A 288,358-nucleotide genomic window follows, 5' to 3' on the forward strand; every position below is an offset into this window, starting at 1 on the left:
ATTATGTTGAGGTATGATCCTTCTATTCCCACCTTGCTGACTGTTTTGATCAAGAAGGGGGTGTTGGATTTTGTCAAATGCTTTTTCTGTGTCACTTGATATGATTATGTGATTTTTATCTCTCAATTTGTTTATGTGATGTATCACGTTTATTGATTTGCGGATATTGTGCCATCCTCGCATCCCCGGGATAGATTCTACTTGGTCATGGTGTATGATCTTTCTGATGTACTGCTGGATCCGATTGCTAGAATTTTGTTGAGGATTTTGGCATCTGTGTTCATGAGGGATATTGGTCGGTAATTCTCTTTCATTGTGTTGTCTTTATCTGGTTTTGGGATTAGGGTGATGCTGGCTTCATAGAAGGAGCTCGGAAGTGTTCCTTCCTCTTGAATTTTCTGGAATAGTCTGAGGAGGATAGGTATTAGTTCTTCCTTGAATGTTTGGTAAAACTCTCCTGTGAAGCCGTCTGGCCCCGGGCTTTTGTTTTCTGGAAGCTTTTTGATGACTGCTTCAATTTCTCCATAGTTATCGGCCTATAGAGATGTTTAGATTCTTCCCGATTGAGTCTTGGAAGGTTGTGTTTTTCTAGGAATATGCCCATTTCCTCCAGGTTGTGTAGTTTGTTAGAATAGAGTTGTTCAGGAAACTACGCCTAGGCGGCCAGGATCACAGCGAAGTGGGTCAGAGCAGCACGTGGATCTCCAGGGACGCCTGGGCCTCTGCTTTCGGGCCCCTGAAGGTGGTGTGGGGGCCAGGTGCAGCGGCTACCCCTCCTCCCCGCCCTGATATGGACCCCAAGATGGCGCACAGGCCAGGGCACCACAGCGGGTCACCATCCCCGCCGCTGCACGTGCTGAAGGTCAGAGCACAGGCAGAGCACGGCGGAGGGCGGCTGCTCCTGGTCCTCTTCTCTGACAACAAGCAGAGCTGGCAGGGGCTCCCTAAGGCCCAAATGGCCGCCCTTGGCCTTGCGGAGACGACAGACAAGCTGAGGATGATGGAGGGAGGACTGCAGCATCCGGAAGGCTGTGAGGGTCGCCTTCGAGGGCGCCATGAACCACCTGAGCCGGGGACCGGGGAGCCGGCCAGCGACCTCAGCGCCATCGACTGAGGGCCCCCGCCGCGTCCGTATGTTGACAAGCTGCACATGTGTGTATATTGCTCAGAACCTCACTCATTCTGATTGTGGACGTAGTTCTTTCATTCTTTCCCGGGGGTCGGGGAGGTTTGTTTCCCAGTTTTCTATGAGACCATCCCGTCTGGGCACCGGGGGCGCAGCTTCCCTGAGACTCTGCCCGGCACAGGTCACCCGAGGGTGCTGCTGGCATCCCTTTCTTCGAGCCATAGCTTTTAAAAAAGACTTTTGAATGTTTAATACGTTTGTAAATCTTACTCTTTCCACAGGGTGCCTGTTATTCAATAAGGTGGGAGGTAAATTTCCAGTGACAAATGTGTATTTTGAGAAGGAAGATGCCATTGTTCTGAGCGGTACTTTGTGGAAAGAGGCGGAGAGGACATTTGTGCGTGTACATCACCTGCGAATCGCAGAAACACTCCGCGCGGGCGGCTGTGCGGTGGGCGGTGGGCGCGTCCCCGGAGCTGCAGTCCGCTGGTCCTCCGCTGCCTCCCGCAGCCCAGGGGCCCCGCGGATTATTTATTGTAGAAAGTGTCTTCACTTGCTTTATAATGAGAAATAAATTTGCAAAAGTATATTGAGAGCGTTTTTCTACAGGCACACGGACGTCCGCCCGTCCCCGGCGCGTGCTGCTGGCTGTACAGACTGGCCGTGTTCTTTGGTTTGTAACTGGTACTCCTGTTTGCAATGAGGGGCTTTCTCTGAGGAACATAGGATTAGTCCTTTATTTTTAAGAGGTAAAGCATTACGTTAGGGGAAAAGGTCGGGTGGGTTTCCCAATTCCATTTTTTTATATTAAAAAAAAGAAAAAAAAGAATAGAGTTGTTCATAGTATTTTTAACAATCCTTTGTATTTCTGTAGGGTCTGTTTTTATTTCTCCTCTTTCATTTCTGATTTTGTTTATTCAGGTCCTCTCTCTTTGCTTCTTGGTGATGCTGGCTAGAGGTTCATCAATCTTTTTTATTCTTTGAAAGAACCAGCTCTTGGTTTCATTGATCTTTTTTTAAAAAATAAATCTTTATTGTTTAGATTATTAGAGATGTTCCTCTTTTTTACCCCCATACCTCCCCTTCACCTGATTTCTCCCCCACCCCATGCCCTTCCCCCCCCCGCCACTGTCTTCATCCATATGTGTAAGATTATTTTCTTTTTTTCATTTTTTATTAAGGTATTATATGTGTACATACATATAATACCATTGCCCCCCCCACTCCCATCTATGCCCTCACCCCCCAGAGTTTTGCGTCCATTGGTTATGTTTATATGCATGCATACAAGTCCTTCCATTGATCTCCCCCACCTCTCGCTAACCTTCCCACTGTAATTTGACAGTCTGTTTGATGCTTTCCTGCCTCTGTATCTATCTTTTTGTTCATCAGTTTATAATGTTCTTTTTTTCTTTTTTTTCAATTATTTTTATTGAGGTATTATATGTGTACATATCTTACGATTGCCCCTCCACCCCACTCCCATATATGCCCTCACCCCGCAGAGTTTTGCGTCCATTGGTTATGCTTATATGTATGCATACAAGTCCTTTGGTTGATCTCTTATCTTCCCCACCTCTCCTTAACCTTCCCGCTGTAATTTGACAGACTGTTTGATGCTTTACTGCCTCTGTATCTATCTTTTTGTTCAAGTTTATAATGTTCTTTATTATCCACAAATGTGTGAGATCATGTGGTATTTTTCTTTCATTGACTGGCTTGTTTCACTTAGCATAATGCTCTCCCGTTCCATCCAGGTTGGTGCAAATGGTGAGAATTCCTTCTTTTTTTTTAAAATATATTTTATTGATTTTTTACAGAGAGGAAGAGAGAGGGATAGAGAGTCAGAAACATCGATGAAAGAGAAACATCGATCAGCTGCCTCCTGCACACCCCCCACTGGGGATGCGCCCGCAACCAAGGCACATGCCCCTGACCGGAATCGAACCTGGGACCCTTGAGTCCGCAGACCGACGCTCCATCCACTGAGCCAAACCGGTTTCAGCGAATTCCTTCTTTTTTATGGCAGCATAGTATTCCATCATGTAGATGTACCATGGTTTTCTGATCCAGTCATCTGCTGACGGGCACATAGGCTGTTTCCAAATCTTAGCTATGGTAAATTGTGCTGCTATGAACAAAGGGGTGCATATATCCTTTCTGATTGGTGTTTCTAGTTTTTTAGGATATATTCCTAGGAGTGGGATTATTGGGTTAAATGGGAGTTCCATTTTTAGTTTTTTGTGGAAACTCCATACTGTTCTCCACAGTGGCTGCACCAGTCTGCATTCCCTCCAGTGGTGCACAAGGGTTCCTTTTTGTCCGAATCATCACCAGCACTTGTTGTTTGTTTGATTTGTTGATGATAGCCATTCTGACAGGTGTGAGATGGTACCTCATTTTCACTTTGAGATGCATCTCTCTCTCTTATTCTGGCACCCCCATAATTCAGATGTTGGTATGCTTGAAGTTGTCCCAGAGGCTCTTTACACTATCTTTATATTTTTTTATTCTTTTTTCTTTTTGTTTTTCTGATTGGGTGTTTTTTGCTTCCTCATGTTTCAAATCTTTGATTTGATTCTTGGGGTCCTCTAGTCTACTATTGGATTTCTGTATATTATTCTTTATTTTAGACAGTGTATACTTTTTTAAAAAATATATCTTATTGATTTTTTACAGAGAGGGAGGGAGAGGGAGAGAGAGCTAGAAACATCGATGAGAGAGAAGCACTCATCAGCTGCCTCCTGCACGCCCCTCACTGGGGATGTGCCCGCAACCAAGGTACATGCCCTTGACCGGGAATTGAACCCGGGACCCTTCAGTCTGCAGGCCGACGCTCTATCCACTGAGCCACACCGGCCAGGGATAGACAGTGTATACTTAATTTCTGACTGGTCCTTTTCCATTTTTTTTGTATTCTCATTACGATCCTTAAAGGTATCACTAAGTTCCTCGGAGGTCTTACTAAATTTCTCAGCAGTTTCTAGAAGATTCTTGAGTAACCTTATAAGTGTGGTTTTGAACTCTATATCCAGTAGTTTGCTTTCCTCCATTTCTTTCATTTGTGATATGTTTCTTTGTCTCCGCATTTTGGCTGCTTCCCTGTGTTGGTTGAGTGGCTTTGTGACCTATAGAGCCCAGTGGCTTAGCCTCCCCAATCACCTGTGGTGGACACTCTTGTTGCACCCCTTTGTGGGCTGGGTGCACAGTCTTGTTGTAGTTAAACCTTGATTGCTGTTGGTACACTGGGAGGAATTGACCTCCAGGCCAATTGGCTGTGAGGATCACCTGTGTCTATAATGGAAGAACTGCTGTACTGGAGTCACCCTTATGGGGCAGGGTTTGCTTCAGTGGGGCTTTGGTGCTCACCGAGTCTGCCTCTTGAGTGTGTCATTATGGATGTGAGGAGTTGAAATCTGGTGTCATCTCACACTGACCACTAGGTACACTGGCTCCTGGATCTCCAAGGAGGTGCAGGTCAGCAACTGTCTGAGGCCACACAGCAGGAGCTACAGCGAGATCTGCAGATTTTTCCTCTTTGCTTGGGGTTTGGAAGTTTTGGAGCTGGCTGACCGAGCTGCAGTTTGTTAGGTTAAGCAGCGATAAGGCAGGCCATTCATATGCAAAAGCCACTGTGCACAGTTTGGGTGGGTTTGTAAATTGGGTGGGTGAGGTCTCAGGGAATCACTAGGGCGTGGCAAACAGCGATGGCTGCCAGTCAGCTCTCTCTGTGTCTTTGCGTTTCTGGGTCTCCACGTTTTCGTTTCCCCATGTCCCATGCTCCCGTGCAGTTAACAATGATTCCTGTGCGCACCTCTTCAAGAAAGCCACTCTCACTTTCCCACCCGATGCCAGACAGTCCAGCTTCTCCCCGTAGGAGTCTGGGTCCCCAGAGTCTCGCCGGAAACTGGAGTTCAGAGCAGTCAGGAGCTTGTGTCTCCCTTTGGATGGAAAAAAAACAGCGCGCCCAGTCTCCAGCTGCCAGCCTGATTTGCGTGCCTCCGTACCTCTGCTTTTTGGCGTTAGTGCATGTCCTACCGGGTCTCAATGCTCTTTTCTCTTTCCTTCTAGTTGTAGAACTTCTACTCAGCCAGCTTTCCCATGGTTCTGGGTGATAGACGTTTTGTCTTTTAGTTGTAGTTTTGGTGTGGTTGTGAGAGGCAGCACGTACAGGTGTATACCTTATGCTGCCATCTTGGTTTTTCCCTCATTGATCTTTTGTATATATATATATATATTTTGGTCTCTATGTCATTTATTTCTGCTCTGATCTTTATTATCTCCTTCCTTCTGCTCACTCTGGGCTTTTCTTGTTGCTCTCTTTCTAATTATTTGAGTTGTAGAGTTAGATGATTTATTACTATTTTTTCTTGTTTTTTGAGGTAGGCCTGTAGTGCTATAAACTTCCTTCTCAGGACTGTTTTCATTGTGTCCCATAGATTTTGGATTGTTGTGTTTTTATTGTCATTAGTTTCCAGGATGTTTTAAATTTCTTTTTTGATCTCTTTGGCAACCCAATCACTGTTTGATAGCATGCTATTCAGCTTCCAAGTGTTTGAATTTTTTTGGCTGTTTTTATTGTAGTTTTTTTCTAATATTATGCCATTGTGGTCTGAGAAAATGCTTGATATGATTTCAATCTTCTTGAATATGGGGAGACTTTGCTTGTGACATAATATGTGGTCTATTTTTGAAAATGTCTCATGTGCACTTGAGAAGAACGTATATTCCATGGCTTTGGGGTGAAATGTTTTGAAGATGTTAGTTAAGTCCATCTGATCTAGTGAGTCATTTAGGATTGCTGTTTCTTTGCTGATTTTTTGTCTAGAGGATTTATCCAGTGATGTCATTGGTGTATTAAAGTCCCCTATTATGATTGTATTGTTGTCAATCTCTCCTTTGATATATTCCAGGAGTTTTTTTTTAATGTATTTGGGTGCTCCTGCATTGGGTGCATATGGAGTGATGCATCTTTAAGTCAAGTAATGCCAAGGATCGCCTGTAGCCACCAGAAGCGAGGAGAAAGGAACCGACTCATATAACACATTAATTTTGGACTTCTGGCCTCCAGGACTAGCCTAGCTAATAAAGAGGGAATATGCTAATTGACCATCACACCCTCACAAAGATGGCGGCACCCACAGCCAATAAGGAGGGGATATGCTTATTGACTGCCATGCCCCAAAGATGGCAGCGCTCAGTCCCCTCAGCTCTGCCAAGGTGGCAGGCGCCCAGCACGGCCATGCAGGTCCCTAAGCAGGTCCAGCCGCTCCTTGTGCCTGCCTCTGTAGTCCCCCAGCTGCCCAGGGCAGGCCTGAGGTGCAGGCAAACCTTGGATTGTGGCTGCCCAGCTGCCCAGGGCTGCCTGTGGCTCTGGTAACTAGGGCCGGCCAAGGCTTGCATTGCCAGCAGTGGCAGCAGTAGAGGTACGATGGGGCATTGCCTTCCCCTGATTGCTGGGTCACCTCCCACCCTGAGGGCTCCCAGACTGTGAGAGGGGGCAGGCCGGGCTGAGGGGACCCCCCCTCCAGCGCATGAATTTTCATGCATCGGGTCTCTAGTTAGAGAATAAATTTCTGTTGTTTTAAGCCACCACCACATTTTAAAATTATACTTTGCTTTCAGTGTTATTTTTTATTGGCTTCAGGTATACAGCATAGTGGTTAGACAATTATATACTTTACAAAAGTGTTTCCCCTGATATTTCCAGTACCCATCTGGCATCATACACAGTTATTACAATATTATTGACTATATTCCCTATAATGTACTTTAATCCTCAGGACTATTTTGTAACTTCCAATCTGTACTTCTCAATCTATTCACCTTTTTCACCCAGTTTCCCAATCCCTCTCCACTCTGGAAACCATCAGTCTGTTCTCTGTGTCTATAAGTCTGTTTCACTTTTGCATGTTCACTTATTTTGTTCTTTATATTCCACATGTAAGTGAAATTATATGGTATTAGTCTTTCTCTGAATGACTTACTTCAATGAGCACAATACCCTCTAGGTCCATCTATACTGTTGTAAATGGTAAGATTTCATTCTTTTTATGGCCGAGTGATATTCCATTGTACATATGTAGCATCACTTTTTTTACCCACTCATTTATTGATGGGTACTTTGGGTTGTTTCCATATCTTGGCTATTGTAAATAACACTGCAGTGAACATAGGGATGCATATATTATTTTGAATTAGTGTTTTGGGTTTCATCGGATAAATGCCCAGAAGTGGAGTCACTGGGCCATAAGGCAGTTCAATTTTTAATTTTTTGAGGAACCTCCATACTTTTTATATATTATATATGCTGTTGCCTCAACCTCATTTTGTTTTATTTATTTATTATTTTTTCTCCAGCCTCATTTTATAGGAATAGAGATACTTATGATTTGCAATGTTGCTTTAGGCCAGAGTTTATTTAAAAGCAAGTAGATTGTTTTTTGAAAACATAATTTATTTATAATAGAACAGAGCCTCCAGTTGTTGTGCTTGTGCTGAAACTGTTTATTTAGTGTACATTCATAAACCCCAGAGTTTGAAATAAAATAGTAGAGTCAGCATTTTACTTTGGGGACGTCATACCAATTTATTTGAGCAAAAGTATTTGCTTTTTAATAGTGAAACTGGATCAGTATAAAAATAATATTGGCTAAATGTACTGCTAGAATTGATCTATTTTATCAGACCTTTTTTTAGGCAGAAAACTTGGATAACTGCTTCTTTAAGGACAATAAAGCAGGCTGTATAAAAAAGACAGGCAGATTAAAGATTTTAAAATCAGATACTTCACCAAAGAAAATATAGGAATGTCCAATAAGCATGTGAAAAGGTGCGTAACATGATTAGTTATCAGAGAAGTAGAATTAAAACCCAATTGAGTTATCACTACAGTGACTAAAATAAAAAGACTGACAACACCATTGTGTAGATGTACCACAGTTTTTTAATCCACTCATCTGCTGATGGGCACTTAGGCTGTTTCCAAATCTTAGCTATTGTAAATTGTGCTGCTATGAACTAGGGGTGCATATGTACTATGCTGCGGTAAAAAAGGAGTTCTTACCATTTGCACCAGCATGGATGGACCTGGAGAGCATTATGCTATGTGAAATAAGCCAGGCAGAGAAAGATAAATATCACATGATCTCACTCACTTATGGAATATAATGAACAACATAAACTGATGAACAAAAATAGATCCAGAGACAGAGAAACATCGATCAGAACATTAAACCTCAGAGGAAAAGTAGGGGAGGGGGAGAGATCAACCAAAGGACTTGTATGCATGCTTATAAGCCTAACCAATGGACACAGACAACAGGGGGGTGAGGGCATGAGGGAGGAGGATAGGGGGTGTAATGGGGGAATAAGGACACATATGTAACACCTTAATCAATAAAGAAATTAAAAAAAACTGACAACACCAACTATGGGCAAGGAGGTAGAGAAACTGGTACTTTTTTGAATTGCCAGGAGGAGTGTTAAATGGTACAACTTTGGAGACCTTTTTGTCAGTTCCTTATAAAGTTAAACGTACTCTAGGACCTATGAATCCCACTCTTAGGTATTTTTCTCATGAATCATGAAAACATTTGTCCCCCAAAACATTGTACAAAAATGTTTGTTAACAACTTTATTTATAAAAGTCCAAACTGGAAACAACTCAAATATCTATCAGTAGGAGAAGGGATTATCAAATAGTGGTATATTTATATAATGGAATACTTTTAGACCAGACCAATGTTTTCCAGCATCCTCAGAAAACGTAGAGTACTGAAACCATCCTTGGTTTAATTTGTATGCTGATTTGTATTTTATCTGATTTTTATGCAGTGACGCATCAAAAAGATTAACTGCTAAGACAACCTTCTCCTTGCCTGCATTACCGCCAGCCAGGCCCTGCGTTCTCCAGGCCCCAAAAGGAGGGAGGTAAGAACTTCTATTTTCGTTCACAATCCTAGAGGAACAGGGAGTGGAGGGGGGAATTTTAATGGATTTGGCTAAGAGCAGAGGGATAGCTGGCGTCTTGGAGACTGGGAAGCAGGGTGGCTTCATGAGCGAATGACCCCTCTAGTTGCACAGAGCTGTGCTTGCTTTAATGCTTTGCTGGTCCTTTCTTGAGATTCTTCATAATTTTAAATCAAGGGGCCCGGTGTTTTCATTTTGCACAGGGCCCCAAAATTATGGTAGGGACTTTGTCCTCCTCTGACAGGGAGGCTACAGGGATACTTGAAGACAGACCGTGATGTACCTCAGGAGTCGCTGTGAGGATCCCTGAAGCTGAGGTTGGCAAGGAACAAGTGGATCTACCAGAGAACTCTTCCCCCTTGCTTTCATAGGGAAATAGGTATTAGAGGCACCTCTCACAGACACCATGTTGTCTTCGTCCTAGACGAATCTCAAAAACTTTGTTGAATGAAATATGTCATTCTGTTTGATTCCATGTAAATGAAATTCTAGAGTAAGCAAAGCTAACCTGTGGTGATAAAAATCAGAAAGTGTTTGGAGGGGGTTGGGGATTGGATGGGAATTGACTGGAAAGAGGCATAAGAAAACTTTCTGGGAAGAAGGATATATTCTATGTCTTGATTAGGGTGGTGATTACATGGGTGTATAATTGTCAAAACCCATTGAACTGTATACTTAAGTTTATGTGTTTATTTTTTATGTAAATTATACTTCAATTTAAAAAATAAGGTCCCCTCATACTCCTAACCCATCCAAGAAAATGTCTGCTCAAACAATCTACAGTGAAAAACCTCCTCTTTCAGGCTAAGGCCTCCTAGATCATATGTTGTGGGTCCAATCTGGAGCTCTAACCTGGTTCCTCTGCTTGGATTAACTATCTGAATTTGATGGTCCTGCAGTTTTAGCTCCAATCTCATTTTGGTGTTTTATTTATTTATTTATTTTTAAAATATATTTTATTGGTATTTTACAGAGAGGAAGGGAGAGGTACAGAGAGTTAGAAACATCGATGAGAGAGAAACAACGATCAGCTGCCTCCTGCACACCCCCTACTGGGGATGTGCCCGCAACCAAGGTACATGCCCCTGACCAGAATCGAACCTGAGACCTTTCAGTCTGCAGGCCGACGCTCTATCCACTGAGCCAAACCGGTTTCGGCTCACTTTGGTGTTTTAGCAACGGCTTCCCTTCCTGACTCAAGTTTTATTTATTTCCTATCTTATTTTTTCCTTGATCCTTTGACTATAAGCACTTGGTGGTAAGGCACAATATATATGGAAAAAAAGGGAAAAAATTGTTGTCTCTTTTGAGTCTAACCCATCCTATTTTTTTTTTTTTAAAGATAAAGCACAATGATGTGTTTGGCTTTTCTAACTGCCAAATCTGATGCAATGTAATTATTGAATTAGATTAGATTACTGTTTATATTAAGCTCAAATAGTGATTAAATTGAATTTTTTATGGTAAGAGCTCACAGGTAAAATCAGCTGAAATCAACCAGTGCTTGTTTTAACCCAACCTTTGTGTATTCTGACTCCATCACCAGGGATATACAAGGCTGAGCTGACAAGATGAGTGGCCTCTGTTAATGGGATACATCTAGGTCACAGTTAAGCTCATGTATGAAGTCAAACACTTCCAAATCTCTCTTTTAGCACTGCCATATGTCAGGAACTCAAGTGGTGCCCTCAAGAGGTCTATCTCTATCTCTAGCTTTAGCTCTGTTTCTGTCTCTGTCTCTGTCTCTAACTCTAGCTCTATCTTTATATTTCCCCAATATACAACCCACCTCCAGCTCCAGAGTTCACAGCCTCTCCAAATGACAACTTTAGAAAATGTTTTAAATTTAGGTATAACATATATGCAGTTGTGGCAGCTAATCTTCATGCTGTGGTATTCCCATCCACATTGAATCTGGCTGGTCTGTGACTTGAGTTAAACAATACAATGTGGCATAAAAGGCCCTGGGCCAGTCCTAGACCTAGGAGCATTTGCTAGGATCTACTTTTTTTCCTTGGAACACTGGTTTTTTGGGAGCCCTATCATTTCAGATCCTCCAAGAAGCAAACACTGAGACCAAATTATATTTGCAAGAGACTTATTAGGGGACATGCCAGTGAAGAATAAAGGGAGAGAGAGAAGGAGTAACCTGGGAAAGCCATCAGATTGTGTTACAGACCTGACACTCTCTTAGCAAGTTTAATAAACCCAATTTGTGCTATCCAAGGGTGGCTCTGGTGGTTTTTGTGAGAGCTTTGACAAAATCTATATACTTTGTATTGCTGTATAGAAAGTAAAGGTTGGGAGAAAAAGACAAAACAGGAACATCCCCAAATATAACTTGAAGCAAGGTTCCATTAGTTCAGACTTCTTGGAATTAATAAAAAACCAACAGGAGTATCCATCATCCTTGGTTTGAGGATAATAGGCCTATTCTTGCATTTGTAGTCAGTGCCAAACCATGGTTAAATAGTGGAAACTGCTGGAGAAGGGGAACATGGGGGAAGTGTTGAGTCCCAAATGGCTGCAGTCTTTCTCCAAAAAAAAAATCACCCCTAACTGCCCAAAAGCATGGAATGATTTTTTTGTTCCTATCTTCTGCAGTATTTGACAATTTGGTCACTGTCTCCTTAAAATTCTTCTGTAGCCCTCCATGATATTGTGCTTTCTGGATTGTCTTTCATCTTCTCTGATAATTCCTTCTTAGTTCTAGATGGGCAGGGATCTGAAGCCAGATAAGGAATAAGAAATGACCACTAAGTTACTAGATATGAAGCCATCCATACTTTTAGCAAAAGTAGAGGAGACAGAAGATGGATTGCAAAGGACAGAAAAAAAGAGTAGTGACTGTGGGCCTCTGTTTCACAAAGCTTGGAGGTTGCTACTGTTTTTGTTTGGAGGTTTTGTTTGCTTGCCTTTTGCTTTCTCATCGACTTTATTAATGTAGTTCTCCAAGCAGTTAGTGCACACCTGCCATGCACGGAGGTATTCCTGGAGCTGCTGGGATGTAGAGATGGCAGAGACTCTCCCTGTCTTCTGGGAGCAGGTTTCTGATCATGACCAGAAACTATACACCCTGGGAATCACAGAAAATGATGACTGCCCCATGAACCTCTACCTGGAGAGATTTGTTTTAAAAAATTCCAGAGGCTTTCACATATTTATGTAAGAAGATAAAAGTTAGAGATACCTTAATGTGCTTTCAAGTCCATATTTATAACACAATCTTATCACACTAAGCTAGAGACTTCCATTGTTTTGAAGATTTTAAAGATTATTACAGCAGGAATGAAAAGAGAAAGTCACTGTCTAACTTTTAATTACCCAAGTAGCTTCTGAAACCCATTTCAGAGGTTGTGGTTGAGAGTGAAAACTATCTATTCCAGGGGTTGGGAACCTTTTTTTCTGCCAAGGACCATTTAGATATTTATAACATCATTCGAGGGCCATGCAAAATTATTAACTTAAAAATTACCCTGCTATATATTTGATCAAACTTTTAATTTACTCACTCCTAATGCCTTGGCAGGGCCAGACCAAATGATTTCTTGGGCCTTATACGGCCTGCGGGCGGACTTTCTCCACCCCTGATTCTGTTCCCACAGTTTACTGCCTATATTAACATGACTTTACTATCCCTGTGTCTTCATCAACAATGACTTAATTATCCCAAGAACCTCATCAACAATGATTTAACTACTCCAGGAACCTCATCAACAATGATTTAATTACCCCAGGAACCTCTGGCCTAGGAAAATAAAAGTGTAAATAACTTTATTGCTCTATTCAGAAACCTTTTGATTTAAAGGAATGTCAGATACGAAATATCTCAATAGATAGCATCAAACGACTCCTTGCTCTCTAAGACTTGATTGAATACTCACCTCATTGGGTCTATTAATCCTATTCAATTCTAACAAGCCTCAGATCAAAAGACCAGCCTTAAACCAGATCGGACACCCCCCCCAAAAAAAAAAATTACCCGGGTAAATATCCCAGTTTTGTCTTTGCCCTTTCAGAGATTGTATAAGACTGTCAGGTAGTGATCTCCCTTACTGCAATAAGCAATAAGCTCAGCTTTGCTCATCAATCTCTTATTTTGGTGGTATTTGGGAGAGCCAGTATTGTACATAGTGTGAAAGCCAATGATTTTTATTCCCATGAGCCAGAGTTTTTTAAGAAAGATAAGGTTTTTGTAAATCAAAGGATAAAAACCCTAAAAGAGTTGTGAATAAGTCTTATTCAGAACAGTGACTTTAGAAGAGAGAGGAGAAAGAAATGAATGACCTTGTGTGAGGATGGGTGGTTTGTTTTGGGTTGCAAAATTATGCTCAGAGGCTGCTTCTGTCTTTGCCAGCACTTTATTTTTTAAAAAATATTTTTAGTGAGTTTAGAGAGGAAGGGAGATGGGGAGAGAGATAGAGACATCAATCATGAGAGAGAATCATTGATTGGCTGCCTCCTGCATGCCCTATACTGGGGAGGAATCCAGAAACCCAGTCATGTGCTCCAACCGGACTGGGAATCGAATGGTGACCTCCTGGTTTATAGGGCCCACTGAGCCATGCTGGTGGGGCCTGCCAGCACTTTATTTAACACAGGTTCACTGCAGAAATTTCATAAGACAAAAGCATACAGGATAATTTCTCTTAATAGACCAGGAAAGAAATAACCTCCATAGCAATGATAGATTACTTGCACTATTGTTCCAGGCAAGGGAAGATGAAAGGAAGTCCTAAGTTAGCTGCGATGGACCTTTTCATACCAGTAGGCACTGAGGAGATATGGCTTTAACCAACTGGGAGCTGACTTCCATTTGCCAGCCGCAAAATCAAGTCCTTTGTTGCTGGAGCCTGTTGCTAGGGAACGAAGGTGCTGGTGTTGGCGGGCAAGCTGGCTGCTTGGAGGGTTATCCCTCCAGGGGCCGCTGCACAGCGTGAGTTCCTCTTTGAGGCAGGAACCCGTGTCCCTTCGCTTCCTGAGACAGCTGCCCACTAAAGTGTCACCTCGCCCATACCAAAACTTTCCAATGGTCCTCACGAACTCTTAGTATTTATAGCCTAACTGTCCTCTTGGCATAGTTGCTTCTCCACATATTCTCATTGATAAGCTCCGAGCTGAGCTGCTGACTGCTTCTCAGTGACAGATGAGATGATGGCATCTTTAAATAACTTGCTTCATCTTTATACCAAAACAACTTTACTTCTAAAAACAACTTTGTTGTCATTGTCATAAACAAGTGAATTTGAAATGGTATCGAACCAACACACAACAATGGGATTAGGATTGTCCTGGTTTCTGAGATGGGCAGGCTGAGGGTTGAGGAGGGAGAAAAAGGAAGCTAGAAAGGCCAGTGGGACTTTGAGGACCTGGAGATATCCACAGAGAAATCAGTCTGGAGGGCTATTTAGGGAGCCTCATGTATAAGACTGTCAGGTAGTGATCTCCCTGGAGACTATTTAGAGTAGTTGTCTTGTTTGAGTCCTTGACCCTGCCTAGGCAGTGACAAAACTCATCTCTACTTTGTGACTGCACACCGATTACCTTTATGTACTAGGGTGTATTTTCTTAAAATATGGTCAGACTTTCTGGTGGACCTGAAATCTGCCCTCTTTAAAAACAAACACCCCAGGTTATGTTTTATACATAGTTTTAAGAACCAATACTCCAAGGGGAAGGAGCTAGTACAGTAGAAAAGGTTACATTCACATGTGAGAGAATATTCTTGCTATTGTAATATGGAGAATGCTTGTAGGTAGTCAAATTATGGCTTTTCAAAGAGATGTTTATTTCTCTTATTGATACAAATTATTCAAAACATATAAACAAGGCAAAGAGTGACTGAATGTCCTTTCAATGTTGTATTGCAGTACTGTCTAACAGGTCTGCCCAAGGATTATTTCATTCTCTGGAGTACGGATCTTGGACATACTACTTTCTACTTATTAGGGTTCATGTTCTGTGAACTTACATGTTAACTTGTAGATTTGTGTTTAACAGAGGTGTCTAGTAGAAATGATAACCCCCACGGCTATGGTTTTATTGCCCTGTAGGATAGGAACCCTTTCGTTGTTAAATTAAAACTTATTTCAGCATGCTTTTCCTGTTTGGGTACATACATTTCAGTTTCTTAAAAGATATTTGAACCAGTTTTGCCATGCTACACGATTTCTTCATTATAAACTAAGTAAAATGTTTACACACATTCATTCTGTAGGGTGTCCCCAAAAATGTATACACACACGTTGAATAATTATAAAGACAGTGTTTATGAAAATATGTTTCATTTTCAAAATTGAGCTATCAGCTGTTAAAGTGTGTATACATTTGTTTGGGATATCTTGTTATTTGGGAATAGTTGGGGTTAGGCTAAAGATCTGGGGTCTAGCTGTTTCTTTGAAAGAACTTTCACCCACTCTGTTTGGGCCCCACACTGAATCTTACCTTCTGAGGGCCTTCTCCCTCTAGTTCCTAAGCTTTTCTGGGGGTTCTGTGACATGGATTGCCTTACTTTTCATTGGTTTTCCACCTTGCAGGCACTTAGCTTTTTATGCTTCATTATGCCATATACCATTTGGGCATCTACCTTCCAGCTTTCAAAATTTTGTTGTCATCTATATCTATATCTATATCTATATCTATATCTATATCTATATCTATATCTATATCTATAATCCTCAACTGAGGATATTTTCCCCCTATTGATTTTCAGAGAGAGTGTAAGGGAGGGAGAAGGGTGGGGGAAGAGAGAAACATCAACTTGATGTGAGAGAGACACATCCATTGGTTGCCTCTGGCACGTACCGTACCCAGACTGGGGCCGGGTATTGAGCCTGCAACTGAGGTACCCATGACCCTTCAGTCCCCAGGCTGATGCTCTAACCACTGAGCAACTGGCTAGGACTTTTCATATCTTATTTGCTGTCACCTTCTCTAGGGCCTTCTGTTTCCTTGCAAGTCTGTGACTTTAAAAAATTTCTTTCACTCATTCCAGTGCTGTTCAATATATTCAGTCTACCTTGTTTAAATAAAATAGCATGTAATTCTAAAATATACTCCAAAATAGAGCAGTGGTTTCTTTCTCCATCAAATGAAGGAACTCATCAAAGGCTGAGCGAGGGTCAAAATCCTGGAATTGAATCATTTGAACCTCAGTCTGATCTCTAAAAAGTCCAATATCTTATGCTCAGCATTGGAAACCACAATATTTTGGATCTTGATTGATAAGCTCAAATGATCCAATGTACTAAATGCATCACTGAATTGCACTTGGGAAAGCAGCAAACACTGGAATATACAGAAATAGTCTTTACTGGCATGATCAGTGTCATGCTTATATGAGCATCATTTTTCTTGATAGTTAATGCCCTGCAGTGTGGAAAAGCCATCTTGTGCATGCTGCCTATTTCTTTTCACAGCATAATGAAAAAACAGGCAGCAGTCAGTGGTGGCAGTTTGGTGACATTACTTTCACATTGACTCAAGAAGCAGGGTGCTGACATCGGCCATCCCAAATGAATAAGGGAGTGTGAAAAAAGTGCCATTTTATTCACACACTGTAGCTGTCATCTGTTATCTCCTTCCATATTGTCCATTCAATATTTGCTTATATAATTTCCTTGTTTTCCTTTGGAAGACCAGCCCCTCTTGCATCTCAGATTCTGTGCTTTGGTGATAGACAGTGACTCAAGTGTGGCCAGTCAAAGCATAACCTTCCCTTGGCCAAAGAAGCTGATTCATGGATGGGCAGGTGACCCAGTTAGACTTAGCCAATGAGATTCAAGTACCGTAGATGTTAGTTGGGGCTATCGCATGAGTGGCCAGTTGGACTTCAATCGGAGAGCATGTGCGACTGGAGCAGCTCTTTGGAGCCTGAAAATGAAGCTAACAGAGGGGATGGCAGAGAGGAGAACTATAAATAAAACAACTTGTGATGATATTGTTTGAGTTCCTGAATTAAGTTGTATGAGCCAATAAATGATCAATGGTTTGCCCTAGCCAGTTTGGCTCAATGGATAGAGTGTTGGCTGGAGGATTGAAGGGTCCTGGGTTTGATTTCGGTCCAGGGCATGAACCTCGGTTGCAGGCTCGATCCCTGGCCCTGGTCAGGGCATGTATGGGAGGCAACCAGATGATGTGTCTCTCTCACATCGATGTTTCTCTCTCTCTGTCTCTCCCCCTCCGTCCCACTCTCTCTGAAAATCAATGGAAAAATATCCTCGGGTGAGGATTAACAACAGCAACAAAAAAATCAATGGCTTATGACAGTTTCAACTGTTTTTCTGTCACTTGCCACCAATCTGACTCACTTAGCAAAGCCCTGCACTGCTGCGTGCATAGCTGGTGCTACCCCAGCTACTGGCTCCCACAATATTTTTTATCTAAATGAAAAATTTCTGTGTAACATGGGTGTTCAGAGATAAAAGAAAACACTGAGCACATTTCACTCATATATGCTTATTTATTTTAACAAATATATCTTTATAGATTTCAGAGAGGAAGGGAGAGGAAAAGAGAGATAGAAACATCAATGATGAGAGAGAATCACTAATTGGCTGCCTCCTGCATGTCCCCTAATGGGGATCAAGCCTGCAACCTAGGCATGTGCCCTTGACCAGAATCGAACCTGGGATCCTCTATCCACTGAGCCAAACCAGCTAGGGCCATATATGCTCATTTTATATGCCAAGAACAGATTTATTGTAGTTGTAATGTGAACTATCTATTCTCATAAACACTGTAATAAGTGCTTGTTTATACAGAATACCATTGGTATTAGGGGGTGTACAACACCATCATTTGATCAGAGAATTTTGGCAACTGGCCATTCCATTTTCCTTCTTAGCATAACATTTCCATTAACGTTGTGAGTGGTTTTACAAAATTCTTGGCAGTAGTACAAGTTGAACCTTTAGCATCCTGGAAAGCACAATTTTTAACTTATTCTGGAAATTTCCAGTTGGTTTACCAGAGAGGTCATTGTGCTTTGTTTATGAGCAGTATTCAAAGGCTTCAGTGACTTCCTGCCACTATTTGACAGTTGCAGAACAGGCAAAGCACAGGGATCTAGAGGCAAAATCTAATTTTTATATAATTACTGTATTTCTTATTCCTAGTCTTTTTTGTCTGCCCATCACTCTTGCCTCAGTAATACAGTCAGCTCTGTTTTCACATAGACTTCTTATGCATGTTGGCATTTATGAATTTATTCTGCACTGCAGTATTTAGATAACTTTTTCTTTCTTTACTTGTTGATTTGAAAGAGAGAGAGAGAAAAAAACACACACATCAATTTGTTGTTTCACTTTTTATGCATTCATTGGTTGCTTCTTGTATGTGCTCTGACTGGAGATTGAACCTGCAACCTTGGCTTTTGGGGACCATGCTCTAACCAACTGAGGTACTCGGCCACGGCCTAGATAACTTTTCCTTTATGCTTCAGTGGACCGCTTACCCAGTTTTACAAATTGGGACTATGAGGAAGCACTTTGGTTACAACTAAAAATGAAAATTGGATAAATGTTAAGTAATAATATGATGCAAGTGACATAAAAATACATGAGCTGAGATAAAATTCACCCTAGCAACTGAATGTTAGTTGAAAGAAACCGACCACTTGAGTCTTTATAGTGAATGTACGAACTTTAGGATTGTAATGATAATTGAAGTTGTCTGTGAAAATCATAATTTATTCTACATTTTCAAACTTATTGAATGTATGTAGACTCCGTTGTTTTATTTTTTCCTTTGAGACTCTTGAACTATGGACCCCTTCTGAGGACTGCACTCAGTCAACACGTCTCAGAAGATACTTGTTGGAAAGTGACCAAGGAGGTAATTGGGGACAGGAAAGGCTTGACAGTAGGAAGAACCATTGGCATCTACAGAAAGATTTATCAAAATATCAGCAGTATGGGACTTTTAAGATTTTCTCTCTTAGCAACTTGCAAGTATGCAATACATTATTAACTATAATCACCATGTTGTACATTATATCCCAGAAATTAGTCATCTTATAACTGGAAGTTTGTACCTTTTGACCAACACCTCCCCATTTCCTCCTCCCCTCAGCCCTGGTAATCATTCTCTGTTTCTATGAGCTCGATGTTTTTATATTTCATATATAAGTGGGATCATAGAGTATTTGCCTTTCTCTGACATTGTATGGATGAACTCAAGGTTCATATTGTAGCATGTGTCAGGATTTCCTTCATTTGTATGGGTGAATAATATTCCATTATGTGTATAAACGACATGTTATTTTAGCCACTTATCTATCAATGAAAATTTGGGTCAGATAATTATATTTTAAAATTTTAGTTATTATTTCACATGCTTATATTCTGTCTCATTGTTATATAAATTAACTTGAGGGAGAATTTTCATTTATTTTAAAAAAGAAAGCAAAAAAACCCACTCGGAGTTAGTCTTACTAACTTACTAAGTACATTTTGGCTATGTGGTTTGAAAATTGCTAAAAAGAAAGTTTTAAATTAATTTCACTACTTAAGATCTGAACTTAATCATTTCTGGGTTCAGGAAGCTCTTCTCTGATGAGTTATAGATATAAATAAATATTCATATATATTTATTTATGAATAAATATAAATAAATATTTATGAATAAATATATATATTCATATATATGTATAAATGTATCTATAATACAGAATCTTTGTATTATATGTTTCCTGTACTTTAAGTCAACTAGATATCTGAAAATCAAGGATGACCCAATAAATAATAGAGGTAATTAATCATTTAACAAAATGATTCCTAATAAGATTTATTTTTAAGCATGTCCTGAATTTGTTCAAATTTAATTTATCCTTATGAAAATATGGTTCATACAGTTTCAGAAACCTGTCTAACATATCCACTGTGTCAAGTGAGAGCTTACTGAGCTATTAAACTGCTTTTTCCCACAGGGCAGGAAAGAGAAATAGCTGTCACGAAGCCTGGGAAAAGGCTGGAGGCCTGCCCTCTCCACCTGGGCACTCAGATGGAGCTGCTTCATGTGGTCCCACTCTGAGGAACCACGGACTTCGGTTGGGGACTTTGATCCAGGGTAAGAAAGAGGGAGGGAGAGGCAAGATTTAAAAGAGCTCCATTTGGGAAGCCTCAGTTTTCACTGCTCTCCCTGCCGAGTCTTTATGTTTGTTTTTAGTTGAAGTAGTCCAAGGTGATCATGGCATTTGCATGATGTAATGAAGTGGCAAAGAGTGGCAACACCTGGTGTGAAGTGTTGCTTGTTTGTGTCAGTGTGGACTGGTATAAACTGGGAGTTAAATTCCAAGCATGACTTAGGTAAAGGAGAGGAACTAGGTGTTGTCTTACTCACCACACACTGTTCTTTCTTTGCTCTGACAAGGAAATAATGGAGAGGTGGTAGTGACATGCTGTGTATTTAAAAAACATGTTAAGAAATTGAGACATAATTCACATGCCATAAAATTAACCCTTTTAAAGTATATAATTCACTGGGTTTTAGTATATTCAGAGTTGTTCAGACATCAGTACTAATTCCAGAACATTTTCATCACCCCCTAAAGAAACCCTGTACCCACTGGCAGTCACTTCCCCTTTTCCTTCAATCTGCCCCACCCAACCCTAGGCAACCACTCTGTCTTTCTAGATTTGCCTGTTCTGGACATTTCATTGAAATATAATCATATATGTGGTCCTTTGTGTCTGGCTTATTTCACTTAGCATAATTTTTTCCAGGTTTATCCATGTTGTAGCATGAGCCATTACTTCATTCTTTTTTATTATTGAACTAGAGGCCTGGAGCATAAAATTCGTGTACTCGGGGGGAGGGGGGTCCTGTCAGCCTGGCCTGCGCCCTAAGCCATCAGTTGGACATCCTTAGTGCTGCCGTGGGGGCGGGAGAGGTCGATCTGCATATTAGCCTTTTATTATATAGGATAATATTTTATTGTATGGATAAACCACATTTTATTTATCTGTGCACTAGTTGGTGGACATTTGAGTTGTTTCCTCTTTATGGATACCTGAATCATTCTGCTATGTGTAAAAGTTTTGTGTGGACATATATTTTCATTTCTAATTGCTGGGTCATATGGTAATTCTGTTTTTAATTTTCTTGAGGAAGTCAGACTACTTTCCTAAGCAGCTGCACCATTTTACATTCCCATCAGCAGTGTGTAAGGGTCCCAATTTCTCTGCATCCTCATCAACACTTGTTATTATCTCTCTCTCTCTTTTTATTATAGTCATTCTAGTGTGTTATGCTATGTACTTGATGAACTCTCATACACTTGCCTAATATACATTTCAATCCCGTTATCTCTGGGGATGTAACAGGCTTGTAAAAGTTTTCTAATAGTGCTTTTCTTTTATTTTTGGGGTATGTGTGTGAAAATGGGGAAATAAATATACTTTTAATTGCATTGATCAAATCAATTGCTGTCTGGAAGGCAAGGGGGCAGGGGAGGCAGCTTCACAAGCAAAAATGTAAACATAAAGGGTAGCTACCAAGAGAGTCATGTTTCTCAGAGCCGCACGCCTGTCAGCTTCCTTCTGTGGAAAAGGGTTAAAACTTTTAAATGAACTGGTGTGATAAATGCAAACTCAGAAGGACCAAAAAGAATGAATGTAGAAACAATCAAAGTAAGGAGCAGGACCGAGGCTACCTTAACCACTCTCAGAATCCCTCATTCCTGATTGTCCGCAGGTCTCTAAATCTTCCAGCGTTTGGGACCAGACGTTTTCCTCTTGCTCGGCCTTGGTGCTGTCAGGAGCCCCTGTGCAACTGATTGTGGACAGGTCCCAGCCTTCCTTACTCATCTGGTAAGTCTGGCTCAAGCTTCCTCTCTGCTTCCAGCTCCTTCAGTCAGAGGCGTTGAAGTTGTATCCCAAGGCCTGAAAGCTAGTGCATTTAAAACACATCTACACACATTATCCCAATTGATTTAACAACATCCATGAGGTAAGCCCTTTAGACCCAAGCAGGGGTAATAGTGCTTTTCTAAAGGATCAGAAGTCTGTTGAGGCTTTGCTAGGTGGGATCGGGCTCCAGAAAGCATAGTTAAAGAAAAAAGAGTCCATTGGGTTACATGAAACGGCTGGTTTAGGTAAAAATTGAGAATGAGTTTCATGAACTCAAAAACTGTTTTCAATTCTTCTGTTGTACAAGGCCTCCGATTAAAGCCTGATTGTGCATTACAGTCTTTTAAAAAAATAGGTTTTTATTGATTTTAGAGAGAGAGGAAGGGAGAAGGACAGAGAGATAGAAGCATTGCTGAGAGAGAAACATCCATCGGCTGCCTCCTGCACGCCCCTACTGGGGATTGAGCCCAGGTTTTGGGTCGATGCTCAACTCCTGACCTACACCGGCCAGGCAAAGCCTTTTTCTATCAATGCAATTATAGCACTCCGGTGATAAACTCTTCAATTTTTTAAAACCCAGTGTTGGCAGGTGTAGTAATATGGAAATTGTTTGCAAACACATATTCTCCCAAGAGGTTCTGAAGCTAAAAAAAGAAAAAAATCCAGTTTATTAGTGGGTGCTCCTGTTCCCGGCCCCCATTTCAGTTAAAGGGTGGAGTCTTATGAAGATAATATCCCACATGTGAATAAACATCCTCTTCAAAATGAACATACTCTTCTAATTTCTTTCAGTGCAAAAGGCAGGCAGGCATTGTCAGCCAGATGTGCTGAACTTTCTTACGAGGTCACATTCTTTAAAAAATATCTGAGTAGTTGCCAGATACGTCACTATTTTCAAAGAGAAAGGCATGACCTAATAAACATTTGTCTAATGTTAGGTTCAAAAACACTTAGATAAAGGAGTCCAGGTGAGAGCTTGCATATTGGAATTAAAAATTGGACTGCTAAGGGAGGTGCTCATAAGGATTGGTATTTTCTTTAAAAATAAAATAAATATTTTATTTTGGAAAACGCAAACATAAAAAATTAGATTGATGTAAATCTCCCTTTGTACCCATCACTCAGCTAAAACAGTTGCCAATATTTTACAATTCTTGTTTCAAACAAATCACTCCCTGTTTTTTTCTTTTGTGTCTTGAATTAATGCAAATTCAAGATAGTATGGCATTTTGCCTATAGATAATATAAAATGCATCTATATGGGTTGTTTTTCATAAAGACTATTTCATTATCACACTTTAAAAATAAACAATATCATTAAACATAATCTAATGCATAGTCCACATTCAAATTCCCCTTATAGTTGACTTTGTTTTTGTTTGTTTTGTTAATCCTCACCCGAGGAAAATTTTCTCATTGATTGCTAGAGAGAGTGGAAGGGAGGGAGGGAGGTGGGAGAGAAAGAGAGGAACATCGATGTGAGAGAGACACATCGATTGGTTGCCTCCTGCATGTGTCCCAATTGGGGTGGGGATCTAACCTGTAACTTGGTATGTGCCCTTGATTAGGAATTGAACCTGTGATCATTAGGTCTAACCACTTAGAATACTGGCCAGGGCTTTGACTTTGTTTAAAATTTTTTGTATTATGGGAAATTCAGACATATACAACATAAAAAGAATAGTGAAATGAATCCCCTCATGTATCTATCACCCCCTTTCAACAAATATAAATTCTAACTCAGTTGCTTCATCTATAATCCCACATGCTCCCTCTATTATAGTTTTGTTTTTTTCAAACATTTATTTATTGTGATAACATTCATCTAACACAAAATTCATCATTCCCACCATTTAAAAGTTTATAATTAAGTAGCATTTAGTAATTTACAACTTTGTCCAACCATCACAGTTAATTTCAGAAGGGTCCCTATTCTCCCCTCCTTCCAGTCCTGATAAACACTAATCTGCTTTCAGTCTCTAGGATATGCATATTCTAGATATTTCATATAAATGGGAACTTCTTATAATTTTGAAGTGAATCTAAAACAATATAATTTCACTCATAAACTTTTCACAATGTGTCTTTATAAGGACTCTGTTTATACTTAACTATAAGACTGTTATCACACCTGAAAAGATTAAACAATAATTACTATCACTGACTATTTAGCCAGTGTTCAAATTACTGTTTGCTTCTTAAGTGCCATACATTTGTTTTAGTTGGTTTGAATGGGGATCCAAATCAGAACCACAGATTGTAATTGAATTATATGCACCTTAAATCTCTTTTCTTGTATAGACCCCACCCACAGCATCTCCTTTTCTTCTTTGCAATTTATTTGTTGAAGAAGTCAAATTGTCTTGTAGAGAATCCCTCTGTCTGGCTTTGGCTGCTTACTCCTCTGTGTTGGTGTCTAACATATTCCTGTCTTCTGCATTTCCTGCCCATTGATAGTTCTGTCTAGATAGTTCTGTGACTAGTGGCAAAGACTCTCTCCTTGACCAAACTTGAATCAACCTCCTCTGAGTGTGAACCTTTCTAACTAGGTTCTGGCCTTGGGCTTTGTCCTCCATCTTCTTAATTCAGTTTTAGCAAGAATTCTTCTGGGTTAGTTTAGTAAAAATCTCTCTCTCTCTCTCTCTCTCTCTCTCTCTCTCTCTCTCTCTCTCTCTCTCTCTCCCTCCCTCCCTCCCTCCTTCCCTCCCTCCCTCCCTCCCTCTCTCTCTCCACACACGCACACACACACACACACACACACACACACTATCTAATAAAAGAGTAATATGCAGATTGACCATCACTCCAACACACAAGATGGCTGCCCCCATGTGGACACAAGATGGCCACCATGAGATGGCCAGCAGGGGAGGGCAGTTGGGAGGGACCAGGCCTGCAAGGGAGGGCAGTTGGGGGCGATCAAGCCTGCAGGGGAGGGCAGTTAGGTCTGACCAAGCTGGCAGAGGAGGGAAGTTAGAGGGGACCCAGGCCTGCAGGGAAGGGCAGTTGGGAGGGACCCAGGCCTGCAGGGGAGGGCAGTTAGGGGCAAACAGGCTGGCAGGGGAACAGTTAGGCATCAATCAGGCTGGCAGGGTAGTGGTTAGGGGGTGATCAGGCTGGCAGGCAGAAGCGATTAGGGGCAATCAGGAAGGCAGGCAGGCGAGCAGTTGGGAGCCAGCAGTCCTGGATTGTGAGAGTGATGTCTGACTGCCCGTTTAGGCCCGATTGAAGTAGGACATCCCTTGAAGGGTCCCAGATTGGAGAGGGTGCAGGCTGGGCTGAGGGACACCACCCCCCATGCATGAATTTCGTGCACCGGGCCTCTAGTCTATATAATAAAAGCCTAAGCAACTGTTAACAGCAGAATGACCAGAACGACAGGTTGCTATGATGCACACTGACCACCAGATGCTCAATGCAGGAGCTTCCTCCTGGTGGTCAGTGTGCTCCCAGGGAGCGCCGCTCAGCCAGAAGCCGGGCTCATGGCTAGTGAGCACAGCGGCAGTGGCGGGAGCCTATCCCGCCTCTGCAGCAGCACTAAGGAGCAGCAAGCAGGTGGGTGGTAAGGAGCGAGGAGTCCCAGACTGTGAGAGGGCACAGGCTGGGCTGAGGGACCCCCCCAGTGCATGAATTTTGTGCATTGGGCCTCTAGTATATACTAGTATATAAAGCCTAAGTGACCATTATGAACGAACGACCGGAACAACTGGAACAACCAGTAGACCAGTTGCTATGACACTCACTGACCACCAGGGGGCAGACACTCAATGCAGGAGCTGCCTCCTGGTGGTCAGTGCGCTCCCACAGACAACCTCCCGTGGCCCCTCCCCCCGGCTGGCCAACCTCCCAGGGTCCCTCCCCCTGACCAGCCAGCCCCACCCCCATAGGCTTCAATCAGCAGCCAGGCCAAGGGACCCCACCCGTGCACAAATTCGTACACCAGGCCTCTAGTGTGCATGTGCCTGTGTGTGTGTGTGTGTGTGTGTGTGTGTGTGTGTACACTGAGTGGCCAGATTATTATGATCTCTGAACGCATAATAATCTGGCCACTCAGTGTATATCCTATATAATAAAAGGCTAATATGCAAATTGTCCCCTCGACCAGGAGTTTGACCAGCAGGCAGGCTGGCCAACCGCCCATGTCCCCTTCCCCTGGTCAGGCTGGCCGGACCCCACCCATGTACGAATTCATGCACCGGGCCTCTAATATATATATAAAATTGATTTCAGAGAGGAGGGAGAGGGAGAGAGAGATAGTAACATCAGTGATGAGAGAGAATCATTGATCAGCTGCCTCCTGCATGTCCCACACTGGAGATCAAGCCTGAAATCTGGGCATGTGCCCTTGACTGGGAATCGAACTCTGACCTCCTGGTTTGTAGGTCAATGCTCAACCAGTGAGCCATGCCGGCCGGGAAAATCTCCCACTCTTAATATCTTATCAAACTCCTCATCCCCTACCCTCAATAGCTTATCACCCTGGCCTACCTTCAGTTGAGTTCATTTTAGAAGAATCCCCCTAACTTTGATGTTTTGTCTTAATAATTTTCTATCCACTGGTCCCCACTCTGCTCTTTGGCTATCCTTGTATTCAGAGTTGAGCCCAGTCTTTCTCCCTACTGCAAAACCTCCGTGTAGTAGTCCCTCTTGAATAAAGTCTGCCTTACCATCTTTAACAAATATCTGAATAATTATTTTCTTTAACACTAGTTGAAATTGAGATGTGCTATAAATGTAAAATACGTACCAAATTTCAAAAATTTAGTACAAAAAAGAATGTAAACTATCTCTTTAATAATTTCATGTTGACATGATAATATTTTAGATATATTGGGTTAAATAAGTGTTAGTAAAATGAATTTCACATATTTATTTTTAGTTGCTTTTAATTTGGCAACTAGAAGATAGAAAATTACATAGTGTCTTGCATTGGACAGTACTGAGTTAGAGAGACTTGATGAAATTGAGGTTTGCTTTTTTTGGCAATTGTACTTCATAGGTAGCATTGCGTATGATTAGCCCAGCCAGAAGCACATAATGTCTGATTCTTTTTGTATATTAGCAGCCTTTGATGATTAATGTTTGGATTTATTTATTCATTAGGGGTTGCAAAATGTTGATATTTTAATTCTGTCATTCCTTTTGTAATCCTATTTCATCCACTCTTTGGTCCACCGGTGGGACAGCTCCATAGCAAAGGCAAGATTGATGTTGGATTCTTTCTCTTTATTAATTCTATCTCACAAGTCATTGACTTTAAAAATATATAAGAGAGCTTATTTTTATGTGATTGTCAGAACAATTTACAAAGCTTATATAGGAATGAAGATGCAAGTTTATAAGCAAATTGAATATTTCTGCTTGCAAACAGATAATAAATTGCTTGTAGTCTTTAAAAATATATTTTAATTCTTTATTGTTTAAAGTATTACATAAGTTTCCTCCCCCCCCCCCCCATTGACCTCTCCCTGGCAGCCCTCAACCCCCAGCACATGCCCTCACCCCCCTCCTACTGTCTGTCAATTGGTTATGCTCATATGTATGCATACAAGTACTTTGGTTGATCTCTTATCCCCTTACCCCCCCCAGCTTCCCTCATAGGTTGGACAGTCTGTTAGTTGCTTCTATGATTCTGGTTTTATTTTTGTCCATCAGTTTATGTTGTTCATTATATTCCACAAATTAGTGAGATCGTGTGATATTTATCTTTCTCTGACTGACTTATTTCACTTAGCATAATGCTCTCCAGTTCCATCCATGCTGTTGCAAATGGTAAGAATTCCTTATTTTTTTTACAGTAGTGTAGTATTCCATTGTGTAGATGTACCACAGTTTTCTAATCTACTCATCTGCTGATGGGCACTTAGGTTGTTTCCAAATCTTAGCTATTGTGAATTGTGCTGCTATGAACGTAGGGGTGCATATATCCTTTCTGATTGGTATTTCTGATTTCTTGGGATATATTCCTAGAAGTGGGATTACTGGGTCAAATGGAAGTTCCATTTTTAGTTTTTTTGAGGAAACTCCATACTGTTCTCCACAGTGGCTGCACCAGTCTGCATTCCCACCAGCAGTGCACGAGGGTTCCTTTTTCTCCGCATCCTCACCAACACTTGTTGTTTGTTGATTTGTTGATGATAGCCATTCTGACAGGTGTGAGATGGTACCTTATTGTCATTTTGATTTGCATCTCTCGGATGATTAGTGACTTTGAGCATGTTTTCATGTGTCTCTTGGCCTTCTGCATGTCCTCTTTCAAAAAATATCTATATAGGTCCTTTGCCCATTTTTTGATTGGATTGCTTATTTTCCTTTGGTTAAGTTGTAACAAAAATAAAATTTGGAGATTAAAACTGTATCGGTGATAACATTGGCAGTGGGCTTTCTTGTTTTGTTGATGGTTTCTTATGCTGTGCAGAAGCTTTTTATTTTGATGTAGTCCCATTTGTTTATTTTCTCTTTAGTTTCCATTGCCCTAGGAGCTGTATAGGTAAAGATATTGCTATGATAAATGTCTGCTATTTTGCTGCCTATAGCTTCTAAGATTTTTATGGTTTCCCGTCTTACGTTTAAGTTCTTTATCCATTTTGAGTTTATTTTTGTGTATGGTATAAGTTGGTGGTCTAGTTTCATTGTTTTGCATGTATCTGTCCAATTTTCCCAACATCATTTATTGAAGAGACTGTCTTGACTCCATTGTATGCTCTTGCCTCCTTTGTCAAATATTAATTGAGCATAATGGCTTGGATTGATTTCTGGGTTCTCTGTTCTGTTCCATTGGTCTATATGTCTGTTCTGGTGCCAGTACCAGGCAGTTTTGAGAGCAGTGGCTTTGTAATACAGCTTGATATCTGGTATTGTGATTCCCCCAACTTTGTTCTTGTTTCTCAGGATTGCTGCAGCTATTCGGAGTCTTTTTTTATTCCAGATGAATTTTTGGAAAGTTCGTTGTAGGTCTGTGAACTATGCCATTGGTATTTTAATGGGGAGTGCACTGAATCTATAGATTGCTTTGGGTATTATGGACATTTTAATGATGTTGATTCTACCAGTCCATGAACACAGTATATTCTTCCATTTGTTTATGTCTTCCTCTATTTTTTTGTGTCCTGTAATTTTCTGAGTACAGGTCCTTTACCTCCTTGGTTAAATTTATCCCTAGGTATCTTAATTTTTTTGTTGCAATGGTAAATGGGATTGTTTTTTTAGTTTCTCTTTCTGTGAGTTCATTATTGGTGTATAAAAAAAGCCATAGATTTCTGGGTGTTAATTTTGTATCATGCTATATTGCCAAATTCATTAAAATATATATTTTTATTTCAGGGAGGAAGGGAGAGGGAGAGAGAGATAGAAACATTAATGATGAGAGAGAATAATTGATCAGCTCCCTCCTGCATCCCTTCTACTGGGGATCGAGCCTGCAACCCAGGCTTGTGCCCTGACTGGGGATTGAACCCTGACTTCCTGGCTCATAGGTCTATGTTCAATCACTGAGCTACACCGGCCAGGCAATGACTTGTAATCTTCAAGAATTGTCAAGGTCATGAGATAAAGAGACCAAAGAACTGCTTCAGATGAAAGGAGAGTAAAGGGATGTGACAAATACAAAATGTGTTTCTGAATTGAATCCTGGATGTGGAAGGCCCGCCCCCCGCACTTTACTCTAAAGGACATTAGTAGGACAATGGTGACAATTGAATAAAGTTTATAGATTAGATAGTTACTTTCCTGATTTTGATAATTGTATAGTGATTATACAAGAGAACATAAGTGTTAGGAAATGTACACTGAAGTATTCAGGGGTAAAGGGATAATTATGCCTACAATTTATTCTCAAATGAATCAGAAAAGATATATCTAGAAAGAGTAGGAGAGAGAGAGAGAGAGAGAGAGAGAGAGAGAGAGAGAGAGAGAGAGAGGGAGGGAGAGGGAAAAAGGATACCTGGAAACATTTGAGGAATCTGGGTGAAATGTATAAATGTATACAGGAATTTTTTGTAGTATTTTTATAATTTTCTGTGAATCTAAAATTACTGCAAAAAAGGTTAGTAAACTAAATGCTTATGAAATTTAAAAACTGTGTTCTCATTATAAGGTTATAAATATATTGTTATCAGTTTAAACTCAAAACCATAGCACTTTGCAAATTTGAGAGTGACTTTGTAAAGAACAAGACAATAGTTAGGAACTAGTTCTTTGAAGAGTTGTGTGGTGATTTAAAATCTATCCATAAATTCTTTGTTATTCCGTTCAAGAACTGGAGATCAAGTCCCCTCTTCTTGAGTGTAAGTTGGACTTAGTGACTTGCTTCTAGCAAATAGATTATGGCAGAAGTGGTATGTCTCCTGTGGGACTAGGTCATAAAAGACTATGTGGTTGAAAAAGCACTGTGTCTTAGATCACTAGCTCTAGGCTAAGTCAGCTGCCTTGTCCTGAAGCCGCTCAGGCAGCCTTGTGGAGAGGCCTACATAAGAAGGACTCAAGGCCTCCTTCAACAGCCCTGTGAGTGTGCCATCTTGGACATCTGCTAGTAGTGACTGGATGGACTTCTAGAGAATTAAAGAAATGATTGAAAATGTAAAGAAGACATGAAATTGAGATAAAAATCATGTCATGAAAGTAGATTTAAACTAGGAGGAGATTTAGTGGCTAGGGTAAACATAAGCCATGAAAGGAAATCTTGAAAGGCTACTTTGCCATTGTGTTTCTAGTACTCTGCAGGTAATTCTGATTCCTCCTTTAATGTAAATCAATCATTTATTGAGCACCACATGATTAAGACATGTTCCTTTTTCTCAAAATGCTATTTGGAAACATCCTTGACTGTGAAAAAAATTTTTTCATATCCATTGTCTTTACTTAGTTCCTTTGTTTGTTTCTATGGTTCTATATTTGAGAATTTTATTATTTAAAATTTATCTCCAACTCCAGGAATTTGTGGCAGAGTGGGCAAATAATCGTGGCTTGATTGGCATCCTAATACTTGCATCATGTCGAGGCGCAAGCAAATGAAACCTCAACACATCACCTTGGAGGAGGACCAGGGAGAGCAGCAGCCACAGCAGCAGCCGCAGCAGCTGGCCCCGAAGTTTGCAGATGCGGCCACAGTGGTGTCTGCAGTGAGGGAGCCAGGTGCTCCAGTGAACAACCCGGGGACTGGTGAGGACATGAATGGGGACCAAGTGAAAGTAAAGAGACCTTGTTGGCAGCAGACTCACATCTGTGAGATGTGCTGTGGAGTGTTCTTTAACGTGTTTAAGTTCTTAGAACATAAGAAAAATTGCTCTAAATTTAGACCTGTCTTCATCGTGAAGGACAGTGGGGGGCTGGTGCCTTCAAAAGACTTCAGGGCTGTGGAGAGCTACCAACCACACAATCCAAGCAGTAAGGACTGTCCTAGGGAGCATGGTGGCAGCTCATGGGACATGAAGGAGAAGCCAGGGGCAGAGTCTGTTCTGCATTTAAAGAAGACTGCTCTGCCAACCACGTCCCAGAACTTAAGCTATTTACCCAAAGGCAAAGTGACCAAAACTAATGTCACTCTTCAAGCACTACGGGGTACCAAGGTGGCAGTGGGTCAGCAGAGAGCCAACATACTGCCTGCCCCCCTGCCTCCCCTCCTCCCCACCCCCCGGCCTTCCTTCCAGCCTTACCCCCGACCTCCCCCTCTACCCACCCCCCTGCCCACACGCCTACCTTCCCACCTGCCCACCCCACTGCCCTCACCCCTGCCTCCCCCCCTGCCCACCCCCATGCCTGCCCCCTTGCCCACCCCCATGCCTGCCCCCTTGCCTGCATCCCTGCCTTCCTCTCTATTTCCCCCCGTGCCTGCCCCCTTGCTTCCCCACCTGCCCACCCCACTGCCTGCTCCTCTGCCTGGTGCCAACAGCATCCCATGGTTCCTGGAGCAGGTCCTGTATCTGCAGCATCAGCAGCTACAGCAGATGCAGCTCACAGAGCAGATCCGCATCCGGGTGAGCATGTGGGCCGCCCACACCTTCCACTCAGGCATAGCGGGAGTTGATGCCCTGAAGACCATAGGCAGCCATGTGTCCCAGCAGGTCCAAGGTCTGTTTCTGGACCCCTTGAGACCAGCCAGCCTACCTCACGCAAATATCCCTCCCACCACCAGCTCTGTGCCCCAAGGGCTGGTAGCCATTGCCCCGAGGCCAGATGGGTCAAGGATGCTTCCGAACCACCTTCCAGGTGCTTTGATACCTCAGGCCCCAGGCTCTGTGCCCTTCCAGAGCCCTTTCTCCACTGTGGCATCAGACCCATCCATGAATGGGAAAGAGAGGCCATCCAATGTCCCCCCAGTAGATGTCAAATCCAGAGACAAGGCTGCCTTCTACCTGTACAAATGTAAACACTGTAGCAAGGTTTTTGGGACTGATAACGCCTTGCAGGTCCACCTCCGTTCACATATTGAAGAGAGACCCTTCGTGTGCTCTGTCTGTGGCCAGTGTTTCACCACAGAGGATGACCTCCAGGCGCACTTTAATCAACATTTCCAGGCGAAGGCGAACCCCCAACTGTTTGGCGAGTTCCACGACAAAATGGCGACAGGCGTTGGTGTTCCCTATGCACTCTCTGTACCTGTCCCTGAAGATGAATCAAGTCTTAGCAAATCTGCCCTGGTCACAGAGACCCCCAATGTAGGGCTACCTCAGAATCTCTCTTGTGGGACTAACCCCAAGGACCTAATGGGTGGCTCGCTAGCCAACTACCCTCGGCCCTGGCCTCCAGAAAGTGGGGATGGATACCGATTCTCTGGGGTGGGGACAGACCATAATTACCCAAGGGTTGATGGTTTCCAAGGGAGAGGGGCACCCAAGCGAGGGTCAGAGACTCTGAAGTTGCAGCAGCTGGTGGAGAACAATGATAAGACCACCACTCACCCCAATGAATGTCACACTTGCCACCGTGTCTTAAGCTCCAAAAGGTCCCTCAAAATGCATTACCGCACCCACACCAGGGAGAGTACATACCAGTGTAAGACCTGTGACCGAATCTTCTCCACCAAAGAAAGCCTGAATACACACTTAAAGACTCACCAAACTAAAACATCCACAAAGGCGAAGCATTCGTGCCCCATCTGCCAGAAGAAGTTTACCAATGCGGTCAGGTTGCAGCAACATATTCGGATGCACACGAGTGGTCAGATTCCCAACACACTTGTTCTGGAAAATCCTTGTGACTTTAGGGATCCTGAGCCAATGAAGATCGGTGAGAATGGCAGCACAAGTGCCATATGTCACAATGATGTTGAAATCACTGATGTAGACCAAGTTGGCTCCCAGGATGCCCCTAGCAGCTCATCGAAGATCCCCATGCCTCTTCCGAGCATCCACTCGACATCACCTACACCAAGTTTCACCATCACAGCTCCCCTGGTGGTGGGCCCTGCTCCTGTGGTCACACAGCAGCAGAGCAGCAGAGGAAAAGGTTTGGTGGAGAGTGGTGGCTTGACCAACTTGTCTTCAGTGATAGGAGACCAGAAGTATCAGAGCCGAAATCCAGACCTTCTGGAAGTCACGTCTTTTCAGGCTCTCACCCCAGTCAATAGCAAAGCAGAAAGCATCAAGTCCAAGTTTCCTGATGCTGATGGCAAAACAGAGAGCTCAAAGAACAGCCACACTGATATGAAAGGTTGGATCAGTCTCCCATTAACAATTGCCGGGGCCCAGCCAACCTTTGGCAAAGTTGAAGTTCCTGGTGCATTTGGACCCACTACCATATCCCCAGGCATGCCATCTTTGTTAGCAGCTCAGCCATGCCAACAAGACAAGCAACATGGCTGCGCACAGTTCGGGAAGAACTCATTGGCCAGTGCTGTTAAAATTCATGAGTGGACTCACACTGGGCAGAAGAAGCCCTTCGTGTGTAACATATGTAGGCAAGCTTTCACCACCAAAGACAACTTGCAGGCCCACTATATGACACACACGGCCAACAATAGCTCTGCACACTGTGGGAGGAAGCAGGGCATTGACAACACCATGGTTCTGTTAGGAACAGATGGAAAGAGGCTTCCTGAAATGTTTCCTCAGGAAACCATGGTCCCTTCAGTGAATGTGAACCCTGTTGTGTGCAACCAGTACACCACCATGCTCAGTGGTAGTCTGGCCAATAATACCAACCAGATCTCAGTGATTCAGAGTGTAGGTATCCCAACTCCCCCAGTTTCCCAGGGGGCAAGCTCTGCTGTGGGTAACACCACTGTCTCCAAGATAGATAGCTCTCAGTCAGCTGTTAGTGCTGATGTGGAAAAAGCAGGTGCTGCTGACAGCATTCCCAAACACCAGTCCCCTCACTTACTGGAAGCTAAGCTCCAGGAGAGCCCACTGGAAGGAGAAATGTAGAGTGACCACTCTTGAACCTTTTTTCTTCTTTTTTTGTTTTGTTATAACTCATCTCCTCCTGTTTGTTTTTGCTGATGAGCAAACGATGTTTACAGTTGTGACCACAAACTCAAGCAAGTCCTACAATCACAATGTTGCTGTGCTGCTTTGCGAAAATAACACACACACACACCAAAAAAACAACAACAAAAATCATACAGACTGGTGTTTCTTTTAAATTTTGGAAAGAAGTAGGTCTTGCAAAGTAGCTTGGTTACTTGCAACCATCTGTGTACATAAAACCTTTGTACAAGCTAGAGTTACTATTTCCAAAGACTGTCACCTGTTTCAAGTTGGAACTTACTGAACCACAATGGAAAAGACAACTGCTTAGCCTAATTGGGAGGAGGGGTGCTGTATACTGCTGTGGTGACTGTATGCAGGTAAATGGACAAGCTTTGTTGTCTTTAGGGACCTGCTTTGTATGCCCCTCAACCCTGCACCCACCCTTCCTTCCTTCCTTCCTTCCTTCCTTCCTTCCTTCCTTCCTTCCTTCCTTCCTTCTTTCCTTCCTTCCTTCCTTGAAATTTATTGATTTATTTTTAGAGAGAGAGAGAAAGGTAAAGAGAAACATTGAAATTATTCCAATGATTTATGCATTCATTGGTTTATTCTTGTATGTGCCCTGACCAGGGATGGAACCTGCAAACTTGGCGTATTGGGACAATGCTCTAACCAACTGAGCTACCCAGCTGGGGCCTTTTTTTCTCTCCTTTTTTTGAACGTACTTTTATAAAAACTAACATTGTAGAATTACAAAATTCCTTTAACCTTGGAATCTTAAGTAGGATGTCCTCAAATGGACTGATTTTAGTCCTTAGGGAATCAATGTATGTGCAGCTGCTTATTGAAGTACAGTTCAGTTGGAACCCTAAGAGTGCCAATGTATTATTCCCTATGCTCTCCAAATGCCACCTTCTTCCTGAACACCAGAAAAGGTGGGCACCCGAGCAGGGGCTCTCAGGTGACTTAGTTTAGTTCACCAATGCCTCTTCTATCAAATAAGTGGGTTTTCATTCTTGAAGAAACTCATGGAAGGGCATGTTTTCTCATAGGTTCACATACTATCCTCACTCGAGGATATCTTTTTATTAATGAGAAACAAATATTGATGTGAGAAACATCAATCAGTTGCCTCCTGTATGGGCCCCAATCAGGGATCAAACCCAAAACCTAAATATGTGCCTTGACTGGGAATCCAACCCACCACCTTTTGGTGTATGGGAGGATGCTCCAACTAACCAAGCCACCCGGCCAGGGTTTCACATACTAATTTTATTAAAAATTTCCTTGATGTAGCTTATGCCAAATAATTATGAAGATTTCTCTTCATGAGTGTTGCATGAAGGCTACAAAGTTGGAACAGGCAAGTCATAGGTATGAAAGCTTAGTTATCTACCTCATTTATTTTTTATTTTTGTAGCCTTAGTGTCTCTTTTTCTATTTTATGACTGCTGAAGTTTTCCTAGTCCATATCTTAAACCTAAGAGTTGATGTATTGGTGAGAGCAGCTGGATGTTCAAGATGTTTTTGTGATTTTTCTAATCTTTTTTTTTTGTGTGTGTATATGATATTATGTGAATGATGAAACATTGCTGTAACGGTTTAACGAGGAACAAGAAGGAAAGACCCTAATTTCTGTGTGGAGGAGTCTTTCCCCCTCAATATGGAATGTAAGACTGTTCTCAAAAGTTTGATTTATTGCACCTTACTTTAGGTTACAAAAAATAAATTTAGTTTTTTTGCCAAGTTGTGCCTTACCTTCTGTAATTGTAAGTGAACACAATAATAGTACCTGTTTATACTGTGAAGTGGATATTGTTACAGAGGACACACACCAGAAGCTTTCTCACTGTTAATAAGAGAAAGCCCAGTAGTTTTACCTGCTAATGCTGACTGTTGGAGAATACTTTGTGGATATCCGCCCCCCACCCCCATTATGCACAGAAGGGAAACGCTATGTGTGTGAGAATTACAATTCACAGAGCATAGGGCTGCGGATGTAAATCAGTTAACCGGAATTGTGATTTATGTACCTGCCCTCTCCTATGGGTTGCCATACCTTCAAAGAAGTGATATACGTATTTCTGGCCTTGCAAGTCTGAGACTCAGATCCTAGATGACCCAATAGTCCCATCAACTTGGTCAATATAGAAAAGGGCAGGAAAAAATGAAGAATGAGACCACAATCCATATTCACCATAAAATGATTGTGTTTGCGGCGCTGGGAAAGTGGTCTTTGTTTATTGAGTGTAAAACTATATATACTCTACTGAGATCACTTAAATATTTGCAGATCAACTTGTGCTGCTCATGCTTTTTCAAAGAGATGTGAGATGTATTATTCTGATGTAAAATCCTGGCTCAGGTTGGGTTCTCTGGGAGCAGAAACTGAAATGGAGATTCGAATTTAAGTGCTCTGTTGAAGGAGAGCTCTCAGTGAGGGAAGCTGGATGGGGCAGGGGAAAGAGCTGAGTAAGGATGTCTCAGCTGGAGACTTGACTCAGCCTCATCCTACAGGGCTCTCTGGAACATGATTTGTACTGTAAAAGTTGGTTTCACCTTGAGGCAAGGGGCTAGCTTTTTATCCTTCCTGTTAGCTAGCCATTGGCTATGGGCTGCTCTGCAGCGGGGGGTGGGGGGTTGGGGGGGTTGGGAGGGTGGGGTGGGGTGGGGAGGGGAGGCGGTAGGGGCGGGGAGAGTGTGGAGTTGTAACCTGAAGTGGCTCCAGTTGGCTACAGGGGAAGTCTTTAAAGAAAGTAGCAGTTGTGAGCCATTATCAGACAACACTCACTGAAGGGTGCATTGCCTGGTGACAGGAATCTTGGCAGTGAACTAACAGTGTCTGCAATAGGTCTGAAAGTTTTACATGGTAATTATGTCAGAATCTGGCTATATGTTCCCAAACCCATTTCTTCTTCCCGGGTATACAGCTTGACTACATTTCCCAGACTCCCTTGCAGTTTGGTATGACCATATGACTCACCTCTAATCAATAGAAAGCAGGCCACCTCTGGTCCTACCCCATAAACTCCACTGTGAAAGCAATCTTCCATGCACTCTCTCTTTCCAACTCTGCTGAGCTCCCTCTTTATTTTTATAACTGTCAAGTGCAGAGCACCTAGTGGAGGACTTTGAGGTCCCAGGGGATGGAGGAGCTACTAGAGGGTGTCTTTGAATGAACAACCCCCATCCATGACCATTGTTGTATTGTGACATGAGCAAGAAACAAATCATTACTGCTTGTTTCAGTAGTTAGCCTACCCTGACTCATTTAGTGAACCCCACATTTTTCAGAAACACGAATAGCTTCTGAAAAGTTGATTTTCAGAATTTTATCAATTTAATAAATAATAGTTCTTGCTCAAATTTATGATGACTGAAGTGCTAAATAAGAAATGTTTTTAATTCCTTAAAACAGAAAAAAAAAACTCTGAAGTATATTTGCGTGTTATAGGTGATTTAAAAAAGCACCATGAAAATATATGGCTAGGATAATTACTATCCAAAATCCTGTTCAGGGAAACAAAGCAGGAAGCTGCCTGCCTCAGGTTAGACAGCTTGCTATTGTTAATGAGTAGTGAGAACTGTTGGCTCCAGTTTGTCTGACATGACTATTGGACTTTCCCAGTGCACAGAAAGCTTTAACGTTTCTGCTCAGCCATTCCCAGGACTACCAAAGGCTTCATTCCATGGAGAGAGGTGAACTGTCTGATAACTTACATACGAGGCCAGCAGGGCTGTTGAGAACAAGCTGTTGCTTGAGAACAGCCACCTTCTCAATTTGTCAAGCTTTTTCTTCAGAGGATGGATCTGGTATTGGAAAAAGGAGGTCTTTCTCTCTCTCTCTCTCTCTCTCTCTCTCTCTATCTCTCTCTCTCTCTCTCTCTCACACACACACACACACACACACACACACACACACGGGTGGGTACAGGATATAATTTCATCAATGTTCAAAACTGGTTTTATGGGAGACTAACTTGTATGATTCCATTGTTATTAGTGGTTTGTAGGGCATACAAGGGTGCAAGTACTCCAATCCCTCTTTTTCTCTATGAGTGTAGAATGAATTGGGTAAGGTCCATGGGGATACGTCAGCTTCATAGTTGCTGGAATTGGACTGGACATTTGGACTGGACTTGTGGCCACAATCAGGTGTCTTCTTACTATCTCTTCCCCATTCCTTCCCCACTTCAGAGAGCATCTGCAAAATATGCCCTTACCTAGGAAGCTGAAAGGAAATTGATGTATTATACCCATCAGGTCCTGCAAGTAGGAACAGAGAGTGGCCCCAACCTAGGTGTGCTTTGCATGCAGAAGCAGAGATAGAGTGGAGTCCCCTATGAAGGTAGCAGAATTCAAGGGTGGTGGTGGTCGAGAGAGAGGGAGAGGGAAAGGAAAAGGGAAAGAGAGGAACAGGGGAGACAGAGAGGGACATAGAGACACTATTGGAACCAAGAATTATCAGTTTCTTCTCCCTTCCATCACTTCTTCCTTAGAGAAGAGCAAATGAGAAGAGCTGTGAGAAGTGGCAATGTTACTTCATCAATATTCCCTCCTAGGAGTAGAGAGGAAAGTTTCTCATGAAAAAATGCTGCCATGGGAATAGTATTCCCTCCCCCACTGTTAAAGATCTACCTTTCTTCACTTCTTGCAAAAAAAAAAAAAAAATTTAAAATCAGCCAAACAAATGATTATTTAATATTTACAGTAGCCCCTCCACCATATCTATGGGGATACGTTCCAGGACCCCCAGTGGATGCCTGAAACCTCGGATAGTACCGAACCTTATACACCGAGTGGCCAGATTATTATGATCTCTGAACACATAATAATCGGGGCACTCAGTGTATATCCTATATCACAAAAAGCTAATATGCAAATTGTCCCCTCGATCAGGAGTTTGACCAGCAGGCAGGCCGGTCAACCGCCCATGTCCCCTCCCCCTGGCCAGGCTGGCCGGATCCCACCCATGCACGAATTCATGTACCGGGACCTCTAATATATATATACTGAGTGGCCAGATTATTATGCGTTCAGAGATCATAATAATCTGGCCACTCAGTGTATATACTACGTTTTTTTTCCTATACGCACATAACCTGTGATAAAGCTTAATTTATTAGGCACAGTAAGAGGTTAACAATAGCTAATTATAAAATGAAATATTATAACAATATATGTAATAAAAGTTATGTGAATGTGGTCTTTCTAAAAATATCTTATTGTACTGTACTCACCTTTCTTGTAGATAATGTGAGATGATACAATGCGTACGTGAAGGGATGAAGTGAAGTGAATGACTTGGGCATCGTGACATAGCCTGAGGCTACTAAAAGCATGACTTGAAAACAAGTACTGTGATACTCCAGTCATCTGATAACTCAACTACTGAGTGACTAATGGGGGGGGAGGGGATGAGGAGTGAATCCAATGTGGAAACGCTGGACAAAGGCAAGATTCACCTCTCAGGTAGCATGGTGGGAGATTTCATTACGTTACTCAGAACGGCACACAATTTAAAGCTTATGAAGTGTCTATTTCTTGAATTTTCCATTTGATATTTTTGGACCATGGTTGACCAAGGGTAACTGAAACCATGGAAAGGGAAACTGTGATCAAGGGTGAGTGGGTGTGGTAGGCAGTTAGACATGAGCAGAGCAAGGATGATGGTACAGAAGGTCTCCAGGGTGGAAAGCCCCAGGTGGAAAGCCTAGCAAAGGACAATTGTAGGGTGGGGCCTTGTCCCTAGAGTGGCCTTTATCCCCTAGCATATTGATGTCATGCAGTTTGGACCCCCTGACCTTTCCTCCCTAGAGATAACATTTAGACCTCAGTTGTATTTTAGCTCCAGGCTGAGAAAAGCAATAAAACCAGACCAGCAACCCCATGGCTGACCTCAGGACCAGCTGCATTGAATAATGACCACACCCCACCCCCACCGACCAATCAGTGGAGACTTAGACCCTGAAAGGACACACCTGGAAAGCTGCTGACTATTCTATTAAGATCTTCCCCTGTGACCTCCCCTAAAATCTCCACCCTTAAAACACTTAGGGTGGAGGACCCAGAGGGCTCTCCCTCCAGGGAGCATGCTGGTGCCTTTCCCTTTTCAGTCTCCCTTTCCCCTTTTCCACCCTCTAGGCGCCTTGCCATCACTTTCCTCACTCCCAAGCTCCGAGGGCCCTTCTTTTGCTTCCACAACTCGTTTCCTCAGCCCATCTCTTTTACAAATTACTTCTTCTACCCCTATGATTTTACAAATAAAGTTTTCTTATAGTTTGGGTCTTGGCTCTGAATTCTTTCTGAGCCAGAACTCAAGTATGGAGGTTGTTGAACCCAGGCCTGGTCTGACCCCCACCGGTCTAACACCCAGTGTCTTTCCTGCCACCTACAACAGGGGCTACTGTACAGTGGTCAGTCCTCAAGAGTACTTTTTAAAGTTCACCAGTCTTTGAGATAGAATATAAAGTATCTCAATATCACTCATGAAAATTCAGAAGCTCAAATTGAATTCTCCATACCGCTCCCTCCCAGGTAACCCAAAGATTGGCTGTAGGCAAAAAAAGCTATTAGGTTTTCATACTTTAGAAGTCAACAAATTTTTTAAATAAAGGGTCAGAGAGTAAATATTTTAGGCAACAACCCAACTCTGCCATCATAGTGTGAAAACAACCACAGACAACACATGACTGTGTTCCAACCAAACTTGGTTATGGACACTGAAATGTTTCTTTTTTTTCTTTTAATACGTATGTTTATTGATTTCAGAGAGGGAGAGAGCGATAGAAAACTAAATGATGAGAGAGAATCATTGATCATCTGCCTCCCGCATGCCCCACACTGGGGATCTAGCCTGCAACCTGGGCATGTGCCCTGATGGGGAATCGAACTGCAATCTTCTGGTTCATAGGTTGATGCTCAACCACTGAGTCATGCTAGCTTGGCAAATGTAAGTTTCATATAATTTTTATGTGTCCTGAAATATTATTTGGTGCACAGGAAACACTAATTTTTTTTCAGCCATTAAAAAATGTAAAACCCGCCAAAACCGGTTTGGCTCAGTGGATAGAGCGTCGGCCTGCGGACTCAAGGGTCCCAGGTTCGATTCCGGTCAAGGGCATGTACCTTGGTTGCGGGCACATCCCAGTAGGGGGTGTGCAAGAGGCAGCTGATCGATGTTTCTCTCTCATCGATGTTTCTAACTCTCTATCCCCTCTCTCTTCCTCTCTGTAAAAAATCAATAAAATATATATTTTTTAAAAAAGTAAAACCCATTCTTAGTTCATGAACCATACAAAATCAGGCAACTGGTCTTAGTTTTACAACTCCTGCTTTAGAAAACTTTTCCCTAGAAGTAACCACTACCTTGTTCTGGGTTTGTGGTCATCTTTATGTGGGGCACTGATGCTGGATTTAAAAGGGAAAAAAAGCATAATTTAAAGACTATCTCTTGGCTACTCCCGAATATATTATCTTTCTGGCCATGATGGAGCTGAAACAAGTGTGTAAGTTTAGAACTGCAAGGGTATACAGAAATTCTCTTCTAAAATGTTCTTATTTACTGTCAGCCTTAAGTGATATGAGTGTTTATAGTTTTATATTCTTATCTGTCTATTTTGAAGTTTGATAACTATTTCTTGTATTAAAAAAGCTGTTGTAGAAGTAAAGAACAGTGCTTAGAATTCCTTAGATATTAAAACATTTTTTAAATGCCATTTTCTCCTCCTGTGTCCTTGTTTTAAATATTATTGCTATTGGGTCACTCTGGGTGTGCCTCTTGTCTGCCCGCCCATCCGTCCGTCCATCCATCCATCCATCCATCCATCCATCCATCCATCCATCCATCCATCCAGCTATCCAATGTTGAGCAGCTTCCCTTCCAGCATCCCAGAACCCATCAGAGGCCGTCCCTCCTTCCTGCTCCAGCCTGCAGTCCCTCATCCTTGGCACCAAGTCTCTGGGCTCTTGCCTCTCCCGTGATCCTACCTCTTTGTCTGGTCCTTCAGCTTCTCCAGTCCCACCCATTCGTCAACATCCATCTTGGGTCCCCTTCATCAAACCTTCCTGGTTGAGCTCTGGCTCATGGATTTTCTCTCTTCTCTAAACTCCTACAGCACTTAGCCCGGAGTACACAATTTAGCACTTAATTATATATTGTCTTTTATTGTTTGTTTTTATTTGTTGTATCAGTTTTGTCTTTTCCGGTGAGGCTGCAGACTCCTTGAAAGAAACACATCTTTATTTTTTTTTTTAAATCCCTCACAGTACTCCTGGAGGGGCACCATCAATACTCCATGTTCTACCAGAAAGTGTTGATTGATAGGCACAGATGTGAGTGTGAGACTTTCTACCCATCTCTGCAGTATCTGGTGCTTAAGAAATATCTGTCAAATTTATTACACCGAGTTGAGTAATGCAGATCAACTTCAAATATAGTATCACACCATCTCTGCATCCATTTTCTCATCTGTAAAATTTAGATAAAAATGTTTTTCCAACCTACCTGAGAGTTACTGTGAGGCTTAAAGGAGGTAATGTAGCTTTGAACTACATGAATGTTAGGGATTATCACACCTCATATTTCTTTTTGTAGGAGTTGTAGGGGAAATTAGGGTTTGGCATTTATCACAAAGAGTGTGTCCCTTTTAAAAATATTTTTATTGATTTCAGAGAGGAAGGGAAGGGGATAGAGAGACAGAAACATCAATGATGAGAGTCATCCATTGGCTGCCTCCTGCCCGCCCCCTACTCAGGGTGGGGAGCGGATCAAGCCTGCAACCCAGGCACGTGTCCTTAGCTGGAATCGAACCCGGGACCCTTCAGCCCACAGGCCAACGCTCTATCCACTGAGCCAAACCAGCTAGGGCAAGTGGGTCCCTTTTTAACCTTTGTTAGAATGGTGGGCCTTTCTCAGGGAAACCCAAGTACAATTGGGATGGTAGAAGAGAATAAATATGATTTCTTGGCTTGCAATTTTCCCGAGAAGGTCTTACAGTTGTGGCAAATACAATGGTGGTGAGATTTTGAAATGGAAGTTCCCCAGCTAAGTTAGTCTTTGCTGCTCCCAACTTACCTATCCTTCCTGTACTCTTGTCCCAAGCCTACTGCTGTCTTAATTCTCTCCTGGCAGGTCTGAAGCACAATGTCATGTAAGGAAAACTTAGTGAAGAACTGCCTGCTTTTGGAGTGGATCCTCTCCTCTATTTCATTTCTTTAGATTCCAAAAGGGAAGTATTACTTTGGCCACCACTTATGAATTGACATAATTTTTCTTTTTTCTTCTTCTGTGTCTCCCCCCTCCTTAACCATCTGCTGATGTTTTTTTCTTTTCCTGTCCTTGGTCCTTATTTTAGCTGACCCAAATACCAAAGTCTGTATCATCCGTGCTATTTCTTGAGATGTTGTTTGTTTTTGTTGTAAAATCAAAGTACTACCTTATTAAATGAGTTATTTTACACACTCTGAACATCAATATAGTTACAATTGTAAAACATTTTTATAACAAGGATGGACTGATTCTCAGATTTCCAAATTGGAGTCAACTGTACATTCACACAGAATTGTCTTTGCATGAAGCCCCAAAGGGAACAGCATAAAAATGAGTGTTTCTGTAGCCCCTTCATTTTTGCTGATCAACAGTTTGTTAGAAAAACAGCTGCAGGTTTGCTACCTAAGGTCTGAGACAGTAGAAGAGTCAAAGGCGTCATGAATTCGCCTGTAAACAGCGTTATGCCTGGACATCAGCCGATTCTGGAGGAAGTGGAGTCTTGGGATGCTTGCTCTCAAAGTGCGGCTGGAAGGTCTGAGGGTCTGGCATTTGTGCCCCACAGACAGTGCGGGTATATACTAAGGCAGCTCTGGCAGCAGCCTTTTGGTCCTGTCCTTGTTTCTTCTTCTGTCCAGATTGCTTTTTGTCATTTTTCTGCTGAGACGGAATCGTCTGCTGTCCACGAGCCGGGACAGTCTTGCTTCTGAGAGACCTCGCAGCGCGAAGGGGCCAGGCAGAGGGGCGCGGGGCGGGGGGGGGGGGGGGGGGGGGAAGGGGGGTAGGTGTCCGGACGCAGAGGAAAGGGGAGAGCACCCAGCACGGTTTTGGTCTCCTCCACACACTGAGGAGGGGAAAGAGGACCCACCGCCGCGTGCGCCCGCCGCCGCCTCAGCCTTGGGAAGGCCACTCGAGATGTCTATTTTTCCTTTGGGTTAGTGTTTCCCAGAGAGGCTTAATGCATGTACACGTGCTGTTCTTTCCAGGGCCTTTTTTTACTCCTATTACTCTAGTATTTAATATTAACTAACCAATGTCATTCCTTTTTAAGGCTCAACTCCAGCTTTGAGCCATCTCGCAGAAAGTGGCCTAACCTCGTCGCCACCCTGAACGCGATGGGGAGTCACCGGGACCTCAGTCGTCTGAAGATCTCCATCCTTCAGCTTTTCAGGGCCCTAACCAGTATAGCGGTGGAAAAAGGGGGCGCCTCATTTCCCTGGCGCGGTGGTCCCCTTTCTGGGAGGCACGCGTAGGGCCCGGGCACTCGTTCCAGCATCCTAGGGAGAAAACGCCACAGCTCTCCCCGCCCCCTGAAAAGAGCCATTCTCCAGGTGGGGCCCTTTCCCGGCCCGGGCGGAGAGCAAAGACCCCCCCCCCCGCCCGCCCCCCGCTCCGGTGCAGGGCGCGCTCGAATGGCGCTGGCCCAGCCCTGCTCTCTGGCCGGGCAGCGGGGCGGAGCCTGTGACCCCCTGCAGGGCGGGAGGTGCGCGGTATTTTTCACCAGGTGAGGCGGGGGCGGGGCCTGGGCGGGGCCAGGGCGAGACCCCCGGCTCCGATTGGTCCGCGTCGCGCCTGTCTCCATGTGCCGCGCCGCTGAGGCACAACATTCAAGTCCGGGGGCGGGGCCGGCGGCGCCGGGAGGAAGAGGCCGCGGCAGCTGCGGGGCGTGGGGGCGGTGGCGGCGGCGGCGGCGGCGGCGGCCAAGGCCAAGGCAGAGGCTGCGAAGGCTGCGGTGAAGGCAGCGGCGCCCCGACCCGGGGGGACAGTGCTCCGACGGGCCCTCTTCCAGGCCCGATGGAGGCGGCAGCGGGCGCGGGCTGCGGCTCCGGGCCGCCGCTGCTGCTGAGCGAGGGCGAGCAGCAGTGCTACTCCGAGCTCTTCGCGCGCTGCACCGGCGCTGCAAGTGGGGGCCCCGGGTCCGGGCCCCCCGAGGCCGCCAGGGCCGCCCCCAGCGCAGCCACCGCAGCCGCGGGCCCCGTGGCCGACCTGTTTCGGGCGTCGCAGCTCCCCGCCGAGACCCTGCACCAGGTAGGTCCTCGTGCCCCTGCGGGTCTGGAGGGGATCGTTTCTGTAGGGACAAGGGGTGGGGCGACAGGGCTGCTCACAGGGACCCGGAGGCCTCGGCCAGGTGGCAAGGAAGGGGCTTCGCGGCTGGGAACGGAGACGAAGCCCTTGTTCCCCAGGGGGACACCAGCTTCCTCTGCAGCACAGCCGTGCTGGGTGCGCTCAGCGTCCTCCTCCCCTGAGCCGGACTGGTACTCCCTCCCCTCCTCCAGCCATTTCTGGGGCTCTGAATCCACCCAGACCCAAAGTTTGCCTTGTTCTGGAAGTGGCGTTTGTTTTGGCTGGTGTCTGGTTTAACCTCTGCTCCGGGCTCCTGCCCTTCCCTCTCCTGGGTGGGTGGGAAGGGGTGGGCGCTTGGGGTGCCTTGCTGGGATTTGAACTTGAAGGATGTGTGATGTGTATGTCTATAGGGCCGGGGGCCCAAGACTAAATGTTGCCTCCCTCTCTATGTATATATCTACCCTATATATTGCCTACTAACATATTTCTGAAAATTAGTATTAAACTGGAAAGCCGTATTGACAGGTTGCAGAGCGTGGACACGGGCTGCAAAGAGGACATCTGGCAGGACAGAGCAAGCTTCCAGTTTAGGGCTAGAGGTGGGCCCCGAGGTCCACTGTGGGGGCCAGCTGTATTGCCCATATTATCATTGCTTGGACTTGGAAATAGAATTGGAAAGTAATGTGTGTCATAGCTACCTCTTTTTGGCCGCTCCAAACCTGGAAAATGAGGAGGGGATGATCCATAGCAGATGCTGTTTTTGTTTTGTGCTCTCCTTGGAGCTTGGAGAAAGACAACTTGATAAGCACATTGTCTTTTGATGTTACTGGCACTAAATGGTCATGAGATTCTTCATATCAGGCCCAAAACGTGAAGTGAAGCTTTTGTTAAAAGCAATAGCCAGTATGAAGTTAACATCAATGGAATATGTAGAGTGGGGAGTGGTACTTTAAAATCTAAAGGGTTTTATGGCTCACTTGCAGTATCATTGTTTGTAGATATTTTTTTATACCGCTGGAGCATGATTATACCTGTATGTGAGCGTAACTTTAGCCATTCTGTAATCTTTCACCTTTTAGCATTCAGGATTTCTGAAAATATAATTAGTATTCACGGAATTTAGCGTGGCTGATTGTCCCTTAAAAAGTCCTTGAAAATGGTGATGGAAGGAGACTTGACTTGGGGTGGTAAACACAATACAATATACAGATGGTATATTGTAGAAATGTATACCTGAAACCTGTATCATTTCATTAACCAATGCCACCCAATAAATTTTATAAATTCCTTGATATGTAGATAGTTCTGCCACTACTGTTGAGCAGTTGAGTTGGACCAGATAGAGAAAACGTCAGTGCCTTCAAATACAAACCGTGGTTATTACATCAGGCCCTCAGAATACTCCCAAGCATAATCAGTTTATTAAATGCTGTCACTACTTCTCCACTCAAAAAGGAATAAGTGACAGACCACACAGCATGTGACAGCTGGGCACCTTTTAAGGCTTATGTTGTTAGTAATGCATGGAGTGTGAGAAGGTGTGTATATTAATTCTGAGTATGTTGGGTGACTGCTCCTTAGGAGTTGGGGAGAGGGCTTTCCTGGTGTTAGAACCCATGCTCCCTTGAGGTAGAAGAACCCAAGGCACAGTGCCTTTGCATGAATGAGATTCTATTCTTGATGTTCAGTGGAATCTGCTTGCAAAAAGACTGGCAAAAGGGGACCATCAGATTCCTTGTAGTAAATCTCAGAGCTTGAAGCTCCCCTTTTCAGCCAGCAAAATAAAATGCACCCTTCCCCATTAACCCAACACAATCAGAACAATGTAGTATTCCTTTAAAAATATGTTTTTATTGATTTTCAGAGAGGAAGGGAGAGGGAGAGAGAGGGAGAGAGAGACAGAAACATCAATGATGAGAGAGAATCATCGATCAGCTGCCTCTTGCATGCCTGCACTGGGGATCGAGCTGGAAACCCACACATGTGCTCTGACCAAGGGAATCGAATCATGACCTCTTGGTTCATGGGTCGGTGCTCAACCACTGAGCTGCCACACCAGCTGGGCTCCAATATTGTTTTTACAGGTGAAAATAAACAGGAAAGGCATCCTGGACAGGGAAATGTAATTAGAAGAGATTAAAACAAAGCCAGCAGCCAACAGCCACTTAATTTTTACCAACCACTTTGGTGTTGTGTGGTGGTATGTGTCTGAGTATGTATATGTGTGTGTGTGCACACACATTCTTCATTCACCTTGAGTTGCACTACACTATAGGTATATTAGCTTTCCTTCCTCCCTTCCTTCCTTCCCTCCCTCCCTCCCTCCCTCCCTCCCTCCCTCCCTCCCTCCCTCCCTCCCTTCCTTCCTTCCTTCCTTCCTTCCTTCCTTCCTTCCTTCCTCCCTTCCTTCCTCCCTTTGTTTTTCAGTATGTTTTTATTGATTTCAGAGAGATGTAGGGAGAGGGAGAGAGGGATAGAAACATCAATGCCAAGAGAAAATCACTGATCAGCTGCCTCCTGCATGCCCCCTACTGGGGATGGAGCCCCAAACTGGGAATCGAACCCTGACCTCCTGGTTCATGGGTCAGTGTTCAACCACTTAGCCACACGGGCTAGGCAACATTAGCCATTCTTTAAAATATTTAGATGTAAGTTCAGGATTAAGTGGCCCAACAGGTATAACTTCTCAAATCATGAAAGCACTAGCTAGCTCAGATAGTTTCTATAGTAACAGTCAGATGTTCTCCTTAATAAGCATACAATTAAGATTACCATAATGTTTCAGGAAGGGCGAAAATCTTATCTGGATTAAGTGTTCTATAAAAATACTTAATTTTAGTTCTTACCATTTGCAGCAGCATGGATGGAACTGGAGAGCATTATGCTAAGTGAAATAAGCCAGTCAGGGAAAGATAAATATCACATGATCTCACTCATTTATGGAATATAATGAACAACATAAAATGGATGAACAAAAATAGATCCAGAGACAGAGAAACATCGATCAGACCATCAAACCTCAGAGGGAAGGTAGGGGAGGGTGGGGGTAAGGGGGAGAGATCAACCAAAGGACTTGTATGCATGCATATAAGCCTAACCAATGGACACAGACAACAGGGGGGTGAGGGCATGAGTGGGGGGGGTGGGGGTAATGGGGGAATAAGGACACACATGTAATACCTTAATAAATAAATTAAAAAATAAAAAATAAAATACTTAATTTTGTCTTCTCCTTTGAATAAAACAAACCACTACACCTGCTACTTTGTTATGGAAGTGAATTATCTTAGGAATTTTTTTTCAGTTGAAATCTATAATATTTATTATATATATATTTTAATAGACTTTATTTATTCAGAGCAGTTTGGGGTTCACAGCAAAACTGAGGGGAAGGTACAGAGTTCCCATATACCACTCACCCCCACACCTGCACAGCTATTCCCATGATCACCATGCCCCACCAGAGTGGTACATTTGTTACAATTGATGTAACATTAGCACATCATAATCACCCAGAGTTCATAGTTTACATTATGATTCACTCTTGGTGATGTGCAATCTATGGATTTGGGCAAATGTATAATGACATGTATCCATCATTATAATATCATACAGAGTATTTTCACTGCCCTAAAATCCTCTATGCTCCATCTCGGTGCTTCATCTCTTCCTCGTACCCCCAACCCTTGGCAGGCAACTGATCTTTTAAAAAAATATATTTTTATTGATCTCAGAGAGGAAGGGAGAAGGAAAGAGAGGCAGAAACATCAATGATGAGGGAGAATAATTGATCAGCTGCCTCCTCCATGCCCCTAACGGAATCAAGCCCACACACTGGGCATATGCCCTGACTGGGAATCAAACCTCGACCTCCTGGTTCAGAGAGCGGCACTCAACCACTGATCCATACTGGCTGGGCAGGCACCTGATCTTTTTACTGTCTCCATAGTTTTGCCTTTTTCAGATTGTCATATAGTGGAATCACACAGTATGTAATCTTTTCAGATTGGTTTCTTTCATTTAGTGATATGTATTTAAGATTCTTCCATATCTTTTCATAGCTTGATGGCTTATTTCTTTTTAGTGATGAATAATATTTTATTGTCTGGATGTACCATAGTTTGTTTATCCATCCACCAATTGGAGGACATCTAGGTGGCTTTTAAGTTCGGCAATTATGGATAAAGTTGCTATAAACATCTGTGTGTACTTAGGTTTTCAAATCCTTTGTGTAAATACCAAGGATCATGATTGCTGGATCATATGGTAAAAGTATGTTTAGTTTTATAAGAAACTGCCAAACTTTTCCAAAGTGGATGTACCATTTTGCAACCCCCTAGCAGTGAATGAGAGTTCTTGCTGTTCCACATTCTTGTCAGCATTTGTTGTTGTCAGTTTTCAAGATTTTGGCTATTTTAATGGGTATGTAGTTGTATCTCATTGTTCTTTTTATTTTATTTTTGGTTAACTCTCACCTGAGGATATTTTTTCCATTGATTTTCAGAGAGAGTGGAAGGGAGGGAGGGATAAAGGAAGGCGTTAGGGGGGAAGGAGGGGAAAAGAGAAAGAAACTCATATCGATTTGTTACTTCCCATGGATTGAACTTGCAACCCAAGTTCGTGCCCTTGACAGGGAATTGGACCTGTCACCCTTGGGTATGTAGGGTGACACTCTACCCACTGAACACCACTGGCCAGGGCTCATTGTTCTTTTAATTTGCAATTCCCTAATGACATAAGATTTTGAGTATCTTTTCATGTGCTTATTTGCCATCTTGAATTATTTTAATGCATCAAAATAGCCTATTTTAAAAGGCCTTTTGGATCCTTTATAGAGTATTTATGTTCATGTGCTGATTTATTTTAAAAGAAGGATTTTAGTATTAGCTAGAAAAACGGTAGAATGAAACACAAATTGAAAAAGGAGAATATCAATGTCTGAGAAACAGGTAAGTAGTTTTTGTTTAATACTTTAAGATAAAAAACTAGAACTGTTGGAGTGATGGGTTTCCCAGGTTGTGAAGTATCTCATTGGTATTCAATGGCTAGTATTTTACTAGAAGGCATAGGGTGTGGTGGGAATCAGGATTGGGTTTGAAGGGTATTTGAGTCATTTGAGTTTCTATTGTGCATCAGATAGACACTGTTCTAGCTGCTATGGTTATAGCAATGAATCAAATACAAATCCCTGTCCTCATTGAGCTTACATTCCAATGCCAATGTTTTTATTTTTCAGTTTGAGTAAGAAAATATTTTAAATATGACATCTAGAAAAAAATGTTTACCTTAAACTGGCAACTTTTGTGTATGACATAATGAATTAACAGACTGTATAGATTCCTTTATAATATATATCTCTTAGGATGGTATCTTAGTCTCTGGGGATGCTGTGCATATTTCAAGAGTCATAATTATTTTTATGATAGTTAACTTTTTTTTTGTTTTGAAATAATGTCTTTATTTTTCATTGAGATATAATTGACATATATAGCATTATGTTAGTTTCAGGTATACAACATAATGATTTTATATTTGTTAATATTGTGAAATTATTACTATAATAAGTCTAGTTAACATCCATCACCACACACTTATACATTTTTTTCTCATGATGAGCTTATTTGATTTACCCTCTTAGCAACTTTCAGGTATATAATACACTATTATTAACTACTAGAGGCCCGGTGCACGAGATTTGTGCACTGAGGGAGGGGTCCCTCAGCCCAGCTTGCGCCCTCTTGCAGGACCCCTCAGGGGATGTCTGTTGAGCCCACAACCCGGGCATGTACCCTTGTCTGGAATCAAACCCAGGACCCTTCAGTCCACAGGCCAACGCTCTATCCACTGAGCCAAACTGGCTAAGGCTATGTCTTTTTTTAAAAAAAGAGAGAGAGAGAGAGAGAGAGAGAGAGAGAAAGAGAGAGATTTGTTGTTCTTTATTGGTTGTTTCTTGTACGTGCCCTGACTGGAGATCAAACCCACAACCTTGGCGTATCGTAATGACACTCTAACCAACTGAGCTACCTGGCCAGGGCCTTATGTTTCCTTTTAAAAAATCTTCATTAACCACTCTTACAATGACTCATAATTATGGTGTTGTAGAGACCTTTATGCCTAAGGAAAGTAGGTGTCATTTTTTTTTATATAGAATGTCATATGACCAGGGGACTGTTCTAAACACGTACAAATATTAAAAATGCCTTCATAGATACCAAAATGCACACTGATATTCTTGAGAGTGTTAGAGGATCTGTATTAGGCTTTCATAGGCTTTTTTCTCATCCTTTTAAAAAATCGATATTTTCAAACAAACAAGTGGATGGAAAAGTTCATTAAACTCCTCTGCACTTGTCACCCAGGCTGAACAGCCATCAATACATGATCAATTCCATTCTATCTGCATTCCCACCTTTGTTCCCTTCCCCTTATATTATCCCGAAGAAAATCTCAGACATCATATGATTTATAGGTTTTATATTTAAGGAAGAAATCTGGGGTTGGTAAGAGGAGATGAAACATTCAGGGATTTAATATGGGCAGAAAAGTAACTGGTCTATGGTCAAATGGCAAGACTGATAGATGGTTCCACGCATTCAAGCCATTGGCAGTCTTTAAGATAACAATGTGTGAGAACTGATTTAGAATAATTGGGGAAACCAACAGGGACTTGGAAAAAGTAACAAGGTGAAGACTAGAAATATAAGATGGATTTGAACATTGTCCTAGTTTTATACTCATAACTAGGGACTGCCCTACTTTAAGGGTATAGAAAATTGATTTTGAGGAAATCTTGAGTTGTTTCACTAATTATTGGCAACTTTTTGAAAAATATAATTTTATTGATTTCAGAGAGGATGGGAGAGGGAGAGATGCCCAGCTGGCGTGGTTCAGTGTCAACCTATGAACCAGGAGGTCACAGTTCGATTCCCAATTAGGGCATATTCCGGGGTTGTGGGCTTGATCTCCAGTGTGGGGCATGCAGGAGACAGCTGATCAATGATTCTCTCTCATTATTATTATTATTTTTTAATATATTTTATTGATTTTTTACAGAAAGGAAGAGAGAGGGATAGAGAGCTAGAAACATCGATGAGAGAGAAACATCGATCAGCCGCCTCCTGCACACCCCCTACTGGGGATGTGACCGCAACCAAGGTACATGCCCTTGACCGGAATCGAACCTGGGACCCTTGAGTCCGCAGACCGACGCTCTATCCACTGAGCCAAACCGGTTTCGGCCTCTCTCATTATTGATGTTTCTTTTTTAAAAATATATATTTTTATTGATTTCAGAGAGGAAGGGAGAGGGAGAAAGAGATTGAAACATTAATGATGAGATGCCCAGCTGGCGTGGCTCAGTGGTTGAGTGTTGACCTATGAACCAGGAAGTCATGGTTCGATTCCCAGTTAGGGCATACGCCGGGGTTATGGGCTTGATCCCCAGTGTGGGGCATGCAGGAGACAGCTGATCAATGATTCTCTCTCATCATTGATGTTTCTTTTTATTTATTTTTATTTGTTTATTTTTAATATATTTTATTGATTTTTTACAGAGAGGAAGGGAGAGGGGGAGAGAGCTAGAAACATTGATGAGAGAGAAACATCGCTCAGCTGCCTCCTGCACACCCCCTACCAGGGATGTGCCCGCAGCCAATGTACATGCCCTTGACCGGAATCGAACCTGGGACCTTTCAGTCCGCAGACCGACGCTCTATCCATTGAGCCAAACCGGTTTCGGCTGATGTTTCTTTTTTAAAAAATATATTTTTATTTCTTTCAGAGAGGAAGGGAGAGAGAGATAGAAACATTAATGATGAGAGAGAATCACTGATTGGCTGCCTTCTGCACACTCCACACTGTGGATCGAGCCCACAACCAGGGCATGTGCCCTGACCGGGAATTGAACTGTGACTTCCTGGTTCATCGGTCGATGTTCAACCACTGAGCCACACTGGCTGTGCATTACTGGTAAGTTTTTAAAGAAGGTTTGGGTCCTTTCCAGGTTTTTTGAAACTTTCTATGTTTTCTAAAGGCAAGCATCTAGTATTTTTGTATTATATCATTCTGTTCTTTTTTACATGTCTATGGGTGGGCAACTGTCTTAGTCTGTTTGGGCTGCTATAACAATTGCTACAGATTGGTTGCTCATAGATAACAGATATTTATTGCTCATAGTTCTGGAGGCTGGAAGTCCAAGATCTGCATATTTGGGGTCTGGTGAAGGCCCCTTTCTGGTTCATAGCTGGTGCCTTCTTGTCCTGTCCTCACATAGTGGAAAGGGCTAAAGAGCTTTCTGGCCTCTTACTATAAGGGCACTAATACCATTCATGAGGACTCCACCCTCCTTGCCTAAGCATTTTCCAAAGGCCCCATTTTCTTATACCATCACGTCAGTCATTAGGATTTCAACATATGAGTTTTGGGGGGACAAACGTTCAGATCATAGCAGCAACCAACTAACCTGGGTTGCTCCAGACAGATGTTTCCTAGGATGTGGAGATTTCAGTTTTCAAACCAGGACAGTCCCAGGCAAACTAGGTTGGTCGTCCCCTCTCCCCCGCATTGGTTACTGCATTAGTTACCTATTACTTTATAATGAATTTCCATTAATTTAAATTGAAGCTTAAAACAATACATTTATTATCTCATTTCTGTGGGTCAGGAGTCCTGACATGGCTTAACTGGGTCTTCAGTTCAGAGTTTTACAAGGTCAAAATCAAGTTGTTGGCTGAACGGCATTCCTTTCTGGAGCTTGGAGACCTCTTCCAAGCTCATGTGGTTGTTAGTACAATTCAGTTCCTTGTGATTTTAGGACTAAAGCCCTCAGCTCCTAGAGGCCACCCCGAAGTTCCTTGCCACATGGCCCTCTCCATAGGCAGTTCATAACATGCCTGTTTGTTCCTCTGAGGTCAGTAGGAGATTCTCTCCAGTTGACTTAGATGAGTGACATCCCATCACCTTTGCCATAGTCCGTTGGTTAGAAGCAAGTCACGGTTCTGTCTGCACTCAAGGGGGGGAGAGGATTCTACAAAAGCACAGACACCAGGAAGTGAGAATTATTCGTGGTGAGAGGCACCTTAGCGTCTTTCCACCACACTTGCCTTGCAGAGTTTTCTGAAGCAGAAAATTATTCTGATTAGTTTTTTGCGGCCAGAATATGTATATATAGCTTCACCACTCATTTCAAGATTTCTTTATCTTCCTAAAAACACTTGCATACATAATTCATTTTCTTATGCCAAGTAGAACTGGCAAATATATATCTTCTAAGTTATTATTTCCAATTTTAGCCTTTAGGCAGTTTGTTTTTCCTCTCAACTAGTAGGAGGCAGGAAAAAAAGTGCAAAAGCAGATGTGAATGCCCTGCATGCCCACTCCAGCACAGAATACTCTAAAGCAGGGTCCAGTTCAGGGACCGTGAATTTAGATGTGGGAAAAATACATCTTTATACTAACCCCTGACTGAAATCGAGCATTTCTTTCTATTATGTGTGTACCCAACAAACCACAAAAGGATTAGCAGTACCTGTGACCTTATCATCTGTAGAAATAGGATATTTAAAAAATCATATTACAATTGTTTCAGATAATTCAATGACAATTTACAATAGTTTAGACACATTGGCTGATCTTACTCATTGTGTTAATAAATAAACAAATGTGTTACTACCAGAAACTTGTTTTTTAAATATTTTGATAGCCGCATTTCAATATATTTTGTTTATTTATACTAGTAATCCTATGCGGGATAAGGACACATATGTAATACCTTAATCAATAAAGAAATTAAAAATGTATTTTAAATGTTTAATTCTATGCATTTAAAAACATTCTGAGAAGAGGTACATGTAGACTGCCAGAGGGGGCCACAGTACAAAAATGGTTAAGAAGCCCTGCTCTGAGGTGTCAGGACTAGAAATTCCAGTTTTCGGAGTTCATTATTTTCAAAGTCAGAATGGCAGTAGCACTCCTGGCCAGCCCAGGTCCCTCCCCCTCTAGTCTGTCTTACATTGGGGAAGGAAGCCCACAGTGAATGAGTGCTCTGCTTCCTCTAGGATCTTATGCTGCAGTCTCTGCAGACCCTGTAGTCCTGGCCCTGAGTTCTCTGTGCTCTTGACCTTTCTATCTGGCCCTCTCAGCTCCGCCTCACTCCAGAGCAGGTGCCAGCTGGCTGTTGGGCCTCTTTTATTTACCACTATTATTTCTACTTTCAACACTGTCTGGACCATAACTTGAAGGAAGAAGTGATTTTTAAGTGACTAGAGAAACCTAGCTATCTTTAGAATAAGTCGGGCCTCGGGGGGAGGGTAGGGAAGGGTGGGGATAAAGGGAGAGATCAACCAAAGGACTTGTGTGCAGACATATGAGCCCAACTAGCGGTTAAGGACAACAGGGGGGTGGGTGCATGTGTGGGGAGGGGGGTGGGATGGAAATGGGGGGACGAGGACAAATATGTGATACCTTAATCAATAAAGAAATTAAAAAAAAAAGAATTAATTCATGACCAGGAGAGGCTATTAACATTAGGCTAGTAGTAAATGTTTGTTTTGACTTAATTCATTTCTAACACTTTGCCATTGGTTTACAGAAAAATATCTTTGTTCAGCCTCCTGGGGGTAATTAAGTGGTTCACTGTGTTAATTTCCTGACTAATTGAAGTATACTCATCAATGCCAGCAATTACAAATTGTTTTTTTTTTAAAAGCAGGCTTTCTTAAATGTGTAATGTTTGCCCCATGCCTGCAAAAGAGCATATTTAATATAATAATCTCTTTGTTTCTCCCGTAGTTCAGGGTCAGCCTCGTGAAAAACATGATTATATGTAAACAGCTTTTTGCCCCAGGAGATGTTTGGTGTGCTTGCTTTTTTAGTTTTTTTTTTTTCTTTCAAATTTAAAATGTTTCAACTCCTCTCCTTTGCGTACACCCTGGTACCTTCATAGTCCTACTGCTGAGAGATGGCAATGGAAGTAAAGCAGGTGCATTTAGCATGTGGATGTTTTAGATTCTGTTAATTTATTCATTGTCCTAGATCAAGGGTTCTCTACCTCAGCACTATCGACACTTTGGTCTGGGTCGGGATGTCTAGCAGCACCCCTAATCTCTACCCACTAGATGCCAGTATCTGTCCCTCCCCTGTATGCTAAAACAAAAAATGTTTTCAGACATTGTAAAGTGTCCCCTGAAGCAAAAATGTACTCTGGTTGTAGCTATATGATGAAAACCTTTATAGTAGCAGCTACCATTTATTTACTGATTGCCGTGTACTTGGCCTTGTCCTATAACTTGGCACAAGTTCATTTTATTTAATTCTCACAACCAAACTACTAGAGGTATTATTGTCTCCAATTTGAAGAAAACAAAGTGGAGGTGCAGAAGTTCAGTAACTTCACCAAGGTCACAGAGAGAACTGACTTCTGGCAATACCTTTCATAATTATTTGGGTTGAAATTCAGTCTTTGTTGAAGGGACAAACTAAAAATGAAAGGGAAGTTTTCTGATGCTGCCTTAATGAAGAGGCTATTGTTTTCATAGCAATTCAGTATAAATGTTTGGATTCTTCCTTAAAGGGTGAGTGTGTGTGTGTGTGTGTGTGTGTGTGAGAGAGAGAGAGAGAGAGAGAGGGAGGGAGAGGGAGGGAGGAAGGGTTTTGGACTATTTTCTAAGGAGCTTTTGTGGCATGGTGAAGCCTAGAGACAGCATGTGTCAGCCCTAGGGTCAAAGTTGATCAAACTTTGAAGCCAAGTAAGCCATCAGAAATTCAGGACCCCAAAGCGGGGGATGGGAGACATCTGTAATGCTATCAACAATAAAAGTATATATATTAAAAAAATAAATTCAGGGCCCTGCAGGAAATAGCAAGCTCAGACGGTTTTACTAAAAGCAGGGGCATTGAGGCATGAAAACTAGCAAAAGCAGGAAGCCAGTGCCTTCCATAGATCTGAGGTGACCAGGGGAAGGGATATTGTTGCTGGAACTCTGAAAGGTGGCTCCCAAATAGACACAGTAGTATAGAAGAATGCAGCCATTGCCAGAGCTGTGTCCAGGGAGGGAATGGTGGGCTGAAGCGCAGATAACCCACTCTCCTGCCATCGGATGTGATGAAGTGCCTCTCACTGTCTTCACCCAAGTGGAAGTCAGGGGCAGGGGAGACTGGGTGTTGAAGCTTATAGAGGTCAGCCTCATGGGCAGAGGGATAAAGAAGGGTTGGGAGTGCCTCGGGAACATATAGAGGGAAGGCCAGCACAGGCTACAACCGGGACTGGGAACCACTGCATTGAATCCTACAGAAAATGGGGCATGGCTTGTGTGGGGAGAGAGGGAAGTCCATTTGTGCCAAGCAAGGTCTGGGTGTATGACCTCTAGGAGGCACTGGAGAGGGCTGGACAGGAGCAACTGGCCCATCTGAGCTGCTTTTTGCACTTATCTAGGGGAACCTTGAGGACTGTGGGGTTGTCTGTCTGCATTTGGATATGGAGTGTTTGTGCTTTTTGATCAGAGTGGGGCAGTTGCATGAGTTGCGATGCTTGTTCTTGTTCAGAGCATTGGAGATTCTGCCAGGAGTAAGCTGCACATGGTGGAAAGGTCGCATTAGGACCAGAGGATGAATTAGTTCAGGGGAGTAGAAAGCATATCCTATATAATAAAAGGCTAATATATAAATCAACCGAACAGCGGAACCACCAGTTGCTATGACACACACTGACCACCAGGGGGCAGATGCTCAATGCAGGAGCTGCCCCCTGGTGGTCAGTGCGCTCCCACAGGGTGAGCACCCCTTGGCCAGAAGTGAAGCTCACGGCTGGCGAGCACAATGGCAATGGCGGGAGCCTCTCCTGCCTCCAGGGCAGTGCTAAGGATGTCTGGACTACTGGCTTAGACCCGCTCCCCACAGTTGGTCATCCCCTGAAGCCTCCCCGACTGAGGGAACCCCCAGCGCATGAATTTCGTGCACTGGGTCTCTAGTTATATAGGGGTATGGCTTTGCATTAGTTTGGCTTTTTTCTTTCCCTGAAGGATAGCATTCCTGTATGTATATGTGTATCCATGTAGGATTTCTTTGTATGTACATTGCTCAGACTCACTAAGGCTTATTGAGCTAACCGAGGCCTTACATTTTTTTAGAATTATCCTCATATACTGTAAAGTAAAGGCAAATGCAAAGAAACAGCTTTGTTCTCTTTTGCATTCTTCATGGGCTAATGTATGTTCTGGAAAACTTGTTGCCATGGCAATGGGATATTATCTATCTCCGTAGGGTACTACATAAAAATAGCCCTTTGTGTTAGAGGCTGATGTTGGTGACAGGTGGTTGGGTGAATGTATAGCAGGGTGCTTTGTCAGCATTCCATTGTTTAAAGTTGAGAAATCAAAATGAGTATTGATTTTTTTCTCAAAATGTAATTTAAACATTTTAAACAATCTTTATTGTTGAAAGTATTACAGATGTCCCCTTTTTATCCTCCATTGAACCCCTCTACCCCCTCCCGCCCCCTCTGAACTATTGTTTGTCCATGGGCTATGCATATATGCATATAAGTTCTTTGGTTAATCTCTTCCCACTTGCTCCTTCCCTCTAAAATATGTCAGTCTGTTGCATGTTTTGATGTCTCTGGATCTGGTTTTTTTTTTTAATCAGTTTTCAAAATCTAATTTTATCTGGAATAGGCAGGTAGTGGTGCTCTATTTAATTGTGAATTATAACTTTCCTTTGCAGGTCTAGTAAATATGATTGGAGCCATCTCTCATGGTGATAAGTAAGTGGCTCTTTCTGGTGGTGCTACAGTGTGTGCAATACAAGATTGGGTGGGGGGACAAGTATAATTCTCTAATTCTTTTTAATTTTTTTTATTGATTTCAGAGAGAAAGGGAGAGAGAGATAGAAGTATCAAGTATCAATGATGAGAGAGAATCATTGATTGGCTATGCCCTGCACATCCCACACTGGGGATCGAGCCCGCAACCCGGGCATGTGCCCTGACTGGGAATTGAACTGTGACCTTCTGGTTCATAGATCGATGCTCAACCACTGAGCCATGCCAGTAGGGCTATTTCTCTAATTCTTGAACTAATGTTTCTGCCTAAGTGCCTTGAACTTTAAACCGAGAAGTAACTAGTGGTTAGGTGGAATAGAGGAGCTCTGAGCTGTTTATCAAATATTAACTTCTTATAGTTTCACAAATGGAATGGAACAGATCCTTGTTGAAAGTCAGTTCCCCTGTTGGTTTTAGTGTTGGCCTCACATGTAGCCAAGGATGGAGTCTTGACCCTAATATTAATTTTTCCTTTGAAAAAATCCTTTGGGCAATTTCTTAGGACAGTAACTTAAATGTTTTGTCATGCTCTTATTTTTCTTCTAGCAATTTGTCTTATATATAAATAATAGCATCCTGGTGCTGAAATAAAATTGACTCTAGTTGTAAGAATTTTAGAAAACTCTCATGAGAAAATACATGAATGGCTGGGCATTTTAGACCTGAAAGTCTGATATACATTGTACTACTACTTATTTTCATTTTCATGAATATATGAATGATAAGTGAAAAATCTATGTCTAAAAGAGCTCCTTTAGCAGGAAGGTTAGGGAGAGGTGGGGAAGATAAGGGATCAATCAAAGGACTTGTATGCATGCATATAAGCATAACCAATGGGCGCAAAACACTGGGGGGTGAGGGCATGTATGGGAGTGGGGTGGGGGGCAATGGTAAGATATGTACACATATAATACCTTAATAAAAGAAATTGAATAAAACAAAAACAAAACAAAACAAAACAAAACAAAAAAATAAAAGAGCTCCTTTAATAAGTCTAAGATAAATGCTAGATGGTAAAGTATTATGTCATATCTTATTTGGCAATGCTTTGTTAGTGCTACCTAAAATAATGGTGTCTTAGGTTTGAAATGCTTTTATCCTCCTGCTTCTACCTGTGCTTACACCTCACTGGGTCCTTTGTCAGAGTCTGTTGTATGAATTAACTTCTTGGTTTCCACTTCCTGCTATCACTATATGTCCATCTTTTTTTTTATTATTTGTTTATTGGTGTGTGTGTGTGTGTGTGTGTGTGTGTGTGAGAGAGAGAGAGAGAAAGAGAGAGAGAGAGAGAGAGAGAGAGAGAGAGAGAGAGAGAGAGAGAGAGAGAGAGATTGATTTGTTGTTCCATTTGTTTATGCATTCATTGTTTGCTTCTTGTATGTGCCCTGACTGGGAATCAAACCCACAACCTTGGCCTATAGGGACAATGCTCTAACCAACTGAGCTACTTGGCCAGGGCTCCTTCTGTTTTCTTACCACCATAATTTTGTTCTTGAGAAATTTCTCTTTTTCTTGTAGGTTTAAGCTTTTAAAAATCCCTGTATTTTTGTTCTACTGGAGTTTTGAGTGGGAGTAGAGGTTACCATGTACGTGGAAACTAGTAAGAATGTTCAATCAGTCAAGAGACAAGCTTACAGAAAACAAATTTATTTTTTATATTTTTACTGATTTCAGAGAGGAAGGGAGAGGGAGAGACAGAAACATCTATGATGAGAAAGAATCATTGATCAGCTGCCTCCTGCATGACCCCCACTGGGGATCAATCTCACAACCCAGGCATGTGCCCTGACTGGCGATCAAATCTTGACTTCCTGGTTCATAAGTCCATGCTCAACCAATGAGCCAAGCTGGCTGGGCCAGAAAATGACTTTTAGAAGAGTTGCAACAATAGTACAGAGAATTCTCTTATATTCCTCACTCTATTCCCTTAATGTTAACATCTTACTTAACATAGTACAATGATCAAGAATAGGAAATTAACACTGGTACAATATTATTAACTAAAGTATAGACCTTATTCAAATTTCATTAGTTTTTTTCCACTGGTGATCTGTTTTTGTTCCAGGATACTATCTAGGATTTCATTTTGGGTTTAGTTATTTCTCCTTAGATTCACCTAGTCTGTAATAGTTTCTTAATCTTGTCTTTCATGACACTTTTGAAGAGTATTAATCAGAATATCTTTTCTCTTGTAGTTAAAGTATCTTGGGGGAAATGTTCTGAAGATTGTGAAAATAACCTATTTCTCCTCAGATTTTTGCCCATTGACTTTTATTGGTGGATCCACATTCATTTTATTTCATATCATTTCCTAGAGTATTTGTGACAAATATTTGATTAAGTAAAGTAGAGCTGTACCCTACAAGAAGCAAAGATCAATTACACTGAAGTTCTATCATATTGTTTAGTGTAACACTAGCAGCTGTGTACCCTCACTTTCAGGGGCTTAACACAGTAGAAGCTTTTTTCCCCAGTGTGGGTATTTCTGGTTCTGTAGGTGGTTTTCTGACATGTAGTGATTCAAGAACCCAGGCTAAACTTTTTATCTTGAAGTAATTTCAAACTGATAGAAAAGTTACAAGAATAGTAATGAGAAATCTGCATACCCTTTACTTAGATTTACTTAACATTTGCCTTATTTTATTTCTTCTTCCATATGTTCCCTCCCTCCCTCCTTCCCTCCCTCCCTCCCTCCTTCCCTCCCTCCCTCCCTCCCTCCCTCCCTCCCTCCCTCCCTCCCTCCCTCCCTCTTCTTCCTGTTTATCTATCTATCTATCTATCTATCTATCTATCTATCTATCCATCCATCCATCTATACTAAACCATTTGAGATTAAGTTGCTCTTTCATGCCTTAACTAGAGGCCTGGTGCACGAATTCGTGCATCAGTGGGGTCCCTCAGCCTGGCCTGCGGGATTGGGCCAAAACTGGCTCTCCAACATCCCCCAAGGGGTCCTGGATTGCGAGAAGGTGCAGGCCAGGCCAAGGGACCTACCAGTGCATGATTGGGGCTGGGGAGGGATGTGGGAGGTGGCCAGCCAGGGAGGGACTATGGGAGGGCTTCAGGGCATGTCCAGCCCGTCTCACTCAGTCCTGATCTGCCGGACCCCAGCAGCAAGCTAACCTATTGGTCTGAGTGTCTGTCCCCTGGTGGTTAGTACACGTTGTAGCGACTGGTCGACTGGTCGACTGTTTGCCCCTGGTGGTCAATGCACATCATAACGAGTGGTTGAGCGGCCTTAGCATATCATTAGCATATTATGCTTTTATTGGTTCAGTGGACCACCGGACGACCAGATACTTAGCATATTAGGCTTTTACTATATAGGACTAGAGGCCCAATGCATGAAATTTGTGCAAGGGGCTTGGCCCGCGCAGCCCCAGATGCCTCGGCCCTTGCAGCCCTGGCTTTGTCCGGAAGGTTGTCCGGATGGTTGTTCTGCTGTTTGGTCTAATTAGCATATTAGCTCTTTATTATATACAGTAGGTCCTTGGGTTACGTTGGAGATCCGTTCCTATGGCGCGACGTAATGCAATTTTCGGCGTAAGTCAGAACCCACCTACATAAGCACCTAAGTCACTCACATGGAGCACATAAACAGCGGTAATGAAGTGAAATCTGCATACCCTTTACTTAATGGTAAATATTCCTGACCTTTACTTGTGGTAAATAAATAATAAAAAACATAAAGCACATATGTGCATACGTCGAAATGACAGAACTTTTTTTTCCAAAATTTTATTTTATTGTTTAAATTATTACACATAGTAGTACATATATCTCCTTTTTTTTCCCCATTGACCTTCCAGGAACTTTTTTTTTTAATAAATAAATGGGAGATGGCGATGTAACCACAAAATGACGTACATCGAGTCCGACCTAACCCGAGGACTACCTGTACTAGAGGTCTGGTGCACGGATTCGTGCATGGGTGGGTACCTCAGCCTGGCCGGTGATCGAGGCCTATCGGGGGGCTATCCTGGGGGAAGGGACACCAGGAGGTTGGCTGGCTAGTGGGAGGGGCCATGGACACGATCTGGGTGGGGGGCGATTGGGGGTGGGGATGGCCAGAGAGAGGGGCCACAGGAGGTTGGGGGGGGCAATTGGGGCCCAGATCAGGCTGGTTGGCTGCCACAGTATGTGTCATAGTGACTGGTCGTTCCAGTCGTTCCATTCGTTCTGTCGTTTGGTTGCTGGGCTTTTATATATATAGATGATAGTTAAAACTTACATATTTATCTGTTTAATTCCAGTATACACATAAAGTAGTTTCAGAATTGCTAACTCATACCTATGTGATAAACACTTTCACTAACTAGATTACAGCATTTATGAACAGTTCTTTTTCCTTTAGCATTGTAGTATCTAGTCAATGTACTGTTTTCAGCAGTTTTCCATTGACATATTAAACTTGAAAACTGTACACAAGCACATGTCATTGTTCAGATTCAGGAAATTTAATATTAATACAGTAGTCTGCAGTCTGTATTTCAATTCCATCATTTGTCCCCAGCCTGGGATCACATATTTAATTTATTTGTCATGGCCCTCTAGTTCCCTTTTGGAACTATTTCCTGTAAGCCTTTTGCTGTCTTTCATGACATTGACATTTTGAACAATGACATTTCATGACACTGTATGGTAGAATGCACCAAATTTGGGTTGGTTGATGGCTTTCATGTTTAGATTAAGATTTTGAATTTTTGTCTGGATACTGCATAAGTGATATGTCCTTAGGAAATGAATGTATCAGGAAGCACATGATGTCTCATTGCCCTTTATTGGTGATTTAAATTTTGATCATTTGGTTAAAGTATTATCTAAGTCTGAAGTGTTTTTAGATATGAAATGCCAGTGATAAATACCATTAAGCCTCTTATGTTTTTAGATGGAAAAATTATTATTTTTTTAAAATATATTTTATTGATTTTTTACAGAGAGGAAGAGAGAGGGATAGAGAGTTAGAAACATCAATGATAGAGAAACATCGATCAGCTGCCTCTTGCACACCCCCTACTGGGGATGTGCCCGCAACCAAGGTACATGCCCTTGACCGGAATCGAACCTGGGACCCTTGAGTCCGCAAGCCGATGCTCTATCCACTGAGCCAAACCAGTTTTGGCTAGATGGAAAAATTATTAAAAAGGTTTTCAAAACTATTCAGATGGACATATATGTAACATAAAATATAAACTTTTAATTTTTCTTTCTTGAGTCATTTTCTACCACTGAAATGTTAATGCACGAGTTAGTCATTTATGACTGTTTTAGTTCCTCATGAAGTCATTTTCCCCTAAATTTTTTATTGTAGTAGAATATACATAAAATTTATCATTTTTGTATCTACAATTCAGTGGCATTAAGTACATTTACAGTGTTGTGCAACCATCACCACTATGGATTTCCAGGACTTTTTAATCATCCCAAACAGAAATTCTGTACCATTAAATAATAATTCTCCATTCCCCCTCCCCTAGCTCCTGGTAACCTCATTTTATATGCAGTCACAATATTGTAGAATAAACACCAGCTTCCTGTTATCTGGGATAAGGTCACTCAACTTTTTCTCCCATTTTGGACTATGATAAAATTATTATTTGCCATACACTACAGGACAATTTCTGTATTTTGGCATGAATTACTATATAGTAACTCTAAATCCTGGTAAAGGAAGCAGTTTTATTCTGAAAGTTGGTGTATTTAGGAGGGGAGACGGGCAAGGAAAAGTGAAATTATTCTTCTAGTGCAGTGGTCGGCAAACTGCAGCTCGCGAGCCGCGGTTTGCCGCTCTGTTGACTAATGAGTTTGCCGACCACTGCGTAAGGCATTACCCTTACCCAGAAGTTTTGTCTTCAGGTTAAAGACATTAGTACATTATTAAAATGTTTTTTTAAGTGTTTTTCCCTAAGGCAGAGGTCAGCAAACTCATTAGTCAACAGAGCCTCAGTTTGCCGACCACTGTTCTAGTGTAGCAGACCAGAGTTTAAATTCCCTGTTATATTTTCCATCTTGGGTATCTAACCAGTTGTATAGATCATCCACACTTTTGTACATGGCTTGAATGGGTATCGATACATGTAAATTGACGTAAATTCTACTCACTGCAGTCTTTGTGTGTCCCTATTTCCTGGCCTATAAAGAACGTAACAGAAGTAACTTCCCTCGAAAGAGTGTTTCAGGACTAAATGGTAGAAGACTGCAAAGTAGAAAGGGCTCCTTATTCTTAGTAACATTTCCCAGTGTTCTTCAAGGGCTCACCCATTCCCAATCATTCTTCTAACTATAGCAGGAATATTTATTAGAACTAATTTTAATAGCACCATAGAATACAGATAGCACAGCCACATGTCCCCGTTTGCTGGAGCTGAAGAAACAACTATAAGTTTAAAAATATTCAAATAGTAAAATTGCCTGGATGACCCACCTCGTCCTTTGCTGTATGGTATTGGGTGTCTGTTTCATTTCCTTAATAAGTTTGACAAGGCTTAGAGACTCTTAGCAGATTCCTTGGTTCAGGTGGCCTATAGCTGGAAGATAGACTCTAGGAGTAACCTGTGTCTTGCTCTTGAGAGATTAGGATATTGATAGAATGCATACCCATTGTACCTGCCAAGCAATTTATAGGATTTCTCAGGGGATCACATAGTTGGGGAAGATTCCTAGAGGCAAGAGGTCATTTATCTTGAGAGTCAGCAATTACTTTAGGGTCCTACTCCAGGCTTTCTGCATTTGGGTGATCTTATTTGAATGAAGTAACCTTTCACCATTAGTGTCTCTAGGGATTTAATGATTCTTATTGGGATGAGTTGGCTAGAAGTTAGGAGATCTATTTCTTGTTGTAACTGAGTTCTACCTGAGGGTTAAGGATAAGTGGCTCTGAAGTCTGAGCCAGCTAGAAGGACACTTGTTCATTTTTCACTCTTGTCTGAAGAATGGTTAGGCCACCTCACTTTTGCTTCTCTGATGGTACCAAAGCTCATGCAAGAGGTGATGACTGTTTTGATTCTCCATTGCTGTCTGCAAAAACCCACCCAAAACTGAGTGGCTTATAGTAACAATTCTCATAATTGTGTAGGTCAGGGATTTCAGAAGGCCTCAGCTGGGCAGTTCATCTCTGCTCTAGATGGTGTTGGTTGAACATCTGGGCCTGGAGGTTCCACTTCCAAGGTGGCTTCTTCACTCATAGGAATAGCTCCTCAGTGTCCCTGGCTAGTCTCTCCATGTGGTGTCTCATCTTCTGAGGCCTCTCCACACAGCTTAGGCTTCTCACATCATGGTGGTCCCTGGGTAGTTGTACTTCTTACAGGATGGTGATGAAATGAAAGCCTCTATTTTAAATTAAATCATTATTGGCGAATATATTTGGCATTGGGATTGTGATATTTATCATTTAATTTTGTCATATTTATAACCCCGTCAGGGTAGAAATTGAAGAAGCAACACTTCATTTCCTCTGCTTTTTTGTGTGGATGATGGGTTGTTCAAATAGCAGGAAGTTCATTTTTTTGGCTTGCTTTGGATTACTGAGGACCATCCTTCAGAAATGGTTTCCTAATGTTCTCCTGGCCATCTGGCAAGAACACAGAAGACCTTTTGCTCAATAAAAATAAGCTGATAATAATAACAAATTGAAACATCTTGATAATAAATATATTTGCACAGCTTTTCTAATCCCAGGTTATTAAAACTCTGTCAGCCTTGGCTGGTATCCATGCTCTCTCTGTGCCCTTGTGTTTCTTTTCTTTTCTTTTCTTTTTTTTTTTGAGCCACTCCTGCTGCGTGAACTTGAGTATTAGAAGGAGGAGCATTGCTGGGATATGGAATGGGTGAGGGAAAGGCTTGGATTCAATTGCAGTAATCCTAAATTTTTGGTAGAGGAGGGGCATGACATCCTCACTCCCCTTTTACACATAAGGAAGGAGAGGTATAAAAAGATAAAATGGCTTTTCTTACTGGCAGAATCTGATTCTCTACTCTTTTACCCTAGTACCTATTGATAACACAAAACAGATGTGCCTTGGACAAGAGAAAAATAGAAGAGCTGGGTCTTTTTATGATCCTGTATTTATTATTTGTAGCACTGGATCTTTAAAATGGGAGAAGCAATGTTGATTCTAACTAGAAATTGTGAGCCATTTAATAACATGTATAAAGGAAAGGTGAGAAACCAAGTGTCTCCCAGTTTCTAACACCTTATCTTTTATGGCATAAGTTAATAAATAGTAAGTTTTTAATGCAGTAAAAGGAAATTTCTGATAAGCTTTACCTAACTTGATAGTGTCATTTATATTACAGACAAAAAGCAAAATTTACCATGCCTTGCAAACACATCCTAGTCAGGGTTTTGAATACCCATAAGCAGTTTCTTAGAATTATTTTGAATGCTTACATTATAGGGTCCCACTTTCCCATACCATATCTATATTGCCTAGCACTGCAAGACTCTTTATAGGGTGTCAAATATGTGGGAGGATTTAAACGAATTCTCTTAAACGCTTCATGGGATAAGACGATCCAATGGGAACTGAATGTTTTCAATTAGGGCGTTTCCATGGATACCATTAAGGGTGCCAAATTCATAGTCACAGGAGATTTTACTTGCTTCAATATTGATTAAGAAATCTGAGAACAATCACAAGAAGTGTAGGAGGTAGGCAGAGGGTAAATTCTGTGGTTAATATAAATTTTGCTTTCTCTCCCATGGTAAAGGGCTAGTCCAGATAAAATTCCAGGGAGTCAGCCAAGTCTAACAACAAGATTTATGTCAAAAGCATGTCCAGAATAAAAGTGAACATGGGTTATTTCTTTTATCCCGGGTGTAGATGCTATTTATTTGTTTATATTAACTTTCTTATATGCTGGGTACAAGGCATTGGCGTTCAGAAACAAAAATCGCAACGCTTTGTATCTATGTCGTTTATAAAGAAAATATTCTAAATGGTGTCTGCAGATACCGAAAACTTGCATTCCTCTGGGAAGGGTTCACATCTTAGGTTATTACTCATTTTTAAACACGATTCTTTACCTGGTTTCTCAGATCTCCATGGGATCTGTGGATAGAAACCAAGGTGACTCTAACCTTGGATGGAGAAAAAAGTACTTTATTTTGACTAACAATAAATATTTAGCATTTTCATCAAGTAATGAATGCAGGCAACTAATCACAGCACTATTAGCCTCCACCTGTGACTTTGCCATCAATAAATCAGTTTCATACCACATCATAGCTGTTGCAGATATTTTGAAATATCCTTTATACTAATCACTATTTCAAAATTTTGGCAGTTATTAGAGTTTCTGCTAGTTCTTGATACTTAATGCCATAATAAGTATTCATACAGGGTGAGTCAAAAGTAGGCTTACAATTGTGAGTATGTGAAACACAGTTTATTCTTTTTTAAATATATTTTATTGATTTTTTTACAGAGAGGAAGGGAGGATAGAGAGTAAGCAACATCGATGAGAGAGAAATATCGATGAGCTGCCTCCTGCACACCCCCTACTGGGGATGTACCTGCAACCAAGGTACATGCCCTTGACTGGAATCGAACCTGGGACCCTTGAGTCCACAGGCCGACGCTCTATCCACTGAGCCAAACCAGTCAGGGCAACACAGTTTATTCTTACATTATTATTATTGTACTAGAGGCCCGGTGCATGAAATTTGTGCACTGGGCGGGGGGAGTGTCCCTCAGCCCAGCGTGCACCCTCTCCAATCTGGGACCCCTCGAGGATGTCCGACTGCTGGTTTAGGCCCGATCCCACAGGCAGTCAGACATCCCTCTCACAATCTGGGACTGCTTGCTCCCAACCGCTCGCCTGCCTGCCAGCCTGATCACCCCCTGACCACTCCCCTGCCAGCCTGATCGACACCTAACTGCTCCCCTGCTGGCCCGATTGCCTCCAACTGCCCTCCCCTGCCAACCTGGTCGCCCCTAACTGCCCTCCTTGCTGACCTGGTCACCCCAAACTGCCCTCTCCTGCTGGCCTGGTTGTCCCCAACTGCCCTCCCCTGCAGACCTGGTCCCCTCCAACTGCCCTCCGCTGCTGGCCCAGTTGCCCCCAACTGCCCTCCCCTGCCAGCCTGGTTCCCCCCAACTGCCCTCCCCTGCCGGCCTGGTCCCCCCCAACTTCCCTCCCCTACTGGCCTGATCGCCCACAACTATCCTCCCTTGCCGGCCATCTTGTGGTGGCCATCTTTGACCACATGGAGGTGGCCATCTTGTGCGAGGGCATGAGGGTCAATTTGCATATTACCTCTTTATTATATAGGATTCTTTTCTTTTTAAAAAAATATATTTCATTGACTTTTTACAGAGAGGAAGGGAGAGGGATAGAGAGTTAGAAACATCGATGAGAGAGAAACATTGATCAGCTGCCTCCTGCACACCCCCTACTGGGGATGTGCCCGCAACCAAGATACATGCCCCTGACTGGAATCGAACCTGGGACCTTTCAGTCTGAAAGCTGATGCTCTATCCACTGAGCCAAACCGGTTTCGGCTATATAGGATTATTTTCCATATGAACAACTGTAAACCTACTTTTGTCCTACTCTGTATTACCATATCACAAATTAGTATAACATCTTAATAACTATATTAATATAATTGGCTTCCCATGTAATCAATTCTGTTTTATTTTTGCATTTGGAAACATCATTCCTAAAAGGGATCTATAAAGTTTTACCAGACTTCCAAAGGGTCCATGACACCAAAAACGAAGGACTGCTTTCCTTATAGAGTGTGGGTTAAGAGAGTTATATCTTAATTTTCAGATCATAATTTCAGAAAGCAGTGTCCTTTTATGGAAAATATTTAAAAAGAAAGGTTAAAAGGTAATTATTTTTTGTTGACTGATGCGTGGGCCCTATGAAGTACTTTGCAGTCAGTATTGACTTTCATTTGAGAACTTGTCTTCAGGGGATAAGTTATTACCATGAGTAGGAGTTTAAGAAGAAAAGGTTTTCAGGTCTAAGATGGGCTGCATTCAGTAGATCACTGTTAAATCCATGGGAGGGGAGAAAAGGTTCCCATTCACTTTCTTGGAGATTGTGGTATAGGGGGTCACACAGTTCCAGAAGTTTCCCCACCCAGTGTCTCTTGCTTCCTTCTTTCCTGTACAGAGGTTGGAGCTTGGATGCTCCATGGGAATTGGGATCCTGATTTTTTCTCATGGAGCTGTTCTCTGACTTGTCTTGGTGGGGAGTAATCAGAGATTTAGCCATGAAACCATTTCATTTCATGACTAGGACTGTGAATGCGCAAAACACAGGCAAAATGACTGGAAGTTTTAATAAAATGTCATAAGTTTTGGTAGCCTTTTAATATACTCTAGCAGAATGCTCAAGGAGCACACACAAGGTGTAGGTAGTTGGTACTTGGTTCTGTGACAGGTACTATCTTGTAAAAAAACCCACCACCACAACAAAAAAACCCCCAAAAAGTAAAACAAAACACCACCATATTTTTGTGAAATTTCAAATTAATTTTTGTTCTCTACCAAGTTTGTGAATCTCAGTCCTCCACCTTTGTTTGTTTCCAAATTGCATTTTCTTCTCCCTATAAGGAAGTTCTTTAGAGTATAATCAAGTGCTTTACCTGAGAATCTCCATTATCCCCACCTGGAGGCAAAATTGTATCACATTTATTTTACAGTGATCTGGACAAAATAGATGGCAATGATGAAAACAAACAAAAAACCATTTCTATTCTGATAACTTGTTTTTGGTAATAGTTTTATTACCATACAAGTCACTCATTTAAAGTGTGTACAATTAAGTGGTTTTTAGAATATTCACAGGATTGTGCTACCATTACCACAGTCAAATTTAGATCATGTTCATTATCCCCAACAAGAAATTTAATACCCTTTAACAGCCCCCCCCATTCTAGCTCCAGGCAGTCACTAATCTACTTTCTATCTCTATAGATTTGTCTTATCTAATAAAAGAGTAATATGCAAATTGATCATCACACCAAGACACAAGATGGCTGCCCCCATGTGGTCAAAGATGACTGCCCCCATGTGGACACAAGGTGGCCACCACAAGATGGCCTGCAGGGGAGGGCAGTTGTGCGAAGTTAGAGGTGACCAGGCCAGCAGAAGAGGGAAGTTGGGGGTGACCAGGCTGGCAGAGGAGGGCAGTTGGGGGAGACCAGGCCAGCAAGGGAGGGCAGTTGGGGGGGACCAGGCCTGCAGGGGAGGACAGTTGGTGGGGGGACCAGGCCTGCAGAGGAGGGCAGTTGAGGGAGATCAGGTCAGCAGGGGAGGGCAGTTGGGGGAGAACAGGTCAGCAAGGGAGGGCAGTTGCGGTGGACCAGGCCTGCAGGGAAGGGCAGTTGGAGAGGGTCAGGCCTGCAGGGGAGAGCAGTTGGGGGAGGGGAGCAGGCCTGCAGTGGAGGGCAGTTGGGGGGGACTAGGTATGCAGTGGAGGGCATTTGGGGGGGCAGGCCTGCAGGGGAGGGCAGTTGGGGGCGATCAGGCCAGTAGGGAGGGCAGTTAGTGGTGACCGGGCCAGCAGAGGAGGGCAGTTGGGGGAGACCAGGCCAGCAGGGGAGGACAGTTGGGGGGGACCTGGCCTGCAGGGGAAGGCAGTTGGGACAGACCAGGTCACAGGGGAGGGCAGTTGGGGGAGAACAGGTCAGCAAGGGAGGGCAGTTGCGGGGGGGACCAGGACTGCAGGGAAGGGCAGTTGGAGGGGGGCAGGCCTGCAGGGGAGAGCAGTTGTGGGGGGGGGGAGCTGGCCTGAAGTGGAGGGCAGTTGGGGGGGACTATGTCTGCAGTGGAGGGCATTTGGGGGGGCAGGCCTGCAGGGGAGGGCTTTTGGGGGCGATCAGGCCGGCAGAGGAGGGCAGTTAGTGGTGACCGGGCCAGCAGAGGAGGGCAGTTGGGGGAGACCAGGCCTGCAGGGGAAGGCAGTTGGGACAGACCAGGTCACAGGGGAGGGCAGTTGGGGGGGCCAGGCCTGCAGGGGAGAGTAGTTGGGGGGGACCAGGCCTGCAGGGGAGGGCACTTGGGAGCCAGCAGTCCTGGATTGTGAGAGGGATGTCCAAATGCCTGTTTAGGCCTGATCCCTCAAGGATTCCCAGATTGGAGAGGGTGCAGGCTGGGCTGAAGGACACACACCCCTTCCATGCACGAATTTCGTGCACCAGGCCTCTAGTTTAATATAAATGAAATTATACAATATGTAATCTTTTGTATCTGGCTTCTTTCACTTTGCATATTGTTTTTAGGATTCATAAATATTATAGCATGTTTCAGTATTTACTCCTTTTTAAAAGAAATTTATTGATTTGAGAGAGAGAGAGAGAGAGAGAGAGAGAGAGAGAGAGAGAGAAAGGAAGAGAAACATCAATCTGTTGCTCCAACCATTCATGCATTCATTGGTTGCTTCTTGCATGTGTCCTGACCAGCGATCTAACCCTTAACCTTGGCATATCAGGATGATGCTCTAATCAACTGAGCTACCCAGCCAGTGCCTCAGTATTAACTCCTTTTTATGGCCAAATAATATTCCACTTTATGGATATAGCACATTTGTTTATCCATTCATCCATTGGTATATGTTTGGGTTGTTTCCACTTTCTGGCTATTACGAACAATGCTGCTATGAACATTGATGCATAAGCTTTAATGTGGACATATTTTTTTTGCTTTTCATGTTTATTTTAAAAAATCAGAATGAATTAGAAAGAACAATCAAGGCTACAGGTGGCAGACAAAGGCTAGGAGTTAGCTACTTTCTGTACAAGTATGCTTTAGAAAAATTAGGAAGCCTTAATAGCTTGTTTTAAAAGCTGTACTTAACATAAATATCTAACTTAGTTTCCCACTGGTCTAGTTTCCATTGCTCAACCTCAGTTGAAGGATCCCATGTACACACAGCAGTACTCAGTTAACTAGAAGTGTCTGATCCCCATATGTTCTCATTCCAGGTCTATGACTAACTACCTTCATTGTTGTGTATGAGATGGTTTCACCCCTTGAAAATATGACTACTTCAGCACAAAACAATGTTAAGTCTTTATAATGATCAATAAATCATCTTCCCCCCTTGTACATGCAGCTGAAAAATAATGATAGGCTAGGGACAAAACATTGTGAACTTTGTACTGTTAGATTTATCACTCTTTAAATGTTCATTAGCTAATAATCACTACATTTACATATTAAGGAAATTATATATAGAAATATTGCTAAAGCACAGTAAAAGACTGAAGTTTGTGTGGACATATGTTTTCAATTCTCTTGGCTGTATACTTAAGAGTGGAATCAAATATATTTAAAAAATGATATTAAAATGAAAAAAAAATTAAAACACACCAATAAATAAATAAATAAATAACTAAATAACGAAATAAATAAATAAATGTTACAGCATCTCTGATGCACTTTTAGAAGCTGTTCATTTCCATAGAGCACAGATTGCAAACCGGTTTTAAAGTGGTGAGAATATTGATTTGTGTGTGTGTGTATTGGGTAGATATGGGCTGAATCTTGGTAAACTGTGGTATGAGTTTTGTGAAGTTACTTGTGAATATTTTTCTTCGTGATTAAAATGTTAGTACCTCTGGATGTTTTAGGGGTCGATGGACTGCACAATTAGTTACAGATAACTTTCACTCTCCTTTTCTTGATATTATTATCTTGGACTATGAGTTTGCTTTGGCCATTGGCCTGTGAGGGGAGGTGATGTGGGCCTTCTTTAAGGCAGGGGCTCAAAGAGCTAGCAGGTGGTTTGCTGTGTCTCTATTCCCATGGCAGCTGATCTCCCCTAGAGTGAGGGATCTGAGAGGGGGGGGGCACATATCTCTCCCCCAATATTTTTTATTTTATTTAAGAGAGGAAGGGAGAAGGAGAGAGAGATAGAAACATCAATGATGAGAGGAAATCATTGATGGGCTGCCTCTTGCACACCCCACACTGGGGATTGAACCCACAACCAGGGCATGTACACTGACCGGGAATCGAACCATGACCTCCTGGTTCATAGGTCAATGCTTAACCATTGAAACTATGCCAGCCAGGCAAAAGCCACATATCTTTTATGTCCCCACCTCAAGTTACATATCATCACATAATCTATTGGTCACACAGACAACTCTGATACAACGTGGGAAAAGGCTATACAAGGGTCTCATGAATACTAGGAGGTGGAGATCATTGGGGGTCATCTTGGAGGCTGGGTACCACATATGTAGGATCCTTATATCTTATAGTTGCAAAATTATAAATTGCATTTCCTTTTCATATTCTAAAATTCCAAACCAGGATTTTATTCTTTAAAATGCCACCCTAACTGGTTTGGCTCACTGGATAGAGCATCGGCCTGTGGACCTAAGGGTCGCAGGTTCAATTCTGGTCAAGGGCATGTACCTTGGTTGCAGGCTCCTCCCCAGCCCTGGCACCCTGGTCAGGGCTCCTGTAGGAGGTAACCAATTGATGTGTTTCTCTCACATCGATATTTCTCTTTGTCTTTCCCTCTCCCTTCCACTCTCTCTAAAAATCAATGGAAAAATATCCTTGGGTGAGGATTAAAATAAACAAATAAAAAATAGTCTTTAAAATGCCCCAATCATTCACAACATAAATGAAAACAAATTTACTTTTATAAAAATTTAGTGAATGGGCAAAATCAAATACTTAAACCCTGGCTAGGTAGCTCAGTTGGTTAGAGTGTTGTCCCAATGTACCAAGGTTGTGGGTTCGATCCCTGGTCAGGGCACATATACGGGAATCAACCAATGAATGCATAGATAAGTGGAACAACAAATCAATGTTTCTCTCTCTCTCATCAATAAATTAAAAAATTTTAAATAAAAATCAAATGTTTAATATAAAAGCTATGTTGCACATACTTAATTTTGCGAGAATTGTATTTTAATGGGTTGAATCAGCAGGGCCTCTTGAATACTGAGAAGTGTGGACTACAGGTGTTTTATTTTTTTTCCTGGAAAATCTCCCTGTACCAAACACTGAATTCTTCATTTTCCAAAGCCGTTCCAACTTCCTTACATTTTTATTGCTGATTTGATTTGCTTGAATGACAGCCAAAGTATAAGATATATGGTAGATGCAAAGACTGAGTGGTTTCCATGGAGACTTCTTGCAGGAGCCCTTTCTTTTCTTCATCCAGCTATTGCTGGGAACCATCCCCTTCCAGTTAATGTGTGGTGGCCATCAATTTGAGTAGCTCTTGGAAAAGGGATTTGTTTAAACAAATTCAGAACTGAGTTTTTTAATATACTTTAAGGTTGAATTAGGTTGTCCTGAAATTGAGGATATTAACAGGTCTTTTTACTGAAGCAGTTTAACTATGCTTTTGTTTATTACACTTGGTTTGAACTTCGGGCAATAAAAGAAGGGCCTTGACTGGGTACAGAGGTATATGCAGTTACTCTGCCTAATCATGCAACCATGAAATAAAAAATGTTTCCACCTCAGGAATCAACTCATCACTTTAACCACTGTTGATTGCATTGGCTTAGCGCTTTTTTGCTTCCTTTAAGTATTTTCCTTTTTCTTTCAAAATTGTGTTCAGTTGGATGTGACCGATTCTACTTGGAGGCCAGCTCACTCACTTTCATTCTTGACTCCTACTGTCCCAATGTCATGCTTCATTTATACAGTAATAGCTTTTTTTTGACTTTATCTGTTGACTTGACAGCCTATGCATCATATTTCCTTTTTTAGACTTAGGAAGATTAAAAAAAAATCAGGATTTGAAGAAAATTTGCATTGTGAAAGAGGCCGCTTTAATATTAATTTTTACTAATTGCCAGAATAGGTGGCCATCTGATGGGCAGACCTGCCTTCTCATTGCACACTGCCCAGTGTAGGTACCCAGGTTAGTCAAGGTTAAGTGGGTCACCAATACTACTTTTGGTTCTAAGTGTAGCTGTGCACAAGGGATATCTACCCTAACTAATAGTGGGTATAATAAAAACAAGGTATAGTTTCACAGTTGTCTGTATGGGTGGTGACATGGGGGTGGAGTAGTTGTCTATTATTTGAAAGCTGGGAAGCTGGAGGTTTTTTAAAATATTAAAATATCTAGTATCAATTTAAAGAGTTTTGATCATTATATATGCATGACTGATTCTATTTTTCTGATCCTGAGGTTTTGTGGGCAATCATTTTGAAACGGGGCCAGAATGAGAATGAAAATTAATTACAAAAAACTATTTGAAAGACTGATTATGTTGTGATACATTAAAGACTTTGAATGCAACTTATATATTGTGTTTTTATCTTTGTGACTAACATTCTTAAGAGCTGATTTTTTACTTTGGACTTTCTAGCATGGGTCAGCTATGTCAGCTCACGGGCATGTTTCATCTGTATATCATGTTATATTGGGACTTGGATGGAATGTAAATCTTTTATTGGCCTAAATCTGAGTCTAATCCTCTGCATGGCTTTGGTAGAAAATCAATTTCCTCTGCTCTGTCAAGATTTTTCAGGTCATTGCACTTTGGAAGTTTCCCAATTCTCTTAGATTAAAATAGATTTTGTTTCTGTGCTACATACTGGTATCCTTTAGCAGGACACTGGGATCTAGAAAGTGAGAAAACAGCCTGACAAGATATCCATGAGTTCTTCTATTTCAGTTAACTTGTTGACATAACTGCACCTTTGAGGAGCCAAGGAGTTTGTGTCCTTTCAAAGGCATAATTTGGAAAGCAATTACAAGTGACACCTGTGAGGCCCTGTGCTTGACTTTAATGAGTTCCTCTTGTTCACCTGCTCACTAGGTTGCTAGAAGTGAATGGAAAAGAGAAGAAGTTGTCATGTCACACTCAGTCCATTTCACTTGTATGGCCCATTGGAGCTGGAAGTAGGGTGACCAACTTGGACTTTCTCAGATTTAGTGCTGGTATCCTTTAGCAGGACACTGGGATCTAGAAAGTGAGAAAACAGCCTGACAAGATATCCATGAGTGCTGAAAATCCTACATTCTGGGAACCCTGTTAATCCAAGGCAAACTAGGATGGTTGGTCACCCTAGCAGTGAAAAGCATGGGGATGGATGGTTTGGAATTGGTGAGTACCCTGATAGATATTTTAAGGAGGGATTTTTTATAGACACACAGCATCTTGCTTGCCCAAAGATGCTAGTGATTGCACTTTGATTTGACTGAAAAACAATGGAATGAGAAGAGCTGGAAATTTTTATACCTTTTGAACCTGAAGATGTGCTTAGGGGATGTTTTGGTAAAAAATTATTACTATTAATGTTTATCATTTTCTTTTTCCTGGAAAATGCAGGATCTTTAACTCCACTTCTCCCTTCTCCCAACTTACATTGTTTTTACCTTATATTTCAGTACTGCAAAACTCTACAAGACATTATTTTATGCAGACATTGTTTATTTAGATCATAGTTCAGTAAACCTTTTCTATAAAGTGCCAGATGGTAAATATTTTAACCTCTGTGGGCCATATGGTGTCTGTCACAACTACTCAATTCCACTGTTGTAACACCAAAGCAGCCATTGATAATATGTAAATAAAACTTTATTTACAAAAACAGGCAGCAGGCCAGATTTGGCTTGCAGGCCTTAGGAGTTGTCCTAATTTAGATTTATCTACATACTTACTACTTTATTTTCCCTTAATTTCTTGTTACATCTCTGAGGTTCATCTACTTTGGTTCATTTTCAAGGCGAGGATGTCTGCTTCCATCTCTTGTTTGAATTTGTACTGGAAGTTCTAGCTAGTACAATAAGGCAATAAAAGGAAATAAAAGGCATACAGATTAGAAATAAATAAATAAAACTGCCCCTATTTTCTGATGATATGATTGTGTATAAATTTCAAGGAATCTACAAAATAACTCCTAGAACTAATAAGTGAGTTTAGCAAGGTCGCAGGATACAAGATAAACATACAAAAATCAATTGTATTTCTATATACTAGCAATACATGGACACTGAGATTACAATAACATTTACAGTCATTCAAAAAATTAGGTAAGGTATAAATCTAACAAAGCATGCCATAGGCCTTGTATACGGAAAATTATACAATACTGATGAAAGAAATAAAGATCTAAATAAATGGAGAGACATACCATGTTCATGGATTACAAGGCACAGCATAGTAAAGATGTCAGTTTTCCCAAATTGACATACAGGTTTAACATCATTGCTATAAAACTCCCAGCAAGCCCTGGCCCATGTTTCTCAATGGTTAGAGCATCAGCCTGAGCACTGAAGGGCTGCAGGTTTGATTCCCTGTCAAGGATGCATACCTGGGTTACAGGTTCAATACCTGGCCCCGGTCGGGGTATGCGCGGGAGGCACCCAATTGATGTGTCTCTCTCACCTCTCTCACATTAATGTTTCTCCCTCTCCCTCTCCCTCTTCCTCTCCCTCTCCCTCTTCCTCTTCCTCTCCCTTCCTTCCTCCCTTCCTCTCTTCCCCTCCCTCCCTTCCCCTCCCTCTCCTCTATCCTACCTTATAATAGAGAAACATGCAAATTGACCGCACCTCCGCTATGCCCATGATTGGGCCTGCGAGAGGCTGGGGGCAGGACTCCGGGTGGCCTATCCGGCAGTTGAGAAGACCAAAATGGCGGTGCCTAATCCTCTTAGTTCCGGGGTCCCCGGGCGATCGCCACCCAGGGGGGTCGTGGCCGGGCCCAGCCAGGCGCTCCCCGGGGGTCCCTGGGGCGATCGCCACCTGGGGGTGTGTGGCAGGACTCACCCAGCCCCTCCCAGGGTCCCTGTGAACATTTCAGACATGTGGTTGCTGAGACCCAGACCAGGCCTCTGGCCACAGATTCATAGCTTTGCGGAGACCTAGGGCAGGGATCTCCCTCATCTGCAGAGAGACAGAGGTTCTGCAGTGCCCCCAAGACGTGGGTGGGCCCAGCCAGGGATCAAGGGGCATGGAAGGACTCCTGGCAGAGGGGCAAGGACCCTCACCCCTGAGGCGGGGGTTGAGGGGTGGAGCCACCTCCGTGAAGGGGTGCTGCACTGCAGGGTACTGGACTGACTGACGTGATTCAGAGAAGCTCCCAGTGCTAATGGGCCTCGCTCAGGCGGCCTTCACACTTCAGAGGCAGTGACTACTGCTCCTGCCTTGACCCAAAAGCAAGCTCGCTATACCCTGCCCCATAGCAGAGCATGCCTAGGCAGTGAGTGGGAAGCCTTCTACCTGCTTCGGAGAAGGGGGGGCAGTAAAGAATGGGGGGAGAGGAAAGAATGTGGAGCATCCGCAATGAAGAGGTGCTTGAGAAAGAGGCTGGGAAGCCTGACTGGAAGGTTTGTTCTGTTTGCTGGGCCGCTGCCCCTTAGGAAGCGCAAAGAGCATGGCTCTGAGGGCTTCCTGTGTGCTGAGTCAAGTTCCACAGCCAACTGGAATTGGCCTCAGTTTCCTGGTCTGTAAAATGGATGAAGCGTGTCCCAGTGCCTTCACTGAGCTTTGGTGGCCAATTGAGATACTATATAAAGAAAATGAGGGAAGAAGTGAGAAAGAAAAGGAAGGACAAAAAACACAAAAGACTGAAAGGAACCTGTAAACCCATTGTCACTTAAATAGGGAATATAGTCAGTAGTGTTGTAATGATGGTATGATGCCAGGTGGGTACTAGAAATATCGGGGAACACTTTGTAAAGTATATGATTGTCTAACCACTATTCTGTAACTAATATAAAACCTGAAACCAATACAAAATAATGTTGAATGTAAAGAAATGAAAATTGGAGTGAAATTTTTATAAATTTCAAAGTTTAAATAAAAGCTGTAAAGGAAGGAAGGGGAGAATAAAAAGTGTTTTTCATTTTGCCACTTCATTAAAAAGACAGTTGTCTTTATATTTTGCTTTTATACTTTTCTAAGTCATTATCTCATTTTAATTTCCGGGCAACTTAAAGACAAGATAAGTATTCCCTCCACTATTCAAAGAAAGGAAATCTTGGTGTCTGGTCCTAATGATTCAGTCGTCAAGCCCTTATTGTAAAGCAGGGTTAGTAAAATTTTCTGTGCAGGGTCATATCTATACTAATAAAAGCCTTGGGAGTGATCAGGCCAGCAGGGGAGGGTATTTGGGGGCAATCAGGCCCGCAGAGGAGCAGTTAGGGGGCAATCAGGCCAGCAAAGGAGCAATCAGGCAGGTAGGTGAGCATTTAGGAGCCAGCGGTCCTGGATTGTGAGAGGGATGTCCAACTGCAGGTTTAGGCCTGATTCCTGCAGTTGGACATCCCCTGAGGGGTCCCATATTAGAGAGGGTGCAAGCTGGGCTGAGGGACACCCTCCCCAGTGCACGAATTTCGTGCACCGGGCCTCTAGTTCTATATAAAATCAATGGAAAAATATCCTCAGGTGAAGATTGACAACAACAAAAATTCCCAGCAAGATTTTTTGTAGATAAAGATATTATTTTAAAATTTATATGTAACTAGACTAGCTAAAAACAATTTTGAAAAAGAAGAAAGTAGGAGGAATTACTCTAATTTCAAGACTTATATAACTATGATAATCAAGACTATGTGGTATTAGCAGAGGGATAGATATATAGATCAGTAGAACAGTACAAAGAACCCAGAAATAGACCCACAGAAATATGCCCAAATGATTTTTGACAAAATTACAAAAGCCATTAAATGGAAGAAGAAAGATAGCCTTTTTTTAAAAAAAATTTTATTGACCAGAGAGGGAGAGGGAGAGAGACATAGAAACATCAATGATGAGAGAGTATCATTGATCTGCTGCCTCCTCCATGCCCCCCTACTGGGGATCTAGCTCGCAACCTGGGCATGTGCCCTTGACGGGAATCAAACCCTTCAGTCCACAGGCTGGTGCTCTATCCACTGAGCAAAACTGGCTAGGGCGAAAGATAGCCTTTTCAACCCACGATTCAGGATCAGTTGAACGTAAGTAGGAAAAAAAAAAAAAGCCGCCCTAGCTTGTGTGGCTTAGTTGGTTGGAGTGTTGTCCTATAGACCGAAATATTGTGGGTTCGGCTCTAACTGGATTGGCTCAGTGGATAAAGCGTCGGCCTTAGGACTGAATGGTCCCAGGTTCGATTCGGGTCAAGGGCATATACCTTGGTTGCGGGCACATCCCCAGTAGGGAGTGTGCAGGAGGCAGCTGAATCGATATTTCTCTCTCATTGATGTTTCTGACTCTCTATCCCTCTCTCTTCCTCTCTGTAAAAAAATCAATAAAATATATTTTAAAAAAAAGAAAGATTGTGGGTTCGATTCCCAGTCGGGGCACATATTCAAGTTTTGAGTTCAATCTCCGATCAGGGTGCATATGAGAGGGGCTACAGATTGATGTTTCTCTCTTACATTGATGTTTCTCTCTCTCTCTCCCTTCCTCTCTCAAATCAATTTTAAAAAATCTTAAAAAAAAGATCCTTGACCTAAAATTTACACCTTACATAAAAAATAACTCAAAATGGGTCACAAGCTTAAATGTAAAACATAAAATTAAAAAAATAGAAAATCTTTGGGACCTAGGATTAGGCAGGGTTCTTAGGCCTGACACCAAAAGTTATGATCCATAAAAGGAAAAAAATAATTAAATGGATTTTACAAAATTAAAAACTTTTACTTTGAGAAAGACCTTATTAAGAGACAAGCTGCAGCCGTGGCCAGTATGGCTCAGTTGGTTGGGCATCATCTCATTTACCAAAAGGTGGCCAGTTCGATGTCCAGTCTGGGCACAAGCCTTGAATGCAGGCTTGTTTCCCAGTGGGGTGTGTGCAGGAGGCAGCTGATAGATGTTACCCTTCACATCAGTGTTTCTCTTCTCTCTCTCTCTCCCTTCTTCTCTCTCTAAACATCAATAAATTATTCTTAAAAAAAGAGAAACAAGCTGCAGAGTGGAAGAAAATATTTGCAAACTACATATCTGACAAAAAATATCTGCAATATATAAAAAACTCAAAACGCATCAGTAAAAAACCAAAAAATTGAATTAGACAATGGGCAGAAGACATGAAACATTTCACTGAAGAAGATATGCAAATAACAAATAAGCACATGAAAAGATGTTCATCATTAGCCATTAGAGAAATGCAAATTAAAGCCAATTGAGATGTCATTCATGCCTATCAGAATAGCTAAAATAAAAAATAGTGACATCACCAAATGCTGCAGAAAAAGGGATATAAACTTTGCTGATGGGAATGTAAGGTGATCTAGCCCCTCTGGAAAACAGTTGGACAGTTTCTTAAAAACACTAAATATGCAACTACCATATGTAACCCAGCAATTGCATTCTTGGGCATTTATCCTAGAGAATTGAAGATCTGTGTTCACACAAAAATCTGTACATGGATGTTTATAGCAGCTTTATTCATAATAGCCCATAAATGGAAATGATACACATGTCCTTCAGTGGGTGAGTGGTTAAAGAAATTGGTTCATTCATACCATGGAATACTACTCATCAATAAAAAGGAATGAACTATTGATGTACACACCAACCTGAATGGATCTCCAGAGAACTGTGCTGAGTGAAAAAGCCAGTCCTTATTGATTACATACTTTATGATTCTATTATTATAATGTTCTTTAAATGACAAAATTATAAACATGAAGAACAGATTAGTAGTCCCCAGGGATTGAGGAGACAGGGGTGGGAGGGAAGTGATTGGCTATAAAAAGGCAGCATGAAGAATCCTTGTGGTGATGGAAATGTTCTCTATCTTGATTGTATCAAAGTCTCTATCCTTGTGATAGTGCACAATAGTTTTGCAAGGTGTTGTTATTGGTGGGGGGGAACTGGGTAAAGATTACACAGGATCTCTGTATCATTTCATACAATTGCATACAATGACCTCAAAATAAAGTTTATTTTAAAAAATTATTTAAGGAAAACAGGTCTAAAGGAATCAGAGTCAGAAGAATCATAAATACTAATAAGGTAGAACTTTTATATTGGGTGTTGTTGTTGTGGAGCGAACGCGAGTGAACGGCCACTAGAGTCCAGACCAAATTAAAATTTAGGGAGCCTTTATTAGCCGGCCGGTGACTGCTCTGCCTTTCTCCACACAGGGAGGCCAGAGAGTAGCCCCGACCCTTTGTGCAGGACCACTTTTAAGCACATTTACCACATCTTGTTTTTGCAGAGCAAGCAATTTAAGACAAAACAGTTTTTCTTAAGTAATGTCAGGGTCATGTTATTGATGACCATGTTATTTACAGGGTCATCCTGTTCTTCAGAAAGCTGACAATGTTCTATCTTGCAAGGCTATTTTGTGAGGTGCAGCTGGGATTCAAGGCTAAGTCGACTAGGAGGAAGCATGCTCAAAAATTTCTACTCTCTAACAGTGTTCTGAGGTCCTGGCCCAGTTATGTTCTTAAATGGAGCCATATGGGTCCATGAGAATTCCTGTATGAAGGTGTATGATTGACTTTCCCCCTCAAATTATAATTTGGCATGTTATTCACTGTATGCCCTTTGTGTGCCTTTTGCCTCTGATTTTCTGTTAGACTAGTTTCTTGGTTTTAGGTCCAAGGTCATTTCAAAATGCTATTAACTTTTATGATATTGTTTCTGCAGTGGGTCCTTACCTAAGGGTCAGAGTGTCTGGATACTGACTTATTTTTCCCAAGCGATTTTTCTATTTGCCTATGTGATAGACATTTATAGTTGTCCCTCGGTATTTATCCCCTTCTTCTATTTTGCAGTAGAAACTTGTTTTGAGCTGGGCTCATGGCTTCCCAGAGTAAAGGTTGCATTGTTCAGAATTCATTGTAGCTAAGTGTGGCTATGTGACCAACTACAAACCACCTATTTTGGTTAAGCCACAAATGAAATGGAGCTATCAATTTGCTTTAACAAACACTTAATGAACAGGTAATAGAAAGTACTTTATATAAATGTAGTGTGTTATGGGTTGAATTGTGTATACCCAAAAAGATGTTGAAGTCCTAATCCCCAGTACCTTAGAATGTGACCTTATTTGTAAATGGGGTATTTTCAGTTGTAATCAGGTTAAAATGAGATAATAATGGAGTAGAGTGAGCCCCTAATCTAATATTACTGGTGTCCTTATAAGAAGGTGGTCATTTGAAGACACAGACACACTGGGATAATGCTATGTGAAGATGAAGATTGGGGTGATGCATTTACAAGCCAAGGAACTCCTAGGGCTACTGGAAGTTGGGAGAGTTATGGAACAGATTTTCCTTTAGAGCCCTTGGAAGGAACCAAACCTATTACCTTGATTTTGAACTTCCAGCCTCCAGAACTCAGAGACAATACATTTCTGTGTTTAAGGCAGCCAGTTGGTGCTACTTTGTCATAACAGCCTTAGGTAAACCAGAAGAACACTGTGTTTTAAAACTTCTTTTTGAGATATTTTAAAAAATGGGTTGGGCATGACCAGGGTTGAATTTCAGTCCTGAGACACTTGGACTAAATATGCTTCCCCCACCCCTGGAAAATATCACTGTACCAAACATAGATATTCCTCATTGCGCAAAGTCCTTCTAACTTCCTTACCGTATTTTCCGGCATATAAGATGACTGGGCGTATAAGATTTTCCTGGGTTAAAAAGTCGTCTTATACGCTGGAAAATACGGTAGTCCAATATATCTAATCCATTACATCTAATCCCATCAATATAGTCCAATATGCCATATTTTCCGGCGTATAAAATGACTTTTTAACCCAGAAAAATCTTATACGCCCAGTCGTCTTATACGCCGGAAAGTATGGTACATTTTTATTGCTGATTTGATGTGCTTGAATGCCAGCCAAAGTATAAGGTAAATGGTACTTGGGAAGACTGGGTGGTTTCCATGGAGACTTCTTGCAGTTCAACAGTTGTCAGGGAAACATCTTGTTTCAATTTGTGGCATCTGCCAATATGAGTGGTTCTTGGAAGAGGATATGGTTAAACCTCTTCAAGATACTAGTAATAAATTCAGAGTAGAGCTTTTTAGTTTGCTTTAAAATTATAGTAGGCTTTTCAGTAACATAGGGATATTAACTAGTCTTCTGCCTGAAGTGATAAAACTACCCATTTGTTCATATGCAGAAAATGTTGATTTTGAGCTTTGGGGAAGGAAAACTGAGGTTCAAAGGAAACCCAAAGCTGGAGAGCTGGTGTCAGATGCCACACAACTCTAGTCCATGATCTTTAGCATGCCCTATATAGTATGAGAGATTGAAGAAGCCTGATGCAATATTGTGATTTATAAAAAAAAAAACTAGAGGCCTGGTGCACGGAATCGTGCACTGGTGGGGTCCCTCAGCCTGGCCTATGCCCTCTCGCAATCCGGGACCCTTTGGGGGATGTTGGAGGCCTGGTGCACGGATTCGGCCCAATCCCTGCCGGCCAGGCCAAGGGACCCCACCAGTGTCTGTGCACCAGGCCTCTAGTATGCATATATGATCTTTGGATAATCTCTTCCCACCTTTCCCCTTCCCCACTTCCCTCAGAGATTCTTCAGTCTGTTCCATGTTTCCATGCCTGTGTGTTGAGCGTCTTCCCCCTGGTGGTCAGTGAGCATCATAGCTACTGGTTGAGTGGTTGCTTAGGCTTTTATAAATAGATTGGACATTCAGATGTATATATATCTCACATATATTTGGTATTTGTCCATGGCTCACAGCTCCAAAACCCTTGGAATTTCCTAAGTGTTGAGAGTGATAAAGGTGTCTTTTGTTATATTAATGAGGTGACTTTTGGAAAGCACCTAAGGGTGGAAGCTGACTGCCAGTGGAGCCAAACATTGAAAGTTTTAGTCCCACCCCTACCTCTGGGGAGGGGAGAGGGACTGGGGATGGAGTTCAATCAGTAGTTAATGAATTAGTCAATGTGTAATGAAGTCTCCATTAAAAAAACAAAAGGACTGGGTTTGGAGAGCTTTTGGGTTGGTGAACATGTGGAGGTGCTGGGAGAGTGGTGCAATAGGCATAGAAGCTCTGTGTCATTTTTCCACAGTTCACCCTATGCATCTCTTCCACCTGGCTGTTCTATAGTTATATCCTTTTATAATAAAACTAGTGGCCTGGTGCACGAAATTCATGCACATTAAAAGGGAATTAATTAGAGGAAATATTTTAATATTGCTATTTGCCCATTCTCTACAATAGAAATATCAGAGATGAAAGAAAATTAGTAAAATGTATATGAAAATCTTACTCCTGTCAGAGTCTGGGGTGCGCTGTGGGACCCAAAGTCAAGTCCCCACCCACCTGCACGTGCCTCAAAATTGCGTTAGACCCAGACCCAGCCGGCCCCACCCCTATTGGGCAAGATCCAGAACTGGTTGGCCCCATCCCCGTCAAGCCCCAATGGGTGGGGGATGCAGACTCAGGTCCCCTGGCCTGGCGCCGGGTGGGGGGCACAACCTCAGGTCCCCCAGCCCAGCACTGGGTGGGGGACACAGCCTCAGGTCCCCCGTCAAGCCCTACTGGGTGAGGGGCACAGCCTCAGTGCCCCCATCAATCCCCATTGGGTGGGGGGTGCAGCCTCAGGTCCCCCTGTGCACCCTCCGGTCCCCCGGTCCAGTACTGTGGTGGGGGGTGTGGCCTGAGGTCCCTCAGCCAGGGCTGGGGTGCGGAGCTTGCTTTGAGGTTCCCTGTCAAGCCCCGCTGGGTGGGGGGCGCGACCTGAGGTACCCCATCAAGCCCTGCTGGGCAGGGGGCATGGCCTGAGGTCCCCCGTCAAGCCCTGCCAGGTGGGGGATATGGCCTGAGGTCCCCATTGGCTCCTCACAGTTCACCCAATGGCTGATCAACAAGCCCCGCTGGGCAGGGGGCACGGCCTGAGGTCCCCCAGCTCAGCACTGGGGTGGGGGGTGCACCTTGAGGTCCCCCATCAAGCCCCGCTGGGCAGGGGGCATGGCCTCAGGTCCCCAAGCCTGGTGCCTGGGTGGGGGTGTGTCCTAAGGTCCCCTGGACCGGTGCTGGGGTGGGGGTGTGTGGCCTGAGGTGCCCCATCAAGCCCTGTTGGGTGGGGGGTGTGGCCTGAGGTCCCCTGGCCTGGTGCCAGGGTGGGAGGCACGGCCTGAGGTCCCCTGTCAAGCCCCACTGGGTTGGGGGGTGCAGCCTCAGTCCCCTGCACCGGCCCAGTGCCACACAGCCTCAGGTCCCTGCTGATTGCTCGTCAAGACTCATTATGGGAACTCAGCCTCTGCTGTGGGTGCAGCCATTCTTTGTTACAGAAACCCCGCCTCCCCTGTGGGCACAGTCATCTTGTGTTATGGAAACCTCGCCTCTGCTGTGGGTGCCGCCATCTTTGTGGCAGCATGACGATCAATTTGCATATTCCTTCTTTATTAGATAGGACTAGTGGCCCGGTGCATGAAATTCGTGCATGGGGGGTGGTTTCCCTCAGCCAAGCCTGCACCCTCTCTAATCAGGGACCCCTTGGGGGATGTCTGACTGCAATCTGGGACCACTGGCTCCTAACTGCTCACTTGCCTGCTTGCCTGATCGCCCCTAACTGCCTCTGCCTGCCTGCCTTCCTGATTGCCCCTAACCTCTCTGCCTGCCTGCCTGCCTGATCACCCCTAACCTCTCTAGAGGCCTGCCTGCCTGTTTGCCCCTAACTGCCTCTGCCTGCCTGCCTGATTGTCCCTAACCCCTCTGCCTGCCTTCCTGATCGCCCCTAACCTCTCTGCCTGCCTGCCTGATTGTCCCTAACCCCTCTGCCTGCCTTCCTGATCGCCCCTAACCTCTCTGTCTGCCTGCCTGATCACCCCTAACCTCTCTGCCTGCCTGCCTGATCGCCCCTAACTGCCCTCCCCTGCCAGCCTGATCTCGCCCCCAACTCCTCTCCCCTGCCAGCCTGATCTCACCCCCAACTGCCTCTGCCTGCCTGATCACCCCCAACTGCCCTCCCTTGCCACCCTGGTTGCCCCCCACTACCCTCCCCTGCTGGCCAGATCTTGACCCCAACGGCCCTCCCCTGCTGCCCTGGTTGCCCCCCACTGCCCTCCCCTGCTGGATCTTGCCCCTAACTGCTCTCCCCTGCTGGCCTGATTTCCCCCAACTGCCTCTGCCTACCTGATCGCCACTAACCACCCTCTCCTGCCGGCCTGATATTGCCCCCAACTGCCCTCCCCTGCCAGTCTGATCTCATCCCCAACTGCCCTCCCCTGCCAGCCGGATCTCGCTCCCACTGGCCCTACCCTGCTGGCCTGATCTCATCCCCAACTGCCCTGTTGATCAGGTCGACCCGGTCTAATTAGCATGTTACCCTTTTATTAGTATAGATAGTTTATATAGGATAAGATTGCTTAAATGGTGGGGGGGGAGGAGCCTTTTTCAGCAGGAGGAGATGCTCTTGGTAGACAAAAATACATAATCCCTATATCTGGACTGATAGCCAGCCATATGCACTATACTGCCAAACTTGTCATTAAAAATTTGAACTGCTTTCTTACACCTTACACCAAACAGCTGTTGCCCTTAAAACCCCTCCTCACCCCCCACCTTAGGTTCTGCCTTTGCAGTTCACCCATATTAGGTTCTGATTGGTCGGTTTCTATGCCAGTCAGCATTAAAAGCTCCGCCTCCTAGGCAGCCATTGGCTCCTCGCACTTCAACCAGATTTGGTTCTGATTGGTTGGTTTCTATGCCAGTCAGCGTCTCCGGGCCAATCTCTGGGCCTGATCAGAGAGGTGGAGCTGATCAGCAGTACCCATGGAGGCCCGGAGCGAAAGAGGTGCGGCTGCTGGGGAAGCCTCGAGGGAAAGAGGCAATGGCTGATCAACAGCTGCCACGGAGGCTGCGGATCATACCCTGCCTCTCTCTCCCTGGGCCTCTCTATGGGCCTGATCTGCAGCCCCCTCAGCTGGGTCGCTGTGCCCGCAGCAGTGGCAGTTGGTGCTTGGTTGCCACGGCAACCCAGCACTGACTGCAGGACTGACTTCCGGTCGGTAGAGCCTTTGGTTGTTTTGGATGTTATGGACCCTGGGTTTTATATATTAGGATGTTTCTCTGAGTTCTGTGAGCCACTCTAGCAAATAAATCAAACCTGAGGAGGAGATTGTGAGAATCTCTGATTTATAGTTAGTTGGTCAGAAGCACAGATAAACAGCCTGGGCTTGTGACTGGTGTCTGAAGTGGGCTCGGGAGCATTCTTGTAGGACTGAGTCTTCACCCTGTGGAATCTGATGTTATATCTGGGTAGATAGTGTCAGAATTGAGTTGAATTCTCAAACACCTTGTTTGTTGTTGGTTTGTGTGAATACCCTTGCCCCCTTGAAATTGGGTCTCAGAACACTTTTTACCTTTCCTGTATGAAATTATTTACAGGCTATCGAGTTGGCAGACTCAGCACTGTATGTTTATTGCTTTTAGTTATTCTAGTTAGCTATTGTTGAATCAATGGTTGGTATTGGTTGGTGGTTAATGGAAATGGTGGAGAGCACAGATTCTAGATATAAGCAGTTCTAATAAAGGGGAACCCTTAGGGTTATCCCTATTGTGACAACTTCCCCAGTATGCTGTTCATCAAACAGGTATGGTAGATTGAAAAACTCTCCTAATACTTTGCAATTCATCCTATCAAGAGGTGGAGTCTGTGTCTCCATCCTTAGAGTTGTGTCTGGCCTTGTGACTTGGTTTGACCATAGAATACAGAAGTGACCTTGTGCAAGTTTTGAGCCTAGGCCTGAAGAAACATTTCATCTTTAGTTCTTACTGCTTTGGGAACTCTGCCACCACGTGAAAAGGCCCAAGCTCACTTGCTGGAGGATGAGAGTCCTCCTCTATGTAGAGGAGAAGAGAGGCACCTTGTCGACCCAAGAGTTACTGTGGAAGCTTAAGTGAGCCCACCTGAGATCAGTGGAGTCTGGCCTAGATAAGTGTAATTGCCCAGCTAGCTCAGCCCAAATTGCTGAGCCCCAGAATTATGAACTAAATAAAAGGTACTAAAGTTTTGGGGTGGTTTGTTATACAGCAATAGATAACTTGATACAGCCAAAGTTGGATGTTCTGGATCACTTAAGGCTCACCTTTTGACCTGTCCTCTAACACCCAAGATTCTTACTAACATGATCTCGAGAACAGAAATTACCTCTGGGTAATTTAAGCAGAAAAGGAATTTGTTGGTCGGATATTGGGTAGCTCAGTTTTTCTTTAGGAAAGCTGGAGAAAAGGCCTGAAAAATGTACAGCACTACCAGAACCACAGCCATTTTATACCTACCACAGAGTTGATCTGTTGAGGAGGCTGGCGCTGTATAGCTCCTAAATAGTGGATGCCTCTAGCTACACTACACATTGCTTGCACTGGACATCAGGTGTGGGGTTTGGCAACCCTGCCACTCTGGGAACTAGTGTTGCTGCTGTTTCCAGAAAACTATGACCTACTTTTCCTGCTGTTTCACATCACTGGCTATTGATTCAAATGTCTGTGCAGTGTGTCAGGCCAAGCTTAGGTCCTGTGCCCAATCGCTGGTTAAGAAGAAATCAGGAAAGTAAATGACATTTTAGCGTATTTAGCTGAGGGCAGGTGGAAATTTTCATAAACATTGGCGGGGAGTTTTGATGCTGGGTAGCCAAAAGAAAGATGGCAAGTATTCCTTAGTTTCTGTTCTGGACTCTGGTTAGCTCAGTTGGTTACAGCACAGTTATGATGAAGCCAGCTTTGTGGTTTGTTCCTTGGTTCTATTGAGAGAAAACACTTAGTTCTGAGTCTGTATCCTTTACACCTGCTCCCTCTCTCACAGATGTGTGCCCATGGCCATTTGGAAGGCCAGGAAATAGTGGCACCTAATTTGCATGTGCTTCTGGCTGCCAAGGTACAGACAGTATGTGTCTTTCAGTTTGTGGGCATAAAGAAACTCCATTTACTTCTATAGTGTGCCACCTAAGGGAACTGAATGAATGGTAGCATAGTGAACATAAGGGATTGCCTATTTGCACAGTGAACTTGGTTCATGTGACATTTATAAATATAAATTGTTGGGCAGCAAGGACTTTCAATTCAGGCAGTTTCTCATTTTCCAGAAATTCTCTAATAACATTTCCAAACCCTGAAGTGCCTATCAGCAAAGCCATTCATGTAGGATTAGTTTAAATATTAGAAATAACACATAAAAGAGAAACACATGAGGCCTGGAGAGTGTTGTTGTAGGTGTTTGAGAAATGGTGATCCCTTTTCTCAGACTTCCTAGATACACACCCTCCAATCAGATTGTCTTATCTCAGGTGCTATAACAAAATACCATAAACCAAGTGGCTTATAAAGAACGAATATATATCTCACAGTGCTAGAAGCTGCAAGTCCAAGATCAGGGTGCTACCACAGTCAGGTTCTGGTGATGGTCCTCTTCTGGGTTGCAGACTCCCAGCTTCTTGGTAGAGAGCAGAGACAGAAAGCAAGCTCTTTTGTGACTTCATAAGAGTACTAATCCCATTCAAGGGGGCTCCACCCTTATGACCTCATCTAATCCTAATTACTTCCCAAAGGCTCTATCTCTTAATACTATCACATTGGGGTGAGGTTGGATTTCAAGGTATGAATTTTCCGGGGGGCGGGGGTTGGAAGGACACTCAGGCCATAATAGATTATAAACCCTTTGAGGGCAGAGGCTGTTTTTTTTTTTTTTTTTAAATCAAATATCTCTAAATTGTCAGATCTCTAGGCATGGCTTTCGAGAGTGGACTGTACTTGAGATAGAGTGTCCTGGGAGAAATCAGAACCTAGGTCTCTGCTCATGCATTGTGAGAGGGCCCCATTGTGGGATGGCTGGATTGTATCAGATTAGGCAATGCAAAGTCTATCCAGGCTGATGGCACAGTGTCTACAGGTGATTCAAGGTAGGAGATAGGAGATCTGTCTACCTGGGTCCTAGAGATGTCCCTCCTGGCAAGCACAGCTTGGTGGCAGGAGAAAGTTCTGGGGGTTAGGTATCAGGGAAGTGTCACTGGGTACTTGGGGGTGAGGTGCAGGACAAGGACAGACAGTTGAGAGCAAGGTCAGTCTCAAATGATGGGTATCTGTTAAGCTAGAGAGGGAAGGAGATGGATATTTGTAACTGCGAATAGAAAGGGGATTTGGTCATGGAAAGAGGTCAGTCTGGTCAATATAATATGGCTGTAGGGTCACAGTAGCACCAGTAGCAGGATGGGCTTGGGGCTGGGTTTCCGAGGATTGGGCTGAAGCCCCTTAAGTCCATCTGCTTTTGCCATGATGATGCAGGGGACTGAGTGTGCTGGTTATCATGAGGTCCTGCTGTGGGAAGAATGATTCTGAAAGGGGGGTGGGGGTGGGCTGTCTCCAGCTTCAATGCCCTGCATTAGCCCACTTTAAGGGGTTCAGTCTCCTCAAAGGGAGGCTGCCACAATGTCATGGAGGCAAGAGGAGCACTTGCTGTTCAGCAATCGAATAGGATCTTTACTAGGAATTCGACAAAGAAACCCCATTAATGAAGTCAGATTGCATTCCCCATCAAAAACTATTTTTTTCTATGTTTTTTAACTGTGCTAGAAGGTTTCAGTCTGTGGGTTTAGACTGAAGAGAGAACTCCTGTGTGATCTGAGACTGAACTTCCATTTGTTCCCTCTGAAAGCATTTCAAGGATCTGTGTATAATACACAATGCTCCACTTGCATGAGATGTCCTGGCTTGCAAGGCTCAACTGTTCCTCTCACTAAGGCACTAGTTTCTTTTAAAAAGAAATGTGTGTATGATTGGGTGTGTGCACGCACCCATGAATGTGTATAAAATAAAAGATATAAAATATAGAATGGACTGAAATCAACAAACTTATAAAAATACCAGATAACCCCAACCTATAGTTTTATTTTTCAAAAGCACTAAAAATGTCAACAAACACATTGCCTGAAAAGTGAATCCTTTGGCTACTGAGATAAGTCTGAGTTGCCAGAACCAGTAAAAGCTTTATGTAATAATTCTGGCAGTGCATTTGTGTTCATTTGAGATTTCGCTGCCTCCAGCTGTACAAAACTCTGTGATATGCAGAGCCTTGAAACCTGGGCCAGAATCCTAAAATGAATTTTCTTTTGTAATCTGAGCTCTAATTGCATTTTAATTCAATTCTGGTGTTAAGATTAGTTTGTGTGCATTTCCTTCATCTCATCAATTCTTGGCATTTAAGTCGGTGACTTGCACACAGTTGGCCCTCAGTAAATGTTCTTACTGTCGATTCTACTGTTCTTTCTCCTTAAACTGTTCGCCTACATCACAATGATGGTGGGAGGATGCTTCCTTTGTTCTTGGTGGTTCACCCCCATTGGGCTCTTCCCCACTCCTCACCCATGAGTTGTTGGATCCCTCTTTTTTCCCCAGGCAGGTGCCAGCCCTGATGAACTCCTGACCCTCAGATGTGTGCTGCACGTGTGCAGCCAGCTGGGCAGCTTGAAAAGCTGTGGCATTGTCTTGCCAAAGAAGGCCGAGTTTACAAAAATCATAATAAGAAATCATTGTCATCAAATGCCATGACTATCTATAATCCTTCTTTATTCCAGAAGACAGTCTAGGAGTATGACACTAACTATAGAGTCACTCTGACAAACCTATATATGCTAATCCAGTGGTCGGCAAACTCATTAGTCAACAGAGGCAAATATCAACAGTACAACGATTGAAATTTCTTTTGAGAGCCAAATTTTTTAAACTTCAACTTCTTCTAACACCACTTCTTCAAAATAGACTCGTGCAGGCCGTGGTATTTTGTGGAAGAGCCACACTCAAGGGGCCAAAGAGCCGCATATGGCTCGCGAGTCGCAGTTTGCCAACCACGGTGCTTAATCCATTGTATAAAAAAGCAAAGTAGCTAGCCTGAGTGTAGAATTTCTTTGAATTCTTTCAATTTAAGGATGTATTAATTTCATATTCAACTCCTTAACATATTTCTGTGTTTTAATACAAAATGTTCCCCTTCCTCCACACAAAAAAAGCTAAGTAAATTCAAAGTTTAGGGAGGATATGTTGTATTTTTCTTTAGCTTTGCTTGGAATCAGATGATTATGAGATGACTTACCTGAACTCACCTGAGGTTCTTGCTATTTTGGGTTTAGGTACTGTCTCTGATCCTTTAAAGTTTAAAAATATTCTTTTGAACAGGTCGATATATTCACACAAGTCACAGTTCAAAGGTATAAAACAACATGCATAGGGATTCTCTTAGTTCAGTGAAGAGTTAAAACTCAGCAGGTATATATAATTTATTCCCAAAGCCTTCCTAGTGGAAATAAATGGATGGATGCTGTGGGAAATGCAAGGTTGATTTGCAAAAATGCAGGATTAACCGGCAAGAGACTTACAGCCTTGTAGGGGGAGGTAGCAGGTATACTGGGAACCATAATACAAAGCAGAAGTGGTAAGTGCCAGAGGGAGAGGTTCAACCATAGTTTTAGCTTTCACCCAGTAGAATTCCTTTTTATAGGATTTTTGGATATAGAAAGAGCCTTGCGTTCTATCTAGTCTGATGGCTTCATTCCAATATATGAGCTTTGAGACTAAGGGAGGCCAGGTGCCTTCCCCAAGGTCACCCAGCTAAACAGCACTGCCTTTGACAAAGACAACTAGTTTTTATAAAGGAAGCTGCTGCATTGTTCTGTGTTGGCAAGTTCGAGGAAAGAGCAATGTGTTTGTGAAGTCTGGGCTTGGTGAGTGAGGACTACTGCAATTTTGTCCAGCTGGGCGCTTTGTTTTGAAATTGCATGTAGAGCAGATGGGAGGGGAATGGGTTTGGGGTCCATCTATAATATTTCTTGCTGACACGGGGTTAGGCTTTGTCTCTTTTCCCAATTTTTCTAAATTCATTTAAAAATAGATAATAAAAAAAATAAAACAGATAATACATCCACATGATTCCAAATTCAAAAGGTACAAAATGAAATGCAGTAAACTTTTCCCTCCTCCTGTGCCCTGGCCAACCTGTGCCTTTGCCTGGAGGCAGCTGGCAGTCAGGTTTTTTAGCTTCAACTTCCAGGGACAGTGTGTGGATATGTAAGTAACTGCATCTATATGCAGCCTCCCTTAAAAAAATGATACTTACCATACCTACTATTGTGCACCTTGCTTTTTAAAATTTTCAACAGTTTAATCTGATGATCTGTCTGTATCACGACTCATTTCTTTTTAGTTTGTTTTTGTGGCAAACAACTGAATCCACTCTAGATGGTTAAGCTGCAAAGGGATTAGGGTTTTAGGTAACTCATGGAACCATTCGGAGGGCTGGAGGAACAGGTCCGCATCTGCTTCCAGAAACAAAGCTCCAAGCCATGTGTAGTAGTAGTATGAAGTGGAAGCCACCCGTACTCCTGCCTGTACTGAGCAGCAGACAGCAGGGATATGATTGACTGCACCTGCTTCCACTGCCATCCTAAGCCAGGAAGGCAGCTCTTGTAAAAGTGGAAGTCTTGAGCAGAGCCTTTTCCTTACATTTCTCACTTCCAAAGCAAAGTCTTGTGTGGATCTGTCTGATCAGTGGAGACTTGGTCACAGGTTTGCAATTTAGCTGCGAAGGAGCCTAGGAATTTGATTCTTGGCTTTCAAGCTGACAAACTTCTTTAAATAGAGAAAAGCTTTTCAAAAGGTGATGGGCAGTTATGGGTATGACAAATGTCCACTAGAGCTACCTAGAATTCTGTTATGTGGATGAAGCACGGTTGATTAATATTTTAGATGATAGACCTCTAGATGTTTTTCAATCTGTATCTTAGATGATATGTTTTGAATGACCTTGTACAGTATGTCATTTTGCTAGTCTAAAATGGAATATAAGTTCCTAGAGTTAGAATTGGTAGATCAAGAGGTTGATTGTAATTCTTTGGATTTTGCCAAAAAGTGTCTGGATGTTACATCCATATGTGCTTCCACTAGCAATGTACAAGTTCCTGATTCCCCCCCAGAGTCTTCTCCCTGTTCAAATTCCATCATAGCCAGAGTGGCAAGTCTGGTGCTACTGGGGTGAGTTTGGGACCTTGGGCTAAGAATGCTGACAAAGCAGATCTGGGCCATAGCCTCTGCCAGTATGGCCTATATTTAGCATCTGTGCTGAATTTGGCCTATAATTTATTATAGGCTCTCTATCCCTAAATTAAACGGCATCTTGGGCATTCTGAAAGATAATGTAGCTTCCAAAATTGATTTGCAACTTGGGAGTAGCTTATGTATTGGGAGATTTTGGATCATTATATGTTCACAAATTCAGAAGGATGTTTCAAAGAACGGTTATGAAGATTTATAACACCTTTTCCTTTTAAAAATAAAAAGCAAATAAGTGTAATAAGCCAGATAGGAAAAGACAAATGCTGCATGGTATCTCACTTACTAGTAAATGTGGAATCTGAAAAAAAAAGAAGAAGAAGAAGAAGAGAGAAAAAGCCTGGCTGGCATGGCTCAGTGGTTGAGCATCAGTCTATGGACTGGGAGGTCACAGTTTGATTCCCGGTCAGGGCACATGCCTGGGTTGTGGGCTCACTCACCAGTGTAGGGCATGCAGGAGGCAGCAGATCAGTGATTCTCTCTCATCATTGATATTTCTATCTCTCTCTCCCTCTCCCTGAAATCAATAAAAATATATATATTAAAAAAGTCAAACTTATAGAAACAGAATAGTGATTGCCAAAGGAGAAAATGGTAAAAGGTTACAAACTTTCAGTTGTAAGATGGATAAGTTGCGTGGATCTAAGGTATAACATGGTGACTATAGTTGATTTTACTATATTGTATAATGGAGATTTGCTGTGAGAGTAGAACTTAAGTGTTTTCACCCCCCAAAAACACACCCAGAAAACAAAACAGAACTCTACAAAAAGGTAAATATGAGAGGTGATGTGTTAATTAACCGAATGGTGAGAATTCTTTCACAATAGAGCAAATCATCACTTTGTACAATTTAATTATATGACAATTTTTTTTGTCAATTGTTCCTTAAAGCTGAAAAAAAGCAAAACCTTCTTTTTAACATGTGAATTATTGCACAGATTTTGTTCATATCTGAAATATGGCATCCATTTACTCCAATTGGTTGCCATGGAAGTTTATAGTATTGTAGGAAGCTTTTGTTCAAAAGCATCTGAAAATTTTAAACAAATGTATAAATGGAGCAAATACACGTGTTCTTTTATTCTAAAGGGAGTGTTCACTTTAAAAAAATATTTTTATTGATTTTAGAGAGGAAGGGAGAGAGAGAAACATCAATGATGAGAGAGAATCATTGATCAGCTGCCTCCTGCATGCCCCCTACTGGGGATTGAGCCCACAACTCAGGCATGTGCCCTTGACTGGAATAGAACCTGGGACCCTTTAGTCAGCAGGTCGGTGCTCTATCCAAAGCAAAACTGGCTAGGGCTGGGAGTGTTCACTCTTTAAGTTGTATTTACTTATTGTAGCTATTTACAGAAAATACCCTTCATGTATGGCATTTGAGGTTATCTGCAAGGATATAAAGTATAGCTCAGAGAGGCAATATGTTTTTATTCAGGGTTGGTAGTCCTTCCTGTAAAGAACCTGGTAGTAAATATTTTAGGCTTTGTAGGCCAAGAGGCAAAATTGAGGGTATTATACAAATACTTATATAATGAGAGAGAAAATAAATTTCCACAAACTTTTTATTGAAAAAAATTCAAAATATAATAATAATAATTGAGCACAATTTTTTTTTGATAATGCAGGTCTGCTAGAAGGAAGCATGGACTTCTTAGTTTTGAGGTAACATTTTACCTAATGGGATTCAAAGTTAGTGTTCCCTATCATCAAATGGATTGCAAATGTTCATCTGTAAAAACCATTCTCAACATATGGGCCATATAAAACCAGGCAGTGGGCCAGATTTGGCCTATGAACAGTAGTTTTCCAACCCCTGATGTAATGGAAAGACTGTGAGCTTTGAATCTAGGCACATGTAGGCTTGAGTACTAGCTGTGAACTTTTGACCTTGAACATATTACTTAACTTTGAGTTGTGGCATTTATTAGTGCATAAACTGAAGGTAATAATACCTACCTCACAGAATAAATAACATTCCTATCTTTGTTGTGATTTTGCCTTAGGATTTCAGTTTTGTATATGCTGATGTAATTTAGCTAGACCGACTTAGAATTCGTATTTAACAGATTCAAAAGCCAATTTTTCTAGGGAATAGAATACTCACGTGGTCTCAAAGTACTATGTGAAAACCTGTTTTTGCAATGGAGAGATCTGGCAGTCACCACCTTAACGAAATGGCTAAACTTGGCAATCAGTGGTGGGATATTCTAACACAGTATCACCTGTGTGGTGTTCTTGCCAGAAATGTTTGACTTGAGTGTTACCACAAGGAAACATACAAATCCAAAATGTGGAATGTTCTGCGGGACAACTTGTCTGAACTCTTGAAAGGATTCAGTGTCATGAAGAATCAAGGGGAATTGTTCTTGACTAGGGGAAGACTAAGGAGACTTAACAAAAAAAAGTAATGCATATGAACATTAAGTCTTGGATTGGAAAAAGAAAATCCAGTTCTACCATTTTAGGATAACTGAAGAAATGAATGGATTATGTGTTATATGATAATATTAATGTCTGAGGTGTGATGATTGATGGTATAAGAGAATATTCCTGTGCTTCGGAGGTAAAAATATATTTAGGGGTGGAGGATGGGGGAGGGAAGGAAGAAGAGAAGGAGAGAGAGAAGAATAAGTTTTGTTCAGTGCTATTCATTTTCTACATGGCACAATGCTTTCAATGGGAGGTGCCCGAAACATTTTAAATTAATACTTTTAGGTATTAGTCTGAAATCATGCCTAAGCATTGTATGTCTTCTTTCTCTTTAATACTGTAGTGGTTTGGCTTAGGCATACACTATGGTACCTAATATTGGGTAATTGGATATGAGGGTTTATATTTTCTTGGGTAGCTCAAGAACAGGTCCCTCTGAACTGAAAGTCCTTCTTGATTTTTAGAACTTAATAAATGAACAGAAAGGAGAAACCCAGGATAGTTGATGTGGCTCTTCAGCTATTTCCTGAGAGGCTGAGGTACAACTTGCAAGCATATACTTCAAATTCTCCTTTATATTTCTGTTGTTGAGGGTGCCTACGTGGGGGCTGAGATCCCCTGGGGGTATGCTGAGTAGAAGGAGGTTCAGAGAAAGAAGGCCTGCTCTGCATCTCTGGAGGGCTGAGTGGTTGGATCACCAATGAGGTGTTCTGGGCAGCTGAGGCAGAGGGCCAGAATAAAGCATGGTGGAGGCCTACTCTTCATGTTTTGACCCCAACCAGTCCCTCCTAGCTGAGAAGGGAGGGGGACAAAGAAGTTAATATTCTGTTATATTCTTGCAGGAACTCTTATGGCTATATAGTGTGAGATAAAGCCTATGTAGCAGACACTTGTAAAAGTAATAATAAGATGAAAGAACAATTTTGCTACTACAGGCTGTGAAAAATAATTAATTCAACAAAAGTTCACTGAACAAGTGAATATACAGCAAGCACTATAAAGTATGAGTCTTAGGGGGTACAAATGGTAAAAATATACTCTTGCTTTGTGTTGGGCATTTGGGAAGGAAATGGGGTACAGCGGAAACAATGGCCAGAATACCGATTTTGCTATATTACAAGGCTAGTGATGTGATGGAAAGCTAGTGAAAAGGATTATGGGAATGCAGAAGACATGCCATATGGAATTGACTAAGGTTTCAAAGATAAGATTTGAAGGATGAGCCTGGTTGGTAAAGAAGTTGGGAGACATCCAGCTTCCAGGCAGGGGACTCACCAGGTGCCCAGAGGCCTGAATAGCTCTCATGTGTGGAGAGATGGTTGGCATGTGGAATGGCTGAAGCCTTAGATGCAGGGTGGGAAGAGACAAACATGGGGTTGTTGGAAAGATAGTTTGGGCCAGATGGGAGGGCCTCAAAAGCCATGTTCAGGTGTCTGGGTTTTATAGGAAAGGGTAAAAGGAGCCCTGGAAGCCTGTTTGAGTTGGGGGATAATCTTGTTATAAGACAGTGGTCGGCAAACTCATTAGTCAACAGAGCCAAATATCAACAGTACAATGATTGAAATTTCTTTTGAGAGCCAAATTTTTTGAACTTAAACTTCTAACGCCACTTCTTCAAAATAGACTCGCCCAGGCTGTGGTATTTTGTGGAAGAGCCACACTCAAGGGGCCAAAGAGCCGCATGTGGTTCGCGAGCCGCAGTTTGCTGACCATGGTTATAAGACATCATGGAGAGAATGTGGAGAAATAGTGTGTGAAGTTTCACAGTCTGGATTCAGGACTTGAAGCAGTCCATTGTGAGCAAACAATCTGGCTTAGCTGTAGTGGGGAGAGAATAAAAAAGAGGGTCCACTAGCGAATTTGTTCTCCCCCTCCCACCAAGACTTTTTAAACATTTAAATCTTTGTAAGGAAGTCTTTAAAAAATATTTGAAAGAGAGAAGCTTATTCAAACCTTTGAACAGTTCTGAAAATTTACTACATTCCAGCTAGGAAAGAAAGTATTATTTCAGGCAAACTGGAATGGGTGTGGACTGATTACTCAGCACAGTCACTTAATCTTTCAGAATTAGGTAGGAGGGAAGCTATTTTAGTGGCCTTCAATCTTCTTCCAAAACTTTGTCCAGGTTCTTTTCAAATGGTCGGTGAATTTTTCTGATTCATATCCAGCACCCTGACAGTTTAGTTGTACATCTGTAAGCTCTAAGGAAGTTGATTTCATCCATTTCTTTTTTCTTCATCTCTTGCCTTCCACCTGAGAAAACAAACATCAGTCCATAGGTTCTTGTTCTGTATTAGAAATTTGCACAATGTGTAATCTAAGATGGATCCAGCTGAGTGTTACAGGTTTGGAGTTTAGACTAAAGAAGAGGCATGGAATCTTTTCATTGTTTTTCTTTATTTTGAGAAAAGCTTAACAACTTGGACTGTTTGAAGGAGCAGTTATAAAAAATATCTCCTGCTAACCAAGTATTTGGGACACAGCACCACATTATTTTCTTTAGATTGCATCAAAGTATTTCTGCCCACAATTTAGAACCTTTCCATGAAGAATTTAGACTTAGAACATTTTGAACCTCTATAAACAAACAAAGAAAATATCCTTACAAAATTAACCTGCTTTTAGGATTGAGAAGTATCCAATTTACGAGGTTCCACATGTAAGTTCTAAAGGCTTATAATTAGTTTATCTTCCTGTGGCTCAAATATTCCAGAATGTTCTTGGCATGTCTCCTGGAGGTTTGGTGTACTAAGTGACCTATGGGCTCACTTCACTTATGTTCTTTTATATCACAGTTCCACTTACTCTGTGTTGGCTACAAAACAGTGATTCTAGTGGTATATAGGATCAAAGGACAGATTCCAGGGTAAAAAAGGTGATTTACTAATGTCAGATTCAGTTGTTACTCTCAAAATCAATCCCATAGTGAGTGGTTTAGCAGCAATTTCAGTTATCTTTAAGAGCTTTTCAGTTCTATGTGGTAGTTATGGTAAAGGAATAACCGAGAGTTAACAATACTAAATTAAAGTTAAGTTGTTCACATACCAAGGATTCTAATTTCTTAATATTAGGAACTATTCTGCAAGATAACTATATTGATGTTGGAATTACACTAATGTAGCTGGTGTTTTTCTCTAGGTACAGGCAAGCCTGTACCTGAAAATGTGTAATTTATTCACAATAAAGGGATTGTATTATAAAACTCAGTTACTTTTAAAAAAATATTTTTAAATTGATTCTTAGAGAGAGAAAGGGAGAGGGAGAGAGAGAGAAACATCTATGTGAGGGTGAAACATCGATTGGCTGCCTTTTGTACACCCGCATTGAGACAGCAATCTGGGCATGTGCCCTGACCAGAAATCTAACCTGTGACCCTTCACTCCAAAGGCTGATGCTCTAACCATCGAGCCAAACCCGCCAGAGCAACAGTTACTTTTTATTTTTGAGAGTTGGTTCATTCACTTGATTGAGATTTTTTTGACTATATCCTGGGTGCCTATCCTTGTGCCTGGAGATGAATGGAACTTACCCCTTGTCCTTAGAGAGAAAACATTTTAATGAGAGGCAGAGATAAACATATAATATAATGTGATGTGTTTAAATATACATTAAAAGCTTGAATATGGAGAATTTCAAGGAGAATGAACCCTCATGAACCTATCATCTAATTTCAATAGTTTTCAACTCTTGGTCAGACTTGTTCCACCCATACTCCTCACTTACTTCCTTCTCTCCTTTTATTTGGAAGCAAGTCTAAGACAGTATATCATGTAAGTGATGTTTTTGGACATTTGAATAGTCAGAGAATATGCTTGGAAAATAAACCATACCTGGGGACTTGGGAAGAAGCATTGCAGTTAAATCTACTAGGGACTGAAGAGGTTCCAGTTCCAGGTGAATGAGATGGAACCCAACAGTTATTGAATACTAGAGGCCCGGTGCATGAATTCGTGCACTGGTGGGGTCACTTAGCCTGGCTGGCGATTGGGGCTGATTGGGGCCATGGGAGGTTGGCTGTAGGAGTGAACTGACCACCATGGGGAAGCTCCTGTGCTGAGCATCTGCCCCCTGGTGGTCAGTGCACATCATAGCGACTGGTTGTTCGGTTGCTTAAGCTTTTATATATATAGACTAGAGGCTCGGTGCATGAAATTTGTGCATGGAAGGGGGTGTCCCTCACCTGGCCTGCACCCTCTCCAATCTGAGACCCCTTGGGGGATGTCCGACTGCTGGTTTAGGCCCGATCCCGCAGTCGGACATACCTCTCACAACCCGAGACTGCTGGCTTCTAACAGCTCGCCTGCCTTTCTGTCTGATTGCCCCTAACTGATTCTGCCTGCCAGCCTGATTGCCCCCTAACCGCTCCCCTGCCAACCTGATTGACGCCTAACTGCTCCCCTGCCAGCCAATTGCCCACAACTGCTCTCCCCTGCTGGCCATCTTGTGGTGGCCATCTTGTGATGATAGGAGGGTGTCACACAAGGGTGCGAGGATCACCTAGGCTTTTATTAGTATGGACAGATTTATAAGTATTGTATTAGGTTCATTTAGCATATTATTTATTTATTTATTTATTTATTTATTTATTTATTTATCCTTCCAATAGTCTTATGAGGGAGAGAATATTTCTACTTTACATATGAAGAAATTAGGTTTCAGGCAGATTAAATTAACTTGCCCAAAGTCATAAAATTAATTAGTTTCTTCATTAAAAACCAACCTTGACTTTAAGGCTATTTCTTTATTTTATTTTTTAATACTCACCTGAGGATATTTTTTATTGATTTGAGAGAGAGAGAGAGAGAGAGAGAGAGAGAGAGAGAAGAGAGAGAAGAGAAGAGAAGAGAAGAGAAGAGAAGAGAAGAGAAGAAGAGAAGAGAGAAACATTGATCAGTTGCTTCCCATACTCATCCTGACTGGGAATTGAACCCACCACCTTTTGATGTATGGGTCAGCAATCCAACCAACTGAACCACACAGACCAGGGCTTTAAGGCTATTTAGTTTCTCATCTCCTATAGCATGTGCACTAGATACAGAGATATGAAAGGGCAAGATGTGTTTGGACAGTGGAGAAGCTGAATGCAACTACAGAACTGTGTGCATATGCGTGTGTGTCCTGAGATGAAACTAGGAAAAACTGCTCAGGGACAGGTTGTGAATGGGCCTTAATGTCATACTAAGGAGATGGAATTTTGTCCTGAGGGTGGTTGGGGATCCAGGCTGAGATGTCTTGAGGCATGAAAACAGTATTGCTAAATGAAAAAATGGTGCATGCAAAATAGTATGTGGTATTCTATTTGTATGAAGTATTGAATAACCAACAAGAAAAACACAGGTGTGCATCATACTAGTATATATCTATAATAATAAAAGCATAATATGCTAATTAGACCGGACGTCCTTCCGGATGTCCTTCCTTCTGGACAAAGCTGCAGTGTGGGGGGGGGGGGGCGGGGGGACTGCGGCCCCCAGCCATGGCAGTGGCAGGGGCCGTGGCAGAGGTGGCAGAGGCCCCCCAGCCGTGGTGGCAGCAGTGGACAGGGGCTGGGTCCAAGGCCCTTGCATGAATTTTGTGCATTGGGCCTCTAATATATATATATATATATATATATATATATATATATATATATATATAACATTTCTAGAAGAACATATACTGTTTTCCTCTGGGGCATAAAAAGTGGGGGATGCTTTTTAATTCTTCACACCCACTTACAATTATTTGAACTTTTGAGTATCTAAAAGTCATTGAATTTAAGTTATTTTAAACCAACAATAGGATATGTGTTAGTTTAAGGTCTACAAATGAAAGATTACAATAACTTTAAAAAATATATTTTTATTGATTTCAGAGAGGAAAGGAGAGAGAGAGAGAGAGAGAGAGAGAGAGAGAGAGAGAGAGAGAGAAACATCAATGATGAGAGAGTATCATTGATCAGCTGACTCCTGCATGCGCCCTACTGGGGATCAAGCCCGCAACCCGGGCATGTGCCCTTGACCAGAATCGAACCCAGGACCCTTCAGTCCACAGGCTGATGCTCTATCCACTGAGCCAAACCAGCTAGGGCACAATATCTTGAAAATACTTCTGTTTTATTCCTCTGAAACGAGCACTCAAGATGTAATTTTAATGCTTAGGAAATCATTTGCCTGATGACTTAAAAAATAATCACTTTTAATTTCGATCAACTAGGATCATCCACAGGTAGTGGAAATGACTAATCTGTTCTGTTTTCGCCCCCACTGACTTTCTAGATTTCATACATCAGAATCCACCCCCTGAAAAAGTCACTCTCTTTTGTAAGAAGAGTAACAGCCATCCTTTGTTATCTTTAATTTTATTGTTGAAAGAGGAGGAATAATCAGTCCTGAAACATCATGAGTAGGTAGAATTTAATTATCTGAATTGAATAACTCCCTGTAAACTGTAAGAAAAAGAAACCAGTGTGTACACATAGGTTCTCCAGGGACTTGTGGTTAGCTACACTGTGAAATCCTTGAGATTTCATAATATAGCTTGTCTCATTTTCCTGTTATGAAATGGGGTTTTTCAGCATCACTTTTCTTGTCTGTTTTCAGATCACGGAACTGTGTGGTGCCAAGCGCGTTGGTTATTTTGGTCCAACTCAGTTTTACATTGCCTTGAAATTAATTGCTGCAGCACAGTCTGGCCTCCCTGTGCGGATAGAGAGTATTAAATGTGGTAAGTAGCTCCCAGTTATACATTTTATTACCCATGACCCGTTTCTTATTTCTGAGAACCATTTTTAGTGGGTTTAAAGCCTATTCTATAAGCATTTGTGGAATTTCTTCTTGCTTTATCCAACTCCCCTGTAAACTGAAATAAGAAAACTTAGCAAGTATCTTAGTTTCTTTTTTTTTTTTAAAGTGGGAAACATTCAGAGAGCAACCTGAGATTAGTTCCTTTTAACTGACTTGCCATTAAAATAGATTTTGTTCTTTACCAGGAAGAGATTGGGACAGGAATTCCAGAGCCATGGCAAAAGAATAGCATTCAGTTTAATTTTCCACTTGAGTAATTTTTACTGTCATTTAAGGCTTTGTTCAGGACAAGGGGACGTGTAAGTGGGAGAGTCTGGGTGGAACTTCCCCCATTCTTTCTCTCTTGTCCTTGTCAGTCATATCAGCTCTGATCATCCTTTAATTCCCCAATTCTTGAAGCACCATTCTGATGATTACTAAGTACTTTGGGGGTACCAATTTTGGCAGAATGAAATTATCTTCTGAAAGTTTTGATTTAACATTTTCTTATCTTGCCATCCCTGCTCCCAACCCACTGTATACTTGAGCACTTTCCACAACTTGAACAAAAAGCAAAGCTCCAGACTCTTGTCATCATGTATTGGTTTTACAAATCTGTATGAAGAAGGTGAATACTCAGCACATCAAGGGATGTGCTGAGGTCCCCTGTAATTCTCTCTGATACAAATGACTTTCATATGTCCACACAGCATGCAGGGACTTTTTCCTTTTCCTCATATTGAGATGAAAACCACTCAGCTGTTTACACCTGTCCTATGAAGTCCCTGGTAGACCTTGAAGTGGGTTCAGGATTTATGGTTAGTCCATGGTAACCTTGTAGGACAACTCCAAATAGCTGAGAAGATTCTCATAGCTTGGGGAAACACAGCCCTTTTACCCTAACCATCAGAGGACTGTGATCATTCTGCTCATCTTTATCAAAAGCTTCGTGTATGTCAGGCACTGTCTCATTTAGTCTTCACAAGTCCTACATTCAGTATTTGTATCAGTTTGTGTTGCCTAGGATAAGCTGTGATAACAGACACCACTGAAATCTCAGTGTCATAACAAAACAATGGTTCGCTTCCTACTTTGCAGTGGGTGGGGGTGAACTCTAGGGCAGCTGCCCTCCATGTGGTGGCTCTGTTATTCTGGCTGCTTGTTCGTGTGGCACCTCCAGCACAGCACCTGTTCTCATAATTGCCAGAACAGAGAAATAGTTTCTCACCCTAGCAGTTAAATGCCTGGATGTGACTCATGTTACTGCTACTCACAGTGCATTGGCCAGAACTTGTCACATGATTCGTTGAACTGCAAAGCAGACTGGAGGGGATGTAATTTTCTCATGTGCCTGCAAAGAGAGAAGTGGCTGAACAATGGCAGTCTTTATTATGGGACTGTTATTATCCTTATCTTACAGATGTGGAAATTGAAGTTTAGGGCAGTTGAGTAACTTGCCTAAGGATGCAAGGCTAGTAGAGTTTGGAGCCAGGAGCTCAGCTGCCAGTTCCTATGCTCTTCATTGTTATGCAAAGTAACTTCTTCTTGATTATTCTTTCTGTTTAGTAAGTGCTGACTGTAATCTGTAATCATGGAATATTATCCAAATGGGGGAACAAATCTGACCCAAAAGGCATCCCTTGGTATTACATAATTTGGTTCCTTGAAACAAGTTTCTTGATGGAGCATAATTTCAGTGGCGCGTTTAGTGTTAATTGCAAGACATAGCAGTCACTGCTGTTAGTCACTTGCTGTAGTTAAACTTACATCACAGCGGATTTGTGGTAGGCACGGATGGTTTCCATTCCATTGTAAATGGGCATTAAGCTTTATTGTAGCATCTTCCAACTTTATCTTCTGGAGAAGTTAGAATTGCTTTGTTGTATATAAGAATGAAGTTCAGATACCTTTGTTGCTTATTTTAAGCAAGACTGAAATCTTGTACCTGCTTTGTGCCCAAATCTACAGTTCAGTTTCTGATGGGGTGGGGAATAGGTGGGAGGATTGCCTGTTATCACTTGTGTATAGGATTAACACTTTTCACAAATACAAGGCTTTCTCAGTTGTGTTTTATAAACCCTGATGCCTTTTACCTCTGACCTACAGAGCTTTAAATGCAAAAATAAAAAATAGAGGACACCCCTAGACATTCTAATCTGTTTAGCCTGGGCTATGGCCTGAACATTGGGATTTTTTTTTTAAAAAGATGTTTTTATTGATTTTAGAGAGGAAGGGAGAGTGAGAGAGAAATAGAAGTATCGACAAGGGAGAAACATAGATCGACTGCCTCTTGCATGCCCCCAACTGGGGATGGAGCCCACAACCTGGGCAGGTGCCCCGACCGGGAATTGAACCTGTGACCTCCTGGTTCTTAGGTTGACACTCAGCCACTGAGCCACACCTGCTGGGCTAAACATTGGGGTTTTAAAGAGCTCCTCAGGTGATTCTTATGTGCAACCAATGTTGAGAGTGCTTCTAATGAAAGCCAAGTGGAGCATTTTCAAGAGCTTTGCTTTAGCTACGAGTATTTGGTTATACCTGGGCCTAAACTGGGCTGAGGCAAGAGGCACCAAGGGTGCATAATTTAAGGGGGCACTCAGTCTCAGGGCCCTGCAAGTGTCGAGTCTGCATTTACTAGTACATGGCCCTGAGAGTGAGTGCATCCTTAAATATTGGCACTAGGCATCTCTTGCCTCACCTTAGCCAGAGCTGAGTTAAACAGCCAGGGTTATCTGTTGAACACCAGTAAAATACTGGTCAGGGGGCTTGCAAAGGCTGTACCATTTACTTCTCCACCCATCCTCATGTACTCAGAAGTAGAATCATCCTCTCTTGGGCAGATCAGAGTACAAATTATTTATGTGATCTTGTTCCATCTTTTTAGATCCCTTTTTGCAGACTGAGTGGAAACAAATACCTTTCTGAGAAGACACCATAGGATTAGCTTATATTTGATTTACTTTTCTCTTATGAAGCCCATTCCTGCTTTGAGTGCTGGAGAGCTGCTGAAGTTGGGAAACATTAAAACAGTAAAAGAAAAAAAATGGCAGCCATCCTCTCTTTAGGAGAGTCTTGGTTTAATTTTCCAGATTGGTTATCCTATTTAAGTCTCTTGGGCCCTTGGCTGATTGATCACGCAGGGATCTGTCATATTGCCTACTTCTTTGAATCAAATGTGGACATAGCAACTAAAAATAAACATGATGTGGATATTAGAGAACCAGGGGCCTTCTTTGCCTGGGGAACTCGGATACTTGCTGTTGCTAAGATGTTTTCTGGCTTTAGCACAGCATCAATCATTGGAAATGCAGCTGTGTTTTTAGAATAGCGAGCTGATAGGAGCGCAAAGGCACACTGAGTATTATCCTGAACAGTGGATACAGATGCAAATCATTATGCGCAATTCACAATATTATCCCCATTTTTGGAGTTGTTTGTGTTGTGTAATTTGCTGTGCTGAGAACTAGAAGTGTGCCAAAGCATTATTTTTGTTTTCAGAATAGTTTTGTCAGATTTGAAAGATAAGAAAATATATCAGACTGTTTCATTTCAGTTCTTTGTAGCATTGTGAGTGTGGCTAATGGTTTTGACAGTAGGATCTGGCTGAACATTGAACTAATTGCTTTAACTTGATACCATTTTCCTTATTCCATTATGAAAAGACTACTGGAGATTGAATGTGAACGTTTATTAAGGAATAACATAGGATAAGAAACTGTTCTGCCCTGGGAAGGAAGGACCTTTCTGTAGGGCAGCAGCACTGGCACTAGTCAAGAGCCAGCTCTGGCACAGATGAGCTGTGTGGTCTTGGGGATGTTATTTAGCACTTCAAATGATTGATATCTATTTCCACATCTGTAAGTGAAGGCTAATGATAGTCTTACCTTATTGAGTTGTTGTGAGGATTAAATGAGCTAATATTTGCAGATCTTAATACAGTGTCTGGCATATAATAAGTGCTCTATAAGTTTTGCTTGCTACCATTTGTCACTTATTTATATAATATCACATTCTTTTTTTTTTCTTGGTGCTGAAATAAAGGATGAAGTGGGAGATGAGTCCAAACTCTGAATTAGGGCTACGAAGACTTGATGGCATTTAAAAATGTTAAGCCAGAATACTTTGGTAAAACTGGTAGCATTTTTCTGTCTTGACATTATTATAGGAGTCCTTATTGTGTCGAAATAAAAATTTAATCTATATTTAGTGCTCTGGAAAATTTCCTCAAAAGTGATTCATCTTTTGGACAGTGAGTTCCCCTTTCCTCAGTTCTAAAATAAAGTCTCACTTCAGCTTCTCTGATTCTGGTCCTAAAGAATTGCCGCTGCCTCGATTTATGATGTCAAAGACCGACAGTGACATACGATTTGGGAACTCGGCTGAGCTGCATGGAACTAAGGCTCAAATTCCATATTTAATCTCGGAAAAAAATACCTTCAAAAGAATGGATGATGAGGATAAACAGGTAAACAATCTGACCAGGCATGTGCATTTGACTGACCATGAAACCTCACATAGCAGTGCCTCTTATCTGCTGTCAAGCTTCCAGCAAATCTCACCATCTGGGCTACAATTACAGACTTGGAAGTGAGCCAGTGAAATTTCCTTGTAGCAAGAAATAGAGGCCAAATGCATAGGAATTATCATGAGCCACCCATGGGCCCTTTAGAGCCTACATTAATGTAGAATTGTGTCCAAAGTAAGGCCACCGATTTAGCACACTCATTTGATTAATCTATTTCCAAATGAGTTTTTTGAAATTAACTTTTAGGAGTTTTCCAAGAAAGTCTGGTGGAAAGGTTTCTCTGGCTAGATATGTTTGGAGAATGCTGCTTCATATACTATTCTGGGGGAAAGACTAAATCCTCAGTCTTGGAGATTCATGGTGCACATTAGCACATTAAATGCCCTGAGAAGTCCTGCAATAAAGAGACCTGGAGATCTTTATTTACTAAACTTCTTTTACCAGGGCATCTTTTTTGGGGGTGCATGCTTGGAATGCACCTTGAGAACTACTGTCATTGCACATTAGCAAGTTAGGAACAAGAATAGGGAGGATGGGCTTTTAAAATTAGACCACTAATTATAATAGTCAGATGGTGATTGGTAGGGACAAAAGTGTAAAATGCCAGAAAAGTGAGCCTATCAAGAAAAGGTAAATAGTCTAACACATTAGTAAATCCTGAAGTCATCAAGGTACTGCTCTTACTTTTAATAAAGATATTGAATCATGCAGACAAGTCAATTATGTTAAATATAGTATTGTCTATAAGGCAAATCAATTTGTTATATTTTAGGAAGATGAATAAAAAATATATATATTTGGGGGTGTCTGTGTCCATTGGTTAGGCTTATATGCATGCATACAAGTCCTTTGGTTGATCTCTCCCCCTACCCCCCCACCCTTCCCTACCTTCCCTCTGAGGTTTGATGGTCTGATCATATATTTTTTTGTTAAACCTCACCTGAGAATATTCTCCCATTGATTTTTTAAAAGAGAGATTGGAAGGGAGGGGGAGAGACGCAGAGAGAGAAACATCAATGTGAGAGAGACACATCGATTGGTTGCCTCCCACGTGAGCCCTGACCAGGGCCGGGAATTAAGCCTGCAACCAAGGTACATGCCCTTGATGAATTGAACCTGGGACCCTTCAGTCTGCAGGATGATGCTCTATCCACTGAGTCAAACTGGCTAGGGTAAAAATGTTTTTAAGATGTAGTGAAATTAAAGTTGGAGAACTAATTTATATGGCTCACCCTGATAATGCTGGATATCTGAGGTCTTGCTGCAGAAGTTTTATACTTATCTATCTATCTATCTATCTATCTATCTATCTATCTATCTATCTATCTATCTATCTATATAAAAGCCTAAGTGTCCGTCCGACGATCTGACCAGTAGCTATGATGTTCACTGACCACCAGGGGGCAGAAGCTCATTGTAGGAGCTTCCATGATGCGCACTGGTCATTTAAAAATAAATGGCACCACAGACCTGGTGCCAACAAACTAACACTTGGCTTCCCCTAAGTGGGACACAGGCCCCGCCACTACCCCAGGGCGACAGCCCACCAAATTGCAGTCTAGGAACATGACTTGCTTTATAACTAGGTGCAAACATTTTACACTTTAACCAAATGTTTGTGACGCATTTTCATGTGCCTCATCTCATTTGATCCTCACAGAAGTCCTGGAGTAGGTAGATAGGAGATTCGGTGGAAGCTGGAAAATGGAGATTTAGAAAGCTTAGAAACTTGACCCGACTGAAAAGAAGTAAGAAATGGTGGACCTTGAAAATGACTTCAGGTTTTCTCACTGCACAGAATATAGTCAAACACTGCTGCAGTTAAGTATTTTATTTACCCTTTGTTCTCCCTGGGTGATCTACCATAATAATCTGCTTCATGTTGGTATTTACTGCTGTGTTGCTGACAATTACCTGAAAGAGAAGTTGGGGTGCTTCACTGAGCTGGAAAAAGTTTAGTTAAATCAGAAAGCAGGTCTAATTAAGCAAGTTTATTGTAAAAAAAGCCTAATATGCAAATCGACCGAACGGTGGAACCACTGGTGGAATAACCAGTCACTATGATGCCTATTGACCACCAGGGGGCAGATACTCAACACAGGAGCTGCCCCCAGCCTGCAGGCCCCAGGCCAGCCAAGGTGGGTGCCAGCGGGGGCCCCCTAATTGCCCCAGAGAGGGAGGTAACCAGCAGCGGGGAGTGGGACTGGCTGGTGAGCAGGAGGTGGGGCCGGCCAGTGGCAGCAGCAGTGGGCGGGGCCAGCAAGCAGGTGGCACCAGGCCCACCAAGGCGGGTGCCAGCAGGGGCCCCCTGATTGCCACGCTGATCGCCCCACAGATCAGCCCTGATCGCCGGTCAGACTTAGGGACCCTACCCGTGTACGAATTTTGTGCACCGGGCCTCTAGTCTATATTAATAAAAGGGTAATATGCTAATTAGACCGGGTTGACCAGCCATCTTCCAGACATCCGACTTCCTTCTGGACAAAGCCATGGTGGTGGGGACCAAGGCAGAGGAAGTTAGGGGTGATCAGGCCAGCAGGGGAGGGCAGTTGGGGGCGAGATCAGGCCTGCAGGGGAGGGCAGTTGGGGGAGAGATCAGGCCGGCAGAGGAGGGCAGTTCGGGGCCATCAGGCAGGCAGGGGAGAGCAGTTAGGGATGAGATCAGGCTGGCAGGGGAGGGCAGTTAGGGGTGATCAGGCAGGTAGGCAGGGGGGCAAGGTAGGGGTGCTCAGGCTGGCAGGGGAGCAAGATAGAAGCGATCAGGCTGGCAGGGGGGCAAGGTAGGGGTGATCAGGCCAGCAGGCAGAGGGGTTAGGGGCGATCAGACAGGCAGGCAGGCGAGTGGTTAGGAGCCAGTCATCCTGGATTGCGAGAGAGATGTCTGACTGCTGGTTTAGGCAGTCAGACATCCCCTGAGGGGTCCCAGATTGGAGAGGGTGCAGGCCGGGCTGAGGAACCCCACTCCATGCATGAATTTTGTGCACCGGGCCTGTAGTATATATATAAAAGGCTAAGTTGACTTGCACATGCATGATACATATAAAACTTTCACTGGTGCCAGTTGCACGCATTATGTTTCAATCTATCATTGTCGATTGTGAATTTGATTGACACTCTATTATAGAGAAAGGGCGAATAGCAATATTAAAATATTTCTTCTAATTAATTTCAATGTGTATGAATCTGTGCACCAGGACACCAGTAATTTTATATTTAAGTGAGGTGTAGCATGTTCTTCAAGGATATATATAAAAAGGAGCATAGGAATCTTCAGTCACCACTATTTGGCATGCTTTCCTATCAGCATTTGGAGAGGAATGAGGGTTCACTATCCCAGGATGGTTGGTGCCCTGGGAACTTTCTGGACCCATCCCCTGGCTGTGTGAGTAAGGACACATCCTTTTGGCTGGGTTTATGCTAGGCCCACCCAATCTGTGAGTGTGAGCTTACAGTTCAAAGCAAATATTCTTTTATTTTTCTTGAAGAAAAGTCTTAATTGGTACCTCAGATTGCATTTTTTAGATTAATAGCAACTATATAGTGCCTGTGTTGATAAAACTTACTGTTTCTTTGATACTTGGGCACTCTGAAATTACCACTCTGTTGGTAGCAGTAAAAATACAGAGCAGGAAACCCAGTAGCAGAGTAAGGTTGCTTTTCTTGCCTAGGGTCCAACATCAGGTTCAAATTTGAATTGAGATTCTAATTGTAACATGTTTAAGGCTCCATCATAGTGTTTACGAGTGGGATAGTTGGAGTGGTTCACCCATAATTAACTATTTTGCAGTCTCTTGATGTAAAAATAAAAAAAAAAAAAACCACTTGCCATTTCACTTGGCATAGTAAGCTCTAAGAATATTTAGTATTAAGCATTTAAAATATTTTTAATAGCCACATTTGCTGGAAGACTTGATGAGTGTAAATCCAGAAAGAAAGGGCCTTTATTAATGAATGAAAATTGAATCTATCCACAAAGAGATCAAAATTGGGGAGTATGAATGTTATTTCTTGTGATGATCAGTGTCTTTTATTTTCCAAAGGAAAATATTATTGGAATAACTGAAAGTGTTCCAGGCTTGTTTTAATAATTTAGGTACCTGAGTACTGGCGAGACTTTATTCTCTGGGAGACTTTTGAATCCTCAGACACTGATTTTTAATCCAGCTGAATTTTTGAGAAAACATTTCCTCCATTTGTTAAACCAACTGGCTCACCAGCAGTAGAGCTGTGTTATACTTCATAACTGCAGCTTAGAGTGCCAGGCTTCTCCAGTGATTGCTTCTGAACTCTGCTCTGATTTTTTGAAGCAGGAAACACAGTCTCCTACGATGTCACCCCTCGCCTCCCCTCCTTCTTCTCCGCCTCATTACCAGAGGGTGCCCTTGAGCCATGGCTACAGCAAACTGCGGAGCAGCACGGAGCAGATGCATCCAGGTAAGAGGCAATCTGCAGGCCAGCTGTCCCAGGCAGGGTCTTAGAGACTCCTTAATCTATCAGGCAGCAATGCTGCCAGCTGCTGAATCTCCGGACTTAATTACCTCTGTCTTTGGGAACATGGCTCAATTTAATTTTATTCTCTCAAGCAAGGTTTAAAAAAATAAAATGAAATATATCTTAGTAATGCCTTGTCTCCTACAAACTTTAGACTTGTAAACAACGATTTAGATGATTTAATCTCTCATATACAGATTTCATCACACAGGAAAGTGGCATATTAAGGGGTTGTGTTGTTTTGGAAATGTTATTCTTTCCTGCAAACATACCAAGCATATTTTTTATAAGAACTGCTTTTATGGAATGACTTAAAAATATAACACTGCCAATGCAAAAGTGTTGATTCAACCGTTAAAGACTGATTACATAAATGGAATTATTTAGCTCTTGTGTTTGGGAATAAGAATACAGGAAATGGCAGGGAAAGCATTTTGCTGAGAAGTGTATAGAGTGTCCGTTGTGGGTTTGCCTGCTTGCTCACATCCAGGCTGTGCTGGCCATGCTATTGGTAAAATCCGTTAGTTGGTTCTAAGGATGACTTGCAGAGTTGGCTGCCTAGGCACAGTGCTGAAACTCCATAAATTCACTGCAGCAGCTTGTCCTCCTGGGGCTCAGACTCCTTGTTTAAGATATGACCAATGAAAGGTATTCTAGAATTGGATACCCATAATCCCCCTTTTCATTTTGTGGACTATGGCTGAAAATGACCCAGTTTCTGCAGGCTTTTGCTACATTGAAAATAGTGGTGACTTCTAGAGGGACACAGATATAAAATGTGTGCTAGCCTGGACTAGAGAGAGGCCGTAATCTTGCAGAAAGAAGCAGGCGTAGCATAATGGAAAAATCTTTTGATTGGAATCAGAAGGTGTGGGTTTATGTGACTAGCTATGTGACCTTGGGCAAGCCATTTAACTGCTCTGAAGCATGGTTTCTTCTCTTTTAAAGTGGAGTATCTTGTAGGGGTATTGTAAGGTTTAGTGAGAACGTGAGTATAAAATCTGATTAGAAATTAAGCCCTTTGCAAATGCAAGATGATATTGTAACAAGAAATCACTCTCCTGGAACTCGATTGTCCTGCTGATGTCTGCAACAAAATGGGGTTGAGAATTCATTTTCCTCTTACAGTCCAGCCCCCCTCCTGCCTGATTTCCCTGTTTTTAGAAGTGGGTTTTTAAAAATTCCTAATCTTATTTGGGCTTGGAAGTTGGAGTCCTGTGCCTAGCATGGTGCCTGATTTTTGATTTTTAATTCACAGGTGAGTCATTTTTGTTCAGTGTATCACCATGTTCCACCCTATCTTTTTTGCTATTCCTTAAAAACCTTGTCTGTACTAGCCTTATTTCATGGCCATTCTCTCCTCATCCCATTCAAATTGGGCTTCTGTTCCCCCAGTGGCAAGGAGATAACCTGCTTCTCTCCATCTTTTTTGACTCTTAGTGGCACCTGTCAAGGTTGTTCATGCCTTTATGCTTTTTTAAATCTGATTTTAAAAAGAGTCAGGTAAAAATTACATATGATAAAATGCACACATTTAAAATACTCAGTTTAGTTTTAACAAATGGATATACACATGTAACCACCATTTTGATCAAGAATAGAACATTCCCATCACCTCAGAGATGCCCCTTTCCAATCACCCTCTGCTCCCTAGTGCAAGCACTGTTCTGATTTTTATCACTTTAGATTAGTCTTGTCTTTTCTAGAACTTCATATAAATATAATCATACTGAATGACTGTACTCTTATTTGTCTGCCATCTTTCCCTCAGCATAGTGGTTGAGATTCATCCATATTGCGTATATCAGTAGTTTGTTCCTATTTATTACTCAGTAGTTATCCATCACATGAATGGATCACAGTTTGATGAGCTGTCCTCCTGTTGATGGACATTTGGGTTGTTTCCAGTGTTTGGCTGTTATGAATATGAGTGTGACATATATTGTAATTTCCCTGGCACCTAGGAGTGGAATTGCTAGACTTAGGGTAGATGTATGAGAAAGTACCAAAAGAGTTTTCCAAAGTGGCTCTATACATCCCACTGGCAATGTATGAGAGAGTTCATGCTCCTTGCAAGCATTTGGTATTCTCAGTGGTTTCTTTTTCTTCAGTGTTTTTAATTTTAGCCATTCTGTTAGATGTGAAGTACATCTTTTTGTGGTCATTCCTTTATTCTTGAAACATTGTTTTCTAAGTTTCTGTTATCCCTTCCTGGTTTTTCTCCTACATTATGATCCTTAGACTGATGAGCTGCTCTTCTAGAGGGTTCTTCTTTGTATAGCTTACCCATAGAGAGGAATCTGAGTGAACAGTCTCCTGTTTCTCAAGGAGTTGAGTTTCCTGGATCTAGCCATCAATTAGGAGGCTGTTAGGTCCCTGTAGCTAGGAACAAGGTCATTCATAAATAAAATGTTTACAGGCATTTCTATTTAGACTTCCCCATCTATGTAAGTCAAAGGAAGGGAGAATTTTTCTATCTGCAACTTGGGTCCATCTTGTGATTTTTGCTTCTAATTGATACTATTCATGTCAAAGCTTGTTAATTCCTGTTTTTATAATGTTGGTGGATTTCCCCCCAAAGGATTTTCTTTACCTATTTGCTTCCTTTTCTGTCATATATCTTTAGGTCAAGAAGTAAGAGAAGTTCACATGTCTTCCTTCTCTCTTTCCCCACATTTTCAGAACTCAATTTCTCCAACCCGGAATTCTCTTTCCTATTTTTGTACTCCATCTTACCTTTGGTCTAGACCAGCGGTTGCCAACCTTTCGGACCTCACAGACCACCCATGGTCCGCAGACCACTGGTTGGCGACCGCTGGGCTAGACAGTAGCATATCTAAAACCTGTTAAACCTTAGCGACTCTGGTACTAAGCAATCCAGAGTTATTTTTAGTTTCCACCTTTTCAGAAAGGAGTTTTGCTACTGGCATAATTTTCTTGTAATACATTTTCTGGGGCCATTTCCCTGTCCAATATTCTGCCATGATTCCTGGCTGGTGGGACATGTATTGAGTATGCTTTAAATCAGACTGAGCATCATCAGACCAGTCTGGAATTCAGAGCCCCTCTTCAGATTCTCTTGTGGGCTCCTGTTAGTTTCACTTGCTGGATATAGCTGTAGCTAATGTTCATTGCGTAAGACTTACGTGCCAGGCATCATGCCGAGGTCTTTATGTGCAGTATATTCTTCTTATCACAACCCTCAGAGGCACATAATGCTATCCATATTGTAAAAATAATGTTTAAATAATAGTAATACATGTATATAGTTAAATAATATTTACATGCCTATAGTAAATACAACTATTCTTCCCACTGAACTTGTTTCTGATCTCCAGAGGCAACTACTTTCAACTCTTTCACTTGTTTCTTCTGATGTCTAATGTGTTATCTCAGAATCAATATGTCTGTTCTGCTTTTTCTTATACATATTATTCTGATGTATTAATTCTAGGTATCTACTCACTTAAGAGCATGGGCTGTGATGTTCGTTTCCTGGCCCTAAAAGTAGACTTGGTGGGCCTACATTTCTCATTTCTGTCCATTTCCAGCCTGTGTGACCATGGGTTTTTCACTTTTCTGGGCTTCAGTTTCCTTTATCTGTGAAATAGAATAATCTCTGCCTCAGAGGTTTGCTTTGTGGATCAAATGAGAAATGTAAACATCTGTGCCTACCAGTTTCTGGCACATTGTAGGTGCTCAAATGTTCCCTAGTATTTTCTTTTGTGTTTTTTAGAATCTGATATTCATTTTATTTGTGAAATTCTTAAGTATTCTTGAAAGTCACCTTCTGGTCACCATTCACTGGGTTGACTGCAGATGTAGAGTCTTTATTGTGAAGTTACTCATGTCACTTCTAGTTTGACATGTACTGTTCTAGTTTGACATCGAATTTCCGATTGATGAAATCTTCAGAGTTTGTTTTATATTCCTATTTTTGGAGAAAAATGGTACTTCTAGTTCCTCATTAAACCTCTTGTAAGGGGATCTAAGAATTAATATTTTTTGCATTGAGGTGCATGTCTTGTGTTTTATTTGGGAGGAAGGAGAGTAGAGTTCAGATCCAGTTGTGGAATGAGACAGCAGTCAGATCAACGATGGCCTGACTATCAGCTGTGGTGCTGATAGAGCGGATCAGAGCATGAGTCTTAGACTTGTGACAGCATGGGCTTCAGACACCTTTCTAGTCACAGGCAGGTGTGGCTAATCCAGGCTTTCCACAGGAGTAAGAAGAGAAAATCTGCCCTCCAGGCCTGGCCTCTCCAAAAATGATCCTCCATGTGGCTGAGTCTTCATTCGGCCTGTTGATGAGCTAGGTCTGTCCCTTCCAAGGGAAGAAGGTCCTTGTAGGTGAGGGACTGGAGCCATGGGCCAGATGTCCTCCCCCACATGGTTCCCTCTTAGGCAGTAGAAGCTCCCTCTTTCTGAAGGGAACCAGAATCATGTAGGATCAGCTTCCCAGGGAAAGCTTATGACCATTAGTATCCCAACTATGATACAGTTTACTGTTGTCCAAACCTTCTGGCATTAAGAGTTTAATTTGGTGTTCCATCAAAGTGAAATGGTCTTAAAAAGCTTTCTCAACACCCGCCTACCAGCTGAGATTTATTTTTAAGATTTGGATTATGTGCTTCCTGTTTATGTTTCTTTTTCAATTTTTATATTTTTAATAATTCTTAGCAGAGTCTGAAAATACACTAAATGATTTGTTAGGCAATGATTTTGATATGTTAATGTGTTTTATTGTGTTATAATCTTGTGTTCCAGTTTCTTGGATGAAACACAATAAGCAGATGTGAGCCGAGGAGTTGTTTGTTATTCTTGATGTGCTGTTATTATACCTTCTTTGTTTTAAAAAGATCACACTGTGCTAAAGGTGCTGCACTGACAGGCTGCTCTGCTCTCTGTGCCTAATTTTACTTATAAGGAAACTACAGAAAGAGAGCATTTTACTTCTTTACATGCTTCCAAAAGCTCGAACTGTTAACCCAAACATATCAGAAATGGGTTCATCTTGGATGATAATTTCTCTTTTCTATTGGAGCTGCATACTACCTGGTTATGTTTAACTGTTTTTCTGCCCTATTGGCAAGGTCATTAAGTGTTCTGGAAATAAAAGGAATAAAAAAAGTGTTCATTTTTGTGTCTTAAAAACCTTTGTTTAAAAGGTAACAAAATTAATTTTAGTTTTTTTTTATCAAATGACAAAATAATAAATACAAAATACATTTATTCTTAGTAAAAAAAGGAAATAAAAAATAAAATAAAATACATTTATTCTTTTTTGTATTTTTCTCAACTTGGTTTCACATTCTTTCCAAAAAAGAAAAGAAGACAGTGCTATTTATTTCTCAAAAACAAACAAATAAAATAAATGATAATATTGAGCCTTAGTATTCAAAATGCATATACATTTACTTCTTTGCAAGGGTGGTGGGTAGGTGTAAGGGAATGAATGGAAGACTTTTAAATAGGAGGGTATATATAGAATTTACCTATCTCAAGAATTTGAACATTTATAACATGGCACTTTTCTAATGACTCTCATTGTTTTCTATCCCGATTTAGGTTCTCACCATTTCACCCTTATAATTTATTCCTAATCTTAACCTGATGTAAATATTTTCCTGCCTTATCATAAATTGGTTGGATATCTTTACATTGTTCAGTTAAATTGTACCCAGGGGCACCAAGGTTTGTTTGTCCTCGATGGCCCTATGCACATAATCTCTAATTCCTTTGATAATTCTGCCCTTAAAAGCAGACACTGTATCGGTTGGAGTGTGAAGTCATAATTCTTGGGTGGAATCTTTGTGTACCATGCTGACTTTCACTCCGATTTCAGCTCCTTATGAAGCTAGACAGCCCCTTGTCCAGCCTGAGGGACCCTCATCGGGGAATCAAGGAACCAAGCCGCCTCGGCATCAGGCTTCCCTCATCCGGGTAAGAGATGTTGTGGGGTTATGCCAGTGGGAGACTTTGGGGACATGGTTTTTTGATGGGCCCTCTTTTTTTTTTTTTTTTTTTGCAAGGAAGATATAAAACTGTCCCCTCATGCAAAGATTGTACTTCTTGTTCTGTTGCTTGTATATTTTCCTAAATCTTTTTTGATATGTATGTTCTGACTGTCTCTAGACTAATCCAGGCTGGTTCCTGGTCATTGGTATGTCTAAAATGCCCTTCCACCATCATCTACTTAATCATTAGGTACCTTCTTCAGGAGAGCTTTACTTTTCCCAGAACAGCCTGTTGTATCTCTGCCTTATTTATTCTTTATTATCATTCATCCAGTGGATAGTGCCCATTTGTTTTGTGCCTTTAATTACATTGCAAGCTTTTGGAAGGCAGAGGTAGTCCTTCTGTATTCTCCCTCAGTGCCTAGTTCAATGCTGTTTGGAGAGCAATTATTTTACAAGTGGCAGCAACTGCTCTTTCTCATATGTAATCGATACAAAAGAAATATTATGGTAGAAGCACAAGTGATATTTCAGTTTTTCCTGGCTACACCATCGCTTAGAACATTTCAGCTTTCCTTTCTCCAGTGTTTTCTCTTTTTTTATGTGTCTACCACTGTTTTCTTGTGTAGTATCTCTGAGCCCTGTGCTGGGGAAGTCATATTCTCAACAAAGGGTGTGTGTCTGCATGAGAGAAGTTATGAAAAAACTTGGTTCACTGTTTGACCCTAAAGACAAGAGGAAGTAGGGTGATTTGTATAACATTTCAACTGTCCAAGTTAGGAAGAGGATCATTTATGTGCAGGCAGTTCTACTCAAAATAGCAGGGTGGTGTCAGATACTCCCATAAGGAAGTGGGCTGGTGTCTGGACCAAAATAGACAAAGCTAAGGAAGATCGTGGTGTTCACTGAATACTCACTGGGAATGGGCACTGTTAGGCATGGTACAGAACATTATCTTCTAAGGTGATAGTACTCTGTGTACAGAGAACTTCCTTTTTAAAAAATCTTTATTGTTGAAAGTATTACACATGTCCCCCTTTTTCCCCATTGAACTTCCCTAGCCCCCCTCCACCCCATACAAAGAACTTTCTTAAATACAATAATTTAGCTATAAGCAGGGTACTTATATTTAGTGTTCCTTGCCAATATAATATCTAGGTGCTGTTATATCTATTAGTATAGATGAGTTAACCAACTGAGAGAGGTTAAGTAATGGGTCTAAGGTTATAGTCATAATTCCTAAGTAGCAGAACAGGAATTTGAACCCAGGCCTGCCCAATGTCAAAACCTTCACTTCAAAATACTTTGCTATATGTTAGAGTCCCATGTTAGAAGGAGGTTAGGTTCTAAAGTTTCTGCATAAATAAACACTGGGTGTAGTGAAAAAATATTCCTGAAAATACCTTATTGGTACCACATTGGAGAGCCAAGATGCCATTCCCTCCTAGTTCCCATAGAGCTCAATTTTACCCTGGAGTTAGAACAGACAGCTGTTTCTTCAGATAAGCCCCAGATGTAGTAGTTGGCTGTGTTTAGAGGTCCTGTGGTATAAAAATATGTCTTTAAACACTAGAATTACACCCACGGTGGAGTGATGGTTACATTAGGAAAGGTATAGGAGGGACTGGGGTTCATCTAAAAAATTCCCAGCGTGTGGCTGTGCATGTTTATGCAGAGTATATTCTAGCACCGTGGAGACCAAATTCTTAACAGAGTGTCGGTCAAACAGGCAGTAAGTCATGAACTTAACAGGTCAGATGGGGCTCACTAGGCCTTCTACCTGGCTCCCTGTTAGGGATGGCCATGAGCTCTAGCTTGAATTGGTGTTCTGTGACTTCTCTTCGAATCTCTAGGTCCATTTTTCTTCTGATAAAAATGCATTGATCCTGGGCATTTCACTCAACTAATGTTTACTAAACACCTATTATGTGCTAAGTACTGTGTTGAGAATACAAAAATGAGGCATAGCACTCCCATTCTCTGCCTTCATGAAGCTTATAGGCTATTGGAGGAGATGGCCATTAATCCAACAATCAGAATGTGATGCGATGGAAATTACACTGTGCTTTGAGGGTGAAAAGTGGCAGGGGGGCGGTTATGACCTCACCTTGGCAGGCAGGGAGTGATCAAGGAAGGCTTCCAGCAGGGAGTAACACTTGAGTTGAAATGAGAATGATTCCTAAGTGTTAAGCAGGTGGATGGGTAGGATTGAAGGAAGAAGGCAATAAGATAGAGGGAACTGCACACAGACATTTTCTATGCTTAGCATTTTATACACATCATCTCTTTCACTGTTCACAGCTATTTTATGAGGTAATTCCTGTTATTATTCCATTTTTCAGCTGCTAAAACCTGAGGTTTAAAAGACCTTATTTAATTTACTCAAGGTTGCAGCCAGGAAGTGGTAGGCTGGAGGTCAAACACTGGACATGCTTCCTTAGTCTCTGGCTCAGGAACCGGATGGATGGTGATGTCATCTGTTAAACTAAGAGGCCTTGGATGAAAAACTGGTGTTGGGAGTAATAGGGAAAGATCATGAGTTCAGTGTTGGATGTTGGGAATTTGAGCTTTTGAGATAGCCAAGGGTAGGTGTCAGAAGGTAGGATATATGAGGCCAGAGCTTTGGGGAGAGTGAGGCTGGACATAAGTATTTGGCAGCAATTGGCCATTAGGAGGACTTATGGTATAGTGCAGAAAAAAACCAGACAGGTGCTTGCCCAGGCCTAGCCAAACTCTGTGTGACCTTGGGGCAAGTTGCTTCTCTTTTCTGTAATATGAATGACTTGGAATGGATTTCACAGTCCATTGTAATAATCTGCAACAGTCTGATTTCCTTAATGTTTGTTTGGCATCAGTGGAGTTTCTCCCCCTCCTGTTTGGAGCATTGCCTTCTGTTTAAGATGAGAGCAAGGGGCCTTTTTTGGGACAGCAGTATGTGGTTTTCATGGCTGATGTGTTTTTCTTTCTTTAGTTCTTAGGTTTCCTTCTTATGCCTGTCAACTTGGTTTGGCTGGGCTTCATGTCCCAGAAAGCAGAATGCCAACCTGAATTAGTCATGTAGGGGAGGGGATCTGAAGTGAAGGTTCTTGGTGGAAGAGGATTAATACGGATTCGGCATGGTGCTAGGCCAGGCCAGGGTAACTAATTCCCCTCATGTTGCCATTTTAATGTGCTGATGGCAGCTTCCCCTGTGGCCTTGTATTCAAGTCCTTCCTGCCTGATTAGAAGGGGTGACCTCTGGGTACTGAGGGAGGCTTTTAAGGACCCTGATCCAACTCTGTTGCAGCTCATGGGCTTTGCATTTTAGAGGTACTTATGCCAAAATCAGCACCCAGACTTTGGAATGAATACTCTTTCTGGTTAATGTTTTAGGAATTTCGGGTTTTCTTTTATTCAGATGGTGGATGGTTGATAGTGGTTTGTAAAGAAGTAAAGTCTCCTTTTCTGTTTCATCTTTTATCTCATGTTTATAGTTCATTTTATGGTTTACTTTTCATAAGTTATCCTAACTGTAGACTATGTAGGCATTTGTAATTTTGCTGGCATAAGATTTAGAATTGCCTCTTCTTCTTCCACTTCACTCCACTGCCTCTGTTTTTGCCACGGTTGCGAGAAATTACCTTGTATTAAGTCCCTGTCTCATTGACCCCTTAGCAGCTTTTGACACTGCCTCATCACTTAGTGTCCATGATGCTGTCCCCTACTGCTTCTATGACTATCTCTTCCTGATCTTTTTCATTTCTCCTTCCTCTGCCTGTCCCATACATGTTGGAGCGCCCTAGATCCAATTCTCACTCTATTACTCTTTAGTTATGTGGAGGTTGATGACCACATATCTCCATCTGTCAGTCATCTTCACTTTAATGTCCCACTGTCACCTTACACATCTTTCCCAGAAAACCAGCTTTCACTCTTCTATTCCGGGCTCCATCCACTAATTGGCACATGCTTGTGGCCATTGTCTCTGGTTTGGCTGTCTCTGACTCTTCTCTCACTCCTTCTGCCGATTGAGTTACCCAGTCTTGGCCATTTCACTTTCTAAATACCTCTCTTATCTGTCCATTCTTCTGCACTTCCTTGGTTCAGTCCATCTTCTGTCACCAAATCTGGTATATTGGCCTCTAACTCTTTCTTCCTGCTGCCACTCTCTAAATCCATTAATTATCCTCACTGCAGACAAAATTAATCTGAAAAACACAAATCAGCCTCTCCTACTCTCTTGATTGAAACCTGTCACACACTACCCGCTGCTCTCAACATATCATCCACATTCCTGAACATGGTTCTCAGGGCCTGGTGTTTGGCCCCCACTGTTTTCTTCAGTCACAGCAGCCCACGGCTTCTCTCCCTCTATCCTCTGGTCATGCAGAGTTGCTTGTCATTTCCCATATGGTCCATGTTCTGTGTGGAAACCTTAGTCTTCATCCTTGCTTTGCCTTTGTTTTCTCAAATATTTTATTGATTTTTTACAGAGAGGAAGGGAGAGGGATAGTTAGAAACATCGATGAGAGAGAAACATCGATCAGCTGCCTCCTGCACACTCCCCTACTGGGGATGTGCCCGCAACCAAGGTACATGCCCTGGACCGGAATTGAACCCGGGACCCTTGAGTCCACAGGCCAACGCTCTATCCACTGAGCCAAACCGGTTTCGGCTGCCTTTGTTTTCTCTTTTGTCTCAGCTCATCTATGCGCCTTTCCAATTGATAACATGAAGTACGAGCATTTTCTAATATTTCTTGTATATATGAGGTTTCCATTTTTTTAATTCTTAAAAAATGGTTCATTCCTCATCTCATTTATCCAAGAATCTCAGCCAAAGCAAGGGGCATCCTATCTTTATTGTTTTTTATGCTGTTTATTTTTACCTGTCTTTAGGGATTTTAGGTTTGGCAAATGAAATATCATTTTAGCCAGATCTCACTAGAAAAAAATTATCTTTATTTTAAACCAAAAACACATTCACTTTAAAAAAATATTTTTTTTCTTGATTTCAGAGAGGAAGGGAGAGGGAGAGATAGAAACATCAATGATGAGAGAGAATCATTGATCAGCTGCCTCCTACATGCCCCCTCCCACCCCCGCCACTGGGAATCGAGCCCATAACTCAGGCATGTGCCCTTGACTGGAATCAAACTTGGGACCCTTCAGTCCACAGGCCAGTCCTCTATCCATTAAGTCAAACCAGCTAGGGCAAACACACTCACTTTTTAAACCCTAAACATACATGCTGTGAGGTTTTCTCCTCTTTCTGGAGAGTCAAATGTAACAGTCTTTTGGGGTAAATTCTCAATACTCAACTATTCTTCTTACTTCAAAGACAAAATAATGTCAAATAGCATGTAGAGAACTTTACCACCCTGCCATTCTAGATGGGGGTTTGGCTATGCTTTCGGTGGAAGTTTCCTAATGAACAGGTAGGGGTAGGTTGTTAGACATTGCTAGCCAGGCACCATATCAACCCAAAAGTTTGTAACTTTAATATATATATTGATTTCAGAGAGAGAGGGAGAGGGAAAGAGAGATAGAAACATCAATGATGAGCCCTAGCCGGTTTGGCTCAGTGGTTAGAGCGTCGGCCTGTGGACCAAAGGGTCCCTGGTTCGATTCTGGTCAAGGGCACATACCTTGGTTGCAGGCTCCTCCCAGGTCTGGGCCCTGGTTGGGGTTTGTGCAGGAGGCAACCAATTGATATGCTTGTCTCACATCAGTGTTTCTCTCTGTCTTTTCCTCTCCTACTTTCCTTAAAAATCAATGGAAAAATATCCTAGGGTGAGGAAGAAAAAAAAAGAAACATCAATGATGAGAAAGAATCATTGATAGGCTACCTCCTGCATGCCCGACACTGAGGAGTCCACAACGCAGGCATGTTTCCTGACCGGGAATCGAACCGTGGCCTCCTGGTTCATAGGTCAATGGTCAACCACTGAGCCATGCTGGCCAGGCAGGACTGATTTCTTTTGTATTGTTCTAGGAATATTTTGCGCATATTCTGTATATGTGAATACAGGTATTCTTGTATGTAATTACATATAATATATGCAAAATATATAGTTCTACTTTTTACACGTATGGTAGCATATTATACATCTGTTATACACTGTGTACTTTTTTTACTTAACAAAAAAGTTTAATAATATTCTATAGCAGTACATAAAGTACTTCTCTATCTTTTTGTTTTTCCAAATGCATAGTATTTCATTGTGTGCATCTTCCATCTACCATTTAACCAGCCCCTCTGATCAACATCTAGAACTTGCAATCGCAGCACCATTTGCATATGTATATCTGGCATTAGTTCCCAGAAATGAAATACTTGGGTGAAATGTTTACACATTTTTAATTTTTGTAGGAGATTCTCAAATTGGAGACAGTATCAATTTATACACTTGCCAGCAATGTATGAAAATGCTAATTTTTCATACCCATGCAAACACACTGTGCTAAAAATCTACGAATCTTTGCCAGTCTGATGGGTGAAAAATGATATCTGTGTAGTTTTAATTAGCAGTTCTCTTTATTAGTGAAGTGGAATATCTTAAGCTTATGAGTCATTTGTATTTCCTTTTGTGTGTGTGTGTGAATTGCTTGTTCATATCCTATGCCCTCTTTTTTTTCTTTTGAGTTATCAGTGTTTCCTTATTGGTTTGTCATTTCTGCCAGTCTGAAAATAGAAGCTGGGGTTTCTGTTCCTTTGGATGAGTGAGCGACTGCAATGTACGTGGAAAACTGCTCCTTGCATGGTTGAGAAGAGGTCCTGGGCTCCTGAGGCCCTGGAAGGAGGGTAGGGACCCCAGCTTCTTTTCAGTTCTGGAGAGCCCCAGGCTGCCTGCAATGATTATATCTTCATGACAGTAAAGTTGAATTATTTAGTTTATGGGTAGAGATTAGGGCTAGGAGAATCTGCTGTGGTTAGTGATGGTAAATGTTAACCTAGTGTACCTGTGTGTGTTGACCTCTCAGCATTGCTTAGACAACTCAATTTTCTTCCTCTGAGTGAAATAGTAAGGAGAAAGATAGAGGGAGGGGTGGGAGAAGGAAGGAGGGAGAGAATATATGTGTGTTTGCCTTTGTGTGTAACAGGAGGAACTGGTTTGATAAATTTTTAGGAATGCATGTGCCTTGTTCTTGATGTAACATCTTGTTTTACCAGATTCATTCTCTGTTTCATTTTAAACCCTCACTGGAATTTTACCATTCATAGGAGTTCAGCGGTTGCTTTATCTTCAGCATATTCTTTGCCGAGTCTACCTAGGACTAACAGATGTCTAATGGTCACTATTACCACAAAGAGGTCCTATTTTTTATGGCGTCAAGCCTCTTTCCTACTTTCTCCACCTACTTACAATTCTTTTTCAGATTTTCTAGTCCTTATTTTTGAAACATTTAATTTCAATTGATATTGAAATTTACTTTTCTCAGCCTAAATTTTAGCTGTCTCTTGTATTCCTCAGGTGCTTACCTTGTACCCACACTTCTTAACAGTTAAAGTGATGTTAATTGCTTGGTTTCTTTGCTGGGAGGCATTTCTATGTGAAAGACAAAAATGTTTTGTTATAAGATGAGAATAGCAAAAAGATACTGGATCATTGAAAGACAGATGACACCAGGATATAAGAAGAGGGTATCTGAATAAGAAGTAAGAAATTGAAGGATATTTTTGGGAAAAAGACACTGACTCCACAAGTGTTAGGACTGATGATGCCTTTCAAAATCCATGCTTTAGAGATAGTGGGGTCGGGTGGTGGGAGGGAGAGTCAAAACGGTAGGTTGATCCACATTAGAGTTCTAGCATCTATGCAGCAGGTCGGTTAGACTACTGATGAAAGCAAATAAATACATCTTATTTGTGGGGTCAGCGTTGTTTTCCCCACAAGCTGTGGGCATTGCATTAAAGGCTTATGGTGTCCAGAACTTTCCTGGTAATAGCTAGGGCCCACATAGATTTGTTAGATTTAGCCTATCAGATGCAGCTCAAAACACTTAACTGAACTCCTGGTCCCAGACAGTACTTTTTTTAAAAAAAGATATATTTTATTGATTTTTTTACAGAGAGGAAGGGAGCGGGATAGAGAGCTAGAAACATCAATGAGAGAGAAACATCGATCAGCCGCCTCCTGTACACCTCCCACAGGGGATGTGCCCGCAACCAAGGTCATGCCCTTGACTGGAATTGAACCTGACCCTTCAGTCCACAGGCCGACGCTCTTCCACTGAGCCAAACTGGTTTTGGCCAGACAGTACTTTTTAAAGCTGGAAAGGAGAGTGGTGTTTGTTTCTAGCATATGCCCCAGGACCTTTCAGTCTCAGTTAATATATACTAGGCTGCGAATATGGGAGGTTCCTTTATAATAGCACTACTTTAGCCCTGATATAGGCCCATTAGCACTGCCTTTGACCTCAGGTGAGCATGTGATGCCATGTCCCCAAGTGCCTATCCCAACAAAGTATCACTACTGATCCAGTGTTTATTTGGCCCAGCGTTGTAGTGGTCCTTTAGATTGTATGTGTCCTTTCGGTCATCCCAATACTTAGAAGGCAGACTTCTTGCAACACTATATCCTCTGCTTATCTATTGGGAAATATTTACTAAGTGCTTATTATGGGTCAGCCACCATGACAGGGGTACCCTGAGGACTACAAACATAGTGCCTACTCTCAGAGAACTTGCAGTCAAGTGGGTGGGGGGGGGGAGGGAGGGAGATGGATGCAAATCAATTGATCCCAGCTCTGCATGTGTAATGGAAAACTGACAATTGCCCTAAAGGCAAGGGAGTACTTTGGTAGCATATAACAGAGAAATCTGATCTAAGGCTAGAAAGTGAGGGAAGGCTTCCACAAAGAAGTGAGGGATGGCTAGGAGTTAACCAGGCAAAGGAAGGATAGTGCTGGGAGGCAAGGAGAAGGGTATTTCACATAACGGGAAGAGCCTAGACAAGGGGCATGTGCTGGTAGGGTTCCTTGTTGTGGACAGCAGAGTCTACTCTGGCTAGCTTAAGCAGATAGGAATTTGTAATAGGGGTGTGGGTAGCCTACCAAATTTTTGGAAGGGCTCAAGATTCAGACTATTCTAAGCTTGCGAGAATAATTTCCAAAACCACACAGCAGGACTGGGTGGCTAAGGGGGCCTTGCTTCTGCCACAATAACAAAGCTACAGAATTGGGCAATTGCTGCCATTGCTTTCGGCTTCAGCTCCACATCACACATGACCTAGTCCAGCAGCATGAGTGCTCTGTTCCCTGCCTCTTTCAGCATGTGACTGAGTTCTGAACCAGTTTTCTGTAGGAGTATTTGTTTATTTTTTTTTTTTTTTTTTTTTTAATATTTTTTATTGAGGTATTATATGTGTACATATCTTACCATTACCCCCCCCCACCCCACACCCACACATGCCCTCCCCCCCCAGAGTTTTGCGTCCATTGTTTATGCTTATATGCATGCATACAAGTCCTTCATTTGATTTCATAACTCCCCCACCTCTCCCTAACTTTCCCCCTGTAATTTGAAAGTCTGTTTGATGCTTTACTGTCTCTGTATCTATCTTTTTGTTCGTCACTTTATACTGATCTTTACTATCCCTAAATGAGTGGGATCATGTGGTATTTTTCTTTCATTGACTGGCTTATTTCACTTAGCATAATGTTCTCCAATTCCATCCAGGTTGCTGCAAATGATGAGAATTCCTTCTTTTTTATGGCAGCATAGTATTCCATTGTGTAGATGTACCACAGTTTTCTGATCCAGTCATCTGCTGACGGGCACCTAGGCTGTTTCCAAATCTTAGCTATGGTGAATTGTGCTGCTATGAACATAGGGGTGCATATATCCTTTCTGATTGGTGTTTCTAGTTTCTTCGGATATATTCCCAGGAGTGGGATTACTGGGTCAAATGGGAGTTCCATTTTCAGTTTTTTGAGGAAGCTCCATACTGTTCTCCACAGTGGCTGCACCAGTCTGCATTCCCACCAGCAGTGCACGAGGGTTCCTTTTTCTCCGCATCCTCGCCAACACTTGTCGTTTGTTGATTTGTTGATGATAGCCATTCTGACAGGTGTGAGATGGTACCGCATTGTTGTTTTGATTTGCATCTCTCGGATAATTAGTGACGTTGAGCATGTTTTCATGTGTCTCTTGGCCTTCCTTCTGTCTTCTTTTGAAAAGCTTCTATTTAGGTCTGTTGCCCATTTCTTTATTGGATCATTTATCTTCCTTTTATTAAGTTGTATAAGCTGCATGTAGATGTTGGAGATCAAACCTTTATCAGTGATGCCATTTGCAAATATGTTCTCCCATGCAGTAGGCCTTCTTGTTGTTTTGTTAATGGTTTCTTTTGCTGTGAAAAAGCTTTTTATTTTGATGTAGTCCCATTTGTTAATTTTCTCTTTAGCTTCCATTGCCCTAGGGGCAGTGTCAGTGAAGAATTTCTTTTGGCATATGTCTGAGATTTTGCTACCTGTGGATTCCTCTAGTATTTTTATGGTTTCCCGTCTTATGTTTAAGTCCTGTATCCATTTTGAGTTTATTTTTGTGTATGGCGTAAGTTGGTGATCAAGCTTCATTTTTTTGCATGTATCTGTCCAATTTTCCCAACACCATTTATTGAAGAGACTGTCTTGACTCCATTGTATGTTCATGCCTCCTTTGTCAAATATTAATTGAGCATAGTGGTTTGGGTCAATATCTGGATTCTCTATTCTGTTCCACTGATCTATATGTCTGTTCTTGTGCCAGTACCAGGCTGTTTTGAGAACAGTGGCTTTGTAATACAGCTTGAAATCTGGTATTGAGATCCCTCCTACTTTATTCTTCTTTCGCAGGATTGCTGTGGCTATTCGGGGTCTTTTTTTATTCCAGATGAATTTTTGGAGAGTTCTTTCAAGGTCGGTGAAATATGCCATTGGTATTTTAATGGGGAGTGCATTGAATCTATAGATTGCTTTGGGTAGTATGGACATTTTAATGATGTTGATTCTACCAATCCATGAACATGGTATGTTCTTCCATCTGTTTACGTCTTCCTCTATCTCTTTTTTCAGTGTCCTGTAGTTTTCCGTGTATAGGTCTTTTACCTCCTTAGTTAAGTTTATTCCTAGGTATCTTAATTTTTTTGGTGCAATGGTAAATGGAATTGCCTTTTTAGTCTCTCTGTCTGTAAGTTCACTATTGGTGTATAGAAAGGCCATAGATTTCTTGGCGTTAATTTTGTATCCTGCTACATTGCCAAATTCATTTATTAAGTCTATTAGTTTTTTGACGGAGTCTTTCGGATTTTTTATGTACAATATCATGTCGTCTGCAAATAAAGACAGCTTTACTTGTTCTTTTCCAATTTGGATGCCTTTTATTTCTTCTTCTTGTCTAATTGCAATGGCTAATACTTCCAGTACTATGTCAAACAGGAGTGGTGAGAGTGGGCATCCCTGTCTTGTTCCTGTTCTTAGGGGAAATGTTTTTAGTTTTTGTCCATTGAGTATGATGTTTGCTGTGGGTTTATCATATATAGCTTTTATTATGTTGAGGTATGAGCCTTCTATTCCCACCTTGTTGAGAGTTTTTATCAAGAAAGGGTGTTGGATTTTGTCAAATGCTTTTTCTGCATCAATTGATATGACTATGTGATTTTTATCTCTCAATTTGTTTATGTGATGTATCACGTTTATTGATTTGCGGATATTATACCATCCTTGCATTCCTGGGATAAATCCTACTTGGTCATGGTGTATGATCTTTCTGATGTACTGCTGGAGCCGATTTGCTAGAATTTTGTTGAGGATTTTGGCATCTATGTTCATGAGGGATATTGGCCTGTAATTCTCTTTCATTGTGTTGTCTTTATCTGGTTTTGGTATTAGGGTGATGCTGGCTTCATAGAAGGAGCTTGGAAGTGTTCCTTCCTCTTGAATTTTTTGAAATAGTCTGAGGAGGATAGGTTTTAGTTCTTCCTTGAATGTTTGGTAAAACTCTCCTGTGAAGCCATCAGGCCCCGGGCTTTTGTTTGCCGGAAGCTTCTTGATGACTGCTTCAATTTCATCCATAGTTATTGGCCTATTGAGCTCTTTAGATTCTTCTTGATTGATTTTAGGAAGGTTATATTTTTCTAGGAATATGTCCATTTCCTCCAGGTTGTCCAGTTTGTTGGAATAGAGTTGTTCGTAGTATTTTGTAACAATCCTTTGTATCTCAGCGGGGTCTGTTGTTATTTCACCTCTTTCATTTCTGATTTTGTTTATTTGGGTCCTCTCTCTTTGCTTCTTGGTGAGCCTGGCTAGAGGTCCATCAATCTTGTTTATCCTTTCAAAGAACCAGCTCTTGGTTTTGTTGATCTTTCGTATTGTTTCTTTGGTCTCTATGTCATTTATCTCCGCTCTGATCTTTGTTATTTCCTTCCTTCTGGTTACAGTGGGCTTTTCTTGCTGCTCTTTTTCTAGCTCTTTGAGTTGTAGGGTTAAGTAATTTATTACCATTGATTCTTGTTTTTTGCAATAGGCTTGTAGAGCTATGAACTTCCCTCTCAAGACTGCTTTCGCTGTATCCCAAAGATTTTGGATTGTTGTGTTTTCATTGTCATTTGTTGCCATGATGTTTTTTATTTCTTCCTTGATCTCTCTGGTGACCCAGTCATGGTTTAATAGCATGCTGTTTAGTCTCCAAGTGTTTGATTTCTTTGGATTGTATTTATTGTAGTTGATTTCCAGTTTAATGCCACTGTGATCTGAGAAGACGCTTGATATAATTTCTATCTTCTTGAATTTGAAGAGACTTTGCCTGTGACCCAGCATATGGTCTATCTTTGAAAATGACCCATGTGCACTTGAGAAGAATGTATATTCTGTGGCTTTGGGGTGAAATGTTCTAAAGATGTCAATTAATTCCATCTGGTCTAGTGATTCATTTAGGATTGCTGTTTCTTTGCTGATTTTTTGTTTAGAGGATTTGTCCAGTGGTGATAGTGGGGTATTAAAGTCTCCTACTATGATTGTATTGCTATTAATCTCTCCCTTGAAATCTTCCAGGAGTTTTTTTATGTATTTGGGTGCTCCTATATTGGGAGCATATATGTTTACCAGAATTATTTCTTCTTGTTGGATTTCTCCCTTTAGTATTATGAAGTGGCCTTCTTTATCTCTTGTTATGGCATTTACTTTGAGGTCTATTTTGTCAGATATAAGTATTGCTACCCCAGCTTTTTTTTCATTTCCATTTGCCTGAAAGATATTTTTCCATCCCTTCACTTTCAATCTGTGTGAGTCTCTTGTTCTGAGGTGGGTCTCTTGTAGACAGCATATATATGGGTCGTGTTTTTTAATCCATTCAGCTACTCGATATCTTTTGATTGGAGCATTTAGTCCATTTACATTTAAAGATATTACTGAAAGGTATTTGTTTGTGGTCATATCTATTTTTGTGTCTATATTCCTTCTTACCTGTTTATTTCTTCTTTTTACAGTATTCCCTTTAGCAATTCTTGCATTGCTGGTTTGGTGGTAATAAACTCCTTAAGCCTTTTTTTATCTGCAAAGCTCCTGATTTCCCCTTCAATTTTGATTGATAGTCTTGCTGGATATAGTATTCTTGGATTCAGTCCTTTGCTTTGCAACACTTTGTATACCTCCGTCCATTCACTTCTAGCTTGTTGTGTTTCTGTTGAGTAATCATTTGACAATCTGATGGGTGTTCCTTTGTAGGTAACTCTCTGTCTCTCTCTTGCCGCCTTTAAGATTCTCTCTTTATCATTTATATTTGCCATTGAAATTATGACATGTCTTGGTGTGTGTCTTTTGGGGTTGATCCTGCTTGGGACTCTCTGTACTTGCGTAACTTTTATCTTTCCCATATCCGGGAAGTTTTCTGTCATTATTTCTTCAAATAGATTTTCTAATCCCTGCTGCTCTTCTTGTCCTTCTGGCAGCCCTATTATACGCATGTTACTTCGTTTCATGTTGTCCCGAAGCTCCCTTAGGCTTTCCTCCTGCTTTTTAATTTTTTTCTCCAATTGCTGTTGAGATTGAGCTTGTTTCTGTACCTGATCTTCTAACTCACTAATTCGGTCCTCTGCTTCTTGTAGTCTACTGTTGAAACTTTCCATGGTGTTTTTGATTGTAGCTATATCACTTTTCATTTCTTCCTGATTCTTGCATAAGTTGTTGATTTTCTCATCCATCCGATGTATAAATTCCACGACCATTACTCTAAACTCCTTTTCGGTCATGTTGCAAGCTTCAGTTTCACTGATTTCCTTTCTTGGCGACTCCACATTTTCTTTCCTCTGTGAGTTATTTCGTTTCCCCATTCTGGCTATCACCAGAAAGCTCAAGCTTCCGTTTGCGTGGACCTGGGCCGTGTGCTGTGGGGACTTCACTCCACCCGAGTTTCACTGAAGTGCTCTGACACTAGGACGTGTGGCTGCCTTTGGTTGGTGGGAACCAGACTTGCCCAGGGTCAGTGTCCCCAGTGTTCCGTGTGGTCTCGTGTGCACACTTAGATTCAGGGACCCTGTCTGCACCACACTGTTGGTATGTGCCGAAAATGAGATCCTTAGCAAGTGCCAGGAGTCAGAGTTTCCCTTTGTCTGCACCAGGACTAGAGTGTCAGAGTCTCTGTTGCCTTGTGCGGTTTCTCGTTGAGACTCAGGGTCCCTATGTGTGCATGCACCAACAATTGGGGTCGCTGGCTCTTAGTGTGAATGCGCTGTGAGTCAGGGATCCCAGGCAGCTGTGTCCGGCGTGCCAAATTCCCTGAAGTGGAGCTGCGACCTGTGTGTGCTCTCTCTACTGAGCCAAACCGGCTAGGGCGCACACTCTTGATTTCCTGAAGGTGAGCTGGCTCCGTGCACTCTCCCGGAGTCCCGGAAGGGGGGCGGAGTCTGTCCTGCGCGCCAAATTCCCCCAAGGGAAAGCCCCTCTGTGCAAGCACTAAGATTCCCTGAAGGGAGAGCTGTGACCCGCAAGCCAAATTCCCCCAAATTCTCCGAAGGGGTGCCCTCTGTGCGCACTGACAGATTTCCCCAACAGGGAGCTGATTCTCTCCTGTGCGCTCTCGCGCGCGCGCGCGCGCGCGCGCGCGCGCCAAATTCCCTGAGGGGGAGCGAGTCCCTGCGCACAGCTCTGCGGCTTGGGAGAGAGGCGGATCTATCAGTTAAAATGGCGCTGTCTGCGTGCCTGCGGGGAGGGGGTAGGCTCTTTGACTCACGGAATTCTGCCGGGACGTCTGGATTCTTGTTGTTTGTTGGTCTGAAGCTGTGATAGCAGTTCTCTGTCCCCAGTGGCTGCAGGGTCCTGGTTTGTGTCAGAAGCCAGGATCCGAGTCTCAGGCAGCTCTGTTTCTCAAGATGGCGTGGTCTCCGCGTCCCATCTGGAATTCTAGCAGCAAAGATATAGGGAAAGTGTAGTTTTTAACCTAGCCAACCTCTGTAGTGCAAGGAATGATGCTAAGAGGCGGAGTAGTGGGTGTTGAGTGAGCCAGGTTACCATGCATAGATAGCATGGAGAGGAGACAGCCAAAGAACAGAAAAGCCTGTGTAAGAGCCTGGAGTGGTAGAGAGATGGGCCTGGAGAGGTGTGCAGAACCCTTAGGCCAACGGCCTTTCAGGTGGGGCGGATGGCTCAGAAGTTAAGAAACTGGCCCAAGTCACTTTGGTAAGTGACCATCCCAGATTTGAACCCAGTGTGTGCCTCCAGAACTGGCACTTTTCCCACCTCTAATCTGTAGCCTCATTCTCTAAAGCAGCAGTCGCCAACCTTTTGGACCTCGCGGACCACCAGTGGTCCTCGGACCACCAGTTGGCGACTGCTGTTCTAAAGCATTCCTTGAATTCAACCCAAGTTCTTGGTGCATCTGTTTCCCATCTGACCTAAGGCTGTGGAATGTTAAGGGGAGGACATAGTGGAGAAGAAACAGGCAGACTTGACCAAACTGGCAAGGATTGGGCTGGGGACGTTAATGCATTGGTACTGGAAGTCTGTGGCTTTGTAAGACTCCTCTTACTGGTGATTTCTCACTTTCTCCTCTAAGCAATAACACAATCCTGACAATTGTAGAGGAAAAATGCCTTTCTGGAGCAGCAGATCTTGGCTTCTGATGGAAGAATTGGAGACAATGATTACTCATAAGCATTTCTTATGTTAATCAAAATATTGTTAGTGTCACATACTAAACAGTGAAATGATGGAATACCTGTATTGTATGGCTATCTACAGGATTCTTTTCTGATGTGAAAACATGTCAGATGCATGTAGGCAAAAAATATGTGAGAAATAAGATGGCACTCTATATAATTTAATAGTTCACTGACCAAAATCTACAACGAAACTGGGGAGGGAGGTGTAAATATAGCATATTCATACCAAGCTCAGATCCTCAATCTGCAAAATTGCCGCAATGGGTTGTTCTGAAAAGGAAATAGTACATTGTTGTAGGATGGATGCATGGATGGATTGATGGGAGGGAGAGAACCGTAGGAATTGCTGATTAAGATTACATTGGACCCCCATTCATGTTCTTACTCTACCATTTACTAGGTGTTTTCACATTAAACTGTGCTATATTATACTCTATAAATCTTGTCTCCCACCCTACTCTCACTATAAAATAAGGTCCATGAGGGCAAGAAATTTTGTTCATTATGATCACAGTTGTATACCTAGTACCTATCAAATAGGAAACACTCAATAAATATTTGCTGAATGAATAAACAAATAGACAAATGATTGGACAAATTGCCAATTCTTGTCCAGATATAGAAAGGTTAGCCTGAGCTCTACTATAATGACTAGAGCTGAACTTCACGTGCACTTATCAAAAGTGTCACACAACAGTAAAGGCTGGGCTCTCTCCCTTACCTATGAAGTTAGAGAACTTAAAAGATTTTTCCCTTTTTATTTTGAAATAATTACAGATTCACAGGACGTTGCAATAAATAACTTCTGTTCCTGACTATAGAAAAGTTCATTGCAATTAAATTCTAACAGAGCAATTTAACCTCATCAGTTTCTTCATGGAAATAAATGCACAAAGATGTCTTTAACCACATGTTGTGAAACTCAGGGATTTACTTTCAACAGCTCAGAAGGTTCTCTCTGAGTCTATTAGGCAATTTACAGTGGCTGTTTATTAAGATAAACAACATTTTTAAAACTACCACCACAGTCACAGGAGAATGGTAGGTAACACATATTCATTACTTTGCTTAGTGCCAGTTACTTGGGCCAGTTACTGTAAGAACCTAATATATTTGACCTATTTTCATCTTCACAACAACCCTGGGAAGTGGGTCCCATAATTTTCATTTTACAGAACAGAAAACTGCACAGGTCTGTCTTTACTTTGGACCTTGCTTGAAGGCTAGATTAGTTAGGTTAACAGCTACTGTAACAAACATGTCCCACTTTTAAATTATTTAACCACAATAGGTATATTTCTCACTCATCTAACAGGTTGGTAGGTAGCTTTCTGCCACATGGTGATTCAGGCTCCAGAACTCCTCCTGTCCCGTGACTGTGCCATCTCCCATTCTGCGGGCCAGTGGGTAAGGAATGCATAGAGGAGTGCTGCAGGGTGCTAGCCCTGCCTGGGAGTGGTGCGAGTCACTTGTGTTCACATTGCATTGGCCAGATCTCAGTCACATGGCTGTACCTAACTGCAAGGGTACCTAACTGGGGGGCTGGAAAATGTCATTCCTGAGCGGGTAGCCACTCAATGACAGTTTTTGCTACTCCAGATGGTTTGTTTATTAAGGCACCTAAAATACATTGTTGTAAGGTCGTTGCAACCTTGGATGAAATGGCTGGACTCGCAGGCTGCAATTACAGGATGCTTCCAGGGTGGGATTGTATTCTAAACAGAAATGTTCTATCTTTGAAAAAATATACACACCCTTCTGAAGTTCCCCCTGACAATGCCTCCTTGCAATTCATATTATTCAACTATGCTTGATTTTTAAGATACTTCAGGGATAAATGTCAACTTTGGGGATTTTATTAATAGTATTATTTTTTAATGAGTCTTTTGAAGTCCCTTTCATTATAAACAGCCTGTTTTCCCCAGAGATAATAACTTACAGTGCAAAATATTTGCATTTCACTTGAAACAAAACCAAGGGTTTGAATGTTTTAAATATAAGCAAATCTAATTCTCTTGCGTCTAGAGAAACTGTATAATGAACCATATGTTTGTGACTTCAGCAGACAGATGTAGACGATTTCTTTCTCTCTCCTTTTATTTTTTCTTAAAAATGCTGGCAGAGCTCAAAATTGGCAGCGAGCAGCATATATCTCCACCCAGCCAACCAAACCACTGGAGCTGGAGTTGAAATGGGGGAGGTCTCTTAGGGCGCATGCAAAACTGGAGCTTTTCTTGGTTTTGGCTTCTACTTGGAAGCCCAGGGTCCACAGCTCACCCAGCCCTGTTTTTCGATGCCTTCAATCTTAGCAATTAGACATTTTGTCTTAGGTGACTGACTTTGTCTGAAAAGTTAGGTTGATTTTTGTGGTTGACTTTTGGGTTCATCTGGATATGGTTCCATGTCTCTCGGTCCTGCAACGAGATGGCCCTCTAGGTGCTGACAGAAAGGTCATCCCACTGCTAGAATGGGCCTTCCTCTGGTGGTGGCCATAGGGCTTTTTCCTCTTACTCCTCCCATAGCCCTGGGGTCACCTTGACTTCTGGTTGGGGTTACTGATATGGCCTTAACTAGTCATTTCACCTTTAGTGTTAAAAAATATTTTCATTGATTTTAGAGAGGAAGGGAGAGAGAGAGAGAAACATCGGTGATGATAGAGAATCATTGATTGGCTGCCTCCTGCATGCCCGTTATTGGGGACCGAGCCCAAAACCTGGGCGTGTGGCCTTGACTGAAATTGAACCCGGGACCCTTCGGTCCACAGGCCAACACTCTATACACTGAGCCAAACCAGCTAGGGCTTACCTATAGTCTTTTCTCCTCCAGTCTCCTCACTGAAGTGTTCTTTCTGTAACTCAAATCTGATTATTTCAGTGTCTTAATATTTATCTTTGGTTCCCTATTTTCTAGATGCAGTCTACTAGTAAACCCCTTAACCTGGTGCACCTGGGCCTTTGTAATCCGGGACCTGCTTTCTGTTTGGACCATCGTGAGGCAATTCCACTAATATCCTCTCTGCACTGGTAGCCTAGTCTTTCTATATGTAGCCCAACCAAGCTACTTTCAGGAGATGGCTATTTTCTCTTATATATTGGGTGTCTTTGCAAATGCTGTTCCTTTTTCTTGCTTTGCCATGCATGTTCTATAGCATTGCTTTTCAAACTTGACTGTGCTTTGAATCACTCGAAGGGCTTGTTAAATCACAGATTCCTGGGCCCCACTCCCAGAGCCATACCAGCCACTGCGCTTTTAAACAGAGGAATCAATCACTTTCTTCTGTCCATTCCTAATTTCTGCTGTCAGAATAGACCCGAGAGACCTGCTAAGAGGCCACTGATGCCACTCAGGAGTGAGGTTATGTGGGAGAGGAAGTAGAGTGAGCAGTGGTCCTGGAATTTGTGAAAGAACAAACATGGGCTGACATTAACAACAGCAACTGAATATGGCATCTTCAGTTCCTGGAGGGAAGGAATGAATTCCATGGGAGTAGTAGTTTCCATGTCAGAACCAGAGAACACAGCAGTCAACAGCTAGCACAGAGATATTGGCACCTTCATTCCCAGATATTGGCACCTTCATTCCCTGTGTCCCACCAGCTTTGTGAACCATCTCTGCTTGCTTAAATTGTTCATTCATAGATGGTCATTCTTGTCTCGCCGGTCCGTGCCCAGCTTTTTAGGTCCCTTTACTCCAGCTGTTTCTGTCAGTGTTGACTTAGAGGGCAGAGCTCCTGTGAGCTCTACACATTACCATATGGCCAGGAACACAGTCCAGCACATGTTGACTACCTCCACTCTGGGCTCTGCCCCCTTTTCAGACAAAGTCAGTCACCTAAGACAAAATGTCTAATTGCTGAGGTTGAAGGCATCGAAAAACAGGGCTGGGTGAGCTGTGGACCCTGGGCTTCCAAGTAGAAGCCAAAACCAAGAAAAGCTCCAGTTTTGCATGCGCCCTGAACCCGCTCAGACATCTGGGCTTCTTCAGAAAGTGCTACCTGGAGCATTTGAGTTTGGTTCTGGAATCTGGTTGGAGCATTTTGGGAAGTTGTGTGGTCCATCAGGTGCTCAGACTGACTTTTGATCTTCCTTCCTTTCTTTCTTTCTTTCTTTCTTTCTTTATATTGTTTGTTTCTTACCAGAATGAATAGGGGGTTTCTGAAAACAATTCACATGGAAGCAACCCAATTAAAAAAAAAAAAAAAGCTCAATATGCCAGAGCGTGGCTTTGAACAACAGATGAAAAAGAGGGCAGTTGCCCTGGCTGGTGTGGTTGATTAAGCATTGTCCCATGCACTGAGAGGTCTCTGGTTCAATTTCTGGTCAGGGCACATGCCCAGGTTGCAGGCTCAATCCAGGTGGGGAGTAGCCGATCAGTGTTTCCCTCTCTCATCCATGTTTCACCTCCTCTCCCTCTCCCTTCCTCTTGCTCTGAAATCAATAAGAACATATATATATATATTTTAAAGAGGGAAGTTATTTGCTGACTGCAAGGGTTCATTGAAGGGTATGGGCTCCTCTCAAGTCTTCTAACACTCATTTCCTCATCTGGGAAAAGGATAATGACACCTGCTTTTTCTACCTCTCAAATGTTTTGAGATGCTGTATGAGATAGGGATGTGTGAAATGCTTTGTAAATTTCAAAGAACTCCGAATTTAGGGTATTGACTTAATGGATAGTGGCTTCCAGGGCATTTAAAAATGGTTTGATTTACATTTAGTAGAAACTCGCCTGGTATGAAAACTTCAAAGCTGACATCTCAAGGTTATATCACAGCTCAAAGTTTTATAGTCTCCTGTCTTCTCAGAATGTCCTCAGAGGAGAGCCAGGTGTTTCTGGGAAGAATTACTTACTGGAATGGGGTGTGTGTATTGGGGGAAAGGAGGTGGAGATGGTCTCCTGCCTTTTCTAGGGATAGTGAATACAGTGCCTTCCTAATTATTAACTCTTTGATAGTGTGTTCATAAGTGGCAACCTGGTAGCTTATGTGCAATAAAACTTTTTCTTTCCTAATCTCTTTTGTCCTAAAGGCTTACCCTCCTTGTGTTCACCTGTTGGTTTCATGAAGGTATCCCTTTGTAGTAGCACCGTAGCCTTAGAGTAGATGGGAGGGATAGAGCAAAGCCCTGGGTGCCTCCTCCCAGAATCACCGTTTTTGCTTCTTTCCCCACACCATACCCAAGCTTTGTTTTCTTCATCTTTTCTGTGGTTCTCTGTATCCTTAAAACCTCAACTTTGGCTTGCACTCCCCCTAGTGGCATGTCTGATGCACCCCTGTTACTCCATTTGTTGTGGTACCATCACAGCTCTCCTTTCTCTTCAGCTCTATTACTAAATATTAATCCCAATTCACAAATGCCGGATGAGAGCTTGCGTGATCCTTACTTGCCACTTAAGTAGGACATGGGAGATGGAATTTGAATTGGAACTTTTGATTCTCAGATTTATACAATGGGAATGCCTCAGAAAAAAGGATTATATGGTTACAGCTTTTCTAAAGATTTTCTTTTTGTGTTTTAAAAAGAATCGGTTATTTTACTATCTACTCAGCTATCTGAAAAGATCAAAATGTGGCAAATAATCTTTTTACCCTCCTTCATTACATTGGAAACACTTTCATCACTCACGAAGTGTTCAGTATTTCACTACAAAAATATAAAGCATAATGTCTGCCCTTCAGAAGTTTACATTCTAGTTACACGGTGTTTAAATTATTCCATTGAGGAAAAAATTGAGTATAATGCATAACTTTTATTGGTGTTTAATATATCTACTTCATCTCGCTAAAGAGAGATGCTCTGAGCATTTGCTTATTTATTTTTAAAGTCCTTTTCAGTGGAGAGAGAACCACAAGATAACAGTAATTACCCGGACGAACCGTGGAGGATAACAGAAGAGCAGCGGGAGTACTATGTCAATCAGTTCAGATCCCTTCAGCCAGACCCAAGTTCCTTCATTTCAGGTAATGAAGTGTGACAGGTGAGAATGTGGGTTCCAGGTCATGGTCTCATATAAATAACAGTACACATCTTGAGAAATAGTTTACACAAAATGAGTATGACAGCCTTCTGTGACTTCAATTTATTTCCCTCTAAGATCAAATTTCTTATTAGCTATAAACTATGCAGAAAAACACTTGGCAATGACATTTAGAAAATGATGTTTCCATTTCAAAGGGTTAACTCAGAGTTTGGTCTGGACCTTGTGATTTATTAGCTGGAGCAGTTTTTGAAATGATAGAGCATGGCACCAAGGCAACATCTTTAATTGCTTACTCATTATATTAGAGTTAGAGAAAGATGTAGTGTAACCTTCTACAGCTAGCATTACACTCTCCTTATGTTATATATGCTTTAAAAGTTCAAATTCATGCTCGTTTTCTTTGGCTCAAGACTTCCTCCTCTGGTTTTTCTGAGAGAAATTAAAATATGGGAGGAAAATTGGCCAGCATTTTTATGTCCACATGTCAGTTCTTTTGGGCTGTCTTCAGAAATATGTATTCCTGTTGCATTCTCATGTAAAATTCAAACCGAGAGGAATTGATTTAATTCCTCTGTGCCTACATTTTACTGGGGTGAAGACTAATCAAACAGTGAAATAATAGAGTCTGGAATAAAAATTCATAAAACTTTCTTTTTGTACTTTAATTTTGTAGAATAACAATATGTTCTTGATAATTGTAACCTGACATTGAAGTGAGACTAAGACTAATTTTCTCTTGTGAAATAAGGTGTGTAATTGAAATGCACTTATATAGATGTGACCATCACTTTCTGATTGATGATAATGGCTTGATTGAAGGCAGACTACTGTAGAGACAAACAAATTAATGTTAGCAACATGATTTTAAAGAAATAAGGAGAAACAGATAGTATGTACAGAACTATTTGGTAACCATACCCATTGCTTAAGTGAGTTTCTTCATAGTCTATACAAATGATTAGACAAATACAAATAGGTAGCTGTTAGGAATGTTTTTAGTTTCTTCAAACTTTTTTATTTTGAAGAATCTCCAATGTAGATATAGCTGGAGTGGCTAGTATAACAAACCCCTATCACACAGCCCCAACAGTTTTGTTTTATCTATATCCTCTCTCACTCCAGATGGTTTTGAAGCAATTACCAGATAATTTTGTTTGAAAATGCGGGGTGGGCAAAAGTAGGTTTACAGTTGTGAGTACATGAAACACAGTTTATTCTTGTATTATTTATTAATTACTGTATTATTTTCCATACAGACAACTGTAAGCCTATTTTGCCTACTCTTGTATTTCAGGATGTATCTCTAAAGATAAGGACTCTTTTAAAAATATAACCACAGCCCTAGCTGGTTTGGCTCAGTGGATAGAGCGTCAGCTTGTGGACTGAAAGGATTCCGGTCAAGGGCACATGCCGGGTTGCGGGCTCAATCACATGTAGGGGGCGTGCAGCAGGTAGCCAATCAATGATTTTCTTTCATCATTGATGTTTCTATCTCCCTCTCCCTCTCCCTTCCTCTCTGAAATCCATTAAAAATATATAAAGGAGTTCTCTTTAAGAAAAGAATAAAAATATAACCATAATTCATTGGCACACATTAAAATAGAAGAACATGAATTCCTTAATATTATTAAGTCTTCATTGTTCAGATTTCCTTGATTATCATATAAATGCCTTTTTAAAAAATATTTTTTATTGATTTCAGAGAGGAAAGGAGAGGGAGAGAGTGATAGAAACATCAATGATGAGAGAGAATAATCGATTGGCTGCCTGCTGCAGGCCCCACACTGGGGATCAAGCCTGCAACCCGGGTGGTGACCTCCTGGTTCATAGGTTGATGTTCAGCCAGTGAGCCACAATGGTCAGGCAGCTCTACCCATTTTTATATTGGGTTACTCGTCTTTATTTTGCAAAGATCTATATATATATGGTGTGCTACTATTATATCCCTGAGATATCAATGCTGTGTGTAACTCTTGAGAGTTCTGAGAAAATTGAGAGAACGAGGAGAGAAGTGAGAGATCTGAGACTGAGAGATTTCTTATAATAACAAATCTGAATTCATGTTTTGATGTTTGACTGCTGACAACTTTTAAGCCTCCCCTCTCCCTTGTGTGCCCCTCATGTGACTCCCCAGCAAGGTATGAAAATGGCTGCAGAGAACAAGGAAAGGAGGCTGGCTTGGAGTTTCTATGGTGGTTGGGGGTGGAGCTGCGCTGGAGGGTTTCAAACGCATGGTTTGAACTTTTGTCAGTACCAAAGGAGGGAGCACTGGGGCTTTCTCATTAGCTTCCCCTTTTGGCAGGGAGCAGCCATAGCACAACTGAACTTGTTAGCAGTTGGCTCCCCTATGAGCTCCACCTAACCTTTCTGGGATACTATGGTACAACAGTCTCTACTCTCTGAAGGCCAATCACTTTGGGTTTGGGCCTAGTGTGATTTGAAGAAAGGATATCAAGGGGGAAAAAGAAGAATAACATGAGGGAACATTGTCTATAGCTGGTAAATAGGCTTTCAAGACATTTCTGACAAATGTTTGACAAGGTAGTTGCATTGATGGCCAACAACCATATGTCAGCATTATTTTCGGGCTACTTTTGGGGAGAAGGCTTATTGGTTTATAGGGTCCTTTGCCTTTGATCCTTAATAAGCTATCAAAGGAAAATAAGTCTGCTTTAGAGTCCATTATAATTAACTAGAGGCCTGGTGCACGAATTCGTGCATGGGTGGGGTCAGGCTAGCCCACTCCAATGAGTGCCAATTGGGCCAGGCCAGCAGGGGGGGGGAGGGGCCGGCTGTCCCCGCCCATGATCGGTAGGGGGGGCAATTGGGGGCCAGGCTGGCCAGGGGGAGGGGCTGCGGCCCTGGGAGGTTGGCCAGCCCCCACTCAGGCCAGTTGGCTGGCCGCAGTGCACATTATAGTGACCAGTTGTTCCAGTCATTCCAGTCGCTCTGGTATTCTGGTTGCTTGGCTTTTATATATATGTAGATTGTTTTAAGGCTAATTAGAAGACTTGTCATTGCCATGGAATGACTTTTGACTTTATCTGCTTAACATAGAGCTTGGGGCTTTTATTTGACTATTCTTTGTGTTAAAATTGAGGCTTTTGAACGTCGAAATTTTTTTGAGAGTTGGAAGCATAAAAATTTCAATCTCAATAATGGTTGGGTCCAACATTTTAAGTGTAGTTGAGACTTTAGTGCAGATTTGTTAACATGTAAAATGGAATGAGTACTTGATTTAAATTGATATTGGTAAATTTACAATGATTAAAGAAAGTAGCAGGAGGTTCCTGGATACGTTTCTTAAAGAGCCACCAAAGAGCTTAAATCTCACCAAAACTCTTTCCCAATAGGCCTGTCTTATGTCTGTGTGATAAGATGAATGCCGTTAATTTATTTTTATTTTTTTGCTATTTTCTACCATGATTGTGTATTGATTTTTATTAAAAGTGCTTGACAGGTTTTTACTTGAATAATTTTGAAATTTATCTTTTGAATTTTTAGTAAAATTTTGTACATTTTCAGTAAAAGTGAAGCAGGAATTAAATCATATAATTTACATGTTATAATAAGTGTTATGTCATTGCTTCTTTGCCCTATTCTAATTTATATATTCTTTTAAAAGCTGTTCACATATTGTTTTTAGACACATGATTTGTATTTGCTTTAATAAATAAATGTTGTGCTTGTGGTTATATGGTAGAGTTTGTTGAAAGAAAAAATGGTGATTCATTGACATTAAATATAAAAGCTGCTCTAAATATTAATTAATAATTTATTTAAACAATGGCTGTTGACAGGTTCAGTGGCCAAGAACTTCTTCACCAAATCAAAGCTTTCCATTCCAGAACTCTCCTATATATGGTAAGTACAATTAATGCCATATGGTATGATATAGTCATCCATATTCATTCTTTAGTTCCTACTGTTGCATTTTAAAAGTCTTATTTCTTGAATGTTTTTTTTTAACAGACTAAGAGAGTGAAGAGAATTTAAATTTTTGTTGCTGTGAAAATTAAATAAGTTATATGAAAATCACAATGAACAGTATCTGGCACATAATTAGCTATTATTTAAAAAAGTAATTTCCTAGTTATTATCCTCATCTAGATCCCTTTTCAGTCTAAGTGATTGTGTGGGCATATGAGAATTTCCATCTTGTGTATTTTATTTTCAGATTTTTCTGTTTGGTGTGATGCAAGTAACCAGAGGACCTTGAAAAGTATTCTTTATAATATTTTATGAGGCCAGGTGAAATGTCTTGGAATTAAGTTAAATTTGACTATTCTAGCTGCCTGTAAATTTAGCTGGACCATAGTTCAGAATTGCAGCTGTGGAGTGTATTGTACCTTAGCTGGCCACAGCCCTGACTCCAGAGGGCTGTGCTGGGACAGTCCAGATGGCTCCATTTGCATTTATGAAAACGCTTGGTGCCTCCATAAACTCGCAGCTGCGTGTGGGCTGTTCTTCCTCATGACTGGGCAGGAGACTGTGCTGCTATAAATATATAATTAAAACATTGGAATATTTATGTAAAACTTTTTTTCATGAGATTCACAAAAATTATGATATCATTTTGTCATGTTTTGTGCATTTTATTGGAAAGCTACTGCAATAATCCTTGCACATGCCAATGTACCTAGGATCCTGAGCTAGATTTATTCACCAGCAATATATTCTACCGTATTTTTTTTATAACAAGCCTTATGTTAGATTTTAAAGCGAGAGGAAAAAGAAGAAATTATCATTTTTTAGAAGAATACAATCTGTTTTGGCAGAATTCCCAGTCTTACCATAATTGGCATGAGGCTTCCTATCTTTTTGTGGGGACATATACATAAAAGCTGAATGATATTCTCTCCATTCAGCGTTGGCAGCACTCCCCTCAGCCTGGGAGCTGCTATTTCAGGGCTGGTACATATTAAATATTTGGGGGAGGAGGATGTGAATGGAGCTTACCTTTAATATTCTTTCTTTCAAATAGTAACACACTTCTGGTACACTTTCATGTCTTACGTCTTTACTTGTTCTAACAAGTATACTTGTCTCTGTACACTTAAGAGACGGGTTGAGCTTAGAAGGTCTTAGTTACTTTGGCAAATAGGTTTCTTTTGTGCTGAGTACATAGGTCTGTGCCTTTCAGTGGGAAACAATGACTGAAGCAAAGATAAGCCTTTTCAAGACTCTCCCTTTCTTCCTTTCTGTCTTATCTGGTTCCAGCCTTCCCTAGTTGCTAGTTTTATCTGAAAACATAATTCAACCAGTATTTATTGAGCTTACTTATATTTTCCCAGGAGAGGATTCTCAAGCAAAATTTCGATACAACATTTGTGTGACTTGAAAAGTTCAAGGTTTTTCCTTACAGCTGAAAAAAATGAAGCGCTCATGCCTGAGCTCCAGGAACTGTATAATGGCTGGGATAACTGTAAAAGGGCCAGGGCCAGCCCTTCCTCTGACTGTTTTGAGCACCGAGTCAGGAGCTCTTCATATCACACACTTACTGAATGGCTGTCATCTGTGGAATTCTGGGCAGCATTTAACTTTTTGTGCCATCTATGCTTTTCTTGTATACTTAGGGTTGTAAAACAGACCTATCAGAGACCTGAAGAACTTACATTTTTGTTTATAAAGTACTCTATACCAGTGCTGTCTGTCATACTTTTTCTTCCTCCACGTGGCCCCCTGAGATTTCACATGGGTCTGGGGACTCTGCAGGGTCAAAGAAGCATCCAGGAACCCCTGGGAATTGTGTTTGCGTGCCTGGGGATGAGCAAATTTTCCTCTAAGCCCAGTGTGAGGTACTCATGACATCTTTTATATTTAGGGAACTTAGTGATGCTGACTGCGATGGAGCCCTGACCCTGCCTGAGTTCTGTGCTGCATTTCATCTCATTGTGGCCCGGAAGAACGGCTATCCACTGCCCGAGGGCCTCCCTCCAACTCTGCAGCCAGAGTACCTGCAAGCAGGTAAGGCCTCATCAAAAATCCTAAACCCTAGACATTTTTCCATCCAGGCCTTACAAGAAACTCTTGTTTCTTAAATGGTGTCCAGATAATTTGGGGAGTCCTTGGAATCTACAGTTATTGTCCTTTAACTGATATTAGGCTTTTGCATCTTATAATATGAGTAATAGGGATGATCTGGGTGTGAGTCATCTGTTACTTTCATTCTACTGGTAGTACTCTCTGGATGGATTTGAACCAAAGTCACTTGCCCTTTCATGAAAATTGTGGCATAGGTAACTCCTAAATCTCCCAGCTGATATAAAATGAAGAGGAAGATCTTCCTATACAGCCAGGTGCTGACTTGGCGTCTTTAGGCACATCCCAGTGTCCCCAAGTGGCCTTGCGCAGGGAACTGAAATAGAACTGTTATACATAATGAAAAAGTTGAAAAAAATTACATAAGCAGTGAAATCTGCAAAGTGCCGTAATCGTAAATATATACTTGATGAATTTTTACATATGTATGCATCCATGTAACTACGATCAGATAATGATTTAGAACATTCCAGCACACCAGAAGGTTGGAATAGAACTGTCTTTCCCATTAATAAAACAGTTACTCCACAAACCCTTTGGATAGGAAATATATCCAACATTTATATCAATTCCTTCAGAAGATTGGACAAATTAGCAGTTTCTCTTGCTCCTTTCAGAGGCAGTGGGCAGTGATCTGATTTCTGTTATTCAGAGAAGTATAGCTTTCATAGAAAGAGTCCAGAAACATCTGGTGCTTTTGACAAACTTTCTCACTTTTTAGGCAGGCAAGGTCTTTTCAAAACATGAGAGCTAGTCATGGGTGATTATTGACAAGACCGAGTAGTGTCAAAAGAAAATGTGATGAGTCATTAATAGAGTATAAGTTTTGTAGTTAGATCTGGAAAAGGCCTTAGATGACCTTATCCTGTCCTCTCCTCATAATGACACCATATTCAAAGTGGTCAATGATTAATCTGAATCAATCTTGGGGTCTCTGACTCTGAAATAAAAAGTCTGTCATTTTCTGTATTAGGTAGTGGGAGGGTGGAGAAGGTTGAGCTGACACTTAAAGGGAACAGACGATGTATGTGGCTGAAGCCAGTGACAGGTAAACATGTTAGGAAAGAGTGACCCATTCTGGGATCTTCCCCAAATGCTGCCATAAAATATATGAAGGGTAGGTTTCAGAGAGCAGAAGTTACTACCCATTTCAGAGCTCGGGCTTTGCCAATAGCAGCTGACTTCTGACTACAGCTGGCTGTAACTCCGGCATGATACCCTTCCTTGCAGGTTGGGGAAGACTCTCAATGATCTCTAGGAACTAGTTTGAAATTGGGCAGAATTACAAATTGCTCTATTTCTTCTTTGGTGTCTCTCTCTCCATCTCTGTTACCCCCTACCCTCCTCTTCTTTCTTCCCCTCTCCACCTCTTCCTCATTTTCCCCTTCCCTCTCTCCCCATCCCTCTTTCTTTCTTGGATTGAGGCAAAGAAGCACCAGTATTTCTCGGGCTATCTTGGCAACTGAACAGCCCAAGTGCCCATCAGTAGATGAGTGGATAAAAAAGCGGTGGTACATTTTACACCTTGGGATATTATGCAACAGTACAAAAGAAGGATCTGTCACCCTTTGAGACAGCATGGAGGGACCTGGAGAGTATTATAAAAAGTGAACTGAGCCAGTTAGAGAAAGATAAGTATCACATGATCTCACTCATATGTGGAATCTAATGAACAAAGTAAACTGATGAATAAAATGGATGTAGAGACATAGAAGCATCAAACAGACTGTTGAATCTCAGAGGGAAGGTGGGAGGTGGGGGTGGGTGGGAAGAGATCAACCAAAGAACTTGTATGCATATATGCATCACCCATGGACACAGACAATAGGGTGGTGAACATTTGGGTCAGGTGCTGGGGTCGGTTTAGAAGAGGTCAATGGGAGGAAAAAGGGGGACATATGTAATACTTTCAACAATAAAGATTAAAAAAAAATAGAGCGCAGCCAAGAGGCATGTCACTTCATTTGGAATGAAGCCCTTTGGTTCTTCCTGATCTTCTGTGAAGGTTGTCAGCATGCATTTATACAGAAACAACCGAGGAATCCATCACATACCCTTCAATTAAACAAAAATCGCACATCATTTCCAAAGCTGTGGGATCAATCTTAAATAATATTTGTATAGTTTGAATAAAAAAAAACACGAGAGACCTCATAAATCCCTATCAAACTCAGTGATAGTATATTTTAGGCAAACCCCGAGGGTTTAGCTGTTAACTTAATGTTTTATCACCCATGGTTATCTTTGTATATAGCTCAAGAAAATGGCCAGAACTTTTTAGATCTCTGTGCTTTTAGACTTTGAAATATGAGTGGTCCTATTGATTTGGGGAGTTCATTTTTATGCTATCACTTTGGCTTTTTAAAAAATTCAGCTCCTGTTCCAACAGTCTTCTAATTGATCTATAATCACTCTTTTAAAAAAATCGAATCTTTGACAAGATTAGTGAAAAGCATAGCTTTGGTTGATACCATCATGCATTCACAACTATATAAGCTTCTTTTCAATAAAATAATGAAACAGGAATTGTATCTGATTTCCCTTCTAACAGTGACAAAGGGCTGAGTTGGAAGGAAATGTTGGATTATTTGGTGGCTTACACATGGGCCTTTTGATGCTTTTTTTAAAAAAATATATTTATTGATTTTTTACAGAGAGGAGGAGAGAGGGATAGAGAGTTAAAAACATCAATGAGAGAGAAACATCGACCAGCTGCCTCCTGCACACCCTCTACCGGGGATGTGCCCGCAACCAATGTACATGCCCTTGACCGGAATCGAACCTGGGACCCTTGAGTTCGCAGGCCAAGGCTCTATCCACTGAGCCAAACCGGTTTCGGCTTGATGTTTTTTTTTTTTTTTATGTCTGGATGATGAGGTGGATTCTGGTATAGATTTTTACTGTAGTTTATTAAAAATATTTCAGTACTTACTATGAGAGGCACTATGTTATTCTCTCTGGTCATCCTATCTAATAAAAGAGTAATATGCAAATTGACCATCACCCCAACACACAAGATGGCCGCCCCATGTGGTCAAAGATGGCCGTCCCCATGTGGACACAAGATGGCCACCACAAGATGGCCAGCAGGGAAGGGCAATTGTGCGTGATCAGGCCAGCAGGGGAGGGCAGTTGAGGGGGGACCAGGCCAGCAGGGGAGGGCAGTTGGGGGCAACCAGGTCTGTAGGGGAGGGCAGTTGGGAGGGACCAGGCCTGCAGGGGAGGGCAGTTGGGGGGAACCAGGCCAGCAGGGAAGAGCAGTTAGGGGCAATCAGGCCAGCAGGGGAGGGCAGTTAGAGGTGACCAGGCCGGCAGGGGAGGGCAGTTTGGGGGGACCAGGCCTGAAGGGGAGGGCAGTTGGGGGGAACCAGGCCAGCAGGAGAGGGCAGTTGGGGGCAACCAGGCCTGCAGGGGAGGACAGTTAGGGGCAATGGGGCTGGCAGGGGAGCAGTTAGGCGTCAATCTGGCTGGCAGGGGAGTGGTTAGGGGGTGATCAGGCTGGCAGGCAGAAGTGGTTAGGGGCAATTAGGCAGGCAGGCAGGTGAGCAGTTGGGAGCCAGCAGTCCTGGATTGTGAAAGGGATGTACGACTGCCCGTTTGGACATCGAGGGGTCCCAGGTTGGAGAGGGTGCAGGCTGGGCTGAGGGACAACCCCTCCCCCCACGTGCAAGAATTTCGTGCACCGGGCCTCTAGTAATGCTGTATAAAAGAGAATTCCCACCATCATGGAACTTGCTGGCAGTTAGAGGATTGATGTTAAATAAACTCACGTATGTGTAATTGGAGCCAGTGGTAGGTGCTATAAAGGGGAAGTACAGCTGCAGTAAGAGGGTACATGACCTTAGGGAAGACTTTCTTAAATGTCTGAGCTGAGACCAGAAGGATGTGCTAAGGTATGTATAGGTGAAGAAGGGGGAAGAGTGGGCTCTGGTAGAGGGGACAGCAGGTATGTTGCAGAAGCCCTGAGAGGGACCTGGAGCAGTTCAGGCCACAGTGGCTGGAGGGCATAGAGCCAGGGTGAAGGGGATGGGGCTGAGGCTGAAGAAGAAGGTGGGGAACAAATCTTGGGAAATGATGTTTACGTGTTTCAAGCAGGAACTGAACTGACACAATCAGATTTGCTATTTGAAAGAATCCTGCTGGTTTTGGACCACAGAGCAGGTTTTGAGGAGAAAGGGTGGAAACAAGACCAGTTATGGCAGTAGCTGTGGGGAGGTTGACACTGGGGATATGACAATGGGGATGCAGAGATGAGGACATGCTGGAGGGAGATTTAGCATTTAATTGATGGCATTTGTAGTTTTTCAAAGTGTTAGCTTTTTACCCAGCAAGAGGGCCTCATGATAAGGTATTAGTCATGCAATTCTAGTGAGATCACTGATAAACTAGAAAGAGAAATCTTATCTTGGATTTCTGCTCTTGGGGCTGGATTGAGAAATAGTACTTGGAAAAGTGTTTTGCTGTTTTTACCGAAGAAAGAGTGAGACCACCTGGTATAGTCAGAAAATCACCAGGGTCCATGGTTTGCCCATCCTGATATCAGTGAAATTCAGACCAGAATAAGCAAATGAACAACTTAATCTACTTGAACTCAACTGTCTATTGTAGTTGTTACTCACTGGCCAGTACTTTACTGCAGAAGGAAGTTGGTATTTCAAACCCTGGTGGGGATGGAAGGGTGAGAAAGGATTAACAACAATGCCAATTCATTTTACGCACTTGATTAAAAACATTTTTTAAAACATGATGGAGGCTTCCCCATACCAACAAGCAATTCTTGTGTCTGAGAACTCAACTCAGTTCTGAGGCTTTCTAACTAGAGATAGAATCAGATTCCACAGGTACAGAGCTCCACAAGACTACCCTCCTCTTCACATGCCAGTAATAAGTCTTGGTTGTTACTGTGCCTCTGACCAACTGGCTATAAATTACAGGCTTCTACAACTCACTCCTCAGGCTTAATTAATTTGCTAAAATGGCTCATAGAACTTAGGAAAACCTGTTTACTCAGTCAATTACTGATTTATTATGAAGGACATTAAAGGAATAGCCTGATGAGATGATGAAGAGATATAAAGGGTGAGGTCCTGGATAAAGGAGCTTTTGTCCTCATGGAGCTTGGGTCCCAACACAGTGGCACATGGAAGCGTTCTGATTCCCTAACATGGAAGCTTTCCGAAAAAAAAAAAATAATTTTTTTTAGTTTTTTTTTTTTTATGAAGACTTCATTACATAATCACGATTCACTAAGTCATTGGCCATTGGTGATTGATTCAATGTCAAGCCTCTCTCCTTCATGGGAAATAAGAGGCTGAGGCTAGAAGTTCCAGTCCTCTAACCACATGGCAACCTGGCTAACGTTCTTTGATGGGTTTCATCATCTCATTAACATAAAAGAGACACCATTGTTGCTCTCATTGGAAATTCCTAGGGGTTTGGAAACTCTGTGCCAGAAACGGGGACTAGGACCAAATATATATTTCTTATTATAAATCATAATATCACACATGGCATTGAATTTTTGATTTCTTAATAGCTGGTCTTGACAAATTTGATTTGTAGCTTCTGTTTATTGTCTACTCCAATCTGCTATTCCTCTTTGGAATATTGACAAATTTTCTAGTTGTTGAGACAGATCTTTCTTACTTTCTGACACAGTGATGAAACAAGCCACTTCTAAGAAATAGCATGAGTGTTAAATAAGTATTAGCTTACCTAGTGGTATGATTTTTCTTCATGCTGATCTAGTCAGCATCTCAACTAATAGTCCTTGTCACTGATCTGTATTAGAAATTCATAACATGATTATTATTTCCTCTCTTGTAACTCAGCAAGAACCTGTGCTATTACTTTTGTTACTCCTTCTAACCAAAAGAAAGGAGTATTTTGTAAAATTTTATTGGGTACATAACATCATAAGATTCTGTTTCCAACAAGAATAGCTAAACTGTAGTGTTTCCTTTATTAATGTTTATAGTATTAAAACTATTACCATAGTTACTACTATTTAAAAATTATGCTAGTAGTATATAGTTAAAATTTAAGTATTGTGATAGCAATAGTTAATATAGAAAACAACTATGTTACAACATGAAATGCTAAAGACCATTTAGCAGGACTGCTGGCAATTGAAGTCCCTGTTCAACCATTTACCAACTATATGACTAAGTTGTTTAACTTCCTGGTTCCTCAGTTTCATCATGTGTAAATGGAGATGATAGAAGTTCCAGATTATATATATATATAAAATTTATATCTCAGCATGATGAGTGCCATAACTAGTTGATAGGAGCCAGCTGATTTTGTTGTTATAACAGTGCCTGCTATGACTATATGTATTCTTTTTGTTTCTTCTTAGCCTTTCCTAAACCCAAGTGGGAGTGTGCGTTATTTGATTCTTATTCTGAGTCCATGCCAGCAAACCAACAACCTCATGACTTGAATCGGATGGAGGTAAAAGATCTTCATATGTAAATTAGTTAAGGATGTATTTAGAATTAAACCCATTAGCCTATGTACTTTACAAATTCTGGAAAATCTACTTTTATAACATTTTCTCTTCATAGTTAGTTCTTACTTTGGGGCCTCATCCTTTCAAATTTTGACCCTGGGCATATCTATAATTATCTTTTTTACTTTCTCCCTAAAACTAGATTTGGTGAAATAAGCAAAATAGTCTCTTGACTTTCTAGAGGTGAAATTGAGGTATAGCCAAACTAAGCCTGAAAAATGCTAGCCAAGTTACTTACTTTAACCAAGCTTTAATTTCAAAGTAAAAATTGTAAAGTTGTATTTTTAGTAGCTGAGTATTAACAAAATATAATGAACCAGAACAGTTTTGAGAGGAGGTTTGAAAACTATATATGAGGGCCCAAAACCACATTCAAAGCTGCCTTCTCCCTCAGGATGTTTAGTTTTTGGACCAGATGTAGATTGATTTGGATGATCCCCAAGAGAAACCAGAATTCCCACCATGGTGGGCCATTGATGTAGGTTCTTAGCCACATGCTTAGTATTCCTTCAGTATGCATTGATAAATAGTTGTTATAGTTACTGTTAATTTCAGCACTATCAGCCTCATCCTCATCATGATTTCAATGATAACAACTTATGATACCTACTCTTCCTGTCCTAAAAATCTAGAAATGTTTAATAAATGGAGGTTTATTCACAGGCTCCTATTACAGTTCTCTGACCCTAGTTAAAACCATTGCAAGATGATAGAAGTCAAAGGCAGTATACAGGGGCCATTTCTTTAAGTTCTTATAATTGTGTGTGATTATTATTTTCCTGCTTATACAGTGCTCCCTCTGTTAACAGCCCTCTTGGCTTCTCTGCTTCTCTTTCTTGGAGTCGTAGCCTCCATGTTACTTTCCTCAACAGATTTCTACTTGTGGGAAAAAGATGTAATGAAAACTGACTTCAGGAGGTGTGATAGATGTGCTTTTGAAGACATTCAGCCTTTTAAATTTCTATTTCTGAATATTAAATATGATGGAGAAACATATAACAAACATATAACCACTTTAAATTTTATATTTTTATTTTAAAATATATTTTTATTGATTTCAGAGAGGAAGGGAGCGGGAGAGAGAGAAACATCAATGATGAGAGAGAATCACTGATTGGCTACCCCACTTCATGTCCCCCACTGGGGATCGAGCCCACAACCCAGGCATGTGCCCCTGACCAGAATCAAACCCAGGACCCTTCAGTCCGCAGGCTGTTGCTCTATCCACTGAGCAACACCAGCCAGGGCCATATAACTACTTTTGATGGTCCTCAGTCTACTCTGGGGCTGCTGGCCGTGTCCAGAGAGGCTTGTCTGTCAGGCCAGGATACACAAACTCCATAGCTCTCTTATGTAGTTGCCCTGTTTTTTTGTTTGTTTTTGCTATGAGTCCCCCTGCTTGTGTAAAATTAGGAGATTGTTAGGTAATTTACTAAAAAGTGCCATAAGTTATTATTCTTTCTGGATAAATATTTTGTTCCAGCTTGCCATGGTATCAGATGGTCTTTGCCCTTTCAACAGAGACAAATAATGCTTTTTTTGGAGAAATTAATTAGTGACTTACATCCACATGGACCTTATGTGCAGCTAAGTTTTATATACTTTTATAACCTTTAACTGGTTCCTTTGAGGGGGTAGGTTAAAAGCTACCTAGTCTTTGTTTTGTCCTATCCAAACAAGAAAGCAAAAGAACAACAAAAAACTCCCAACAAAACTGTTATTTTTAAGGGTGTGGTGCTTTTAGATAATGATGTAATAAAATTCAGGGGTTAATTGATGGTTTGGTCATTTGAGCAGTATAGGTCAGAATTTAATAGCTAATGATTAAATATTTCATGTTCTTCTAAACTGTTTCATTCATTGTTCTTTCTCCACCCTTTTAATCTTTCATGAATGCGTACATGGAGTTTAAATAGATCTTGGTCATCAGCCCTGTGAGGGATGACTCCATATAGGTGCTTGTGTTAGGAATGAAGCTGTAGCTGATTCAGGTCATGAGAAGTTTACTCAGCAGTACATCTTTTTCTAAAGACAGCAGAGCTGTAACCATGTTCCATCAAGATATATAATTTCAGGTATACTCCTCTTAGCAGAGTTTCTTTTGTGTACACCTTTACTGAGATATAATTTACATACCATACTCATTTAAAGTATACAATTCAGTGGTTTTCAGTATATTAAAAGCTATGCAACCATCACTATAGTCTAATTTTAGAGCATTTTCATCACCCCAAAAAGAAAGCCTATATTCACTAAGTCATTCACTATTCCACAGGCCCCCAGTCTCTGATAATCACTAATCTATTTTCTGTCTCTGAATTCGCCTATTCTGGACATTTCATATAAATAGAATAATATAATATGGGTCTTTTATGATTGGATTCTTTCACTTAGCATAATGTTTTAAAGTTCATTCATGCTGTGTCAGTGCCTCATTCTTTTTTATTGCTGAATAGTATTCCATTGTATGGATATGCCACATTTTGTTTGTCCATTCTTCAGATGATGGACATTTAGGTTATTGTTTCCACTTTTGAGCTGTTAGAAAAAATGCTGTTATGAACATTTATGTATAAGTTTTTTCCCTAATTTTTGTTTTTCTAATACGTTTTTATTGATTTCAGAGAGGGGAAAGGAGAGGGAGAGATGGATAGAAGCATCAACGATGAAAGAGAATCACCAATAGGCTGCCTCCTGCACACCCCCTACTGGAGATTGAGCCCACAACCTGGGCATGTGCTCTGACTGGGAATCAAACTGTGACCTCCTCGTTCATAGGTTGATGCTCAACCACTGAGCCACATGGCCAGGCTATGTACAAGTTTTTGTGTGAACATGTTTTCAATGATCTTGGATATATACCTAGTTGTGGAATTGTTGGATCATGTTATAACTTGTGTTTACTTTTTGAGGAACTATCAAACTGTTTTGCAAAGCAGCTGCACCATTTTATATTCCTCCACCAGCAATGTATGAGGGTTCCAATTTCCCCACGTCCTTGTAAATACTTATTATAGTCTGTTTTATTTTAGCCATCCTAGTGGTTTTGATTTGAATTTCCTAATGACTAATGATGCTGGACATCTTTTTGTGTAGTTATTAGCCGTTTGTATATCTTTTTTGGTGAAATGTCTGTTCAAATATTTTGTTTATAAATTGGGTTATTATTGAGTTATATGTGTTCTTTATGTATTCTGGATATAAGTCCCTTACTAGGTATATAATTTGCAAGTATTTGTTCTTTCTTTGGTTTTTCTTTTCCCTTTCTTTATAGCATCTTTTACAACACAAATATTTACTTTGACCAAGTTCAATTTATCTGTCTTTTCTTGTGTTGCTTGTGCTTTGGTGTCATATCTAAGAGACCATTGCCTAATAGGAGATCATGAAGATTTACTCCTTTGTTTTCTTCTAAGAATTTTATAGTTTTAGGTCTTACATTTTGGTCTATGATCCATTTTGAGTTTTTGTGTATGCTGTGAGGAAGAGGTCTAACTTCATTCTTTTGTATGTGTATATGGATTATTAGTTATTTCAGAATTATTTATTGAAAAAACAATTTCCCCCATTGAATTGTTTTGCACCTTTATTGAAGATCACTTGAACATAAATGTAAGGGTTTACTTATGGATTCTCAATTCTATCCCATCTATATGCTAGTACATATCATTATGCTAGTCATTATGCTGGTACATATCACATTGTCTTGATTACTGTAACTTTGTGGTAAGTTTTGAAATTGGGAAGTGTGAGTCCTTCAACTTTGTTCTTCTCTTTCAAGAATATTTTCACTATTCTGGATTCCTTGCATTTCCTTATGAAATTTAGGACCATATGGTCAAATTCTGCAGAAAAGTGAGAAGGATTGCATTGAATCTGTAGATGAGTTTGGGGAGTAGTGCCATCCTAGCAATATTAAGTTTTCAATTTATTTAGATTTTTGAAATTTCTTTCAACAACTCTTTTTTAGATTTCTTTTTAATATACATTTTCTACCCCTAAGTCATATTCTTCTACTAAGGATCTGGTTTCTAATCTAGATGGGAGAAGAAAATGAAAGAAAGGCAATGTTAAGATATATTCTTTGTTCCATTGGAGATAGTAGACTTTGAATAGGCAATTACATCTGGATACTTCATCATAATGCCAAGAATGACCTGCCTGAGAATTAAATCCTAGATCAGATTACTACCAAGCAGTACTATAACTCCATTCTTTGGAACAGTTTAAAAACAGAAGTACTGTTTATCTCTCGGGGATTGTTCAGATTCTGAGAGGTAAACCAGTTAACATTTTGGAGCACCAGATAGCTCCAGGAATTTAACCTACTTCTTTAAGTTTTAAAATTTATTTCTTTATTTGATTTTTTGAATATGTTTAAAATAAAAAAGAATACCAAAAGGCATATAGTGACAAGTCCTTCTCCCATCTCTTTCCTCTATCTACCCAGTCACCCTTCAATTTGTAGATATCTTTCTAGGATTTGTTTATATATAGCAAATATGAATATATTATTCTTTAATCTATCAGAAGTCTTAGAGTGCATGTTAATTGAGACTTTATAAGAAATAAATTTATAGTAAGTAGATTTTAACATAATTTTAAACTAATCAATATTTGATCAATTTGGGTATTCATCTTATTAGTGTAAGTGAAGACTTTTCTCATAAGTGAGTTAGGAGGAAATTTTGTTCTGCACATCAGTAAAATGTTCTTATTCCAGGATAAGGAGGCTATTTGAATCAGGGTAGAATACCCTCTGCTTAACAGATCCTGGCATATACCCACCTTATGGGGCCACTTGTCAGAACCTCTCTTTGCTTATGAAAAAGCACATAAATTACAGGTTTGTTCTTTTTTTTTTTTAAAAAAAATATTGTTTTATTGATTTCAGAGAGGAAGGGAGAGCGATAGGGAGAAACATCAATGGTGAGAGAATCATTGATTGGCTGTCTCCTGGACGCCCCCTACTGGGGGGATCGAGCCTGCAACCTGGGCATGTACCCTTTGCCAGAATCGAACCTGGGACCCTTTAGTCCACAGGCTGATGCTCTATCCACTGAGCCAAACCGGCTAGGGCACGGGTTTGTTCTTGACTGAATGGACAAATGCTACAAGAGTCTCTGGCTGAATCTTACATGGGATTCAGATTTAATATGTGGTCTATACATATGCCTTAATCTGAATGTTTATTCCTCTATGCATATATCTTTTTCAATACAATTAACTATCCCTCACTAGGAACCTAAAAAAATAATATTAAATGTTAGGGTTTACTGAAGACAGAAATATTGGCAAGATATATTGCTTTTAAAACATTTTCATCATATGTGCACATCATTTAATTTCTATTCAATCTGTATAATTAATTTTCTTTCCTTTTCCAAGAAGTTATCTATTAAAGACGTGGCTGACTTTCCTGTTTCTACCCAAGATTTGACTGGTGATGACAAACAAGGTATGAAAAGAATGAGTTTTTTTTCCCTTTAGGGACATTCTGCCTGTTTTGTTTATCCACTTCTATTGGAATGGTTGGCTTCTAGAGCACATGAGGGCATTTATCAGTACATGAACACATTTGGATGGATTAAGTAGTTCAAATTGTCCCCAAACTATAGTTTATAAAATGGTAACAAGAGCTTGAATGTCCAAAGCCCCCCTAGCTCATTGGCTCCTTACTCACTGCTGACCCTCAGGCTATCCTGACTCCTTACATTGGAATCTGGTCATACTAATTAGGAAATGACTGGAAGCTGAAATAATTGAGAGCTTAGCATCTTATTTTGGCAGATGTGATCCCAGAGCATCGATACAAATGTACATATGTACCAAGCTCTAGTCTATGAGGAAATTATCTTCTGGAGAGAGTTTCTGTCCCTGGGCTTTATCTGTGACTGTGGGGCTATGATAAAGCTTTGCCTGTCTTTCTGGGCGGATGAGAAGCAGTACAACACAGTGATCCATGTTATAGCTATTACCAAGCACAGAGATAAGTTGGCCTGGGAATATCGAGAAGAGCAGGAGGAATCCCCCCTTGACTCCATACTTCTGTATAATGCTTTATAATCTACCACATCTTTTCTCATACACTATCTACCCAGAACTCACAAAATCTAGTGGAGGGTGGTATGTTCATCGCCTAAAATTTAGAAATGAATAAACTGAAGTTCAGACTCAGTATGAATCATTTGCTTAGTAAGAAAAAGAGAGAGGCCCTGGCTGGTTTGGCTCGGATGGTTGGGTGCCGTCCTATACACCGAAAGTTTGCTGGTTAGACCTGGTCTAGGCACATGCCCGGGTTGTGGACTTGATCTCTTCAGTAGGAGTCGTGCACCAGGCAGCCCATCAATGTTTCTCTCTCTGTCTCTCTGTCTCTGTCTCTGTCTCTGTCTCTGTCTCTCTCTCTCTCTCTATCTCTCTCTCCCCCCCCATTTCCTCTCTCTAAAAGTCAATAAACTATTAAAATAAAAGAAAAAGAGAGGAGATAAGAACCAAGATTTTCTCTCAGGCCAGTGCTCCGTCTAAAAGTCATTGAAGCTATTTTAAGTTTTATTGTTGAGACCTGCCATTAATGTAACTTGGTATGGGAGTTGAACATGAAAAATAAATTTTCCCTTAGTAAACAATAATTGCATGCTTGGGAGAACTTATTTTCATACGTTAAGAGTTCTTTATTGTTTTAGTAAGTGCTATAGCAGTTATAGAAGTTTGTAACACCATTTTCATAAGTGATGACTCGAGATTCTTTGTTTTAATGTAGTCTGCCAGAGAAATAAAGTCTTATAGTTTTCTTACCTCCCCCTCCTTCTCTCTCTGTTCTTTAAAAACAAAACGTCACTAGCTTTGAAAAGTACTATGGATGAAGCCTTACCAAAGGACACATCTGAGGATCCAGGTAGGAGAAAACTTTCATTTTAACATATGTATGTAATTATTTCTAATTAAAAAGTCTCCAGTAGTCCTAGTGAGTAGAAGATTGGCATATCTGTGATAGTATGTATAATTCTCTTGAAATACTTGTTTTGTGTTTTATTACAAGGAAATTTTTTTTACCCCTCCCCCCTTTTCAGGTATTTCTTCTTAAGTTCTGAATTTAGGTTTTACTGAAAGGATCATTCAGTTTGAATCTAGTCTCATTGTTACTAAGTGTAGAATTGAGAAAGCTTGGAGTTGAGAGTATTTCAACAAGCCATTGAAATTTCTGTGTAGAATGAGTTGATGTAATAGATCAATTGGAGGTCTGCAGTTGAAATCTTCCATTTCCAAAGTAAAAATCTCAAATATTTTTATTATACTTTATCACCAGGAAGGCAAATAAATGTTCTTACATATGGAGTGGATTCCAAGGAGAAAAATAAAAGTTGTGTTTGCCCAGGTTTTTGGAGAGTTGGAACTGTATCTGTGAACCGTGGAGATGGCCGGGCCTGTGTCAGCTCTCTCAATAGACCCATCATTGAACCAAGATGAACCTAGTTACAAACAAACTAGCTAGGGAAGGCATTACTATTTGGAGTTCTGATTATGAAGATATGGAAGAAATCGCTGCTTTCTTTTTTATCTCTCTTAATATTTAATAAGTAAATCATGTTTGTTTTGGTTAGCTAGCTATCATCCCAGGCTTATTTGTTTAAAGTTGGAACAAAGGGTCAATATAACATTGAGGCTTATGTTATAGTGCATTATTTCCAAAACACCAAGTTCATTGAAGGTTTAAGAGAGAGAGGAATAGAGGAAGAGGGGGAGGAGGAAGGAAAAGGAGGGAGACAGGGAGGAGGAGAGGGGAGATAGAATGAAGATGAACCATGCTTCCCAAAGTGGTAGGAATTCTCAAGGCTAGTTTTGGCTTTTGAAATGGATTTGGATTTCTTTATCATGGGGGAAATGCTCTATTTGTGTGGGAGAAATGTCTGAGGCAGGTTCCTTTTAACCCCAATTTGTGGAGCTAGTGGATACATCCCAATTTTTGTAAACTTCATGTTATGAAATTAGTAAAAACTATTTAATGTAGCGAGTTAAGTTGCTGCTTATCCAACAGTCTTGGAGGCTAATAACTCCTTTTTTTCCCCATGAGCATCACGTGTTCTCCGGGGTGAGCTTTAGACATCATTGTTAACATTCCTTCATTGAATAGGATGTGGTGTCACTAGATAAAACCTCCCAGGGAGTGCCGCATCATGTGAAGTACCTCCAAATTTGTTTCACACTCTGCCTGGGAGCATGCCATGTGATTCCTGATTAGTTTTCCCACTGCTGTCCCCTTCTGGAATCTACGTGAGGGAATTGGATTCCCAGCAGGAGACATTGGAGTTTCAAGGTGGCGGTTTCTAATTCTGGATGGCTGTCTGTGCCACGTGGACAGTTCACCTCAGTCGAGTTGTTGCCTTTTTTTTGAGAATTAAAGTTCAGGCTTGCATTCGTATCCCATATCTCTTTCCTGGAAAGATGACATGCCTGGAATATTCTAGGAAGTTGTCATCTTCTTCCCTTTCCTAGCTAAATGAAAAGCAATGACCCACCCGTTGGTGTCTGCCTGGGTTTCAACACAACATGCCCTCACCATTTTTGCAGATACTCACATGCTTCAAATGCCGAGCTTTATTTTCAGGGGCTCAGAGACTGATGGAAGACTTAAGTGGAATAGTAAACTCCTATGGAGAAACCTGTGGAGACTTACCAAGACGTGCCTGGGATATGTTTTTGCAGGTGGAAGGAGAAACATCTTTCTGCCCTGCTCTTCCACAGTGGGTGGTGATAATAATCTATCTGTATAAAAGGCTAAGTGTCCGTCCGACCGGTAGCTATGACATGCACTGACCACCAGGGGGCAGAAGCTAAATGCAGGAGCTGCCATGATGCGCACTGGCCATTTAAAAATAAACGGCAAAATAAATGGCACCGTGGACCTGGCCCAATAAACCAACACTCGGCTTCCCCCAAGTGGGACACAGGCCCAGCCACCACCCAGAGCGACACCCCATAAAATCACAGCCAATGCTTCCAAGGCCCCATGGTGCAAAATGCGGCCCACAGCCCAGCCCAGCCCGGAAATGGTGGCTGTGGGCACCCGGTAATGTCATCACATAGCAACGCCCGGCTTCCTCTCCCTAGCGACTAGCCTCCTTGGAGTTTCTTCAGCCCAGGAACACAACTTGCTTTATAACTGGGTGCAAACATTTTACACTTTAACCAAATGTCTGTGAAGCATTTTCATGTGCCTTATCTCATTTGATCCTCACAGAAGTCCTGGAGTAGGGAGATAGGAGACTCAGTAGAATTCCATTTTCTTTTCATTAGCTGGAAAACAGAGATTTTGAAAGTTTAGAAACTTGACTCGACTACAAACAAGTAAGAAATGGCGGACCTTGAAAATGACTTCAGGTTTTCTCACTGCTCTGAATATAGTCAAACACTGCTGCAGTTAAATATTTTACCCTTTGTTCTCCCTGGGTGATCCACAATAATAATCTGCTTTGTGTTGGTATTTACTGCTGTATTGCTGACAATGACCTGAAAGAGAAGTTGGGGTACTTCACTGGGCTGGAAAAAGTTTAGCTAAATCAGAAAGGTCTAATTAAGCAAGCTTATTCTCTCTATATAAAAGGCTAAGTTGGCTTGCACATGCCTGATACATATAAAGCTCTTGCTGGTGCCAATTGCATGCTTATATTTTGATCTGTCATTGTCGATTGTGAATTTGGTTGACACTTTTATTATAGAGAAAGGGCAAATAGTGATATTAAAATATTTCTTCTAATTAATTTCCTTTCAATGTGCATGAATCTGTGCACTGGTACACTAGTAATAGTAATGGTGATGAAGATGATGATGTGGTGGGTTACAGATGGGGTGTGACTTTATTATCAGGAATGGGAGTATCTCTTGTACATATTTTTTCATATACCCTGACCCTTTTAATTGCTGAAAGACTATATATCAGTGGAGTCTAATAGATTTCTTAGCTAACATTATATTCCACCTAATTCAACAGAGCACACTGCACAATGGTGATCTTTTTCTTGATGTCTCTAGGTAATGCTGAGTGGATTAAGCCTGTTCATCCTCAAACTGGTGTAGTCTTCTGACTGCCATTAGTGATTCTAGCAGCCTACCCGATGGCCAGCTATCACCCCATGGTCTTATGGGGTAGATCAGTTCTCTCTTTCCATTACCACTCCCACCTGCCTTTCCTTTGCTGTCCTAGAAGGAACTATATTTAGAAACGAGATTTCTAAACTTAAAAAATTTGGAGCACTATACAACAGTAATATTTTGCAATTCTAAAATACATTTAGTTGTTAAAGTACCTTTGATGCCTTGTCTCTTCCTGTGAGGAATGGCTACATTTTTTTATTTCTTTATTGATTATGGTATTACATATGTGTCCTTATTCCCCCATTACCCTCAAACCCCCTATTCATGCCCTTACCCCCCATTTTTATTTTCCTCATCCTGTAGGTGAGGGAACTGAGGCTCAGAGAGCTAACAGCTAGTGAGTGCCGTGGCCAGGAGGAGCACCCCGGCCTCACGACTTCCGGACTGGTCTCTAGTGCTCATTTGCGCCCCTCACGCCATCTGTCTATCTCTCACCAGCAGGGTTTACCCCGTTTCCACACCCATTTCTACCCCAGCAAAAAGACAAAGATAGTGGCAGTTGACAAAAGAATTAACGGTCACTACCGTCTGGTTTGGTGAACAGTATTTTCACATGACTGAGACTTCTACCTACATATTTGTGGAAAGCAGTGGGGCCTCGGGGAGAAGAGGGCCACGGAGCTGGAGCCTGCTGTGGGCAGCCTGCTAGAGGGTGGCCCCCAGCTCTGGTGAGTCTGCTCACACTGTCCACCCACTCCGAGGCAGCCAGCTTGGCTGGAGGTCTCAGAGGCTCTCCTTAGGCGGTTTTCCTTTGATGCCTGGGGGGAATTAGTTTTTGTTGATAATGGGTAAGACAGGGCTCAGACTCCTCGGCTGCCCAGGCTTTTCGGGGCTCTGGCAGTGTTTCAGTGGTTTGAGTTGAAAGATGCCTGTATGTTCACTACAACAAGCCAAAATGTGTACGTTGGGAGAAATGTACCTCTTCTGCAGCTGACCCCATGGAATGGGGATGCATAATGCTAATTTGCTTTGTGTCTTGTTAGCACTTTAGCTCCCCTTCCTGCTCTGCTTATCTAACCCAAGGATTTTAATGGTCCTTGTAAATCCAGGCTGCTTCATACACAAGGAGGGTTTTATCTTTGAGCGATGTGAAAGAGGAGGAGATGATGCAGTGAGACATTTTCTTTCTGGAAGGATTTGTGCAAACAATATATAAACTATATTTCCTTGTTCCTAGTTAGCAGCACTTTTTCTGTGAATTTTTATGCCATTTTATGATGAAAATTTTGCAGTGCTGGCAAAATGTCAAATTTAGTGGTTTCTAAAGTTGACATTCATAGAGGATTGAAAACATCAAAAGGATATTAATGTTTTTGTAAATGTTTCTAATTACTTTCAAGTTGGGATGGGAAAGTAGGCTTTATGGATGTCAGTAGTGAGCAAGTTAGTTTATGATTGAAATTTGATAAGGAAGGGTTGTATGTTAGACAAAATAGTTTAATGATTTCATGCCACAATATTCTCTGTACAGTTTGGTCATAGAGACATAGGACACCAGAATATTTTCTTTTAGGAAAAGCTGCTTGGCGCAGTGCAACTTAATGTTGGCACTTTGATTTCTTCAGGTCGTGCTGCTCTAGTAGTGTATTTTAAGAAAATCTTAACATATATAGCCCAATAGATTTCTTCCTAGCCTGCAGGGGAGACTGATTCAAAATGTATTACTAGGCTGTCATGATAGACCAAGAAATTCTCAAGTCTGAACCCTTCATTAGTACATAGATAACCCCTTGAGAAGGTTGTCTTTTTAGATTGGAATTTCTTTGTTAATCAACTTTGATTTGAGAATGGCTTCTTAGTGTTCTGAGGAAAGAAAAATATGTTGTTTTCTTCTTTCCTTTCAATTGTGCCTTTAACTTTAGAAATAAATTTCTGAAATCATGGAACTGTGGAAGACGTCAAGTTCTCCACGTGGACACCTGTACTTCACGTTAACCTGTTGATGTGCTCTGTACTAGCCCAAGTGTTATATATAAACCTATTAACTGCAGAAATGAAACCCAAGCAAACAATAATCAATCTTTATTTCAGCAACTCCTAAGGATTCCAACAGTCTCAAAGCAAGACCAAGATCCAGGTAGTGTTTGTTTAATTTCTACTTGAATGCCCTTTGTGCCTGTCTCAAATTAGAAATACAAACCCCCAACCCAAAGCCCAACCCACAATCTCCTTTTCCTTTTGACTTGAAAGTTAGACTATGGGTGAGTTCACTGTCATGAGGGGCCTGACTGGAGCATGCAGTGCTACTGGGAGATTCTTAGTTTCTGTGTTTGTTGGTGCTGGAAGACAGTAGCTGCTGCGCTCTGGTCACTTGATATGAAGTAGACTGTGTGATATGCCCCAGTTGTTGCAGGATGATAACGAGTAGGGGGAAAGAAGGAAATACAACTTAAAGGTAACTGACACTGAAATTTACTGTCACGATAAGGTGAACACCAAAAAGTAAGAAGTCTGGGGTCTAATCTAGAGTAGGGAAAGAAAATGCTTATGGTGACTCCAATGAGGTGTAAAGCTTCAGGTAAGCAGTACTTACGGTCTGTTTCATCCTGTATTAGAGCCTCTTCTCAGCTTCACTGTTTTTCAATCACGAGAGGCTAGCAAAAGAGGGAGGGAGAGCCAGGGAGGCAGAGCTGTGGCTGACATGAGGCATCAGAAAGGAAGAGCAAGGACAAAACAGAAAGACTGATAGAACCAAGAGGACATCAAAGAGAGAAGGTGGCATTAGGAGCCCTCTTCACCAGTAGACTGCAGTGTAAGATAGGACACTACATGTGTCTTTTCCAAGTTTTCCTTTGGCTCTTAGTGACTTTTTTTCTCATTTGGATACTAGACACATTCCTAAAAAAGTGAATTTAAATCTGATCATATTTTGAAATACTGATGTTTAAGGAAATCTTGTTTACTTATAAACCTTACCCCTTAGTTAGTGTATCTTTTATGTCTGGATTTTCCAAATGGGGGTTTTGTTTCCTTGTTTATAGAAGGAACAAATATATATTCATATTTTTTGCAAACAATAGATACACTAATTCATTTGGTAGGAAAAACGGCATAGACATTATTTCTCTCTGTGGTTACCACATTTACTCCTCCTTTTATTTTTTAAAGGATGAATGGATCTTTTATTTTTTAAATATATTTTTATTGCTTTCAGAGGAGAGAGGAGAAGGGAGAGAGACTCATTGATTGGCTGCCCCTGCAGACCCCTTATTGGAGATGGAGTCTGCAATCCGGGTGTGTGCCCTGACCAGGAATTGAACCGTAACCTCCTGGTTCATAGGTCAGTGCTCAACCTCTGAACCACACTGGCGGACAAGATGAATGGATCTTTTGCATATTAGTCTGTAGGCTTTAGGATATAGGAATAGTAACATTTATCTGCCCTTATAGTTGGAAAAACCTTTCAACTGCAGAAATCTTATGTATTCTATGTTAACTGTAAATTGAACCTCACAGTTTTCACTTATGACTTCCTGTCTCTCCCAAAGTGAGTGAAATTACAAAATCTCATAGTTACATATTTGATTATTAATCTCACTGGCTAAATTTTAATATATTATTCTTTTAGGGATTAGTCTGCTGGTCTAATTTGGATGTTTTTATTTCACTACTCCTATTAGGGTCTTTACTGAGACCAAGAGAATAAAATCATCTTTATCCTCTTTTTTAGACTAATAACACTTTCTAGAAATATAAGGGAAAGAGGGAAAAATCACCACTCAAATACTACTATATTAATCATTTTTGATTCCCTGCACCTTTATATTCTAATTGGTTGCAATCACAGTTTTCAGTATCACTTATTTGATATCCAGTTAACTTTCCATAACAAAATATAAATATATAGGTTATATATGGAAATAAAGTGGCATGAGATATGTGGTAAAGAGTAGTATGCTTAAGTGTGTGTGTGTGTACCACACACATTTTTTCTTTATTTAGTGAAAAATATCACTAAAGCTATATTTGACATTAGAAGTTCTTTTAATTTCAAGCTAGGGTCTCTAATTTCTTTTTTATTTTTAAAAATATTTTTATTGATTTCAGAGAGGAAGGGAGAGGGAGAGATAGAAACATCAATGATGAGAGAGAATCATTGATTGGCTGCCTCCTGTATGCCTCCTACTGGGGATCGAGCCCGCAACCTGGGAACTTGCCCTTGATCAGAATCGAACCCGGGACCCTTTAGTCCACAGGCCGACACTCTATCCACTGAGCCAAACCAGCCAGGGCTCTAATTTTCTTTTTAAATCAAGAGTTGCCATTTGAAAACTTTGTCATCCTTTCAGATAAATTCCATTTTATTCTGGTTGAAAGTATTTGAGCATTCTTCCTGATACTTTCTGCATGCCTTTGCCTTGCCTGTCTTGCCAGTTGTGTGATAGCGACCACCCCAGAGCACATCACATGCCATTACGGTGGCTTTATTAAAGATCAAAACATTGTATGGCAAACAGAAACCTTGAGGAACTCATTCAGGAAGACAAAAACTTGCTATGTGAAAACCAGCTTTACCAAGAACTGAAGTTACCTAATAAAAATGGATAGATTCTAATTTCGTAAGTGCCACTCCAATAGCTAAACACCAAGAACAGTTTTCTGAGGTTAATTTGTCTCTAGGACATATCATTGACTCAAAGGTCATTTTCTTTTTTGACATAATGTCGGCTGAGAAGCTGAATAGAACTATTGTACGTACACATTCACCTCTTAGAAAATCATATTGGGAACTCATCCACAAACCTATTCCTAAGCAATAGACTAATGTATCGAGTGGAATTAATTTAGAAAGTAAGTAGTCTCTAATAGTCTAGCTGCTATCACCAAAAGATTTCTTCCCTGGCTCATAGGCATTTTTGAAATGGAATTTGGAAACAGATAGGGACTAGGGTTTAAATTGAACCTATGCAACTTTCTAGCTGTGTGACCTTTTGCAAATTATTTAGCTCATTTTTCTTTAAATGCCATTCTTGACATTACGATCTCAGAAGTTGCCTAAGTAGCTATAACCTTGTCACAAATTGAGGGAGGAAGGGAAGAGGAGGCTTTTGCTTTGAAAGTTTCCCCAAACCAATAATTCTCATGGTAAGACAAACTAGACCCCTTGACCTGATTGGTGTGTATTTTCCTTTCCTGAATTTCATTTGTGGCATTTTCCCTTGAACATTTGATTCTTACTCTCAGCTTGTCTGTCCCTGTCATCACCTTTGCATGTAAACAGGAGAAAGGTTCTGCACTCAGTTAATAGCATGAAGCCCTTCTACTAAAATAGGGAAGTACCTAAGCAGAAGGGTTTTCATGCTATTCTTATTAATAATTCCAGTAGAAACAGACTTTAGTTTACAGAAAGTTTTTTTTCCCCAGTAAATTTTGGTTTAAGATATAATAGGAGCAAAGAGGTTTAAAGATTCTGATTCACGATTGGGGTTCGAGCATTGTGGCAGATAGGGCATCCAGGGGACAGTGGAATTCATGGTTGCTTTGGGAGCTTTTCAGTCCTTTGTAGTTACTTTGACTTTTGTGAGTATTTTCCATTTCAACCCAACTTCAGAGAGTAAAGCTTTGCTGCCTCCTTTCTGACTTTCCCTTATTTTGCTGCAGATCTTACTCTAGCACCTCCATAGAAGAGGCCATGAAAAGGGGCGAGGACCCTCCCACCCCGCCACCGCGGCCACAGAAAACCCATTCCAGAGCCTCCTCCTTGGATCTGAATAAAGTCTTCCAGCCCAGTGTGCCAGGTGAAGTTCCTTTCTGCACCCCAGCCCTTCCCTTTCCTGTTAGAGTCAGTGGATGGGTGTCTGCCACAGAGGCCTTCGTGAGCCCAGAGAACGAGCAGATCTGGCTGTCTCCCATCCCAGGAAAGTCTACACTTACTATGAGATTTTTGGGGGAGAGAAAGCAGTTCTAGGCAGATAGATATCACATGTGTCTGGAGCCTTGCCCACACTTGCTCTGGACCAAGAATTATGAAATTCTGTACCAAGAGGATAAAAATGCTTCACTCAGACAGCCCACTGAGTGTGTGGCTGGGGTCTTGTTATCTGCATTCTGGTAATTTGTATACAAGATTGTTGTCTGTCATTTCTTCAGTTCTTCTATGAAAGATCTGGGTGAGCAGTGCCTGGCCAGAATGCTTTGCATTTTATCCCTGTGGTGAAGATCCGGTGTCCTATTGGGTTTAATGCTAAGGGGACTCTGCTTTCTAAGTCTGACTGATGGTTAGGTGGTAGGTGGTGGGGTCTAGGGTAAGGGCTCCTTCAGGTGGGATGCTCTTGGACTTCTGGGGCTGTGACTTTCTTGAGCCAGCTGCTGTAGAGCTGGGCTGGAGTGTGGGTAGTGTCAGAGGGGCCTGACTGCTCCCCTGGCTGCCTGTGAAGTAGAAGACTAGGGGACCTATGGAACAGAAGATGAGAATCATGTCTTTGCTTTGCTGAAGGTAGTAGGATACAGCGCCATCCCAAGTGTTCCTTTCGGAGCAGCAAGGGCCTTTCCACTGATTAATGTAGGCAAGCTATAAATACACTGATTTCCTGGACCTTTTTATACCTATGTGCATTTTAAATCAAGCCAACCTCATATGCTAATGATTTGCAGATTATTATCTTTTCTACTAAAGCAAGAAAAGACTCCTTGGCTCACACATTAGCGTGACCTCTGTGTCCCGGTAGAGCTCAGCATGTTTTATTTATTCTAATAAAGTACTCTCTTCACAGTAAAGTTATAGAATGTTTTTTAATATACTAGAATCTGGAACTCTCTCTGAAATTTGATTCTCTGCCATGAGTTCATCAGATAAAAATTTGCCTTGAATTTCCCCCCATACTTTGATCCAAATTCTGGCACAATTTCATAGTAACTAGTATCTGGGGTGGGAGTAGCCATGGATGACGATGCTATAAAAATTTTACATGACTGGTGGATTATGACCTAGAAGATTTTTCTGTGGATGCAAGAAGATTAAAACAGTCTGGGCAGCTGTCTCAATATGTTTTCTTTGCAAAGAGAGAGGCTAGAAACACAAGCATCTCACAGCCAGCTATTTGGAGAATGGATGTGCTGTGGCTTTTATGACATTGCATCCTAGAGAGGAAGAGACAAGACTGGACTCAGAATCTTGCTCAGCTGCTTATTAACTATATGATTTTCATCAACTGGTTTAATCTTTCTGCATCTTGGATTCCTAATCTATAAAATAGGGCCAATATCCAGAGAATTGGAGGGTTTGGGTGAGATAATCTATCTATATATATAAAAGCCTAAGCGACCATTATGACCAGAACGACAGGTCGACCAGTCACTATGATGTGCACTGACCACCAAGGGGCAGATGCTCAATGCAGGAGCTGCCCCCTGGTGGTCAGTGAACTCCCACAACCAACCTCCTGTGGTCCCTCCCCCTGGCCGGCTGCAGTCCCTCCCCCCCAGCTGGCCTGATCGCTGGCCAGGCCTAGGGACCCCCCCTCATGCACGAATTCGTGCTCCGGGCCTCTAGTAAATATATAATCCAAATAGCAACATGTTTGGCTCATAGGCACTCATTCCTGGAGCAGAATGATGAGGGAAGGGAGTCTGAGGATGATAAAGCCCTCTGACTTCCTTGACATCCCCCCCAGTGTGACAATTCTGTGATTTGTCCCCCAATTGTGTGCTGTAGTACTCCATTAATAACACACCTTTTCTTGACTTTCTTCCCTCCTGCCCTGTGTCACTTTCCCCACATCGAATAAAATACCTGTTACTAAGTCTCCATCTTAGGAGTTGCTTTTGGGAGAACCTGAATTAAGACAGCTTCTTTTAAAAAAATATATTTTTATTGATTTCAGAGAGGAAGGAAAAGGGAGAGAGAGAGATAGAAACATAAATGGTAAGAGAGAATCATTGATCGGCTGCCTCCTTGATCCCCACACTGGGGGTCAAGCCCACAACATGGGTATGTGCCCTCACTGGGAATTGAACCATGACCTCCTGGTTCATAGGTCAACACTCAACCACTGAGCCATGCCGGCTGGGCTCGAGTACAGATATTTTACCTCCTTGGTTAAGTTTATTCCTAAGTATCTTAATGTTCATGTTGCAATGGTAAATGGGATTGTTTTTCTTAGTTTCTCTTTCTGAGAGTTCATTATTGGTGTATAAAAATGCCATTGATTTCTGGGTGTTAATTTTGTATCCTGCTACATTGCCAAATTCATTTATTAAATCTCATAATTTTTTAGTGGAGTCTTTATGTGCAATAGCATGTCATCTGTGAATAACGACAGTTTTATTTTCTCCTTTCCAATTTGGATGCCTTTTATCTCTTCTTGTCTGGTTGCTGTGGCTAGGACTTCCAGTACTATGTTGAATAAGAGTGGTGAAAGCAGACATCCCTGTCTTGTTCCTATTCTTAGGGGAAATGGTTTTAGTTTTTGCCCATTGAGTATGATGTTGGCTGTAGGTTTGTCACATGTGGCCTTTGTTATGTTGAGGTCTGATCCCTCTATTCCCACTTTGCTGAGAATCTTTATAAAACACACTTTAATGAGCAGTTTAAATTGATCACATGAAGAGAGCAGTGTGAAAAACAGGTGATACCATTGCATTTACTTAATTTGTTTCCATGCTGGTTAATTCTCATAGGAAAGTACAAAGATCTAAGTTATGTAGAATTTTAGTGTGTTGCATTTTGCTAGAAATTACTTACTAAAATCCTGACAAACTAGGAAAGCATGAAGTAGACTATAAACCTATCAAAATAGTGCACCCAGTGAGAACCATGATGCCCATGTAGTAACCCCTCAGCTACACTTGTCTTTATATGTCAATTTGATCAACTGGGTCACACTATGTTGCTGTGCTATATCCTGAACTTCCCAATTATTCATCTTTCTATTTCATAATAGAGAGCCGCATAATTTCTTTTCATGTCTGTGTGATATGGATGTATCAGAATTGATGGTGCGTGGATGAAGAGTTTTTTCTCAGTGTCTCTTGCCTACACTTTTCTCTCATGTTCACACACTACTCCTTCGTGTGTGCTCTCCTTGCTCCTTTCTCAAAGAGCCCGTTGCCTCTCTCTTTCTCCTTTTCATCTTCTCTGTGCTCATTCCTGCTCCTTGTCTTTCCTCCCCCTTCCCTTTTCCTCTCTTTCTCTCTCTTCTCTCTTTCCTCCCCACCCCCCCACCTTCACAGTCATGAGGCTATCTTTTTCAGGCTCCTCCACCAAACTCACTTTGCCCTCTGATCATAAACAAGGCAGAGATTTTTAAGGACTTTGTATCCATATCTTTGTTTCCCCATCTATTTCTTTTCTTGGGCTGAATCCTACAAGTTGGAGTTGCTGGGACAATGGCCATAGACGTTTCAAATATAGATATATGTTGCTAAACTGGGCTGTAGGAAACTTGGACCTATCAACTTACCCCACTGCTAACGTCTGAGTGTTTCCTTACACACCCTTGCCAACACTGGTTAATGTTCATCTTATTTATTGTTACCAATATGATGGGCAAACGTTTGCATTTCCTTGATTCCTAGTGAGACTGAACATCTTTTCATATAATTATTGGCTGTTAATATTCTTCTTTTTGTGAATTGCCTGCTCAGAAGGCTCATTCAGCTTCTGTTGCTACATCTTTTTGCCTAATTACAGGGACCACTTGTCTCCTCTTTGTTTTTCTGACGAGGTTCTGGACCTGTCTTCTCTGAAGCACTTGGGAATGTGAGGGTGGCCATAGGGAAGGTAACTTGACCTGCTACTTCACTAGGTCCATGTCCTTCAAGCCCCCAGAACCCCATTTTTAAAAAAATATATTTTTATTTTTTACAGAGAGGAAGGGAGAGGGATAGAGAGTTAGAAACATCAATGAGAGAGAAACATCGATCAGCTGCCTCTTGCACACCCCCTACTGGGGATGTGCCCACAACCAAGGTACATGCCCTTGACCGGAATCGAACCTGGGACCCTTGAGTCCACAGGCCTACGCTCTATCCACTGAGCCAAACCGGTTTCGGCGAGAACCCCATTTTTTCTACCAACTTTATCACTTAAGACAGACTCTACAGTACGAGAGAAGGAAAGGTAAAGGTAAGGGATAGAGAATGTACAATGAAACAAAGATGTGGGCCTGAGTTGAAAGGGAGAAAATGAAGCTGATGTTTTGAAAAAGGAGAATCACAGGATTGTGAAAAACAGTGAATAAGGCTCAGTTGCTGTGTCAGAGTAGCCTAAAGTGGAGTGATAGTGTGCAGAAGAAATAGGATGGATGGAAGATGCCAAGAAGCAAGAATGAAAGAGGGAAACGAAGAAAAAGGTAAGATGGGTTACATGGAGTGATGATGTTTATATAGAGGGAGAAGGAAATAGATCAAAGTGAGGTGAACCCACAGACTTGGTGTAGTATTCAGAAAGGATTTAAGAAAAGAGCTTAGAAGTGGGTAGCTTCAATGCCTTCAAATTTATGAAGCTCAATAACAGTCTATGGGGAAGATTAACAACTAGCTGTTATGTAAATGTGTAAAAATGAACCAGGTCAACTTTGGCAGTGTGGGACAATTAGTTTTAACTTTGATTTCTTTAAAGAGAATGTGAACATAATGATTTACCGGAGTCTAGACTATCCCAGGACTCTATATAGGTAGGTGCTGGCATTACACGTAAAGCTTGTGTTTTCCCAGGGAGAAGTTGATATAATATGATCACTGCATGTAAGCGGGGATTACCTTTGTTTCAATAAAATATGTTTTTATTGATTTCAGAGAGGAAGGGAGAGGGAGAGAAAGAAACATTAATGATTAGAATCATTGATGGGTTGCCTCCTGCATGCGATCGAGCCCACAACCCAGGGCATGTGCCCTGACTGGGAATCGAACCCATGACCTCCTGGTGCATAGGTCAACACTCAACCACTGAGCAACACCGGCTGGGTCATGTACAAGTTTTGTGTAAACATTTTTTCTTTCTCTTGGGTATATACATGGGGTTGGAATTTCTGGGTCATATGGTAGGTAACACGATGTTGGACGTTTTGAGGAACTACTGAATTCTTTTCTAAAGCAGCTGCACCAATTTGCCATCTCATTAGCAATGTATGAGGATTACCTTTTTTCATATCCTTGAAACACTTGTTATTGCCTGTCCTTTTTATTTTCGCCATATTAGTAAGTATAAAGTGGTATCTTATCATGATTTTGATTTGCAATTTCTAATGACTACTGATGTTGAACATCTTTTCATGTGCTTATTGGCTATGTATATGTCATCTTTGGAGAGATGCCTATTCAAAATCTATGCCCATTCTATTTTTTAAATCCTCACTCTATATTTTTCCTATTGATTATTTTTTAGAGAGTGTAGAGGGGTGAGAGGAGATGGGGAATAGAGAAACATCGATGTGAGAAAGACACATCGATTGGTTGCCTCCCTCACACTCCCCAACAAGGGCCAGGGATCAAGCCTGCAATGGAGGTACATGCCCTTGACATGCAATGGAGGTACATGCCCTTTGGTCTGCAGGCCGGCACTACTAGCAACTGGTCAGGGCTATGCCCATTCTTAAATTGCATTATTTGCCTTTTAATTGTTGAATTGTAAGGGTTCTTTATACATTCTGGATACAAGTCCCTTTTCAGATATACGATTTACAAATATTTTCTCTCATGTTGTGGGTTGTCCATTCAACCATTTTGATGGTGTTCTTTGAAGTACAAATGTTTTAAAAACTTTTTAAAAGATGTGTTTTTATTTTAGACAGAGAGGAAGGGAGAAGGATAGAGAGATAGAAACGTCATTGATGGGCTGCCTCCTGCACACCTCTTATTGGGGATCAAGCCCACAACTCTAGGCATGTGCTCTGACTGAGAAGTGAACCAGTGACCTCTTGGTTCATGGGTCAGTGCTCAATCACTAAGCCGTACCAGCTGGGCTTAATTTTGATGAAGTCCAGTTTATCCTTTTGGCTGCCACTTGCAGTTATTTGTCTTTGAATGGCCAACCAATGCCTTCTAGCTTTCTAGACCTGAATCCTTGCTTTCAGGCCTGATCTTATTTGTGGTAGGGTTCTATTATTAGATGTAACACTCAGAATTCATAGTGACAGAGCATCAGGTTTCCTTTGAGCTTCTCAGTATTTAATAAGTAAAAGGTGTTGGCTGCAGTATAATGTTATTTTGTCATGAGATTTGAAGCATGACATTTTGAGCATAGAGAAGTATATATGGGCTGTTGGGCCAGATGAAAATTTTCAGAGATAAAAGAACAGTCCAGGTATTTGCAAACTTGTCTGTGCCAGTATCCAGCATGCTCATTGAGATATATGCCAGTCTCCGTCTTTGGAAGGTGTGGTTGCAGTGTACAGTCTGTTCTTGGCTTCTTTTTTTCCTTTTCCTGTTTCTTTCTCTACTTATGCCCTTCCCCTCAATAAGTTATGTGAAAGTTTCTATACTAGAACAGTGCTGTGATTTATGCCTCTAAATGTCAAAAGCCTAGAGAAGTTTTCAAAGGCTTGCCAAGGTGAGAGTACAGCCAATGTGGCTATTGGGCAGGGTGCATGCTCTTTTATATCCACCCTCCAGATTTACAGCTGTCCCTGGCTGGCTGAGTCCTCTGACAAGGGCCTGTGGGCAGGAACAGGACTTGAATCTCTGGAGGGTGTAGTGGGAAATGTTAGTATAACCTTTAACTTAAAAATGCTTATAAAACTCATTTGAATGATAGAAAAATACTTTCTTGTGTGTAAAATCAAAACATTACAGGACTGTCTCTAACGTTATCCCTACCAAGCCCAGTGTCCTCCCCAGGGAATGTATTCCTCAGACATTTTCTAGTGCATTTACAAATGTAGATGTGTACCTGTGACATCAATTTCATGTTTTTTATCTTTAAAATAATTGGAATCACATTGTGCATGTTTCCCCTAGGTGTTTTTTTTTAAATTTTCACCCAAGAATATGTATTTATGGATTTTAGAGAGAGTAGAAGGGAGAGGGAGGCAGGGGGGAGAAAGAGAGAAACATCTATGTGAGAAACATCGATCAGTTGACTTCCACATGTACCCCAACCGGGATTTGAACCTACAACCTGGCTATGTGCCCTGACTGGGAATTGAACCCATTACCCGCTGCATGGATGACACTCCAACCAACTGAGCCACACTGGTCAGGGCCCCTCCATGCTTTTTCATAGTACATTATTTCTTGGAGATAATGTCCATGTCAGAACTGATAATTTTATAATTCTTTTATATATGTTTTATATACTCGCTACTCTGTTAAAAACTGTATTATGGAAAAGTTCAAATATATATAAAAGAGAACCCCCATCCACAGATTATTTTGAAGCAAATTCCAGATAATATAATTTCATACATAATTTATATGTATCTCTAATGCAGGGATAGGGAACATTTTTTCTGCCAAGGGCCATTGGGATATTTATAACATCATTCTCGGGCCATAGAAAATTATCAACTTAAAAATTAACCTGCTATATTTGGTCCAACATTTAATTAACTCACCCCTAATGCCTTGTCAGGGCCAGACCAAATGATTTCATGGGCCTTATAGGGCCTGTGGGCTGGACGTTCCCCACTCATGCTCTAATGGATAAGGTCTTTGAAAAAATTTAACTACTAAGCCTTTATTATATGTAAAAAATTAACAATAATCCCTTTACATCATCTAATATCTAACCAATGTTCAGATTCCCTGAATTGTCTCAAGTATGTCTTTCTATAGTGGCCTGTTCAAATGAGTATCCAAACAAGGGCTACATGCACATCGTGTTTGTTTTGACATCTGTTAACTTTCTTGTAATAGATAGGGTCTTCCTTCAGTCTCCCCCTTTTAATACTCATTCATTTATGCATAGGAAAATTATCCACCCTGTAGACATTTCCACGTTCTGTATTTGGCTGGTTGTCTGTTCTTCCATCTCCTATAATTCCTATAAACTGGTAGGTAGATCTAGGCTTGATTAGAATCAGATTCTATTTTTGGCAAGAATACTTCATAGTGATGCTGTGTACTTCCTACTGCATCCTTTTAGGAGATCCCTGATGTCTAATGCTGCTGTTTTTGTGATGTTTCCTTGATCAGTGTATTCACGTAGTATTAGGCTGACTAATCCATTATGATGAGGATCCCCAGCCGCCTTTCAAATAATGGTTTTTAGTTAAGTATTGATCCTTGCCTACATCCATCAGAATGTTGGTAAATGTTTAACAACTGGCCATTTGCCAATTTTTATGGTATAAACACTCCTGTCATGGCCAATTTCACTCTTATTGATGTGTCGCTGAATGTGGGGTTGGAACAGATGTGCACAGTTGGCTCTCACAAGCTGGTTTGAATTGTTTCCAGCAAACCACAGCTTAGATCCATTACTTCATTGGTAGTTGCAAAATGGTGATACTCTATTTTATTACCTTTACCTTTATTAATTTGGACCATGGTTTATTTAACCATTTTTCTTATTGTTGGACATTTCACTTATGACTATTATAAAACTTGTGAGCTGAAGAATACCATAAAACAATATAATTCTCAATACATCACCACATTCATTATATGCATTTGAGTTTATAGAATCATATGAAAACTGAAATAGACTTCAGTAATGATGACCAGGAAAAATGTCTTATTCATTTAACCAGTATTTACTGAGTATGTACTGTGTGCTTGCTGCTGTGGAGAATTCTAAGAGGAATATGGATATGACCCCACATTCTGCCAATCAGTATTACAGTTAACTTGTGAGAAGAGTGCTGAAGTCTGGGTGGTTTCTAACTAGGACGAGCTGTGGATGTGTTGGTGGGGAGGGTACACAAGCTGTTGAGTTAACCTTTGAAGGATGAATATGATTTTTGGAGTCACATTTTGTTGATTCTTCTTTAATATCTGCCTTGGTTCACTTCTTATTCCCAGCTGCCTAGGAGGCTACTATAGTAATTTTTAATCTGGCTTGCTTGCTTTGTTCTTTCCTTCATTGAGTAATAGGATTAATTTTCTTAAGCACAACTATGATGTCACCTCTCTACTCAAAACCCTTCCTTTATGTGACTACCAAGTATCTTTGTCTTGAAAACTGGACCTGAAGCCACGAGAATACATGAGTTCAGTAAGGGACATAGTACCATGGTCTGGCATGCCCAGGGAGGAGTATATTTCAGGAATAAATGGATACCAGAAGTCTAAAAAGTCTGCTGACTGGGCAAAAAGAATGGAGAGTAGGGGAGGAGTTTGTAAACTGTCCTTAGGAAGTCTTAGAACAGTTTTTTTGCAGTGATAGGGTTAATCCAGGTTGTAAAAGGTTGTGGAGTGATTGAGAAACTAATGTGGTGTAGTTGTCATCACAAACTCATTTTGAAATGCTTAAGGCTTAGAAGTTTGTCTGACTATATGTCACATTTAAAAAATTCATGATAGAAAAGAGACAGTTTCAAGATAGTAGAATCTTTTCCCAGGTTGCCTGCCTTCCTTCCCTTCAAAGCGCGCGCGCGCGCACACACACACACACACACACACACACACACACAGCTAGTGATTTTAACCAAACTAAAGAGTTTAATAATAAAATTGATCAGGAGAAATGCATTGATGTAAATGTAATATGAGAAATGAAAGTTGACTTTCATAAGATTAAATCTCATGTGTTTTTTTGATGCTTAACTCTGCATGTCTCTCCATCTGGAATCTAGTAAACCCTTATCACATATCCCATGGTGCACGATGAAGGAGTTATTGGTAAACACTGGCAAATAAATTAAAGAATCATAGAGTGTCAGTGTTGAAAGAGAATTTAAGTATCATCTCGGTCAATTCTCACATATTACAGGCAAGGAGCTTGAGGTCCAGTGAAATGTCACTTGTTTTGTTCTCCTTCAGAATCCTGTGAAGATGGGAAATCTTTGTTCAAATCTTTGTTGCAGCAGATTTGGTATCAGAGAAAGCAATCTGTATTAATTTAATTTGAGGGGCACACCTTATTTTTTTCCATAGGTAATAACACTAATATATAAACTTGAAAGCTACATTGAAGAATAAATATGGTTGCCCTCTTTATGCAAGAAATTAATATTGTTTTCCTGTGTTCTCTACCACGTGGTTTACAATGTTGGGCAGATTTCCCTGAGATACTTTAGGGAGACAGGAAAGAAAGTCTTGTCTTCATAAATACTTAGAAATTTTAGGAATATATCTATTTTTTATTTAATGATAAGAATTATTATAAAATTTATATATAATATATATACATAGTATATATATTATATATAAAAGGAATAGTATATTGAATCCCTGGCTTCAACAATGATCAGTATGTCCCATCTTGTTTATTAATCTGTATTCTCCCTCCCATAAAATTAATTACATTTTGTTCTCCCCTTATCTTTTTAAAAAGTATATTTTTATTGATTTTAGAGAGGAAGGGAGAGGGAAATAGAGATAGAAACATCAATGATTAGAGAGAACCCTCCCCTCCGCACCCCCCCCCCCCCACACACATACACTGGGGATTGAGCCCATGACCTGGGCATGTGCCCTGACTGGGAATCAAACTGTGATCTGGTTCATAGGTCGATGCTCAACCACTGAGCCATGCTAGCCGGGCTCTGCCCTTAGCTTAAAAAAATTGAGATATAATTTTCAGACCATAAAGTTCATCCATTTTAAGTATACAATTTAGTGATTTCTAGTAAATTTATTAAATTGTGCTAATGTCACCGTAATCCAGTTTTAGAACATATTCAGCACCCCAGTAATACCCCTTGTGTCTGTTAACAGTTAATCCCATACCAGCACCAGGCAACTACTAACTACTTTCTGTTTCTATGGCTTTGCCTTTTATGGACATTTTATATAAACAGAATCATACAATTTGGGGCCTTTTGTGTCTGGCTTCCTTTATTTTGTATAATGGTTTTGAGGTTCATCCATGTTATAGCATGTATCAGTATTTTAATTTCTTTTTATTGCTGAATAACATTTATTGTATGGCTGTGCTACATTTTGTCTATTCATTTTTCAGTTTGATGGACATTGGAGCTGTTTCTACTTTTTGCCCATTATGAATAATGCTTCCATGAACATTTGAATACAAGTTTTGGTATACACATGCTTTAATTTCCCTTGGGTATACACGAAGTGCAGGAGTACATTTTCTGGGTGTATGGTAAATTTTTGTTTAATCTTTTAAGAAACTACCAAACTTTTACAAAGTCTCTCTACCATTTTACACTCCTACCAGCAATCTATGATGATTGCTTGTTCTTTATATCTTCACCAATACCAATTATCTTTTTTATTATAGCCATCCTAGTAGGTGTGAAGTGGTATTTTATTGTGGTTTTGATTCACATTTCCCCGATGACTAATGATATTGAGCATCTTCTCGTGCTTATTAGTGATTCGTATAGCTTCTTTGGTGAAATATCTATTCAAATCATGTGCCCAGTTTTAATATTTTGTCTCATTGTTGAGTTGTGTATTCTGGAATGTGTATATTTTTGTTATAAGTCCTACACCAGATATGTGATTTGCAAATACATTTTTCCAGTCTGTGACTTGTCTTTTCATTTTCTTAATGGTGTCTTTTGAAGCACAAAAATATGAATTTTGATGAAGTGCAATATATCAGTTTTTTCCCATTTGGATCATGCTTTTGGCATCATATCTAAGCAATGTTTGCCTAACCTAAAGGTCTTGAAGACCTTCTCTTATTTTCTTCTAAAAGTATTATAATTTTACTCTTACATTCATGTCTCTAATCCATTTGATTTAATTTTTTTAAATTACTTTATTGATTAAGGTATCACATATTTGTCATCAATCCCCTCCCCCAATTTGATTTAATTTTTATACATAGTATGAGTTAAGGGTCTAAGTTCATCTCTTTGTATGTGGATATCCAGTTGTCTTAGCACTACTTGCTGAAAAATACTCTCCTTTCCGTACTGAATTGCATTGACACCTTTGTTGAACATCATTTGTCTGTGAATAAAGGGTTTATTTCTACATTACAGTCTATTCTGTTGAACCGTATATCCTTATGCCAGTACTACACTGAATTTTTTTAAAGCAGGGGAGTAATATATAGTCTTGTCGATAGGCAATCACATGATTCAGAAGGCTAAATATGTGCTACACTGGCACATTTTTAGATAGTGACTAGTATCTTATTTATTTGAGTTTGTGGTGCAAGCATAATCAGAAGCATTTTTTTTTTTTAGTTCCTTAAAGTTGCAGTACTTTCTCGCTTTGCAGACTTCTGACATGCTTATTCCCTAGATGTAGAATAACTTCTGTCTACCTGCTTACCTCATCTCAGTTCCCTTTTTTGCTTTTTACTACTACCTGTCTCATAGGTTCAAACTGTTATATTGATTGCTGCCTGATCATAGTAGCCTTGTGACATTGGTGATGTCATTTTACTTCCCCAGGCCTTAATTTTCTCATTTGCAAAGTGAGAGAATTGAATTTGATATTATTACTTTTCCACTCTCAGTCATTGATATTTTCCATGTTGAACATTTCCAAGGCATGTATAAGTTCATCTGTTTCTACTGGTGAAGAAAATTGTTCTTTTAACAGAGAATTGAATGAGCTTGTATTTTGGGGGTAGGTTGGGCATCACCAGAGGATCAGGGCAGGTATCACTGGAAAGGTAGTCCTGGCAAACATTTTATTGTGTACATAGGTGTATATGACAGATGAAACCATCACTGTGTAACTGGGTGATCAGGGCATAGGCTCGCACATGCTTTTGTGATTAGGAAGGAGAGAGAATGATTTCTGTTACAAAGAAATAGCCATTTTTATGAACTTGCCAAGAAGAGGAATGGTCCTTACTGATGAAATCCTTGAAGCTTTGCATATGGCTAACTCTCTATTTGATTGATACTTAAAAGTGTAGGTCCCACTGGCAGGCTCCTTTCAACATTTTCCATCCTTTAAGTGTTTTTTTCCCCTCTTTGGCATTTGAATGCTTTTATTTTCTTCATAAAATATTCCGAGTTTGGGGGAATAAGAGGCTCTTTTCCACAGCTGAAGTTATTCCAAGTTTCATTCCCCTGAAGAATCGGCTTTCTTTCCTTGAAGCTTTCAGTTGCCACATCTGCTGCTTTATTTCCACTCAGTAAGTTAGAACATGTTTTCATTTAGTCATTGATTTGGGGCTTTGTAAAAATCTCTGAAGGAAATTAGTAAATAGACAGTAATATCTATGAATAATATTTTGCCTGGAAATTTCTAAGTATAATGAGGTAAGAGGATAAAAATCTTTAGAGGTTAGAGTTTTGAATGAAGATACCAAGAAACTGAGATTTAGCAGATCAGTTTCAGAAAATACACATCTTCTAACGGTGTTTTAGTAAACACTGGAAATCATTACTGGGTTTTCTACATTTAGGATTAAATGGCAGTTTCTTTCATGAACTTTTTAATCTGTTTTTTTTTTCCTTCAGGATTTGGGTATGTATTATTTTTTCCATGGTTGCACTTATAAAACTGTGGATTTGACAAAGCCTTGCTGGTATCTGGTGTCCCACCTTATTAACTATAAGACATCATGAATAGACCTACAATTGGTCATGAGTATGATGGCTTTAATGTCTGCAGAAAAATGTTGTCCTCTCCTCTCTTCTTTCTTCTGTTATCTTCTGGGAAAGCAGTTACATTGTCATCTTTTGCATGTGTATACTAGATCAGTGGTCGGCAAACCACGGCTCGTGAGCCACATGCGGCTCATGAGCCGCGGTTTGCTGCTCTGTTGACTAATGAGTTTGCCGACCACTGGAGTAGACTAAATGTTATCGTGTAGTTGGAAGCTGTGAGGATTAGGCAATTGTGGCATATTGTGTGCAAAGAGGTAAAGGGTAGTATATGACAGTGGCTCGCGAGCCTCGGTTTGCTGACCACTGTACTAGATTATTCAGCCAAAGTATTTTTTCAATTTCATTTTTCATGAAGGTGTAATTTTTCTTTCTTCTTTTTTTTTTTTAAAAAAAAACACACAAACATTGACTAGAGCATGCTGGATAAAATTTTTGAATATATCCCTAGCCAGGTGGCTTAGCTGTTGGAAGTTGTCCCATACAACAAAAGGTGGCAGATTCGATCCCCAGTCAGAGCACATACCTGGGTTGTGGGTTCAATTCCCAGTAGGGGCATGTACAGTGGGCAACTGATTGATGTTTTTCCCTCACATAGATGTTTCTCTTTCTCTCTTTCTCTCCCTCCCCTCTCCTTCTTCCTCCTCCTGTCTCTAAAAAAATCAATAAAAGTATATTCTCCAGTGAGGATTAAAATAATGTCTTGAATCTAATTTAAGGCCATGAATGAACTAAAAATATTATAAGAGGAGATTTTTAACTGAATTCAATTCTCATTATTCACTCACTGTGTGAGTACTTATTAAACACAAGGCAGTGTGTTTTCGTGCTATGGGAAACAAAAAGATGAAGTAGATAAAAATTGGTAGAATAAAGCTAGATTAATATCTCCTACCACTAAAGGAAATGAACACAGAATACAAACACAAGGATGAGATTTTTCAGCAGCATCCAAACAAGGAAAGATGCCTGAGCTAATGGCATTTTAACTTTGGGAACAGTGGTCACTAAGGGAAAATCCGAGATTTGGGGCATGCTCTCGATTGCCTGTCTCCCTCCAGAAGCCATATATGTGAAACTCAAGATATCTTACTGATACTCCAAATCGGGAGTGAAGTGGAGTGAGTAGGTACTCTCAATTTTCCCTTCTCATGACTTCCGGAAAGAGAGGGAAAAAGCTGGGAAAGTGATATGCTGGAAGGGAAGGCCCAGGGCTCCATCCTGAACTGCGGGGACAAACTGAAGTCTGAGAAGTACTCCAAGGCCATTGGTATACCTCAAGACTTGGGAGAATACACTCTGCTATTGGATATTTTATGTTGATTGTTCTGATATTTCCTTCATATTTCAAGATAACATATTTGTATAACCTCTTGTTGACATTTCAGTGTTAGTCATCATCTATTGTCTTCCTTCCCCTAGCACATTTCCCCTCTTCCACTTTCCCAGTACAGTTATATTATAATTTTGATTAGATTAATATTTAGTGTTTATATTATTATGGCTATGTAAGCCATTTGCTAAATTATTTACTTTTCTTCCTTGCACAGATTTTTGTATGCCTTGGAGCTTGTTTTCTTTTCAATGTACTTGCCCCCGAATCAACTGTAGACTCAGTGTTCCAAAGTTCTTCTTATGAAATTCTGACACATCAGGTATTAGTTTCACCTTTTTGAGGAAATCTAAAGCAATTATCTTCTATGCATGTTATATAATTTTTATCATGGTATCTCCGTACACTGTCCAAGGATTCCCTTCTTCTTTCTCCTATGTTGGATCTACTTTATCCTGTATCCATGTCATGCTCTTTCTTGATTTATTCTCTTGTTTTGGTAGAGAATATCCTTGAGTAGCTTTCTTGGAAAGGGTGCGTGGAACTCAGTTTGAGACCTTGAATGTCTAAAAATATATTTAATTGAGCCATCATGAAGGCTGCTAGTTTGGGCATACAATTATTGTGGAAATAAGTTTTCTTCAGAATTTTAATGGCATTGTTCCAATGAATTATAGCTTTCAGTAGTATATTAAGAAGTCTAAAACCATATGGACTCCTGATCATTTGCTTGCCCTCCTTTACCACCCTCTGCTGGAAACTTGTGGAATCTTCTAACTTCAGTATTTTAAAATTTCATGTTGATGTGCCCTGCCAGGGATCTGTTTTTGTTTTGTTTTGTTTTGTTTGTTTGTTTTTCCCCATTGTCTTGGGTACTCAGTGGGCTCTTATAATTCAGAAACTCATATTCTTCATTTCTGGGAAAATTTCTTGAACTATTTAATTGATTTCTTTCTGCTATTTGCTCTATTTCCCTTTGTGGAACTTTTATTTGGAAATTGCTATACTTTCTATAAGATTTCCTCAGATTATCTTTGAACATTCTATTAAGCTTTTATTTTTGAATGTTAAAAGATATCTAATGAAGAAATTAAGTATTTTTGGCCACAGGATTAAGTCTGTAGTTAGGCTGGCTTTCAAGATCCCTAACATCTTGCCCTAGCCATTTTGGCTCAGTGAATAGAGCGTAGGCCTGTGGACTCAAGGATTCCGGGTTTGATTCCTGGTCAGGGCACATGCCTGGGTTGCGGGCTCGATCCCCAGTAGGGAGCGTGCAGGAGGCAGTTAATCAATGATTCTCTCATCATTGATGTTTCTATCTTGCTCTCCCTTCCTCTCTGAAATCAATAAAAATATATTTTAAAAAATCCCTAAGATCTTGATATTTTATAACTGTGCTTAGACTTAAAATGTGGTTTAACTTGTCCCATAAACCTTCAGTTCTCTTTATACCTATCATCTCCTAAAGAAAATGTGTGGACTTCATGTGTTGTACTGCCTCAGAAGTGATCACATCTGTTCATTTTGTGCATCCCAATGCCTAGCACAGTGCCTCACACATACCAGTCACACACTGTTTTATGATTGATTGCACCTACCATGGGCAAGGTGATAGGAGAAAAAATACAAAGACAACTCAGAAACATTATTTGCATCAAGGATCAAATAAATTTCAATTAGACATTTAAAGAACCTTTCTATTAAGCTTTCTCTTTCTGCTATTATGTTTTTAATTTCAAAATGCTGTCTTTACAAATAGCATTTATCTCTCATTGAGACTTTCCCTGATGACTCTATTTAAAATTGCATTCCTAATTCCGACCCCGTTATCTGTAGAATATTCCATGAGGGTAGAGGTTTTTTCCTATTTTTCCCCCCACTAGTATTTTACCAGAATCTCAAAGTGTCTACCACATAGTAAATGTTTACATATTTCTGGAATAAGCTGGATTATCTTTCTGACGGTATTAATAATATACATTTAAATTTTTCTCCTAGTATAGATCTAATCTGTTTTTTTGGTGTTACCTTTTTATATTTTTACTAGAGGCCCAGTGTAACCGCTCGCAATCCAGGACCACTTGGGGATGTCGGACATCCCTCTCGTAATCTAGGACCGCTGGCTCCTAACCGCTGGCCTGCCTGCCTGCCTGATTGCCCCTAACCACTTGCCTACCTGCCTGATCACCTCTAACTGCCTTTGCCTGCCTGCCTGATCACCCCTAACCACTCGCCTGCCTGTCTGATCACCCCTAACCACTCGCCTATCTGCCTGACCACCCCTAACCATCTCTGCCTGCCTGCCTGATTGCCCCTAACTGCTCGCCTGCCTGCCTGATCACCCCTAACCACCTCTGCCTCGGCCCCTGCTACCACGGCTTCATCCAGAAGGACGTCCGGAAGGTCGTTCAGCTGTCCGGTCTAATTAGCATATTATTCTTTTATTATTATAGATTGCTCTTAGATTAGAAAATTTTCTGCAGATATCTGGTGATACATTATCTGTTTATATTTAAGAATAGGGGTTAAAAGCTGACTGGAGTAAAAGAATAAATGGATGGGACTTGCCATCTGTGGGCTTCATGGTAGAATGATCTTGTTTGGCTGTGGGGAGCTGCACGGCCATGGCATACTCAGCCCCAGAGTGCCTTATGTGCTGCGCCAGCTCAGCCAGGTTCAGTGACCCTGAGTGGGGGCGGCTGAAAGGCTTAGAAAAGACAGACAAGAGAAGGAAAGCTGGGTCTCGGAAAGATGCTGCTTCCCTGATAGAGAGACAGCGCCACGGACTACAAGCCGTATCTTTATTTTGTAGCCAGATGCCACGAGGCAAAGTAAGGGCGTGGTCAAGATGTTTACAACATTCTTGTGGGTTTCGATCCTCCTCAACTACATGCACCTGATCAAGCTCTGTTTCCTTGCAGCCTGTATCACTTAGGCACATGGGGCCATGTGTTCGGACCATAGGTTCAAGCTCACAACTACAGCTGTTGGCTATCACTGTGCTGGGAGGGCTCTGCCCTCCAAGCTGGGACTTGCACGTGCCCATGAGAGGACTGTGCCCTCTCGTCAGTCCAAGGCTTGGACCTGTCCAAACACTGTAGCCGTGCCCCACATTTGGCCATCTTGTTGGATATTTCCTTATGTTTGTGTCTAGATCTTCCTTGTTGACTGGTCCAATTACCTGGAGCACAGTCTCCCACTCTTTGGATGTAATAGTCTGGGAGCATAGAGGAAGAGGGCTGGAAGAGACTCAGCCTCCAGAGTACATATGTAACTAATCTTCCTGTTTTCAGTATGGCCCTCATGCCTTCACCTGGCCATCCTGGCTGGAAGCAAAAATCAGTTTAATTAAATGGCATATTTCTTAGTCTTCTTTTGTTAATAAAGGGTTGTTTTAACAAACACATTAATGCTGGTGCAAGGCTTTTCCCTTAAAAGCGCATATAGATTTTTTGTGTTTTCATTTTGTTTTTAAAGTAGCTGGTAATTTAAAGGCCCAGTCCATGAGTACCTATAGAGTAGGGGCCCTGAGATGTATAATTCCTGAGGCTTTTGTCATTCTCTGTTGCTGCGTGCTTTGTTATTGAAGGCTGTACAAGGTCTCATCAACTTTGGAGTTTTGACCCACTGATTATTTCATAAATTGTAATGAAAGACAGATTGAGAGAAATCATTGATGGGGCCACATGGTTGTACAATATTTATGCACTGGCTTAGAATGAAAATCTCTATAAAATTACCGAGTTACCTTGGTGGAAAGCCTCAAACTCCATCTTCTACCTTGTCTGATCTAGCTAGGACAAATCAAGAGTGATTTGCAAAAACTATGTTCCTGGCACATTGCTATGATTTATTTTTAAGGCACAGAAAATTGTCTAAATATTAGCACACATATTACAGATTTGCAAATAAACTATATATAGTTATATAGAGCATGCTGTGCTTTTCTAAGGAGTCTGTAAAGAATGTGGTTTAACTTGCCAGTGTGTAATAATAAACTTATTTTTGTGTGATTATGAGCTTTATTTATAATTCAATAGCAGATGTTTATTTTCATTAAGTTATAATTAAAATGTTTTTGGCTTAACCAAAATTTCCTCTATATCTCACAAAATAAAAAAATTAGACTGAAAGTTTCTTTCAAAAGATTCCCTTCAGATGGGACCAGGTTATTTTAGAAACAGATTTAATTATCCATGATAATAAGGATTAGGGAGCAAAAAGGAAATTGTGATCTTTGAAGAACTCCTAAATATCATTTTAGTCCATCACTTCAGCTTCCCCTACTGCTACCAGACCCACTCACTCACAGGGCACTATTGTTGCCTTGGGATCCTGGCTTTCTTAGTTTCTGCAGCCTATTCACTGAGCCAATGAACAGTGTAATAGCCCAAAGCTAGGGAGAACAAAGGATCTAGATTATTTGAAACTAAAAAAATTAACAGCAGAATAATGAGCGATCGACTGTCTTTCCTGTGCTGAATTCCAATTTTTTTTTTTATCAAAGGATGTTTTTTCTTACCATTATACACTTTCTTAATCACAACAGCCTATATAAATACTTGAATATTGGGTGGGATAAAAATGAAAAAAAGGGATTAGAAAAAGCATGTACTCTTTTTTTTTTAAATTAAGCCTTTAGATGGCCTTTAACAACTTGTTAAAGTTGTTAAATACTAAAGTTGTTAAATACTAAATATGTTAAATACTATTCCTGCCTTAGCCTGTCTTGCTTAGTGGTTAGAGCGTTGGCCCACAGATTGAAGGGTTTCAGGTTTGATTCTGATCAAGGGCCTTAGTTGCAGGCTCAATCCCTTAGCCCCAGTTGGGGTACATGCGGGAGACATACTATTAATGTGTATCTCTCACATCGATGTTGATGTTTCCCTGTCTCTCCCCCTCCTCACACTCTCTCTTAAAAAATATCAGTGGAAAAAATATCATTGGGTGAAGATTAACAAAAAGAAAAAGTAACAAAACATGTTATTCCTAGTTAACAATCAGAAGTTGTGGTTTATTTTGTTTTTGGTGGTCTTTAACAGTATATGTTTTTCTTTTCAGCTACTAAGTCAGGATTGTTGCCTCCACCACCTGCGCTCCCTCCAAGACCTTGTCCATCACAGGTAGGAGACAGATGTTGATTTCTATAAGCTGTTGGGTGGTAGAGAACAGCTGTCCTACCACTGTGCTTCCTTTGGGGGGATGGATCGCCACACAACTGGCCAGTCAGGTTCCCAAGATCTGAGAATGGTTGAATTTCTTCTTATCTAGCTAGTCCCCTAACCTCATGTGGAAAAGGAAAAGTTTTCTCAATAAGCAGCCAAGCAAATGTATACTAGTTCAGTCTTGGCTGTAGAAAGGTTGAATGTGGTTTTCATACAGACAGGGAGTAGTAAATGGGGCATCTCTCTAATTGAGGTGGGGGACATGGTTTTTCTGTATAGCGTATGCACTCTTGGTGCCTATAGTTTCATATGTATTTTAGGAGCTGTGCTAATTCTGAACAAACTAAAAAGAAATGCTTATTAACCTGGGGTTAGTGCTGTGGTTTGGGCCCGCAGTGCTTTCTTTAGGATAGTCTTTTCTCTTGGAAAAATAAGCTGAAACAGCAGGAATTGGGAAAACATGTCACCAAAAGCTCTTTCACCTATGAATTTATTCTACCTTATTTACATGTGCTACTCTGGCCTTATTCATCACTATTCTTTGTAGAGTTGAAAATGAGAACCAAGCAACAAATCTGTGGAGTGTGGTAAAGGGTGCGACAGATCCTTCTTTTCATTAATTTCTGCTTAAGAAACTTTCTAGCTTTAAAGACCTTCTCTGACTTTTGGCAGAAAATGTTGGGCAATTTCTCAGTAAGTACTCCCAGTTTCTAACGTATTGCTCTGGGTAGTTCAGAGCATACCTTTCCATATGGGGCATCTCAGGACTTGCTGAGTCACTGAAACCACTTAACATTTGCTTGTCCTTTTAGAGAATTAGATGGTTTTTGGCATCCACTCAAACTTGAGATGTAAATACCGTGAGGTATTGATTTCCTGCTTCAGTTTGAAGTGGAATAAAAGCCCTGTTCTTCCTTACCACATATAAACAAGTAAGAACCTCGTTTCCAATACTCCAGCAATGGATTTAAGAGATGTTGTTGGATAATCTGTCAATAAGTATTTATCGAGTCTCTGCTATATATCTAATGCCAAGCTTTAGTTCCACCCTAAGCATTTTTCTGGTTATAATTTCTGCTCGTTTAATTATTGACTCTGTATATTGAGCATTTACAATAGACCAGGCATTAAGCAGAGTGCTTTCAATGCATTCTTTCATCTTCACAAAAATTCTATGGCATCGGTACTAATATTATCCTTTTTGTTTTTACAGATGAGGAAATTGAAGCATACAGGGATTAAGCAAGTCACCCAAGGTGACATAGCTAGTAAATAGTAGAGGCAGCTCCCAAACTGAGGCCCATCTCCTGCAGGTCCCTCCCCCCCCTCCCCATCATTGGAGTCAGAATGTCTCTGTATACAGGAAGACAGTGATCCATAACACTGGCAATTGAGGCTTTCACCACATCCCCCTAAGGAGGACCTAGATGAGATGAGGCTCTGGATTTGCACCAACAGCAAACCTGGACTTTGTCACAGCAAAATTAGTGGGCATTCTGCCAGCTGCTGCCTTCAAACTGGGGCTTGGGAGTCACCTGGATGAATGAATGGAAGGCCTGTCTGAAAGGGCTTTTGTGACCAACCTCCTTATCTTTCTCCTGCTGTGCAAGAGCCAATAGTTACTTCTCCTTGTGCTTCTGCTATCAGCAGTCCTCATCTGAGCTTCTGGAGGTGGGCTTCCTGCTTGCTTTGGGGCTTAGTGACCCAGGGTCTGACAGGAGCTGGGACTTCTCAAGTCACTGTTAATGTATGAGACTGCTGCCTTGTCTGCTCCATTTCCCATCACAATGCAAACAGTGAGCCCAGCACTCAGCACAAGCCTTCAACTCAGCTGCCTAACTATGGAGATCTTAGACTACAGAAACAGGTGTGTAAGAATGCAGGCAGGAAGGCCCCCCCCCCACCCTCCATCTTTCCTTCACTGTAAGTGGGGCACGCATATTCAAAGGAGGAGGCCCTGGGTAATAAACACACGATTGTCTTTAGTCTGAATATTGGTCCAGGAAAAACTCACCTAACCACTTGTGTGTTTTTGTGTTCCCCAAACTACTTGTGATAAAAAGGTCTCTGGGAGACATTACTAGGGCCCTGTGGTAAGACACAATTGCAGGCTGTTGCCTCTGTGCCGGCTCTGGGAGATTCCCAGTGCATATGAGCCCGTGAAAGGCTTTGAAGTCCTACAATAAAGAAACCTGGTCAATTTTGTTAAAGCTGGCAATTTCCTAGCTTGTGTGACCATTCATCTCTTTATTTTTAAAATACCTATTCATATCCGGAGGGCTTAGTGGTTAGGAAACATTATTATACACCAGCCTTAAGGTATTGGTAAGAACATTTCCAAACCCCTTTCATCTGTCACCTCATCTCTATATTATGTGATTAAAGCTAAATTTTTATATCTTTTGCCAATAGTTTTTTTTTTCTAGAAAATGAAAAAGAAAGTTTACTGCACATTAGCTTGGGATTTTAAAAATTGTTATGCTTTCAGTTTGTTGTGTTTCCTTCCTCCCTTTCCTATTCCTTCTTGCTTACTCTCTTATGAGGTTGTTTCTACCACTAAACACTCTAAATTCTTCTGTGCTGTTGAATATTTTTGAATGTTCCTTGGACAATCTTCCTGACTTTGGGAAAAATATATATGCAGAGTGGAGGAAAAGTAGGTTTGCAATTGTTCACATGGAAAAAACACAATAATTAATAAATAATAATCCTATATAATAAAAGGCTAATATGCAAATCAACCAAATGGCCGAAAGGTCGCTATGATGCACACTGACCACCAGGGGGCAGATGCTCAATGCAGGAGCTGCCCCCTGGTGGTCAGTGTGCTCCCACAGGGGGAGCACTGCTCAGCCAGAAGCCTAGCTCACAGTTGGTGAGAACAGCGGCGGTGGTGGGAGCCTCTCCCGCCTCTGAGGCAGTGCTAAGGACCCCTTGCGGGGTGTCCGACTGCCGGCTTAGGCCCGCTCTCCCTAAGCCAGCAGTTGGACATCCCCCGAGGGGTCCTGGACTGCAAGAGGCACAGGCCAGGCTGAGAGAACCCTCCTCCCCCAGTGCACGAATGTCGTGCACCGGGCCTCTAGTACACTAATAAACTGCATTTTGCATACTCACAACTGTAAACCTACTTTTGCCCCACCCTGTACTTAACTACAGATATTTCTTTTATGTGGCTTAAACTGTAGTACCTAGGGGAGAAACCAGGAAGCCTGGTATAATTAAAATCATTATATTTATTAGTAGTTCTGAGAAGAGATTAAGAGAAATGTTTTTGAATTATATTTGGCTTTAAAATTTTCATGTTATTTTACTTGCTAAATGGGCAAAACTAAGTTGTAATAAATAAGAAAATGTTTTATTTCCTAGAAACACTTTTATAAACTATGTGACCCATCAGTGATGTACTTCCAGGTTTTAAGTATATAAGAGAAAAGAGTTTGGCCCTAGCCGGTTTAGCTCAGTGGATGACCCTTGGCTTGCGGACCTAAGGGTCCAGGTTCAGTTCTGGTCAAGGGAACATACCTCAGTTGCAGGCTCCTCCCCAGCCCCGGGCCTTGGTTGGGGTGCATGCAGGAGGCAACCAATCAATGCGTTCCTCTCACATCACTATTTCTGTCTTCCCTCTCTCTTCCACTTTCTCTAAAATCAGTGGGAAAATATCCTCGGGTGAGGATTAAAAAAAAAGAGTTTATATGTTTGCAGCTGTGTACACAAAGGTATATTTAGATCATTTCTACATATACCAAAAGTATATCTCTACTGTTATTAAGTGAGAGAGATGAGTATAGGTTTTCAGCATAAAACACAGTTTAGCTGGCCTCTACTTACACTAAGCACCACTGTGATATGAACATCTGGATTAAGTTATACAAATGGGGCCCTGGAGTTAGGAAAAGGAATAAATTCAGAGAAACAGATCTTTTTATTTTTCATACTGTAGGTAAGATCAAGAAGGACGCAGTGACTGTGTGAACAATCAAATGGTTGGTGTCCCACATTTTCCTGTGGACAGGCTAGAGACCAGGGCATGGTATTTTGGCTCAGCTCAGAAGAGGTGACACACTCCTTTTTTTTTTTTTTAAGGAGACTGATTCATAGCATAAATGACTAAAAGGTGATTAAAGTTAACTCTTTCATAGGGAGCAGTGTTAAAATGAGAGTTAGTTAAGCTTATTAGCTCACTGTGTGCATAGAAACTAAATGAAATGCCATCTACAGAACTGGTGCTTGTCCTGTAGGTCAGTTCTCTGCTAAGGGCCTAGTTAGTACTTCAGGAGCTAACTCCCTTTAATAGTGTTGATCTCATGCCAAATTTCTTATGGCAATTGTAATAGAGCTGCAGCGTCAATGTAATTATCTTTACTAAAGAAAAGATTTTTTTGATACAAAGCATAATCTGTTCAATTTTATATTAGCACCACATTTGATGAATCTGGGCTCCCTGTAGACTAATGTGCTCAGAATTTTCCTATTTATATCACTAATGGCTCACCTTATAATGGCAGGTGCTCCTCACCAGCAGTCTGATGAATACTAAAGTAGCACTATAAGAAGAAAGCATTATGAAGGAAACACTTTATCAATACTTTGAAGCTTAGAGAGACAGAAGAGGGTTTCATGGAAGGGCTGAGGTGAAGAATGAAATGAGTTTTATTTTTAAAAGTTTTTTTTTGTTAATCCTCACCCAGGGATAATTTTTTCCATTTATTTTTAGAGAGAGTTGAAGGAAGTGGGGGAGGGGGAGAGAGAGAGAGAGAGAGAGAGAGAGAGAGAGAGAGAGAGAGAGAGAGAGAGAAGAGAGAGAGAGAGAGAAACATTGAATTGAGAGATATATTGATTGGTTGCCTCCTGAATGCACCCCAAGTGGGGCCGGGGATCGAACCTGCAATCCAGGTACATGCTGTTGATTGAGGATCAAACCTGAAACCCTTCGGTGCTGGGGCCAATGTTCTAACACAGTGGTCGGCAAACTCATTAGTCAACAGAGCCAAATACCAACAGTACAACGATTGAAATTTCTTTTGAGAGCCGAAAACCGACTTCTGCGCATGGGCCACGAAGTTTCAATCGCACTGTACGTGCGCGCCCACACGTGGTATTTTGTGGAAGAGCCACACTCAAGGGACCAAAGAGCCGCATGTGGCTCGTGAGCCGCAGTTTGCCGACCACTGCTCTAAACAATGAGCAGCACCGGTCAGGGCTAAAATGAGCTTTACAGAAACAAGATAACTTTTCTTTTTAGATGATTGAGGCATTCAGTGATTTACTGTAGAGAAAAAGCAAAGGAACAGGCATGCAAAGAGGTCCCCATGTGTTCCAGGAACTGCCTGAAGTTTGGAAAAGCACGAGATTTTGGGGAAGAGACATCTAGTGTTCGGAGGTGGCAGTGAAAAAAGCAAGTGGCCCACTCACTCCAGTCCCGTTGCTGCCAGAGCTGTGGGAGAGGAAGGACCTCCTGACAAGAGAGCTCTGTCTGAGAGCAGCCCCTTAAGACAGAGCGCAGGGTGTTACTTAACTTAGCCCAGCGGTGCTCATCGTTGTGCACCCTGGAATCATCTGGGGGAACTGAACCTACTGAGGTCTGGGTCTCATACCCAGAAATTTTGGTGTGGGGTGAGGCTTGGGAACTGGGAGTTTTAAGAAGCTCCCAGGTGATTCTGAAATGCAGCCAAGACTGAGAAGCAGTGATTTAAGGCAAGAGGAAGGAAGGATTATTCAGTGAAGATGTTGAAAATATAGATTTTTTGATGTTGTGCCATGAGTTCTTCAAGTGCACAGTGGAAGGCTTTCTTGAGTTGGGGAGGGTGGGAGGTCAGATTAGGGCTGCACTCAGATCCCATGGGGACAAGAACCCAGATCACGACAGTGGCCTGGGACTTGGGCTTCTTGCGATGAATGATGCCCACAGGGTAAGAGAACGCTATGGGGAGGTTTTGCTGGAAGGACTAGTCACTGTGTGCCACAGGTCCTGTGTGTACTGTTGTGATGGACTAGCCATGAACACAGATGGCTAATCTCTCATGTAAGTTTGTCATGTGCCTAGAATAAGGTCCCTAAGGCAAATACTACACCCAAAAGGAATATGCTGGGCATGCTGCTCTGTTTCAAAGCCAGGTTGCTTAGATACAGCTTTTTATAAAATACTGCCTTTGTTTCATTTAGAAGGAAAGATTGAGGCTCACATAAACTCAAATGACCACTTGGAGACCCTGAACTTCTGAAATATTTGACAGTCCGTGTTTTAAAAAATACCTTGTCCTTGTAAATTAATATCCTATCACTTCAAGTATTCTTTCCATAAGCTAATGGAAATGAGAAAACTAGACTAGATGGCTCCTTCTAATGCTTATGGTCTCTGATTCTGTGTCTTATTCTTCTGTACAAGAAAATTTTGTTGCAAATATAGATGAAACATCATCATACACAATTGGAGAACAAGATGGCTTAGTCCAGTGGTTGGCAAACTGCGGCTCGCGAGCCACATGCGGCTCTTTAGCCCCTTGAGTGTGGCTCTTCCATAAAATACCATGGCCTGGGCGAGTCTATTTTGAAGAAGTGGCGTTAGAAGAAGTGTAAGTTTAAAAAATTTGGCTCTCAAAAGAAATTTCAATCGTTGTCCTGTTGATATTTGGCTCTGTTGACTAATGAGTTTGCCGACTACTGGCTTAGTCTAATTTCTCCCTGCTCTCCCCTGCTAAGTACAACTAAAAACCCTGGATATAATATAACAGAAGGAGGACTTTGAAGGATATAAAGAGGAAAGTAACTGGCTAGGGTCTTAGGAATGGCATAGCAGTGAGTTCCCTGAAAAAATTTTTAAGTCTCCCATGTGTTCTGGACTGGGCACTATAGAAACCTACAACCTGGAACCATAAACAGACACAGACCAAAAAAAAGCCCCAAGAAAAGTCTACTGTCTAGCCAAAGGACTGGAAAATGGATAACCAAGCTGGATACAAATCTTTGGCAATACCTGCCCGACTCCAGCCAATCACCATAGATACCCTTCCCTCTGACATCAGCACAGACCAACTGAGGAGTCTGGTATCTTGCCCCTTACCTGGTGGCAACCAGCCTGGGGTGGTGCTTTCCTACCTGGCAGAGATGGCTTCAACAGAGACCAAAGAGGGAATCTAGTCTCCTAACCCCAACCTTATGGCAGCAGGTGGCCTGGGATGCACCTTACACCCCCCACAGACAGTGTCACTGAAGACTGAGACTTCTCCAGATTAGCAAAAACTCAAGGAAGTTGTCACTAGTAGACCTGCCCTATAGGAAATGCTAAAGGGAGTCATCCTGGCTGAAATGAAAGGATACTAGACAGTACGTTGAAGCCATATAAAGAAATGAAGAATGGTAAAGGTAGCTACATTGGTAAATATAAAAGCCAGTAGTGTTGCAGTGTGGGTTTGTATTTATATATGATATAAAAGGGAAATACATAAAACAATAATTACTGTATTTTCCGGCGTATAAGACGACTTTTTAACCCAGGAAAATCTTATACGCCCAGTCGTCTTATACGCCGGAAAATACGGTATGTATCTGTTAATGAGCACATGTATAAATATGCAATTTGTGATAATATATAAGGGGGCAGTGGGGCTGTAAAGGAGCAGAGTTTTTGTGTATTATTGAAACTAAATTGGTATTAATTCAAATTTGATTGTTAAAAAGTTATGATGTTAACTGTAACCCCTGAGTAACCACTAAGGAAAAAAAACTAAAACATACAGAAAAAATGAGAAGGTAAGAAAAATGGTACACTAGAAAAAAATAAATCACAAAGAATACAGTGATGGAGGAATTGAGAAACAAAACAGGTATAAGAAATAGAAAATAAATAGCAAAATGGCAGAAGTAAATCGTTCCTTAATAGTAATTATTTTAAATGGATTAAAATCTCCAGTTAAAAGGCAAAAACAGAACGGATTAATAAATATCCAACTATATGCTGTCTGCTCACTTTAGATCCAATGATACAAATAGATTGAAAGTAAAGGATTGTAAAGAGATATTCTATATACATAGTAACCAAAAGAAAGCTGGGGGTTTATACTAATATCAGACAAAATAGACTTTATGACAAAAATTGTTATAAAAGACACAGGACATTATGTATTGATAAAATGGTCAATCCATTAAGAAGATAAACATAAACTTATACACACCTAACAACATAGTCTGAAAATATATGAAGCAATTCCTAATGGAATTGAAGGGAGTAATAGACAGTTCTACAGTAATAGAGACTTCAATAGCTCATTTTCAATAATGGCTAGAACAACTAGACAGAAGATCAATAAGGAAATAGAGGACTTGAACAAAACTATAAGTCAACTAGACCTAATAGATATCTATAGAACACTCCACCCAAGAACAGCAGAATATACATTTTTCTAAAGTGCACATGAAATATTCTTGAGGATAGTCCATATGTTAGGCCACAAAACAAGTCTCAATAAATTTAAAAAGATTGAAATCATACAATTATCTAGTCTGACCGCAATGAAATAAAATCAGAAATCAATAGCAGAAGTAAAATCAGAAGATTCACTGATATGTGGCAATTAAACATCATATTAAAAAGCAATGGGTCAAAGAAAAAATTAAAAGTGAAATAGAAAATACCTTGAGAAGAATGAAAACAAAACATAACAAAACATATGGAATGCAGTGATAGCAGTACTCAGGAAAATTTATAGCTGTAAACATTAAGTAAGAACAGATCTAGTACCTTGAAGGCATTATGCTAAGTTAAAAAAGCCAGTCAGAGAAAGATATATACTGTATGAATTATATTATTTTTAATTTTTTTCTCTTTGTATGACTTCTTTTATATGTGGAATCTAAAAAACAAAAAAACAAAAAATTAAACTCATGAAAAACAATCACATTGTGGTTAAACTGAGGCAGGGGGCAGAGAGTAGAGGAATTGGATGAAGGTGGTCAAAATGTATAAACTCCCAGTAATAAGTACTGGGTATATAATGTACAGCATGATGACTGTAGGTAATACTGCTATATGATATGTTTGAAAGTTGCTAGAAGAGTAGATTCTTCCTAAAATTCTCATCAAAAGGAAAAATATTTTATTGTAACTACTAGTGTATTAGTAGATTGGATATTAACTAAACATTGTGATGATCATTTGCAATATATGTATGTCAAGTCATTATGCAATACACCTTGTGCTTATACAAAACTATATGTCAGTTATCCTATATAATAAAAACATAATATTCTAAGTGTCCGGTTGTCCGGTCAGCCGTTCAACCAATCAAAGCGCAATATGCTAATGATATGCTAAGGCCACTCAACTGCTTGCTGTGACATGCACTGACCACCAGAGGAGCAGACAGTCAACCAGTCGACCAGTCGCTATGACATGCACTGACCACCAGGGGGCAGACTCTCCAACTGGTAGGTTAGCCTGCTGCTGGGGTCTGGCCAATCAGGACTGAGTGAGATAGGCCGGACATGACCTGGAGCCCTCCTATGGTCCCTCCCAGGCTGGCCAACCCCCACATTCCACCCCGGCCCCACGCAGGAGCTGCCCCCTAGTGGTCAGTGTGCTCCCACAGGGGGAGTGCTGCTTAGCCAGAAGCCAGGCTCATGGCTGGTGAGCGCAGTGGCAGTGGCGGGAGCCTCTCCTGCCTTGGCTGCAGGTGGACAGTAAGGAGTGAGGGGTCCTGGACTTCATGAGCCCTGGACTGTGAGAGGGATGTCTGACTGCCGGCCAGGGATCGGGCCTAAGCTGTCAGGTTGACATTCCCCAAGGGGTCCTGGACTGCGAGAGAGTGCAGGCTGGGCTGAGGGACCCTCCCCCAGTGCATGATTTTCATGCACTGGGCCTCTAGTATCTTAATAAAACTGGAAAAAAAGAAGAGAACAAAGTCAATAAGCTAACTTTGCATTGTAAGAATTAGCAAAAGAAGAGCCTGCTAAATCCAAAGCTAGGTGAAAGAAGGAAATAAAGAGTAGAGTAGAGATGAATGAAATAGAGAATAGAAAAACAATGGAGAAATAAATTATTGAAACCAAAAGTTTCTTTTTTTTTAAAGATCAATAAAATTGACAAACCTTTTGTTAGACTGATCAAGAATGAATTTAAGCTTGTGTTGTCCTCTGGTCAAAATACAAGGCTATATTTTAAATTAAAATCAGGTTTTGATAAATTTATCTCTCACTGTGGATAACATTGTTTTGAATTTATCGAAGTTGAATACTCCAGTAAACTGGTTCCGTTTTAAGGTATTTTTTTCCTGTACTGACTTTGATGGTACATTTTGCTATATGTTCGCTAGTTGTAGAATTGCTTCATAGATTACTCAAAGAGCTAATCATAGCTTCAGGTTGGTGTAGCATGAAGAAACAGTTGTGGTTTAGACCAACATCTGTTGATTAAATCTCCAGAGTTCTGCAAGTCCTCTTACAAGGATTTATTAAAGGAATTTGAAAACTACTATTCTCAAACAGTTGGCACTGAATGAGAAATTCAAAAGGCAAAGGAAATGGCTGTAATGATAAGTTCAAGGAGAAGCGAGAGTGAGAAATAGTGATGAAATACTGGCATTGGAATAGAGGAGAATAGATTAAGTATAAACCTCTCTTTTTTTTAAAGGAGCACTTAAAGTTTGCCAACTATCAACAAATGCCATTAGAATTTATCCCAAGAACTAGTTCAAAAGAAATGAAGAATTCTATGATGACATTTCTTTTAGTAGTATTGATAAAAATAAAAAACAATACAACATAAATGTCTAAGAAGGAGGATCTGGTTAAGGCTCTATACCCACCTAATAGAATATTAGACATCCATTAAAATGATTACATGGAAGGTATTAGAAAAGAGGGGTAACAGCCACCTGCAGAAATGTTTCTTGATTTTACTGCATAAATGTGCATAGTAAACCTTGACACTAAGGTTTTCTGCTCTCTGAGGGTGATCCATGGAACATAGTGATTGGCCCTTTTGCTGTGGTCAGATTTTTACTCACTTTTTCAGTGATATTGGCCAGTGTTCCCTTCCCAGTGGGTCTTTGAGGTTCTTGACTCCTCAGTGAATTTCCATTAACTTAAAAAAAAAATCCTCACCTGAGGACATGCTTATTGATTTTAGAGAAAAGGGAAGGGAGAAAGAGACATAGAGACAAACACACACAGAGAGAAAGGAACGTCTATCAGTTGCCTTCCATATGTAACCTGACTGGGGATCAAACCTGCAACCTAGATATGTGCCCTGACTGGGAATCAAACCCGCAGTCTTTCTGTATATGGGATAATGATCCAAACAACCGAGAGCCACCAACCAGGGCTCCACTAACTTTTACTTAGCAGTTTAAAGGGGTCACTTAAGTAATTCATTTACAATTTAGCTATCTTTATATAAGTACATTCTCTAGTTTCAGAAGATTCTATATGAGTAGTATGTGTGTGAATTGAGGTATCCTTGAAGGTCTCCAGTTGTTTTAGTCCTAAATGTCAATGTCTACTCTTAAGCATTTGGAGGTAGACTACTAAGTAATTGGTAGATGTTTAAATAGATGGGGAAATTAGGCAGTTTTTCTTTTAAAGATATCCTTTTAAAAGCTATCTGATATGACAATTAGACTAAAAATAGTCATTCACAGCTGTATCAGAATAAAATGACCGTGGGGAGGTACTTTTAGAGACCATGGTTCCAGAACTTGTGATAAGACATATAATGATGCATAATCATATAGTTGGGATGGTTCCAGCAATTGTGAGGTTCAAATAAACAGCTTACTGAAATATATCAACTAGTAGTGTTTTTAATCTATGTTCTCTAGATAGTAAAATCTTACTGTCTTTTCTCTTAAATGGTAATTTTGCTGTGTATAGAATTATAGTTTGAAGGTATTTTCCCTCAGCAGTTTGAATGTATTAACCTCCTTCTCTTCTGGCATTTATTGTTGCTGCCATTGAGAATTCTACTGTCAATCTATTTTTGGTTTCTTTGGAGTTTCTTTTCTCTAGGGTGGCTTTTAAAACTTTATCATTATTTTTGATGTTCTGTTTCAATTTCACTGTGATATGTCTAAGGCATAGATTTGAACTTATTTATTCCAAGATGACACTTGATGTGCATTTTTCCATCTGGAAAAGCATGTCTTTAATTTTAGAACATTCTTACTAGTAATAATATCTCTGCGGGTTTTGATTCTCTATTTATTTCTTCTATTTTCTTCTCAAACTCCAATTAGCTATGTTTCTATGCCTGTTAACACATCTTTTATTTCCAGAAATGGCTTTTTTATCTTTCTATGTTGTGATCTCTCTAGGCTGGCTCTGGATGAAATTTCTGTCTCCTAAATTAATAACTCTTTTTATATAACTGTGTATGATTCTAGGTTTTATAATCTATTTAAAATATTAATCTGTTCTTCTTACACTTTTCCCAATTTCTGTTACATACTTATCTCTTTTTTAGAATGTGTTCTCTAATTTTAATTTTGGAAGGATTCTAAACATAATTTTGTAAAGGTTATTTTAAATGCGTTCTATTTTCTTTTTGCCAGGAGTAAATTCATCTTTTTTTGTGGGCTGTTTTAGCGTTTTTTTTTTCTTCTTCATGCTTTTTGGAAATTTGTTTAGCAGTCTTTTTTTTTTTTTGCTTTGTCAATCCTCACTGGAGGATATTCTTCCATTGATATCTTTAGAGAAAATGGAAAGGAGGGAGAGAGAGAAAAACATCAATATGAGAGAGACACATAGATTGGTTGCCTCCCATGTGCGCCCCAACTGGGGCCAGGGGTCAAACCTGCAACCCAGTACATGCCCTGACTGGAAATCGAACCGGCGACCCTTCACTCTAACTGCTGGGCAACACCAGCTAGGGCTACCAGTCTTCTTTTGAATTGGAGTTTACATTTCATTCTCAGTTCTCTGAGTGCCTGTCTTTCCAGCAGTTCAGTGGAGTCTCTACCAACTACACCCCACACCCCTGCTCCAGTCTAGCCCAGTTCTTACACCTGAAGTTCAGCACTTCCATCTGGTTCTGATGTCAGGATCGTGCAGATGGCATCAGATGGTGGCTTGGCCCAAGACCAGCCTGCAATATTATATCTGCTTCCTCTTCCTTTCCTTAAGAGGATAGCCCTGAGCGCCTTCACAGACTCTATCTTGTTTTTTTTCCCATCTTGGTTTTGCAGCTTACAGGTAGTGAAACACACTTGAACCTCTGGATTCGCCTCATGTGGGCATTTAAATCCCTGTTATTCTGCTGTGTACCAGCTCCCAGCTGCCTCTACCTGCTTCTGAACTGTCAGCCTGGCCTACACTTTGTGATTTGGTCCCTCAGGGATCTTTATCTTGCTTCTGAGCTGTGTCTAAGCATTTTGAATTTTAACACTTTGGTGCCTACGCGCACATCTGTCATTGCATATCATTTTATGGAAGAGGAAGTTGAGGTTCAGAAAGCAGAAGTGAGATACTTGGAACCTTACAGCTAGTAAGTGACAGAGTCAGCTCTGGAGAAAGGAGAGCTGGGAAAGGTGTCTGTGGAAGTGCTAGGAATTTGATGATAAGCATTTAGAGAGAAAGAAAAATAATTTATTGTGTGTCACAAAAATTAACTATAGATCTGCTAAGCAAAAGTGAATAGGAATTACTAGTCTCTGTGCCCATCAGTAATTTTCTAAATATGAAGTATTCCCTTACATTAAGCTAAAATTCTTATTACAAAGTGCCTTCCCAGTGCAGACTTATATTAATCTTGATCAAAATAGCTTTCACATTTTGGTCAGTGCGTCACATTTGGTGTAGCGAAAGGCCAAGTGTAACCCTTATCCTGCCTTCTAAAGGGGAACAAGGTTACAATTGGCTTTTTGCTACACCAAATGTGACGTACCGACCAAACTGTGGAAGCTATTTTGGCAAAAAAAGACAGAACTTCAGCATCATAAATAATTATTTTTAAAGTTGATTTTAGAAGTACACAAGCCATAGAGGCATTGTGATTCTTATTTATTTTATTAATTTACAAAGCACTTCAAGTATAGTGCATATGCATCACTTTTCCAAGTGCTTTACACATATTAACTCATTTAATGCTAGCAACCATGTGCAATAGGTTCTGTTGCTATCCGCATTTTGAAGAGAAGCAAACCAAGGCACAGAGAACTTTAGGAATTTGCCCAAGGTCACTCACAGAAAGTACGTTAAAGCTGCAATTCTGACCCTGGCTATCTAGCCCCAGAGTGCCAGCTCCTCCTACTATGCTGTGCTGTACAACCACATCTCAGAATTATTTTCTTAACCTCTCTCTTTGTAACAACTGAGTTGACATGTTATCTTGGTCAGGAATATATTTTATGTTATGAACCTCTGCTAGCTTGTTTTCTTTCTTGGGCTCCCCCCTCCTTATTGTTCGTGTTCATGATATTGTGTAAAAGTTACTTTGCTAACATAATTCCTTTGGAAGGTGCCATATGTTCATGCAATAATTCATCGGGTGTTAATGGAATGTACTTACCATAGGGCCACACTTCGCTGAGAGCTGCAGGAGCACGAAGGTTGTGATATACTCTATCCTGTAGCTCCTTCAGCCTTTCTTACTTGCATGCCTAATGCCATCCACTCTTAGTTTCTCATAGTGTGCATGTATAACTGTGCCATTTTCTGTGTGTCTCAATTAAACTCATCTCCTCATGCTTTATTGTCAAGGGTTGTAAGCAATAGCTGGATACCATGTTTGCTATAACTAACAAGCTAGCCCAGTTTCCCCCCTGGGGGTCAGTGATGGCTGGTTTCTAGGTTCCTGAACTAATGGAATCCTTATTTATCTTCTCTGATACCCCAACCACTCTGTGACAGAAACTAAGAAGCACTCCTAAATATCAGGGCAGGAGTGATTACAGAAATGGGGCAGGATGGGATGGCACTCAAATGTGCTATGGTGTTAATGAGAAAGGACAGCGGAGGTCAACCAGAGGTCGAGCCCAATGAGGCAGTCAGAGTAATTAAGAACATGGGCTCAGTATTCAAATCCTCTTTCTGCCTCTTACTGGCTGTGTGTCTTTGGGCAAGTTACTTAGCCTCTCTGTGTCTCAATATCATCATCTGTAAAATGGGGATAATGATAGTGTCTACTCTCATAGGGTTCTTGTGATGCTTAAATGAGTTAGTATCCCTAAAGCAGCTAGAACAGTGCCTAGCATATTGTCAGCCCACAATGATAATTGGCTGTTAATAATTATTATCATTCCAGGCCCAGAAAAACAGAGGCAGGGACTAGTTAGCAAACACAGAAGAACAGATTCAGTATAGCCAGAAGTTAGTGGTCATAAGTCCACTAACTTCTTAGTGGGATCACATTCTTTCCCACTTCTGTGACCTTTCACAGGCTGTCCCTCTGCCTATATCAGGGGTCAGCAAACTACACTCTGTAGACCAAATCCACATCACCACCTGTTTCTGAAAATAATGGAAATGAGATGAATCAATGGAAAGACAAATCAGTCTCGCCATTAGCCTTTTAACCCACTATCTCCTGACTCAAGGACTATAATCGATGCCCATGTCTGTAGTTTGTGGTTTTGCCTTGAGGAACTCTTATCTGATCAAGATGCCCTGTCTTTCAGACTCCACAAACAAAACCTTGAGCAAATACCCTTTATCTGACTGGCAGCTTCACAAACTTGCTGTGGGTGGTCCTTCCCAACTCTGTTTCTCAAGCACTATTAGAAGAAACCAGTCTAAGGCCTCACCTTCAAGGTGAGAAAGAGGGAAATAAGGCTGTCAGTGGAAACAGGATAAAGGATTTTTTCCTTCAGACTCCCTCCTGAAGACCCTGCTCTGCTCAGCAGGGTATCACCTAATGGTGTGCTGGTAAATCTCTCTGAAACCCCCCCCCCACAAAAAAACAAAAAGCCCCAATTTATAGCCTTGGCTGATGTCTGTGCTGTAAATCCTCCCATTGTGGCTGATTGCGGGTGGAGTTGGGAATAGATGTGCATCATCACTGGCTCATTGGTACCAGTGTGCTCTATGTTTTTTTTTTTTGCTTGTTTATTTGTTTTCTTGTCGTCTAGGGCACTGTTTCAGCCCAACCCCAGCATGTGCTGTTAGAAATGGGCCATATTTTTGAAGTCATTAGAGATGATCTTCCCTCTTGTTTACATTTAACTTGTACCACTAGGTGGCACTTTAAGGACACTACAGGAAATTGGCTCTACTGGATTTATTTTTTTACTTTTTATTGAAGTATAATTTGCATATTGAAAAGTACACATTGAACGTGCAACTCAATAAATTTTCACAAGCAGAACACACGTGTGTAATCAACACTGAAATCAAGAAACATTACTAGCACCCCAGAAAGTTCCTCTTATTCTATTTTCGTTTCTATCCCTTATTCTTAGGGTTACCACTATTCTGACTTCTAACAGCATAGATTAGTTTTACTTGTTTTCTACCTTACGTAAGTGGAATCATGAAGTATATACTCTTATGTCTGTTTTTTTTTCTGAAATGCTGTTTGTGTGATTCATCTATATTGTGTGTAATTGTAGATCACTGCTGTATAGTATTCCATTGTGTGCAAATATATCACTGTTTTCTACTTTTGGTGGACATTTGAGTAGTTTTCACATTTTGGCAATTATAAACAATGCTTCTATGAATATTCATGTACAAGTTTTCATCTCTCTTGGATATACACCTAGGAGTATAAATTCTGACTCATAGGGTAAGCATCTATTCAGCTTTAGTGGATACTGCCAGAGAGTTTTTTAAAAAACATTTAATCACCTTTTTTATTTTTTGTTTGTTTTTGTTAATCCTCACCCGAGGATATTTTTCTGTTGATTTTTGGAGAGAATGGAAGAGAGAGGGAAAGACGAGAGAAACATCGATGTGAGAGAAACACATCGATTGGTTGCCTCCTGCAGGAGCCCTGATCAGAGTCCAAGCCGGGGAGGAACCTGCAACCAAGGTACATGCTCTTGACCGGAATAGAACCTGGGGCCTTTTGGTCTGCAGGCCGATGCTCTATCCACTGAGCCAAACCAGCTAGGGCCTGCCAGACAGTTTTATAAAGTGTTTGTAGTGGTTTATACTTCATCAACAGTGTTCTCATTTCAGTTCCACATCCTCATCAATACTGAATTTATTTTATGTTAGCTGGGTTCTAACTCTCACATAATTTTATAGGTCCCTCTCTAACCATCTATTTCCAATTGGATTTTTAAAAAGCCACCTTCTTCTGATGGAAATAGCTTATGCAGGAAGGGCTGTGTCAACCCAAAAGGGAACATCTATCATAGTCTAAATATGAGCTATCAGTGGTTAGAAAATATATTATTCAAACATTTCTTCACTAATATAGAGCAATGAAACCTGGAAGGGGGTTCAAAATTATAAGTGTGGTAAAATATTGGGTGAGGCTAGGACTTTGAAGCACTTTGAAATTTTTATATACTTTAGGTATTGTTGCAAGGCCTATATATGTCTAGCATCTGGGGTCAGAAAAAAGGATTTCTAAAGGCCTCATAACCAGATGCCTTTGATTGTGATGGTGGTGAGTGCCAGTTTTAGCAAGGGTCTGCTTGGTGTGGTAAGAGGCATGCAGATGGCATCTTTCTTCAGCCTTATCCAATAGGGAACATGAGTCTCAAGAGAATCCTACCACAGATCACCATTTCTGTGAGGTCCATGTTGTTGGCTCTGCAAGTGGTATTATAATATGGCTTTGAGTACGTGATGAGTAGAGGTTCTCTGTTCTATTACTAGAAATTGGAACTGGAAGAACAAAACCCTAGTCACGGTCAAACTATTTGTCTTTTAGACCAAAATATAGTGCCCATAGTTCTATAGTTCTAACAGTAAGTCTGTTTCATGGATGTTGTCCATAATAAGTGGTTCCAGGAATCCCCAAGGACTTATAATGTGTCATTGCTGTATCCAGGGATTAGTTGCCTGTTATAGTTACTGATTATTTATGTCCATCAGAATTGTCCCTGAGCTCCTCTGTCACTGTTGCCCTGGTTGTCTCCAGTATTGGACTGGCCAGTCGTAGGGGCCACCAGAGACATTCAGTGAAAACTGCCTGAGATGTTGGTGCTGAAGCAGCCAGGATGAAATCTGAAAGGGCTTTTATTTTTGAAAATTTCTTCCTCTTATACTGATAGTAGTAATATCCAGTACCACAAATTTGGATTGTGGATAACCTGCTATAGTAGATCTGCTTATAATCTAAATTGGAGTCAGCATTTTCTCAGTTTAGGTTTTAATCTTTTGGCAAGAGGGGAAAAGTCCCTTATGTTGAATTGGCTGCTACTTTCAGTAGCAGATCCTATGTCTGGGAAACCAATTGTACTTGTGTTTTTTTTGCACCAAAGGCATATCCTAGCTTTATTAAAGGGCCTGCGACACAGAGTCAATATAAAAACACCAAAAGTCCCATCAGTTTAATAATAAAAAAAACACCCAAAATGGAATACAAGGGGCAGGGAGGAGGCCCCTAAGTGAAGGGCACAGGGAGCCCTGCTTATGGCACCCGGCCTGGCTGCAGGGCCGCTTGGTATTACCCTTGCTATGAGGTCAGAGGGCAGCGATTGTCCTGTGGGAGCCACTGTTCACCTCGGTTGAGGACCCTTACTTCTTCTGGGGTGTGCTCAGCTTCTGCATGCCCCAGATCTTGTCCAGCATGCCAGAGATGAAGGGCCTTAGTGGGTTTGTAGCAGTCAACCAGCAGATCCCAGCATCTCCTTGACCCTGAGCTGCCCCCAGGCATCCCCGCCGCCGCCGCCGCCCTCACCACGTAGTCCTGCGGAGTCGAGCCCACCAGCTAACCCCAGCCCATGGCCCGCAGCCAGCCAGGTGGGCGTCAGGAAATGGAGATCCCTGAGCTGGAGATTGATGTGGATGAACTCCTGGACATGGAGAGTGATGATACCAATTGTACTTTTACTTCTGACTATGATAGTAGCTGCCATTATTGAACAGATACTATATAATTGTGCTTCGCACTGCAGGACATATCTTTCACTTAATCTTCATAATGGTAGGAGTTTAGGTGGATTATACCCTTTCTCAGACAATGAAATTTTGGCTCATAGAGGTTAAGCACATGCCCAGGTTATACATCAAGCAAGTGCAAATGGGTTTGATTTCAAAGCCTGTGCCCTATAACTGCTCTGCTCCATGGTTCCAGTTACTGTGGGATGAATTTTTGACTTGTCCCCTGGAGCATGGAACAGTGTTGGGTTCATTACTAGCTCATTGCACACATTGATCAGAAGGCCTGCTATTTGCTGGTATTCAGCTTAGGCACCAGGAAAACGATAATGAAACAAGACATAGATCCTACCCTTTAGGCGCTTATACTTCAGCTCTATTTCTGTCTCTTACAGGTGACTTTGGTCATGGGTTTTGGTAGTTCTTACAGAGAATTCAGTCCTAAGGATTCCCTATTGAGACTGATTGGGGAATGATGGGTTTTGCTGTGGGCAGTGTGATGCTGGCCATTGGTGTTGCATCTTCTATGCCTGTGCTTGACCACATAGCTTTCTAGTGTGCCCTTACCTAGCAGAAATGGGGGTTAGATGAAAGTTAGAATACCAATAAGATGCTGGAGATCCCCCTAGAGCAGTGATGGCGAACCTATGACACGTGTCAGCACTGATACGCGTAGCCATTTCTGATGACATGCGGCTGCATGCCGAGGATGAAACATTTGCTGCTCCTGAGGATGAAACATTTGCGACTAGAGTCTTGGAGTTAGTTTTTTCCTCAAAGTGACACATTACCCGAGTTATGCTCAGTTTTTTGGCGAAGTTTGACACACCAAGCTCAAAAGGTTGCCCATCACTGCCCTAGAGGATGTAGCAGGACTGTCTGCTCATTTGCGTAGAATTTAGCCCCTGCCTTTGTGATTCCTGGCCTTAGGATCTGCCTGGATTCTTGGGTGATAAATGGAGTTTGAGTTTCTTTTTCTAATCGGTCAGTTGCATGAACATTTACGAATTTTTAAAAATTCATCAATTATATACACCTTAGCAATTAGTTCAGCGACTAGACTACTTATTTTTTAATGAGATACGATTTTTAGTTGCAGATTTGACTTTTAAACAAGTCTTATTGCTGAAGATTTTGCTTAGCTTCAATTATTTACTTATGGAACAGTATTGCACACACCCTCTATTCCCTCCATGGCAAATAGGCAAGAAAACAATTGAGAATCCTAGTTAGTTTTTTGCTGGAGCATTCGTGGCCCTTTCCAGACTAGGATCTTGGATACTTGGTTTTCTCATCTCTTAAATGAAGAGTTTGGACCATCACTGGCCCCAGTTGATCTGGGCTGGCTTCATAAAAATCACCCAGGGAGCTTGTTAAAATAGAAGTTTCTAATGCTCCACCCTTAGGAGATTATAATTAGGGAAGTCTGGGGTAGTATCTAAAAGTCTGTAATTTATAAAAATTTCCTAGATAATTCTCCTGTGCAGCTGTATTTGGGATCCACTGGGCTAAATGGTCTAGAACAGTGGTTGGCAAACTCATTAGTCAACAGAGCCAAATATCAACAGTACAACGATTGAAATTTCTTTTGAGAGCCAAATTTTTTAAACTTAAACTTCTTCTAACGCCACTTCTTCAAAATAGACTCGCCCAGGCCGTGGTATTTTGTGGAAGAGCCACACTCAAGGGGCCAAAGAGCCGCATGTGGCTCGCGAGCCACAGTTTGCCGACCATGGGTCTAGAACAAACGGAATTGAATTGGGAAGAAACTTCTGTGGAGTTTGAAGATTAAGGTAAAAAATGTGCCTGGAGCGGGTTCCATCTGGGCGAGCTAATGCAATTGTGATGCAGAGGTAAATTGGAGCCAGATGATGGAAGGTCTTTAATTGGCTGAGGGATTGTGTTGTGTGCCATAAGCCTTAGGGACCCATTGAGGGTCTTTGAGAAAATGTGTTTTGATGAGAAAGTGCTTTACAAAGTAGTTCCTCAGTGGTGTGCAGGGTGGATTGGACTGCGGCGGGGGGGGGGGGGGTGGCTGAAGGAAGGAAAAAGACCACTGACGTTTTTGCAGTGGCCCAGGCAGGAGGTGTGATGAGCACCTGGACTCAGATGGGCGCTATGGGACCTTTGTAAAACTGGCCTGCCTGGGTGGAACTGGATCTGAGATGTTTTGTTTTTAAGCTACTAAAAAAAAGCCATAATTTATCAGTGTTGTGTTCATATGCTTTAACTATTATAATGAATAATTTTTATTGTTTGTGTCCAGAAGGTTTTAAAAGAGCCCAGTAAATAAATTCATGCAGAATAGCTGGCAGCAGGAGCAACAGCTGCTACTGCAGAGGAGAAGGGAGGGAGGGAGGGAGGGAGAAGAGGATGGGAGGAGGGAAGGGAGCCCATTTTTGCCAGGCAGCAACCCCATCGTCACCCTGCCTCATCCTCTTGGCCAAGGCGAGAGTGGGAGGTATGTACAGCAGGGGTGCCTGGCATTGGATCTGCCAACCACTGTGGAGAATGCTCCTCTCAAAGGATTGGGTGTGGAACATGTCATTTGGCATTCAAATAAAATGGAATATTTTCCCTTTGTTCCTCTAAAACCCAGCCTATGGTCCAGTGTTTCCCAAAATGTGTTCCACGGAACATTATTCTGCTGGGTGTTAATAGAAGGTACATGAGAATAAGGAGTGGACTCCAGATAAATTTGGGAATTGCTGGGCTAAGCAAAGTCAGTAGCTTCCTTTACCTCACAGGATTTCAGAGCCGGTGATGTGCTATGTGCTTTATGAATTTCTAAGAGGGAGATAGACTGTGTGGTGTTTCTTACCGTAAGCTTATTTGTAATACTTTTTCTCTCTAGGCCAGGGGCTGGCAAACTATGAACCACATGCCAATCTATCCCACCACCTGTTTTTGTAAATAAAGTTTATTGGAGCACAGCCCCACCCATTCATGGTATTGCCTGCGCTGCTTAGCACTCAAGGGCAGGATTGCAAAATTGCAATGGAGACCTGGAGACCCAGAGATTGAGTTCCCTGGACAACTGAAAATATTTAATATCTGTCTCTTTTTTTATTTTATATTTTATTGATTTTTTACAGAGAGGAAGGGAGAGGGATAGAGAGTTAGAAACATCGATGAGAGAGAAACATCGATCAGCTGCCTCCTGCACATCCCCTACTGGGGATGTGCCCACAACCAAGGTACATGCCCTTGACCGGGAATCAAACCTGGGACCCTTGAGTCCGAAGGCCGACGCGCTATCCACTGAGCCAAACCGGTTTCGGCAATATCTGTCTCTTTATAGAAAAAGTTTGCCAGTCCCTGCTCTAGGCAATTTATGGAACTGGTGTTGGTCTAGCACTGCTTTGTGATGAATTTGCTTAATGTTCCTCAGTTAGTATGCTGCCACATTTCTTCCCTCTTGCTTTAAATTATTTTCTCTCTCAACCATTGACCCATTGTCTAAGATAAGTACCTGGATTCTTCATGTCATTGCTCTTTCACTTAGCACATTACACCAATCACCAAGGATGTATACAGTCTCCAATCTAAATAGCTCTCAAATCTGCCTATCCTCACTTCCATCAGTCTGCCTATCCTCACTTCCATCAAACTGGTTTAAAGGACCACCATCTCTTATCTTGTTTTCTTCTTTTGCCTTCTAATTGAGTTCCCTTCCTCTAGTTTGGGTTGCTTCCAATCCATTCGCCTGCATGGCCCTCAGAATAAGTTCAAATCCTGAATAGGGATGTATCAGCCAAAGTCTAGTTAGGAAAACAGAATCCATTCTAGGTATTTCACACTGGAAGAGGTTTCATTCAAGGAATGTGGTACTTTCTGAAAGTTAAGATATTGTAAGAACTGAAGGAAACAGCTGAAGATGCTCAGACTGCCTGCTTTCTCATCCTTTCCAATCCCCAACCCATTGTTATTTGTGTTTTTAGAGATGGTTAAGAGAAAATGAAGGCAATGACAGGCACAGCTACTACTTCTGTTATACTCAGAAATGTCATTAAAAAAAGGATCCAATTTATCATTTCTTTTAATATTTTCACAAGAAGGAGACTTCATTCATCTCTACAGGAAAGGGAGCCTTAGGGAAAATACTTCTCTCTGTCTGCCTGATGGTAAAAGGGAGCTGACCAATTGAAAGGCAGAGTAATTGACTGACTGCTCTGTCTCTCCTTTTCTCTCTGCCTGGCTGGTGGAGTGTGCAGTGCACCTGAGGTCCCTGTAGGGGGCTGCACACATAGGCTTGGGGCCAGAACATATGTGTTCCAAGCATTAGATTTCAGGTAGAAGGCAACAAAGGACCTTGGGCCCAATTTGTAATTCTTTAGTAGAATTCATGGGAAGCCCTTCATTTGGGGGTTTATTGGGCCCTCATTCAGCCATTACTAAAACTGACAGGAGGCTGGCCGATCTTCAAGTACGATGACATTTGTCAGAATCCCCAGGAAGGTGGGTGAGTGCCTGAATCCCCCAGACTCCTGACAGTGAAGGCTCCTACATGGCTTGCTTGGGTGTTTCCCACATGATTCAAACTCAGTAGGCCTCAAAGTGAGCTCCCCCTCACACCTGCTTTTCCTGTGGTTTCCTTCTTGGTGACTGGCCTCAGTGTTCTTGTGGTACTCCAGGCTGATATTCTGGGTATTGGAGCATAGGAGGCCCTTTGAGCCTCCTTTCTCACCATCCCAATGTAGTGCCCCTCTGGTTGGCTGAACCTTGTTTATCATTCAGATCTCAGCTGGGATATCACCTTCACCTGAATCTTTGCTGACCCAGAAGGCTGAGTGCTTCTGGAGCTCTCACCCTTCCCGACCACCATCCTAATTCCACTGAAGCATGTTTGCCCCATCATTTCTCTGCCTTTCCCACCAGACTTCAAACTCCTTGTAAGCAAACTCCTGTGGGGCTTGCTCATCCTTTAATACCAGTGCCAGCATAGGGTCTGCCTGTAGTAGCTGTTCAATAGATATTTCTTGGCCCAGGAAATATAAAGTATAGTGGTTACAACAAGCCCAGCATTAGGACCTGAGGCCTGGGTTCAGACCCTTCTATTTGTGTGATTTTGAGTGAGTTCCTTCTCAATCCTCAATTTTTTCACTAATAATATGGGGATAATAACTATTTCCTAGGACAGTGGTCGGCAAACTGCGGCTCGCGAGCCACATGCGGCTCTTTGGCCCCTTGAGTGTGGCTCTTCCACAAAATACCACGGCCTGGGCGAGTCTATTTTGAAGAAGTGGCGTTAGAAGAAGTTTAAGTTTAAAAAATTTGGCTCTCAAAAGAAATTTCAATCGTTGTACTGTTGATATTTGGCTCTGTTGACTAATGAGTTTGCTGACCACTGTCTTAGGATGTGTGATGAAATGACATAATTCATGCAAAGCACCTAGAATAATGTGTAACACATAGTAAGTGTTCTGTGTTTTGCAGTATCTAATAATAATAAGTCATAAGAATACAGTTAGCCTTAATGGAAAGGAGAAAACTATAAGAAAAAGTTGGAACTAAAAATCGGGCATGTTGAGTACTTGTAAAATGGGCTTGGAACAGGTGGGAGCTGTTTTTGAACCAAGGTTTCTAGATAGGGTGGTGAAAATGTAGGAGCAGATGGGATTACTCTGGGAAGAATGAAGAGGGAGGGAAAAATCGGGCAGGTAACTGACGACAGAACCTTGAGAAATCTTACGTCTGAGGGATAATAAGAGAAGTCAACAGGAAAGAAAGATAATGATTTTAGTAGGAGATCACGGTTCATCAGATGCCAGGGACTGGTCTAGAGAAGACTACAAGAGGCCACTAGAATCAGCTAAATGGGAGAGCAGTTGTGTCCTGGGGTACAAGCCTTTTCAGCAGAGTCAGGAAGAAGGAAGCCACATTCAGAAGAGGCTAGGTTAGGGATGAAGGGGGAACACTAAGGCTGGCTCTTATGCTGTAATGTGTACTTGTGTAACACAGATTAGTTTGTGGGTAAATAGATGACTGATGTCAGTGTAATGTGGATGTTACTTTGGTTTGCATGAAGCCCCCCCCCCCCCCCAGCCCAGTGTTACTATTTCGCATCCCTGGCCAGTAGCAGCTGAAAACAAAGTGCTCTAGCACAGCTGAATGTAGCAGCCTGGGGCTGGGGGGATGAGGGGACATGGTACCCAGTCTCCTTGGGTCTTCTGCTTGGCTCTTTGGTGCCCGCTCTGCCTAGAAGGGCTTTGGGCAGTCTTTGCCCATCTTTGTGCATCCATTCACCGATTTTGTATCACTTAGCAGCCAAACCCCCTGTTTACTCCTTCCATCATGCTTACCCTCCCTTACCTTATTTAAGGTAAGAAGTCATAGCTACTAGAATGTTTCTTTATTAGGAATTTAATATATGTTTTAAAATTTCAGTGTTTTTAATTATGATTATTGTTTTTGTTAGTGCCTGGGTTAAAATTTTAACTTCTTTCCCAGCCCTATTTTTCCAGTAAGCTTTGTTATTTTCAGTTTGAACTTGTGAAGTGTTAGTTTTTAGCAATATAGATGTCCACTTATAGAAGACATCCTCATGATTCCTTTTCCTAAGATTCAACAATGCTGGAAGGAAGGATGGGAGGGAAGAGTAGGGTCTATGGAAGGTTTTCTCAAGGATCAGCACACTTGCCTATGCTTGGTTGCAACTTGGTCTAAATCAATTTCCTCCCTCATAGGGACTGTTCTCTTAAGTGCTCCTCATTATATATTTGGGTGGTTATGGTTTGACATTTTTGTCTTCTCTCTGATCTTTTGCTGCAGTCTGAACAGGCATCTGAGGCCGAGCTACACCCTCAGCTGAACAGAGCCCCCTCGCAAGCTGCAGAGAGTAGTCCAACAAAGAAGGTAAGGCCAGCAAAGGAGTGCCACTGGGGTGACGTTGTGAGCCCTGCCTTGGACTTTTTGTCTCTGTGAGCACATCTACCATTTTAAGGTTTTCATGTCCTGACGTTAATGTCAATGACCCAGATTTCCTAGAATTTGGATTCTTTGTGAAGATGGGGTCCTGATGACTCCTGGGCTGGACCTTGATGTCACTGACAGTTTGTACTTTCCTCTTCAACCTCCCAGCTAAATATGGCGGCTTTGCTGTTGGTAAGACTAAGAGTTGAGGTGGAGAGGGACAGATGCCTTTTGCAGAATCCCACACACTGCTAAGCCTCTAGGAGTACCTTTTGGGGGAGTGGTAGTCTTCCTGTCCTTGTCTTTGTGCTGTGGTCTCTTCTGCATCTCAGCATCTTCGCCTCAGCCTACGTGCGTACCTGAGTCCTAGGTCATTTGCTCAGTAAACACCACTCACTCATGGTGTTGTCCTTTCATTTTCTCAACCCTTTTCTGTCCTTCCCCACTTTCTCAGGCCCTTCTCTCATGAAAGAGAGTGGGCTCTGGGCTCAGGAACACAGGTAAAGCAGGGGCCTTCAAGGAATCAGGCCAACTGTCTCCTTCCAGAAGACACCGTGACTCTTGAGCTTGATTTCATGTAGCAATTGGGGGTAGGAGAATTCTGAACTTATGACTAAGACCATTACAAACTTCAAAATTATATTCCAAAAAGCCCCAAAGTGGAGCAAGAGCGAATTTTATTCAGTAGAAAAGGCTCTGTGCTGTGAGATGCACACGGCATTTAAAATAGGAAAGAAAAGAGGGTTGGTGGACCCCTGGAATCTGATTCCTGTGTCCTTCTGGGTGACAAAAAGATAATAGGCTGCAAGCATGAAGAAAAAAAGGAGGAAAGAAACAAAGGCCACTGAAATCTGATACCCATGTCCCTCTAGCTTTTACCTAGCCAAAAATCAGTCACATATCGTTGGATGCAGAGTTTCAGTAGAACACATGCCTGACCTTGGGTTGGCTTAGAGGGACATAGGACATTGGCATGATAGGGGAGCAATTAATTTTTTAACTTTTTTTTAATTTTGTTCTTAATCTGCAGGACACACCATATTCTCAGCCTCCATCAAAGCCCATCCGTAGGAAATTACGACCAGAAAATCAAGCTACAGAAAATCAAGAGCCTTCTACCACCGTTGGCGGGCCAGTGTCTGTAGCAACCATGAAACCCCATCCAACAGTCCAGAAGTAAGTAAAACAGATAAGTGAGAGCAGGATCGGAGGCTTCCTTTTAAATCTTCATGTATATGTAGATGTTTACATTTACACTCATACCATAAAAGGGTGTGATTTTATGGATGTAGTCTTACCTTATTTATTTCTGTGATGGGATTACCATTTTCCAGTCTCATTGAAAGAGGCTTCTAAGCTATAGGACATATCCTGACACAAAGGGCAAGTGAGGACAAGGCCATGGTATGTTTCCTTCCCTTCTCTCCTCCCCTTTCACTTCTTCTGACCTCTCTTCCTTGTACTGGCCCACATTTTCTCAGGAAGAAGACAGTAATAAAAATGGAAGTTTTCTCTTTGCCTGTCTTATTTCATGTTTCCCCATGGCAAATAGCTAGCTTCATGACCCTCAGGCCCAACTTTCAGTAGATGTGATGTCTTTTAAAAATTTTTAAAAATTAATTTATTATAATTATAATTGATATACAGTATTATATTTCAGGTGTACAACACAGTAATTCAACATTTAGATTTCTTACAAATTGATCACAATATGTCTATTAACAATCTGTCACTACATAGTTATTACAATGTTATTGACTCTTTTCCCTATCTGTACATTACATACCCATAATTTTTTTAAAAATATATTTTTATTGATTTCAGAGAAGAAGGGAGAGGGAGAGAGAGATAGGAACAGCAATGATGAGAGAGAATCATTGATCAGCTGCCTCCTGCACGCCCCACACTGGGGATCGAGCCCACAACTTGGGCATGTACCCTGACCGGGAATCGAATGTGACCTCCTAATTCATAGGTTGATGCTCAACCACTGAATCACCCTGGCCGGGCTATCTTTTTATCCTCATAAGGAGTTACTGTTATTGATCATCTAAGCACAGAATCGTCACCTGTAGAGCATCCAAGATATCTATCTGGCCAGCTGTAACAGACATTGGAGGGAGGGTGGGGACTTAGAGAACAATGCTCTGGACAAACTGTCTTTTTCCAGAAGGCTTTGGCTTTAAGAAAAGCTATCACTTGCCTCAGTTTCCCTTTTGTGAAATTGAGCAAGGTGTTGAGAGCAGAAACCTGCTGCTGTGTGTGACTCCAAGTGAGCCTGACTGGTCACTAACGTAAATGCTCAAGATCCATCATGAAATTGCTCTAGGGACCTTGCAGGTCTCAGCTGCAGCTGTGGATTTTTCTCCTGCTTACACTGTTATGGAGAGAAAAACAACAGGTGGTATATTTTTTTCCCTTTTAATTTTTTCAATTACAGTTTACTTTTAATATTATTTTGTATTAGTTTCAGGTATACAACATAGTGGTTAGACAACCATATACTTTACAAAGTGTTCCCCTGATATTTCCAGTACCCACCTGGCACCATATGTAGATATTACAATACTAAAAGCCCAGCACGCGAAATCGCACGGCCCCTACCACCCACACGCCTCGCTGTGCTCGCAGCCCCGCCCACCCGCATGCGCCTTGCCGCACATGCAGCCCCGTCTGCCCACGTGCGCCTCGCTGCACATGCAGCCTCTTGGTGACCGGTCTTTGGTCGTTACGACATCACGACCACTGGGTTTTTATTGTATAGATTATTGACTATATTTCCTATGCTGCCTATGACTATTTTTGTAACTAAGAAAAGCAGCAGGTTTTGTGGGTGTAACTTTCCTTTGAAGCCAAAGCCTCATTCTGTGCAGCACTCTTTCAGAGGATGGTTTTTGTTTTTGTTTTTCCAAATGGACAGTTTCCTGGTGCCATCAGTGCATAAAGGAAGTATATTTTGTCCTTAAGGGTCACTGAGAGCTTTCACCACCTTCCAGCCACCCCCAAGTCGAGGGCATGGATCTCTATCAGGGACAAAGATAGCTAACCTTTCTTCCATGTAATTCCCCAGCTTTCCACTTTAATCTCTGCTTCACATTAATGCTAGTCAGTCAGTGGTGGCTATAACATCTTCCAAAGTTGGATTGGCAGGGCAGTTGATGGAGTTCACAAAGCGATCTTTTTCATTTTCTTAATTTTTTAACAGCTTTATAGAGATATAATTCACATAGCATACAACTCACCATTTTCAGTGTACAATTCAGTAGTTTTCAGTATATTCACAAAGTTGTGCAACCATCACCATGATCTAATATTCAAACATTTTCATCACCCAAAAAAGAAATCCCATGTCCATTAGCAGTCACTTTCCATTCTCCCCTTCCCTACCCGCCTCAGGCAGCTACTAATCTGCTTTATATCTTTATAGATTTGCCGGTTCTGGGCATTTTATGTAAATGGAATCATACAACATGTGGTCTTTTGTGACTGGCTTCTTTCATTTAGCATAATGTTTTCAATGCTCATCCATGTTGTAGCATGAATCAGAACTCAATTCTTTTTTATTGCTGAATAATGTTCCATTGTAATGGATAGACTACATTTTTTTCATCCATCCATCAGTTGATGGCCATTTGGGTTGTTTCCACTTTTAAGCTATTAAAAATAATGCTGCTATACTATTTGTATATAAGTTGTTATGTGGATTTATGTTTTCAATTGTCTTGAGCATATACCTAGGAGTAGATTTTCTGAGTCTTATGGTAAGTCTATGTTTTACAGTTTGAGGAATTGCCAAACTGCTTTCCACAGTGACTGCAGCATTTTACAATCCTGCCAGTAATGTATGAGAGCTCTAATTTCTTCTCTTCCTTGCCAACACTTGTTGTTATCTGTGTTTTTATTATTATTATTATTATTATTGCCACCCTAGTGTGTGTGAAGTGATATCGAATTGTGGTTTTGATAGCATTTTCCTAATGATTAATGGGGTTGAGCATCTTTTCATGTGCTTATTGTCCATTTGTATACTGTCTTTGGGGAAATGTTTCCTCAGATTCTTTGTCCATTTTTACATTGGATTATTTATCTTTATTTTTGGGTTATAAGCTCTTTACATATTCTGGATATAGGTACCTTATCAGATAGATAATTTGCAAATATCTTCTCCTATTCTGTGGGTTGGATTTTCCCTTTCTTGATAGTATTATTTGCAGCACAAAAGTCTTAAATTTTAATGAAGTCCAATTTATTCATTTTTTTCTTTTGTCACTTGTGCTTTTGGTGTCACATCCAGGAAACCATTGCCTAACCCAAGGTCATAAAGATTTGTTCCTGTGTTTGCTTCTAAAAGTTTTGTAGTTTCATGTCTTAGATTGAAGCCTATGGTCCATTTTGAGTTCGTTGTTGTGTATAGTATGAGGAAGGGGTCCAACTTCATTCTTTTGCATATGGATATCCAGTTGGCCCAGCACCACTTGTTGAAAGGAGCTGTTTTATCTGCCTGTTCAGTGACTGTCCCTCACTATGGTACATTCTCACTGGTTAGGTAAACACATAGTGTCAGGCTGAGAGACTGGCATCCACCAGTAACACAAATAGTGCAATAAATGGCAGGGATTTAAGCTTTGGGGTCAGGGAACTTTGTACAACTGACTTTAGTTCCCAGACCAGTTTATTTTGAAGTGATAAGAAGTGACTTAGCATTAATAATTTTTAAGCCCTAAGGAAGAGAGACAGCTATACACACGATAGTTATGGTCCTGTCTCAGCCAGTGTTCTGGGAAAGAATTAAGCTCTGATGCCCTTAGACATCCATTTAAGTAAATCTCTCTTCTATTCATCTAGAGTGGTATTTACTCTGTATTCTCTTTTGGAAAATTAAGCAAAGAGTCACAAATTATTTTCTTAATTCTCTATCAGAACACTGGTTAAGAAAGGCACTCCTTTCATCTCGTGTGATCTCTTTGCGCATGCTCTTTTCTCTCGAGCTCTTCTCCCGTTTTCTCCGATCGCGTTATCTCTTTTCATTCACCTCTTATCCTGTAATGGCTTCTCTTCTCTCACACTCCTCTTATCTCACGTGATCTCTTTTTCTCTCCTGTGCCCTCCTCATTTCGCATGATACTTTACCCTTCTCATGAACTCTTCTTGTGCCCTCTTCTCTTCTTGCGTGATCTCCTCTTGTCTCCCAACACTTCTCGTGTGATCTCTTTTTACCTCTTCTCCTGAGATCTCTTCTTGCTGATCTCTTCTCTTCTTCTCATGTGATTGCTTCTTTATCACCCATCATATCATATTTTTTATTTTGATTTGCAAGTGTTCACTGTTAGTATATGGAAATTATTTTGATTTTTGTATGTTAATCTATCCTGCAAATTCCTTTTTATCCATACTGAAATCACTTATTAGTTCTAGCGGATTTTGTAGATTCCTTGGGATTTTCTACATAGACCATCATGTCATCTGCAAATAGAGACAATTTTATTTCTTTTCAAGATGTGTAACTTAATACCGTTTCTCACACTATTGTGCTGGCTAGGATTTCTAATATTATCATGAAAATAGTGATGAAAGTAGAAATCTTGTCTTGGTCCTAATCTTTAGAGGGAAAACATTCAGGTTTTCATTAAGTATGATAGCTGTAGTTTTTAAAAAATATCTTTATTGTTGAAAGTATTATATATGCCCTCTTTTCCCCCACATTGACTTCTAGCCCTCCCCTGTCCCCTGTCCCCTGCCCCAGGCCCTCACCACCTATTGTCTGTGTCCATGGGTTATGCACATATGCATACAAGGTCTTTGGTTGATCTCTTCCCACCCACTTTCCTCCCCTGCCTTCTCTCTGAGATTCCACAGTCTGTTACATGCTTCTATGTCTCTGCATCTATTTCGTTCATCAATTTCTTTTGTCCATTTTTGGATTGCCACCTTCTCCACTATCCAGTCTGGGATCTATGAAGCAAAAACAACAACAACAACAACAACAAAAACAAACAAACACAAATTCCCAAGACACACAAATCAACAACAACAATTTACTGCAATGTATTTCCCTGGGTACTGAATTCCCTAGCCTTCTCCATTCCTCTTTTTGGAGTCATCTTATGTTTGTTTTCTACATTATGTCCAGGGTTTTAACTGTATGTATTTATTGGAAGGAATAGAGAGAAGTATATTATTTCCATCTTGTCCTGAAACCAGAAATCCAATCTATATATTTTAAAAAGTAGATTTTGAAGCCCCTTCCCTGCATATATATGGATGAAAAATTAATCTTCATATTTGTTGGGGAAAGGAGTATGCATGTCTTATACAGATTAGCGGAGTGGCTGGCATAGAGAATATTCTCAGTGAATATTAATCATATCACTACAGTGGTCACAATGCATATCAATTGAGTTTCTCTGGCCTAGAACCCATCTCCCAATGATTACAAATATTTTTTAGGGGAACTTGAATTGCCATTTTGCTCTGATATTCAATATTTCTTGCTGTGGAATATAAAGTTGTAGGTTATACAGCCATGTTGATTTATTATCCCAACTGTGGACAGTTTTGAGGGAGAAACAGGGTGCTAAGAATAATTAGGGCCGGACAAGCAGTGTAAGCAGAGACTGTAATGGACAAAGTGAGACATTTGGTCACCTTATTTATACCTATTGAATGAGTTTACTATTGACTTAATTTGGGAGCACAAGTATTGAAATAATTCTGTGTATTTCTCAAGTGCTACAGATATACATGCTGGTGTATGCACATGCACATGCTCACTCACACTCAGGCATTCATGTCTCATAATAAAGGAATAAAGGAGAGTTATGAGGATTGGTTAAATTAATGTAGGATCATTGCTAAAGAGAATGTTCTATTTTTACCTTCAGACTAGTCCACAGGGGCCACCTGCAGGTTTTTTAAAATGCCATTAATGCTTACACAAAAAGGGCATTGCAGTTAATATGGTTTGTCCAGAAGAAATACTTATTAAAATATCTTGGAATAAATGGAATGCAGAGTGTTTATAAAGGCCGATTCACAGCCTTTCTTCAAGTTATAAAATAGAAATTACTTCAGGTGTCAATAATTCATCCTGACAAATTTGTTTTATTTGGGGTGTGTCTGCCTGCCTGCTTGTGAACATATGATTTTATTTTTGGAGGCCTGTGACATTAGCCCCTTGTTAATTTAGCACTTTTCATGAATCAGAGAGTCTTGACAAGGGTCCAGACCTCTAAGTTTTATTTCGTTGAACTGTTTGTACTTTTTGTAGACAGTCTTCCAAACAGAAGAAGGCTATTCAAACTGCTATCCGCAAAAATAAAGAGGCAAATGCAGTGCTGGCCCGGTTGAACAGTGAACTCCAGCAGCAACTCAAGGTAAGGAAGGGGCTTTCTGATTTTGGATTACCATGCTTTTCACCTCGTTTTTTTAATTCTGTTTTGACCATTAACTGAGCATCTGGTTCCATTCCTGTTGGTAAGACTTGCTTCTTTGTTCTCAAACTCCTTTTGGAAGGCAGAGCATTGCTATATTTAAGTTTCATGGGTTGGTTCTTGAATACTTAGAGGAAGACTAGTAACTTTAATATGTAAGCTGCATATTGTGTTAGTTAAAAGGACAGGGAATCTATTACAAGGGCAGTTTGAAGCATTCATTATAGTCTGAAGCTTCTGGGTAAAAGCTTACTTGTTGGATCTACCCTGAATGATGCTATACTTATTTCAGTGGAGGAAGGTGGTCCTGATACTATCAAAGGCCAGCCCCTCTCCTGGTACCTTGGAAATGGCTCCTATCACCTTGTCAAGGACATTACCCCTGTTCTTATCATCTGTGTCCCTTCATTATTAATCTCCCCTGTATTAGTTTCACAGGGCTGCCACATCCAAGTACTACCAAGTGGGTGGTTTAAAAGAACAGAAATCTAGTCTCATAGTTCTGGAGGCTAAACGCCTGAAATCAAGGTGTCATCACAGCCAAGCTCGTTCTCGGAAGGCTCTAGGGGAGAACCCTGCCTTCTTCCTCCCAGTTTCTGGTGGTGGCTGGCAGTGCTTGGCGTTCCTTGGCTTACAGACGCATCACTCCGATTTCTGCCTCCACTCTCACAAGACCTTCTGTCTGTCTGTCTGTCTGTCTCTGTCCAAATTTCTCTTCTTATAGTGTCCTCTTCATATAAGGACACTGTTAACTGGATTAGGACCCAACCTAATCTAGCATAACCTCATTTAAATAAATTAAATAAGCAAAGATCCTTTATCCATATAAGACCATACTTACAGGTACTGGGGGTTAGGACTTACTAGTAAACATATATTCTCTACTGGCTCATTCCCGTCCATACATGAACATGCTCCCTTATCCCTCTTCAGCTGCTGCTGGTCTCTCTGGCCTCCTTCACAGACACTTTTCTTAGGAGTCCTTTCCATTTACTGTCTCTGCTTCCTCACCAACAGATTTCTCTCCCTTCACTTCAGTGTGGCTTCCTTCTCCTCCACTCCACTCCTCTTATGGCCAAATCCAACAGGCCCGTTTTAATATTATTTGACTTTTCCAAAGAATTCTACACAATTGGCCGCTCCCTCCTCTGAAGACACTTTTCTAAATGGCTTTTGGGAAACCAAACCTGGCACATTTTTTTTTCTACTTCATTGGTGCTTCCTCTTTAGCATTCTCTGTTGTCTATTCCTTTTTTTATTTCTCTTTTCTTAACCCCCTTGCCTTGATATTTTATTATGTACATTCTCAAGCATTCAAGAAAGTTGAAAGAATTATACAGTAAATACTTTTATAGCCACCACTTTGGTTCTGCCATTAACATTTTCCTATACTTGTTTTATCACTTATCCATTCCTTTATCTATTCCTCTATCTATAGTCCATCTCATTTTAACATATTTTCAAGTAAATTGAAGAGATCTGTACATGTGTCCTAAATATTCCAGCATGCATAGCATTAACTAGAGTTTAATATTTTTACAGGCATTTCTTATGATGTAAATTTTATATACAGTGAACACACAAATCTTGAGGGTACATTTGTTGAATTTTTAACAAATGCATACACACTTATAGAGCCCAAACCCCTATCAAGATTCAGAACACTCCCATCATCCCAGGAAGCTTCCTCTTGCTCCTTCCCGGTCAATTCCGACCCCACTCTTAACATGTACTTTTCTGTGAAACTTCTTTTACTTAATATTGGTTTTGAGGTTCATTTATACTGCTGTATGTGTCATTGCTGAGTAGTATTCTATTGAGTGAATATGCCACGATTTGGTTATGAATTCTCATATAATGGACACCTGAACTGTTTCAAGTTTTGAGCTATTTTGTATAAAACTGCATTTTGAATCAGTCTTTGTGTGCAAATACATTCTCACTTCTCTTGGGTAACTATTTAGGATTAGGATTTGTAGATTAGGTGGTGACAATATGTGATTAGTTTTATTAGAACTTCTAGAGTTTTTCCCAAGTGGCTAGAGCATTTTGTATTAACCCTCACTAATATAGCAGAGTTCCAATTGTTCTACATCCTCATCAACATTTAGTGTGTTACTCTTTTAGTTTTAGCCAGTCCTGTGGTGATGTCGTTTTAATTTCGCATCTTCTTGATGCTTATGTTGAGCACTTTTCTATGTGATTATTTACCTCTCATATATTTATGAAGTGCCCTTTCAAAATTTTGGCCCTTTTAAAAATTGAGTTTTTAGGGCTTTGTTTTATGAATGCTTTCTTCCAGCCTTTGTTTTACCTGTTCATTTTCTTAACCGTGTCTTTTCATGAACAGTAGTTTTAAATTTTGATAAAGTTTAATTTATCATTTTTCTCTTATAATTATTACTTTCTTCCTATATAAGGAAACTTTGCCTATATCTAAATTATGAAGATACTCTCTTATGTTTTTTTTCTAAAGGCTTTATTGTAATATGTTTATTAAACATTTGCTAAGAGGGTAGGACTTATGTTAAGTATTCTTATCACATACACAAAATAATAATAATAATAAATAAAGAGGGTGGGAGGAAACTTTTAGAGGTGATAGATATTTTTATGGCATAAACTGTAGTGATGGTTTCATGGATGTATAATTATCTCCAAACTCATCACATTGTATACATTAAATATGTACAACTTTTTTTTTGTATGACAGTCATACCTCAATAAAGTGGTTTTAAAAAGCAAATAGATCATGGGTATTATTCATCTTACATAACTGAAACTTTGTACCCTTTGAATAATACCTCCCAATTTCCCCTTTACTTTAGCCACTGGCAACCCCCATTCTATACTTTGGTTCTATGAGTTTGACTATTTTAGATTCCTCATGCTGTATACGTGATGTCATGTAGTGTTTTCCTTGTGTGTCTGGCTTATTTTCTTTAGCATATTGTCTTCCAGGTTCATTCATGTTGTCACAAATGACAGGATTCCCTTTATTTTATTTACTTATTTTTACATTTAAGTATAGTTGGTATACAATATTATATTAGTTTTAGGTGTACAATATAGTGTTTCAACATTTACTAGTATATATCTTATGAGGTGATCACCACACTAAGTCCAGTAATGATTTTTCTTTTTATAGGCTGAATAATCCATTGCATGTGTATACATTTTCTGTATCCATTCATTCATTATTGGACATTTAGGCTGATTCTGTGTCTTGGCTATTGTGAATAAAGCTGCAGTGAACATGGGAATATGGATATCTCTTTGAGAAACTGATTTTAGTTCCTTTAGATATATACCCAGAAGTGGGATTCCTGGATCATATGGTAGTTCTATTATTTTTTCAGCTTTATTGAGATATAATTGATGTGTAACATTGTGTAATTTTAAGGTGTACAACCTGTTGGTTTGATATACTTATATATTACAGTATGATTATCACAGTATTGTTAGTTAACAAATCCATCACCTCACATAATTTTCATTTCTTTTATGTGGTGAGAGCATTTAGGATTTACTCTCTTAGTAACTTTCAAGTATATAATATAACATTGTTAAGTATAGTTACTATACTGTACACTAGATCATCAGAACTTACACATCTTATGACTGAAATTTGTGCTCTTAACCAACAAATCCCCATTTATCCCATCCCTTAGCCCCTGGCAACCACCATTCTACTCTCTGTTTCTATGAATTTGGCTTTTTTAGATTCTACATATAAATGAGATCATACAGTATTTGTCTCTCTCTGTCTAATTTATTTCACTTAGCATAATGGATGCATGGTTTATCCATGTTGTCACAAATGGCAGGATTTTGTTCTTATTTGTGACTGAATAATATTTCATTGTATGATCTGTCTTGTTCTTTGCTGGTATGATCGCACCTACAGCAGAATCTGGCCAGTAGTAGATAGATCTCAGATTGTTAGATGGGTGGGTAGGAGGGTGGGTGAATAAATGCTAAGAATGCCTTTATGTGTCTCCCTCTCTCCCTGCCAATAAATATGTTTTAGGGCTGAAAAAATGAATTCCCAAATAGCATATTGCTGATCTTCTTTTCTGCCTTTCACCCAGAAGTCACACCTCAAGCCATATTTTGTGCAGCAGCCTAGATGAGACTTTGATAGAGGGCCATCCAAGTGCACTTTTTCATCCCTCAAATCTGACTGTGTATGGTGTTGGATTAGAAACAAGAGATTGAATAGAAGTTGAGTCCATGATGGATTCACCTCTCAGTATTAGAAGTCTACTTTTGCTTTTCTACTCACTTCCTAATCAATCTTTTAATGTTTAACATTATTCTCTACCAGTCACTGTTCCTGTTAAAACTGAAGGTGAGATTGAGGCTGTGGCAGGTGTGTGTGTGTGTCAGTCAGTTCCATTTCATCATCCTCAGAAAAAAGTTAAGAGATTACAAAATGTGAAGCTTCCTTTGACTAATCACCAGCTATAAACATGATACCTTCCAGTCCACCCGTCCTTGAGTCATACGGTACTTAAGTCTTTATGGGTCCAGTTATATTCCTTTTTAATATCTCATGAACTAAGGATGAACCCAGGAAATGACCCCTTTGCTTTTTTTCTCTTTTCTCTGCTTTATATAACTCAGGAGGTTCATCAAGAACGGATTGCATTGGAAAACCAATTGGAACAACTTCGTCCAGTCACCGTGTTGTGACCCCAAGATCCAAGTAATAGCGGGTGACCTTTTCTGCCAAGATCTTTCCTTTAACTGTTTCAAACCAACTACTTGTCATAGATGTCTGACTGTGTCAAAAGCTGTGAGCAGTGGAATAGAATCCATGTCACCTTTACTCTTATACTTGTGTACTTTACTGTGATGGAAATATATAACTGATTATCACACTTGAAATTGTAATTATCAGTGGAATTTCTCTCTCATTCTTCAGTACTTTCTTGAGATGTTAGATGTTGCTCCTTAGCAAAAATCAACCTTCTAGCAAATGACAATGTAGAGCATTATTTATTTAAAGAATTTATGATTTGTACAAGACCTTATAATCCAGTACATTTAGGATGCTTGTTTTACTTTTGTATGTATATCATGTACAGTAGGTTGGTTTCCTGAATAATTGGAATTCTAACTTTGGCATGATGATTATAAAACAAAAACTAAAATAAAACAAAAGCATCAGATTTAGATTGGCACTGTGCCCTCCACCACCATATGCCAAAAATTGCTTATCTAGTGCCATTTTGATTTTATCTAGCTATAAATAATACATAACTATTGTTTTCTACTGAATGTCAAAGACTTACTCGGTCTTTACACCTCTGTAAAGTGGAAGTTTTGTCAGTGATCTATTTAACTTGGCCCAGCTAGGCCATCAACCCAGATAACTCAGTCCTTTCATGTAAATTTTTAGGCAAGAGCAATGTGCTTTAACTGCTTCTCCTGATCATATTAAAATAGTTGCCAGATCTCTTACTTTTATCTTGCATGGGAAAACATATCTGTAAATGCATGAATTTGCAAACTACCCATTAAATATGAAAGGCTGATGAGACTGTTTGGATTGATAAACATTTGTTGTTTGAACCCAGGTGTTCAAACTGGGGAAGAAGAGGGAAAATGGTTGTTACTAGCTATTCAACAATCTCTGGTAATTATTTTTGTCTTTGTTATTGTAACCTGGATTATGAGTATATTGGATGTGAAGAAATAATGAAAGGAAGCCAATTCCGACACTGGATATATAAGTATTGGGTTCTGTGTGAAGCATACTCTTGGGAAGTGATTGGTTTATGTGTAGTACAGAAGGGCCCAACTGACTCCAGTGTTAGTGAGATAAAACAGTGAGCTCAAATTGCAGAAGCCAGTATCCTATAGAAATTCTGATAACTGTTGCTTCACCTGAAAACTCAAGTTGAAAATGGCAATTGACCAACCCTCACAGAGATCAGGACACATCAGCTTTAATATCACTTTGAGAGACTGATGGCAAGAAAAGCTATCTCTTATGCATTTTGCTACTTTACACATTCTTAGAATAGAGGGGTGGGGTGTGCTTAGGGTCCTTTATGAAGTGATTTGGATAGGTTTATAGCATATGAGAGTGTCTGACTTCAAAAGAGTTGACAGCTTTTAGAAAAGTAGGAGTTTATTTAACGTTTCCTTATTCCATTGTCAAGCTTTATCAATGGCTTAATGACAGAAATAAGGCTTAAACAGATGATGTTTTTCCAAAGAAAAACAAATTGTTGATTTTGTTCTGTGCATATTAAAGGTTTTTCAATTGGCTTGATTTTAAAAATCAGAAATCTTGAACGCTTTCTCTATTTCATACACTTTTCCTTCCCCTTTGGCTACCCTTTTGGTCCCTGTAGAAAGGGTTCAGAATCAGTTTAAACCCTTCCTAAGGTCATGAATGGGTCAGTGCAAAGTTAACCTCTTTTCCCATGTTCTCAGTTCTGGGGACTGCAACAAATTTTATCAACAGTGTCCTTGTTGCAGACATTTTATAGCATGTTTGCCTTTTGTTACATTAAATCCAGGAAAGAATAGCCTATGCACTTTATCCCGTAATCTTCCAGTATATACACATTCACTCGAGATAGCACTTCATATCCATTAAGCAGACATATAAACCAAGAAATGTTATACGATGTACTTTTTAAAAATATTGACATTTCCCCCCATCAAGCCAGTGACAGAGTAAGCCAAATTAGGTTGGGATTTTGTTTAGTTGGTTTGGTTTTCATTAAGGTAAAAAACTTGCATCAGACAATCAAAGCTCCATGAGTTGCATAGCCTCACCAATATTTTAAGATAGACATTGCATTAAAGCACATACCAATAATATCTATACCCAGTTTTCTTGACTGGACTTTTAGTGACCTCAGTTTATTAGTTGTTTAGAAGTGGATTTTTAGAAAATGATTAAACACAAACACATAGATGCACATACACTTACACACATTATTATCACCTAACTAGTGCTCATTCTTTCTCTGTTTTCTTAGGATGTACACTTTCAATTTAGAATTATAACTCCCGATAATGTTTCTGTGAGCCTTTAATGTGATTTATAAGAAGACTGAGCTATTTAAATCATTATTATACCTCTTCTATAAAACTGCTCCAAAATTAGACCTGCTTGTTGGGCAGAGTTCTGTGGAGAGAAGGCCATGTTGCCCGCATCTGTGGGGATTTAATAACTTTGTTGGTAAGTGGTGGTCCTTCATAGATGTCCCATAGTCCCAAGGATGGAAGTACAGTAGGAGTTGATAGTGGGCCTATTGGATACCTTAGTGTCTCTTGTATATGGCATATTGCTTTTGCCACCTCCCTATCCAGTAGACATAGAGCAAAACCAAAAGGTAGATCTGGAATGGAGGCACGTGTTGTCATCAATGCAGATATTTGCTTTAATTGGAAAGATTAAACTGCTTTATTAATATTAGAGAAGTGCTTTGGGCCTGATTGGGAGAGGAGGCAGTTTAGCTGGAAGCTATGCCCATTTTACTGTCATTAGAGAATTAAGATGTCTGACCTCTGAGGACCTGTACCCATCTCTTGCTGTTTGCTTAGGTAATTCAATGCCCTGAGAAACCACAGTTCCTAGCCCAAGGATCCATAGAATTAGTGGCAGAATTGGGATGCCCACCTGATTTATGGATTCTAAGTTAACTCCTTGAGCCTCTAGCAATATTAAAAACAGATTAGAAGGTTTCTTCTATTTACCTTGTTGAATTTTATTTACTTAATCTTAAAATATTAAAACATGTTTTAATGAATATTAGTTCTAGATGTTTCTCATGGATTGAAGCAAAAAGAATATGAAGGGAAAGAATATGATTAACTATTTGTTCTTTTGAACACCTCACCTTTCATGATGCAATAAGTTACTATGAGTTTTTTTGGCAGAACTTTTGAGAGCTGTTGCTTTGAATGGATTCCATTCCTGTATTCCTTATGGGAGTTTGTTTTTAAATAGACCAGAAATGAACTCAATATGTAGTAAGTTAGTTTTCTTCAGTATATCTTTTGTTACTTGGTTGCAAATGTTCAATTTCAGCATAGGGTGAGTAATCAAAAACATGAGTTTCCCTTTGATTTATACCAATGTCTAAACTATCATAAAGCATCCTTCTCTTCATATGTGACTTGATTCTATAGTCCGTTTCTAAATGATATTGTCTATTTCTTAAATGATCTCACACTCATGGTAATAATAGATGTGTATTCAGAAGATCAATAAGAAAGTAATCGGGAATGGATGTGTGTTTTTTGCAGTTAAGGCAAGCTCTTGCAAATGCCTTCTAAGCAGTAGTTTGAAAATCTCAATTATAGTATAACACCTTAGAGCTAAAAACATTTGTTCAACACAAGCTAGAATCACACCTCTTGGCTAGATATCACCAAGGGAAATGTGATTCTAAACATATAAAAAAAGATTTTCAAATATCTTAGCAACCAGGTCTTTCCATATTGACAAGTAGGACTCAGTAGGTTGTAGCTTGAAAATTATGAATGTGTGAACAAAATGAAATATCAGTTGAGAGGCCTTTTTTGTTTTTAGTTAAATAGAACAGTACTAACTTTGGTTTCTCTTTCCAACTGGTTTATTTTGTTTTAAGTGTACATTTTTAAAACTCTAATCAAAGGATTACTTGAATTTACACTTCAGTTATTGGTGTTCTTGTCATGATTTTTTTTTTTGTACCATGACTTAGTGTGGAACAAAGTAGACATTGGAGTTTTTGGAGTCCTGAGCTGGCATATCTTGCTTCTGTTTTGGCACAGGCTAAGGGGAGCTGCCCACCAATGCCAACAGATAAGTCATTAATGGATATTTGAGTGTGAGACTTACTCTGTGAGCCACCCTACTTTGCTTGTTTGTGTTGAGAAATGCATCTAGTTATGTGACCCTCCCAAGAGCAACTATAAGAACAGCAGACATAGAGGGCCAGACTTTAAAAGCAATACAAGCAGATTCTAAGAGCTGAGTCCCTCCTCAAAAATAGGCTTTCAGAGGCTGACTTACAAGTGTTCCTTGAAACATCAGTCTGTTAATGTGAGCAAGACATTCCAGGTATATAGTTGCTTTTAGGCTTCTGTGATTATTTTCTACATTGACTAACACACATGATGTGAAAGGAACCTTTTCTAAAAGACATTGCACGGTTTCAATTGAGATGACTTGTTCAAGTTATAGAAGCCTTGGTCTGCTTTTAACAATTGAGGGGTGTTCATTTTTCACACCAATTGAGGGGTGAGTAATCAAAAACATGAGTTTCCCTTTGATTTATACCAATGTCTAAACTATCATAAAGCATCCTTTGTGAGTTTTATCTCACATTCAGCTAAATTTATGGCTATGTGAGATTGGAAAAAGCGTGTTTATGACTCTGAAGACCAGAGGACATTGGCATGAATTGGAATTTGGGGACTACAGTAAGGAAACATAGCTCCACTATGCCCTGGGGATGGAACAGTTGACACAATAAACCCATTATATTATGATTAGGTCAACTGAATTGTGTTGTTTTTGTTTTGTTTTAAGGCAACTTGTGTGAGGGCTTCAGTTGCACCCACCCTGGAAACTGGGTGTACCTTTTTCTTTAGCACTACCATTCTGTTCTTCTTTAGGCCAAATACGTTCAAGTGAGCCACAGGCAGGAAGAGCCACTTTAGGAAGAGCCACTTTAGTTTCTGTAGCAATGGGCCAGAAGAGAGAATGAGCTGATGGTCTATTTTAACCTTGAAAGTAAAAATGTATATTTTTTCATGACAGGTACATGTAACAGTAAAGTATATATTTTATGCCTTCTGTGTTTTCATGAGTATGTGCTAATAAGTTGTGTTAATATTTTACTCAGCCACAGTCTCGTTCATTTGCTAAGCATTGGGAACATGATCTATATTGATCTTAAATGTAAATAAATATAGGGTATCCTGTATTTGGATTGTGACTTGTAGATTCCAGCTAACCTTTACTGCCTCCTTTTCACACTTGTTGGAAAGTCTGTGAAGAACATAGTAGGTTAAGAATCTCCAGCTTTGGAACATGTACATGATGTGAAACTGGGGTGCTATGTTAAAAATAAATATATGATAACTAATTGTGGCTTTTATGGAGTCTTGGTGTCAGTATATTTATTGTCTGTATTTTGAAGAGAGAAACATCAACGAGAGAGAACCATTCACCGGCTGCTTAATCCCTGCAAAAAAAGGTCCCATCATAATGCCCGTAGTGGGAGTGGAAGTGAAGGGGAGGGATCAGGAAGAGTTGGCTTGAAAGTTCTGACCAAGTAATCTGGTACCCCAGCAGTTTCTCACATTTAAAATTTAAATGATTTTGGAGGCACTAGTGTCCTATCAGGTGGGGCTTTTATTCCGCAATGTGAATGCCAGTGGTGGGCCAACATAGAATATTTCTAATCTGGTACCAAATGCCAAACTAACTTTGAGAAAATCATCTATGATTTGGCTCATAAGCTTGACACTGGAGATCACCAGGCCTTGACATTTCCAAAGCACTGGTGAGGATCACTGGGTCACTCGCTTTAGAGATGAAAGAGATCTGAGATTATCTAGGCAAGTGTTTCCCAGATTAGCAGTATCAGCATAATCAGGGAATTTATTAGAAATTCAAATTATTTGAACCCACCCCAATTGAATCTGGAACTCTGGGAGTGGGCCTGGTAATCTTGATGTAAACAAGCTCCCCAGGTGATACTGATGCTCACTCACTGGAGTTGAACTGATCTAGCTAACCTCATTTTACAGTCAGGGAAACTGGTCCAGAGAGGTAAAACTGACTCATTAGGGTCTCAGCTAATTCAGAGCAAAGGATAAAAATGTGCCCAGGCAGACTTTCTTCTGTGCTACCGTGTCCATTCATGAGTTGTTTCCCTTTCTTGACCTTCCTTCCACAGATATTTACTATGCCCCTACTGTGTGTCAAGCACTATGATAGGAGCTAGAGATGAGACCTCCAAGACATAATCCCTTCCCTTAAGGAGCTCACAGAGACCTACAAATGATTTTCAAAGCAGCATGAGATAGGTCAGTGGTTGGCAAACTCATTAGTCAACAGAGCCAAATATCAACAGTACAACGATTGAAATTTCTTTTGAGAGCCAAATTTTTTAAACTTAAACTTCTTCTAATGCCACTTCTTCAAAATAGACTCACCCAGGCCGTGGTATTTTGTGGAAGGGCCACACTCAAGGGGCCAAAGAGCCGCATGTGGCTCGTGAGCCGCAGTTTGCCGACCACGGAAATAGGTGGTAAGATGTATTAGGGTAAGCTAACTGCTGTAACAAAGTACCCTAAGTATTCAGTGGCTTGGCACAGTTAAGGTTGATTTCTCACTCACCTACAGTCCAGAGTGGATGTTCATAGTTTTGCCATTTTCTTTGTGGTTATGCAGGGAACTACAAAAGATTCTCCTGTGGACAGAATAGGTTGATGTGGAGTGCAGAGTGGGGGGAAATGGCAAGAGTTGTACACAAGGCTGGATGGGAAGGCCTTACATGAGAAGGCACAAAACACCCTGAGATTACAGCTCCCTTTCAAGATTTAAGCACAAATTCATGAAGTTACTCACTTCATTAATCTTCAAGGAGTGATTTGTGTTCTCCCAATTATTTCCTCCCCCTAGAAAGAAAATGCTTTCCTGGGAGATTGTAAACTAGTGTTTCTAACATGAATGCAACCTGTCTGATTTGTTACACATCTTTTGGCGTGTGCTTGGACAAAGGTCCAATGCCCAGAACACAAGAAACTAAACGCTGGTAGGCCAGAATCCTATTGGGTAAGTTGAGCCTTTTTCACCCTCAGCTCTTTCTTTTTTGGGAGATATTAGGGGGCCTCGAGATGACCAAGAGGTGCAGAGCTCTTCTTTTGGCACAGAGGCTTATCAAAGTGTAGGGTTTGGAAATGAAGCTGAAATATCCAATTCATGTTGAACAAAAATTCTTAGTTGAGGTTATTTAACAATTCTGAAATATCCCCAAGCCTGGGGGTGAAAATGCTTGCAGTGTAGCATCTCCATGGCAAACTCCAATTTCAAGGGGTCCTGCCATGTTGTTTTTCAAATATGAGGTGTTCTGAAAGTGTGGACACTAGTATTTGCAGGCATCTGAGTGGGTTTCCTCTCATTGCATTTTTCTTTCAAACAGACTAAAAAGGATTTTTATCTTTGAGTATAAGATTGTAACCCAGATATACCTTCATTTATCTGCCCTGAAATTCTCAGCAGATTTGGCACAGAAATCATAAAATTCACCTGTGAATATAAGCAGGTCCTCAAATAATATTGTTTCATTATAATGTTGATGAGATGCTACAGGAACTCAACTCTTGCTTATATCTATTAGCCTATGGTTAAAATGGGTTTCATTATACATCGTTTTACTTAGTCACTACCTATGAACGATGAAGTAAGGACTTACTATATTCTCTAGCACCATAAGCAAAAGCAACATAATTAGAGTTGAAATACTGCATGTATATGTGTGTGTGTGTGTGTGTGTGTGTGTGTGTGTGTGTGTGTGTATAATGTCTATATTTATATGTATACATATATAGAGAATATTTGTCTTTTGCTGGTGTTGCTTATGCTTATGTTATAAATATACTAGAGGCCTGGTGCACAGATTTGTGCACTGGTGGGGTCCCTAGGCCTGGCCTGTGGGGATCATGCTGAAACCAGCTCTCCAACCATCCCCCAAGGGGTCCCGGATTGTGAGAGGGTGCAGGTCATGTCGGCTGACCAGCCAGTTGCTTGGGCTTTAAAAAAAATAATAATAAAAAATATATATATAGATGGGTGGGGCCCTAGCTAGGTTGGCTCAGTGGATATATAGGTGGGGCAAAAGTAGGTTTACAGTATGGGGTATAATCTATATATATATAAAAGCCTAAGAGACTGTTCGACCATTTGACTGGTAGCTATGACGTGCACTGACCACCAAGGGGCAGATGCTCAATGCACAGGCATGGAAACATGGAACAGATTGATGAATCTCAGTGGGAAGGGGGGAAGGGGGGAGGGGGGGAAGAGATTAAAGATCTTTCATTCATACTAGAGGCCCGGTGCACAGATTCATGCACTGGTGGGGTACCTCAGCCTGGCCTGTGGGGATCGGGCCAAAACCAGCAGCCCAACATCCCCCAAGGGGTCCTGAATTGCGAGAGGGTGCAGGCCGGGCCGAGAGACCCCACCAGTGCATGAATCAGTGCACCGGGCCTCTAGTATAATAATAAATAGTAATACAAAAATAAACTCCTTGTTTTGCATACTTGTGAATGTAAACCTACTTTTGCACCACCCTGTAAATATAAAAATTACATACATGTTTAAAACAACAATAGCCACAACAATTGTTTAGAATATAGAACAATAGAATATTTTTGGGGGTTGGCAGGAGAGGAGCATTTTATCATCGACTAATGTCTAAACCAGTGATGGCGAACCTATGACACGCGTGTCAGCACTGACATGCGTAGCCATTTCTGATGACACGCAGCCGCTGAGGCGGCCACATGCTGAGGATGAAACATTTGCTGCTCCTGAGGATGAAACATTTGTGACTAGAGTCTTGGAGTTAGTTTTTTTCCTCAAAGTGACACACTACCCGAGTTATGCTCAGTTTTTTGGCGAAGTTTGACACACCAAGCTCAAAAGGTTGCCCATCACTGGTCTAAACAATTCTAGAATTGCTGGTAAATGGTGATAATAAGAGCAGACTGACTTTTAGTAAGTTTTAGTGTTTTCAAAATTTTCTACAGAGAATGCAAAAATGCACCCCTTATTCTTGTGCCTGGAGTGGACCACTCCCATCCTTGGTGTAGAGCAGTACCTCCACCCTTGTGTTATACTTAATCAAAGCTACAAGGCTGAAGGAAGGCCAAGGGGAAGAAATATAATGCTTGGGGAATTAAATACAGATACAGAGAATGGTGAAGCAGGGCCTTTGAAATGCAAATGAAATTGGCCTAACCTCAACCCATGTGCAGTGAGAGCCTGCATCTCAATCTTTCTGCGAGGCAGAGGTAATGGTGGAAGAACTGATGTTTTTATCCTAGTCACTTCTGACTCTGGTATGCTTCCTAGGAATTAGTTTGATAAATGGACCATCTCTCACCTCCCCGCTCCCACCCCGCAACATCATTTACAGCAGTTGTTCATGTGTATATGTATGGAAGATGGAGTGGAATGGCAAAGGGGCATAATACACAGAATACTCAGGGAGAGGGAGCTTGTAAATAGTTTATCCCCAGGGCCACCACATTGAACAACTGTAGGGGACATTATTCACGTATTCTATGCACTGTTGTTCTGCTTCTGCTGGGTGAGGGAAGGGGGCAGGTGATAACCTTGGGAATCCTGCCAGTATTTGTAACCCAGTGCCCATACCCCCAATGTAGACCTCTTTTTTACCCTTACTGTTTTTACTCTAGGTCAAGGCCAGTAGTTTTCAACTGGGTGCAATTTTGCCCCTGCTCCCAGGGACTTTTTGGCCATGTCTACAAACATTTCAGTTGTCATAACTTGGAGGGGCATCTAGTGGGTAGAGAGGGTCAGGGATGCTGCCAAATGTCCTACAGTGCATAGGACAGCATCCACTACAAAGAATGATCCCACCCCAAATATCAATAGTGTTGAGGTGGAGAAACTGGCTGCAAAGAAGCCCCTCAGTTTTCCCTCCATTTCCCTCAATTATTCATAGCAATGTAGCTTACTCCTTATGATTACCAGTAACATCCCTTCACAGGGTCAAAGCTACATCAATAGGCTCTGCTAAATTAGCCTATTAATTCAGATACCTCCAGGATCCAAGTAACAATGTAAATAAGTGAAGCCAGTGAGGAGAAAGTAAAGTGGTACTAGGCTATCTGCTTCAGTAATAGGGAACAATACATGGGGACTATGACAAATTGGAGCTTGTAAACCCTGTCTATAAAGGCAGCTCTGGATTATTGCCATACAGGCTCTTGTGTTGCTAGATTTCTGATTCCTTGAGAGGTTCAATGTCTCATCTCCCTCACCCCCAGAAAGTCCTTTTGACGTTACTTTTTCATTGAGAAATGACATATATACTTATGTGCACCAATTTTAAGTTTTCATCCTAATGAATAGTCAAGATAACCTTGAAGAAGATAAAAATTAGAGGACTTACATGACTAAATTTCAAGGCATATTATAAAGCCACAGTAATTTAAGAGTGGTATGTAAATGTTAAATGAATAGCTCAATGTACAGAATAGAGAGCCACCAAACATCCACACATATAGGTTCCCTTGATTTACAATAAAGATGCCATCATAATTCAGTGGGGGAAAATATGATCTTTTCAATAAGTGGTGATGGAACTATTGGATATCCACATGGAAAAAATGAACCTGGATCCCTACCATGCACAAAAATTAATTCAATATGAGTCATAGACCTAAATGTGAAAGGTAAAACAATAAAGCTTCTAGAAGAAAGCATTGGATAATATCTTCATGAATTTCATAAGGAGTTTTTTTTTTAACAGGGTATACAAAGCACTACCATAAAGGAAAAGATTGATAAATTAGATTTCATTAAGAACTGCTGTTTATCAAAATTCATAACTAAGAGTTTTGGCAAGCTGTGGAACAAGTAGAACTTATTTGCAATACATCTGTCAAAGGATTCTTGCCAAAGAATATTTTTATATAGTTAGCAACTATTGCCAATTTAAAACACTGAGGGGAAAAAAACCACTGTGCATGCTACCATTATGCAGGCCAAACAAAACATGCCTGGGAGCCAGCTCAGGCCCATACATTGCCAGTTTGCGATCTCACCTTTAGCAGTGTAAAAGAATCATAGAAGTTTTAACAATTTCATGTTTTATCATTCTCTCCTTGCCAGCCTCTGTAAGGGGAAGAAACAATGTTGAGATCTATCCTATATAATAAAGAGGTAATATGCAAATTGACCATCACACCCTCGCACAAGATGGCTGCCCCCATGTGGTCACAAGATGGCTGCCACAAGATGGCCAGCAGGGGAGGGTAGTTGGGGGTGATCAGGCCAGCAGGGGAAGGCAGTTAGGGATGACCAGGCCAGCAGGGGAGGGCAGTTGGGGGCAATCGGGCTGGCAGGGGAGCAGTTAGTTGTCGATCAGGTTGGCAGGGGAGAGGTTAGGGGGTGATCAGGCTGGCAGGCAGAAGCATTTAGGGGCAATCAGGCAGGCAGGCAGGTGAGCAGTTGGGAGCCAGCAGTCCTGGATTGTGAGAGGGATGTCCGACTGCCGGGATCAGGCCTAAACTGGTAGTTGGACATCCCCCGAGGGGTCCCAAATTGGAGAGGGTGCAGGCTGGGCTGAGGGACAACCTGCCCCCCCCCCCCAGTGCATGAATTTCGTGCACTGGGCCTCTAGTTTATCAATAATATGAAATATTCTCTTTGGTGGCAGAGTGGCTGGTGATAGTGAATTTAGGGTTTAAAAAGCACTTCCTCTCAACTCTGTTGGACACATTAATGAAATAAATTATTTTAAAATACAGTTTGATCGAGTTTTCTTTTATTGGTCCCCACTGTGTGTTCAGCCTGTTGGCCCTGTGAACACCCCTTTCACTTTGCTCTCTGTCTCTAGAATTTCTCAGCATCTCTGGAAGTCAGCTTCAAGCTGCAGTGAGGTAGAGATATGGAGAAACAGAGCTTAAACTTTTAACATTTGAGCTCATTAATGTCCAGCTTCCTTATTTTCTACCTCCTTCCCTAACTCTGGTTATGGTCTTCTCCTTTTCTTTTTCTTCCAAGCACCGCTCTTCCTTACTTCTATGATGGCCCAGTTAGAGGCAATGGAGGTAGGTAGGTGGGGGAATAATTTCCTGTTGTTACCTCCTCTAACCCCACTGTTACGATGAATAAGAAGAGGTGGCCTAAAGGTTGGCACTCTGGCAACATAGCCTAGTGGTTAAAAACATGAGAACTACCTGGATTCAAATCCTGGCTCCATCCCTCAATAGCTATGTGATCTTAGGCAAGTTACTTGCTTCTCTATGTCTCACTCCCTCATCCATAGGTTACCAATAATGCTGCCTATATATTAATATAAATACAAAGCACTTGGAACAGTGCTTAGTAAGCATTAGACGTGTTTACTAAATTAAAAATTGAAGGTTGGTTGGTTGATGCCAGGCCTTGGCACCATGTCCAGCACTGGAAAGTAGGACACCACAGGGGCCTCTACCTCGGAGATAATTTCAAAGTCCGCCAGCCCACTCGTGATTTAAAGACAGGCAAACAGCTTGGCCAAACTGCTTCCTCATCACCTTCCTTAAACTGGCCAAAATGTGACCACTGGATGGTTTAATGACATTCTTCTTGTGGAGCTTGGTAATGACTGAGCTCCAAAGCCATACGGAAGATGATTAAGATCATTCTGTGGGGGTATTCTTTCTCCTAACGTTTGAAACTAGAATAATTATGTAGATGAGGAAATTTTTAACTGTGGAGGTTAAGTAACTTGGCAGCATGATAGAAGAAAACTTCGAATGTCTTGAACAGACTGTTGGTAGAACTATGGATATTAAAGACTTGGTGATGACTCAGAGGGATTGAGGACAAGTGTAAAAAAATCCTAAATCATCTTCGTGAAAGCCTAAATACTGTAAAGAGACTTAGTAGACATCTGGACTTGGAGGCCATGGGGAATGGATGCATGTGGGGTGCATGGGAATCATGGGGCTCACCTGAGTATGGGTTGTGGTAGGCAGAATTTTGGCCCCCATAATCTTACCCCTTTAGTGTTACTACTGTGGTAATAGTATGTTACATAGCAAAAGGGACTTTGCAGATGTAGTTATGGTGATTAATCAGCTGACTTTAAAACAGGGAGATTATCCAACAGGCCCAATGTGATCACATAAGCCTTTATAGGCGGCAGAGGAAGGCAGAAAGATGTGAAGCATGAGGTGTTGCAGGTGGAGAAGCTGATGTGATGAGAAATGCAGGTGTCCATGAGATGCTGAGAGAAGCTTCTAGCTGACAGCCAACAAGGAAACAGGGACTTCAGCCCTGTGATCACCAGGAACTGATTTCTGCCAACAACTTGAATGTTCATGAAAGCAGATTCATTTCCAGAGCTTCCAGAAATGAATATAGCTTTGTCAATACCTTGAATTTGTTTTTGAGAAACTATATGCAGAGGACTCAATTGCACCATGCTATACCCAGATTTCTGACTTTCAGAAGTGTGAGTCAATAAATTTATATTGTTTCAAACCACTAAATTTTTGGTAATTTGGTATGGCAGCAATAGGAAGCCAATACAAAGTCCTTATTCAACTTCTAACATTATGGTGTCTACCAGGAATTTCCGGGGGGTTGGTAGGAAAGGATAGGGGAGAAGCCAAAAGATAAAATCCACGCCCCCTTTTTAAATTTAATCCTCACCCAAGGATATTTTTTCCATTGATTTCCAGAGAGAGAGAGTGGAAGAAAGGGGGAGGGGGAGAGACACACACATATGGATTGGTTGCCTCCCGCACTCACCACTATTGGGGCTGGGGAACCTGCAACCAAGGTATGTGCCCTTGACCTTGACCAGGAATCGAACCTGTGACCCTTTGGTATGAGGGCTGATGCTCCAACCACTGAGCAAAACCGGCCAGGGTGATAAAAGGCCCTTTTTGACCTCTCTGAGCATTTATTTGTTTTTCCTTATAAAAAACTGTCTCTTGAAAAAAAAATTTCAAAAGGTCATAGAACTACAACAGGTGCTCTTAATTGGTTTCTAGAGGAGGTTCTGTTCTTTCTTATATCAGTCCTGTAGGGTTGCTATTTACTCCCCAGTTCATAAGTCTGGCCATGGAAGCAACACTTGTCATTAGCACAATTGCAGATACAAGCTATAACAGTGAGGTTAGTAGAGGGAGCATCAGACAGCTTGGACCACAGGAATTAGGAGTCCCTGGAGACTCCCAAGACCTTCAGAGGAGGATCCTGAGGGAAAGGACTAGCAGCTGGGCCCCAGATGTCCACAACAAGGAACAGAAAAAGAAAGAGCAAGATATCTGGGATCAGAAAGCTTGGACCAGGGGCCCAGTTGCTACCTCCAGGCTGTAGCTAGGTGGAAATCATTCCTCCTAACTTCTCCTTGGCTTCGTATCATAAAGTAGGGACAAGAAGGTCCACCTTGAGGAATGGTAACCCCAATTAAATAACATAATGCATGTGGAAGCATTCTGTCAGCTGTACAGCATCACATGTCAGCTGGGACTTGTTACACCTGATACAAAACTTAAATCAACAGACATCAATTGAGTTCTTCATATAAAATGTGTTGGATAATACGAAGGAGACCCTGCCTTGGTTCCTGCTAAATGGCAGATGGGGCTGCCGCCATGGGACCCCCACAACCATAGCTCAAGTATCCCAAAGGATTTCTCCCTCCTTCACAACTCCAGGGGGCAGCGGCAGGAAGTGGCAAGTTGCCTGTTGCCTTCCTACCTCCTTTTCTCTTCCACCCAAGGTAGTTTTCTTGGGAGATGGGGTTAGGGGAGGCTGAGGGAAAACAACATTGATGTATTTGTGGCATTGTGATTTCTGAGTGATTTCAAGGTAAAATAATATGCAGTGAAGTGTGTGTAGGTGTGCATGTACGTGTGTATGAATATAGTGGTAGAATGGTAAGAGACCCCAATAGCATATATGGAAGCACTAAAATTAATTGAAGTAAGATTAGGACTAGAAAGAGAGAGAGAGATCCATTACTAGTATGCTGAAGGTCAGTTTTCTTTTGACTGTGGAATCTCAAGTGCCTGTGGACTTCAGATAAGATCTGGACAGAATGTGCCTGTGTACTGTCCTTCTCTGGTCTGTGTTTCTGGGAGGTCTGGAATAGTTAGATTCTGTAAGTGCTTAGATTCACAGGGCTTGGATTTTATAACAGCAGGAATGGTGCATGTCTGGTTTCTGCAGGTAAGGAGTGTTTTGCAAAGCTGTGGTGCCTGAAAATGATTATGGGAATACCTGGAATCACTCAGGGAAATTGTCAGAAGCCTGCTAGCTTCCAGGTACCAAATATAAATAAAAGAGAAAATAAAAGCATTTGGCAAACATTATATCCCTAGTAGGACTTCTTAATAGGGGAATTTATTATCTCACAAAGTAAAAATTACTAGGGAAGAGTGATTTTATGGCAGATCAATTAAATGGCTTGACGATCCATCCAGAACCCAGGTTCCTTCTATCTTTTTGCCTGCCATCTTTAGAAGGTTGTTATTCCTCACACTTGTTTCTTCCTGAACTTGCTTTAGCAGTTCCAACCACTTTATTCTTAACAACAGGGTGGAAAAAGCTATTTTCTCTCATATGTCTTTTTTAATTTTCAAAAATTGAAATAAAATTCAAATAACATAAAAGTAAACATTTTAAAGTGAACAATTCAGTGGTACCACATTCACAGATTGTACAACCACCACCTCTATCTACCTACAAAATATTTCCATCATTCAAAAAATTCAATGGGGTTTAATTGAGCAATCATTGCCTAGTCCCTTGTCCCCCAGTCCCAGGCAACCACTAATCTGCTTTCTGTCTATGGATTTGCCTCTTCTGGACATTTTGTGTAAATTGAATCACACATTATATGTGAACTTTTGTGTCTGGCTTCTTTCACTTAACATGATGTTTTCAAGGTTCATCTACATGGTAGCATGTATCAGAACTTCATTCCTTTTTATGGGCGAGTAAAATTTCTTTGTATGTATATACTGTGATTTGTTTATCTGGTTTCTCATTGATGGACATTTTGGTTGTTTTGACTTTTTGGCTATTATCAATAATGCTGATATAAAATTTGTGTATAGTTTTTTTTTTGTATGAACAAATGTTTATTTTTTAGGGGCTAGATACCTAAGAATAGAATTGCTGGGTGATGATAGTTCTGTTCAAACTTTTGAGGAACTGCCAGATTGTTTTCTACAGCAGCTGTACCAATTTACTTCCCCTCCCACCAACAGTGTATGAGGGTTTCAATTTCTCCACATTCTCACCAACACTTATTTTCCCTGTTTTTGGAAAATCCTAGTGGATGTGAAGTGGTACCTTATTGTGGTTTTTATTTGAATTTCCTTAATGACTAATGGTGCTGAGCATCTTTTTATGAGCTTGTTGGTCACTTTATGTCTATTTTTAAGCTTCCTTCTAGAACTCACAAGTTGGTCACACTTTATTTCTTTTGGAGAAATTCTTTCCTCTTCCCTACATGTTGTTTGTGGAGCTTTCGTATCTGGTGCTCTTGATATGGTTGCAGATGTAAAATAAATGCCAAGTGAATGAATAGACATAAAAAGCCATTGCCCTCCCATCTCTGCTATTATTCTTTGCTAATAGAAACCCAGTTTGGTTCAGGTAATGGGTAGCCATGTGATTCAGGGGAGGCTAAACAATTTGGACACTGGTTGGCTTAGTGAAGAACTTAGGGAGAAAAAGTGATGTCATTAGCAGGGCTGGTTTAGCTTTACACTTAAAAAATTTTTAAAATATGTTTTTAAATTTAATATATATATACACTGAGTGGCCAGATTATTATGACCACCCCATCAGTACTTCGTTGGGCCACCTTTTGCCTTCAATTCTGCGGTGATTCTTCTTGGCATTGACTCCACGAGATGTTGAAAGGTGATGCGAGGAATCTGACACCATGCCTGATGACTAGCACTGTCCAGTTCTGTGAGATTTGATGGTTGTGGAACCAGCTGCCTGATGGCTCTTTTAACTTTGTCCTACAAATGTTCAATTGGATTGTGATCTGGTGATTGTGGGGGCCACCTAAGCAAGGTAAAGTCTCCCTCATGTTCTTGAAACCACTCGAGCACCGTGGCATGGTGCATTGTCTTGTTGGAAGAAGCCATCTCCATTGGGATACGCCATCAACATGATAGGATGAACTTGATCAGCAACGGTACTTAGGTATGTTGTGCTATTCAGACGTTGTTCCACACGAATTAAAGGGCCCAAGTCATGCCAGGAAAACATGCCCCAAACCATAACACTGCCCCCACCAGCTTGAAGGGTTGTACTCATGCATGTGGGGTGCATGCTTTCATGCTGTTCCCGCCAAATTCTCACTCTGCCATCTGCATGATGCAACTGGAAACGTGATTCATCGGACCACATGACTTTTTTCCAATGCTCGACTGTTCAATCCTTGTGTTCCTGTGCGAATTGGAGACGTTTTATCTTGGTAACTGCAGACAGCAAAGGTGTTTGAACAGGCTTTCGGCTTCCATATCCCATATGATGCAGGGTATGGCTAATTTGCCTACAAACGTCAGGTGGTCATAATAATCTGGCCACTCAGTGTATATTTTACTTGATTTCAGAGAGAGGAAGGGAGAGGTAAAGAGAGATAGAAACATCAATGACAGAGAAACATTGATTGGCTGTCTTCTGAATGCCCCATACTGGGGATCAAGCCCACAATCTGGGCATTTAGCATGACTGGGAATTGAACTATGACCTCCTGGTGCATGAGTTGGCACTCAACCACTGAGCAACACTGGCTGGGCTACATTTTTTGTATGTTTTTTTTTGGGGGGGGTTACATTTATTATTTAAAAGTTTAAACATAGAGCCCTAACTGGTTTGGCTCAGTGGACAGAGTGTCAGCCTATGGACTGAAGGGTCCTGGGTTCGGTTCTGGTCAAGGGCACGTGCCTGGGCTGTAGGCTCAATCCCCAATAGGGGGTATGCAGGAGGCAGCTGATCAATGATTCTTTTTCATCATTGATGTTTCTATGTCTCTCCCTCTCCCTTCCTCTCTGAAATCAATAAAAATATATTTTAAAAAATCTTAAAACAAAGTTAAACATAGAAAAATGGAAAGAATTGTACAGTAAACATATCCCTACCACCTAGATTTTAAATAAAAAAGGTACTATCATGTCTTTTGACCTAATAATTGTACTTTGGAACATCCTAACATATAAAAACCCTGGGTCTGTCACATCCACAACGACCAGAGGCTCGACCAACCGGAAGTCTGTCCTGCAGTCAGCACTGGGTTGCTGTGGTGACCCAGCACTGACTGCTATGGCTGCAGGGGTGGTGACCCAGCACTGACTGATGATGGGGCTGTGAATCAGGCCCAGAGAGAGGCCTGAAGAGAGAAGCAGGGTCTGATCCATAGCCTCTGTGGCAGCTGTTGATCAGCACTTGCCTCTCTCTTTCTCTCTGGGCCTGGCCAGCAGCTGCACTTCCATTTCTCTGCAGGCCTCCACTGGGGCTGCTGATCAACCTCACCTTTCTGATCAGGACCCATTTATAGGCCAAGAGATGCTGACTGGTGTAGCAACCAGTCAGAACCAAATCTAGGTCAACTGTGAGGAGCCAATGGCTGCCTAGGAGGCGGAGCTTTTGATGCTGACTGGCATAGAAACTGACCAATCAGAACCAAATTGGCAGTCAGAGGAGGGCAGTTGGGGGTGAGATCAGGCCGGCAGGGAAGGGCAGTTAGGGGTGATCAGGCAGGCAGAGGCAGTTAGGGGCGATCAGGCCAGCAGGGAAGGGCAGTTGGGGGTGAGATCAGGCCAGCAGGGAAGGGCAGTTGGGGGTGAGATCAGGCCAGCAGGGGAGGGCAGTTGGGGGTGATCAGGCCAGCAGAGAAGGGCAGTTGGGGATGACCAGGCCAGCAGGGGAGGGCAGTCGGGGACAACCAGGCCGGCAGGGGAGGGCATTTGGGGGCGAGATCAGGCTGGCAGGGGAGGGCAGTTGGGAGTGATCGGACTGGCAGGGGAGTGGTTAGGAGGTGATCAGGCTGGCAGGCAGAAGTGGTTAGGGACAATCAGCCAGGCAGGCAGGTGAGAAGTTAGGAGCCAGCAGTCTCAGATTGTGAGAGGGATGTCCAACTGCTGCCTAAACTGGCAGTCAGACATCCCCTGAGGGGTTCCAGATTGGACAGGGTGCAGGCTGGGCTGAGGGACCCCACCCCCCAGTGCACAAATTTCATGCACTGGGCCTCTAGTATGTCATAAGCAGATAACCAAATGAGAAAACAAGTTGTAAGATATAACTATAGCCTAGGAAGCCAAATTTTTGTAATCCCATTCCTTTTGCCAATGACTGATTTAGGGTGGACATGTGACCAGTTCTGGCTAATGGGATGTCAAGATAAGTCTGCTAGGGAGAGTTCTCATAAAGGTATCTTCACATGTCAAAAGAAGACACTTTGGGATATTTGTGTGTGTGGATGTGATCATTGGAACTGCTTCAGCCACCTTGTGATCAGGAAGGGAGTGGTCTGAGGACAAATCCAACATGCTAAGGATAGCAAGCAAAAAGATGGAAAAAATGTGGATCCTGGATGGAGTGATTGAGTCATTAATTAGCCTTCTCTGAAACCACACTACTTTTAAACTTCTTTTATTATTATTACCAGAGACCTGGTGTACAAATTTGTGCACTGGTGGAGGCTGTAGCCTGCGGGGATCGGCCCGCTGTGGGATCGCCACTCATCCCAGTCAGCCAAGCAGTGCTCCCACTGTGGGAGTGCACTGACAACCAGGGGGAAGCTCCTGCATTGAGCATCTGCCCCCTGGTGGTCAGTGCGCATCATAGCAACTGGTCGACCAGTCGTTCTGGTCGTTCTGCTGTTTAGTCACTGGGCTTTTATATATACAGATTATTTTAATCTTTATTGTTGAGATTATAGATGTCCCTCTTCTTCCCCCCCGGCCATTGCCCTCTCTACCTGGTTCCCTCCTCACCTCAGGCTTTCACCACCCTATTGTCTGTGTCCATAGGTAATATAAGATCTTTGTTTAATCTCTTCCTGCTCCCCACCCCCCTTCCTCTGAGAATCGTCAGTCTGTTCCATTTCCATACCTCTGATTCTATTTTATTCACCAGTTTATTCTGTTCATTAGATTTCTTGTTTATTTTTAGATTTGATGTTGATAGGTATGTATTTGTTGCCATTTTGTTGTTCATATTTTTTATCTTTTTCTTTTTCTTCTTCTTCCTCTTCTTAAAGAATATCCTTCAACATTTCATATAGTACTGTTTTGGTACTATAATGAACTCCTTTAGCTTTGGTGATAATGAACTACTTTAGCTTTCCCTTGTTCGTGAAGCTCTTTATCTGACCTTCAATTCTAAATGATAGCTTTGCTGGGTAGAGCAATCTTGGTTGTAGGTCCTTGCTATTCATCACTTTGAATATTTCTTGCCACTCTCTTCTGGCCTGCATAGTTTCTGTTGAGAAATCAGCTGGGAGTCATATGGACATTCCCTTGTAGGTAACTAATGGCTATTCTCATGCTGCTTTTAAGATTCTCTTTGTCTTTTGCCCTTGGCATTTTAATTATGATGTGTTTTGGTGTGGTACTCTTTGGGTTCCTCTTGTTTGGGACTCTCTGTGCTCCCTGGACTTGTAAGTCTATTTCACTAGGTAGGGAAAGTTTTCTGTCATTATTTCTTCAAATATCTTGCTCTCTTTCTTCTTCTGGCACCACCATAATGCAAATGTTGGTATGCTTGAAGTTGTCTCAGAGGCTCCTTACACTATCTTCATATTTTTGGATTATTTTTCTTTTTGCTCTTCTGGTTGGGTGTTTTTTGCTTCCTTATATTTCAAATCGTTGATTTGATTCTCAGAATCCTCTATTCTACTGTTGAATCCCTGTATATTATTCTTTATTTCAGTCAGTGTATGCTTAATTTCTGACTGGTCCTTTTCCACTTTTGGAGGTTTCTAGAAGATTCTTGAGTCACCTTATAACCATGGTTTTGAACTCTATCCAGTAGTTTGCTTTCTTCCATTTGTGACATGTTTCTTTGTCTACACATTTTGACTGCTTCCCTGTGTTTGCTTCTGTGTACTGGGTAGAGCTGCTATGTTTCCTTGAGTTGGTAGAGTGGCCTTGTGTAGTAAGTGTTCTATACAGCCCAGTGGCTCAGCCTCCCCATTCATCTGAGCTGGGCATTCTAGGTGCACCCCTTTGTAGGCTGTGAGCAGTCTTGTTATAGTTGAGACTTGATTGCTGTTGGTGTCACTGGGAGGAATTGACCTCCAGGCCAATTGGCTGTGGGGACCAGCTGCGACTACAGTGGGAGAGCTGCTGTGCAGGAGACACCCTTATGGAGCAGCACTTGCTTCAGTGGGGCTTTGGTGCTGAGTCTGCCCCTTGAGTGTGTTGCTTATGGATGTGTAGAGTTATAATCAGGTATGGTCTGCCATTGAGCACTGAGTACACTGGCTCTTGGGTCTCTAGGGTGGTGCAAAGTCAGCCACTGCCTGGGGCCACCCAGCAGGAGCTATAGAGAGATATGCAGATTCCTCCTCTTTGTATTGGTTTTAGAAGTGCCCAGAAGAGGCTCAGCTGTGAAGCAAGGCAGGCTGGTGCTGGTGCTGGGTCATGGGCCTTTTATTGATAGGTTTGGGGCTCCCTGACCCAGTTGCAGCTTGTTTGAGATTTTCAAGGACAGGCCATTCATATGCAAAAGCTGCTGCAGGCAGCTTGGGTGGGGTTGTAAATTGGATGAGGCGGGGTCTTAGGGAATCACTAGGGCAGAACAAACAGAAATGGCTGCCAGTCAGCCCTGGGACCGACTGGGAAGGTCCCAGAACAGGAACAATGATCCCCACAAGCACCTCCGTCTGGGAGAAAGCCACCCCAAGTTCCTGCCCAATGCCATACAATCCAGTTCCTCATATGTGTCTGTGTTCCCGAGAGCCTCGCCCTGGTGCTGGAGCTCAGAGGAAGCACATGGGACCTTGTAAGTTCAGTTTGTGTGCCGGCCTTTTAAAAGGAGCAGCTGGGTCTCCAGCAGCCTCTGTGTCACTGAGCCCCAATCTGCACTGGTTTTTACAGCCCATAGTTACAGGGATTTCTTTTCTCAGTTCTGGGACCCTGGGCTGGGGGTCTGGTGTGGGGCTGGGACCCTTGCTCCTCCGGTTGGCCTTCAGAGAGACCTTCTCCTGATTGAAAAAGCAGCCCACATGGGTGCTGGGCCAGCCTGCTCTGTACCTCTGCCCCTCCTATCAGTCTCAGTGTGCTTTCTTCTTTACTTCTCTAGTTGTAGGACTTCCATTCAGCCAGCTTTTCGACAGTTCTGGATGATGGTTGCTCTGTATTTTAGTTGTAATGTGATGTGGTTGTGTGACATCTTGGTCTGCCTGAACTTCTTATTATATGAGATAAAATAAATTTCCCTACATTTAAGCCAATTTGACTCACTTGTAGTCAAAAGCTTCCTGAGACACACAGCAACTGGATATCTCTTCTCTCTCTAGTTTTCGCCCATAAATTTAAAGCTTAGGATATAATAGCTGAATTCCTGATTTGCACCTAAGTTTTCACTTGTTCAAATAAGTGTTAAGATGTGGTGGCTTTGTAATGTGTCAATTTGGAAGCTGGTACTACATTTCCCAGAGTTCCATTATCTGTATGTTTCTAGTTAGTGTTAGTCACAGGAGAAATTTGCAGATGTGGAAGGTGGAAGTAAAGTGATAGCCATGTTTGCTGTCAGAAGGTCAGTGTCGGTCCGGCCCTGTTTTAGCTTGTGCACATTTTCATGGCTCTGCTGGTGTACCTTGCTTCCAGGGCAGCAGGCAGGCTTATAGTTTCAGTTTTTGCAGTATATATTCCTTCAGCTTCTCCACATCCTAGGCCAGGCGCCACTGTGGATTCATGGCAATAGCACTAATTTCTGCAGGTCAAACAAAGAAGCAAGGTTGGAGGCTTGGAGATGGTAAAGGCCAATGCACATTCCAGCTTGTTCCTCACAGGTTTTAGTTGTCCCAGATGCAGAAGAAACAGCTAAACAAGACTGTTTTACCAGTGCTCATAATTGCTTTAGATCAAATCTCTATGATCAATTTCTATTCTACATCATTCCTAGTAGTTCTGTTTCTCTGACTAAACCCTGTCTGATTCACAGAGTCAACTTTTTCTGACCCCAAGGTTTAGCTTTAGATTTTTACATCCAATTTATAGTAGTGAAAGAAGTTTGATTAGAGGTAAGCTGTCTAATATAGACTCACTTATTCTTTCTGACTTAAAAGAAGACAAGAAATCATGCTTTCAGCATCCCATAGAAACACATCTATGGATGTGGATGGTGGGCCACCAGTTTGAAACCTCTGATATGGGTATTTTAGAATCCATCACTTATCTAGATATTTAAGAGCATTTAGATTACTTGCTGCATTTATCCATTTTCATGTGAATTTTGGGCCTTATTGTCCCAAGAACAGTTATATTCCTCAATCTCCAACCTTACTGTATTAATTACCTATATCCATCAAAATGCTATGTAACAAACCACTCAGTGGCTTCAAATATCTATTCTAATAATAGACAAATATGCAAATTTAACTGTTCATGGGTTAGTGATTTAAGCTGGACAGTATATCTGGTGTTGCCTGACTCACTCACATATTTGGGGATTAGCTGACTGTCTGCTGATTCAAGATGGCCTTGGCTAAAATGAGTGGGCCAGCTTGGCTCTGCTCCACGTTTTTCTCATCTACTAGCAGGTCACCCTGAGCATGTTCTCAGGGTGATGGCAGGAAGCAAGAGCAAGCAAGTTCAATCATGGAAGCTCTTTTCCAGCCTCTGCTTGTGTCATGTCCTCTTATATTCTGTTGTCCTAAAGTAAGCCACATGGCAAAAGGGTGTGGATACAGGGAAAGGTGAAGAATTGGAGCAAATCTCACAATCTATCACAATTACCAACACTTTCTCCTCAGAGGTGGTAACTAACTTTGTCAGCTGCTGCTATTTCCACAACCATTTCATTTTCAATATCTAGGTTTCTCATGGCTTTTAATTGCCATGTTAATGCATGATGCAAATTGCTCATTGTCAATCCATTGTGTTTATGCCTTGAGCCTAGCACCCTTTCTCATTAGGATAAGTAATTGCCTTATAAAGCTTCAGCTTTTTGCAATGAGCTTGCCCACTCTTTTCTTCTCGGATATCTTAAGAAAACAAACAAGTTAGGGGTAGCAAAAACAGAAAGCCTAGGGGTGAAAAGTTGCTGAACAGTGCCAAATAGACAAATATATACTTTTAGGATTACAATAAACTGAGTGATGGCCAAAGTTGTTTGAGTTGTCCATCAGAACTGGTGAGAAGACCAGCTTTAATCCAGTTGAATATATTATTGCTTATTTTTAATTGCATGGGTTTTATAGACAGTAATTCTGAAGCCTATTTGTAGACTAAAAAATAATCCATGTTTTAGGTTCTTGAAATTCTTGGTAGTTTTCCTATTTAAGGGGAATATCTTCCTTAATAATTTTTCTGAAAGATGCTCATGTGTTCACTAAAGGGGCCTACTACACATTTGTCTTAGTTTGGGTTCCCCAAGAAACCAGCTCTGAGAGAAAAATTTAGTGCAACTAGTGAATTTGGAAATAAAGTAAATGCCAGTCCAGGAAGTGGGAAAGTGAAACAAGGATGGGAAGGCAGCCATTAAAGGGTACATTATCCAGCCAGTTTGCTCTGTAGGCATCTGCAGAACATAATCTTGTTGTGGAACTCTGGGAAACAGTGTATAACATGCATTTCAGAGTTACTCCACCCTAAGGGGGAGAAAGTTGGGATACTTATATAACAATCAATTCCCAGCAGTTACTAATGTAGGCAGTTCCTCAGGGGGCATTAATTCCCTGGCACTTTTGGCCTGAGAAATGAGCAGGTAAAGTAGGTTTCATCAGCTAGAGAAGTCCATCAGACAAATGCAGGTGCTGGCTGTTGGAAGTTGGGCAGCACCTGAAGTGGTAAGGGTGAAGGCATAAGGGCAGACCACCAACAGAGTCTGCCCTGATTACCTTGATATGCTCTGATACCCAAACTATAGATATTTGAACAATTCTTCTGCCTATAGAAAGTTCACCTTCTTTATTTGAATGAAAGCACCGAACTGGTAACTTTTCATTAGAGAATAAAGTACAATCAGATTAATGCATTTTCTAGTATTATTAAGGTATAACTGATGTACAATTTGCACATATATAAAGTGTAAAATTTGATGAATTTGGCATATATACACATATCAATCTTGCCATCAGCAATTATTGCAGTTGTGTTGTAAGGGTAATTTTTAAATATTCCCTTAATTGTCTGTATAATTTTTAAAACATTTCCTAGGTAATGAAAATCTATACATATAAAAGCCTAATATGCAAATTGTCCCCATGGGAGTTCGACTGGGAAATTGATCACTCACTATGATGTGCACTGACCATCAGGGGGCGGCGTGGAATGAAGGAAGGCCCCAGCTGGCAGCTGGCAGCCAGAAGGAAGGCCCTGGCCGGCAGCTGGAAGGCCCTGATCGGCCCTGATTGCTGGCCAGGCCTAGGGACCCTGTCCGTGCATGAATTTCATGCACCAGGCCACTAGTAGTATAATAAAAACACATATGTACCAAAAAAAAGATTGAATTTTATTTCTCTCTCTTTTTTTTTGATTTATTTTTTTTTCAATTTTTTTAATTAAGGTATTATACGTGTACATATCTTACCATTGCCACCCCCCACCCCACTCCCATATATGCCCTCACCCCCCAGAGTTTTGCATCCATTGGTTATGCTTATATGCATGCATACAAGTCCTTTGATTGATCTCTTATCTCCCCCACCTCTCCCTAATTTTCCCCCTGTAATTTGACAGTCTGTTTGATGCTTTACTGTCTCTGTATCTGTCTTTTTGTTCAAGTTTATAATGTTCTTTATTATCCATAAATGAGTGAGATCATGTGGTATTTTTCTTTCATTGACTGGCTTATTTCACTTAACATAATGTTCTCCAATTCCATCCAGGTTGCTGCAAATGATGAGAATTCCTTCTTTTTTTATGGCAGCATAGTATTCCATTGTGTAGATGTACCACAGTTTTCTGATCCAGTCATTTGCTGACGGGCACCTAGGCTGTTTCCAAATCTTAGCTATGGTGAATTGTGCTGCTATGAACATAGGGGTGCATATATCCTTTCTGATTGGTGTTTCTAGTTTCTTCGGATATATTCCCAGGAGTGGGATTACTGGGTCAAATGGGAGTTCCATTTTCAGTTTTTTGAGGAAACTCCATACTGTTCTCCACAGTGGCTGCACCAGTCTGCATTCCCACCAGCAGTGCACGAGGGTTCCTTTTTCTCCGCATCCTCGCCAACACTTGTCGTTTGTTGATTTGTTGATGATACCCATTCTGACAGGTGTGAGATGGTACCGCATTGTTGTTTTGATTTGCATCTCTCAGATAATTAGTGATGTTGAGCATGTTTTCATGTGTCTCTTGGCCTTCCTTCTGTCTTCTTTTGAAAATATTCTATTTAGGTCTGTTGCCCATTTTTTTATTGGATCATTTATCTTCCTTTTATTAAGTTGTATAAGCTGCCTGTAGATGTTGGAGATTAAACCTTTATCAGTGATGCCATTTGCAAATATGTTCTCCCATGCAGTAGGCTTTCTTGTTGTTTTGTTGATGGTTTCTTTTGCTGTGAAAAAGCTTTTTATTTTGATGTAGTCCCATTTGTTAATTTTCTCTTTAGCTTCCATTGCCCTAGGGGCAGTGTCAGTGAAGAAGTTCTTTTGGCATATGTCTGAGATTTTGCTGCCTGTGGATTGCTCTAGTATTTTTATGGTTCCCCGTCTTATGTTTAAGTCCTGTATCCATTTTGAGTTTATTTTAGTGTATGGCGTAAGTTGGTGATCAAGCTTCATTTTTTTGCATGTATCTGTCCAATTTTCCCAACACCATTTATTGAAGAGACTGTCTTGACTCCATTGTATGTTCATGCCTCCTTTGTCAAATATTAATTGAGCATAGTGGTTTGGGTTGATATCTGGATTCTCTATTCTGTTCCATTGATCTATATCTCTGTTCTTGTGCCAGTACCAGGCTGTTTTGAGAACAGTGGCTTTGTAATACAGCTTGAAATCTGGTATTGAGATCCCGCCTACTTTATTCTTCTTTCTCAGGATTGCTGTGGCTATTCGGGGTCTTTTTTTATTCCAGATGAATTTTTGGAGAGTTCTTTCAAGGTCTGTGAAATATGCCATTGGTATTTTAATGGGGAGTGCATTGAATCTATAGATTGCTTTGGGTAGTATGGACATTTTAATGATGTTGATTCTACCAATCCATGAACATGGTATGTTCTTCCATCTGTTTACGTCTTCCTCTATCTCTTTTTTCAGTGTCCTGTAGTTTTCTGCGTATAGGTCTTTTACCTCCTTAGTTAAGTTTATTCCTAGGTATCTTAATTTTTTTGGTGCAATGGTAAATGGGATTGCCTTTTTAGTCTCTCTGTCTGTAAGTTTACTATTGGTGTATAGAAAGGCCATAGATTTCTTGGCGTTAATTTTGTATCCTGCTACATTGCCGAATTCATTTATTAAGTCTATTAGTTTTTTGACGGAGTCTTTCGGATTTTTTATGTACAATATCATGTCGTCTGCAAATAAAGACAGCTTTACTTGTTCTTTTCCAATTTGGATGCCTTTTATTTCTTCTTCTTGTCTAATTGCAATGGCTAATACTTCCAGTACTATGTCAAACAGGAGTGGTGAGAGTGGGCATCCCTGTCTTGTTCCTGTTCTTAGGGGAAATGTTTTTAGTTTTTGTCCATTGAGTATGATGTTTGCTGTGGGTTTATCATATATAGCTTTTATTATGTTGAGATATGAGCCTTCTATTCCCACCTTGTTGAGAGTTTTTATCAAGAAGGGGTGTTGGATTTTGTCAAATGCTTTTTCTGCATCAATTGATATGACTATGTGATTTTTATCTCGCAATTTGTTTATGTGATGTATCACGTTTATTGATTTGCGGATATTGTACCATCCTTGCATTCCTGGGATAAATCCTACTTGGTCATAGTGAATGATCTTTCTGATGTACTGCTGGAGCCGATTTGCTAGAATTTTGTTGAGGATTTTGGCATCTATGTTCATGAGGGATATTGGTCTGTAATTCTCTTTCATTGTGTTGTCTTTATCTGGTTTTGGTATTAGGGTGATGCTGGCTTCATAGAAGGAGCTTGGAAGTGTTCCTTCTTCTTGAATTTTTTGGAATAGTCTGAGGAGGATAGGTTTTAGTTCTTCCTTGAATGTTTGGTAAAACTCTCCTGTGAAGCCATCAGGCCCCGGGCTTTTGTTTGCCGGAAGCTTTTTGATGACTGCTTCAATTTCGTCCATAGTTATTGGCCTATTGAGCTCTTTAGATTCTTCTTGATTGATTTTTGGAAGGTTATATTTTTCTAGGAATATGTCTATTTCCTCCAGGTTGTCCAGTTTGTTGGAATAGAGTTGTTCGTAGTATTTTGTAACAATCCTTTGTATCTCAGCGGGGTCTGTTGTTATTTCACCTCTTTCATTTCTGATTTTGTTTATTTGGGTCCTCTCTCTTTGCTTCTTGGTGAGCCTGGCTAGAGGTCCATCAATCTTGTTTATCCTTTCAAAGAACCAGCTCTTGGTTTTGTTGATCTTTTGTATTGTTTCTTTGGTCTCTATGTCATTTATCTCCGCTCTGATCTTTGTTATTTCCTTCCTTCTGGTTACAGTGGGCTTTTCTTGCTGCTCTTTTTCTAGCTCTTTGAGTTGTAGGGTTAAGTAATTTATTACCATTGCTTCTTGTTTTTTGCAATAGGCTTGTAGAGCTATGAACTTCCCTCTCAAGACTGCTTTCGCTGTGTCCCATAGATTTTGGATTGTTGTGTTTTCATTGTCATTCGTTGCCATGATGTTTTTTATTTCTTCCTTGATCTCTCTGGTGACCCAGTCATGGTTTAATAGCATGCTGTTTAGTCTCCATGTGTTTGATTTCTTTGGATTGTATTTATTGTAGTTGATTTCCAGTTTTATGCCACTGTGATCTGAGAAGATGCTTGATATAATTTCTATCTTCTTGAATTTGAAGAGACTTTGCCTGTGACCCAGCATATGGTCTATCTTTGAAAATGACCCATGTGTACTTGAGAAGAATGTATATTCTGTGGCTTTGGGGTGAAATGTTCTGAAGATGTCAATTAATTCCATCTGGTCTAGTGATTCATTTAGGATTGCTGTTTCTTTGCTGATTTTTTGTTTAGAGGATTTGTCCAGTGGTGATAGTGGGGTATTAAAATCTCCTACTATGATTGTATTGCTATTAATCTCTCCCTTGAAATCCTCCAGGAGTTTTTTTATGTATTTGGGTGCTCCTATATTGGGAGCGTATATGTTTACCAGAATTATTTCTTCTTGTTGGATTTCTCCCTTTAGTATTATGAAGTGGCCTTCTTTATCTCTTGTTATGGCATTTACTTTGAGGTCTATTTTGTCAGATATAAGTATTGCTACCCCAGGTTTTTTTTCATTTCCATTTGCCTGAAAGATATTTTTCCATCCCTTCACTTTCAATCTGTGTGAGTCTCTTGTTCTGAGGTGGGTCTCTTGTAGACAGCATATATATGGGTCGTGTTTTTTTATCCATTCAGCTACTCGATATCTTTTGATTGGAGCATTTAGTCCGTTTACATTTAAAGTTATTACTGAAAGGTATTTGTTTGTAGTCATACCTATTTTTGTGTCTGTATTCCTTCTTACCTGTTTATTACGTCTTTTTACAGTATTCCCTTTAGCAATTCTTGCATTGCTGGTTTGGTGGTGATAAACTCCTTAAGCCTTTTTTTGTCGGCAAAGCTCCTGATTTCCCCTTCAATTTTGATTGATAGTCTTGCTGGATATAGTATTCTTGGATTCAGTCCTTTGCTTTGCAACACTTTGTATACCTCCTTCCATTCACTTCTAGCTTGTTGTGTTTCTGTTGAGTAATCATTTGACGATCTGATGGGTGTTCCTTTGTAGGTAACTCTCTGTCTCTCTCTTGACGCCTTTAAGATTCTCTCTTTATCATTCATATTTGCCATTGAAATTATGACATGTCTTGGTGTGGGTCTTTTGGGGTTGATCCTGCTTGGGACTCTCTGTACTTGCGTAACTTTTATCTTTCCCATATCCGGGAAGTTTTCTGTCATTATTTCTTCAAATAGATTTTCTAATCCCTGCTGCTCTTCTTGTCCTTCTGGCAGCCCTATTACACGTATGTTACTTCGTTTCATGTTGTCCCGAAGCTCCCTTAGGCTTTCCTCCTGCTTTTTAATTATTTTCTCCAATTGCTGTTCAGATTGAGCTTGTTTCTGTACCTGATCTTCTAACTCACTAATTCGGTCCTCTGCTTCTTCTAGTCTACTGTTGAAACTTTCCATGGTGTTTTTGATTGTAGCTATATCACTTTTCATTTCTTCCTGATTCTTGCATAAGTTGTTGATTTTCTCATCCATCCGATGTATAAATTCCACGACCATTACTCTAAACTCCTTTTCGGTCATGTTGCAAGCTTCAGTTTCACTGATTTCCTTTCTTGGCGACTCCACATTTTCTTTCCTCTGTGAGTTATTTCGTTTCCCCATTCTGGCTATCACCAGAAAGCTCAAGCTTCCGTTTGCGTGGACCTGGGCCATGTGCTGCGGTGACTTCGCTCCACCCGAGTTTCACTGAAGTGCTCTGACACTAGGACGTGTGGCTGCCTTTGGTTGGTGGGAACCAGACTTGCCCAGGGTCAGTGTCCCCAGTGTTCCGTGTGGTCTCGTGTGCACACTTAGAATCAGGGGCCCTGTCTGCACCACACTGTTGGTATGTGCCAAAAATGAGATCCTTAGCATGTGCCAAGAGTCAGAGTTTCCCTGTTTCTGCACCAAGACTCGAGTGTCAGAGTCTCTGTTGCCTTGTGCGGTTTCTCATTGAGAATCAGGGTCCCTGTGTGTGCATGCACCAACAATTGGGATCGCTGGCTCTTAGTGTGAATGCGCTGTGAGTCAGGGATCCCAGGCAGCTGTGTCCGGCGTGCCAAATTCCCTGAAGTGGAGCTGCGTCCTGTGTGTGCTCTCTCTACTGAGCCAAACCGGGTAGGGCGCACACTCTTAATTTCCTGAAGGTGAGCTGGCTCCCTGCACTCTCCCGGAGTCCCGGAAGGGGGGCGGAGTCTGTCCTGCGCGCCAAATTCCCCAAAGGGGAAGCCCCTCTGTGCAAGCACCAAGATTCCCCGAAGGGGGAGCTGCGACCCGCAAGCCAAATTCCCCCAAATTCTCCGAAGGGGAGCCCTCTGTGCGCACTGACAGATTTCCCCAACAGGGAGCTGCTTCTGTCCCCCCCCCCCCCCCCCCCCCCCGCGCACCAAATTCCCTGAGGGGGAGCGAGTCCCTGCGCAAAGTTCTGCGGCTTGGGCGAGGGGCGGGTCTTTCAGTTAAAATGGCGCTGTCTGCGCGCCTGCGGGGAGGGGGATAGGCTCTTTGACTCACGGAATTCTGCCAGGAAGTCTGGATTCTTGTTGTCTGTTGGTCTGAAGCTGTGATAGCAGTTCTCTGTCCCCAGTGGCTGCAGGGTCCTGGTTTGTTTCAGAAGCCAGGATCCGAGTCTCAGGCAGCTCTGTTTCTCAAGATGGCGTGGTCTCCGTGTCCGCACCAGGCGCGGAGATGTGTCCGCTTTGTGCGCGGGGCTCTGCCGTCTAGGACTGCCCGGTTAGGCAGCCCCTTGGAAGACCTGCAGAATCTAACTGACCCTAGCTCACACACACACACACACACACCACACGTCTACACTCTCCTCTATGGGTTCCTCACTCACACTCTCTCTCTCCCTACCTTCCTGCCGGTCGCCATCTTCCCAGAAGTCCTATTTCTCTCTCTTGATATACCATGTTCATGAATCAGAGGGCTCAAATTTGTTAGGTTATCAATGCTTCTCAAATTATCTATAGATTCATAGCAATTTAACCCTAGACTTCTTTTTTTGTAGAAACTGATATCCCAACTCTAAAATTTATATGGAAATTTGTTTTGGTTGGATGGCTCAGTTGGTTGGAGCATTGTCCCATACAGTTGTGGGTTTGATTTCCACTCAGGGTGGATATGGGAGATGATCAATCGATGTTTCTCCCTCACATCAATGTTCCTCTCTCTCTAAAATCAATAAAAACATATTCTTGGTTGAGGATTAAAATCAATCAATCAATAAAGTTTATATGGGATGCTAGAGCTATATACAGACTAAGAAGCAACAATAGTTACCTTTACTTCCATACCTTTAACTTCTCGATCTCTCTCCTCTTCAAGTTTGTAGCACCCTTTTATGAACTTCGTGGGATTAATATTATTGGGAATGTTGGAACAAGAACCTCCCCCAAAAGCATCTCCTCCATACAGCAACAAGAACACTGACAAAAATGGTCAAAATTATTTTTTTTTCAGAACTTTAAAATTAGCCAAAAGTTGACAGCAATCTAGGGAGCTATATGTATAGGAACAATGCTTCTGTATACTGAATTTTAAGTTTGTATTAATCCAAACTAAGTTATTATAAGTTAAGGTATTAATTATAATCCTTAGGATAATTGCTACCAGATTTAATAAATGAATTTGTCAATGTAGCAGGGTACAAAATTAACACCCAGAAATCGATGGCATATACATACATTTTTATACACCAATAATGAATTCTCAGAAATAGAAACTAAACAAACAATCCCACCTAGCATTGAAACAAAAAATTAAGATACTTAGGAGTAAACTTAACCAATGAGGTAAAAGACTTACACTTGGAAAACTACAGGACGTTGAAAAAAGTGATAGAAGAAGATATAAACAAGTAAAAAAATATACCGTGTTCATGGATTGGTAGAATTAACATCATTAAAATATCTGTACTATCCAAAAACAATATAGATTGAATGCAATCCCTATTAAAATACCAATGGCATATCTCACAGATCTAGAACACATACTCCGAAATTCATATGGAACCACAGAAGACCCCAAATAGCCACAGAAATCCTGAGAAGAACAAAATTGGAGGGTTCACAATATCAGATATACTACAAAGTCACTGTAATCAAAACAGCCTGGCACCAGAACAGATATATAGATCAATGGAACAGAACAGAGACCCCAGAAACCGCCCCAAGCCATTATGCTCAATTAATATTTGACAAAGGAGGCAAGAACATTCAATGGAGTCAAGACAGTCTCATCAATAAGTGGTGCTGGGAAAACTGGATTGATACATGCAAAAAACAAACAAAAACCCACAAAAAAAACCCAAAAAACTAAAACACCAACTTACACCATATATAACAATATACTCAAAATGGATAAAAGACTTGAATGTAAATTGTGAAACCATAAGAATCTTAGAAGAAACCACAGGCAGAAAAATCTCAGACATCTCTTATAGCAATATGTTTGGGGATACATCTCTTAGGGAATGGAAACTAAGGAGAAAATAAACAAATGGGACTACATCAAAATAAAAAGCTTCTGTACAGAAAAAGAAACCATTAAGCCCTAACCGGTTTGGCTCTGTGGATAGAGCATCGGCCTGCGGACTGAAAGGTCCCAGGTTCGATTCCAGTCAAGCGCATGTACCTGGGTTGCGGGCACATCCCCAGTAGGACGTGTGCAGGAGGCAGCTGATTGATGTTTCTCTCTCATCGATGTTTCTAACTCTCTATCCCTCTTCCTTCCTCTCTGTAAAAAATCAATAAAATATATTTTTAAAAAAGAAACCATTAACAAAACAACAAGAAAGCCCACTGCATGGGAGAACATATTTGCCAATGTTATCACCAATAAGGGTTTAATCTCCAACATTTACAGGGAACTCAGATAACTTAACAAATGGAAGATAAACAACCCAACCAAAAAATGGGCAATGGACCTAAATAGATACTTTTTGAAAGAGGACATAAGGAAGACCAAGAGTCACATGAAAACATGCTCAAAGTCACTAATCATCTGAGAGATACAAATCAAAATGACAATGTGGTACCATCTCACACCTGTCAGAATGGCTATCCTCAACAAATCAACAAACGACAAGTGCTGGCAAGGATGCGGAGAAAAAGGAATCCTCATGCACTGCTGGTGGGAATGCAGACTGGTGCAGCCACTGTGGAGAACAGTATGGAGTTTCCTCAAAAAACTAAAAATGGAACTGCCATTTGATCCAGTAATCCCACTTCTAGGAATATATCCCAAGAAACCAGAAATACCAATCAGAAAGGATATATACACCCCTATGTTCATAGCAGCACAATTCACCATAGCTAAGATTTGGAAGCAGCCTAAGAGCCCATCAGCAGATGAGTGGATTATAAAACTGTGTACATCTACACAATGGAATACTATGCTGCAGTAAAAAAGAAGGAATTCTTACAATTTGCAGCAGCATGGATGGAACTGGAGAGCATTATGCTAAGCGAAATAAGCCAGTCAGAGAAAGTTAAATATCACATGATCTCACTCATTTGTGGAATATAATGAACAACATAAACTGATGAAGAAAAACATATCTAGAGACATAGAAGCATTGATCAGATCGTCAAACCCCAGAGGGAAGGAAGGGGAAGGTGGGGGTAAGGGGGAGAGATCAACCAAAGGACTTGCATGCATTCATATAAGCCTAACCAATGGATACAGACAACAGAGGGGTGAGGGCGAGTGGGGGGTGGGGTGGGGGACAATAGAGGGATAAATACACATATGTAATACCTTAATCGATAAAGAAAAATAATAATAAAAGTAAGGAGCTTTCTAATTCTCCTCTTTAAACCTTTTCCTGGTCTCCATTCTGTTGGTTTTATTGTGGATTTCTTATTTGGAATGACCACTAAGGGGGATGGTTTGGCACATAGTACAAACTGACTTAGTTCCATTCCAAACCCTCTAAAGCATGCCTTACAGCCTGCTGGGGACTGAAAATCTAAATAATTCATTTCCCATTTTCTCTTACAGCTTGGTTTCCATATGTGTCCCAGGTTTTGCCTTCATGATACCTCACTGAGAGATTTTCAAAGTGGAAATGAGGTGGATGCCATGCTTTTCATGGCACAGGCAGTTACAGAGTTCTGTTTCTCTGCAGCAGTGGTACAGTGGTCCCTGGGTGAAACTCTATAACTTCATGTGTATTGAGAAGCAGATTGTGGGGCTTTCATTTTGTTGATATGGCTTGGGCTGAGGCTGTATGGTACTTGAGCAGGAGTTAACAAACTTTTTCTGTAAAAGGCCAGGTGGCAAATACTCTGGCTTTGTGAGCCATGTGGTCTCTGTTGCAACTCCTCAACTCTGCCCTTATAGTATGAGAACAGGCATATACACTGAGTGGCCAGATTATTATGATCTCTGAACGCATAATAATCTGGCCACTCAGTGTATATCCTATATAATAAAAGGCTAATATGCAAATTATCCCCTCAACCAGGAGTTCGACCAGCAGGTAGGCCGGCCAACCGCCCATGTCCCCTCCTCCTGGCCAGGCTGGTCAGACCCCACCCATGCACGAATTCATGCACCGGGCCTCTAATATATATATATAATCTGGCCACTCAGTGATTACATATCACTGAATGGCCAGATTATTATGTGTTCAGAGATCATAATAATCCGGCCACTCAGTGTATAACATGTAAATGAATGAACATGGCTGTTTTCCAATAAAACATTATTTATAAAAATTTGGCCCATGGGCCATAGTTTGCTGACCCCCCTGTCCTAGAGCAATAATAGTGGTGGTAGTATTCTGATGGTCTATTAGCTTTTTTATTGCAGCAGTGGTAGAATTTCCTTTATTGGGTCAGTTCTGTAGTGTGTTTTAAACAGTGGATTATCTTTTAGTACTTGATTTAGGGATTTAAAAATGCATACTTAACTTTTCAGTCTATTTAGAATCAATATTTTCCTACTTCAATAAAAATATAGAAACCTTACTTCCATATAGATCCCTTTATCCCCGCTCCCCCTTTATGCTATAGTTGTCTTAATATCCTCAACTCCATGGCCTCATTGTTCTTTAGTTGCACACACCTGACAAGACCCCACCTTTAGTTCAATCTAGATCTCTGACTGATTCAATCTTTACCTAGGCTCATAGGGAAAAATTAGACAATGGCACAAAGAAAGTTAGATCGTTGAAATTAGCTGGGACATCAAAACTGTTATACAATCATTCTCTATGTCCTTAGCTCTCTTTGTCCCATATTTTGGCAGGGGCTGTTTTAAGCCTTCTCCATTTTCCTTAAAACTGCCCTCCATCACCACATGCGTGTGTGCATGTGTGTGCTCATGCGTGCATGTGCACACACATCACCATACCACCTGCATTAAACTTATAGGAAATAAATTTGTCATTATTTTTATAGAGAAGATAGAAGTCATCAGATGGGAACTTGTTCAACTTCTGACCACCAAACTTAATAAACAGCCCTGGTTTTCTCCACCAAAGACAGATCTGGTGAGTCAATGGGAGTGTGAGAGAAGCCCTTCGTAAAGACTTTGAAAACAAACTCTGCACATTTAAGTGAGAGATTGGACAAACCAGTTTGAATAAACTAAGGGAACTTGGACCTTTGCCCACTGCCACCAACAGAACCAGATTGATTCCTAGCTGCATTGCTTAGGATTGACTCAACAATGAATTGCCTATTTGTTTCCTGGTTAGAAATTGTTCTCAGTGCCTGGCAATCTTGTTCTCCCCTTAGTCATTTAAAGTGAGTCCAATATTTTTATGTGGCTTTCCCCCAATTTTGTTTCAAAGGGTGGCACTCTCTCTATGTTTCCATTGGCGGGGATTCTGGTTGTGAACTAATCTGCACCCCACTTGGTTGTCTGAGGGAGGGGCAGAGTATGTTTTTGAACAGACTCTACTTTTGAAAGTTACTTTGAATCTGCTTTTTTTTTGCAATACCCTGGCCTAATGCTGAAACATCATGCTAGGGAGATTGTTATTCATCACTCATTGACTTCCAAGCTTGTGAGAAAGGGATGATATGAAGGGAGGAGAGGTTGTGTGGAGAGGAGGAAAGAAAACAGCTTGTGTACTTGTTTGCTCACGGTGAGAATGTTATGCCCCGTCCTTATTCTTGAAGAGAAATGATGCCTAGCTTTACACAAGTAACCTGATCCCTCCCTACAAAATGTTTAGACACTGAGATATATGTGAGCAAAATAGATATTCTTGCATTTACTAAAAGAAAGACGGGAAGCAAGCTAGCTGTGACTTCTAAGGCTCTATTTCTAAATTTTATTTAAGCTTTCCTGATTATTATACATAATTTTTATAAAACTACACTGGATTCCAGCACAGGAGGGAGGTTCAATAATTCCAAAGCTCTTTTATGATGCTCTGCTTCTCTCACCACTGGCATGGATGATAATGGCAGTGGAGGGGTTGGAAGTTGCTTATGGAAAGAGAGGTGGGAGAGGTGTTGCTTTCTTTGCCACCCACAGAGTCCCTGGGTATATTCCTCCTCTGATACAAGAGGGTTTGTATTAGTTAACCCCAGAAGAAAGATAATCACAATGGCCAGGACTTAGAGAGATGGGGTTTATCTGTGACTCTAGTGACTGTGGGCTATTCCCTAGGAAGTGGATTTGTTTCCCTGCTACTAATCTTCAGCCTTCTGTAATAAGGGAAAATAATAAATGAGCCAAGCATGTTATGTTGGGTTTTAGCTCATTGACTTAAAAGGCTGAGGTATAATTTCTGAAATTTTTACAGTTGTGAACATCTGCTTACAGGAGCCTGCAACATCTGCAGCCCTTGTAGTCATTCTTTGCAAAGGACCATAAAGTTTATGGAAAAACGAATCCACCCAGACAGAGAAGACCTGGCAGAACCACCTTCCTGGCTGAGAAGTTTGTTATTTTATATTCCAATATGGGCAACAGAACATTGTGAGCCTATATTTGAGGACATGTGGGGGGAAAACAGAGCTGGATTCCTACTCTGCTTCTCTCTACACCCCCCAGTAACACATACACCCCAGGCACACTTACAGAGTCCCTGTTGCATGCTGGGTACTTTCTCATTTATGTTATCTCCTTTAACTCGCACAGTGGCTCTGTTGGCAGCCATTATCTCTTTCCAGAACAATGTATACATATGTAGACAGACAATTTCAAGTGCACATACTGATTTGGGAAACTTAAAGTCCCAAACCTAAGTTTCTTGTCTGTTCACAATTATGTGGGGAAGAAGAAGAGGTAAATAGAGGTAGCATCATATCATAGGAAGAACACTGGGTTGGGATTGGGAAACTTCCATTCAGGTATCAGCTCTAAGACCTTCATATATCTCTTGATTTCTTTGGGCCTTCCATTTCTCATTTATATAGTGAGGAAGTTGGACTCCATTAGCTATCTCTTATAGCGCTCATGCTAAATAAACCAGGAATCAATATCCAATATGACTTCAATCATGTAACATAAATATGTAGGAAGAAGGCAAGAAGGAACTATGCCAAAATGTTTTCAGTGGTTACCCTTGTGTGGTAGAATTATGAAGGAGTGCCAGCTCTATTCTTTGTTCTTTTTGGCATCTTCTAACTCTTTTATAATGCACATGTATCATATTTATGATCAGAAGGACGTTGTAAAATATTGAACGGTTTGGTGAAGATGGCAACTCGTTTTTATTGCATTATCTCCCTCTACAGCTAGTCCTGCATTATGTGAGCCAGACCAATAAAACACCTCCCTGCATAACATTGTCCCCTCAGATCACTCCCATGGTACTGCCTTAGACGTGCTTACTTTTGCTTTGGGCATCTTAGACTCTATGGTGTGTATGTGTGGTTTTCTAGCACAACTAGATTAAAACATTCTCAAGATTTGGGAGTGTTGGTATTCTGCTTGTTTTGTTTATTTTTGACAACCCTTCTAGTACTGCCATCATAGGTACCTATAGTTCCTTCTTGAAAGAGAGTTTGAGTGAAAGATTACAATGCCTTGGATCTAGGAGTTTCTTCCCTCACTCAGCCAAGATAACTGATAGCACTTTGCCAAAGGGCCAACATAGGAGTCTAAAACGTTCTGTCCAATGTGGCCATTGTCCTCCAGGAACTTGTAGTCCATCAGGGGAGTTTATGCACATGTATGAATGTATGCAATTAAAAACAGCGTGTAATAGGTGCCATAAGGATGATGGAAACTTCAGAGCACAGAATCCCTGTGGAGGGAGAATTCCCCTCCAATAAGATATCAGATAATTTATACTTAACATTTTTGGAACCTCATAAAACATTCCCTGGTCTCTGATTTCAGACACAGCTGTAGTCGGTAGTTCCAGGCAAGCTCAGGGTCATGCTGACCACATCCCACTTCAAGCTTGCTTATGTTTTCTTTCTGCCTCAAGGATTTCCCACGATGCAGTGGGAATGGCTTGGTTCATCTGCAAGAGCAACCCAAAGGTGTGGAGGAGATACTGCCCTCCAGGGTAATCCTCAACCAATGAAAATGGTCACTGGTGGATAAAGTCTCCAGGTTCCACTTCTTTGAAGGGTGGACAATTGTGAGAGGCATCCCATAGTTACTCAGGGATCCCTACAGAATCAATCTCTCATTGCCCACAGCAGTGGTCTCAGTAAAGCACTCTTACATTGGTTTTTCCTCCATCTATGCTTTACTCTCCTCACTTCTTCACTCAACATAGTCCTTGTCTCAGGCTCTGGTTTTGGGAGAACCTAAACAAAATCAGAAGTCACTGTGAAATAGAAGGCATTTGAACTGGAATTGTAGATGGCACATTGTCAGGAAGACATAGAGAGTACAGCAAATATCTAGTGTAGTCATTTTGAAGCTCCTCCTATTAAGATGTGAAATTTATTTTCCACCCCTTGAATCTGAACTAGCCTTGTGACTTGCTTTGTCCAATAAAATGCTGCCAAAGTGAGTTCTGAGTTTGGGCTTCAAATGGCTATGTACAATTATGTTCTCATTCTTACAAGCCAGCCACTTTTATGTTTAAAAGCCAGGCCTACCCTACTGGAGGTTAAAAGATCATGTGGAGCAAAGGCAAGCTATCCCAGCTGAGGAACCATCTAGATTCAAAACCCCCAGACAACTTAGCAACTGACTGTAGACACATGAGTGAGTATAGCTGGACCAGAAGGCTCTATTTCTAAATTCTCAGCTGAACTCAACCCAAATTGCCAATTAAATAAATAGTTGTTGTTTTTAGCCATTAGTTTTTTGAATGGTTTGCCATGTAACAAAAGCTAACTGATATATTTGGGGAAAAACTGAGTCATCTTGATTGGTTAGAATATAGCCTTCATGACTTGAATTTGAGCTAAACTGGGGTAGGCCCTGAATGCCATCCTAATGATGTTAGAAGTAGCCCTGGCTGGTGTGCTCAGTGGTTATAGTGTCAGCCCATGCACATAAGGGTTGCAGGTTTGATTCCTGGTCAAGGGCACATACCTGGGTTGCAGGTTCCATACCAGCCCCAGTGGAGGCAACCAATCGATGTGTGTCTTTCATATCAAAGTTTCTCTCTCTCTGTCTCCTCTATCTATCCATCCCTCTCTCCTTTTCACTCTCTCTGAAAAGCAATGGAAAAAATATCCTCGGGTGAGGATTAACAAAAAGAAAAAAGAGAGGTTGGAAGTAATTCAATAGGTAAAGAATTGTTGTGGAAGACATGGTTGGCTGACCACCAAAGATTTGTAGTGTAGAGTTGTTGCTAGGAATAGGCTGCTCAGCTAGGAGCTGTATTTTCCCAGCTCTCTTTGCACACAACTTATTCTCTCCAATAGGATGTAAGTGGTAGGGATGTGTGTCACCTTTTGGCTGAGATAGCGAGGTATTAAATATAGGATCCCCCATGCTCTCTGTCTGTCCCATCTGGCAGCTGTATGATATCAGGGAAACCTTGAACATACAGGATGGTAAAACAAAACAGATACAACCTGAATTTCTGAGTTTCTCCTTAGAGGAGAACCATTCAGCAGAATGGACTTTGCATAAGCGAGAAATAAACTTGAATCATGTTAAGTCATTGAGATTTTGGGGTTGTTTGTTACAGAATCTAGCATTACTCACCCTGACTAATGTAGGCACCTTCATATTAGGGTATGGGAACCTTCAAAGCAGTAATTTGGTATTGCTGACTTTAGGAGCCAAATGCAAGGTATAAAGTTTCCTGCATTGCTCTCAGTCTAAGGAGATGATGACCAGGATATGGTCTTGGTCATGAGAGCAAAAAGGAAAGCACCAAAGTAGACAGTCCTTTCAAGTTAGACATCTTCCTTCCAGGGGAGGAAACTATTTAAATCGTGGACAGTCCCATATGCACAGGAAAATATTTATGTCTAAATCTGTTTCTACCTGTCTGGTTGTTAATTAGAAAATTGATCCCAGCATTTCAGGATTGGAATCTTAAAAGGCTAGTTCTTAAAAAAATGAACACATCTGAAGGCTCTTTTAAAGGATGATAATAACAACAATAGCAGCAGTAACAACAAAAGCCTGGCACTGTCCCTTCTCTGAGTCTGGGATATATTACTCCTTCCTCATGCACTCCTGAATTCCTAATCTAAACAAAATGGATGCCACCATTTGGCTGCTTAGTTCTTTGTGAATTTGGAGATGGGTTCTCCTGCGGAAACATGAGGATCCTTTAGGAATCTTCTTGGACAAGATTTAGATAAGAGTTCATTTTTTATCCTGTTCACCCTGGGAGCGATTCCATGCCTGTCTCTGGAAGTGTTTTGGAGCCACATTCTGAGAGATTTATCCCTTAGAATTGCTCCTTGGATAACAAGCCATCCTTAGTATCTCATAGCTTTGACACTACTACCAATAGCTTGGCTCCCTTGCACCATCAGTGGCTTGGCATAGCCTCTGCCCACCACTCTCTGCTAAACTTCCAAGGCCAGGCTTTCCCAGGCAACAAAAACTTTGTAGGACCTCCCAGACTCCATCTGCCTGTCTGGCTGGCCATTTGCCTATTGCTTGTGGCCATACCACCAGACACCAAGTCTATAGGTTCCTTGGTGTTGGTGTCTCCCCTGCTGCAGCCTGTTTGTCAAGTCTCCTTGGCCTGGTCTGCCCCAACCAAGCCTGGATTTTGACACTATCCCAAGGGCAGCTGTAGCTCTTCAGCTGTGCTTCATGGTGGCCTTGGAATGTTTCCATCTCCCACCCAGTGCCCAGAGGCCTCTGGAATGTTGAGAGAGAGAGCTTTGACCTAGACCTGGCTCACCTCACACCATAACTAACCAGTTTATTATAGCATGAAATAAACCTCAAACCAGCTTGACTCAGACTCTTAAAGGGCCAGTTACAACCATCCCATATCATGCCAGCAGAAGCATAGTGCTAAGTGTATTTAGTTAGCATTGAAGTGGGAAAATTGTGTCTTTAGCATCCACTTTAGGTCTTTCAGGGGATGTGATATTCCTTTTAATATCTGAGTTGTCATGCCATAATTATAATTCTTATAATTTTCTTTTGCATTTGTTTAAAAGCTGAACCTAAGAACAACACGATGACTAAAATATTGGCCACCCATACAATGGGAGGTTGGTTCATAATCATACTCAATCATAATCATAATCATACTAGTAGTAACATTAACATTTATTGAACACCTAATATATGCCAGGCTCATTTAAAAATAAATTACATAGACTATCTTATTGACAATTTCCTTATCCTATAAAGTAGATATTATTATTCTCCAGTTTTATAGATGAGGCTAAATAATTTGCATAACTTCATAAAATAAAACAATTGGGTGGCCAGGCTTGGAATCCAGATCATGTGATACTAGAGTTTGTGTTGTTAGCTCTATATTATCCTGTATCTGTATGTTTGGTGGACAGACCCTGATGGATAGTTTTCTCCTCTTAATTAAATCCGGGAGCAATAATGGAATTTGTATTTAATAATTGAAAAAAGTAATTAGGAGTTATTTATTTATTTAATTGCACCAGTCAGTCTCAGCTCTTCAAAGTAGAAAAGTTAAAATAACTTTAACCAGAATCCTGGAATATAATGTTCAACCGTAATTTTACCAGCTTGACATAACCACTGTTAACACTTGAATATTTTTTAAAAAATATATTTTTATTGACTTAAGAGAGAAAGGGAGAGGGCTAGAGAGATAGAAACATCAATGATGAGAGAGAATCACCAATTGGCTGTCTCCTGCACACCCCACACTGGGGATCAAGCCCGCAACCTGGGCATATGCCCTGATTGGGAATCAAATCATGACCTCTCGGCCCATAGGTCGCTGCTCAACCACTGAGCCATGCCAGCCAGGCAACACTTGAATATTTTATTCAGTATTTTATTTCAATGTTTTCTAATATTATGTTAATAATGTAAGTAATTTAAGAAACTGCCCAAGTATCAATCAGTAGATGAGTGGATAAAAAAGCTGTGGTACATTTGCACCATGGAATACTATGCAGCTGTAAGAAAGAAGGATCTCTTACCATTTGAGACAGCATGGAGGGACTATTATGCTAAGCAAAATAAGCTAGTCAGAGAAAGGTAAGTATCACATGATCTCACTCATATGTGGAATGTATTGAACAAAATAAACTGATGAACAAAATAGATCCAGAAACATGGAAGCATGGAACAGATTGACAAATCTCAGAAGGAAGGTGGGGGTGGGTGAGGTGGGTGGGGAGAGATTAACTGGGAAACTTACCGTATTTTTCCATGTATAAGATGACCCCATGTATAAGATGCCTCCCAATTTTCCAAACCAAAATTAAGAAGTCAATATTTTAAGCATTTTTCTGGTTTTCCTCTTAAGGCCTTCTCTTTCGGCATCTTAAGGAGTTGTTCTTCCTGTTTTCTCCACTATCTGATCATATACTTAGTGGGAGGAGGTCCAAATTGTCTCTCTGCAGCACTATTTCTATGGCTTTGCATAGCTGATTACATTCAGTTTGAATTTTGCAGAGTAAGACAATTGCTTACAGGTATTTATCTTTTTATTTTTTTTGACATCTTTATGGGCTCAGAATGCTCCAGTCCCTGTTGCATCTGTGAACTCTCCACCTCCACCTCCAATTACGGCATCAGCTGATGACAGTAACAATAAGGCTCGTGATTGGAGGAAGCCTGTTTGACAAGGTATGGGCTGCTATGCACCCACGGGGCTCCCTCCTGGGCTGACTTCCATGTATAAGACACCCCTCAGATTTTCAGTATAACAATTTTAGGAAAAAATAGCATCTTATACATGGAAAAATATGGTATATGCATATGTGCATAACCCATGGGCACAGACAATAGCATGGTGAAGGCCTGGGAGGGTTGGAAGAGGTCAGTGGGAAAAAAAGGGACATTTGTAATACTGTCAACAATAAAGATAAATTAAAAAAATAAAGTACAGAGAATCAAAAAGAAGGAAATAGAAGTTATCCCAAGTTCTATATTACTAGGTTTCCAGATTCTCTCTCTCACAGCATTTTGTAAATATCTTTCATATAAAAGAATATTTTTCTATGACACCTCTAATAGTTTCTATTTCAGTGTAACAAATTACTAAACAATTAGTGGCTTTAAGCAATACACCTTTGCTATCTTACAATTTCCATGAGTCAAGAGTCCAGGCTTGGCTTAGCTCGAGCCTCTGTGCTGGATCTCACAAGGCTACAATCGTGGTGTCAGCTTGACTAGGGAAAAATCCACATCTGAGCTCATTCAGGTTGTTGGCAGAATTGCATTCTCCTGAGGCTGTATGATTGAGGGTTCAGCTTCTTCCTGGATGTTTGCTGGAGGCTGCTCTTAGGTCCTAGAGGTCTCGCACAATTCCCTGCCATGTGGCTCTCTCCATAGGCAGTTCACAATGTTGGCAGTTGTTTTTTTTAGGCTAGCAAGAGCGTCTCTCTGTCATGTGCTTGCAAGACAAGTATTATATCTATGACTATGTTCATGTCCATGTCCGTGTCCATGTCTGTGTCCATGTCCATGTCCATGTGTATGCCTGTGTCTATGTCTATATCTATTATTATCTAACCACAGAAGTGACATCAATGCCATGCCATCACCGCCCTCTTCTATTGGTTAGAAGAAGTTGCAGGTTCTGCACACACTCAAGAGAGGGGATTATACAGGGTGTGAATGTGGGGCCACCCTTGCATCTGTGTGCCACACACCATTTATTTATGTATGTTCATGTTTAGTTTGTTTTATATGCATTAAAGATTTTACTTAACTCATTAATCTAGAAGGGACCCAGGCAGATGGTATAACCAGTTAAAAAAAATCCAAAGAGCACACACATTTATAGATCAAGATTATTGAAATGAATGTGCCAATGAAGACAAAACTAGCTTCTTCCACAGTTGGAGAGGGAAGTCATAAATCTCAACAGGACAGGACAGAATTTGCATGTCTCTAAGTAAGAGATATTTTGCATTTCGATCAGTTATACAATTTATAGAGTTATAAAATAGCTCCCATAGAGCCAGAGTCAGATAACATGGAAGGGTGTGCCATTTAAAACTGAGCCATACTAATCCAGTTTTTTGATGTGCTATAATTTATTTAATGAATTCCTTATATTTGAACATTAGTGTTTCATTTGGTCATTATAAAAATTACAATTACCCCTGTGGTTAAGTTTTTCATACACCCTTAATTAGTTCCTCTTCATGACTTATAAAACATTGCTGGGTCAAAAATTTCACACATTTTAAAGGCAATTGCTAGTTTTGTTACGTCGTTCTCCAGAGCAATTTGCCCAGGGGTGTGAGAGGGCACAAGAAGGTTATTTTAGTAAACTAAGCCAAGTTAATATTTGTAAAGTGTTTGAATAGTGCTGGGCATACTGGCAGGCTATATGTAGATATTAAGTAAAATAAAAAAAAATCGAGTTATTTCATCCTCACAACAACCCTATGAAGTATGTTAGTGGTGTATCCATTTTAGAGAAGAGGGAGATAGGGCCAGAAGGGTTAAGGAGAAATATTACTGAATTAAATGCCAAAAGGCCAGCTTCTTCACTTACCAAGCATATGACTTTAAGCAAATTATTTTTCCTATGTGAGTTTATTGTCTTCTCTGTCAAATGGGGCCAACAGTCTTACATCACGGGAGCTAATGCTGGATGAGTGCTTGGAAGCTGCAGTCCAGTGATTCTCAGCCTTGGCTGTACAGTGGAATCACCCGGGGAGCTTTAAAAACTCCAGATGCCTAGATTCCAGCTCTGGAAATTCTGACGCCATTGGGCTAGGTTGTGACTGGGGCATCATGAGTTTTTAAAGCTCTCGGGGGATTCCAATGTGCGGCCAGGGCTTTGACCTACTCCTGCAGCCTCCCGCATTTGTAGGGGATTACTTCTGTATACAGCTGAGGAAGCAACATGCTCCGAGCTGTCAGGAAATGGCCCACTAGGGTAGGGCTGGAATCAAACCTCTGTCTTAAACTCCAGAGTCAACTCAGTCTGCTAAGTTAGTTTGGGAAGCCATCAATTACCTGCTGTTTTACCCTCCGGTGTGGGTCCCTAGGCTGCAGGGTGTCAGCATCAGCCATGCCAGCAGGGCTGCTTTCCAATGGAGTCTGCTGCTGCTGCTCCTGCTGTTTTTTCTAGAAGCCAAAGCTCACATTAGAGCTTCAGCTCTCTGTTGCCTGTCAGTCACAGCTGCATGACTGAGACTAAGGGACCAGACGCCTGGCTGCCCGCCACTGGAGCTGGGTAGCAGATTTGCTGAGGTGTCTTTGGGGCCAGGCCAACCATCCAGCTCACTGTGAGGGCTGTGGATGAATTTCTCGGAGCAGCCAAACACAGCTCAAAACGAACGTGATCAATCAGCGGAATGAAAACCTTGGTCAAGTTGCCCCAGCAGCGAAGGCTAGCACCAGCCCCACCCTGTCTTTCTCCTGTACATGATAAATTGCAAGAGGTATGTGTGGCTGCCCTTTTACTAAGGTCAGACAGTACCCAGTGATTATGAGGGGAAATGGTAGTGTGTAGCAGTTCCCAGAAAAAGACAAGGAAGAAAATAGAAAACTCCTATTTCAGGTGGGCCTACCTTAAATCAGGTGAGCCTGACTATGCAGCAGGCATTGTGAGAACAATAGATATGTAATCTCAACGAATCTGAGTGTTTTAACAATCTCGGCATTTCAATGTGGGTATCTCTATTTTAAAGGTGAGGAAGTTGAGCCTGAGAGGTGAAGCATCCTTGTGAATCCACACAACTAGCCAATGACAAAGCCAGGATTCACATCTATGTCCACTGCTTCTTTCATTGGAAGGGAAATGTTTGATCCAGGTAGTTTTTTTGTTTTTTGTTGGTTTGTTTGTTTCTCATTAGGATTTTTGTCAGCAGGGCCCATCCTTGGCCCAGTTGTGAAACAGCAAAGATTGCTTATGGTTCAGCCTTCCTGCTGAATGAATTTAGGCTATGTTGGCTGCTATAACACATAAACCCCTAAAATCTCAGGGACTTAACACAATAGACATTTCTTTCTTTCTCATTCAAAGCCCAGCTGCCCATGTGGGGATGGGGGTTCTGCTCCATGTAGTCATGCAGCAATCCAGATTCCCTCCACCTGCAGCTCTGCCCTCCCCTGGGCTGCAGTATGATCCACTGGATCCTCTGCTTCTAGAAGGCAGGCGGGAAAAAAGTATGGGGAATCCTGTAGGAGGTTCTATGGCCCAGGCAAGCTACATTCCATTAGCCAGAACTCAGTCACATGTCAATGCCTAAAGCAAGGGAGGCTGGGACATGTATCTAGCTGTGTGCCAATGAAGACAGGCAGCTATATATGCCCCTGAGGTATCTTCATTCCTGAGGCCTCATCCTCTTAACCCCACCCACACCTTTTCCAGAACCTCACCTTGTGCTGCATGTTAGCTCTCCTCTGACTGACAAGTGCCTTCTACCAATTTTCCACCGAGGGTGCATAGATCAGGGCAGGACCACCAAGGGTCTTCACAAGGCCTCTTCACACCCAAGTGGTACCTGGGCCACAACCCATGGGCCTCTCAAAAGTCATCTGACCTACCTTCTGCCAGGCCTTCAGAAGAGAAAGACAGTAATGGAGAGGTTGCAGACCTTTGGCTTGACTTTTCATTTGGCTAATGATGATGAATGTTGGTGTCTTGGAATCTGAAAGCCCTGGCTGTTTTTCCGGCAGTCTCCTCCTCTATGTGTTTTCTTTTTACTCAGTTCTGCTAGCATCAGGCCCCAGGGAGAAGATGAGTTTTACAGTGAGGGACGGTAGGGATTTTTCACAGCTGCCAATTCTGACATCCCAAGTCAGCAGCATCTGTGCTGACAATACATGATTTAGAGGTGCTCCATTAAGACCCAAAATGTTCCCTTAGTATTTTCATGATCCTCTGTGGTCAAGGACGGTTATAACTTAGGCTTTCCTTCTGAACAAGCATGCAGGGGGGAGGCTCAGTCAGTGGCGAGTGAAAATTCTTTTGCTGTCTCCCCTCCCCAGCTTGAGTGCTCCCACAGCCTTTTGTAGTCCCTGGATGAGTGGTCAGGTCTCAACCCTGTGTGCCTTGTTCATGGCACTTTTCAGAATCAGTAGGGCCAGCCCAAGTAAAGTTTATCTGGGACACTACTTTCAATTGCTTCTAGGAGACCTATTAGCATTTTATTTTTATTTTATTTTTTTAAAAATATATTTTATTGATTTTTTACAGAGAGGAAGAGAGAGGGGTAGAGAGTTAGAAATATCGATGAGAGAGAAACATCGATCAGCTGCCTCTTGCACACCCCCTAATGGGGATGTGCCCGAAACCAAGGTACATGCCCTTGACCGGAATCGAACCTGGGACCCTTGAGTCCAAAGGCCGACGCTCTATCCACTGAGCCAAACCGGTTTCGGCCCTATTAGCATTTTAGTAGAGAAGGCTTGATCTAGAAAGTTCAGTGAGTTTATAATACCTTGCCAAGATAAGGGAGAAACAGGGCAGTTGCTGTCACACTGGCTTGTAGCCTGGAGATGGAGGTACCTGCCACCAGCTGGTGTGAATAAAAACTCCAGGCCTTAAGCCATCAGCTTACCCTACCCCGCCCCTTTCCTAAATCAAGCCAGTGGGGACCTTAGCAGCCCCCAGTCCCAATATTCACCTTTGCTATTAGGCTGGGTTCCCTGGAAGCAAACTGTGACCTGAGGCTTCATGGGACAGTGCTGTGTGAAAGACCAAGAGGGGAGTGAAAAATGGGGCTGGGGCAGGAAGGAGGTGAAGCAAGGGCGAAACAGCCAGCAAAATCCACGAAGTTGATGGATTCAACCCTGCAGCGGCACACTGGAGTTTGTGTCTGCATTAAGGGACAAAAGGGGTTTATACCTTCTACCCATCAGTATGTCACCAATGCGCTGTCCCTGGGCAGTTCACTGTCCATACCCAAGACAAAGTAGGCTCCAGCAGTCCAGGTGGAAATTAGGGTGCTGGTGATTGGGCAGAAAAGCCCAGTGGGTTCCATGTGTGAGAATGGAGAAGGGTAGAGAAGCAGGTAGAGCTGGAGGATCCAGGCATGAGGATGCAGCATGGAAGTGAGGGCCTTCAGTTCTACACACTGAGTCAGGTCCCAGAAGCTGGGGTGAGGGATGGGCATGAGGGCTCACTTTGCCTGGGAGCTACCTTCTTAGGGTGAGAGCCAGAGTAGTCCTCTTCTCTTGGGGGCTGTCTCAAATAGTTCTCAGCTATGGTGGCCTCTTGCTGTCAGGTCAAGATCACAAAAATTTTAAAGTTAGAAAGCACATTGAAGGTTATTTGGCTAACCCCTCATTGTACACATGGTAGAGTTAAATTCACCTGCATATGGCTTGTGCCAAAAATTGATTTTATGTGATCCTTAATAAATCCACAGAGCCCCACCTCCTTGTTGGTGGGATAAAATGAAATGAAATGTCCATTCTGGTTTAAACGAGGTCAGTTTTGATGATATAAATGGGACTTTTAGTAGACAGTCAGACTCTCATTTGGTGAAAACTTTTCTCTCAGAGCACTTTCCCAACTGCAGGAGGAAAAGGCTTATTTAGGCAGGTCCCTTAGACTCTTCCAGATGCTAAGCTGATATCTTTTTTGCTGGTTCAACTTGGGATTTGATCTTTATCCTGGTCTGGCTGAGGCCTGTGGCCTGCCAGGATGATCAGACACCCCCTACCAATCTCTGGGTGACTGCTGAGGCCTCTGTGCAGGCCACTGTAGGGTGACATTGTCCTGCCAAGGTGGGCTCATGGTGGGCCCTCTGGTTCTTAACCTAGGTGTTATAATCTACAGGTACCAGAGGCAGCTTGGAAAGACCAGAGCCCCCGTGACCCATCCCACTGTGCCACTCAGTTGACTTTAAGTTGACTCAGATTTATCCAAGGCCCTTTTGTCTCTCAGTGTGGCTACCCCACATTCCAGGAAGGGGAGCTCAGGGTCCACCTGTATCACTGCTTTCTCATCTCACATTTTCCTACTTTTCACAAATTCTTAGGTTGGAAGAGGGGTGGGGTTTTATTTTATTTCTCCTTTGTCATATTTCCTTCTCTCTGATTCCAACTATGCCTTCATGGAGCGGAGTCTTCAAGTTTATTTGCTGATTGGCTACAAGAAGAGACAAAGGGTTCTAGAAAATGTTTCCTCAAGACAATCTCTTAGCTTACAAGCTCCTTGCCTGCTGCCTAATTTAATTTTGAGTGTCAAAAGCCAAATATTACTTTGGTCTTTCTCTCCACATTCCCTCTGTAGCAAAATATCAGTCTTCTTTCACCCCACCCCACCCCATATCCTAGAAAATAGATGCCTTGGGATGACCATGGTAAAGTAATGTCCTTGAGAAGGAACAGAAAAATGTACCCTAAAATTGTGAAAATATATTGTCCTTGTTATATAGACACGAGGCAGCTGAGGGTCTCAAGGTTACATTGTTTTCCCCAAGGTTATCTGAAGGTCCCCTATTTCCCAGCTACTATGAGTGTTGGCTGAAAAATCATAGCTGCTCCTGTCTTTGCAAGCTCTGCTCCTCCCCTACTCATGGACCTCTCTCCCCCATACTCCCATAGCCCTTGCTCAATGACTGACTGGCATGGGTGTGTAAAAGCCTTGCCAAAGTTTAACTAACTCTGTGGTGCTATTTATGCTTCAGAGCTCCCCATGGGATCAGGCTGAAACTAGTCTCCAGTAGAGATCACATCCTTGCTCAGCTTTTCCCCCTACCCTATTCTGCACCCTCCCTCAATAGATCACTTGCATGAGTATCTCTCTCAGGTTCTGCTTCTAGGAAACATGACCTAAGACCTGCTTAGGCTTAATAGCAGCTGTATTAGTTTTCTACTGTTACCTGAAAAATCACTACAATTGGTGGCTTAAACATTGCAATTTTAGTATATTATGGCTCTGTAGGTGAGAGTCTGACAAGGTCTCCCTGGGCTAAAATCAAAGTGTTGGCAGGGTTGCATTCCTTTCTGGAAGCTCTAGGAAAGAATCCATTTACCTGCCTTTTTAAGCTTCTTGAGGCCACCACATTCCTTGGCTTTGTCCCTCTTTCATCATTTTCAGTGTTGCATCTCTGACCATTCTTCCATCTTCACATACCCCCTCTCTCCATAGTGGGAAAACATTTCCCACTTCAAGGACTCATATGATTATATTGGGATCGCTTGGATAATCCAGGATAATCTTCCCATATCAAAGTCCTTTCAATAACCTTAATCACATTTGCAAAGTCTCTTTTGCCATGTACGGTAACATATTCAAACATATTTGTGTCTCCCCAAAAGTTCGTGAAGTCCTAACCTCTACTACCTGTGAATGTGACCTTATTTGGAAATATGGTCTTTTCAAGTGATCAAATTAAGATGAGGTCATTAGGATGGGGCTAATCTGATATGACTGTATCCTTATAAAAAGGGGAAATTTGGGTACAGACAGACAGACACACACACACACACACACACACACACACACACACACACACACACACGGATAAGGCCATGTGAACACAAAGACAGAGAGATTGGGGTTATATGTCTATAAGACAAGGAATACCAGAGATTTCCAGCAAAACACCAGAAGCTAGGAGAGAGACCTAGAGCAGATTCTTCATTACAGCCCTAACAAGCTAATACAACTTCTTTGGGGGACAATTATTCTACCTGTTACACCAGGCTTATGAATTTGGGGAATGAGTAGAGAACATTCTGAAATCAAGTAGTGGCCTACTTACAGTTCATGTGACACTAAAAGGATCTCAGGAATAGGAGATAAGTTGCTCTAGACCTTGGCCAAGAATGTTTCTGCAGTTAGGGTCTGCTCTCTGTTCTTCAAGACTAATCCTCCTAAATGAAGTAGGAACAGACATTAGGAACTCCATTAAGGGGTTAGTAACCAATCTGTGGGGTGGGGTGAGGATGTGGTAAGAGGATAGAAGGTGAGAATGAGGATTGTTCTTTGGAGATAAGTTGTTCATAGCTTAGTTAAATATTAACCTCTCAAAATAGATGTAGCCAGAGAGGAAGGCTGTGGTTTATGTTTTGGGTAAAGAAGTGAGACAGCTAAGTGGAAGAAATAAGAAAGGCCAAAGACTCAAGGACTGGGGAGGGTTGGGGGACAGGGGGAGGTAAGAGATCAACCGAAGGACTTGTATGCATGCATATAAGCATAACCAATGGACACAAGACACTGGGAGGGGGGTGAGGGCATGTGCCGGGGGAGGGATAAGGGAGGCTAGGGGAAGGTCAATTGGGGGAAAAGGAGACATATGTACTACTATTTGAAATACTTTAAACAATAAAAAATCATCTATCTGAATGGAAAAAAAATAAAATAAAATGACTACATTGCAGTTTGATATAAAAAAAGGACTCAAGGACAAATTTAAAAAATAATTTAATATTCTAAAATACACTCATGGCCTCACTTTGCACAATAACACACTTACCTCTGGGTTTTGTCTGACCATGTAACCTTGTCCATTTATGTGGTAGGTAGCTTTTCTGCCCCAGTTGACCTTTTGTTCTTCCAGTCTCTGGTTTGAACTGTTCCATTCTGTCAAAAAAAAATGTAAAAAGAAGAAAAACAAAACAAAAAAGAATTGAGTTGCTTTACTTTTTCTTGCTAATGAGAATATGTATGTATTGAGGTTAAATTATAACTCACTTCTGGGATAGGTGGTAAATGATGAATGGGAGCAGCAGTGCTAGACTGATATCCTCTGGAAGGAGCTTGATTGCCAAGGCCATCAGGAAGTCCCTGTAAGTCCCTAGTCACCCTGTCTTTAATCTTGTTATGGGAAGAGAGGCATTCACTGAAGACAGGGGCTTTTGAAGCCATTGGTAATCTTGGTAGATTGATTTTCATAAGATTTAGTGCACATTTGGTCCCCCATGTTCAATATTTCCTTGACCTGGTTTGTATACCCCAAATTCAACCTTCAGGAGATGACTCCCCAAATACCGCTGAAACACATGGAATGAAATTCAAAAGTGCCTGCATGATGAGGCTTGCTGCTCCAGGACCTTTCCATTATATGAACAAACATGGGCTATCCTACTGGAGGATGAGAGACCATGAGGGAATAAACCAAGGTGCAGCTGGCTGATGATGCAGCAAGCACAACAATCAGCTGAGGTTGGCAAAGATCAGAAAAACTGGTCCACTGAACCCATTTCAAATTGCTGTCCCACAGAATCATGAGCTGAATGGTTGTTGATCTACAGTTAGCTTTGTGTGAAGTATTCAAAGTATAATAGCTTCTCAATAAATGAGCTTCCTTCTTCCCCTTGTATCCATAATCACTTTCTCTTTTAACCCCATAAAGGTAGGACTTTAAGGCAAAGCCACAGATGAAACCAGTTCAGGTTGATCTGTGGCTCTTTGTTCATGGTGCATATAATCTCCTTGGCCAGCACAAGTCATGATTTAACTGACTGGCTCTTTTCATTGGTGGCAGAGCATACTTTCCAAAAATGGCCATAATATTTCCACATGCTCTTCCAGAGTCTTGCCACCCTCAACTCCCCATCAAGAGGTGGAGTCTATGTTGCTTTTCCCTTGAACATCAGATGGGTCTTTGTGACAGTCTCAACTAATACACTACAATATTAGTTGTGACAAATATGTGCCTTCCAAGGCTAGGTCATAAGAGGCAATATAGCTTCTCTCTCTCTCTCTCTCTCTCTCTCTCTCTCTCTCTCTCTCTCTCTCTCTCTCCCTCTCTCCCTCTCTCCTCTCTCTCTCTCTCTCTCTCTCTCTCTCTCTCTCTCTCTCACACTCACACACACACACACATACACACACAGTCATTGTTGGAGTCCTGAGCTACCATGTCACCATATAAGAAGTCTGGCTGCCCTGTGGCTGCCATATTGGAGAGACCACAGAGAGATGGAGATGCCTGGGGAGCCTCAGCTGTTCAGCTCTGAGCTGTTTGAGTCTTCCCAGCCCAGGCAGTAGACATCTAACTAAATAAGCATACAAGATGACCTCAGTCCCAGTCCCTCTCTAACTAAAAACTCATGAATAACTTGGACTACCACCTCTTTTGGTGCAACAGGAAACTTTTCCACAATAGTATCTGGTAATAGTCACCACGCAGTGTGCTATTGTCATGTTTTTTCTTACACAGGCAATCCACAGTTAAGAACTCAAGGCTGGTGCTGGCCAATGGGACAATGAGCATGAGGACCAGTCATTAGGACAACATATAGTCAAAACTCACAGAGACAGAACATTAGGAAGGGAATTCTGGATTAGTGAAAGTCTGAAATATGATTTTTTGTTAATTTTTAAATGAAATATAATTCTTCCCCTTTTAAATATTTACATGAAGAAAGACATGTAGCCCAATGACTGGCATCCTAAAGACATTCAGTGTTAATAACAGCTAACTCTGAGCACCTGCTTCATACCAGAGGCTGTTCTAAGCACTTCCCATGAATTAAAAAATTTAATCATGATAACACCACCATATGGGAAGTACTATTATTACCTCATTTAAAAATTATATATATTTTATTGATTTTTTACAGAGAGGAAGAGAGAGGGATAGAGAGTTAGAACATCGATGAGAGAGAAACATCAATCAGCTGCCTCCTGCACACCCCCCTACTGGGGATGTGCCCGCAACCAAGGTACATGCCCTTGACCAGAATCGAACCTGGGACCCTTGAGTCCACAGGCCGACGCTCTATCCACTGAGCCAAACCGGTTTTGGCTACCTCATTTTGAAAAACATGCCAAAGATCACACAAGTAATAAATGGCAAAGTTGGAATTTGAATCTAGCAGACTGGCTCCACAGTCCATGGTTTTAAACACCAAACTGCACTGTTTCTCAATAATTATGAAAGAAACAAATGTTTCCCAATTAAGTTATAACAAAAAAAAATTTAAGTAAATGGATATAAGTAAATGGTTGATATCTTGGGAGACTGTAATGGGGATTCTGGATTAAAAAAATGTTCAAAATAATTTCTGAATAGAAACAATTTTGATCCTATTCACAAAATCGTGACTATAAGAATTATAAACCAAATACCAAATACTCCATTCTATGTTACAACCAGATGTTAGATTTATGTTTTATCCACTTTTTTTGAGCATGAGGAAAATTTTATGCACCTATTAATAATTAACAATAAAAATTGCATAAAATATGAGTAAATTATACACTTAGTAAAAATCTCCTCAATAAAAATTTTGGCATAAGCATATGAAGAGTAAAGCAATACCACAATCTAAAGTTTATTAGACATGTGGATTAAATAACAAACTGCTTTCAAGCCAGCATATGTGTGGCAGGGAAGCTTTCCTTCCAAAATAGTTCCAGAACCTGATCCCTCTCACGACCACCACTGATACCTCCCTAGTCTAAGCCATCATCTTCTTTAGCCTGGATTTTACAATAGCCTCATAACCAGCTTCCTGCCTCCACTCTTGACACCCTAGAACCCACCCTCCCCACTGCAGCCAGAGTGACCTTTCAAAGATGAAAATCAGATGATGTCACTCTTCTGTTTAAAACCCTCCAGTAGTTTCTATCTGCATTTTGCCCACCTGTCTGACTTTATCTATAGTCTTCCTTTCCCACGGGACTGCAGGCACACTGGCCTTTGGAAACATGTCTTAGAGGCTTTGATTTGCAATTTCCTCTGCTTTTGGGTCTTCACCTAACTGGCTCCTTCTCCTAATTTGCGTCTCAGCAAAAATATCACCTCTTTAGAGAGGTGTTCCCTTGACTATCTTTTCCAATTTTGTCACCCATAGTTCTTCTCCATTACCTCAATGTGTTTGTTTCCTTTATTGTGAACATCACAATTTGTATTAACTTGATCTTTTATTTTGTTTTCTTCTTTACATTCTGTCTCCTCCTATAAGTTAGTCTCATTTTATCTGTTTTGTTACAGAACAAAATACTCCAAAATAAGTGATGTAAATAATCACTTATTGAATTACTAGAGGACTGGTGCACGAAATTCATGCACTCAGGGAGGGGTCCCTCAGCCCAGCCTGCACCCTCTCACAGTCCTGGAGCCCTTGGGGGATGCCTGACTGATGCCTTAGCGCTGCCGTGGAGGCGGGAGAAGCTCACCAGCCTTGAACCCAGCTTCTGGCTGAGTGGCACTCCCCCTGTGGGAGCGCACTGACCACCAGGGGGCAGCTCTTATGTTAGTGTTTGCCCCTGGTGGTCAGTGCGCGTCATAGCGACCGGTCATTTCACCGTTCGGTCAATTTGCATATTAGCCTTTTATTATATAGGATTCCCGGTTTTGTAGGATGCCAATATGGCATAGGCTCCACTGGATTGTTCTGCTTGGGCCAGGATTGGCTGATTTTTGGCTGGACCTACTCATGCATCTGCTGTCAGCTGATGGGTCAGTAGGACTGGCTGGTTTATATTAGCCTTCATTGGGAAGTCTGGGACACTGGGGCCTTTCTTCATGTGCTCTCTCACCCTCTAGCAGGTTAGCCCAGGCTTCTTCTTATGGCAGTCATAGCCTTCCAAGAGTTTGGGAGTGGAAGTTTCAAGGCTTATTGAGGTCTAAGGTAGGAATGGACACAGCATCACATTTGTTGCATTCCATTGGTCAAACAAGTCACAAGGCCAGCCTGGATTCAAGCGGTGCGGAAATAGACTCCACCTCTTGATGAGAGGAGCTGCAAAGTATTGTGGCCATTACTACATTTGACCACACCCCATTGGACTGTATCTCCATGGGAGTGGGGCCTTGGCCCTGCTCCATGGACTGGTGTTTGGAAACTACTGCTCAAAAGCTCAGGACTGTGCTATATTCTGGTCAGTCCCATATTCAATCCTCACTTTGGGTTAAGTTATTCAAGATGTGGCAATTCTGCCTTTCACATTAACCCACTCTGGAATGTAACCACCAACTGAGAAACTGTCAGCTTTAGAGAAAAATTACCCAAGCTGGAATGGTGGGAGGGGAGGGGGTAATATGAGAAACTTCAAATTAAAGAGTGAGGCCGAAAATCTGTCAAGTTCTGTAAGATAAAAATCTTCTCAAAAGGGCACATCTGCCAAGACTGCATTTTCACAGGCAGTCTTGACTGGAAATGAGGTCAGCATGAATCTAGTGTCCTCTCTCCCAGCCAGTCCTGGGGAGAGAGTGGAGGGATTTTGATGAGAACTAAATTGGATCCCCAAAAGTCAGTGCTCTGTATCCTATCTTAATAAGAAAGAAAGAAACCTCTTAAGCTGGCAAGAGATGCTGGTCAGGGCAATCTCATTTCTACTGTGGATTTGGAATTAGGCTATGTGGAGTTTTACCCTTCTCACCTGAAATGTTTCAAAGTAGACTCCATTGAAATATATTCCGTGTTTCAGAGGTAAGTCATTAAATTAGTCAGCCCATTAATCAGTATTTAGAGATGATCTAGTGTATTTGCAGTACTGTGCTGAATGTCTTGGCAACACCAAAGAACTGGGAGGTTCTGCCTTCAGAGAACTTACGAGGGACACAAAGGCCCCGAAGGCACTGACAGTTAGTTAGCCTGTCTGCTGGCAGCACTTCCTGCAGCTAGGACAATGAGGCTTTCCTCAAGGGAGGATTTGGGGGCACAGATCCATGTCTATCACAGCTATAATTTATGAAGAATTCAAATATGCAGGCATTCTGCTACGTGTTTTATGCTATCATGCAATTGAATTGTTAAAACGCTCTCTAGACATGAGTGCTATTAGCATCATTATTTTATCAATGGGAAACCGAAGGCCAAAGTTACAGGACTAAATCCAAGATTTCAACCCACATTTTTCTAACTCCAAGCTAGAACACTGTCCTGGCTACCCAGTCTAAGATTATCAGTAGTAAAACTAAACAATAGTATCTATTATTATGCCAGACTTTACATGAATTATTTTTACTTAATATTTACCAGAACCTTAGGAGATAGTTACAGTTATGTCCATTTCACAGATAGGGAAACCGAGGCACAAGGTGATTAAGTTCTTGCCCAAGTTTATAAAGCAGGTCAAGGTAGTTTTCCTCATAATTTTATGAACTGATGGTGACCATCCTTCTTGTTCTTGGTGCTGATCTGGTTCAGTGCTAGAAGAGCTGCTATCTACCCATCGTACCTTCAAGACACATTCAATTGGGAATACTGGCTATTTCAAAAAAACCTTCCCAATGACCCTGATCCTATTCAGAGTGGGACAGTCATGACTTCCATTTCTTTTGTTGCCCTAAATTTCCTCCCTGCTGAAATCCTTATGGATTTTCTCCTTTGCTCCTTCATTG

The 288,358-nt window shown here is 41.3% G+C and overlaps 3 protein-coding genes across 3 annotated transcripts; 2 read left to right on the forward strand and 1 right to left on the reverse strand.

Annotated features, from left to right (window-relative positions):
* Positions 1–30,935: 30,935 nt before the first annotated feature.
* Positions 30,936–34,307, forward strand: LOC103298206 (sal-like protein 4). Its single transcript, XM_028130254.2, has 2 exons — positions 30,936–31,539; positions 31,804–34,307. The coding sequence occupies exons 1-2, from the start codon at positions 30,936–30,938 to the stop codon at positions 34,305–34,307; spliced, it is 3,108 nt and encodes a 1,035-aa protein (XP_027986055.2).
* Positions 34,308–44,079: 9,772 nt separating this feature from the next.
* Positions 44,080–44,773, reverse strand: LOC129148814 (zinc finger protein 706-like). Its single transcript, XM_054714849.1, has 2 exons — positions 44,745–44,773; positions 44,080–44,323 (listed from the first exon to the last, which is right to left on the reverse strand). Exons 1-2 carry the CDS (start codon positions 44,771–44,773, stop codon positions 44,080–44,082), a joined length of 273 nt encoding a protein of 90 aa, XP_054570824.1.
* A 638-nt stretch (positions 44,774–45,411) lies between these two features.
* Positions 45,412–229,708, forward strand: REPS2 (RALBP1 associated Eps domain containing 2). The gene is made up of 19 exons (XM_054715568.1): positions 45,412–45,645; positions 105,458–105,581; positions 109,957–110,105; positions 114,473–114,599; positions 120,502–120,599; positions 142,554–142,689; positions 146,510–146,573; positions 148,534–148,676; positions 155,110–155,204; positions 160,651–160,720; positions 162,104–162,157; positions 167,446–167,491; positions 171,016–171,152; positions 191,392–191,453; positions 193,270–193,362; positions 217,248–217,331; positions 218,419–218,564; positions 224,656–224,761; positions 229,445–229,708. Exons 1-19 carry the CDS (start codon positions 45,412–45,414, stop codon positions 229,511–229,513), a joined length of 2,037 nt encoding a protein of 678 aa, XP_054571543.1. The 3' UTR covers positions 229,514–229,708.
* Positions 229,709–288,358: the final 58,650 nt, after the last annotated feature.

The sequence above is a fragment of the Eptesicus fuscus genome, chromosome 1 (genome assembly GCF_027574615.1).
Source record: "Eptesicus fuscus isolate TK198812 chromosome 1, DD_ASM_mEF_20220401, whole genome shotgun sequence".
Classification (NCBI taxonomy): Eukaryota; Metazoa; Chordata; class Mammalia; order Chiroptera; family Vespertilionidae; genus Eptesicus; species Eptesicus fuscus.

What these genes read in the sequence shown, in the direction of transcription:
- LOC103298206 (XM_028130254.2), top strand. Translation starts at nt 30,936, where the DNA reads ATGTCGAGGCGCAAGCAAATGAAACCTCAACACATCACCTTGGAGGAG. An exon ending in GGGTCAGCAGAGAGCCAACA is followed by an intron (nt 31,540 to 31,803) that starts TACTGCCTGCCC and finishes ACCTGCCCACCC; the next exon opens with CACTGCCTGCTCCTCTGCCT.
- LOC129148814 (XM_054714849.1), bottom strand. Translation starts at nt 44,773, where the DNA reads ATGGAGATCTTCAGACGACTGAGGTCCCG. An exon ending in TTCAGACGACTGAGGTCCCG is followed by an intron (nt 44,324 to 44,744) that starts GTGACTCCCCAT and finishes GAGGTCTCTCAG; the next exon opens with AAGCAAGACTGTCCCGGCTC.
- REPS2 (XM_054715568.1), top strand. Translation starts at nt 45,412, where the DNA reads ATGGAGGCGGCAGCGGGCGCGGGCTGCGGCTCCGGGCCGCCGCTGCTG. An exon ending in CACGGAGCAGATGCATCCAG is followed by an intron (nt 114,600 to 120,501) that starts GTAAGAGGCAAT and finishes CTCCGATTTCAG; the next exon opens with CTCCTTATGAAGCTAGACAG. An exon ending in AGAGTAGTCCAACAAAGAAG is followed by an intron (nt 217,332 to 218,418) that starts GTAAGGCCAGCA and finishes CTTAATCTGCAG; the next exon opens with GACACACCATATTCTCAGCC.